The 288,358-nt window shown below is 43.0% G+C and overlaps 2 protein-coding genes, 1 long non-coding RNA gene and 3 pseudogenes across 14 annotated transcripts; 3 read left to right on the forward strand and 3 right to left on the reverse strand.

Moving 5' to 3' along the window:
* Window positions 1–13,783: 13,783 nt before the first annotated feature.
* Window positions 13,784–15,235, reverse strand: LOC104004969 (uncharacterized). Its single transcript, XR_001715766.4, has 2 exons — window positions 14,836–15,235; window positions 13,784–14,642 (listed from the first exon to the last, which is right to left on the reverse strand). It is a non-coding gene; the product is annotated as an uncharacterized LOC104004969 (long non-coding RNA).
* A 1,001-nt stretch (window positions 15,236–16,236) lies between these two features.
* On the forward strand, window positions 16,237–114,722 carry FBXO11 (F-box protein 11). 9 transcript variants are annotated; one of them, XM_003309002.7, is made up of 23 exons: window positions 16,237–16,464; window positions 81,834–81,961; window positions 82,103–82,184; window positions 82,600–82,744; window positions 85,613–85,742; window positions 86,743–86,826; window positions 86,903–87,035; window positions 88,554–88,660; window positions 88,744–88,855; window positions 88,946–89,052; window positions 89,138–89,275; window positions 98,267–98,484; window positions 99,322–99,407; window positions 101,195–101,289; window positions 102,573–102,695; window positions 102,788–102,873; window positions 107,786–107,862; window positions 108,275–108,418; window positions 111,228–111,338; window positions 111,947–112,054; window positions 112,384–112,492; window positions 113,219–113,317; window positions 113,399–114,722. In XM_003309002.7, the coding sequence occupies exons 1-23, from the start codon at window positions 16,239–16,241 to the stop codon at window positions 113,526–113,528; spliced, it is 2,778 nt and encodes a 925-aa protein (XP_003309050.4). In that variant the 5' UTR covers window positions 16,237–16,238; the 3' UTR covers window positions 113,529–114,722. The 9 variants fall into 9 exon arrangements, 8 of the variants coding, with proteins under 8 accessions (XP_003309050.4, XP_054533812.1, XP_054533813.1 ...); XM_054677837.2 differs by having other exon boundaries at window positions 82,603–82,744; XM_054677838.2 differs by having other exon boundaries at window positions 16,237–16,455.
* Window positions 37,971–38,601, reverse strand: LOC470370 (ubiquitin-ribosomal protein eS31 fusion protein-like; annotated as a pseudogene).
* On the reverse strand, window positions 111,549–140,081 carry MSH6 (mutS homolog 6). Of its 4 annotated transcripts, none has more exons than XM_016948498.4 (11): window positions 139,660–140,081; window positions 130,749–130,945; window positions 125,521–125,690; window positions 120,419–122,963; window positions 117,917–118,182; window positions 116,579–116,696; window positions 115,907–115,996; window positions 115,277–115,431; window positions 114,984–115,183; window positions 114,742–114,859; window positions 111,549–111,655 (listed from the first exon to the last, which is right to left on the reverse strand). In XM_016948498.4, the coding sequence occupies exons 1-10, from the start codon at window positions 139,917–139,919 to the stop codon at window positions 114,778–114,780; spliced, it is 4,083 nt and encodes a 1,360-aa protein (XP_016803987.2). In that variant the 5' UTR covers window positions 139,920–140,081; the 3' UTR covers window positions 111,549–111,655; window positions 114,742–114,777. The 4 variants fall into 4 exon arrangements, with proteins under 4 accessions (XP_016803987.2, XP_063645944.1, XP_063645945.1 ...); XM_063789874.1 differs by lacking the exon at window positions 139,660–140,081 and adding an exon at window positions 139,048–139,258; XM_063789875.1 differs by lacking the exon at window positions 111,549–111,655 and having other exon boundaries at window positions 114,689–114,859; window positions 139,683–140,005.
* A 51,867-nt stretch (window positions 140,082–191,948) lies between these two features.
* LOC100609180 (ribosomal biogenesis factor-like) lies at window positions 191,949–192,635 on the forward strand (annotated as a pseudogene).
* Window positions 192,636–232,717: 40,082 nt separating this feature from the next.
* Window positions 232,718–233,334, forward strand: LOC459217 (60S ribosomal protein L18a pseudogene; annotated as a pseudogene).
* Window positions 233,335–288,358: the final 55,024 nt, after the last annotated feature.

Below are 288,358 nucleotides of genomic sequence, written 5' to 3' on the forward strand. Positions count from 1 at the left end.
AAATGTAGTAATCACTTTTTTAGGAGAAAAATAAAAAGACTCTAAAGTTAATTCTAATTTCAGGAACACCGAAATGTGAAAAAAAGTATGTACTAAATGTCTTAGAATTGAGAAAACACTAAAAATATTTAAGTATGCATTAGAGTTATGAAAGTTATTCTTATGAATACTTTAGGGAGTGACAGGAGTCACAGAAAGGTATACATGTGGGTCACTATGTAGGGATAGTATGGTGGCCCTCAGCTCTGGTCACAAAGGTGTAGCATTCAAGCTCAAGGACATGGGGGAAGAATACTAAAAGCAGAGAAAGGAAGCTTGAAGGCAGCCATGGGTCATGCAGGGGTGGGGCACAAGGATACATGACATCAGGAAACTGGTCTAGGTCTGGCTCTGACCCCAAATCATCATAAATAACCAGAAACCTACAAGAAGTTACTAGGGTGGGCTCTCAAACGTCTGAAACTTTTCCTGGCTTATTGTTAACATAACAGGCAAAAAAGCCCATGACCTTTCAGTTAGCCTGCTTGAGAAATAGGGCTGAGTGTTCCACCTCCTTGAACACTTTAAATTATATTTAATCCCATTTTAGTGTAATGTTAAAATATTTTTAATTCTATTTGTTAAGAAATGCAAAATGTTTTGAGACTAAATATCAGAGGGTATAGTCATTAGGTGTTACTGTGTTAGCCCAATAATTGGCTCCTTTCCTGTAATGGATGAATCTGCTTCAGAATGGAAAAAATAAATTAAACAGAAAACAAATTCTCTACATAAAGGTCATATGAGCTTTTTGTAAAGAGGAATGAGGTATTACAAGAAGTTTACTGAGCACCTGGTATTTAGTTCTGGTGGCTTGCTTCACTCTGTAAATGCCAATAACTAGTGTTTGTGAGTCTGAACTATTATAATGGCCACTTTCATGTAATAATCACATCGTTATTCTCTAACTGGAATAAACACCATAAAAATTGTGGGTACTATGTGACTAAATAAGTGAAACAAATATCTTTTAACAGTTTGGGAGTAAGAACAGTGTTTGAAGATGAGAACAGGAAAAAAAAAAAGAGGCATTTTGGCTGGGCACGGTGGCTCATGCTTGTAATTCCAGCAATTTGGGAGGACAAGGTGGGAGGATTGCTTGAGGCCAGGAGTTCAAGACCAGCCTGGGCAACATAGTGAGACCTTGTCTCTGCAAAAAAACAAAAATAAAAAAATTAGCCAGTCATGGTGGTGTGTGCCTGTAGTCCCAGCTGCTCAGGAGGCAAAGGTTCAAGGATCACTTGAGCCCAGCAGGTTGAGGCTGCAGTGAGCAGTGATCACACCACTGCACTCCAGCCTAAGAAACAGGGCAAGATTCCGTCTCCAAAACAAACAAACAAAAAACACCAGAAAGGAAAAGCAGCATTTTGAATATTTTTGGCAGTTTTGATTCTGCCTTCAGAATTCACTTTGGAATCTACTTTCAAAGACTTAACTGGATACAAACTGTTATAAAACATCTTCAACGTGTCTCTGGATATCTCTTTCCAAGCCCCTTTCTAGGTAGAGAGGCCAGACTGTCCTTGGGTTGAGAAACACTTTGGGTTTTATGTATCATTCTGTTTTGAAGCTTTGGGTAAGATGATATCAGATAGTAACCAAAGGAACTGCCTCCGTTCACTGAGCTCACACTATGCACCAGGCACTGTGCTGGGCATCATGGAACCAAAGACGACTAAAAAAGTCCTTGCTTTTCAGAAGCTTTAATGTGATGGTGGGGGAGAAGTCAGTGGTTGGGGTCAGATGAGTAAACAAATCATTAGGCTATCAGGTATTGATTACCAGCAGGGAGTACAAACAGAATTACTTAAATCAGTCTGCAGTGTGTGTCTTGGAGGTGGAAGATGGGATGGCAGTGGTACACAGGAAGGCCTTCCTGCAAAAGAAAAGTCAGAATTTAAAGTCTTAACTAAGGAATAGAAATCAGCAAGATGAAATGTGACAAAGGAGTATGGAAGAGCCTTCTTGGCAGGAGGAACAGAATAAAATAGGCAGAAATTGGCAAGTCTTCAGATGGAGGCTGAGGCAAAAAGAGAAAGAGGAATCTCATAGATGGGCAGGTAGAAGCTGTGAAGGGGTGAATAGAGCAGTCAAAATCATGTTTAATCAGGTTTCATCAGACAACTTCTGTTAACTCAGTTTTGGGGAATGTTCCTTCCTCTCATTAATTGGTCCCTTTGTCCTAACACATGTCATGGCTTCTAACCTGGCCTCAGTAAAGAACAAGTCAATAACTAACCTCACTTTTCTGGGTTTGGCTTTTTGGCAAGTCACTGTCTTTCTAGCTTTCTTCCTGTACTCCATTCCTGATATTCATTCCTGTTCAACGGCTCCATTCAGTGCATTTTGTTGCTTGTTTGGCCAGTGGTCCAGGTAGCTAAAAACTAGTTAAACTTAGTTTATACTTGTTGATCTTTCTTTGCTAGAAAGACTACAGTTGCTCAAAATAAGCACTCTCTTAGTTTTTTGGGTTAAAAAAATGATTTTTAAAAAATTGCTAAGAACCAAGGGCTCAGGGCCAAGAAAGCCAATAATAATGATAATAGCTACATAGTGGACATTTGCTGGTTGTTTCCTCAGTGTGTTAGTCCTGCCTTCTCTTCTCCATGGCACTTTTATTTCATTCCGGGAATCCACTCCTCCCCACACAGCCCATGTGCTTCCAGGGAAGCTGACCCATTCCCTGGTTCGTTAAATCTAACCATCATATTCCATCTTCCTATGCACGACTTTTGGTTCCGGGGAGGCATGTGATTTAACCAAGTAAACATCAGGATATTTTGGGACCAAGTTATTCTCTCTAGATATGGACAAGGGAACGTGCACTTCTATGGAGCTGTTGGCAGCCATCTTGTGATCATAAGGATTGCTGGCTTTAGAATAAAGCTGTTGCTACAGAAGGCAGAGTGGACATGGAAGGAAATTGAGTCCTTAGTGATATGGCTGTGTTCTTAGGGACGTAAGACTTAAAGAATCTGAATTCTTAGTAACGTAAACTAACACCAAAGTGTACACTACCTCTTGATTTTTCAATTTTATGAACCAACATATTCTTTTATTGTTTAAGCCAGTTCATGTTCTACTTTTTCTGTTACTTGGAATGTAAAATATTTTATGCTATATAGTTACTATTTGTTGAGAGCCTACTATGTGCTAGGCATTGTAATGAGTGTTCTGCAAAGGATAATTCTCACAATCATTTTGGTGTTTTTTGGCTTTTTTTTTTTTTTTTCAGTCAGGGTCTCGCTCTGTTGCCCAGGCTGGAGAGTGCAGTGGCACGATCATAACTCACTGCAGCCTTGAACTCCCAGGCTCAAGTGATCCTCCCACCTGTCTCCTAAAGTGCTAGGATTACAGGCATGAGCTGTGAGGCCCCAATTGTGGCAAAATACACACAACATTACATTTTCCATTTTAATAATTTTTAAGTGTACAATTCTGTGGCATTAAGTACATTCACAATGTTGTAGAACCATCGCTACTATTTCCAATCACAATCATATTTTGAAGTAGGTATAATTATCCTCATTTTACTAAAAAGGAACTTCCTCAGAGAAGTGCATTACCCAAGTCAGACCACCAGTTAGTAGCATAGTCTGATTTAAACCCAAGTCTGCCTGCAAAGCCCATGTTTTTCTGCTTCATTATAGTGCCAAATTAAATTATCAAGCAAGGAAACAGGAAATCTTGATCAAGTTACCAGCTCAGGGTCCACAACTTAGAGATTAGGATCTTGGAAGAAGCAGATACAGAAAATAGGAAACAAGGTAAGGAATAAAAAGTGATCAGAATCCAAGTCATCAAAGGTAGGACACGAGAGGCTGGAGTCAGGGGGAGAAGGGAAACCATTTAGGTTCATGAAGTAGTGTTAGAAAGGGGCCTCATCAGTGGCAGTTTCAAGAATATCTGGTTGTACTTGTTCACCCTACTCTGGTTTGTAGGTGAACAATTGTTGCCCTGCCTGCTTACTTCCCCAAAGGATCCTGACCTGAAGTCTAATAACAAACTATATTTTAAAACAAAAAAACCCTCAATTTTATGTTAAGCATTCATTAAAATAAGTCACTTAATAAAGTTGATCTGTATCAAGAGGGAGACACATCCTGTGGTGGGGCCTGGTCCTTTAAATGTGGTCTGTAATGACTAGAGAGCTCCATTTCCTTCTTGTTAGGACAAGATGGATCCAAATAGAGTCTCCCCACCTCCCTCACTGTCCCCACACCCACCCCAAATCACAAGCTTCTGGGCTAAAAGCTATCCGTCTTTGATGAGTATCTCATAATTATTTACTTTTTAACTAAAGCTATTAGAACTCTAGAAGGTGTTTAATCTGTTGATCTATTTGTTTTCAAAAGTCTGACTCCTTTCATTTGTGATTCTCGGTAAGTAGCAGCTTAAAGGGTTTTACTTAGACAAAAAGATCAGTTCCCTAATTTCCAATTTCCGTAAGTGTAAATTTCTACAGTGTCAGAGGCTGTCTTGAAGTGGGGGAGGAGAAGTTATGAGAATGGATTGGGTAAGACACCTTGATGTTTTCACACCCCAAAACCTGGAACTCTATACCAAGGCCTCTTCTCCAGCTATGTACAAAAACTACTAATATTTTCTCAAAAATTATTTTATATATAAATATATGTACTGACCTTAATGATTCACTCACTGTCCACTGAATAGCTAGGAGACAGAGACAAGAACCCTATGGAGCTGCCGGGCATGGTGGTTCACGCCTGTAATCCCAGCACTTTGGGAGGCTGAGGTGGGCAAATCACCTGAGGTTGAGAGTTCGAGACCAACCTGACCAACATGGAGAAACCCCAGCTCTACTAAAAATACAAAATTAGCTGGCCGTGGTGGTGCGTGCCTGTAATCCCAGCTACTTGGGAGGCTGAGGCAGGAGAATCACTTGAACCCAGGAGGCGGAGGTTGCAGTGAGCCGAGATCGTGCCATTGCACTCCAGCGTGGCCAACAAGAGCAAAACTCTGTCTCAAAAAAAAAAAACAAAAAAACCCTATGGAGCTGATGCCATTTGACATGGTTGCCACATGTATGTGGCTAATCAGCCTTCTTCCTCTAGAGCAGCATTTGGGGAGTGAATGTCCATCATATGCGTAAACAGTCTCTTCAGTAATATAGTTTTTCTGGAAAACAAAACATAGAAATCTTAAATTTTTTTCTCCTTATCTTTTCAGTTTTCACCCTTTCCTTCCTCTCCATGACCACCACTCCTTGCAGTAGCCTATCTTGTTTGGAGCCATGGGAGATGAGGGCTGTGCCATGCTGCACAGCAGGTAGCCCAAACTAAGCAATAGGATAAAAGAGAAGCTGAGAATGGACTGACTCAATTCACGCAGGAGTCTTGGGAAAAGAAGTGATCTGGCACTCCTTCAAACCAATATTCTTTAAATAGCTGAGGGCAGAGAGAAATTCATTTTCTATTAATATAAAATGTATAGCTCTTTATGGTCAAAATAAAGAATTTATTATATGCACTGAATATCACAGTATTTCCACTTATTTGGAATTATCTTTCATTTAACATTTGTCCCATCACTGATCACTCGAATAGCAATAGTTACTCACTTACCAAGCAGAGAGGTAAATTATACTTTCAAAATCTTGCTCAAAAATCTACTTACGAGTTCTTTTTTTCCCCTAGTTTTTATGCCCTAAAAACAGTTCTAACTTTTCCAAAGTACTTATTCTTTCTTCATTTTTCTTTTGGGAATTTCTGAGCCAGACAATCTCATGTAGACATGTTCTGGCTTTAAAATGTAGAAAATAACCAACTGTCCCCCAAAATAGTGTTACAATTTTGGGGTAGAATTCCAAACACAAATCCTACCACCACCTCTTTTTCTAACCAGTTTTCCTGAGGGAGCATGCACACCTGTATCTATACCCCAATGAGAGAACTCCAGTACCATTTTATTAGTAACCAAACAACCAAATTTAAAGTGAAGCTTGGGTCATGGCTGGGTAGAGGCTAGAAAGCCTATGTGAGGCCTCTTACTTTTCCAACTCCAAAACAAAATCTTAGGACCCCTCCAAGCGTGCCAGAACTCAGAGTGAGAGTGAGGATAAGATAAGAACAAGATTCAAGTGGAGAGGTATCAAGAGCACAAGTCCACCTACCTGACCAGGTATCAGGATGAGGTTGGCCTGCCAGACCCCTGGGGTTGGGAACAGAAAGGGGAGAGGAGGAAGATTGGAGCTTCTCACCAGAGGTGCCCATCTGCCTCTTCCCCTGTGACCCCCCACTGCCTCTTTATTTACCTAGTACAAGGGGGGAAATGTGCAAAACAGCCTGTTGCTCCTAGGAGTATGAGATGAAAAAGCAGACATTAGATCCTGTCCGAGATGAAAGTGAGTGCCTTTCAATGTCACTATCCCTTTCTCTAGTGAACTGTCCCCAGTGTCTCTGACCAGACTAGTCACTTCTTCCATGTGGAGGATTTAATAAGAGGGTAGATAGAGGGGCAGAAGGTTAGGTGGGTTCCCTTCTTTATGAGCTCTGGCAGAAATGCAGGGAGAAAAGCTGAATACCCACCAGCCCCCCACTCTCCAGACCCTCTTATTCTCTCTTTAACAAATGGGCTAAATAATCAAACCTTTGTTCAACTACGACTGTCCAACTAAGAGAGATTAGCAGTTCCCTCAGTTATTGCCATTGCACCACTGTAACTTCCTGAGACCAATGAGATGCACAGTTAATCTGTTCTTCCCAAGATTTTCTTATGGGTCAGGATAGGTCATTAATCAACTTAACTTCAAGACCATACTGCATCCTACGCCAAATATTCACTCCCCAGTCTATTTGCCATCAGAAATTATGTCATCATATTGTCCAAAATTGGTCAACAGAGATTACTTTTGAAAGTCCAAATAAAAAAACAGAGTGGCTGAAAATGGAACAATGTGAAGCCCTTCCCATTATTAAATAACCGGGGAAATTCAAATCCAAAATGAATTCCTCTTCCTATTGTCAACTGAACTCCAAAGACCTTAAAGCCCAAGATACTCTTCTCTCTAGTTTCCTGATCTTTTCAGTACCTGTGAGAGGGCTCTCCCTCAAAGGCCTTGGGGTTCGGAGTCATTCAGCAGCCACTGCATCTTCTTCCATTACAATGGGTGTAGCACTTTTAGTACCTTCAAAATTGAAGTAATCCACCCAAATCTCTCGTCTCAAAAATGCAGAAGCAGATGTGACTCCTATAGTAACAGCATTGTAAAACAAAATGATGTTCCTAGAACCCAGTGTTTAAACCCTTGTTGCTGTCACCTATCAAAGACCTCAGCAGCCTTAGTGTTCTCTTGGGTAAGAAGAATAATGTAGAGGAAACAAAAATGAAGAGAGAACATCTTCTTGGTTTCCTTATTGCCATGATGCCTTTTAGAACATGTCCATTTTCCAACTGCTACATGTGAATTTAAATTTAGTTGGGATAAATTTCTCATCAAGAGGTTAATTGTGACACTACGTTTTCAATAAGGACACAGCTGACTTCCTATAAAACATGTTCAAATGTATTTTTGTAAAAAATACAAAAAGTAGCCTGGCGTGCTGATAATCCTAGCTACTTAGGAGGCGGAGGCTGCAGTGAGCTGAGATCATGCCACTGCACTGCAGCCTGGGTGCCTGGGTGACAGAATGAGACTCGGTATCAAAAAAATAAAATAAAATAAAATAATTAGCCGGGTGTGGTGGCACGTGCCTATATTCCTGACTACTCAGGAGGCTGAGGCAGGAGAATCACTTGAACCAAGGAGGTAGAGGCTGCAGTGAGCTGACGTTGCACCACTGCACTCCAGCCTGGGTGACAGAGCAAGACTCCATTTCAAAAAAAAAAGCATACCTGCTTCGCCACATACAACGTCCATGTAATCTTAAAATTCATTAAGGCTTGGGAGATTGCAGTGAGCCAAGATCACGCCACTGCACTCCAGCCTGGGTAACAGAGTGAGACTTCGTTTAGAAAAAAAAGAATCATCAAAGCCTGAAATAACACTACCACCACCACCACCAACAGTAACAATAATGGCCAGCAGTTTACTGAGCCCTGACTATTCACCAAACACTGTTCTAAGCACTTTATAGGTATTAATTTGCTTGATCCTCACAGCAATCCCACAAAATGAGGACTATTATCACCTCCGTTTTACAGATGCAGAAATAAGCACAGAGAGGTTAAGGAATTTGCCCAAGGTAAGTGGCAAAGCTCCCTGTTGGTTTTCCACTCTCACATCTGCCCAAACTTCTATCACCTACCAATCCTTCCCTAATATAAATGCTTTTATCGTTTTGGCCTAGTCTTCTCTCAACACTTAGAAATTGGTTCTGCTCAAACTGAAGGAGATAGAGACACAAAAAACCCTTCAAAAAATCAATGAATCCAGGAGCTGGTTTTTTGAAAACATCAACAAAATTGATAGACCACTAGCACGACTAATAAAGAAGAGAGAAGAATCAAATAGATGCAATAAAAAATGTTAAAGGGGATATCACCACTGATCCCACAGAAATACAGACTACCATCAGAGAATAATATAAATACCTCTACGCAAATAAACTAGAAAATCTAGAAGAAATGAATAAATTCCTGGACACATACACCCTCCCAAGACTAAACCAGGAAGAAGTTGAATCTCTGAATAGACCAATAATAGGCTCTGAAATTGAGGCAATAATGAATAGCCTACCAACCAAAAAAAGTCCAGGACCAGACGGGTTCACAGCCGAATTCTACCAGAGGTACAAGGAAGAACTGGTAACATTCCTTCTGAAACTATTCCAATCAATGGAAAAAGAGGGAATCCTCCCTAACTCATTTTATGAGGCCAGCATCATCCTGATACCAAAGCCGGGCAGAGACACAACCAAAAAAGAGAATTTTAGACCAATATCCCTGATGAACATCGATGCAAAAATCCTCAATAAAATACTGGCAAACCAAATCCAGCAGCACATCAAAAAGCTTATCCACCATGATCAAGTGGGCTTCATCCCTGGGATGCAAGGCTGGTTTAACATATGCAAATCAATAAATGTAATCCATCATATAAACAGAACCAAAGACAAAAACCACATGATTATCTCAATAGATGCAGAAAAGGCCTTGACAAAATTCAACAGCCCTTCATCCTAAAAACTCTCAATAAATTAGGTATTGATGGGACATATCTCAAAATAGTAAGAGCTACTTATGACAAACCCACAGCCAATATCATACTGAATGGGCAAAAACCGGAAGCATTCCCTTTGAAACCAGCACAAGACAGGGATGCCCTCTCTCACCACTCCTATTCAACACAGTGTTGGAAGTTCTGGCCAGGGCAATCAGGCAGGAGAAATAAATAAAGGGTATTCAATTAGGAAAAGAGGAAGTCAAATTGTCCCTGTTTACAGATGACATGATTATATATTTAGAAAACCCCATCGTCTCAGCCCAATATCTCCTTAAGCTGATAAGCAACTTCAGCAAAGTCTCAGGATACAAAATCAATGTGCAAATATCACAAGCATTCCTATACATCAATAACAGACAAACAGAGAGCCAAATCATGAGTGAACTCCCATTCATAATTGCTTCAAAGAGAATAAAATACCTAGGAATCCAACTTACAAGGGATGTGAAGGACCTCTTCAAGGAGAGCTACAAACCACTGCTCTATGAAATAAAAGAGGACACAAATGGAAGAACATTCCATGCTCATGGATAGGAAGAATCAATATTGTGAAAATGGCCATACTGCCCAAGGTAATTTACAGATTCAGTGCCATCCCCATCAAGCTACCAATGACTTTCTTCACAGAATTGGAAAAAACTACTTTAAAGTTCATATGGAACCAAAAAAGAGCCCACATTGCCAAGACAATCCTAAGCCAAAAGAAGAAAGCTGGAGGCATCATGCTACCTGACTTCAAACTATACTACAAGGCTACAGTAACCAAAACAGCATGGTACTGGTACCAAAACAGAGATATAGAGCAATGGAACAGAACAGAGCCCTCAGAAATAATACCACACATCTACAACCATCTGATCTTTGACAAACCTGACAAAAACAAGAAATGGGGAAAGGATTCCCTATTTAATAAATGGTGCTGGGAAAACTGGCTAGCCATATGTAGAAAGCTGAAACTGGATCCCTTCCTAACACCTTATGCAAAAATTAATTCAAGATGGATTAAAGACTTAAATGTTAGACCTAACACCACAAAAACCCTAGAAGAAAACCTAAGCAATACCATTCAGGACATAGGCATGGGCAAGGACTTCATGACTAAAACACCAAAAGCAATGGCAACAAGAGCCAACATTGACAAATGGGATCTAATTAAACTAAAGAGCTTCTGCCCAGCAAAAGAAACTACCATCAGAGTGAACAGGCAACCTACAGAATGGGAGAACATTTTTGCAATCTACCCATCTGACAAAGGGCTAATATCCAGAATCTACAAAGAACTTAAACAAATTTACAAGAAAAAATCAAACAACTCCATCAAAAAGTGGGCAAAGGATATGAACAGACACTTCTCAAAAGAAGACATTTATGCAGCCAACAGACACATGAAAAAATGCTCATCATCACTGGCCGTCAGAGAAATGCAAATCAAAACCACAATGAGATACCATCTCACACCAGTTAGAATGGCAATCATTAAAAAGTCAGGAAACAACAGGTGCTGGAGAGGATGTGGAGAAATAGGAACACTTTTACACTGTTAGTGGGAGTGTAAACTAGTTCAACCATTGTGGAAGACAGTGTGACGATTCCTCAAGGATCTAGAACTAGAAATACCATTTGACCCAGCCATCCCATTACTGGGTATATACCCAAAGGATTATAAATCATGCTGCTATAAAGACACAAGCACACATACGCTTATTGTGGCACTATTCACAATAGCAAAGACTTGGAACCAACCCAAATGCCCACCAATGATAGACTGGATTAAGAAAATGTGGCACATATACACCATGGAATACTATGCAGCCGTAAAAAAGGATGAGTTCGTGTCCTTTTTAGGGACATGGATGAAGCTGGAAACCATCATTCTCAGCAAACTATTGCAAGGACAGAAAACCAAACACTGCATGTTCTCACTCACAGGTGGCAATTGAACAATGAGAATGCTTGGACACAGGAAGGGGAACATCACACACACTGGGGCCTGTCGTGGGATCGGGGGAAGGGGGGAGGGACAACATTAGGAGATATACCTAATGTAAATGAAGAGTTAATGGGTGCAGCACACCAACACGGCACATGTATACATATGTAACAAACCTGCACATTGTGCACATGTACCCTAGAACTTAAAGTATAATAATAATAATAAAAAGAAATTGGTTCTGCTCTTAAAAAACAAAGATTTACCACTGTGTATCACAGTCCAGTCTAAAACTTGAACAAAATTGATTTCTTTTAATAGCGTTCTGTATTACTTCACAGGGAAAGGTATTAAAGTCAGATTCTATAATTCTTTAAAGATAACTTCTGGGTATCATCGGATTGTGTGCTTACCAGGTTTTCCCACATATACGTTAAATTTAAATCCTTAGTTCCGAGTTAATTTTCACTACCTAACTGATAAAAAATTATCTGGGCATGTACTGAAGAATGAATTTTTGCAGCTTAGTGAGATAAGTCATTCATACTTTAACAAGAATATTTTAAACAGAGCTGGTTATTCCTGCAGGGAAACCATATTCAGATCAAACTAATTTCTTAAATGACATAAAAGGAGTGAGCAGCTTTGAGGTGTCTTATGTAACTAAGTGCTGACGGCTTGGGACTAGATGATAGAATGACAGAGGAAAGGGAAGCTGAATCTTTGAAATGGTAAAATTATAATTTAAGAATCACAGTAAATATCACCTGCCAGGTATTAAAATGATTAAAGAGCTTATTTTTTCCACACTGCTATTGTGATAGGTTTTATAAACAAATAATTTTAAGTACACTAACCTTTTAAGCACCAGTAATTAGCTGAGAAAAACAAACACAAATGTTCTTGAAGAGAGAGCAAACCCTGAGGGAATTCAGTCCTCTGAAATTATGCTAAGTATTACTGAAATAATTCTAGGTGGCTCCCACCCCTAAAAGAAATCCTTTTAAATTTTTCTCCTGTTTTCTAACATATATAACTTTTATGACAGCGAATTGACAGAATTATTTACTAATATAGGTGGATCTGCCTATGGATAAAACCTTCCAGGATATTTTGGGTTCTCACCAGAACTCAAAATACTGTCTACAATGCTTCTGAATGGAAAGGGCCCTGGATTGGCAGACAGTGGCTTTGCCACCAAATAGTTATAGTTTTGTCACCTCCCTTCTTTGGAGTTTAGTTTCCTAGTCTGTTGAATACAGAAATGAGATTTAATGATCTCCAAGGTCAGTCCTGACAACTCTTAAGTTCCACAATTGAGTTTGAACACTTTTACACAAAGATGACTTCAACATTTAATACCTGAAATAAACTAAACATATGTAGAAACCAGTAATGTAGGGATAGGATAATATTTTTTAATATCTCCCAATAGGTGTTCCATTATTGTTAAACTGGGTTCTCTCTTGAGCACTTCATCAGCTATCATGGCTCCAAGAAAGGGAGCAGAAGAAATGCCAAATCTCAAAAATGAAGAGGATATGGTACAGAAGGAAAGTTCCTGACAAATGGGAAGGAGAAAAATCCATTCCTTAAAAACCCTGGGGCATGATGGAAAGAAGAAAAGGGTACAAGGAAGAGGTTAATCAGACTCAGTGTGCTTACTTTCCATCCCCTCTCAGGGTGGAAACTAGAATTGAGGGTATGTAGTTCACATATGCACAGAGACATAGGGAAATCCAAGAAGGTTGGAGATAGTGGTTTGCGTCCCTGGACATGTCTGTGAAACACTAAGACGTCTAGGAGTTCTACTTTCAGCCTGCCAGCATGTTCAATATGACATAGGGAGAAAAATGCAACATTGTTGGATAGTGGCTCAACAACTAGTAAGCCCAAAGCAAGGCTCCTGGCTCATCAAGGCCTACACGTGGTATTCGGGGAATCCAGAAGCACCCACGTGTCTCAGTAAGAACCAGGAGGATTAAGGGACCTGTGGAGACTTGGGGTCAGTACAAAGAGGTTATAGTGTATGGGGCAAATGGCTCATGTATGGATTTCAGCAAAAGAAATCAGCCTCAAAAGTACAGAAATGACCAGTTTTATGAGTAATAAATGATAAATGACAGTGGCTGCCATCAGACAATACTAGCCACTCCACGCCAGAAGACAACATAAGGACTGGCATTAGTGGCTTAGATGCCCTTGTAAACCTCCCTATCCCTCAGGGATGCTACCACCCTACCAGTTACTCTGTGAATTTGAAAAAGGTGCTTCCTTTCTCAAGACACTTTACTACCATCTATCAGGAAATTGTCATAATATACTAATTTTGCTAAAACAAGGCATTTTACTGCCATATGTCAGAGAATTGTTGCAATAAACTTGGAAATCTAGGGTATGTAAAAGATACCCCTTATACCACATATAACAACCCTAAACCCCGCCCCTCCCATTAATATATTAGAAGGAGAGTTGGGGAAATAAAAGGTGAAAGCAGTTATGTTTTTTAAAAAATTGAGATGATGTGGGGACTTGAAGTTAAAATTACAGAAAATAAACAAGCTACATTTTCTTTACATCTGAATTAATGTAAGTAAAACTTCCACTCTGCCACACCAAAATACAAACTCTTTATGCCCAATATTTTCCTTTTATTAGTACTTCCCATAACACCTTATATACATATTAATGCATACACGGAAGGAGCCAAAAAGTACTTGTCAAATCAAAAAGTAAATTTTTAGAAAAATCAGAAATGGACACACTTATATGTATAATGTAATTTTCCTGTACTTTTACTTTTCCCCTATGTTTATTTGAACAAACCTAAAATTGTACCCATTTGCACCTAGCTAACCACCATAAAAATTTGGAGTTCTCCAGCTGTTTTGTAACAGCTGTCCTCCTCAAATATTTTTTTGAGAAACAAACATAGACCTACATTCCTCCATTTTTCTGGACTAAAGAGAGATCATCTCAAAATCACAGAACTCTTAAAAATTGAAAACAGGATCATGTAGTCTAAAATAAGTTCTTATTTAAACTTGGGAGGTGAGGGGGGCGGGGCTGACATCTAGAAAGGTGAAGTACTTTGCCTGTAGTCACACACCAAGTCTGGGACTCAACACACAGGCTCGCCTCTTTGCGTCTCTCCCTCCTTCCAAAATACACTTTCCTCCCTCTCAAAAGCTTTATCACGCTTTGTAGTTGCTTAATTATCTATGTCAAACCTAGACAGCAACTGATGACACTCAGAGACATCGTCCAAAGTTCTGAAAACCAGATAATCAGATAAACTGCCAGTTTTACCACATCCAAAAAATGCAAAACAAAAGAGAGAAGGGGGAGAATCCAGAATACATTTTCAGTCATCGTAACAGCCGCAAGGCAATAAAAACAAGTTTCCCTTGGAGAGAGATTATGTTGGGGGCATCAGGTATAAAGGTAATTCCTCTTGAGGGTTTTTCTTTTCCTTGCAGTTTGTGGGACCTAAAAAAAAAAATTAAAAATTAAATCACATAAACAATCACAACATCAACACATTTACTTCTCTCCTCTCACATATTATTTTCCCACACATTGTATACACTTCTTCAAAGAACAAATCAAATTGGCCAAAGGTCAAAGTCTTTTCAAGGTTTAGATGATATACGATTAGGCACCGACTCCAAACTTCGCTTACCAAGCCCAAAGCTCGGAGAAGGAAATCTTCAGGGTTTGCAAATACCCTCAGCTTGGCTAAAGGGCACGAAATCTCTAGCGCTCCCTACAGCTCAGATTTTGAACCCACCTACCACAGAAAACCCGAGTTACCAAAGATTGGCTCCCTCGTTCCACTTTTTTTTCAGTTCAAAAAAATCGGGTGAAGGTTGGGGTAGGGGGGAAGCTGAAACGGCGAACCGAAGGATTAATCACTTCTCCCCATTACATCAGCAACCCCCGCCCTTTCCTCCGAGCACCTCCTCTCCCAGAATCGTCGCTACGCACTGGCGCTCTCTTCGCCCAACCCCTGCTCTATTATTTGCCCTGATACCTCCCCATTATCACCCGCCCCGCCACACTCCCCCTTTCCTCTTTCCCCCTCCTAGGCGGGGGAGGGAGGAAACCCGAGAGAGGAAACAGGGCGTTGAAGGGACTTCGCGATAAGAGCGGAGGCCCCATTGGCCGGAAGGTTGTATGGGCGCCTTAGATTGGCCGCCTGGACGGAATCCCCGCCCCTCCTTTCCCCGCCCATCCACCCCTCCCCCCGCCGCCCCGCGGCCCTCCCCCGCGCCCCCGGCCAGCCCCGCGGCGGGGAGGGACCGACTGGGCGAGTGGAGGCTCCGGCGGTGTCAATGGCTCCTCCTGCCACGGAGCAGCAGCAGAAGCAGCGGCGACAGGGCTGACGAGGAGGAGGAGGAAAGGTTCCTTTAAGGAGGAGGAACGACGACGCCTCTTTTTCCCCCTATCTCCTCCCTTCACACTCATTTCCCCTTCGCCGAGGAGAGAAGGGGGGGAGGAGAGAGAAGAGGCCGAAGAAAGAGAGAAAAATTCCTCACAGAAATCTCTTTCAGGGGGTGTGGGGGGGAGGAAGAGGGAAAAAAAAGAGCCGGGCGCCCCCTGCTCCCTCCCTCCCTTCTCTCCCTCTCTTTTTCTCCCTTCCTCACCCGCCCGCCCACTCCCCGCGCTGCCGGAGACGCCGCTCGCGAGTCGGCGGGACCGGGATCTGTCTCTTCAGCCACCGCCGCCGCCGCCGCCGCGCTTCGCCTCGGGATCCCCAAGCGGCGGACGCCCTTTCTTTCTTTCTCTCGCTCTGCCCGTCTTTCTGCCTTCGTCCCTCGCGGCCGCCCCGCCCGGCGGCCTCGGCCTTCCCCGTGCGTCAGGCCCGCCCGGCCGGCCTCGCTCGGTCTCCGTCTGTCTACCCGGGCCTTTCTCCGGACTCGGGGTCCCGCTCGCCCCCTCCGCCCTCAGCGTCTCCCCTTCCCCTCGCCCCCTCTCCTTCCTCTCCCCTCTCCCACTCTCCCCACCCCTTTCTCCTGCCCCGAAGCTCGCTGTGCGTGTGCGTGTGTGTGTCCCTCCGCCAACGCCGCCACCTCAGCCCGGCAAATGAACTCCGTCCGAGCCGCCAACCGGAGACCCAGGCGAGTGTCGCGGCCGCGCCCGGTGCAGCAACAGCAGCAGCAGCCCCCGCAGCAGCCGCCGCCGCAGCCGCCCCAGCAGCAGCCGCCCCAGCAGCAGCCTCCGCCGCCGCCGCAGCAGCAGCAGCAGCCTCCGCCGCCGCCACCGCCGCCTCCGCCGCTGCCTCAGGAGCGGAACAACGTCGGTGAGCGGGGTAAGGCCGCGCTACCTCCCAGCCGCCCGCCTTCCCGGGCACCGCGGGAAGGGAGGCCGGGGCGGGCGGGCGGGCGGGGGCGGCCTGCGCGCCCTGGGGGTGGGAGACCCAAGCTGAGCGGAGGCGGGTCCCCCGGTGCCGCAGTGTCAGCCCGGGCCGGGCCCGGCCGGCAGGAAAAGCCGCGGCTTCCCTTCTCGCCTGGGCTCTCGCTCAGGCCGCGCTTTGTTTGGTTTCGGGGGCTCAGCACCCTCCACCCCCACCCATCCCTTTGGCTTCTCCGCTCGCTCACAGACCCCGCGGGAGTCTGTTGGTGGCCGGGGGGAAGGCCAGCGGCGTGATTTCTCCCTTTTCTGCCGCCTTCCATGGTTTAGTCTGCCTCTTTCTAGTGGTAGGTGGGGGGAGCGACTGGGAGCGATCGTGTCGTGGGGTTGGCTGGGGAACTTGTTTTCCCCCTTTTTTCTGTGTTAGCCTACCCCTTCCTGGGGAGGAGCGGGAGAGGGGAATCGGGGTGGTCTGTGGTGTTGGCAGGGCAACTTGTTTCCCCCGCCCCCCCGTCCCTGGTCACGGGGTAGGGGGAGCAGCGACTCCTCTCCCAACCCCACAGTGTTTGCTGCGCAATTTGTCTTTAGTTACAGAACCCCTGGGAAGGACCCATTAAATCAAGACCTTTAAATAAATAAATATAGAATCCATCGGCCATTTCCAGCCCCCTCCCTCGTGTGCAGTGCAGTTACCCTTCCGCTCTATCGACACCCCCTCGCCTGTCCTCCCCTAGCGACCCCCCATGCCGCGGTGCTACTCTCCGTCTCCTAGTGGGGTTTGAACGCCCCTTGCTTAGAACTGGCCCCTTGGGATATTTTGTGTGTGTGTGTGTGTGTGCGCGCGCGCGCGCGTGTGTGTGTTGTGTCCAAGGCCTAGTGAAATGTGTCATTTGGACCCAACTGTGTAGCACTGTCTGGTAACCACCATTGTCTAAGGGCTGAGGCTCCCCGAGGTTGAAATCCTGCTTTAGCAAAAATAATGTTCAGTTCTACTTGGATGATGTGGTTATTTTGGGAGGTTTATGAGGGGGGGTGTTGCACCTTGGTCTCCAAACATAACCATTCTCTTTATTAATTAGCTGTTCGCAGTAGTGGTGGAGGTCAGAACCGTATTTATGTGTACGGTTGTTGTTTTAAGGAGGAGGAGAATTGTTAGGAGACATTTTGCGTGTTTTAGTTGGCGGATTAAGGTTAATTTTACATGCGTTTGTTGTCACACCTCCATTGGTTAAAGGGATTGAGATTAAATGTTTTTTAAATTATACATTATTTCCTTAAAAACGGTTTCATTGTTGTACTTGATCACAATATTTAACAAATGAAGGAGGGAGATGTTAATCGGAAAATAGTTTAAAAGGCTTTCACCAGTCACTGTTAAAGGTAGTCTTAGAGAAAGCAGTTTGCTATATGTTGCTTGAAAGAATGTGATGTTTCAAGGCAGTTGGAGATCTTGTGCAACATAATTGGTAAAAGTGTTTTATTTCTTTGATACATTTACCATTTTGGGGGTAAATTTTAAAAATCTGTAGTCTCATTATTTCCTTTCACATATGTCTATCAGTGTTCTTCTGATGTTCCGTTCAAATAATGTTCTTCTTCCAGAATTGGCACTGTATGTAGTACAGCTGACAAATATGTTTGAGAAAACAATGACACTCGATTGAAATTCTAGCATTTAATATGAAGGGTTCTATTGCTACAGTAAGCTTTTTCAAGATGTGGTAATTGGTTAATAATATTAGCATTGGATCAAAACGTGTCAAACAATTTAGTCTCCTTGTGTATTTTAAAATGTTTACTCTGAATTTTCATTTCAAGATTTGTGTGTAATTTCGAACTTAGTTGATGTAATTTTGTCTTGGACACTTTTATTCATTTGTTCAAAATTATTAGCTACTGAGGTCTATTTTCATTTCTATGTGAAGTAAGGTGACTTGGTTGTCGGCAGTCACATGCCAGTGTCAATTTTCTTCTCATTGAGGTCCATAAACTGTCAATATTCATGAATCCAAATTTCAGTATGTACCCAACCAAATGGTAAATGAAATTTACTGTAGAATTGTTGCTTCTCTGCAGCTAGTACAAACTGTTTTGGAGATTCTGTGTTGGCACAGAGGGGAAAAGAACTTTAGGGAAAATAGTGTGAGTCTTAAAGAGGGCACATAAATGGCCTTAAAATGAATAAAACATTAAGATGAATTCGTTAACTAAAATAATAAAGATGTTGCCAGCCATATGGAAAAATATGTTATTCTTTGAAAAATTGACATTTTAATTACATTTTTTTAAATGTCCGATTCATATAATGATCAGAAGTTAGCTAAGAATACTCTATTTCGAAAGTTTTATGGAGCACGCAAAGTGTCACTTTCTAGTTTGGAAAGAAAGGGATTTTGTTGTTGCTAGTTTAGAAATATGCTGGGTTTAATTATTACAGGATAATTAAAGAACTAAAGCTAAGAATGTATGTGTGGTTTTTTTTTTTTTTTTTTTAACCTTTTACTAACTCTTAATGGATATGTAACATTTGCATTAGGATCTTGGATAGAGTTACTTAATAGTGGATCAGACAACTTTCCAGATACGGAATCAAAGTGAGACTGGCTGTTTTGAGACAAACTAGTTCAGACTGTATATAAAATCATTTGTTTTATATAAAGATGCATTTCAGGTTCTTTAGTGGTAATAAAATAGTTACAGTATAATATGTTTTCAGGCAAAAAGTCTGTCAGAATGGTCTTTAGCTGCTTCATTGCCCAGAGGTTAATTGGTATAAAAACTTCCTTGACACCACTGTTAAATATATTTACATACACACGTGTGTATGTGTATGTGTGTGTGTATGTGGGTATATTTGTGTATATACATGTTTGTACATACATTATGTATGTGTGTGTATATACGCTTTGTCTTATCTGTAATGGCCAGTGTTTGAAGAAGAAAGAAACTAGACCCTATAGATTAAAATCTTTGAGGATTTTTCAAAGCTTTCCATGGGGGAGCATTTCTTACACCCCACGTAAGGAAATATTGGTCTGGGTATTTCATGGACTATTGTGTTCACTCGTTAGCTGAAATGATCAGCTATCCTAAGACTAAATACTAGCCTAATCATTAGCTTTTTTAATTTCTTAAATTCCTGAGATTGGGATTTCATGTGCTAGTAGAATTGTATTTTACAGGCCCAGAGCAATGGCTCACGCCTGTAATCCCAGCACTTTGGGAGGTCGAGGCAGGTGGACCACGAGGTCAGGAGTTCAAGACCAGCCTGGCCAACGTAGTGAAACCTCGTCTTAACTAGAAATACAAAAATGAGCCAGGCATGGCGGCTCACGCCTGTAATCCCAGCTACTCTGGAGGCTGAGGCAGGAGAATTGCTTGAACCCGGGAGGCTGAGGTTGCAGTGAGCTGAGATCACACCATTGCACTCCAGCCCAGGTGACACAGTGCAAGACTCTGTCTCAAAAAAAAAATTGTGTTTTACGCAGTGACAATTCGGTAATATAGTCCATGATTTAATGAAACAGTAGTGTGGGATTGGATTTTTGATATTTGTTTTGTTTTAAAATTCTAGAAGGAGTTAGCTTTTGCAGCCCGTTCTGATGAATTTATTGTCTTTACTGCAGGAATGTATTTTGTAATTTTTTTAGATATTACAAAGTATGAGGAACGCTTACAAGTCTACAGAAGTGCTGTGTGTTCTCATCAGTAGATTTTAGTTGTTAAAATTAATTACTTTGAACTGAGATTGCACCACTGCACTCCAGCCTGGGTGACAGAATGAGACTCCATCTCAAAAAATAAATAATAAATAAAATAAAATTAATTACTTTGAATAGGTAATATTTCCACAGTTTAAAATTCAAAAGTCCCCTTCGTACACCTGCCTCCAGCTACTAAATTCTTCTACCTGGAATCTAATAACTGTTATTAGTTTCTCATTTATTACCTTTTAATAAAAGATGAATTTGGGTTCTGGAAATAATCTTGACATGGGAGTTTTTGAAAATAGATGTAATTTTTTTCTAGTTATTGGAAAAGTCACAGGACTGTTTTGAAGTGCTGAAAATCTAATTGTGATATTTATAGTTCAAGAAATTTAATGAATGCATTAATAGATTTTGCTATTCATTTCTACTCTGAACTAATCTTGTAGAATAAAAACCTAGTCTCTCTAATCCCATATTTGTGGGATAAAAATCTTATCTATGACACACATATATACATATATATGTACATATATGTACACACGTGTGTGTATATATATACATAAATATATGTATCTCCCCACCGGGAATATTTTATGTAATATTATACGTACTGAATGATTTCAATTTTTAAAAACCCTGCAATTCCATATATACGTGTATATATATACATATATATGTGTGTATATATACGTATATACATACATATGTGTGTATATATACGTATATATACGTGTGTATACACATGTGTGTGTATATACGTGTGTATACACATGTGTGTGTATATACGTGTGTATACACATGTGTGTGTATATACGTGTGTATACACATGTGTGTGTGTATATACGTGTGTATACACATGTGTGTGTGTATATACGTGTGTATACACGTGTGTGTGTATATACGTGTGTATACACGTGTGTGTGTATATACGTGTGTATGCACATGTGTGTGTGTATATACGTGTGTATGCACATGTGTGTGTGTATATACGTGTGTATGCACATGTGTGTGTATATACGTGTGTATGCACGTGTGTGTATATACACACATATGTGTGTGTATATACGTGTGTGTATATACGTATATGTGTGTATATATACGTATATATACACAGGTATATATGTGTATATATATACACGTATATATATACACGTATGTATGTGTGTATATATGTGTGTATATATGTATATACTTTTTTCTCGACACTGTACTGATGAGGAATGAGCTATATATTTATAATATGCAGCAGCCAGGAGACACTCCTTGCTGTTCTAGTCAGGAATGCTAGTTATACTTTCTGTGGCATTGTTCTAGCATGTGATATTTTACCTTCATGGATCCTGTGCAGTCTTAATAGAGGAGTTCTGCACAAGAAACATGATTTTTCCTGTTTTAGGAAGTAAGTACTGTGGGGTACTACTCTGTCATCTGGTGGCTAACCCTTCCAAATGTATCCCATGAGAGGAGACAGTGCCACTCAACCTTTTGGAGGCAGGAAGTATGGGAGCTGTAAAAAGAGCCTATTTTCTCAAAGCTTGGAACTTTCTTGAGGGATAGAAACAGAGTAGTGTTGCTATTAGTGTTAAAGTTCTGCTGATGAGGCCTAAGAGCTCTGCTGATAAGGCCTAAGAGCTCTTCTTATCCTGCTTTTCTCCCTTTACTGGAAATTCTGACAAACCCAAGAGAAGGCCAACCAGCTTGGAGACCTACTAGGTAAGGCAGGAACCACAAGTAGTTCCTGATCTGTTAGTGAGAACCCCTAGTTTGAGTATTTTCTCAAGTCCCCCCGCCCCCCACCGTTTGTTTTAACTTTGAAAATAACCAGTTTACAGTAATGAGCTATTTCAACATGAGGTCTTTTATTGTCCCCCTATTTATCCCTGATATTAAATTTACTCTTATTTTGTTTCTGTCTTGTCCCACTTATCTTTGAAGTATTACTCTGTTTTAGACCTTCCAATTCACTGATTTATCAGACCTTTGAAATACATTCTTATCTTCCACAGAATTATAGTATGTGACTTTGTTGGCAAAGTAGTCCCCAAATCGCAGTTGCTACCCTGTGAAAATAAAATTATGAAGATACACTATAAGGAATGAGACAGTATGATGTAAAGAGCTCAGAGTTAAAGCTAGCTAGATCTGGGTTCTAATCCTGACTACACATCTGATTAGTTATTTAACATTTGGTGAGCAATGTTACCTCTCTGAGCCTTACTTTGTAATCTTTCAAGTGGGAATCACACCTGCCTTATAGAACATTTGTAAGGATGAGAGATAGTAAAGTACCTAGCACATGATAGATATTTAATAAATGATAGGTCTTTTAAATATAAAAAGTAAGGGATTGTATCAGCTGTATATAAAATTAAACCCAAGAGATAAAATTCAATCTGTATGACTTGTTACAACCTAAGAGAAACTGATTTGTTGAAGCTTATACCAATTCTTTTTTTTTTTTTTTTTTGAGACGGAGTCTTGCTCTGTCGCCCAGGCTGGAGTACAGTGGCGCGATCTCGGCTCACCGCAAGCTCCGCCTCCAGGGTTCACACCATTCTCCTGCCTCAGCCTCCCGAGTAGCTGGGACTACAGGTGCCCACCACCACGCCCGGCTAATTTTTTGTATTTTTAGTAGAGACCGGGTTTCACCATGTTAGCCAGGATGGTCTCGATCTCCTGACCTCATGATCCGCCCGCCTCGGCCTCCCAAAGTGCTGGGATTACAGGCATGAGCCACCGTGCCTGGCCCCCTTATACCAATTCTGTAAGAGATTTTATTACTTTTTTTTTTTTTTTAATAAATGAAGAAATAGAGGCTCAGCTATACAACAATGAAGATGCATAGTAAGTAGCAAAAAAATTTCAAAATTGATTTATATCACCTAATCTTTCTATAAACAAGGGAAGATAGCAAAATACATTTGGCAGAATGTTTGTATAACTTTCAGGGGATGCAATAACCTGCCCCTTGAAGCAGATCTGTCCCCTGTCCTATTCCATCTGTCCTATTGGAGATGGCTGCACTAGTCTGATGCTATTGATTGTTGACTTATCTGGTTGCACATTTTTCAAGTAATCTTCTGATTATAATTTTACCTCTCATGTAGATTTGTCTCAAGATGAGACTGTACTGATTGACCAGCATGTTTTTCCAGTGTGTTGATGAGATCATTAAGCACTCATTATACAAAGAAGGGTAGATTTCCCCTGAATTACTCATAAGTTATGAATAAAGGGTATTAACTGATTTTAGCTCATGGTTGTAGGCTGGACTATTTCAGAAGGAGAAAAATGTGCGTTAAATTAGTTTTAGATTTCAGTGGTAATTTTGACTGGTTTGTGGACTAAATATTCTTTTCTCACCATGGTTTGGTGTGTTTCTTATATGTGTAGCTTGGAGTTTTTATATATGTTTGGTTAGCATAAAAAATGTGCTTAAACTTAATCCTTAGAAAATAGAGAAATGAAACCAACTAACTTCCTTTACATGATTTATTTCAGTTGAAGGCAAATATCAAAAATGTTTATTTTCCTTTGAAAATGAATGCATTAATTGCATTTAAAACGTTTTTTAAACACCCCGAATAAGATAGCAAGTTAAAGCAAGTGTGAGTTCAATATGTTAATTGCTTGCTCTCCCAGTTTCTAAAAACCCCGTTGTTAAATGTTTTGCTCTTTTTAACAAATGAAGATCATGGGGCTATGTTCAAAAAGGGGAGAAAATTGTTTTCTTCCATGTGGTGACTAAACCTTAAAAAACATTAAGGAATATTTTCACATCTCATGAGAGAAGAGGTGTCATTCATCCTTTTTTTTGTGTGAAGAGAGCTTTTATATTTTCTCATACTTAGAGATTATTTGAAGGCTAGAAATGGAGTAAAAATATGTACTTTTAGTTATTTTTCTGATAATAGTGATAATCTCATTTTTACTCTTTTTCCTAGTGAACAACACTCCTTTTCCAGATGGTTGAGTTGAATTGTGGCAAAATCTTTGTTGGAAATTTTTCTTTTTTCTTTTCCTTCTTTTTTTTTTTTTTTTTTTGGTTTAAGACACAGTCTCACTCTGTCACCCAGGCTGGAGTGCAATGGTGTGATCTTGGCTCACTGCAACCTCTGCCTCCTGAGTTCAAGTGATTCTCCTGCCTCAGCCTCCTGAGTAGCTGGGATTATAGGTACACACCACCATGCCTGGCTGATTTTTGTATTTTTAGTAGAGACGGGGTTTCCCCACGTTGGCCAAGCCGGTCTCAAACTCATGATGTAAAGTGATCTGCCCGCCTAAGCCTCCCGAAATGCTGGGATTACAGGCGTGAGCCACCTCACCCAACCAGAAGTTTTTCTTTAGTGTGAAATTAACTGGCCACTATGTGGGTTTAACCTTTGATATTGGTGTCTGTGTTACTGTAGTGTAACCAACTGACTTGAATCAGTTTAGCCTTTGCTGATTTGCCAACTCTACTTGGGTTTAGATACAATAATTCTTTTTTATATCCAAGCATTGATTTTTCTATCTTCCATTCATAGTATATTAACATAATGTATATAAGAACATGTGGCTTTATGAGATTCTAACACTTAGGAGGAAAGGGGATGGGGAAGAGGAAGAGCATGTAACTATTTTTTATTCCCTTGTTACATATTGAGATGGACAACGTTGGTATGTATGTTACTAGTTATTGTTTCTTCCCACATAATTGGTCATAACTTTTTGAAAAAAGAAAACAAGCTTTAAAGGGAATTAGAAGTGAATAAAATTAAACAAATGAAAAGTAGGAGTCTTTCCAGACTTCTGTCATAGTAAAGAAGAAAGATCAAAGAAGATTTGTTGAAAGAAATACAAGTTGGAGTAAGGCACTATACTTTGAAAGCTAGTATTTTTAGCAAAGTGTTCTTATGGTAAAGGAAATTATAGACTCACTCACTTTTTTTCATATAAGGTCAGCAATACATAAAAGTAGCCACTAAACTACTTCACACTTACATATGAATGACTGATGTCTTCATTAATTCTCTGAAAGACATTTGCATTTTTAAGAGACTGATTATGATAACTTGTCAAATTTTGGTATTTTAGGCCAAGTAAAAGAGGGAAGCGAAATTAAACAATTGGGCGGGGCATAGTGGCTCACGCCTGTAATCCTAGCACTTTTTGGGAGGCTGGGTGGGGTGGATCGCTTGAGCCCAGGAGTTTGAGACCTGCCTAGGCAACATGGCGAAACCCCGTCTCTACAGAAAATACAAAGTTAGCTGGGGGGGGGGGTGGTGGCCCATGCCTGTAGTCCCAGCTACTCAGGAGGTTGAGGTGAGAGGATCATCTGAGCCAGGGAGGTCAAGGCTAGAGTGAACTGTGATCGAGCCACTGCACTCCAGCCTGGGTGACAGAGTTTTAAGACCTTGTCTCAAAAAAAAAAGAAAGAAAAGAAAAGAAACAATTTGGAGAAAGACCTTTCGGGTAGGAGTGATTCTTCAGAGGCAAAGTATTGGGGGAGGGGGAGAGTAGAGGATTCCTGCAAGAATCACTTAACATTACGTGTTTATTTCTTTTCCTGATCTTTTCCTGACTTTTAAATTTTTCTCTTAAAGTTTCACTTTTTAGAAAATACTCAAAAGACTAATTTTGGGGTGAGGATTGTGAGGGAGAGAAGTAAAAGTATGTATGAATCATTTGCATTAGCAATAGTTGTTTGAATTAGAAACAGTCTATAGTTTTTAAAATATAAATGGGCTATATACATTTAAAACTATATAGTTATGGCCGGGCATGGTGGCTCATGCCTGCAATCCCAGCACTTTGGGAGGCTGAGGTGAGTGGATCACGAAGTCAGGAGTTCGAGACCAGCCTGGCCAACATGGTGAAACCCTGTCTCTACTAAAAATACAGAAATTGGCTAGCTGGGTATGGTGGCAGATGCCAGTAATCCCAGCTACTCGGGAGGCTGAGGCAGGAGAATCGCCTGAAACCAGAAGGCAGAGGTTGCAGTGAGCCCAGATCGTGCCACTGCACTCCAGCCTGGGTGAAAGAGTGAAATTCTGTCTCAAAAAACAACAACAACAAAAACTATATAGTTATTTAAATTGTGGAAATAATTTCTGTTAATCTTGTAATTGAAATATGTAAGTGCACAAATCAGCCGTGTACAGCTTGATTACTTTTCATGAAGTAAACACATCTGTGTAACCAAAAATACCTACAGCAAGGAATAAAGACTACTAGTATCCCAGAAGTGTCCCCCTTGAAGGGCCTTCCTAGTCACTGTTCCCAACCCCATGTTTCTGATTGCTTGGATTACTTGTACCTGTTCCTTAACTTTATGTAAATGTAACCCCCCAGTATGTACTCCTATGTGTCTGACAGAATTCTCCCTTAATATTTGTTGTGAGCTTCATCCATATTGCTGCTTGTAGCATTAGTTTTTTCATTGTTCATTCTTGTTGCTGTTTAGTATTACATTGTATGAATATACTACAGTTTATCCATTCTACAGTTGATGGACATAGGATTGTTTTTGTGTTTGGATGTCAGGAGTAGTGCTACTGTGAGCATTCCTTTTTATTTTTCTGCATTTTTTTCTTTGCATATGTGAGCATTCTTACACATTTGCCACATTCCGTGTGAGTTTTATACCTCAGCATATATCATTGCTGATATTTTCTCAAAGACAAAATTTCCATTTACTGTGCAAGAAATGGAAACTAAAACAGCTTTAAGGTGTGTGAATATGGCATCTCATAATTATGTTACTAAAATAATTGGAAATTATTTTATTTTAAATATTGGTGTTTTTCTTGAGTCTCTTGGTATCCTTTAACAGTTCAGTCTTGAGGCTTACAGTGTTAACCTTTTCCACAAAAAACAGAGGAGGAGACTGCCGTGTTCTTTCCCATTTTCATTTTTTTGCAGATAGCCACAGTTGTTATTAAAATATGTTGGGTTATCGTAAACATTGTTTTTGTGCTAAAATTTTTTATCCACAGATTTGATTGATTTAAACTTTGGACACATAAACATTTAATAGTTCTTTTAATTTTAAGTTTTTGCAAGTATACTGTCTAAAAATCTAAGGAACTTTTTTCCCACTAGTCAGAAAGTTTATTCACTAACTTAATATCACTTTGATGTCCCCTCAAAGATTGTAGGTTGGGTTGCTTTGAGGAGTGGAAGACACCTTTTTTGTATTTAAGAATTAAAAAAAAATACTGTGGACTTTAATATGTGATTCTGGGCCTTCATTCCAAAAACTTGCTTCCTTTTGCTGCTGAAGTGGTGATAAGTAATTTTGTTTCTCCACTTAAGTTTGGAACCTGTTTCTTACTCCTTTAAAGTTTATCTCTTTAACTCTTATGAAAATATTTTGCTATTATTTGGACAGTTATTTCATTTCTAGTTTTCTGCGTATTCTTGACTACCCTTTATTGTCTTACAATAAGCTTATTTTAAAATTGTGAAACTTTCACAGAAAAATGGGGGCATATTTTGCTTTTAGAGATGTTTTTCTGGTCCTTGACTGGACCTTTCCGTTCCTGGTGTATAGGAGGAAGGTGAAAAAGTGCCTCTGCCCAGCATCCTTGATAAGTTCTTCAAGTGAAAGCTTGTACTAAAGTGCTAGTGGCACATAAACTTGTATTCCTCATGATACAAGTATCCCCTGAGAATGACAGGGCTCTGTTCATCAGGAACTACTTGATTGAAATTGATGATATGGTAGCCTTAGATAGCAAAGGAGGAACATTTCATTATTTCACATTTGCTCTTTCAGCACTTAAGCAGTCCAGTGTTAATGCTACCAGTTGATCTTTCTTATCCGCAAAAAGCAGTGTGGAGGAGACTGCCCTTGCTTTCCATTTTCTTTTTTCGACACATAGCCACATTCAGTAAATGTTGCCATTTACTGAACATTATCCCTAAATTTGGGGATAAGGAGCCTGAGCTGCTTCAGGGTGACATTTATGTCTTCCCTTTTTCCAGAGTGGTTTCTTAATCTTATCTTTAAATTAGAGGATTTTTGAATAAGATGACTTCTGAGATGCTCTAAAATTCTGTATCATTTGGGTTGCCAGTATAAATCAGCAAGGTTTGAATTTGTTAGGTTATCACCATGCAAACGTAGTTCTTGCCCTTGTGGAACTTAAAGTTAAGAAACTGAGTTTAAATAAAATTCGAAATTAGTCTGAATTGCAAGTAAGCTTGTTGGTTTTATTTTCATTGTCTTCTGGTTTTTAATTTTTCTTCTAACAAGTAGAAATCAACTTTTGTATTGAATAGATTAATAATTTATCTCCTGAGCCACCCCATGTTTTTCTGCCTGAATAAGATACATACATATTTCTAGGGATAGAGATACACAGATCTGTCTATCCTTATATCTCCAGTATGTGTGTGTATATATATATGCACATACACATGTGATTTATATATATTTATAAAACACTGAAGTTTCACGTAGCCTTAGCCTTAGACTGTTTGCAAGACCAGCAGAGTATGTTAAAAGAGTTTTCTGTGAAATGTTAATAAGATAAAGGCTTGTTTTGACCCCCACGGTCTGGTATATGTTCTGCCGTTTATTTATTTATTTAATTTATTTTTTTTTGAGACAGAGTATCATTGTGTCATCTAGGCTGGAGTGCAGTGGTGCAATGTTGACTCACTGCAACCTCTACTCCTGGGTTCAAGCAGTTCTCGTGCCTCAGCCTCCGGATTAGCTGGGATTACAGGCACGTGCCACCATGCCTGGCTCATTTTTTTGTATTTTTAGTAGAGACAGGGTTTCATCATGTGAACCAGGCTGGTAATTATTTATTGAATTACCTTTGGACCACATTTCAAAAGTTGTTGCAGCCTAGCGATTATGTTATAGCATTTTGATGTAAATGACTTAAAAAAAAAAAACGCCTAGATAAGAAAATTAACCGCAGAGTTGGGGTTATTAATCTTGTTTTTGTGGTATTAGCTTTTTTCATTATATTCATTGTTTTGGCTGTTACATTCATTGTTTTGGCCATGTATCTAGAAATTGAAGGTAGGAGGACAGGTTTAAATTAAATTATATGTTGCTAGAATCTAAGCACCTCAATTGCAGAGATAAAACAACATTTTGTTTCCTCATAAGCATGTTTAATCCCACATAGCAAGCAGTAGTTGTAACTCCCAGGATGCCTTTATGAATCTTTCTGATTCTGCATTGCAGCATGTCAGAGGAAACCTGTACTCTATTTCTGCATCATGTGAGAACCTTGTAGCTGAAATATCTAGAGTTGAAAAACTGAGCTGGAAGATCCGGATGTAGGGAGGTTGATCACAGTATGTAAAGTTAAGTCCCTGGTTTTAGGGGGCTAGGAAAGTGTTACATACCAATCAGTGACATGTGTTAATAACACATGCAATGAAACAGAAAATATACCCTTTCGGGTGAAATATCTAAAAATTTTTGGTGAAATGTTAACTAATATCTTGAGATGGTGGTGGCGAGTTGATTTTTGTTATTCTTTTACATATCTTTGCTTTTCAAATACTGTATATGGAATCTACAGGGAGGGAGGCTTCATGACATTGTCTTTGGCAGTGATTTCATGGATACAACACCTAAAGGACAGGCAACAAAAGTAAAAATAGACAAGTGAGACATCAAACTACAAAGCTTCTACACAGCAAAGGAAACAGTCAACAAAGTGAAAGGACATCCTATGAAATGGGAGAAAATATTTGCAAACCATATATCTGATAAGGAGTTAATCTCCAAAATATTTAAGGAACTTCTACAACTTAGTGGCAGAAAAACTAATAAGCTATTTAAAAATGAGCTAAAGACTTCAATAGACATTCTCCAGAGAAGACATACAGATGGCAAGTGGGTATATGGAAAAAGACTCAACATCATTAATCATCAGGGAAATGCAAATAAAAACCATAATGAGATATCTTTTCATCCCTATTAGGATGACTGTTAAAAAAAACACAGAAGACAAGTGTTGGTGAAGATACGTAGAAATTGAACCCCTTATACACTGTTGGTAGAAATGCAAAATGGTATAACTATTATGGAAAACAGTGTGGAGGTCCTCAAAAAATTAAAAATAGAACTATCATATGATCCAGCAATTCTTCTTCCAAGTATTTATTCAAAAGAAATGAAATCAGGAACTTGAAGAAATACTAGCACTCCCATGTTTATAATAGCACTATTCACAATAGCCAAGATGTGGAAACAGCCCACAACATGTCCATTGACAGATGAAGAAATAAAGAAAATGTGGTGTATACATGCAATGGAATGTTATTCAGTCTTAAGGAATTCTGCAATGTGCAACGTTGATGTAGTTTGAGGACATTATGCTAAATGAAATAAGCCAATCACAGACAAATACTGCATGATTTCACTTAAATGAAGTTATCTGAAATAGTCAAATTTATAGAATCAAAGAGTGGAATCGTGGTTGTCAGGGGTGAAAGGGAGGGGAGGGGGAAATGTGGAGTTACTAGTCAGCAGGCATGAAGTTTCAGTTAAGCAGGATGAATAAGTTCCGCCATACAGTATTGTACCTATAGTCAACAGTACTGTATTGTACACTTAAACATTTGTTAAGAAGGTAGTATTCATGTATGAGAATAAAGTAAAAAGTAATAGTTTTGGCAGTGGCTCATGCCTGTAATCCCAGCATGTTGGGAGGCAGAGGCAGGAGGATCGCTTGAGCCCGGGAGTTTGATACTAGTCTGAGCAACATAGGGAGACTCCATCTCTACAAAAAAAAATTAAAAAAAAAAAAAATCCCGGTATGGTGGCACATGCCTGTGGTCCCAGCTGCTCAGGAGGCTGAGATGGGAGGATCACTTAAGCTCTAGAGGTCAAGGCTGCGGTGAGCTATGATTGCACCACTGCATTCCAGCGTGAGCAATAGAGCAAGACTGTGTCTCAATAATAATAATTTTTTTTTTCTTTTTTTTAGACAGGGTCTCGCTCTGTCGCCCAGACTGGAGCACAGTGGCGCAGTCTTGGCTCACTGCAACCTCTGCCTCCCGAGTTCAAGAAGTCTTCTGCCTCAGCCTCCCAAGTAGTTGGGGTTATAGGCGCTTGCCACCATGTCCAGCTGACTTTTTGTATTTTTAGTAGAGATGGGGTTTCGTCATGTTGGCCAGAATGGTCTCAAACTCCTGACCTCAGGTGGTCCACCCACCTCGGCCTCCTGAGTGCTGGGATTACAGGTGTGAGCCACCGTGCCCTGCCAATAATTTTATAATTCTGATTGTGTCGTGAACTCATACTACTTGATTGATGATACAGTCCCCATGTAGGGCATTTTAAATTTGAATAAAAGCTTAAATGTTACATAGTTTTAATGTTGGAAGTGTGCTTTAAGTGCTTATTAATTTATAGACATCTATATTTTTATTCACAGCAACTTTAGGATGATAATTGACTATATTCTAGTAAATGAGGATGACTGATAATCAGGAAGTCAGTTCAGAATTAAAATTAGTCCACTCACCATGGCTCATGCCTGCAGTCCTAGCATTTTGGAAGGATGAGGTGAGAGGATCCTTTAAGACCAAGAGTTCAAGACCAGCCTACCAACATACTGAGACCCTGTCTCTGAAATAAATAAATAAATACATAAATAAATAATAAAAATTAGCCAGGCCTGGTGGCATGTACCTGTAGTCCTAGCTACTCAGGAGACTGAGGCAGGAGGATTGCTTGAGCCCAGGAATTTGATATGTGGGACTCTGAACCAGTGATTCTTTCTTTCCAGGATAAGTTTGCGACTGTAGCATAAAATTCTTTTTGCGTCAGATAATTTGATTATGGTAGTAAATACGTACAAATGTTTTGCTCACAAGCCTGTTGAATGATGGAAGATGAAAAATTTAGTATGCAAATGAACTGGATAATTAGAAAAGAGGAATTTAATGTTGATCACAACAGGTGGCTATTTTTTCTGAAGGTACCCTAGTGGTATGGACTCATGTCTGTTTAATAATTTTATGTGGGGAATATTTTCTTTTCGTAAAACTTGAGTTTACCTGTGAAGAAATTAGTCACTGTCAATTTATTAGGTGTTGAAACAGATTGCTAAGGGAAATAATTTCATCATTATTGGTTAAAAAAAAAAAAAACCCTCTCACTTTCTAAGAGGATTTCTAAGAAGAATGTGTTTGGGAATAAGTAATAACCATTTTTTTAAAAATGTAGGACTTTGAAACATAAATTTACTTCTTAGATTTTTAATTGACTCATCTCACACTCAGTTGATTAGTTGTCGGACCATCTTACAGGCTTCTTATAAACCTAAACCAAGAGAAAACAAATGTTTTCCTGAGAAAGCACACTAAAAAACCTTCATTAAAGAGATCAACTAAATTTTGTTGCTTTTTGTTTTTTAATTGGAAGCTACTGATGTGTTTAAGGAAAAATCAGTAAGTATAGATTCTAGGGAATAGTCTACATGGTTCTATGAAGAGCCAATCACAGATTTATTTAATGTATTTCTCTGAAACAGTGACTTTTAGTAGCTGAAGAAGGAAGAAAAGCAACATAACCGGATTTAAACAAAGCTTTTGTTTTTTCATGAAGCAGTCATATTGGTGTTATGTCAGTTGGGGGAGATTTTTGAAAGTTATGTTATGGAAACTGTAACTTATAAAAAATACTGCTAACTTATAAAAAAAAGTACTGCTAGCCATTTGCACATAGACACTTAGTGAATGAATGTTTGTTTTCCTTCATCTTCTCTAGTCCAAGGTGTGTTCATATAATTACTTAATTTACATTATTGAGCATATTAAATATGTTCATAGATGATTAAAAACTGGGTGAGATTAAGTACTCAACCAAGAACAAATCAAATTACTTTGAATAACCTGTTTTTTAAAAAGCAGATGTGTTTTAATCTGTGTGGAAAGAAAAAAAAATGAGCAGACTCTTTGAACTGTCTAGCTAGAACCAAATATAGCAGATAGGGGCTACAGTTGAGGTTCTGAAGTGTGTGTGGTTTGGGTGCTTGGGTGTGTATAAACACATGATACTGTATCATAGCAATAAGATTTGTAAAACATTGCAATGGCTGAAAAACTGTCTAACAGGAAATTTTAAGTGTTATTCCAAAGAAGAACAAGCCTAAAAGTAAGTTAACCTTTCAGAGTGGTTGAAAGTAATTTTTAAAAGAAAAAGGTTGCTCAGCTATTTTTTTCCTATTATATACTCAAAAGATAGCTAAAGAAAATGAATTTAAATTATTAGACTGACATAAAGAACATCTGGTAAATTCTAAAATGGGCCACTAAAGAAGATTATATCCTTTCTTTTTTGGTGTCAGCTTAGTTTAGATACTTTAAAATTATCTTGGAGATGGTAAATTAGTCAGGAATGGTATTATAGAATGTTTGAAATAGAAGGAACCACTGTCCCAATTCTTGAGGTTTGTTCAGAGTGATGTTTGGATTTAGAGCCCAAGTCTCCAGATTCCCAGTCAGTAATGATAATGTTACCTGTTCTGTTTCCAAAATTGTATCATCATTCTAGTCATTTTTCATTTTAGTGGGTTGTTGGACCTACTGATCTGTTTATGGTTACAAGGGGTAGATGGGAGCATGGAATACTCTCTCAGAAGAAATGTGTAAGTGCCAAGTGAGCGGTGTAGATCATGAGTGCCTGGCACCCTAGAAATCCTTAAGTGAATTAAAGAATACATACATATATATATCTTTCATTTTTTAGGGATTTTTTTTTTTTCAGACAAGGTTTCACTCTCTCACCCAGCAGGAACACAGTGGCACAGTCACTACTCTCTGCAGCCTCGAACTGCTAGGCTCAAGAGATCATTCTGCCTCACCTCTGCGCCAGTAGCTAGGACTACAGGTGTGTCCCTCCAAGCCCGCTAATGGGTTTTTTTGAGACAGAGTCTCAGTCATTCAGGCTGGAATGCAATAGCACAATCTCGGCTCATTGCAGCCTCTGCCTCTCAGGCTCAAGTGATCCTCCTGCCTCAGTCCCCCAAGTAGCTGGGACTACAGGCGTGTGCCACCATGCCCGGCTAATTTTTGTATTTTTTGTAAAGACGAGATTTCACCATGTTGCCCAGAATGGCCTTGAACTCCTGGGCTCCAGCAGTTCGCCCACCTCAGCCTCACAGAGTACTGGGATTACAAGCATGAGCCACCATGCCTGGCCCCACAAAGTGTTTTGTAGAGACAGGGTCTTGTTTTGTCTCCTAGGTTGGTCTTGAACTCTTCACCTTAAGCGATCCTCCCACCTCAGCCTCACAAAGTGCTGGGATTACAGGTATAAGCCACTGGCACGGGACATAGAATTTAAGGGGGAAAGTCAGTTATTTTGTTTTCCCTGTTCTTTCATTCCCCAGAGGTAGCTCTTAACTGTTCTTTTGTGTTGGTTCTTTTGAAAAGAAAAAAAAAAAAAAATTCGAGATAGGGTCTTGTCTCCCCCCTCCCCCCCACCTTTTTTTTTTGAAACGGAGTTTCGCTCTTGTTGCCCAGGCTGGAATGCGATGGCACAATCTCAGCTCACCGCAACCTCCACCTCCTGGGCTGAAGTGATTCTCTTGCCTCAGCCTCCCGACTAGCTGGGATTACAGGTATGCGCCACCATGCCCATCTAAGTTTGTATTTTTAGTAGAGATGGGGTTTCTCCATGTTGGTCAGGCAGGTCTTGAACTCCCAATCTCAGATGATCTGCCCACCTCAGTCTCCAAAAGTGCTGGGATTACAGGCATGAGCCATGGTGTCTGGCCTTGTCGCTCTTTTACCCAGACTAGAGTGTAATGGCTTGATCACAGCTTACTGTAGCCTCAACCTCTGCCTCTCGATTAGCTGGAACCACAGGCATGTGCCACTATGCTCAGTTAATTTTTAATTTTTTTTTGGTAGAGACGGGTCTCATTGTGTTGCACAGGCTTTTTCAATTTTTTAAATGCATGTGTATATAAACACTTTTTTCCATTAAAAACAAGCCATACTGTATGTATTATTTTGTAACCTAAGTTTCATGTTTTGCTTAAAGATATCCTGGGCATTTTTCTGTATCAGTATAAATAGAGGATTACCTCATTCTTTTTTACAGTTGCAGAGTAGTCTTTTACATGAATGTACCACAATGTATTAAATATTTATCTGTTAACATTTAAATTCTTCTATGCTATTAAAGAACTGCAGCAAACAACCCTATACAAATACCTTTACATGTTTATATCACAATTTTAGTAGAAAGATTCACTTTTTTTTTTTTTTTTGAGAGTCTCGCTCTGTCTCCCATGCTGGAGTGCAGTGGCGCGATCTCAGCTCACTGCAACCTCCACCTCCCGGGTTCAAGCGATTCTCCTGCCTCAGCCTCCTGAGTAGCTGGGATTACAGGCACACGCCACCATGCCCTGCTAATTTTTGCATTTTTAGTAGAGACGGGAGTTTCACCATGTTGGTCAGGCTGGTCTTGAACTCCTGACCTTGTGATCTGCCCGCCTCGGCCTCCCAAAGTGCTGGGATTACAGCGTGAGGCACCGTGCCTGGTGAAAGGTTCACTTTTTAAAAGTGGGTTATTGGGTCAAAGAGTTTTTCTGTTTTTAAGCTTTATTGAATTATAATTAATATATTTTAAAATGCCCATGTTTAATTATACATTTTGATGATTCAGAGGGATATTTGCATTTTAAAGTTTGGTAAATGTTGCCAAATTTGTTTTCAAAAAGAAGGTTGCATAATTTATAATCCCATCATTAATGCATGAGGTTAAGTATTGAATGAATGAATACGTGAGATACTTGAGAGTAAAGAGGCAACTAGTGTTAGGGTTGAAATGGTTTGGAAGGACTGTTCAGAGATAGTGGGGGTACTTAAACTATACCTTGAGGAATGAGTATGCCACAGATAGAGGAAAGGAGGGGAAAAAGGATATTCTTAGTGAGAGAGAATGGGCCAAAGGCCATAGAAGATTATCAGGACAGAATTTTACTTTGTTGTCATACTCCTTTCGTCTCTTGGTTCACTTTATGTTGGCATTTTTTTGGTGGGGGGAAAAGGAACTAGGCACTCTCTTGTCTTCAAGGCTTTACTCTACCACCTGTGGAACAATCTTTTCCAAGTCTTGTATGCTTTGGCTGTTTTTCTTTTACAAAATTCTTCCTTAGACAAACTCATGTACACATTGTTCTTTTTTTTTTCTTTTTTTGAGACTGAGTCTCCCTCTGTTGCCCAGGCTGGAGTGCAGTGGTGTGAGCTCGGCTCACTGCAGCCTCCACCTCCTGGGTTCAAGTGTTTCTCGTGCCTCAGCCTCCCGAGTAGCTGGGATTACAGGCATACACCACCACGCCCTTGGTAGAGACCAGGGTTTGCCATGTTGGCCAGACTGGTCTCGAACTCCTGACCTCAATGGTTTACTCACCTCGGCCTCCCATAGTGCTGGGATTACAGGCGTGAGCCACCGCACCTGGCTTACACATTGTTCTTGAGTGAGCCATATGCCGTACTACTGCAGTTTTCTTTTTTTTGACACTGTAGTAAAATTGTGAACTCAGTGGTTGCTTGACTTCAGTATTCGATCACTTCCTTTTATGTGTCTTATGTTTTCTTGATGGCTTTTCCATATCTCAGCCTCAGGTGTTTGCTATCATTTACAGTTGTTGTTAGGCCCATTTATGCTTAATGAAGAATTACCAGTTAATATTTATTTGATAATGTTTTACATAGTAAGCTCATCTTATTCACTGTCCTGAATGCTTTCTTTATAATACTGTTTGGTAATGAAGTTGCTATATTCTTACCAGAATGTATTTCCTCATTAATAGATGTCTGATATCACTATATGGACTTATGATGCACAATAGAAATGATGTATAATTAATATATTATGCATAACAAGAACCTGTTTTACAGTAAACTTCTGTTTACTGAATTTAATTCACAAGAGTTAGTAATTGGCAACCTTAGGATTAGAATCCGTGTTTTTCTGATTAAACAGCCAGAATGAAGTTTTAATTACTAAATTATAATGCATCAGTAATCATCTCCCATGTAAAAGCTTTTAAAAAATACTTCAAAAATACCTGAAGTTACACTGTAAGGAACAGCCATCAGGATGGTGCTGTGAGTTTCAGCATTGAGATTCTCTGTCTCTTCAAAGACAGCAATGATAAACATACACACAATTAATAATCATACTTTCAGAATGAATGTAGATGCATAAATCTGCATCTTCTCTAGAAATCATAAAGAGGAAAAATGCATCAACCTCTGTTTTCAGTGAACTGAAAGACATATGTAAACTCCAGATTATGTTATTTGAGGGCTATCAAAAACATCCGAAAGGGACAGAAGCTATTAGTTTAAATATACTTACTGGCAGTAAGGGGTTCATGTTGAAGTTCAAAAGGTAAATCTCTTGTTTGTAATGACGGGAGTTGGTGGCGAAGTACCTGATTATATTCAGAAAAGAGAAAGTAGAGCTGTACACATGTGCACACAGAGCCACATGTACAGGAACCAGCTTTTCTCTGTATTTTTAAATAATTTTTATTTATTTATTTCTTGAGACGGAGTCTTGCTCTGTCACCCAGGCTGGAGTGCAATGGCACAATCTCAGCTCACTGAAACCTCTGCCTCCCGGGTTCAAGTGATTCTGCTGCCTCAGCCTCCCAAGTAGCTGGGATTATAGGTGTGCATCACAAGCCCGGCTAACTTTTTTATTTTTAGTAGAGATGGGGTTTCACCATGTTGGCCAGGCTGGTCTTGAACTCCTGACCTCAGGTGATCCACCCACCTCGGCCTCCCAAAGTGCTGGGATTACAGGCGTGAGCTCCCGCGCCCAGCCAAAAAATTTATTAATTCATACACAATTACTTGTCTTCTGGTTTGTTGAAGCAATAAGCCAGACATTTGCCACAATAATATCTGTCAAAGTGGCTTGCTGTAAACACTCCAGCACCACTTTCATCTGAAGGGCACTCCCGACTAAGGCAACTAATTTTACCATTCTCATACACCTTATGGTATTTAAGGACAGCCAACTTAACCTTCTTTCTCTCGTGCTTATTCTTCTTGGGAGTTGTATAAGACTTCTTCCTTGATAACATCACAAAGTCTCAACACAAGATGAAGAGTAGACTCCTTTTGAATGTTGTAGTTAGATAAAGTACGTTCATCTTCCAGTTGCTTGCCATCAAACATCAGTGTTTGCCGATCCAGACGAATTTCTTCCTTATCCTGGATCTTGGCCTTTACATTTTCTGTTGTATCCAAGGGTTCAATCTGGAGGGTGATGGTCTTCCCCATAAGGGTTTTTACAAAAATCTGCATTTTGGTGGCGGCTCTGAGGTTGAGTGAAAGAAAGAGATGAGTTAGATTAGGGGATACAGGAGAAGGCAATGCACAGGGCACTGGTCGCAGGGCAGCAGAAGAGCACACACTCCCTTTATTATTTATAGCGTCAAAGGAGTAGAGAGTCTTTGGACTGTGAAGCCTGTTATTTCCTTCCCTTCCCACTCCCAGGAATCTGTGTAAATAGCTGCTTCAGGAAAATTCAGTTTATTCTGTTACGCAAAATAAAAAAGAAGCTGATATGGCAGCAAAACTTCCCAAACACAAAGAACAGTCATTAGTGAAGTGTTGCTACAGAACAGATGAAAATTGTGACCCAGCATTTCACCATCTATTTTTTAGACTTGAGTAAAGCTTGTAAATAGTTCTACAAGAGAAGATTACAAAGCAGGAATGGTAAGAACTCAGAAAAGAGATGGCAGGGCAACAGGAGGACATAAAATGTGAGTTGAGGGAACTTGGGAAAGAAGTAGAAGAAAGCAAATGGCTGGGCATGGGAACTCACGCCTGTAATCCCAGCACTTTGGGAGGCTGAGACAGGGAGATCGCTTGAGCTCAGGAGTTTGAGACCAGCCTAGACAACATGGCAAAACCTGTCTCTAAAAAAAGTACAAAATTAGCCGGGTGTGGTGGCTTACGTCTGTAGTCCCAGCTACTTGGGAGTCTGAGGTGGGAAGATGGCTTGAGCCAAGCAGGCAGAGATTGCAGTAAGCCAAAATTGCCCCACTGCACTTGAGCCTGGGCAACAGAGGGGAGACCCTGTCTCAAAAAATAGTACAGAAATACAGATGAAATAAGAAGGAGCACAAGAAGCAGACTAGCCCCAAGGAAAACATAATAAGAGACACAGGGATTTTAAAAAATGGAAATAAAGATTTTATTTTTTTAAGTTTTAGAAAATACAGTAGATCCAACAAACTTAGAATTGAAACCCCTATAGAAGAAAACCAAAACATGGCAATAGAACAAGTGGTTAAAAACACAATTGAAGAAACTTACATATTGAAAGGGCATCTGTGGCAGGGAAAACTGACCAGAAAGATCTTAAAGATTCCTTTCAATAGCCAGAAACCTTCCTAACTACCCCACTCCAAGTTGTTTATAAGACATTGAAATCTGGCTGGCCTTAGAATTCTCCACAACATTCAACCCCAGTCGAACAACATTTATAAGATAAGAAAGTAAAGTGCGAGCTAAAGATTTTATATCCAGTCACATTGTTCTTAAGGAACAAATAGTACTCAGAGAATATTGTTTATGTGAGCCCTTCTTGAGGAAAATACTAGAGTATAAACTTCAGCTGATAGACATGGGGAAATGATTGGTGTGTAAGCAGTGAATTTATATATAGACATAAAGACTAAAATGTGGGCTGGGCGTGGTGACTCACATCTGTAATCCCAGCACTTTGGGAGGCCAAAATAGGCAGATCACTTGAGGCCAGGAGTTCAAGACCAGCCTGGCCATCATGGTGAAACCCTGTCTCTACCAAAAATATAAAAATTAGCTGGGCATGGTGGTGCACACCTGTAGTCCCAGCTACTTGGGAGGCTGAGGCACGAGAATCACTTGAACCTGGGAGGTAGATGGTTGCAGTGAGAGATTATGCATGCCACTGCACTCCAGCCTGGGTGATAGAGTGAGACTCTGTCTCAAAAAAAAAGACTAAAATGTGGAGATCATAACGACAGAATATAATGTTAATTGTATACTCTGATGATATACAAATGATCAAACTAATAAATTTGAGAGAAGGAATTGCCCTATGGTAATAACTGGTATTGAAAAAGATGTTTAAACATCACAGATCAAATAATAGAAATATAAACATATTCAGCACTTTAAAAGAAACATTAAAATAAAACTAAAACACTAAAGATAATGCTATTAGTTTCAATACTATTGATTCAATCGGGTAATGGGAGAGGAGGCATGCTAATTTTAACATTACTCATGTTGAGGAACTAATAGGTATTGTCTAAAGAGATAGAAATTATAAAGGTAACCATTAGAACAAAGCTATAAACCTTCCTAGATATTGAAAGAACTACAAACCAGTTAAAAATAAAACATCATTTAGTGAAAAAAAATTCATATATAACCACATACATAGCAAGACAGCCCTAAGACCAAACATACCTTTCTTTGTTTCTTTCTTTTTTTGAGACAGAGTCTCGTTGTGTCACCCAGGCTGGAGGACAGTGGCCCAATCTTGGCTCACTGCAACCTCCGACTCCCGGGTTCAAGTGATTCTACTGCGTCAGCCTCCCAAGTAACTGGGACTGCAGGCACCCGCCACTAAGCCCGGCTAATTTTTGTATTTTTCGTAGAGACGGGTTTCACCATGTTGGCCAGGCTTGACTTGAACTCCTGACTTTGTGATCCGCCCACCTCAGCCTCCCAAAGTGCTGGGATTACAGGTGTGAGTCACCATGCCTGGCCCAAACATGCCTTTCTTAACAAAAGATATTAATATGCGTAACTCACTTTTAGAAGGAAAATATTTTTAGCTTAGATTCAAGGCAAAACCCACTCTCTGGTTTATACAAGGTACACACCTAAGGCAGTGATTGTGAAAGAATGGTATTTTAAAAGATAGAGAAAAGGTATAAGATACAAATGCAAATGAAAATAATTTAGGAGTGTCATGATTTTAACATACCAGGTGGAGTTCATACTAAAAAACAATAAAGAGTGGCACTTATTTCTTAAAGGATACAATGAAAATTTAATAGTTGTGAATAGCAGTATGTCAGATAACATAGCAAACTTGGTGTAGCAGAAATAACCAAAAATACAAGGAGAAATGGAAGTACATTCATAGCAGGAAATGTTTATGTGAAAGACGCCAAACAAGCTTCAGCAAATGAAACAACACAATGTTTTTTAATTTTATAAATTAAAACACTGGACATTCTGATTCCAAAGTTCATAAGGAAAAGTAAATAAGAAAGGAGCCAGGAAAACTGAAAAAATGAAATTGGATGTTTTTCACATAAATACCAAACAGATCAATGAATAAAATAAAGCCATGAAAATACTAAAAGTAGAAGTCTTCTTATAATTTTAGTAGGGGGGAGACCTTTTATACTGATTCAATCCAGAAGTCATGAAATAAATGATAAATTCTATTACATTAAAACACTCTCAGGGCACTCTGGGAGGCCAAGTTGGGTGGATTGCCTGAGCTAAGGAGTTTGAGACCAGCCTGGCAGCATGACAAAACCCTGACTCTACCAAAAATACAAAAAAATTAGCTGGACATGATGGCATGTGCCTGTGGTCCCAGCAACTCGGGAGGCTGTGGTGGGAGAATCTCTCGAGCCTGGAAGGTGGAGGCTGCAGTAAACCGAGATTGCACCACTACACTCCAACCTGGGTGACAGAGTGAGACCCCGTTTCCAAAAAAAAAAACCTTCTCTGAATGGATAAAGAAAATGTATATACATACCATGAAATATTATTCAAACTTTAAAAAGGAAATTTTGTTGTGTGATACAACCGTAGATGAACCTTGAGGAATTACACTAAGTGAAAGCCAGTCACAAAAAGACAAATACTGCATGACCCCACTTATATGAGATATCTAAAGTAGTCAAACCCTTAGAAACAAAGTAGAATGGTGGTAGCTAGGGGAAGGGGAAAAAGGGAATTGTTCAGTGGATATAGAGTTTCAGCAAAACTGGTAAAACTTATTTGCAGCCGAAACTTATTTACAGTTAGGAATTAGCAAAACTTACTGGTAATTTTAATCATAGACAAAGGGTAGCCTTCCTGATATACATGCAGTAAGTACTTGGAAACTTGATAAGAAAAAGATCTTGCAACCCCATAAAAACCGAGCAAAGATATGAATCGATAATTCACAGAAAATTAAATATGTGGCTTTTAAGCTAATGAGGCCAGTACCTCATTCACAGTAAGAGAAGTTAAAACTACAATGATTATAGTTCCCTTATTAGGCAAAAACAAAAGTTGGGCAGCATACTCCGTTGGTTGTGAAGCTTTGGGGGAAAAGCTGCTCATACACTGCTATTGAGAATACAAATTGAGATAATCCCTGTGGAAGGCAATTGGTCAATATCTGCCAGAGTAAAAATGTATTTACCCAGCAGGTTGAGTTTTCCGAAATTTATCTTATACTTCACACCACATGATACATGTATCAGATTATTCTGTAATAGCAGAAGGTGAGAAACAATCCAGATGTCCATCAGTAGGGGATTAGTCAAAGAAATTATGGAAAAACCATATAATGGAATACCATGCAGCTGTAAGAAAAAGGCAAAATTCTGGGGCTGCATAATTTATATTCATATGTTTTTTTACACTCACAAACTTGGAAAGGATGGACAAGGAAATCTTAACATGCGTTACTTGGAGAAAGGGGAGAGGAATTGAATACGTGGAAAGATTGGGAGGGAGGCTTTTTTGTTTTGTTTTGTTTTGTTTTGTTTTGTTTTGAGACAGAGTTTCGCTTGGAGTGCAGTGGCGTGATCTCAGGTCACTACAATGTCCGCCTCCCCAGTTCAAGTGATTCTTCTGCCTCAGCCTCTCGAGTAGCCGGGATTACAGGCATCCCACCACGCCAGGCTAATTTCTGTATTTTTAGTAGGAATGGGGTTTCACCATTTTGTTGGCCAGGCTGGTCTCGAACTCCTGACCTCAGGTGATCTGCCTGTCTCTGTCTCCCAAAATGCTGGGATTACAGGCATGAGCCACCGCACCTGGCTGAGACCTTTCATTCCTTTAAAAAAAAAAAAAAAAAAAATGCTGGATGCAGTGGCTCACACCTGTAATCCCAGCACTTTGGGAGGCCGAGGTGGGCAGATTGAGGAGTTCGAGGTCAGGAGTTCAAGACCAACCTGGCCAACATGGTGAAACCCCGTCTCTACTGAAAATACAAAAATTAGCCGGGCATAGTGGCAGGCACCTGTAATCCCAGCTACTCGGGAGGCTGAGGCAGGAGAATTGCTTGAACCCAGAGGTGGAGGTTGCAGTGAGCTGAGATCGTGCTACTGCACTCCAGCCTGGGTGACAGAGTGAGACTCTGTCTTAAAAAAAGAAAAAAAAAAAGAACAAAAGGCAAGGTGTTAAATAGAGACTAAATACATGAATCTATCAAAATCTGTTTTGCAGGCAGGAAGATGCCTCTGAGAGGTCGTCTGCAGAATAGAGACCAAAACTCTACTGTATATTGGTAGACAGATTGGAGCAGGGAGATGAACAGCCTGTTTTTATTACCCCAGAAACTAAAGGGCTGAATCAGGAAAAAACTGAAAAAGAATGTATGATTGTTGCTTAGGGATATGGCTTATATAAATTGCAGGTCCAGAGTGCTGGAAGGAAGCAGTGACAGCCTCCTGGGTAAAAGCTGGGCTTACCTGCCCATGACTTAGGGACTGGATCTTCAGGAGGAGACATGCAGCAATTATAAGACCTCATTCTGGGCCGGGCACGGTGGCTCACGCCTGTAATCCCAGCACTTTGGGAGGCCAAGGCAGGCGGATGATGAGGTCAGGAGTTTGAGACCAGCCTGATCAACATGGTGAAACCCCATCTCTACTAAAAATACAAAAATTAGCTGGGCGTGTTGGCACGCGCCTGTAATCCCAGCTAGTTGGGAGGCTGAAGCGGGAGAATCGCTTGAACCTGGGAGTCGGAGGTTGCAGTGAGCCAAGATCGCACCACTGCATTCCAGCCTGGGCGACAAAGCGAGACTCCATCTCAAAAACAAAACAAAACGAAACGAAAAACCTTATTCTGGGGTGGGAGGTTTGAGTGAGAGATGGAGAAAATGAAAAATCATTAGGGTGAGGTAAGCACACAAAGATACACACACACCATGCAACTTAGAGTTACAATGAACCTGCCAAACAAAAATTCAAAAATATAGAAGAAAAACTAAACCTAAAATAACCAAGTCAACACTTTCATCAGAGAGAAAAGAGAATGTTTTCTGTGTACTGATACAGAAATATCTCCTAAGTTTTGTTGCTTAGTGGGAAAAAATGGGAATCATGAAACAGTATTTATAGTATGTTTTCTTTTTTGCAGGAGTGGGAATAATTGATATTCAAGTGAATCCTTAGTCTATAGGTGTAAATAATAGAACAATTTTAAAGTGTATGTTTAAGATCCTCAGGGAGGTAAAGGAAGGAATAATTGCCATAAAAGAACCAAAATTACCAGTGTGGGCAACATAGCAAAACCTCATCTCTACAAAAAATAGAAAAATTAGCTGGGTGTGGTGCTGCACACCTGTGGTCCCATGCTACTGAGGAGGCTGAGGTGGGAGGATCGCTTAAGCCCAGGAGGTTGAGGCTGCAGTGAGCCATGATTGCACTACAGCCAGGGCAACAGAGCAAGACCCTCTCAAAAAAAAAAAAAAACCCTGTATTAAGTAAGATGTCATTAGATGTGTACTAGACTGAACATGGTCAATGAAACAGTGATTTGGAAAATAGTATTAAGGAATTCACCCAGAATGTAGTAAGAGAGAAGTGGAAAAAAAAATTGAATATAGATTGAGAGATTCAAACCTAAGTTCAATATTCAAAAGAAATTTTAGGAGAGATTAGACATAGTAGTAGAGAAACAGTATTCAGTGAGATAATGATTAAAAGGTTTCCAGAATTTAAGGTTTCATATTGAACTGAGTTTTCATATTGAAATAGCACACTGCTGAACAGTTGCTTACCAGGATAAATTTTTAAAATCTTCTAGATGCTCAAAAGTGAAATTGCAGATCATAAAACATAAAAGCTTTTCAAAATGAAAAATGCCACAGTCCCTACACTAAAAAATTAGTTAAGTTAACAACGTATTTACCAGAACAGTGTCTTCCAGAAGATAATAGGATCTTCTTTCCTCAGAATGTATAAGGAATATAACTGTTGACCTTGATTCTATACTCATTTAAACTATTATCTGTCAGCAAGAATGAGGCCCAAAGTGAGGAAATACACAAAATGGAGAGCTCCTCACTTACAGAAGCTTGATGCGAGAACCAAAGATTGTACTTCAGCAAGAATAGTAAACCAGGGAGAAGGAGGAATTGCAAAAAAGAATACAGTGGCAAACAAAGAATTGGCAAAATATTTGATAAATCAAGTTGAGTTGATTGCAAATACATAATTTTTTAAAGTAGAATCAAAACTCTAGACAATAACAAGAAAGTTGGAAAATAGAGTTGAGTCAGGAATGCTACTATTCTTGCTTTGTTCCCAAAAAGTAGCACAAAAAGAGACACTGACCAACTTCAGGGTATTTTACCAAAACTAAATAGCTATTTTGTGGCTCTGCAGCCAGACTACCTGAATGAAAGACTAGCTTATTTCTTACTAACTGTGTGACATTAAGGAGTTATTTTACCTTCTTACGCCTAAATTTCCTTATGTATAAATGGGGATGACAATAATACCTTCTCATAGTTGTTGTGGGGAGGATTAAGTGAAATACATATAAAGCCACTGATTATAGTTGTTGTGGGGAGGATTAAGTGAAATACATATAAAGCCACTGATTAGTACTACTCTATACATGTTTGCTGCTGCTGCTGCTTTTCTTTTTTAACCTGAGTAACCACAAAAGGAATAGAAATAAAATAGATGTCTTCCAGACCAGCAGAACTAAAGGAATGAAAATAAGAGAATGAAGAAAGCTAAACCCTTGGTATACCATCAGGGTCAGTTGGAATAATTTTCATTTTTGATTTTCATTTTTGAGCAGTGCCAACTATTTAGAAGGGTAGATATTATGACTTGTATTCTTAGAGATCTACCAAAGAACAAAGAGAAAATTTATTTTAAAAAATTATTCTATCTTACAGTTACCATATGAGTCCGTTAGACCCTTTTTTATAAACCTAACATCCATTATGAGATCTTAATAATCTTGGCTTTTCCTATATATTGAAATATTTTACTACTCTAGGAATTTTATCATTACTTATCAATTATTTATACTGTGCTAAAAAAAAAAAAAGACAAAAAAAGAATGACAGAATCTCCTAGAAGGAAGATGGAAGATGTAATAAATAGTCATTTTTCAGTTTTCTCACTGCATTGCTCAAATACTACATCCTACTTCAAAAACGTATAAAAAAATTTAGGAGACATACGAATTAGAAGATAAACGCGAAGAGAAATAGCACTCTAGACCTAAGTTGTCCAATATGGTAGCCACTTGCCACATGTGACTATGTACATTTAAAATAATTAAAATTAATAAAATTTAAAATTCCATTCCTCATCACACTTTTAAGGGGTTGTGTAGGAGAAGAATACAACTTACAATTACTCTTACTTCACGGTGGCTGGCTGCCATGTTGGACTGCACAGATACGGAACATTGTCATCGTTGTGGAAAGTTATATTAGATATTGCTGTTCTATACGCCAATAATGATAGTGAAATTGAGCATATAAATGAAGTCAGACTTTGATTCTTGAGATGATCATATCCTGTATGAATTTTCTCAGACTTAAGAATTGAATGCAGAAGACGTTTTGACAAAGAAAATATGGTATTTTTATCCAGTTAGTCATTCAACAGGAATATTTCACAACATGAACCTGAACCATCCCTTTTTGCTTTAAAAAAAAAAAAAGTCCTGAGACAATGTTTTTAAAATTTTGTATGTGGCCAGGCATGGTGGCACATGCCTATAATCCTAGCACTTTGGGAGGCTGAGGCGGGTGGATCGCTTGAGGCCAGGAGTTAGAGACCAGGCTGGCCAACATGGTGAAATCCCATCTCTACTAAAAATACAAAAATTAGCTGAGCATGGTGGTACATGCCTGTAGTCCCAGCTACTCAGGAGGCTGAGGCACGAGAATTGTTTCAACCCAGGAGTTGGAGGTTGCAGTGAGCTGAGATTGCACCACTGCAATGCATCCTGGGCAACAGAGCAAGACTCTGTCTCAAAATTTTTTTTTTTTTTTTAAATTTTGTACGGTGTTTGTGTGTTAAACTTACTTAGTACAAAGAGGTATTTGCTGTATTTAAGTTCCTATTAAAATTTATTTTAAAAGTTGTCTTGCACTGTCTCTGTAAATTATTTGTAAAATAACCTAAAAAAATTTTTAAGGCATCCTTTGGACCCAGGTAGTAAATGGTATGTTGAGGGTTAAAGCATGAGAGGAAAAGGGGGAATAGGAAGTAAAGGAAAATCAGGATAAATGTAACACAACAAAATAGAAATATAATTACAGTGGATTAATGTATATTTTAAAGTTATATATTTTATTTATTATTCATTTATTTATTTTTGAGACAGTCTCGCACTATCGTCCGGACTGGAGTGCAGTGGTGCAATCTCTGCTCACTGCAAGCTCCGCCTCCCAGGTTCAAGCGATTCTCCTGCCTCAGCCTCCCAAGTAGCTGGAATTACAGGTGCCCGCCACCATAGTCGGCTAATTTTTTGTCTTTTTAGTAGAGACGGGGTTTCACTATGTTGGCCAGGCTGGTCTCAAACGCTTGACCTCGTGATCCACCCACCTCGGCCTCCCAAAGGGCTGGGATTACAGGCACGAGCCACCGGGCCCAGCTTTAAAGTTACATATTTTAAAAACAAGCCAGCTGCCCTTACAATAGTTATACTCAAAGCAGAAGAACACAGATTAAATGTAAAGGGATGAAAATGTGGTAAGTTGAACACATACATATCTTTGTTTTTAATTGAAATCATGTTACAGTAACATAATTTTTAAAAGGCATAAACCCACAAGAACAGAGAAAAGGGTAAGAGAGACAAAATAAATCAGTTTGGAAACTGAAAAGTGAGTGAATGGGTAGCAACTTAGTGTACCCAATAAAGTTGAAACAGCTGGCAGGTATGGAAGCTACAAGAAATAAGCCAAATCATGCCAAAGAACCCCAAAAGACTAAGGAATAAGAGACACAAGTGCCTTTGAGGGCCATGTGTAGGGCAAGGATAAAACCCAGGAGCACTGGGAAGGTATGGAAGCTACAGGAAATAATCCAAATCATGCCAAAGAACCTCAAAAGACTAAGGAATTAGAGACACAGGTGCCTTTGAGGGCCACGTGTAGGGCAAGGATAAACCCAGGAGCACTGGTTGTAAGACTTTAAAAAGAGCAGTTAGACTTCTTAGCTTCCTTTCTGTGTCCTGTGCAACCAGGTATTTGCCTCTTTACCATCAAGGCGGAAAGCTGAGGCTTATTGTGGGAGAGAAATACCAGATACAGATAAGATAAGGGAAGGGCCTTCAAACCTAAAATGTTGATTAAATGGCAAGTCTGCATATGAAAAGTTGAGCATCCCAGTGCTTTAAACCTCTGCCTCCTTGAGTACTAGCGTCTAGATTTACACCTTTCAAGAAGAGGCTAGAAGAGTACTTTCTGGGAAAACCTGTCTAAAAATAAATCCATAGACTTACCAGTAGTGACACTGAAACTTTGTGTGTTCTTACTTTATTACTCTACAATAGCAGTTCTCAAACTTTTTTAAACAAGAACCTTTTAACTGCTTATGGAGCCCTGTGCCCCAGTAGATTTTTTTTTAATGTGGGTTATAGCTATCAATATTTACTGTATTAAAGAAATAAAAATGTTAAATGTCCCTTTAAAAGCAACAGTAATCTATTAAATATGTTACATGACATAATTTTTGTGGAAAATAACTATTTTCCAAAACAAAAATTTAGAGTGGAATAGTTTTACATATTTGTGAATCTAATGGCCAGCTTAACAGGAATTGACTACATTTTAATATCTGCTTCTGCATTTGGGCTGTAGTGATATCCCATGTCAGGTATGTGGCCTCTGGAAAACTCTACTGTGTACTTGTAAGAAAGTGTGCAAAAAAATATGATGTCTTAATGTCTATTAATAATGAAAATAAGGCCAGGCACGGTGGCTCACGCCTGTAATCCCAGCACTTTGGGATGCCGAGGCACGCGGATCACCTGACGTCAGGAGTTTTAGACCACTCTGGCCAACATGGTGAAACCCCGTCTCTCCTAAAAATACAAAAATTAGGCAGGCATGGTGGCGCACTCCTGTAGTCCCAGCTGCTGGGGAGGCTGAGGCAGAGAATTGCTTGAACCTGGGAGGCAGAGGTTGCAGTGAGCCAAGACTACACCATTGCAGTGCAGCCTGTGCAACAAGAGCGAAACTGTCTCACGCACACAAATTATACAATAATGAAAATAGTTTTGACTTTAATACTTTCCGAAAGCCATCCCTTGATGACTGCCAGGAATTCCCAGACTACACTTTTTAAGAACTGCAGCTCTACACTAAATCCTACCAGTTAAAACCTCACACAGAATTTCTAAACAGCATTTTATGCCTTAACTCTAATACATTTATGGATAGCTGGAGATTACCAGATAATTGAGGTAAACTTATAACAGGAAAGATGGAAGCCAGAGCAAAAAGATGGAAGTAACTTGGAAGCAGCAGAAATGGTGCCAGAAAAAGAAAACGTGAAAGAAACTAAGATTCAGAGGGATAAAAGAAGCTACTGTTATTTGTGAAGTCAGAACTGGAGGTTATAAATAAGGATCATCAAAGAACAAAAATGAGCTCTTGTAAATTAAAAACATCAAAATATATATGACATGTGGAACGTATAGAAATGTTGACAGATTATCCCCAGTAGTGGGAAAAGATTGTTTACAGAACTTTAAAAGCACATTGCTCATGTCAAAAAGTGGAATGAATTTGTTTATGTCAGAATTAAAGAGTTCTGTGCATTGAAGGGACATCATGATAGAATGGGAAAAGATGTTTTCAAAATGTGAAATCTAACAAGGGATTTAACATCTACAGGATTCAAGGAACTCCTGGAAATGAAAAGGAAAAAGATAGCCACCCTAATATAAAAATACACAAAGGTTCTAAATAGGCGGTTTATGGAATGAACCTCAAAGCTAATAAACCTATGAAGACATGTTCAAATAATTAGTCGTCAGAAAAAATGTAAATTAAAATGAGATCTCATTTTTTACCTATTAGTTTGAGGGCAAGAAAAACCAGAAAACTGAATGAATGCATTTAGTTATCTTTCATGACAGATTACCCCCAAATTTAACATCTTTATCAAAGTCTCATTAGGTTGCACTCCAACTGTCGGCCAGGGCTATAGTCATTTGAAGTCTTGACTGGGGCTGGAGTATGTGCTTTCAGGATGTCTCATTCACGTAGCTATTGGCAAGAGGCTTCAGTGTCTTGCTAATTGTTTGCAGAAGGTCTTAATTTTCTGTTGCCTGGTCCTATCCACAGGGCTGCTTGAGTGGATTCATAAAGCGTCTTCTGGTGATAGGGCACGTGGCTTTGTCCAGAGCAAGTAATCGAAGAGAGCAAGCAGGTAGCTACTGTGTCTTTTATCACCTACTCTCCCAAATTGCATACTAGCACCACTTCCTGTTCATTAGAAGTCACTAAGCTCAAGCAATACTTAAGGGGAGGAGTATCAATACTCAAGGAAGAGGAGTATCAAAGCATTTGTGGACTTTCTAAAACCCCTGTGGAGGATAATGCCAAGTGTTAGTGAGCGTAGACTTTGCAGCCATTCTGGAGCTCAAGTAGTAGTAAGTATGTGCATGTCCTATGATCCAGTACTTTCATTTTTAGACATCTCAGAGTATTTGTAAGAGTTTCATAAAGGGATATGTACATGGGTATTCATTGCCACATTATTTGTAGTGGCAGGAAGTTGGTGACAGCCTGTGTGTTCCACATATCAGTCTGAATGTAGATAAGTAAAATTTGTGAGTGCTCATACTAGCTTTTCTAGTGCTACCATATCAAACTACCACACACTGGGAGCTTGAAACAACAGAAATTTATTCTCTTACACTTCTGTTTAAAATCAAGGTAGCAGCAGCACCATGATTCTTTGAGAATCTGGGTAGAATCTTTCCTTGCCTATTTGTAGATTATGGTAGTAGCTGTTAATCCTTGGTATTCCTTGGTTTGCGGCTGCATCACTTCAGTCTCTGCCTCTTGTCACATAGCATTCTCCCTCTGTGTTTGTCTTCACATTGGCACTTTCCTCTTTTTATGAGGACACTAGTCCTATTGAATTAGGCCCCACCCTAAAGACCTCCCTTAACTTGCATTTTCAAAGACCCTATTTCCAAATATGGCCACGTTCACAGGTATCAGGGATTAGGACATAATACCATTTTAAGAGGCACAATTCAGCCCACACACAGAGACTATGTAGCAATCAGAAGCAACTCTTTAGATTTATGTGTAGTACAGAGCAGAAAACGTAAGAAGCAGAATGAGATGGTAAGTAGCAATAACACTAATTTAAAAATCCATGTGTATTAGGGTTCTCTGGAGAAGCAGAACTCAATAGGCTATATTCATAGGGAGAGAGAGAGACACTCAGGAGAGCTGATGGTACAGATGAACACCGAAGGCAGTTGACTGGAGAATTCCTTCTTGCTTGGAGAGGCCTTTGTGTTTTATTCAAATCTTCCACTGAATGGATAAGGCCCACCCACATGGGAGGCAGTCAGCTTACTCAGAGTTCACCAATTTAAATTCTAATCTTGGCCAGGCTTGGTGGCTCACTCCTATAATCCCAGCACTTTGGGAGGCCAAGGTGGGTGGATCACCTGAGTTCAGGAGTTCAAGACTAGCCTGGCCAACATGGTGAAGCCCCTGTCTCTACTAAAAATAAAACAATTAGCCAGGTCATACTTCCACCTAATAGGATATGACTGTCCTGTTTATGACCAAAAGTGTACTAACCCTTGCCCCAAAAAAGGATGCAAAACACGTGAGTGGGGTTTGCTCTTCTTGAAATCCTATAATTTACATACTATGTGGTGTTTATAACTACCTTCTTTATAACTTCTTTATAACTACCACTACCCATTCTGTACTCTTTTTGCCTTCAGCAAGTACTTCAGCTGGCCGTGGATCTTTACCTGGTGGGATAACCCAAACCTTCATTCCTGATGTGTCTGGGCCATTAGTAGTCCCACCTGAATTGGGTTGTTATAGTTTTCCATTGCATTTGATTAGAGGGCATGGTACTGCTAAGAGAGTTGCCTTAGGGGATCTCCTGTATTTCAGATATAACTTTTCCTTTCCTTCATTGTAGAGTTAGTTACCGCTTGGTTGTCAAGATCAGTCACTCCAGCCAGCACAATAACACCCTTCTTTGCCTGTTGATTCAAAGGCATAAGGAGTCCAAAATGGCCAGGTGGCAGTCTTAACTTCCAGTGAAATCATTATTGTGTGTCTTGATAAAAGCCTAGAACTAAAACTTTTAGGCCAGCAGAGCATAAGCTCACAGAGACAAGAAGCAGAAATTTCGTTAGTGAGTTACTATGGGTAATAAATAAGTGGTGTCACTCCTATTTCCACCGTTTGTTTCCTGGACCTGTGAATTCTGGCCGTGGAAGAAATAACACTGTATATAGGACACTGATTCAGAACACACAGTCTCTCCTGTAGAACTTTGCCTCAACCCTACAAAGTGTTGCCACCTAGCTAACGTTGTAACTGAATCTTCAAAAGGCCACTTCTTTGTTCTGTGAAGCCAGCTGCTTCAGGATGCTGGGAACAGGGTAAGACCAGCGAATTCCATGAACATGGGCCCATTGCTGCCTTTCATTTGCTGTGAGGTGTCTATGCCAGTGAGAACAAATGTTGCCTTTTTCATCATGGAAATGGTCCAGTGTAATCCACCTGCCACTAGGTACCTGGCTGATCACCCCAGGAAATGGTACTATACTGGGGGCTAAGTATTGGCCTCTGCTGCTACCAGATTGGACGCTCAACAGCAGCCATAGCCAAATCAACCTTGGCAAGTAGAAGTCCCTGTTGCTAAGCCCAGGTATAACCTCCGTTCCTCCCAGTATGGCCACTTTGTTTATGAGCCTACTGGGCAATGACAACAATGGTTGGGGAACTGGAATTTTAAAACAAAAATATGGAATGTGGGCGATTAAAGTAGAGAGCTGTCAGTCTGGGAGGTCCAACTCTCAAATATTAGGAGTTCCAGAAATAAAAAATTGAGAAGTAATTCAAACAAATATTTCAAGAAAATTTCTCAAAAATAAAGTACATGAATTTGCAATTGGAAGGGCCCACCAAGCATTCATGACAGTGAATGTTAAAAGGCCCACACTGTGGCATATTGTGAAATTTCAGGGTACCCAGGAATAATGAGAAGAACATGAAAGCTTCCAGAGATTTCACATAGTCTTGATTCCCAGCTTTTTTTTTTTTTTTTTTTTTTGGAGGTAGAGTCTTGCTCTACCCCCAGGCTGTAGTGCAGTGGCGCGATCTCGGCTCACTGCAACCTCCGCCTCCCGGGTTCAAGTGATTCTCCTGCCTCAGCCTCCTGAATAGCTGGAATCCCAGCTTCTTTATACATTTCGGACCATCCAGTAACACTGGCTTGAATTCTGACATGGCAGTAGTTGTCCAGGGATTTGCACTGGGTAAGGATTGCGTGGGCCATAAGTTCTTCAGTTCTCTGCATCCTCTGATATTAATGTTTTACTTCACTCACTTTCTTTACCTGTGATCTTCAGGCATTTAAGTATATGACTCTTGCTAACTGTTTGGCCCATATTCAGAGACTTAAAAAAAATTGTTGTTTCTAATTATTGGACATGAGAAACTAACATGGGATGAATTAATGGGTTTTTTTTAAAGCCTCAAATTTGGGCTGACATTGTCATCTCTATTTCCCTGGAAATGTACTATGTCTTTAGGAGAATATGTATGTATGTATGTATCCATGTCTACATAGATAACAATATGCAGATAATGTGTGTCAGTTCTTTATTGACTTACTCCAGGCATTTGATATAGATTCCCCTGGAATCTGGAAGTTTATGTTTGTGATTTCAGTGAAGCTTAAGGTCCTGATGTTCTTAAGTGATCAAATGGCCATTAGAATTAATAATTTCTCAAATCTATATCACTAAAAACATTTATTTAACCTTTTTCATATGTGTCGTTAGACTGGGACTTAGAGTAATCATTTATACTGCTTAGTAATTATTTTTGGCTCTCCTCCATCTGGCACTTCCTGACCCCTTTGTCATTGGGCCGTGTGAACAGTTCTGACCAAAGAGTTGTGAATGGAAGTTGGTGTGTCACTTCCAGGCCAATCATTTAATTGCCAGTATGAGAACTTCCAGAACTCTCTTTTATTTCTGCTGCTGCAACTAGCAGGGTTTCAAAAGAATAGCTGCTCCATAAGCTGAGTTCCAGTGGAGGATGATTCTATGGAGCAGAGCTCTTCACTAACTCAGGATAAACATGTAAAGTGAACAACAAATAAATCTTTGTTGTTTTAAGCTAGACTGGAGATTTGGGGGATTTGTTACTGCAGCTTAAACTAGCCTATCTGACTGATACTGCACTGTACCAATAAAGAGAAGAGAGAATAATGAAATTAAGTAATTAAAGCAATTAATTAAATGAAGCAATGTTAGACACAATCTGGGACCTGGGAGCAATTAGATTTTTAGTTTTCAGGTAGCTTATTTATAAGTTGTGAGTATCATCAGAGGGCCTTAATTCTTAGATATTGCAACTCTGTTTTTGAGTACATATAAAAGATGCCAGAGAACACAAAACATTTTGCAGAGTCAGAACAGTGTTACATATTTAAAAGTAGTCTGAAGATGATCAAGGCTCATCATGGAGAATCCTGGCTGTTATCAAAGTATGTTTGGAGGGTGGGTATTTTTTCTCAAAGTGACATGCACCTGAAAGGTTTTAGGAAAACTTGCTAGCTTAGGCCGGGCGCAGTGGCTCACGCCTGTAATCCCAGCACTTTGGGAGGCCGAGGTGGGCAGATCACGAACGAGGTCAGGAGATCGAGACCGTCCTGGCCAACATGGTGAAACCTCATCTCTACTAAAAATATAAACATTAGCTGGTCATGGTGGTGCGCGCCTGTAATCCTAGCTACCCGGGAGGCTGAGGCAGGAGAATCGCTTGAACCCGAGAGGCGGAGTTTGCAGTGAGCTTAGATCACGCCACTGTACTCCAGCCTGGCGACAGAGCAAGACTCCGTCTCAAAAGAAAAAGAAAAAAAAAAAAAACTTGCTAGCGTAGATATGTGTAACAGAACACATCATTTTGGGACGCAGTTTTTTAGTGCTGGAAGAACTTTTAGATACCCTGTAACACAGCACCCTCATTTTGTAGATATTGTATGTTATAAAAGATGAGATAGAGTATATTTGAATTACCTGCTTTCCACATTATTTTTGGGTTTTGAATCATTTTTATTTCCCTTTCCCACCTTTTTTTTTTTTTTTTTGAAGCAGAAGGGGTCTGACTGTTGTCCAGGCTGAAGTGCAGTGGCAAGATCCTAGGTCACTGCAGCCTCAAACTCCTGGGCTCAGGAGTTCCTCCTGCTTCAGCCTTTCAAGTAGCTGCTACAGTTGTGTGCCACCATGCCCAGCCAATTTTTTTTCGGTAGAGATGGGAGTCTTGCTATGTTGCCCAGATTGGTCTTGAACTCCTGGCTGCAAGTGATTCTTCCTGCCTCAGCCTCCCAACGTGCTGGGATTATAGGCATGAGCCACTGCACCTGACCCCAGCTAATGTTTTTAAAAGTATCTTTGCTGATTATTTGTTTTTCCTTTGTTTCCTTCTTTCTCCCTTTATCATAGTTAATCCTCACAGTGGTTCTCAGAAGTAAATATTTTTCTGCCATTTTACCCATGTGGAAACTGAGGCTCAATGAGGCTGAGTGTCTGCCCACAATCATATAGCTAAGTATTGGGACTGGTATTTGAACACATTTTGTTGACTCTAATAATATCCCATGTTGTTTCCACCAGTGTCTTAAATTTATTTAAGATTTTTACACAAGTGTAGAGTGTTTTTACTTTGTATGACTATTAATTAAAATTAGATCTGCCAGAGTGACAGGAAACCCAAAACAACAGTTGTTTAACAAGATAGAAGTTTATTCCTCTCTGTTGTGATTAAAGTCTACAGGTAAGCATCTAGAGTTGGTATGAAGGCTCCACTGTGACATTAGGGACCTAGGCCCCTGTTTTATTTATTAGTCTGCAGTCTGTAAACACAGCCTTTATGGTTCAAACTATTTGTTCACTCTCCAACATTCTTCCTAGCAGGAAGCAGAAAGGGTGAAGAAGGGCCTTCTTTCTTTCTTTTAGAACATATCTCAGAAGTCATACAGGACACCTGTAGCCCATTGGCCATGTAGCCCATTGGCCAAAACCTAGTCAGATGGCCAACTCAGTAATAAGAGCAGCTGAGAAATGTGAGCTTTATTCAAGATGTTCATCTGTGCAGGTTAAAATCTGAGTTCTATCACAGAAGAGGTAAATAGATTTGGGGTGATAGCAGTTTCTGTCACAAAGATACAATCAGGTTCTGCTGCAGTTTGTTTATTGATGGGTATTTATTGAGCACTTATTACCTGCCAGACACTGTGGTTCATGTATATCTACAATTAACACAACTCTGTTAATTCCTGTGGAAACAGGAAACAGTTCAGGAAATTTTTAGTTTAAGAAAATTTTACTCTATAAATAGGTTTAAACTAACAAGCGCCCAGGTGTTTTGTTTGTACACGTAGAATGAAAGTCTTGTCAAGTGTTACACTAATATTTTACTTAAAGTATTGTTGGCAAATAAATGAGGAAAGAGTGTTCTTGTCTCACATAACAAATAGACTATTATAATACATGTTGATTCATTTAGTAGAACTAAATTTCAAGGCTTTGCTTCTTTTCAATTCTGTCACTTGATGTGGGTGAAAATACCTAATTCATAGATACGTCATTGCCCTAGTGAGTAAGTTAGTGATTTACCTGACCTCTGTGGACTTTTATTCATCTTGACAGAAGCCTCTATTGTTTGCTTATAACGTAAATAATTTATTAAATCTAGGCTCTTATTTACCTTTATTTAATCTAGATTCTTGTTTATTTTTGTCTTTTTTGTGAGATGGAGTTTCACTCTTGTCGTCCAGCCTGGAGTGCAGTGGTGAGATCTTGGCTCACTGCAACCCCTGCCTCCTGGGTTCAAGCAATTCTCCTGCCTCAGCCTCCCGAGTAGCTGAGATTACAGGCATGCACCACCACACCAGGCTAATTTTGTATTTTTAGTAGAGATGGGGTTTTGCCATGTTGGCCAGGCTGATCTTGAACTCCTGACCTCAGGTGATCTGCCTGCCCTGGCCTCCCAAAGTGCTGGGATTACAGGCGTGAGCCACCACGCCCAGCCAATTCCTGTCTTTAATTATGAGTTGTTCAAAGGTAGTTTCTGTCTCTTTCATTATATGTTTTCTCATGAAATACCATGAGTACTTAATAAATGCTTTTTTATATTTAATGAATAGGAACATTTAATTAGGAGGGATTCTGTTTAACTACCATAGTTATGTTAGTCTTATAGCTGTGAAGATCAGTGAAGTCACATGCCTTTGTAAACATGACCAAATTACCAGCTTTTTAATGGAAATAAATTAAAAATTCCAGCACATATGCCGTATTGTAACTTGACTACCATTTTGTTCAAAATAGCAAAACCCTAAATCCAGCTTTAGATTTATTGATTTATCTTTATGGGGTTTTGGGTTTTTTTTTTTGAGGCAGAGTCTCACTCTGTCTCCCAGGTTGGAGTGCATTGGCACAATCTTGGCTCACTGCAACCTCCACCTCCAGGGTTCAAGCAATTCTCCTGCCTCAACCTCCCAATTAGCTGGGATTACAGGCATGTGCCACCATACCCAGCTTATTTTTATATTTTTAGTAGAGACGTGGTTCCACCCTGTTAGGCAGGCTGGTCTCAAACTCCTGACTTCAAGTGATCTGCCCACCTTAGGCAGGGATTATAGGCATGAGCCACTGCACCCGGCCTTTGTGTTCTAGAGGAGGATGCTATATTTCTTCAGATTTAACCAATTCCTTGAAAAACTGTTATGCCATAACCCCAAAATATTAGGTCTAGTGAGAACTAGGGGAAACTTTTGAAATAAAGTTACCACTTTTATTTAGGTACTTCATAAATTAGGAGCTGTCTGTAGACCCTTTCTTTAAAGAAGAGTTTATTAAACTAATGCCCTTATGATTTGATTATAGGTTTCACTTAAGTTTTCTTTAGCTGTGTTGTTTCAGAGCCATGTAAATGAGCTGTTTAAGAGCACTTGTAGAAATTAAAGTATATTTTTATTTAATTCTGTTTCTCTATTGGCCTGAAAGCAGAATATCTTTTATAAAATCAACTAGTGATTATTCCTAACAAGAAAGTGTAAATAGAATTCTAATTTAATAATTAGCTCATTAGCTCTCCTATAGCATTTTTAACTTGAGACTACTATATGTTGAGCTAACCTAACAACAATGTTTTGGTTTTATTTTCTATGTTGAAATAGATTTGAAGGCAAGGAGAAAACTTTTGTTTCGTTTTGTTTTGTGTGTGTATGGTGGTTTTTTTTTTTTTTTTTTTTCCGAGACACAGTTTTACGCTTGTCACCCAGGCTGGAGTGTGATGGCGCGATCTCAGCTCACTGCAACTTTCACTTCCGGGGTTCAAGCGATTCTCCTGCCTTAGCCTCCCAAGTAGCTGGGATTACAAGCATGCGCCACCACACCCACCTAATTTTTGTACTTTTAGTAGAGATGGGGTTTCACCATGTTGGTCAGGCTGGTCTCAAACTCCTGACCTCAGATGATCTGTCCACCTCAGCCTCCCAAAGTGCTGGGATTACAGGTGTGAGCCACCACGCCCGGCTGAAAACGTTTGTGAAGCTGCTGTAAGTCTTTGGGCTAATTGTTCTTAGATTTGTTACAGTTATTATACAGCATTTATGTACTTGTACTGTGGTGATCACTGCTAAAAGATGATCCAGAGAGAGAATTATACATTGTGCATATTTTGAGATTTGCACTTACATTTTTGTGATTAAACATTTGCCCTTTTCGCCAAGCGTGGTGGCACAATAGTCCTAGCTGCTCTGGAAGGCTGAAGCAGGAGGATTGTTTGAGCCCAGGAGTTCAAGACCAGTCTGGGCAACATAGCAAGACATTATCTCTTAAAAAAATAAATAAATAAAAAGTTTGCCCCACAGATTAGATTTTGATTCTTATTTTCATTTTCCTTTCCAGTTCTTCATATCACCCGCCCTTTGTTTCATTTCTTTTGAATTTCAGGCTATTACTGCTCTAGTCCCAATGGCTTTCAACTCTGGTTATGTATCTTGAACAGTGGAGGTTTTTCAAATTTCAAGATGCTTTTGGATGTAACTTAAATCTGATTTAAATTGGCTTAAACTATAAGAAAACTGGCCAGGCACGATGGCTCACACCTGTGTAGTCCCAGCACTTTGGGAGGCCGAAACAGGCAGATCACTTGAGGTCAAGCGTTTGAGACCAGCCTGGCCAACATGGTGAAACCCCATCTCTACTAAAAATAAAAAATAAAAAAAATTAGCCAGGCATGGTAGCGTGCGCCCGTAATCCCAGCCACTTGGGAGGCTGTGGCAGGAGAATCGCCTGAACCTGGGAGGCAGAGGTCATAGTGAGCTGAGACTGTGCCACTGCACTCCAGCCTGGGCAACAGAAACAGAGCAAGATTCTATCTCAAGAAAAACAAAAACAAAAAAACTTAACCTTACATGACAAGAAGTTTTGTGTTTGATTTTCTGCTGTTGTCTTAGCTGTGCCCTATTCATTGTGCCAACATGGGCCTTAGGTTAGTTCTCCTTAAGGACCTAGGATGGCTGCCTTCTGTAAATAATGCATCCGTGATCGTTGTTTGTATCTATCAGGAGAAAAGAGAGAAGGACGTCTCTTTCCCAGAAGCCAAAACCAAGCAAGTTAACTTCTTGTGTCTCATTGGGCCACATTGGCTTGGACCTGCCAATCCTAGGGTATGGAGTCACCATAAATGGGCTGGGTGCTGTGGTTCACTTCTGTAATCCCAGCACTTCAGGAGGCTGAGATGGGAGGATTGCTTGAGCCCAGAAATTCAAGACCAGTCAGGGCAATACAGCAAGACACCATCTCTTCAAAAAAAATTTTTTTAATTAGCTGGGCATGGTGGTATGCACCTGTGGGCTCAGCTACTTGGGAGGCTGAGGTGGAAGGATCGCTTGAGCCCAGGAGATCGAGGCTGCAGTGAGCCATGATTGTGCCACTGCACTTCTGCCTGAGCAACAGAGCAAGATCTTGTCTCAAAAAAAAAAAAAAAAAAAAAAAAGTCAGACTATTCATATGGGATAGAATGAATATTATGAAGTCAATTACAATATCTACTCCATAGGAAGTGTGGATGTATATGTTTTTACAAGATACATAAGTGTACACAGTGTACAACTAAGTTTGAGGACGGCTACACTTCCCAGTTTAAGACTTAAAAATAGGGGAAGGCCATGCGTGGTGGTTCATGCCTGTAATTCCAGCACTTTGGGAGGCCGTGGCGGGTGGATCACCTGAGTTTGGGAGTTCGAAACCAGCCTAACCAACATGGAGAAACCCCGTCTCTACTAAAAATACAAACTTAGCTGGGCGTAGTGACTCTACTAAAAATGCAAACCCAGCTACTCCAGAGGCTGAGGCAGGAGAATCGCTTGAACCCGGGAGGTGGAGGTTGCAGTGAGCCGAGATTGCGCCATTGCACTCCAGCCTGGGCAACGAGAGTGAAACTCCGTCTCAAAAAAAAAAAAAAAAAAAAATAGGGGAAAACAACTAATTTTTTTTTTCCTATTTTCCAGTGGAACACAGTTATTCTATGTGACTGGTTTGACTTTCTTTCTCTCTCCTGCAGGGAAAAGTTTTGATTAGCCTTAGTTAATAACCCAGGGTAGGCTGGGCGTGGTGGCTCACGCATGTAATTCTAGCACTTTGGGAGGCCGAGGCAGGTGGATTTTCTGAGTTCAGGAGTTCGAGACCAGCCTGGGCAACACAGTGAAACCCTGTCTCTACTAAAATACAATTAGCTGGGCGTGGTGGCATGCACCTGTAGTCTCAGCTACTTGGGATGCTAAGGCAGGAGAATTGCTTGAACCTGGGAGGCGGAGGTTGCAGTGGGCCGAGATTGTGCCACTGCGCTCCACTCTGGGCGACAGAGCCAGACTCTGTCTCCAAAAAAAAAAAATGCAGGGTAAAATAATTCTTAAGGCTAAGGATTGAAAACTTACATTCATAATTGTTGTTTAAATTTATTAGCTAGCCATGTGAAATATAGCCAATTTCTCATGCCCTGGCTGTTGGAGATTCTTTGGTTCTGTGCTCTCTGGCAAATGAGTTAGCTAGTCAGGGCACAGTGATAAAAATGAGTAGTTTAACTATTTGGAATAAAGTGCCCAGCAGTTTCATTTAACACTAAGAAACAGAAGCAATAAAGACTTCTGAGCAGCATAGCATAGTTCTAAAACCCATGTTCTTTCTTGGAAAAAAACCTCTTAAGCTCTCATTTAGTGCCCGTTTACTCTTACTTTAAAAACAGACATGTCTACTAAGCTTATTTTATCGGTTTATCAGAGAAGAGAGGATTTTATAGTTAGGCCATGGACAGCTAGAAACAGCAACATGACAGCAAGAAAGGGGGGAATGTCTATGAACTTTTCATGAGAATCTCAAACTAAGTATTTTAGGATAACTTATTCTAGAAAATAGCTTCGTACTGATAAATGGGGCCTCAATCTCAGGTCTCATCCTAGCACAAAACAATAGACTATTTCATGATCCTAATTATTATCTTATAATAAGAAAGTATTAATATTATTTTAAGAATATCCTTGTCTTAAAAGACAACATAATTGGCTTTGGAAATATTTTTAATCAAAATGATTAAAGTTAAAATTCTGTTTCAGTGCTTGAAGGGTGTAAACCCCCGGCTACCTTGAAAGCGTAACTGTGAAAACACTTTGAGGGCTGCAAATAAGAAAGACAAGAGTAAAGCTTCAGCTGTTTGTATACAAGGGATTGGAAGAGAATCTTTCTTGAGGTCTCATCCATTTATGGAAATATACTCTTTTTGTGTATGTATGTAAATCATCTAGAGCCTGTTACTTTTAAATCTTTGCCAAGTTTTTCCCTACCTCTCTTCACAGCACCAATCGGTGAAATTAGTTTAATCTTTTTTAAAAAAATCCTCCAAGACATCTGAAATTGAATTCAGTCTTAACTCCAATATCATGATAAAAGCGAACCATTGACTTTGGCACAAGTTCTCTAAGTCCTTAATTTTTTTTCATTTTTTATTTTTGTATTTTAATATTTTGAACTCCGGATGATCTTCAGATTAGTTGGGTACATTTTATTGTAGTGTTTCTGCTTATACATCGCATCCTAGAATCAAGAAAGGAAATACGTATCTCTGAAGAGTGGCTTTAAATTACCTGTATTGCTCATTAGTTCTGTTAGTGCCATTAAGAGTTGAAGTAAATGATGATATGAATTCCTTTAATTTTAAAGCTATTAATACTTTTTCTTTTCTTTTTTTCTTTTTCTTTTTTTTTTTTTTTTTGGAGACAGAGTTTTGCTCAGTCACCCAGGCTGGAGTGCAGAGTGGCGTGATCTCTGCCCACTGCGACCTCCGCCTCCCGGATTCAAGCCATTCTCCTGCCTCAGCCTCCTGAGTAGCTAGGATTACAGGCGCGGGCCACCACGCCCAGCTAATTTTTGTATTTTTAGTAGAGACGGGGTTTCACCATGTTGACCTGGTCTTGAACTCCTGACCTCGTGATTCAACCGTCTTGGCCTCCCAAGGTGCTGGGATTACAGGCATAAGCCACCACGCCCGACCCTTTTTCTAGATAAGTCAGTTCAGGTTTTTGCATTTGTATTATGTTTTTCATTTTTCTTTTCTTTTCTTTTCTTTTCTTTTTTTTTTTTTTTTTTTGAGGCAGAGTCTCACTCTGTTGCCCAGGCTGGAGAGCAATGACATGGTTTCAGCTCACTGCAACCTCTTCCTCCCAGGTTCAGGGGATTCTCCTGCCTCAGCCTCCTGAATAGCTGGAATTACAGGCATGTGCTACCATGCCCAGCTAATTTTTGTATTTTTAGTAGAGACGGGGATACACCATGATGGCCAGGTTGGTCTTGAGCTCCTGACTTCAGGTGATCTGCCCACCTCGGCCTCCCAAAGTGCTGGGATTACAGGCGTGAGCCACCACGCCTGGCCTGTATTATGTTTTTCATTAAGTACTCATGCTTTAGAACATTGTTATTGACATCAGTCTATAGATTTACTACATGAAAACTTGGATAAGTGGGCTGGGCACGGTGGCTCACGCCTGTAATCCCAGCACTTTGGGAGGCCGAGGTGGGTGGACCAACTGAGGTCAGGAGCTCAAGACCAGCCTGGCCAACATGGCGAAACCTTGGGAGGCAGAGGTTGCAGTGAACTGAGATCACACCACTGCACTCCAGCCTGAGCAACAGAGTGAGGCTCCGCCTCAAAAAAATAAAAAGAAAACTTGGATAATTTGTTTTTTTTTTTTCTAGTTTACGCTCTTTTATAGTGACCCAAGGCAATGATTTTTTTAAAAAGATATTTTGGCGCCATCTGCTGTTCTTTAATGCGATATTTCATCTACTTTGGTAAAGATTTGAAATATATGTGTGTGTGTGTGTGTGTGTATATATATATATTTGCACATATAAAGTACAAAATAATGGCGATTTTTAAAAGTCTGCTGCATCTGCCTTATGATTCTTGTATTTCCAGCTGCAAAGGCTGTCTTGTAATTTTGATGGTAAGAAACAGGCTTGCCTAAAAAATATTTCTGTAGTCCTGCGTCTGCCAGTTTTGTATATTCATTCAATGACTTTGAGTTCCTGAAGACTTCCGTCTCGAGTTTACTGTGACTTCTCGTGACAAAGCTCCTGAGTTAGCTTTGCTCATTTGTTAATGTCCCTTCTCTCTGAACATGTAGTTATTCATGTTTCATGGTCTGTCCTTATATTACCCCTAAACCACATCCCTATCTCTGCTATGAAATCTACCCCCCATGATTATTTTTATTGATTTTTCTAAGCTTCTATGTAGATCAGTTGTACTGCAGATACAGCATCTTGTTTTATATTTGTAGTCTTTACTTGTCTCACATGATCTGGTTGCATATATAGTATAGCTATATGTATGTCTGTATGAGACCATAAAATTACTGGCCAGGTGTGGTGGCTCACGACTATAATCCCAACACTTTGGGAGGCTGAGGCAGGAGGATCACTTGAAGCCAAGAGTTTGAGACCAGCCTGGGCAACAAAACAAAACCCTGTCTCTGCTGATTTAAAAAAAAAAAAAAATACCTTCTTGCTCATTAATGGCTGTGTATATCTTTTCTCTCCAAACAAATGGCGTGTTGTTTGTTTATGGGGCAATTTGTATACTGATTTTATAATCTCTAATAAATCGACATGCACTGTTAGGTATGCAGACTTGGAAATCTGGTGCCCTAATAAAAAGAATTGTGTGCAAAGTAAAGATCCTGAGTGGTGAACTTTGACTAAAGTAGATGACTTTCTGTGCATAAATAGTGTAATGTCTATATTGGCTGCTCAGAGTTTATCCCATTATCACATTTAAACATTGTCTATTGATTTCTGCTGTGATGGTCTACATACAACATTCTTACCATCCAACTCATCCTAGTATAGCTTTAAATCATATACTTAAAGCTTAATTTTATGTTTCTTCAACTTGGATAATATCTGTAGACTCCGTCCTTTGTATTATGACATTCGTGGTTCTTGCCTTTTACATTGTACTGTTTCAGTTCTACATTTTCATTATCACAGTTGATAACATAATTATCCTATTGTTAGTGAAGTTTTCTTCATTGATTTATATGTAGGTTGATTGTTGAAGTTAAAAAGTAAATGTTCACCTTACGAATATGGACATTTTACCTCTATAGTGCTGAATATGTGCTAAAATTATGTTTTGTTCTCCACTAACTGATACAACTGTCCGTAGGCCACTCAAAAGATTATTTCTAGCTGTTTTGATGGATTCTTTTTTACATACCACTTACGGCCTTTTATGTCCTCAAGTTTTTCCAAGTTTCCTACTATCTAATCTATAACTTTTTTCCAAGGACATTTCATTCCCAGAGCCCTCTTCCAATGTATACTGGTTTCTTTGGACCTATTTTATACCCTTTATCATGGGATTACTTCTCTTTGTTTCTGTTGTAGGCTCATCTATATCTTACCAGGCAATATAGCTTTTTCTACTTTGCTTCACCAGGCAACATTCCTTTTTTTTTTTTTTTAAACTGTTTGAGATGGAGTTTCGCTCTTGTTGCTCTGGCTGGAGTGCCATGGCACAATCTTGGCTCACTGGAACCTCTGCCTCCCAGGTTCAAGCAATTCTCCTGCCTCAGCCTCCCAAGTAGCTGGGATTATAGGCATGCACCACCATGCCTGGCTGATTTTGTATTTTTAGTAAAGATGGGTTTTCACCATGTTGGTCAGGCTGGTCTCGAACTCCTGACTTCAGGTGATCAGCCCACTCTGGCCTCCCAAAGTGCTGGGATTACAAGCATGAGCCACTGCACCTGGCCACATTGCTTTATTTTTGTGTGTTCCAGAAATCTGTCGAAATTTCTTATGTACACTGATGGTGTCCATCCTGTTTTCTTTGTTGTAGGGGTTTATATCTTTTTATTTTCTTACTAATTACATTAAATAGTCTTGGAGATAAAATGAGTCTACCTACAAGCCTGGGAACATGGTGAGACCCCATCTCTACAAAAAACAAACATGCGCCTTTGGTCCCAGCTACTTCAGGAGGCTGAGGTGTGGGAGGATCACTTGAGCTCCAGAAGTCGAGGCTGCAGTGAGTTGTGATCGTGCCACTGCAGTCTATCCTGGGCGACAGAGTGAGACCCTGTCTCAAAAACAAAAAAAAAAAAGAGTCTACCTAGTCTGTCATTTTCCCCCAAATTTTTAATTTTAAACATTAGAAATTGAAATGTACTAAGAAAGTAACTTGAACACTAAATCCCTAAAAATGATACAGTGATCTCACAATTCTAGAAAGTGATTCCTGATTTCGTGTTCTATTTTGTTCTTATTCTTACTACCACCACCCTAATCCAGGCCTTTTTCTAATTTATTGCTGATATTGAAGGAGTCTTTTTTATTGTGCCTTAGTTTCTTATATGCACATTGCTGCCAAAGCCATCTCTTAATAAAAGGTTTGATGAATGTTACAACAGTAATTGAAATTTTTCCACTAAAAAAAAAAAAAAAAAAACACAGAATAAAGATCAGTTCTTTTACCTTGGCATTCAAAGACTTTTCTTTGACTCCCATGGTTCTCAAAGCGTGATCCTGGTCCACCACCATCAGCATCCCTGGGAACGTGTTAGCATTGCAAATTCTCATTCCTCCCTAATTTTCTGAATCAGAAATTACGGAGGTGGAGCCCAGCAATCTGTTTTAACCAAACTTCCACATAATTCTAATTAATTTATGCTTTGAGAACTGCTGATTTAGTTTGTCCCTCTCAGTTTGCAGGCAAAGAATTGAATTCTAGAGAGGTTAATTGACTTGTCCAGTCATACAGCTAGATTCTGTTTTCTATTATTTATTTATTTATTTTTATTTTATTCACTTTACCCCCAGTATTCATAGTTTTCTTTCTAATGCTCCATATTTGACTTGACTTTTTACAAGTTGTAATTACAAATAAGTCTAAGATGGGAAAGTTGTGGAAAACTTTACAGAGAACATGAGATTTGACTGAACAGTAAACATTAAGTAGAGAGAAAAGAGAGGGGTGTTCTAAGCAGTAGGACCACAGTGAATAAAGGTAGAGATAGGTAGGTTTAAAAAAAAAAAAAAAAGTCCTGGGGACAGCCTGGGTGACAGAGCGAGACTCCGTCTCAAAAAAAAGAAAAAAAGAATATTCTTAAACTGAGACATTAAGTAACTGTTTTCTCTTTTGTGTGTTTTTTCTTTATTCAAATTTTCTAAGTGAACATACTTTTATAGTTCGGAAAGAATTAATGTGATACATACTTTGAAACTGGCAGGATTGTTGGAATAGTTTTATAGCCTCTCCTAATGACTACTGATACTTTAAAGAGAACAGTATTCATTTTTATCTGTGGTCAGCACTTGGCATTTGTGGATTTAACATTATCTTCTAAGCTTCTAGAACCATTCTAAATACCTGTCATGAGTAGTATTTTGTAATAGAAATCATTATTTCTACCTCATAGAGTTTTTAGAAGATGAAATTGGATAATTTTTTTTTTAAGCCTCCAGGTGGAATTTGAAATACATTTTGAGTGGACCTTGGTAACTTTCAGTATCCCATCTCAATTATGATGATAGCTAATGTTGAGAGGTCATCTCTGCCATGTACTGTTAAGTATTATCAATCTTACTTAATCTTCACAGTAATTTTATAAGGTAAGCACCATGATTATCTCCATTTTATAGATGAACTGAAAATCAGTTGAGGAGCTTAAGTTAAAGAGGCTAAGGTACTTATGCAAGATAACAGGGTGGCTACTAAGTCAGGAATGTAACCAAGAGCCAGTTTTTTTTGAGCTTGTATCCTTAGTCATTGTGCTATACTGTCTCCACATATTACTATTTACAATACTAAAACATCTGAGGAGCTACCTATTAATAAAGGATCTGATTTAATATTTTGGTATTTTTATATATTTGAATAAAATATGACATGGAAAAGTATTATTATTATTTTTTTTTAATTTCTGGGCCAGGCACGGTGGCTCATGCCTGTAATCTCAGCACTTTGGGAGGCCGAGGCAGGTGGATCACGAGGTCAGAAGTTCGAGACCAGCCTGGCCAACGTGGTGAAGCCCCGTCTGTACTGAAAATACAAAGATTAGCTGGGCTTGGTGATGCGTGCCTGTAATCCCAGCTACTAGGGAGGCTGAGGCAGGAGAATGGCTTGAACTCAGGAGGCGGAGGTTGCAGTCAGCCAAGATCGTGCCACTGCACTCTAGCCTGGGTGACAGAGCAAGACTCCATCTCAAAAAAAAAAAAAAAAAAAAAAAAAAAAAACTTCAAATTAAACATTTCCAAAAGGTTTATGTCCTGTTCCATGGTATTCTTTTATAGGCTAATATACTCCTAATAAATATATCCAGTATTATTTAGCAAAATTAATTGTATAACAGAGATTAAGAGTAGGGGGCTCTGGAGCTTAACCATGTGATTTAAAATTCTGCCTCTGCTGCTTAATACTATGTGACCTAGTGTGAGTTGCCTAACCTGTCTTTGCCTGGTTTCCTCATCAATAACATAGGAATAATAATATGTCCCTTATGAAGTTGATGCAAGGATTCAATGAGTTGATACACGTATAAAACACTTGAAACAGTAGTGCCTGTACATGTAGGTTTTCAGTAAGTGTTAGGTACACTGTTAGCAGTAATGGCACTATTTATTTGAATTACTATCATTATTATCATCCATCATCATTTGTATTGATACAATAAAGTTTTAAAAGACACCCAAATTACTTAGTAGTGAAAAGTAAAAATAAAAACATCATATCTAGAGTCCATTGACTTAAAAATTATTTTGCTACCATTTATTGGCTTTCTAACCTTAAGCATTTCACTTAACTTTAATGGCCTGAACTGCCTGTCAGTAGAACAAATTAATACCTTTCTTGTCGGGTGATTACTTGATTTGTAAAAAACATTACTAGAAATCATGTTGCAGTACCACAAATTATAGTCAAAGTATGGGACTGGGAAAGAGCTGATGATGCTGAGCCCCCTCCCCATCCTTTTCTCTCTCTGGTGAGGTCCGTTTTTCTTCTTTCAATAAAATGGTTGCTGGCCAGACGCGGTGGCTCACACCTGTAATCCCAGCACGTTGGGAGGCCGAGGCAGGTGGATCACCTTAGGTCAGGAGTTCAAGACCAGCCTGGCCAACATGGCGAAACCCCATCTCTACTAAAAATACAAAAATTAGCCGGGTGTGGTGGCAGGTGCCTGTAATCCCAGCTATTTGGGAGGCTGGGGCAGGAGGATCGCTTGAAGGAGGTGGAGGTTGCAGTGAGCCAAGATAGTGCCATTGCACTCCAACCTGGGCAACAGAGCAACACTCAGCCTCAAAAAAAAAAAAAAAAAAAAAATTGGTTGCTTGATATAGAGACTACTATTAGCATGGCCCCTGCCCAAGATTGATGCACAAATTTCTAAAGCATTCTGTATTAAAAAAAAGTTGTTTCTTGTGTGAATTCACAAAGGAAAGGTTAAGGATTTAATGCTTATAAGAATATAGCCATATTTTCATTTTGCTTTTCATACTTCACACTCTTGCTCTTAAACTCCTTGCCCATAAACTAAAGACATTTCTAGAAATTTCTAAATATTATGTGAAAATACATTAGGGACAGGCTAAATTGTTTTCTTTTAAGCTGTGTGCATATGACGATTTGTGTGTCCTGTTTTATACTTTTATAACACCTGTGTGTGTCCTTGGTATGGCACTTACTATATTGCTTTATTTGTTTACATATCTCACTCCCCTACTAGAACAGTTCCCTCAGTGATGGACCTTTATATTCACAATGACTAGCAAACAGATGAAAATTAATAGGCCAGGCGCGGTGGCTCACGCCTGTAATCCCAGCACTTTGGGAAGCTGAGGTGGGTGGAGCATGAGGTCAGGAATTTGAGACCAGCCTGGCCAGCATAGTGAAACCCCATCTCTACTAAATACAAAAATTAGCCAGGCATGGTGAAAATACAAAATTAGTAGTCCCAGCTACTTGGGAGGCTGAGGCAGGAGAATTGCTTGAACCTGGCAGGCAGAGGTTGTGGTAAGCCGAGATCACACCACTGCCCTCCAGCCTGTGCAACAGAATGAGACTCTGTCTCAAAAAAAGAAAAGAAAAGAAAAAATTAATAGCATTTAGTTAATAACGTCTGTGAGTCCAAGATTAGGCTAAAGCTAGGTTTGACTTAATTGGTAATTTGGGGCTATGGTCATTCTGTTCTTGAATTAATGATATATTTGATAACTCTGGCCATATCAGTTTCTCCTTGGACATAACACTACTTTTGAATTACATTGTCCAATTGAACTTGGATTGAACTTAAGTATTTTAAATCTTTGGAAGTTACTAACTTTAAAAAATTTTTTCTTGCTTGTTAAAATAGAAAATTGTATGTATTTTATGAATTTTGACTCTTAGGAAATATTGAACGTGAAAAACTAGGGGAACAAATATGAGAATGGAAGAAAACATTTTTAAATGTTCCATTCTGGGGAGAGACTATTTTACACTCCTTTTCCCAAAAGCAATGAGAGAAAATGTCTTGGGAGAACAGAACGTGATACATAACAGGAAAGAATTAAAATAAAGTTAAGCTATTCTCAAGAGACTTTAATCCTTGAATTAGTAGTTGTCAGTTGGAGATTTTCTTTTAATCAAACTAAAGTTATGAACTTTGGTCAATTCTGGGCCCACAGACATTTTTTACTTATTTTTTAAATTCATTTCAAATTCATGAATCTGTGGACATTTTCTATATAGAGTATTGTTAATTTTGACATCAACAGATAACAGTCCACTTTACATCATATGGCTACCTCTCAAAAATTGAATGGCACGTCTACCATGAAACAGTATTGTACCATATGTACATTATGATAGCTATGATAGCTAGTCTGTGCTTTGACTCCCCATTCCTAGTGTAGTGTATTTTCTGAGTGACAAAATTCTCTTATTTATGTCCAACCCAAATGACTCACTAATGCTTGAGATCTACATATTTAGTTTTATGTTGGGCATTTCCACTTGAATGTCTCACAGGTACCTCAAAACTCAAAATTTAAACCCTTAACTCATCTTTTTTCCCCACCTTCAATCTCCAAAGTCACTGCCTTAGTACATGGCACCACCATCCATTGGATTGCCCAAATCAGTATTAATTTGGTTCCAACCTCTTCTCCACCCCCAGCCCACCATACCCACTCATCAAGTTTTATGAGCTTTATCTTGTATCTCATATATCCATTTCTTCCATATTTATTACTGTAGCCATCTTCCTCTCTGAGTTGTATTGTGCTGTAGCTCCCTTACTGGTCTCCTCCCACCAGTGCTATTCATTTCCAGTTGTTTTTGCATTGTTTGGGTGATCTTCCTAAAACCAAAATCAGAACACATTACTGTTCTTTTTAATACCCTTCAGTGACCATATTTTGTTTTTAAGATAAGGTCTAAATTATTTTAAGTGTTTGTAACAGCCTTTATAATTTGGCCTCTGCTACATAGTATAGCCATACATATGGAGCAGCTGGCAGTTCCTTGATACCTGTGCTGGAGATGAGCACCTTCAGGTCTTCACACACACTATTCCTTCTGCATAACTCTCAGTTGTCATCCATTTCTCAGCTTGGACTTTCTTCAGAAAATCTTACACCAATACCCACATCATCTAAGATTGGATTAGATGTTCTTAAATATTGCCTCAATACTTTCTGCTTAACCTTATCAGCATGTGACACACTGCATTATTACTGCCTGTTTAGTTGTCTGTCTCTTAGGCTCTTGAAGAGCAAATACAATATTCTGTTTGATTGACCTGTGTCACCAATACCTAGCACAGTCCATGGCAAGATTTGGCTTTTGAAGATTGTTACTAAGTAACGAAAATGCACATTTTTTTTAAGTCATTTTAAGTATAATGATCCTGTGGTGGCAAAAATTCAGTGTAAGAACATATGTGTGTTAATAACTGAATACATTAATGGAAGTATTATGTAACAGTATCCTAAATGAATAATTTTAAAATGTAACTATAAAATCAGAAACATTTGCTTACAGCAAGTCAAGCTTTTAAAAAGTTTTTTTAATTATAACTTTACTTTTGGGATCTCTATTATAAAATATTTAAATTTTAAGTAAACCATGTAACTTTATAAGTATTTAAATTTTATCTTGATTTCCATTTGTGAATTTTTTTAGCAGTTAGAGAAAAGCTGTGGTAGTTTCCAACTGTGTTAGAAACAGTTGTCAAGTTTGGTTCCTTTACGCCATGAGACTGGGAGCTGTTTCTAAACACAAAGTTGTTAGTCGCACAGATTTGCCTAAGTTTCCAATCTGATCTGTGACTATGGGTAAGTAAATTGGAATTTGTGTATTTGTGGGGAAAAAAACTTCTGTCAATTAAATTCCATAAACTACTCTTAACTTCATAACCTAAAATGTGTAGACTTTAAACCCCAGCCAATCAATAGTATAGTTTTTTGCAAACTTTCAAGGTAAAGAGTATATAAAAATCAAGGTATTCTGCTAGGCTCAGAATAAATAGAGTCAAGACAGTTAGGAATCTTATTTGAATCCTAAAATAAATTTTCAGTGCTACATTTATTATCAAAGATGTCAGAGATTATTTTTTAATTAAAGAAACATGTTTATTTTCCAGAAGACTTTACTTATTTCTGTGGTTCCTATTAATAGTGAAGATTGTAGTGTATTTATAGCATAGGATTTCTAGTAAAATCTAGAAATTATAAAATAAATTTTGATATTATATATGTGTGTGCAAATAGCATACTTTTAAATTGCGTATTAACTTTTTATCCTTTAAGACAGTGGTCCCCAACCTTTTTTGGCACCAACGACTGGTTTTGTGGAAGACAATTTTTCCACGGACTCAGAGGGGTGGGTGGTTTCAGGATGAAACTGTTCACCTCAGATCATCAGACATGCACCACATAATTAGATTCTCATAAGAAGTGCACAACCTAGATCCCTCGCATGTGCAGTTCACAATAGGGTTCACACTCCTATGAGAATCTAATGCTGTGGCTGATCTGACAGGAGGCGGAGCTCAGGCAGTATTGCTTGGTCACCTACCACTCACCTCCTGGGTGGCCCAGTTCCTAACTGGCCCCGGGGTTGGGGATCTCTGCTTTAAGAGAACTGATAAAGGTTTAGTGAAAGATATATATGTGTGTGTGTGTTTGGTTGTTTTGTTTTGTTTTGTTTTTTGAGATGGGGTCTCGCTCTGTCGCCCAGGCTGGAGTGCAGTGGTGCGATCTCAGCTCACTGCAAGCTCCACCTCCCGGGTTCACACCATTCTCCTGCCTCAGCCTCCCGAGTAGCTGGGACTACAAGCACCCGTCACCACGCCCGGCTAATTTTTTGTATTTTTAGTAGAGATGGGGTTTCACCGTGTTAGCCAGGATGGTCTCAATCTCCTGACCTCATGATCCACCTGCCTCAGCCTCCCAAAGTGCTGGGATTACAGGCATGAGCACTGTGCCTGGCCATATGTGTGTGTTTTTATATACACACACAGTCTGTCTAACACAGTCATGCACCACATAACAGTGTTTTCATCAATAACAGACTGTATATGATGGTGGTCCCAAAAAATTATGATACCATATTTTGTTTATTTGTTCGTTTGAGACAGAGTCTCGCTCTGTCACCCAGGCTGGAGTGCAGTGGGTGTGATCTTGGCTTACTGCAACCTCCTGGGTTCAAGCGGTTCTCCTGCCTCAGCCTCCTGAGTAGCTGGGACTACAGGCGTGTGCCACCATGCCTTGCTAATTTTTGTATTTTTGGTAGAGACAGAGTTTCACCATGTTGACCAGGCTGGTCCCAAACTCCAGACCTCAAATGATCCTCCCGTCTTGGCCTCCCAAAGTGCTGGGATTACAGGTGTGAGCCACCACACCCAGCCATGATACTATATTTTTACTGTACCTTTTTACTTTCTTTAGATAGGCAGTTATTTACCATTGTGTTACAATTGTCTACAGTGTTCAGTACAGTACAGTAACATGCTGCGCAGGCTTACAGCCTAGGAACAGTAGGCTATACCATTATAGCCTAAGTGCTTAATTTCTTTTTTTGTTTGTTTGTTTGAGACAGAGTCTCACTCTGTCACTCAGGCTGGAGTGCAGTTGCACAATGTCGGCTCACTGCAGTCTACACCTTTCAGGTTCAAGCAATTCTCCTGGCTCAGCCTCCTGAGTAGCTGGGATTACAGGTGTCCACCACCACACCTGGCTGATTTCTTTTATTTTTAGTAGAGATAGGGTTTCACCATGTTGGCCAGGCTGGTCTTGAACTCCTGGCCTCAGATGAAGTGCCTCCTTGGCCTCCTAAAGTGCAGGGATTACAGATGTGAGCCACCACGACCAGCCTTCTCAGAACGTATTCTTGTCTTTAAGTGATAAGTGACTGTATGTGTCTGCGTTGTCCAATTAAGGGTAGCCACTAGCTGCATGTGGCTTTTGCGCACTTGAAATATGCCTAGTCTGAATAGAGGCATGCTGTGTTACACATACGTACTATTTTCAAAGATTTAGTATGAATAAAATGTAAATTACCTCAGTAATAATTTTATATTTACATATTGAAATGATATATTTCAGATTTAATATGTTAAGTATATTAAAATTTCACTGTTTTATTTTTAATGCAGCTAAATTACATATGTGGATTGCGTTCTATTTCTGGTGGACGTTTCTGGTCTAGAACATTTTTTCTAACTAAATTTTTCTGTAAATTATAGTTAAAATTGAACATTTTTGTTAGAGGGTTATTTTTAAGTCTTTGATTACAACTTGACATTAATCATTGGCATTAATATTCTATTAGATATAAAAATGAAAACCATAAAATTAAAAAAAAAATTTTTTTTTTTTTTTGAAACAGTTTCATTTTTGTTGCCCAGGCTGGAGTGCAATGGCATGATCTCCACTCATCGCAGCCTCCTTCTTCCAGGTTCAAGCGATTCTCCTGCCTCATCCTCCTGAGTAGCTGGGATTACAGGCATGCGCCACCAAACCTGGCTAATTTTGTATTTTTAGTAGAGACGGAGTTTCTCCATGTTGGCCAGGCTGGTCTAGAACTCCCAACCTCAGATGATCTGCCCGCCTGGGCCTCCTAAAGTGCTGGGATTTACAGGCATGAGCCACCACGCCTGGCCAAAATTATTTTAAGGTCTTGCTTTTAGACTTGTTGGCACAAAACCATAACTAATCCATGATTTCGTGTTTCTTGGGTTGGAGCCAGTTTGCCGCATCTATCATGGATCATTGGCTTTATTCATTTTCATTTAATGTAACAAATATTTTTTGTTTCATGTATGCTAAGTCTGTTTTGGGGGAATACTTCTCCATAATTTCAGGAGGGAACAAAAAATAATGGATCTACATGTAAATGCATTTGTGGATTTGGATGTTGGAAGGAAGTTAAGGCAGTTCTTGTTTGGTTTTTTTTTTTTCCTGTAAAGTAGGAGATAAGCCACCACTAGTGATGGCTTCTACGAAGAACTCCCTGAATTGAGTAAAATTAAAGGGTTCTCCATTGATGGGAATCAGTATTTATTGAGTACTGATTGGGCACCAAGCTAAACACTGAAGAATATAAAAGAGGGCACCCTTTTTACCCTGCCTCGCCCTCAGAGCTTATAATTTTGTTACGGAAATATGGCATATAATAAAAAAAGTAAGTATAACATAAGGCAGCTAAGGTATAGTAAGGTATATACGGTATATATTCAGTACTACAGGAGTTCAAAAGATGAAGCGAACCCAAATGACTAGAGATTTCTTTTAAGCTTTCTGTTTTGCTGCTTATCACAGTAGTAGCCAACTTACCTTCCCAGAATGATCCCTTTTTAAGTAACTTCTGGCACTGTACTTGATTCTCAGAACAGTCAGTAGTAATTTAATATGAGAACTATGTAGAAATTAGCACATATTCTTCAGCGCAGAGTTCAAAACAGTGATTTTATAACTCATGAGCACTTTAGGACAGTGTTTACAAGTGGGAAGTTGAGATTTCTGTGGTATTCATGACTTAAATCATGTAGCTTCCTGAATTTATTTGCTGTACATTTTAGGTTGCAAATGAATTAATTAGCACCTTCTCTTTCCTGTTAGGACCTCTGAATTCCTTACTTTTCAATCTTTACTATTTGCTGTGTCTTTGGTGAGAAGCAAAGGATTCCAGGGTGGGGTGGGTGGGTGTCTGTAGTAATAAGGTCCACAGATTTTAAAAAGGTGAAGGTGAGGAAAGGAAGAGGGAGTAGTATAGGATGAAAAGTTTGAGAATGTACTTTTGAGTGTTGTAGAATTGGACTGACTACTGAAGGAAATGGCAAACAAGCTGATAGAGACATTAACCCACATGCATGCATACTACAAACATATCAAAATGAAATATGTAATAAGGGCTGGGCACAGTGGCTCATGCCTGTAATCCCAGCACTTTGGGAGGCCAAGTTCGGCGGATCACTTGAGCTCAGGAGTTTGAGACCCATCCTTGGCAACATGGCAAAACCATGTCTCTACAGAAATACAAAAATTAGCCAGGCATGGTGGCGTGCACACCTGTAAACTGAGGTGGGAGAATTGCTTGAGCCAGGGAAACGGAGGTTGCAGTGAGTCGAGATCCCACCACTGCACTCCAGCCGGGTGACAGAGTGAGACCCTGTCTCAAAAACAAAACAAACAAAAGAAATATGCATTAAGAACAAAACTATAAACATATAACTAAACTTTTAAGGAAGGAAAGAAGAGGAGGAAAATGCATAGGTATCAGAAATCAGAGAAATAAAATCAGAACAGTAAGCGGGAGCTAGTGTTGCTGTATATAGCACAGGGGGCTTTTGGTCCTGCATATGTTCTAAGGGGTCTGGGGTTGAATTTTATTGCACATATGGGGATAGGATATATGGCCTTGGGCCTTTTCAAAATATATCTGAAACAAAGACCCAGGCATGTGGCCTAGAGCCTGAAATAACTTCCCTAATTATGCATAGAGATTAGAAAAAGTGCCCACTAGTCAAATGCTCACTCAAGAACAAAGTCAATGACAGAACAATCTAAGAGAGAATATAAAATGTGAGTGAAATGATTGAAGAGATAAAAGAAGGAAATGAAGCAATGAGGTAATAGATCAGTGTGAAAAAGAAACAGTAAAACTTGGAAAAAATTAACTTTTAGAAATTAAAAATATAATCATGGAAATTGGCAGTAGATGGGTTAAATTTCAGATTAGATAGATACTCTTGCCTTGGCTGAAAAGCAAAAGTCTAGCAATAAATGGTTAAGAATAAGCAAATCTAGGCCAGGCGCAGTGGCTCATGCCTGTAATCCCAGCACTTTGGGAGGCTGAGGCAGGCAGATACCTTGAGGTCAGGAGTTCGAGACCATCCTGGCCAACATAGTGAAACCCCGTCTCTATTAAAAATACAAAAATTAGCCGGGCGTGGTGGCGCGTGCCTGTAATCCCAGCTACTCGGAAGGCTGAGGTGGGAGAATAGCTTGAACCCAGGAGGCAGAGGTTGCAGTGAGCCGAGATCACGCCATTGCACTCCAACCTGGGCAACAGAGCAAGACTCATCTTAAAAAAGAAGCAGCAGCAGCAAATCTAAAATGTAATCCATAAAAGTAAGAAATTGAAAATAAAGGATTTAAAAAATACTAGACTGACACAAACCAAAACAGAACGCTGATAGACCAAAAATAGATTTGTAAGGCAGAAAGCATTGTTAGTGATGAAGAAAGCCATTACATAATGAAGATGATGAAGAAAGCCATTAATTACATAATGAAGAATGGAATAATTCACCAGGAAGAAATAGTTATCTTGAATCTGTGTGTCCAAATAATATTGTCTCAAAGCACATAAAGCAAAAATTTGCAGGCAAAAAAAAAAAAAAAAAAAGACTAACTATAAATATAGTGGGAGATTTCAGCACATTTCCTTCAGAAGCCAATGAATAAACCACCACCACCCTCAACAAAAGTGAAAAAATGTAAGCATAGAGACTATTTGAACAACACAATTAACAAGCTAGATCTTTTTAGACATGTTTAAACCGTACTCTAAAAATTAGTGTTGATGTTCCTTTCAAGCACACATACGACATTTACTAGTCATATTATTAATATACAAACATTTATAGAATTACACATATTAGACCTCAAAGGGAGAGAGTTCCACAAATGCCTAGGCGTATCATACTGCCTGCTTTTTGTGATTCCTGCAGTACATGGAAAATTTACAAGCTGGGCACATTGACTCACACCTATAATAATCTCATCACTTTGGGAGGCCATGGCAGGAGGATCACTTGAGCTCAGCAGTTTTGAGACTAGCCTGCACAACATGGTGAGACCTTGTGTCTACAAAAAAAAGTTGTTTTTAATTAGCCAGGTGTGGTGGTTCACATCTGTAGTTCCAGCTGTTCGAGAGGCCAAGGTGGGAGGGCTGCTTGAGCCCAGGAGATACAGGCTGCAGTAAGCCATGATTGTGCCACTGTATTCCAGCCTGGGTGACAAAGTGAGACCCTGTATCTTTTTTTTTTTTTTTTTTTTAAAGAAAAATTTACTTGTTTTTCCAAGTTTCATTTGAAAGTGATATTAATCGAATAATATTTAAATGAAATAATAGTAATTGAAATTCTTCTTGAACTCTGCATATGAGCCCGGGCATACTGTGTGTTTTACATATATTTAAGTTTTTAGCAGCTTTCAATTATAACATACTATTATCTTTAATAGATGAGAAAATGTAGGCTTAAAAATGTTAATTTACACCCAAGGTTAGCTGACTGGAAATCTCTACTTTTAAATATTACACTTTTACAAACTCTCCCCCCTTTTTATACCTTTGTTATTATGAAATATAGCTAGGTAGAGAAACCTACATAAAACACAAATACACAGCTTGTTGAGTTATTATTAAGGTATTATCTTTGTAATACCAACAAGTCAAGAACTAGAACTTTGCCAGCTACTACTAAGCCTTTTATGTTTCCCATTCTAATTATATTCTCCTCCTGCTGGGCGCCGGTGGCTCACGCCTGTAATCCCAGCACTTTGGGAGGCCGAGGCGGGCAGATCACGAGGTCAAGAGATGAAGACCATCCTGGCCAACATTGTGAAACCCTGTCTCTATCAAAAATACAAAAATTAGCTGGCCATAGTGGCGTGCACCTGTAGTCCCAGCTACTCGGGAGGCTGAGGCAGGAGAATGGCTTGAACCCAGGAGACGGAGGTTGCAGTGAGCCAAGATCGCGCAACTGCACTCCAGCCTGGGCAACAGGGCGAGACTCTGTCTCAAAACAAACAAACAAACAAACAAAAAACTGATATTCTCCTCCTTCCCCACTAAAAGCATTTGTATTATAATCATTTTCTAGCTTTTTAAAAAATAATTTGGCCGGGCGCAGTGGCTCATGCCTGTAATCCCAGCCCTTTGGGAGGCCGAGGTGGGGGGATCACGAGGTCAGGAGTTAGAGACCATCCTGGCCAACATGGTGAAACCCTGTCTCTACCAAAATACAAAAAGTTAGCCAGGCATGGTGGTGTGTGCCTGTAGTCCCAGCTACTCAGGAGGCTGAGACAGGGGAATGGCTTGAACCCAGGAGGTGGAGGTTGCAGTGAGCTGAGATCACGCCACTGCACTCCAGCCTGGCGACACAGCGAGACTCCATCTCAAATAATAATAATTTGAATACCAAAGTGTACATTCTTAATGTGTTTTATAAAGTTTTCCTTGTTTTTCTCCAACTGTTTTTGTCCAGTTTATTTGTTAAGAAACTGATAGTTGGACCTGTAGAGTTTCTTACAGGTTTGATCAGATTCAGGTTTGATGTTTTTGGCCAGACTTTATAGGTAGTGGTATAGGAGATATATACACTACTGGTTGTTTTTGTGATTTTACAAACTATTGGTACTCATTGGTTAAATCTGTTAACTCATTAGAGATAGCAAAATGGTGATTCTCTAATTTTATTATCTCTTCATTACTGGAATGTTTCTATAGAGAAGCTTCCCCTCATCTAATACTTTGCTACCTGGTGATTCAGTTTATGTAAGAAAGGAAGAATAAGTGTTTGCTTATTTGGTGTTATTTACCAGTTTTGGTTTTTGGTTTTTGGTTTTTTTTTGAGACGGAGTCTTGCTCTGTTGCCCAGGCTGGAGTGCAGTGGCACGATCTCGGCTCACTGCAAGCTCTGCCTCCCGGGTTTACACCATTCTCCTGCCTCAGCCTCCTGAGTAGCTGGGACTACGGGCGCCCGCTACCACACCAGGCTAATTTTTTGTAGTTTTAGTAGAGATGGGGTTTCACTGTGTTTGCCAGGATGGTCTCGATCTCCTGACCTCGTGATCCGCCCACCTTGGCCTCCCAAAGTGCTGGGATTACAGGCTTGAGCCACTGTGTTATTTACCAGTTTTCAACATGATGGGTTGGTTTCCACTAGCATCTTTCAAATAATCTTTTTTTTTTTTTAATTTTTAAAGTATTATTATGAACTCATAGATGGATGGATTGACTGACTGATTTTGAGACAGGGTCTTGCTCTGTCACCCAGGCTGGAGTGCAGATGTGTGATCATAGCTCACTGCAGCCGTGCTCTGTTGAAAGCACTTTGGAGGCCAAGGTGTGAGGATTGCTAGAACCCAGGAGTCTGAGACCAGCCTGGGCAATATAGTGAGACCCCATCTCACCAAAAAAAATCGTTTTTTAGTTAGCTGGGTGGTGGTGCATGCTTGTAGCCCCAGCTGCTTCGGATACTGAGGCAGGAGGATTGCTTGAGGCCAAGAGGTTGAGGCTGCAGTGAGCTGTGATCGGGCCACTGCACTCCAGCCTGGGCGACAGAATGAGACCCTATCTCCAAAAAAAAAAAAAAGATGTTCATACACCAGACTACCCTCTGACACCCTTTTTACCCTACCTGGTATCTCATGCACTATATTGAGCCGTTCCTCTTCATAGACACACTCCTTGCCAAGCTGCCTTCACCATATATGGTCTCTAACCATGTAGTACCAGTTCCCTTCCCACTCCTCTCAGCAAGTGGACATCCTCCTCACCTTTTTTAAAAAAAAAAAAGTCTTCCATGGCTGGGTGTGGTGGCTCATGCCTGTAATCCCAGCACTTTGGGAGGCCGAGGTGAGTGGATCACGAGGTCAGGAGATCAAGACCATCCTGGCTACCACAATGAAACCCCATCTTTACTAAAAATACAAAAAATTAGCCAGGCGTGGTGGCGGGCGCCTGTAGTCCCAGCTACTCGGGAGGCTGAGGCAGGAGAAAGGCATGAACCCAGGAGGCGGAGCTTGCAGTGAGCCGAGATTGCGCCACTGCACTCCAGCCTGGGCGACAGAGCGAGACTCCGTCTCAAAAAAAAAAAAAAATCTTCCACATTTTATAGAAATCTAACATTGCTTTCATATGGCTATCCAGTTGGTTGGAATTTCATATAAAACTTATATCTGCTCCCTCCCGAATTTGAAGTTTTAAGAAAGTTTTTTGTATCCATAGAACTTTTTTTTAAAAGGGTATAATTTTTCTTATTGCTTTTGTTTATAACAGATGATGATGTGCCTGCAGATATGGTTGCAGAAGAATCAGGTCCTGGTGCACAAAATAGTCCGTACCAACTTCGTAGAAAAACTCTTTTGCCGAAAAGAACAGCGTGTCCCACAAAGAACAGTATGGAGGTAACTTTAAATGTAGTTGCTTTTCTTTTTGTAATGAAAGAATTTTCAAGAAACAAAAAAGGGAATGTCATCCTTTTTTAGAAGTAATGATTATGGATGATAAGAATATTTGCTTTACTAGTTTCTGTTTTGTTTTTGAAGGGCGCCTCAACTTCAACTACAGAAAACTTTGGTCATCGTGCAAAACGTGCAAGAGTGTCTGGAAAATCACAAGATCTATCAGGTATTTCCTGTGGGAAAGTAACAAATAGGGTAAAATAATTTTTTTTAATTTTGCTTGATACCAAAAAATGAAAATTAAATGTATTCGAGTATTACCTTTGGGATTCAGAAAGTGATTATTACAGAATAAACTTTAGAACCCTGACCTCTCCCTCTGACTTTTATTGTTGTATAAAAATGCTTTTTATTTATTTATTTTAACCATTTCTGAGATGGCACATAATACCTAAAAGAAGGAGTACTTTTGTTAGTTCAGGGTAGAGATAAATATGTGTTACCCATGAAACCCACATGCTTATAAAATGACCATTATCCAAAAAAAAAAAGCTATTCATTAGATAAAATGAAAACTGTGTTCTTTAAATAATGAGAAAGTTATTGCTCGAATGATAGTTTATATGTTAATCTCTTTATAGCAGCACCTGCTGAACAGTATCTTCAGGAGAAACTGCCAGATGAAGTGGTTCTAAAAATCTTCTCTTACTTGCTGGAACAGGATCTTTGTAGAGCAGCTTGTGTATGTAAACGCTTCAGTGAACTTGCTAATGATCCAATTTTGTGGTAAGTAAAAACCTATTCCTTATTAACTTGAGATATGTTATTTGTTGCCCAAAATGCTAAACATGGTAGGAAAGTCGGTGCGGTGAGTTGGTAGTTACAATTAGTTGGAACAAAATTAAAATGCTTATCAATTCCAAGTTACAAATGGGGGCTGTCAGTCCAGGTGGTATTTATAAATCAGTAAATGAAGTATTTTATCTGCTGTTTATCAGTTAATAGCAACTGATTGATTATGGGAAATGTTTTTCTTTTAATAGCTTTTTAGAAACATAACAGTGTAATTTAAAATAGCTAATGAATTTTAAATCTGATAGATTAGAATGTAGGTTTTATATATCACTTTTGGAAAACAGTTGTATTCATGAATCTTTAAATAATTCATGCCCTTTGACCCAGTAATTACTGGGTCATGCCCTTTGACCCAGTAATTCTACTTCTGAAAAGTTTTTTTTGCTTTATGTACAAATTTTTCATAACAGCCTAGTTAATAATGAGAAAAATTATAAATAATCTAAATATCCAGAATTAAGGGAATGAACTACGTAAACTGTGTAATGTGTACTTGGAGAGTTGTGATATAACCACTAATAGTAATTTTTACAAAGAGATTTTCATTTGTTTTTTGAGAGACAGGGTCTTGCTCTGTCACCCAGGCTGGAGTGCAGTGTCGCGATCCTAGCTCACTGCAGCCTCAACCCTCTGGGCTCAAGCCATTCTGCCACCTCAGCCTCCTGAGTAGCTGGCACCGCAGGCATGTGTCACCATGCCCAGCTAATTTTTTTTTTTTTTTTTTTTGAGACAAAGGGTCTCACTCTGTTACTCAGTCTGATCTTGAACTCCTGGGGTCAAGTGATCCTTCTACCTCGGCCGCCCAAAGTGCTGGGATTATAGGCATGAGCCATTGCACCCAGCCCAAGTTTTTAATAACATGAAAAAAATGCTGTTATAAAAAGTGAAAAGAGGCCAGGTGTGGTGGCTCCTGCCTGTGGTCCCAGCTACTCCGGAGGCTGAGGCAGGAGGATCATTTGAGCCCAGGAAGTCAAGGCTGCAGAAAGCCGTGATCGTGCCACTGCACTCCAGCCTGGGCGGCAGACGGAGACCCTGTTTTTTAAAGAAAAGAACAGAGTACAAAATTGTATATGCTATATAATCACAACTATAATAAATGATCTGTAGATAAAATGAGTGGAAGCAAATATGGCAGACTGTTAATAGTTAATATATTGAAACTATAGTTCTTTACACTTCTTTGTTTTACAACGGTTATATGTATTACTTTTATGATGCACAAAAGGTGCACCATATATATATATGTTTTTGTTGTTGTTTTTGATGGAGTTTCGTTCTTGTTGCCCAGGCTAGAGTGCAGTGGCACAATCTTGACTCACTGCAACCTCTGCCTCCCGGGTTCAAGCAATTCTCCTGCCTCAGCCTCCTGAGTAGCTGGGATTACAGGCACCTGCCACCATGCCCAGCTATTTTTTTGTATTTTTAGTAGAGACAGGGTTTCACCATGTTGGCTAGGCTGGTCTTGAACTCCTGACCTCAGGTGATCCTCCTGCCTGGGCCTCCCAAAGTGCTGGGATTACAGGCATGGGCCACTGTGCCCGGCCCACACCTTACATTTAAGAGAAAAATTACAAAGGAGAAATGAGAATGAAGAGCAGCAGAACAAAACAGCATTGCTCACTGTACCAGAAATGATAATAGTTAGCCAATTACTCCAGTTTGAAGATTTCATTGTTCTTGATAGGATATAAATGGACTGAAGATATAGGACAAATTAAGTTCAAAGTATTTTTACTGAAAATTATCTTTTTAGGCTAGGCGAAGTGGCTCACACCTATAATCTCAGCACTTTGGGAGGCTGAAGTGGGCAGATTACTTGAGCCCAGGAGTTTGAAACCAGCCTGGGCAACATACTGGGACCTCATTTCTACAAAAAAAAAATCAAAAAATAAGACGAGAGGATCACTTGAACCTGGGAGGTTAAGGCTGCAATGAGACATGATCACGCCTCTGCACTCCAGTGTGGGCAACGGGAGTGAGACTCTGTCTCAAAAAGGAAAAGAAAGAAAATTATCTTTTTAAGTGATAATCATGATGTTTTTACAGTAAGGATAACTTTTTTTCCCCTTCCTGAGTAAACAGTTTGTAAGGAAATTGAAACTTTTTGTTGTTCTGTGTGGACAAATTTTCATACGCAGTTACATTGTGAAAATTTTCGCAGGAAAACTAATTTTCGGCCAGGCATGGTGGCTCACGCCTGTAATCCCAGCACTTAGGGAGGCTGAGGTGGGTAAATCACTTGAGCTCCAGAGTTCGAGACCATCCTGGGTAACATGTGCCTGTAGTTCCAGCTACTTGGGAGGCTGAGGTGGGAGGATCATTTGAGCCCAGGAGGCAGAGGTTGCAGCGAACTGAGATCGTGGCACTGCATTCCAGCCTGGGTGATAGAAATAGACTATGTCTCAAAGAAAAAAAGGAAAAAAACATAATTTCCATATGCAACTACACTGAAAATTTTAAATGTGAAAAATACGTTTTCACGTTTTAAATCCTGTTTTTAGCTGTGCGTGGTGACGCATGCCCATAATCTCAGCTACTCAGGAGGCTGAGGCTGAAGAATCGCTTGAACCTGGGAGAGGGAGGTTGCAGTGAGCCGAGATCATGCCACTTGCATTCTAGCCTGGATGACAGTGAGACTGTGTCTCAAAAAAAAAATACTGTGATTTAATATTCATTTTTGTCTATTCTTACTTTCTTACTCAAGTTTCTGAGGCCTCAAATAATTGTTATAGTTGTTCAAAACTGTATTAATCTAAAGGACATTTTATCAAGAAAATTTTAATTCCTTTCTCTGTTCAGGAAACGATTATATATGGAAGTATTTGAATATACTCGCCCTATGATGCATCCTGAACCTGGAAAATTCTACCAGATTAATCCAGAAGAGTATGAACATCCAAATCCCTGGAAAGAGAGTTTCCAGCAGTTGGTATGAAATATAAATAGAATATATTGGTTTATATTATACATTTGTAAATAACTTTCTTTTAAGAAATAAGTTTAGGCTGGGCGTGGTGGCTCACACCTGTAATCCCAGCACCTTGGGAGACTGAGGTAGGAGGATTACCTGAGGTCAGGAGTTCGAGACCAGCTTGGCCAACATGGTGAAACTCCATCTCTTCTAAAAATACAAAAATTAGCCGGACGTGGTGGCACGCACCTGTAGTCCCAGCTACTTGGGAGGCTAAGGCAGGAGAATCACTTGAACCCAGGAGGCAGAGTTGCAGAGAGCTGACATTGCACTGCTGCACTCCAGCCTGGGCGACAGAGTGAGACTCTTGTCTCAGGAAAAAAAAAAAAGTTGAGTAGGTTTTAATGAACATTTATCAACCAACAGAATATTCAGCAATTCTTTTCACTACTGACATATCCCCCCATTAATAAGTTAGTACAGTAAGCATTAGTAGCCTAAGAGCAGTTGTGATTTCAATGGGTCTGTTTGAACTTGTATTTAAATTATTACTGTTCAGCAGTTGTTTTAAAGTTCCACATTTAGCTTAATTGTTATACGGCCCTTCGTGAGTGAGTCTCAGCTGGAGATGATTTTGCTTTCTGTGGGACATTTGGCAATGTCGGGAGACATTTTTTGATTGTCACAATGGGAGGAGAGTGTGCTGCTGCTATTTGGCTGGGTGAGGCCAGGGATACCTCTAAACATCCTACAGTGCACAGGACAGCCCCCATAACAAAGAATTAACTGACCTAAAATATCAGTAATGCTGAGATTGAGAAACCCTGTTCTTTGTTTCTGGATATTACCGGATCATAACTTGTTTTAGATTTTACATTGTACTCTGACAGAAAATTATTTGGAATAGTTGAGAATTATTTTTGATTTGTAATAAAAGTTGTTCATGCAATTGTACATTAATTTAAATATAAGGTTTATGTTAGTAGTCAATGGTTTTGTTTTGTTTTTGACATTTTAGTATAAAGGTGCACATGTAAAGCCAGGATTTGCTGAACATTTCTACAGTAACCCTGCAAGATATAAAGGAAGAGAAAATATGTTGGTATGTTTGATTTTTATTTTTATGACTTAAAATGGTAATCTTTCAGTTCTGTACTGACACATTTATTTTTTTCTAGTATTATGATACTATTGAAGATGCCCTTGGTGGGGTACAAGAGGCTCATTTTGATGGACTTATCTTTGTTCATTCTGGAATATATACTGATGAATGGATATATATTGAATCTCCAATCACCATGATTGGTGCAGGTATTTTGAAATGCATTGTCATTAAAATTTTAATATTTTACTCATTTATGTGATAGGATTTTTAAAATGCTAGTGACTTAAAATCCAGTTTTATAATATCCTGCTGGTAAAGCAGGAATGAAGATATCACACATATTTTAAGTGAAGGAAGTGAAAACATAAGAGTTCAGAAATTATAGCTGTATATAAATTTATTTCTCCCCGCCCCCCCCCCCCCAACCTTTTTTGTTTTTTTGATGCAGAGTCTAGCTATGTCACCCAGGCTAGAGTGCAGTGGCACAATTTCAGTTCACTGCAACCTCTGCCTCCTGGGTTCAAGCAATTCTCATGCCTCAGCCTCTCAAGTAGCTGGGATTATAGGCATGCACCACCATGCCTGGCTAATTTTTGTATTTTTAGCAGAGATAGGGTTTCGCCATGTTGGCCAGGCTGGTCTCAAACTCCTGGCCTCAAGTGATTTGCCCATCTCGGCCTTCCAAAGTGCGGGGATTACAGACATGAGCCACTGTGCCTGGCTGTATATGTTTCTTAATGTTAGTACTGTCTCCAGTTGCCTTCAGTTATTCATTAAACAAAGAAAAATAGCTTTTTCATCTTTTATTTGAAAATAAAGATGCAGCCAGGTGTGGTGGCTCACACCTGTAATCCCAGTACTTTGGGAGGCTGAGGTGGGTGGATCGCTTCAGGTCAGGAATTAAAGACTGGCCTGGCCAACATGGTGAAACCCCATCTTTACTAAAAATACAACAAAAATTAGCCAGGTGTGGTGGTGTGCACCTGTAATCCCAGCGACTCTGGAGGCTGAGGCAGGAGAATTGCAAAGAAAGATGCTAATATTTCTATTGCTATGTTTTTAAAGGAACTGAAATAGAATTTTTAAATACTTTTGTACTATTTCAAAGCTATTTATGGTCAGGTTTCTAAGAATAAATGTAATATCTGTCAAACACTGAGTCATTTGAAGATTTGTGGTTTTTTTTTTTATTTTGAGGATACAGTACATAGAACATTTTAAGATAGCTAGTAATTATTATTTGCTAGTGAAATTTGCATTTACAGCCTCTTTTGCTTTCTTCCTCTATCTCCTCATGAAGATGGGGAGAATAGATTAGAGCAAATGTTTGTCTGGTGATTTTATTACTTTCTAAATTGAGGCCACTGTTGGAAATAAATTTAAATAGAGGTCTCTTCTCTTCTTGAGCTTCTGTTTCCAGTGCTGCTGCTGGAAACAGAATGGTTTCCACAAGAAACCATTTTTTGTTTTTGTTTCCACAAGAAACCATTTTTTAATATGCCGTTTCATTTTATATTCATAGTATTTATAGTTAAATGTTATTAGAAGTAATACTGTGTGTGGATTTGAATATAGTAAAGGCTGATGATGAAACATAGTTAACTGATAGTGAGTATTAGTCCCACTACTCAGTACTAATGTTTTTAGTAAGTTCCCCCTCCATAAAGATACCCATCTGTTGAAATCGAATAAAGGTAATATTCTTTAAAATATCTTCTCCACAGCACCTGGGAAAGTGGCAGACAAAGTTATAATTGAAAACACTAGAGATTCAACCTTCGTTTTTATGGAAGGCTCTGAAGATGCTTATGTTGGATATATGACAATAAGGGTAAGAAATGTTAAGATTTAAAATACACATTGAAATCATAAAGGCAGTAATTGTTTATTTCAAACAAAATTTTTACTTTTCAGTTTAACCCTGATGACAAATCTGCACAACACCACAATGCACACCACTGCTTAGAGATTACAGTAAATTGTAGCCCTATTATTGATCACTGTATCATCCGAAGTACATGTACAGGTTAGTGTTTTCTTTATATTTTACAATAAAATTTTGAGTCACTGTATGTTGCCCAGTAGGTTTTTACGTAAATAAATAATTTTTCTACAGTTGGTTCTGCAGTATGTGTTAGTGGTCAAGGAGCGTGTCCCACCATCAAGCACTGTAACATCAGTGACTGTGAAAATGTTGGACTGTATATAACAGATCATGCACAGGTATTTTTTAATTTTGTGTGGTTTTTTTCTTTTTAGAAAATGTTTAAAAGCTCTACTGATGTTTGTTTCTGATTACTTGTTGTAGGGAATATATGAGGATAATGAAATTTCCAATAATGCGTTAGCTGGGATTTGGGTTAAAAATCATGGAAACCCAATTATTAGACGGAATCATATTCATCATGGACGTGATGTTGGTGTGTTCACATTTGATCATGGCATGGTAAGAACACTTATTTTTAATAGAAAAACGGACTTCTGTATCAGTTAAATTCCAAGTATGTTTCAGCATTATTTTCTCATCACCAAATTATCTGAATTGAAGAGTATAGGTTTAAAAGCAATTTCAGCATTATATTTTAAAATTAATATGAAATATTTATTCTATAAATTTATGCATCAGACATATCCATGTAGAGGTGATAGCGTTCTTAGGCAATATATGTGATCTTTGAGGAGAGTAAGGTATAACTCGTTAATTAAGTCTTAAATGTGTGTTCATAAAAGCCACCCAAAAGCTTTCTGTTTTAAAGAAAATTCCTGTATCCTCCGGTTTAGTAAATCAAAATTTCCAAGGATGGGGCTTAGAATATGTATTTTTAATAAACAACATAAGTGAATCTAACACAGTTTGTAGAGTATACTTTGAGAAATAATGGTTTCATTGTTATTTTGCTTTTCATTTAATTCCTCTTGAAAATTTTAAACTGGCAGAACTTTGATAGGAGATACAGTGATAAAATACCAATTTTAAAACCATTATGCAGCAGTTAACATTAGGCATCCTTATGGAATATACTGTGTTTTAAATATTACCTTAGAGTTTTACATAATTTTCTAGAGACATGACTTTTTGAGCTCTGAGATCACCATTTCAAAATAATGTTTTGAATGTCTTTTCAGATTTTTTTTCATTTAATGTCAAATTTTCCTTGAGGTAATTTTCAAGTCCTAATACAGCACTGGTAAAAATTTTTGTTGCGGAGTCCAAGATGGGAGAGAGGGTCACCACATTGTAGCAAATAGGATTATGGTGAGGTTTTGTTGCCTATTATACAATATTAAGCAATCCTGGGAATGTTGGATTCATCTATACAAATTTTCCACGACAAAGAAATTTTTTTATTTTCATTGTTTGTTCTTTTTTTTTTTTTTTTTTTTTTTTTTTTGAGACCGAGTTTCACCCTTGTTGCCCAGGCTAGAGTGCAATGGCAATGGTGTGATCTTGGCTCACTGCAACCTCCGCCTCCTGGTTCAAGCGATTCTCATGTCTCAGCCTTCCAAGTAGCTGGGATTACAGGCATGCACCACCACGCCTGCCTAATTTTGTATTTTTAGTAGAAACAGGGTTTCACCATGTTGGTCAGGCTGGGCTTGAACTCCTGGCCTCAAGTGATTCACCTGCCTCGGCCTCCCAAAGTCCTGGGATTACAGGCATGAGCCACCGCGCCTGGCCAAGGCAGAGCTCTTTTTTTAAACTAAACTAGACCATGGCCGGGTGCAGTGGCTCACACCTGTAATCCCAGCACTTTGGGAGGCCAAGGCAGTTGGATCGCTTGGGCTCAGGAGTTCAAAACCAGCCTGGACAACATGGTGAAACTCCGTCTCTACAAAAAATACAAAAATTAGCTGGGCATGGTGGCTCACACCTGTAGTCCCAGCTACTTGGGGGCTGAGACAGGAGGCTCACTTGAGCCCAGGAGACGGAGGTTGCAGTGAGCCAAGATGTAAGATGTGTGCCTTTGCATGGGATTTCAGGCGTGAGCCACCACACCTGGCCAAGTTCATCATTTTTGAAAGACCTCTGGTTATGGGATGGTCCCTTATTAAAGTTCACCATAGTAAGTTACTCCTCATCACACACACACTCCTTATACCATTTTAAAGAATAGATTTGGGCTTGTAAATATTACAGCATTTTTAAAAATAAGTCTAGGCAATGCTATAGATAGATATTTCCATTAAGGATTAATGAGATTTATACATTTTAAGATTTATAAAGTATTTCAATCTATCTCCACCCCATCATTTTTATTTTTATTTTGCAAAGGTTTAAAATATTTGCATTCCTACAGTTATTGGTCTATATTTATTCTTTATTTATCATTAGTTCTTTTATCATCGTTTCTCCATTCTTGAATTTAAATTTTGATTCATTCTTGGTATGGCTAGGTTTTGTCATCCAGCCATTTTTTGTTTGTTTTTTTTAAAGAACGCCTTATGGATATTGTAGCTTGAATTCTTGCCATGCGAGAATCCCTATCCATTGCCTTTTAACTTAGCTGAGTTTCTTTCTTTCCCTCACGATTCTGTAGACATTTTTCTATTGTAGCATTGAGCATGGCTGAGAACTTTGAGATCACATTGGGTTTTTTTCTTTCTTCTTTGCTTGAAAGATTGCTCTTCTACCTCAGTATCCATATTTTGGCTTTTGCTGATGTATTGTTTTACTATTTTTCTGTTCCATATGTTATGTTCCTTTCTTTAGAAACTTAGCTATCTTTCTGGTTATTTATATTGCTATGTTCTGTTCTGTTTAGTGTTGTGTGAGTTCCTCAAATCTGTGTTCCTTACCACGTCTCCGTGGTTTTGTTTTTCTGCTGCTATTTTGCTTCCAGTGTGGGTGTTGCCTTTAATTTTTACATTTTTTTAATGAAATATTTCTAACGTACACTGAAGTAGAGAGAATAGTGTAATGAATCTCCAGGTACCTATTGTCTGCCTTCAACAACTATCATTTCATGGCCAATTTTGTTTAATCTATACCTCATACGTCTTACTACCTTTTTTACACTCTGGATTATTTTGAAGTAAATACCAGACTTCATCATCTCTTGTAAATATTTTACCATGTGTCTTTAAAAGATGGGTGTTTTTTTTTCTTTCACATAACCACAGTGCTAATCCACTCCTCAATAATTAGGAATAATTCCTTAATATCATCAAATTTTCTCTTAATGTTCACAGTTCTCCAATTGTCTTTTGTTTGTTTAATATTCAGTTCAGTGCAGAGTTGTTACTTTTGTAAAATAAGATTAAAATGTCATAGCAGGCCAGGTGTGGTGGCTCATGCCTATAATCCCAGCACTTTGGGAGGCCGAGCAGGCAGATCACCTGAGGTCAGGAATTCGAGAACAGCCTGGCCAACATGGTGAAACCCTGTCTCTACTAGAAATACATAAAGTAGCTGGGTGTGTTGGTGCACACCTCAAGTCCCAGCTACTCGAGAGGCTAAGGCAAGAGAATCGCTTGAATCCAGGAGGCAGAGGTTGCAGTGAGCCGAGATCGCGCCACTGCACTCCAGCCTGGGCGACAGAGCAAGACTCTGTCTCAAAAAATAAATAAATAAATAAATAAAATGTCATAGCAGTGCCAAATAGCTATAAAATTTTTTGAGGCCGGGTGCAGTGGGTCACGCCTGTAATCCTAACACTTTGGGAGGACAAGGTAGGCAGATCCCTTGAGCCCAGGAGTTCAAGACCAGCCTGGCCAACACTGTGAAACACTGCCTCGTGGTGGCGTGTGCCTGTAATCCCAGCTTCTCAGGAGGTTGAGGCATGAGAATCACTTGAAGTGGGGAGGTGGGAGGTGGAGGTTGCAGTGACCCAAGATCATGCCACTGCACTCCAGCCTGGGCGACAGAGGAGTGAGACTCTGTCCAAAAAATAAAAAAATTCATGGCATATTCATGCCATTAGATTTCATCACTTTAGTTAGAAGATAATAATAAGCTAAGCTTATTATAGCCTTTAGTTACTTGGGGACAACTACACTTCATTGAAAGTCTAAGGTACTAACATTGGTTAGTTCCCAGCATCCTCCTCTTTCTTATCCAGATTTCACAGTATTTGGTAAGTGTTTTTATAGATTAGAGTTGTGGAAGTTTATTTCAATGAAGATAGCATTTTTCTCTCTTTTTTAATCTGGAGAGTTTCTTGTGAAACTCTTGAATGCCTTTTATTTTGTCTTTTTTTTTTTTTTTGAGACAAGAGTCTCACTCTGTCACCCAGGCTGGAGTGCAGTGGTGCAATCGCGGCTCACTGCAACCTCCACCTTCCAGGCTTCAAGCAATTCTTGTGTCTCAGTCTCCCGAGTAGGTGGGAGTACAGATGGCTGCCAGCACGCACAGCTAACTTTTGTGTTTTTAGTACAGACGGGGTTTTACCATGTTGGCCAGGCTGGTCTAGAACTCCTGACTTCAAGAGCTCCACTGCGCCTGGCCTACTTTGTCATATTTAATAAAGAATCTTTTACTTCAAAAAATTTATACATGTTGGAATTTTTGTGGTTTGCATTAAAAGACAAAGCAGAGGCTGGGCACAGTGGCTCACACCTGTAATCCCAGCACTTCGGGAGGTTGAGGCAGGAGGACTGCATGAACCCAGGAGTTCAAGATCAACCTGAGCAAGACAGACCCTATCTCTACTAAAGAAATATTCTAAAAATTAGCTGGGCATGGTGGCACACGCCTATAATCCTAGCTACTTGGAAGGCTGAGGCAAGAGGATTGATTGAGCCCAGAAGTTCAAGGTTGTAATGACCTGTGATAGCTCCAGCTTGGGTGACAGGGAGATTCCCGTCTTCTTAAAAAAAATTTTTTTCAGCCGGGCTTGGTAGCTCTGTAATCGCAGCACTTTGGGAGGCTGAGGCAGGTGGATCACTTGAGGCCAGGAGTTCGAGACCAGCCTGGCCAACATGGCAAAACCCCGTCTCTACTAAAAATACAATAATTAGCTGGGCATGGTGGCACCCACCTGTAATCCCAGCTACTTTGGAGGCTGAGGCACGAAAATTGCTTGAACCTGGGATTTGGAGGTTGCAATGAACCAAGATCATACCACTGCGCTCCAGCCTAGGAGTCAGTGAAACTCTACCTCAAAAAAAAAAAAAAAATCTAATTTCTTACAGTTCTGTATTATTGATTTATTTTGTACTAGAGGTATCGCTTAACAAAATAGTTGCATTCTATTAAAATATGTCTTGAAGCAGGCCGGGTTCAGTGGCTCATGCCTATAATCCCAGCACTTCGGGAAGCCGAGGCGAGCAGATCACTTGAGGTCAGCAGTTCCAGACCAGCCTGGCCAACATAGTGAAACCCCATCTCTACTAAAAATACAAAAATTAGCTGGGCGTGGTGGCTCACACCAAAAGTCCCAGCTCCTCGGGAGGCTGAGGCAGGAGAATCACTTGAACCCAGGAGGCAGAGATTGCAGTGAGCCGAAATTGCGCCACTGCGCTCCAGCCTGGGCGACAGAGACTCTGTCTCAAAAACAAAAACAAACAAAAAAATCTTGAAGCAAAATTACATTAACTGAATCCATAATAAAAATAAGTTTCCTTGCAAAATTATAAAACTATAAGTCAGTCAATCTTTGTCATTTCTAAAGGTAGTAAAATTGTTGTGCCAATGTAGAGGCTTCTCATTTTAAGGTCGTTGAGAAAAGAAAACTTTTTGCTGCTTTATTTTCTTGAAAGTTACTCTGAAACAAAAGATACAGATTATAAACTCCATATTTGATGGAATTAAGTGACATATTTAATCCTTAACCTAATTTATTAATACAATGTGGTAAATGACTGCATGCCTGTGACCAGGGCAGCCAACCAGATTGGAGCAGGTTAAAGCTCCAATAAAGCTGTTCAGAAAGATAAATTGGTAAACCTAATATAAATGTAAATGTATTAAGAGGTGATTTATAGGAGATGATGCAGGAGAATCGCTTGAACTTGGGAGGCAGAGGTTGCAGTGAGCCAAGATTGGGCCACTGCACTCCATCCTGGGCAACAGAGTGAGACTCTGTCTCAAAAAAATAAATGAAAAGAAGAGGTGATTTGGACAACTAGCAACAAGTTTAGGATAAAGTTGTCACTAGAAAGCTAAGCAAAGGAGAAAAAAATCTAAAAAATTGTGCAGCAAAGAAGTCATATTTTATGGCTCAACTCTGAATAGCACACTAATCTAACCAAAATTAAGGTAAAACTACACTGAAAGGATACAATGTGTGAGTATATATTGTGGGGGATAGAGAGGTAGGAGAGCTAAATTCTGCTGTCCCATAATAGAAGTCAGTGGATAATACCTAAAACTGGAAAGTGAAGACTAAGTACAGTGAGTTACTTAATAAAATAGAGGTGAATCAAAAGAATCAGCTAAAAGAATTAAAAGTGGGGCCCTCTGGATAAAGGAAATGAGGGAGAGGGCTGCTATTTGCCTTAAAAAACTTGTGGATCAGCCGGGCGCGGTGGCTCACACCTGTAATCCCAGCACTTTGGGAGGCCGAGGCGGGTGGATCACGAGGTTAGGAGATCGAGACCATCCTGGCTGATATGGTGAAACCCTGTCTCTACTAAAAATACAAAAAATTAGCTGGGCATGGTGGCGGCACCTGTAGTCCCAGCTACTCGGGAGGCTAAGGCAGGAGAATGGCGTGAACCCGGGACATGGAGGTTGCAGTGAGCCGAGATCGTGCCACTGCACTCAAGCCTGGGTGACAGTGAGTCTCCGTCTCAAAAAAAAAAAACAAAAAAACTTGTGGATCTACTTGAGTCTCTTAACTCTGTAAAATCAAAACCTAAAGAAAACAAAAAGATTATCCCTTGCATTTGAATACTGTTTAGTCAGTGTATATCAATTTTTTTTTACTGTATCACTGCATTCAGAGGTATCAAATTTTGCTTGCAGCACTGTAAAAGTTTACCAGTCAGATTTGTCGGCCCGGCATGGTGGCTCACACCTGTAATCCCAGCACTTTGAGAGGCCAAGGCGGGAGGATTGCTTGAGGCTGAAAGTTTGAGACCAGCCTGGGCAACATGATGAAACTCCATCTCTACTAAAAACACAAAAATTGGCCAGGCTTGGTGCCATGCACCCGTGGTCTCAGCTACTTGGGAGGTTGAGTGGGGAGGATCGTTTGAGCCCAGGAGATTGAGGCTTCAGTGAGTGATTGCACCCTTGCACTCCAACCCAGACAACAGAGTGAGAGCCTGTCTCTAAAAAAAAAAAAAAGAAGAAGAAGAAAAAATCCACCAGATATGTCATTCACCTCTTGGCAGAGAGAGACTAAGAGTTATACTAATTGTGCTCCCTCCTCATGGGTGAAAACATCTGAAATGGTGAATAATCTAGTATTAAGGTCTCTTTGTCTAGCCTCTTTTTGTTTTTTTGATGGTCAGTTTTGCCATAACAGTGTAGTTATACACCCAGTGTGTATTCACTTTTATTCTGTATAAAATCAAAGAAAAAGTTTTATATTTGAAGACGCTATCTTTTATATAGCTCCTGATTTGTTTTAAAAAAGAATAAGGTTATAATCCAAATATAGAGATATAATTTATAGATAATTTGTTCTTTATTAGAAAATGAAGTCTGAAAACTACTTTTGTATGTTATTCTTGGAGGCCTGTTTTCTTGAAGAGTTAAACATATAGTATACTAGAGTATTCAGAATATCCCCTTTTTAACCTCTACTAAATTTGGCAAAAAAAATTCATCAAATCTTGTTTGAGTACTTACTGTGTGTAAAGTCTTACATACCTGCTCCAGAAGTTAGAATAGTCCAGACAGGAGCTTACAATGGGGTAGAAATTGACATATATAAATATAGAAATAATATAAGGCAATACATGGAAGTAACATGAGAAAAATACTTAGTGCTGAAAGGATTTTAAAGAGGAAAGAGAGTAAGCACATTCCGTTTTTTCTTAATATTCAGTCTGCATTTAGTCTTTGGCCTAAGGATATCAGAATTATGGTAACTTCCATTATCATTATAAAAGTAAAACATGTCCATTATATAGGAAATTTAAGAAATTCAAAGTATGAAGAAACACATAATTATCCATAATTCCACCACTCATAATCATCTCACGTTTTTGTTCCATCCTTCAAATTCCCTTTAAACAAAATTGAGATTATACATAATGTATACTACTTTAAAACTTGTTCTTTTCATTTAACATGTGTAGGATGAACATAAGTCTTCAAAAACATTGTATTTAGCCAGTTCTCTATTAATGGGCTAAGGTGAACTTTTTTAAAAAATTGCTCTTATTTTAAGACTCTGATTGTGTTCTTTGGTCAACCTTTATTTATTTTTGAGACTCTGTTGTCCAGGCTGGAGTGCGATGGTGTGATTACGGCTCACTGCAGCCTCAACCTCCCAGGCTCAAACAGTCCTCCCACCTCAGCCTCCCTAGTAACTAGGCTTATAGGCACATGTCACCACACCTGGCTAATTTTGTTTTTAACTTTTTCTGTAGAGACGACGTCTCACTGTTACCCAGGCTGGTCTCGAGCTCCAGGGCTCAAGCAGTCCTCCCTGCTCGGTCTTCCAAAGTGCTGGGAGGCCCAGCCACAACTTTTAGAAGCTGACTTGTTGGGACATTTTTAAGGCAGCCAGAGTTTATATTCTTAATGACTTTAACCTTTTGTTGAAGGATATGTACTTACTAGTTAATGGTATTCGTCTGCATTTATCGAATAGATGTTTTGCTGTTTTTCCTTCATGCCTTTGAATGTACTTGGTCTTATTAGAGGATGTATAGTTCTTTGTTTTGCTAAAACATTTAAGTCATTAGCCAGGCATGGTGGTGTGTGCCTTTCTATAGTCCTAGCTACTCAGAAGGCTGAGGCGGGAGGATTGTTTGAGGCTGCGTGAGCTATGATTGTGCCACTGTACTCCAGCCTGGACAACAGAGTGAGACCTTGTCTGTTAAAAAAAAAAAAATTAAAACATTTAAATCTTTTTCTTTCCATGATCATTACTTGAAGCTTAGTATATATACCTACTTTTTATTCTTAAACTTTTTTTAAATTTTTTTTGAGACGGAGTTTTGCTCTTGTCACCCAGGCTGGAGTGCAGTGGCGCAATCTCGGCTCACTGCAACCTCTGACTCCCGGGTTCAAGCAATTCTCCTGCCTCAGCCTCCCAAGTACCTGGGATTACAGGTGTGAGCCACCACACCCAGCTAATTTTTGTATTTGTAGTAGAGACGGGGTTTCACCATGTTGGCCAGGCTGGTCTCCTCCTGACCTCAGGTGATCCACCTTCCTAGGGCTCCCAAAGTGCTGGGATTAACAGGCGTGAGTCACCACGCCCAGCCTTAAATGTTTCTAATACTTAATTTTTAGATATGCATTGAAATGTTTTTTAAATGGCATTTCTTTTTTTGTAAAGTAGGCTTTACCTACAGATTTAATTTCTGTATTTTTCAGGGTTACTTTGAAAGTTGCAATATACACAGAAATAGGATAGCAGGCTTTGAAGTAAAAGCCTATGCTAACCCTACAGTGGTTCGATGTGAAATTCACCATGGGCAGACTGGAGGAATATATGTCCATGAAAAAGGAAGAGGACAATTCATAGAGAATAAAATCTATGCAAACAACTTTGCAGGTGTATGGATTACCTCAAATAGTGACCCAACAATAAGGTATTTACATATAATTATGGGTGAAAATTACTTTTTCACTTCAAGGTTTGCTTAAAAGTCAAGATATTGAGCTTTAACTCTTGAAAGTTTTTGTTAGACATTGACTACTGTAAAATAGATTTTCCTAGTTAAAGTCTGTGCATCTGAATGAGCCATAGCTATTGCAGATTTATTTTTTGGTGTTTTTATTTTTCTTTTTATTAGTGATATAAACCATATGTGATATTATGAAAAATTGCAAATGCTGTGATTTTTATTTTAAATTCATCAGACTGCATTATAGATGAGTAAATAGGACTGTTACCTCCCCTTGGAGCTTGAAGGACTTTGTCTTCTTTTTTCTGAAGTTAGCAAATAGAATAATTCAGGAAAAATATCTCAAAGATTCTTGGCCAGAAAGACTAAAACTATCAAAAAGTCAAAAACTGCAAGCTGTCATTTTCCCTTAATAAGCCAAAATTGTAGAACCAGAGGTATTATAATTTAATCAAACACTATGAATTATTTTTAATTGTCAAATTTTATTTTCCATTGGCTTTATGGAAGTAGATTTTGGGATTTCCATCTTGTTAATAGTCATCAAATGTTTCTAGATCAGCTAAAAAATTGTTTTGAATGTATTAGCTGTTTTGAGGGGAATTTTTAAGAATGCTACATATGTTCTTTCAAATAGTAGTCTGACTTTTCCAAAGTCTTAGGCCTTAGAAATAACGAAGAAATTGAGGCCTTAGAAGTTATGTAATTTGTTATATGACCATGAGGGGCCTTACCGTTGTATAAAACAAGTAAGTTTGGCTGAATAGATGTCTTCTTTTTTTTTATTTCGCATAATTATAGGGGAAATTCTATATTTAATGGAAATCAAGGAGGAGTTTACATCTTTGGTGATGGACGAGGCCTTATTGAAGGAAATGACATTTATGGTAAGCATATGGTTTTGTTCTATAAAACTTACAGATTTGTATGTCTTCTTGATATTAGCAAAATGATGGAACATTTTGAAACTACCCAAGTGGAAGCACTGATCCAGCTCTTTATTTTTTTTCTTTTTTAAAGAAATGAGGTCTTACTCTCTTGTGCAGACTGGAGCACAGTGGCACAAACATGGCTCACAGCAGCCTCAGACTTCTGGGCTCAAAGTGATCTTCCTGCTTCAGCCTCCCTGGTAGCTAGAACTACAGGCATGTGCCACCATGCCCCACTCATTTATTTGTGGAGGCTGGGTTTTGCCTTGTTGCCCAGGCTGGTCTTGAACTCCTGGCCTCAGGTGATCTTCCCGCCTTGGTCTCCCAAAATTCTGGGATTGCAGGTGTGAGTCTCATGCGCTGCCCTTTAATTTTTGTTGTTGTTGTTTTTGAGAGAGAGTCTCACTCTGTTGCCTAGGCTGGAGTGCAGTGACACAATCTCACCTCACAGCAACCCCTGCCTCCCAGGTTCAAGCGATCCTCATGCCTCAGCCTCCAGAGTAGCTGGGATTACAGGTGCATGCTACCATGCCCGGCTCAATTTTGCTTTTTTTTTTTTTTTCTTTTGAGACGGAGTCTCTCTCTGTCACCCAGGCTGGAGTGCAGTGGCGCAATCTCGGCTCACTGCAAGCTCCACCTCCCAGGTTCACGCCATTCTCCTGCCGCAGCCTCCCAAGTAGCTGGGACTACAGGCGCCCGCCACCACGCCTGGCTAATGTTTTGTATTTTTAGTAGAGACGGGGTTTCACCATGTTAGCCAGGATGGTCTCGATCTCCTGACCTTGTGATTTGCCTGCCTCGGTCTCCCAAAGTGCTGGGATTACAGGTGTGAGCCACCGCGACTGGCCATTTTTGCATTTTTAATAGAGACAGGTTTTGCCATGTTGGCCAGGCTGGTTTTGAACTCCTGGCCTCAAGTGAGCTGCCTGTTTCAGCCTCAGCCTCCCAGATTGCTGGGATTACAGGTATGAGCCACCACGCCTGGCCTAAATGCTTAATAAAGATTATTCTGTGATATTTATTCACAGGCACTATGCCAGATACCAGGGATGAAAATATAAATAAGACCTTAGTCCCAAGGAATATCTGCAGTTTCCGTAGTTTCACTCTGTTTTTTAATAGTTAATTGTTTCTGTGGTAGTTTAATATACTTTGTGCTAATTAGAGAAAGAAAATATTTATTCCTCATTAAAGTTTTAGGAACATTAAATCAGCAAACAGTCAGTAGATATCTGTGTGCCAGACATCAGTATGTGCCTGGGCTTTCGCTTCTGGTAACTCTAACGTGGTTAATACTTACATAAAGCTTTACTAAGTATAGGCACTCTGCGGAGCATCTTAACCTGAGTTAAGTCATATAATACTCACATCAACACTGTGAGGTAGATACCATTAAATATTGATAAGGATACAGAGGCACAAAGATACTTACTGATCAGTATACAGAGGCACAAAGAGGTTAAATTACTTACTCAGGGTCACACAGGAAGTGGAATTCCTGGGATTCGAAATGTGGCAGCTCGGCTCCACAACTGTAGCATAGCATAGCACAGTATAGCATAGCACAACTATGCTATACTGCCTGCAGCTCTCTGCATCTATTTACACTTCTAGTTCTCTTAATTTTGTCTTGTAATGGTCACTAAAATTCTAGTGTAAGAATTTTAACCACTACCTAATGTAAAATCCTTACTGTATTCTCTAGGCTCACAAATGTTGACCTTGTAACTTTTATTTTTAAATAGGCAATGCATTAGCAGGAATTCAAATTAGGACAAACAGTTGTCCAATTGTTCGGCATAACAAAATTCATGATGGCCAGCATGGTGGGATTTATGTGGTAAGTTAATGTATATAGTTCCCTATAAACTCATGCATCAAAACCATGGGGATAAAGGGTTTCTCCTCAAGCTTTTAGGTAGGCCATATTCAACTTTTGAGGTATGAATTTGTGACTGTCTTTAATAGTTAGACAATAAATAACGTTCTTCTTCTCCCTGCCAGTATCTTAATGACTTCTGATTTTAAGTTTGTGTTTAATTATGTAAAATTTACTCAGCAGCTGACTAAATTTAGGCATAAGAGAAACACCTTTTTATTAAAGTCTTTATTATTGGCAATATGGGCTAGCCTCAGCAGCAGTTCATTTGCAGTCTATTATATTTGTTACACCAGAATTTTACGAGTATGACTACTGTATGAGTCACGAAGTTCTGCCACTTTTTCATTTGAATTTATGTTAAAATATAATAACTTTCAAAATTTTGAAACCTGTGTATTAATCGTCTTCACTCATGGTATCTAAAATTTTGCAACTGATTCAAGTAAGAAAATGTAGGAAATTTCAAAAAGGTCCTTATGCAAGGCATTACTTTTAATTTTCATTTATGGTTCTAGAGATGCACATGTCCTCAGTTACCTGCTAAAAGTAAAAATTTTGGGAACATGAAGCCATATCATTTTGAATTGATTTCTCCAGAAATAGGTTTGAAGTAACTGTTAATTTATTACTAAATGAGAGGTCGTCAGTTTGTTACACATCCTAGGGTGAATTAATTTCTTTTGCTAAAGAAAATTGAATGCTACGGCTACTCTTACTGTGATATTAAAAGTATAAAACCACTTAAAGAACAGTATAAAATTTTTGAAAGCTTAAAACTCAGGTAGAGGCTACATAAAAAGAATGTTGGCCGGGCGCGGTGGCTCACACCTGTAATCCCAGCACTTTGGGAGGCCAAGGCGGGTGGATCACGAGGTCAGGAGTTCAAGACCACCCTGGCCAAGATGGTGAAACGCCATCTCTACTAAAAATACAAAAATTAGCCAGGCGTGGTGGCGGACGCCTGTAATCCTAGCTGCTTCGGAAGCTGAGGCAGAGAATTGCTTGAATCTGGGAGGCGAAGGTTGTGGTGAGCCAAGATCGCACCACTGTACTCCAGCCTGGGCGACAGAGCGAGACTCCATTTCAAAACAAAACAAAACAAAAGAATATTGCCATTACCTCCTTACTCGGATGAAAAAACAAAAATGGAAAAATTTTTAACTGTCTATAAAGGGGGTAACAGAGTATAAACGCCTTGCTTATAGAAGATAAATATTATAACCAGTGTAACTTTTATTTAGCATGAAAAGGGACAAGGAGTAATAGAAGAGAATGAAGTTTATAGTAACACTCTAGCTGGAGTCTGGGTGACAACTGGCAGCACTCCAGTACTGAGAAGAAACCGGATACACAGTGGCAAGCAGGTAGGATTAGCCTGGACTCTTGGATGGGAAATACATTGTTTTGTAAATACTTGTCCCTTGAAAAAGCTTTTTTTTTTTTTTTTTAATTTTAGGTTGGTGTTTATTTTTATGACAATGGACATGGAGTGCTAGAAGACAATGATATCTATAATCATATGTATTCAGGGGTTCAGATAAGGTAAATGTTTTCATATTTGGCTATCTTTTGGGAGGGAGTTAGGAGTATGTGGGGTGTGTAAAAGAAATTTGCTTATTGTTTAATGCCCAATCTTTATCCCACTATTGTATATATATTCACATTCTTAAAATAATCTTGACTTAAATTGTCAGAATGTAGCTTTCCTTGGTCTAGGTGAGGACAGAAGCCACTGGCACATGTGCCATACGAGCTCACTTCCACCGTTCTGCTTTCCACTATGAGAGTCACATCAGCTGCCAATATGATCCTTCATACTTGGAGAGTGGAAGTCTGTATTAAAATACTTGTGCATTATGCCTGGCATATCATTGGCACTCAATAAAATGAAGCTTCTGTTTTATGCTATTTCTGTAAAATTAATAGTTTTTGATACCCCTCTAATATTTTAAGTTTTTGGAATTCTAGCAGTACTAATGATCATATACTGGCTTACCTCTGTTTATTACACTTTACAGTTCATTGTGCTTCACAGATACTGTGTTTTTTCACAAATTGAAGTTTTGTGGCAATACTGTGTTGAGCAGATCTCTCTGCCATTTTTTTCCAGCAGCATGTGCTCACTTCCTGTCTCTGTGTCTCATTTTTATAATTCTTAGAGTACTTCACATTTTTTCATTATCATTATGTCTGTTATGGTGATCTCTGATCAGTGATCCTTTTTGTTTGTTTGAGACGGAGTTTCACTCTTGTTGCCCAGGCTGGAGTGCAATGGCACGATCTCAGCTCACTGCAACCTCAGCCTCCCAAGTAGCTGGGATTACAGGCTTGTGCCACCATGCCTGGCTGACTTTGTATTTTTAGTAGAGATGGGGTTTCTCCATATTGGTCAGGCTGTTCTCAAACTCCTGACTTCAGGTGATCCACCCGCCTCAGCCTCCCAAAGTGCTGGGATCACAGGCGTGAGCCACCACACCCACCCTGATCAGTGATCTTTGATGTTACTATTGTAATTGTTTTGGGACACCATTAACTGCGCCCAAGACAACAAACTTCATCTGTAAACGTTGTGTGTGTTCTGACTGTTCCACCAAGCAGCCATTCCCATCTCTGTCCCTCTCCTCAGGCTTCCCTATTGCCTGAGACACAACAGTATCGAAATTAGGCCAATTAGTAATCCTCAAATGGCCTCTATAAGTGTTGAAGTGAAAGGAAGAGTTGCATATCTCTCACTTTAAATCAAAAGCTAGAAATGATTAAGGTTAGTGAGGAAAGTATGTCAAAAGGCTGAATAGCCCAAAAGCTAGGCCTCTTGTCCAGTTAGCTAAGTTGTGAATGCAAAGGAAAAGTCCTAGAAAGAAATTAAAAATGCTATTCCAGTAAACACATGAATGATAAAGCAAAGCAAAACAACCTTATTGCTTAGTTTCTCAGGGTTCAAAGCAAAATAAAATAATAACAAAAAAATGGACTTATGCTAATATGGAGAATGTTTTAGTGATGTGGATAGAAGAACAAACCAGCCACAACATTCCCTTAAGCCAATTCCTAATCCAGAGCAAGGACCCAACTCTCTTCAGTTCTATGAAGGCTGAAAGAGGTGAAGAAGCTGCAGAAGAAAAGTTTGAAGCTAGCAGAGGTTGATTCATGAGGTTTAAGAAAAAAAGCTAAGTGCAAGGTGAAGCAGCACATGCTGAGATAGAAGCTACAGAAAGTTATCCCAGAAGATATAGCTAAGATCATTGTTGAAGGTGGCTACACTAAACAGATTTCAGTGTAGACTCAATAGTTTTATATTGGAAGAAGATGCATCCAGAACATTCATAGCTAGAGGGGAGAAGTCAATGCCTGACTTCAAAGGGCAAGCTGATCTCTTGTTAAGGGTTAGTTCAGCTGCTGACTTTAAGTTGCAGGCAGTGCTCATTTACCATTATGAAAACCCTAGGGCCCTTAAGAATTATGCTAAATCTACTCTGCCTGTGCGCTATAAAGGGAACAACAAATCATGGATGATAGCACATGAATTTACAGTACAGTTTACTGAATATGTTAAGTCCACTGAGACCTAGTGCTCAGAAAAAATATTTCAAAATATTACTGCTCATTGACAATGCACCCAGTAACCCAAGAATTCTGATGCAGATGCACAAGGAGATTGTTGTTTTCACGCCTGCTAATACAGCATCCATCCCACAGTCTGTGGATCAAGGAGTGATTTCAATTTTTAAGTCTTTGTATGTAAGAAATACTTTTTAGAAAGCAGTAGTTGCCATAGATAGTGATTCCTCTGATGGATCTGGGCAAAGTAAATTGAAAACCTCTGGAAAGGATTCACCATTCCAGATTTCATTAAGAACATTCATGATTCCTGGGAGGAGATCTGAAAAAGTGCTGTAATCCAAGCATTTTGGGAGGCTGAGGTGGAAGGATCTCCTGAGGCCAGGAGTTCAAGATCAGCCTGGGCAACATAGCAAAACCCTGTCTCTGTAAAAAATAGAAAAAATTAGCTAGGCATGGTGGCATGCGCCTGTGGTCCCAGCTACCCGGGAGGCTGAGGTGGGAGGATCGCTTGAGCCCAGGAAGTCGAGGCTGCACTGAGCTATGATTATACCACTGTGCTCCAGCCTGGATGACTGACTGAGACCCTGTCTCAAAAAAAAAATAAAAAATAAAAAAATTCTGCCCACAAAGTGCAAAACTGTAGTACTGGCAGAGGTGCAACCCAAGGGGTCGCCAGGGTTCTCACCGCCCTTGGCCATGGGGCAGGCTGATCTAGACAGCAGGGGGATGTTTTCAGGGCTGAAGTTTCCCCCCTACCTAGTCCTGAACACATCGGGTGCTGGAGCACCTGTGTTCCCATGAGGCCAGCGTGGGCCACGCATGGCTTCAAAAGGCCCTCGAGGCTTGACTAAGTGCGCCAGTTTCATTCTGAACATGCTGCTCTAAAACACATCCCTGCTGAGCCACAGGAGGATCAAATATTGTGAGCTTCTGGCCCGTTGATGGCTCAAGAGCTGGGGCATGCGGGGAAGACTCCGGAACTTCTAACTCTTGCTAACCTTACATCTGGGATTCTTACGCCCTCGGCTGAAGAACTCTATGAATTTCAGCTTTGAAGAGGTTCTTCTAACACTTGGCCAATTTCAACCAGGCTTTGCTAAAGTTCTCTGAAATTGGGGGACTGAAAGCCAGTTACTTGGATCACAAGTTACCTGTGAAATCTGCAAGGACCTGCTGTCAGGGCTCATTAAACCCCAAAGTATGGCACCTTGGCATGCGGACTACTCTGACCCAGAGGAGACTGGAAGGCCTCAGAAGCCAGGTCTTTGTCCTTCCCTCCTGGTTCCTGCCTCCTTTTCTCCCCCAAATTGAGTCCCAGAAACCAGAATTCCTTTTCCTCAAAGCAGGTCTTAGAAACTAGAATTCCTTTCTCTCAAACCCAGCCATAAAACCTAGCTAGGTCACTCTCTCCCTTCTCCCTGGAAGATCCTCATTCCCGAGGGGGGTACCCAGGGGAAGGGGAATTGTACAGAGCGGCTTTGCTGGGTTTCCCGACTCTGTCCGTCACTGTTAGGTCAGATCCTTTGTGTCCAATCACATTTCTGCGTGGCTGTTCATTCATCAAACCTAAATACAAAAATAAATGTTTTTATGGCCAGGACAAAAAAAAATTAACAGGAGTTTGGAAGAAGTTGCTTCCAACCCTCATGGATGACTTTAGGGGTATAAGACTTTGGTGGAGGAACTAATTCCAGACATGGTAGAAATTGCAAGAGAAGTAGAATTAGAAAATGGAACATGAAGATGTGACTGAATTGCTGCAACCTCATGATAAAACTTGGACAGATGAGGAATTGCTTCTTACGGATGAGCAAAGAGTGGTTTTTCTTGAGGTGGAGTCTGTTCCTGTTGAAGATGCTGTGAACATAGTTGAAATGAAAACAAAGGATTTAGAATATTACATAAGCCTGTTAATAAAGTAGTAGCAGGGTTGGCAAGGATTGACAACAATTTTGAAAGAAATTCTACTGTGAGCAAAATGCTATAATAACATTGCATGCTACAGAGAAATCTTCCGTGAAAGGAAGAGTCAGTCTATGTGGCAAACTTAATTGTCTTATTTTAAGAGATTGCCAGTTGGTCAGGTGCAGATCATGCCTGTAATCCCAGCACTTTGGGAGACTGAGGCGGATCACTTGAGGCCAGGAGTTTGAGAACAGCCTGGGCAACATGGCAAAACTCCATCTCTACAAAAAATAGAAAAATTAACTGGGCATGGTGGTGTGCACCTGTAGTCCCAGCTACTCGGGAGGCTTAGGCAGGAGGATTGCTTGAGCCCAAGAGTTCGAGGCTGCAGTGAGCTATGATCATGCCACTGCAACTCCAGCCTGGGTGACAGAGCAAGACCCCATCTCTTTAAAAAAAAAAAAAAAAAAAGACTCCCTGAAGGCTTAGATTGTTATGAGCATTTTTTAGCGATAAAGTATTTTTAAGTTAGGGTATGTGCTTTTTTTTATGAAATGCTATTGCATACTTAATAGACTACAGTATAATGTAAAGACACTGGGAAACCAAAAAATTCACGCGACTCTCTTTATTGCAATACTCGCTTTATTATGGTGGTCTGGAGCGGAACCTGCAGTTATCTCCAAGGCATGCCTATAATTCAGTCCTTCATTTTACATATGAGGGGAATATATGTCACTTAATATAACCCCATTTAGTTTACATGTTAGGAAACTCTACAATAATAATCTGTAGTAAAGTATGTTCTGTGGGAAGTACAGGATTAAGCAAAATTAAACCACTTTCTTCTCAGGGCATCTTGGACTCCATTGTATAGTTAATTCTTACTAAGTGACTTATGTGGATTTCTCCACTGTTTACCTCACGTAACATGAAAATATGGGAGTAGAAGCTATTGAAATGGTATTATTGTCTATTCTATTTACAGGACTGGAAGCAACCCCAAAATCAGACGCAACAAAATCTGGGGAGGACAGAATGGTGGAATTCTAGTTTATAATTCTGGTATGTTTAATCTGTCATCTTTTTTTCTGTGTTAATAAACTTTAGAAATACACCTTCTAGGCCGGGCACGGTGGCTCACGCCTGTAATCCCAGCACTTTGGGAGGCCGAGATGGGTGGATCACCCGAGGTCAGGAGTTTAAGACCAGCCTGGCCAACATGGTGAAACCCTGTCTCTACTAAATATTACAAAAATTAGTTGGACATGGTGGCACACGCCTGTATTCCCAGCTACTTGGGAGGCTGAGGCAGGAGAATCACTTGAACCCGGGAGGTGGAGGTTGCAGTGAGCCAAGATCGCGCCAATGCACTCCAGCCTGGCAACAGAGAGAGACTCTGTCTCAAAAAAAAAAAAAAAAAAAAAAATTAAAAAGAAATATACCTTCTAGATAACCTACATTTTTGCATTTATAGGTCTAGGCTGTATAGAAGACAATGAAATATTTGACAATGCAATGGCTGGAGTCTGGATTAAGACAGATAGTAATCCTACACTAAGAAGAAATAAAATCCATGATGGAAGAGATGGTGGCATCTGTATATTTAATGGGGGTCGAGGTATTGTTGTTAATTTTGCATTAGTGAAAAATCCAGTTTTCCATTATTCTTCCATATCTTTAATGATCAATGACATTGCTAACTAAGTTATAAATGAGTGAATCTCAAGTCTTTTTCCTTATCAAGTTGAACTGGTTTAGGAGATTAGTGCCTAGAGTTAAGAGACAAATGTTTACAATACTTTTCCTTTTGTAGCCACTTTGAGTCTGCAGTTGTCAGTAAGCCTTTTTAAAGATAGAATTTGTTTACATTCTCTGGACCTTTTAAAATTCAGAATAGTAATATGATTATAATAAACTTCAAAGTCAAGTTATAGAAATAGATGTGAGAAATTAATTGATCTGTAAATATCTGAAAATGTCTTTAGTAAACGGGTATTGCTTTTGTAACTGTTTTCAACTGTGTTTGTTGGAGAGTGGAATTAATGAAGCCAAGATGTGCCTGGTTTGGTATTCATAAAGGTCAACTCACTTTGCATTGAGGCAAAAGTTCCATAGTGCCTGCCCCTTACAGATGCATGTATACAGAGATTCACAGAGCTGCCAAATGCAAATCTATCACTGTTCCTGAAATGTCAATAACCCAACATTTGTACATATCTTACATAGAATAGCTAGTTATTACTCTAACATACCAAGATTTAATGAACAAAATTTAATACTACAGCCAAGCAGTGATGATTCCATTGACAGACTCTCCAGGAGCTTATAATCTAGTAATTCAGTAAAGTGACGTATCTCAGATAGTTTTTACAAAATATAGTGAAGACACACAATACAGAATGGTTTATTTGCAAGGTGTTGAGAAATGGTTCACGCAAGTCAAATCACTTTTGAGCCGTGTTTTGAAAAATGAGTAGATATTTACTGGCAATTGGGTTTGAGAGAGGCGAACAGACCATTCCAGATGTTATTTCACTTTTATTCTTTAAATACTGATTTAACACCTCTGTACCAACTACTATGATACAGATGCTAGAGATATGCTAAATGAAACAGCACATCCATAAAATGTATAGTGTGATGGAGTGGAGCACATCGTAAACAAAAGTCTAGAGGAAACTGAAAGTAAGGGAAGAGGTACAGAAAGTTGAGGCTACAGAAGGGGCAAGGCCCAAATCATGAGGTATTCCATATGCAGTAAGGAGTTTGGACTCCATCTTAGCAATAGCACTTGAGGTGTAGTGGAAATAATCAAGATTAGAGACAGGGACTTGAAATAACTCAGGCAATAAATAATGAGAGCCTAAACTAAAATGATAGCATAAGGGTGTGAAAAGGTTGGGGGGCAGGGGGTGGGACATGTTAATGATACTTAAAAGGACAGAACCAGCTGGGCACAGTGGCTCACACCTGTACTTCCAGCTGCTCTGGAGGCTAAGGCAGGAGTATCACTTGAGTCTGGAGTTGGAAACCAGCCTAGGCAATATAGCAAGACCGTATCTCTATAAAAAGGGTGGAACCAACAGGACTGGGTCATTGATTTAATATGGGGGTTGAAAGTAAAGTGAAATATGATGGGTGCTCAGGATTCTGATTTGGGTGGGTGACTACCTTTCACTGAGGTTAAGTTATATAGGAAATGGTTTCTGGAAAACATTAGTAAGGTCAGTTTTTAAACATTGAATCCAAGGTTGTCTTCTGGAATATCCAAATTGGTTATGACCAGAATGTGATTGATTATACTAAGCTAAAGGAATAGATTTAAGAATTAGCAACAGTGGCCGGGTGCAGTGGCTCATGCCTGTAACCCCAGCACTTTGGGGGAGGCCCAGGTGGGTGGATCATTTGAGGTCAGGGGTTTGAGACCAGCCTGGCCAACATGGTGAAACCTAAAAATACAAAAATTAGCCAGGTGTGGTGGCAGGTGCTTGTAATCCCAGCTGCTTGGGAGGCTGAAGCAGGAGAATTGCTTGAACCCGGAGGCAGGGGTTGCAGTGAGCCAAGATCGCACCATTGCACTCCAGCCTGGGTGGCAGAGTGAGACTCTGTCTCAAAAATAAAAAAGCAACAGTGTATATGTAATAGTTGCAAGATGTAAGATCACCCAAAGAGTATGCAGAGGGAAATGAGGGACAGAACCCAGAAATATTAATACCCAGGGAGTGAACAGGAGGAGGACCCCAAGAAGTTACTGAGTCAGATTTTTCCCACTCATCCAGGTGAAAGTTTAGGTCAATAATGTGAAATACCAGAGGGATTAAATGTCTACAGAAATAAAACCATGTCTCACATTAAGACAAACAAGTAGGTTGGAGGGATATTTTGAAAGGCAAGGTGATATTAAACTTTATTCTGAAAGTAGTTTGTTAGAGAAAGACGCATGATAAGAGTTGCAGTTAACTGATTGGAAACTGCAGCAGATGAAACTGGAATAAAGGAAACTCATCAGTAAATGATTATAGTAATAAGGGCCAGAAATAAGGGCTTGCTTGCCTGAACTAAAAACAAAGAGGATACAGAGGTTCTAGAAATATTTCAAAGGAATTAACTTTAATTCAGCAATATTCATTGAGAATCACCTATGAACCTGGCTCTGAAGATGAAGTGGTGAGTAAACTTAGGCATGGTCCCTGCTATCATGGAGATGGCAGATTATTGGTCAGAATGCTCTTACCCGTCATTGTAGCAATTTTGTTAGATCCTTAATACCTCTGAATTGCTAATAAACTTGTTTTGGCTGAAAAAATAGTCCTGTGAATTTTACCATGCAGTTAAATAAGAAACTAAAAGCAAACCTAAATACCACCCAAAAGGTTAGTAGTCTGTTGTATGCATTAGCCTTAATCTAAGGAAATATTTTATTATAGGTCTCCTTGAAGAAAATGATATTTTCAGGAATGCTCAAGCAGGTGTTCTCATCAGCACTAATAGTCATCCAATCTTAAGGAAAAACAGAATATTTGATGGATTTGCTGCAGGTTTGTATTTTCTTTTCTTACCTGTGGCTTATATATAGTTCTGCAAAGTGTTTGATATGGAGTATATTCATTTTGTTTTGCTTATTAACTAAAATGTGCAAAGTGTGCTGAAGTGGCTGAATGCCTGTTCATTCACTTACAAGAGCACCTAATCAAGTTCTGGATTCTTCTACTCTAAGCCAGACTCCTAAGAAATATTGCTCTTATTGCTTAGTCGTGATTATGAAACATTTATTGGGATAGAATAAATGCAGGCTTGTATTACCACTAGGAATACAGATAGATTCAATTCCTCAGATGAATTTACCAATTTAAATCTGCAACAGAAAAAGAGATGTTAAAATGAATGCAAATGAAATCCAAGTATCATGTATTTAAACTTTAAGACAGTTAGGTTGGTGCGAAAGTTAATTGCAGTTTTGACCATAGTCATTGATAAGTGAATGTTACTGTTGGTGGTTGAAATAAGTATCTACATTTTATTCAGTAGACATTAAGAGGGTTAATGTACTTCTATAAAAGAAGCAGTTTACATTTGCTTGCTAATTTCAGGTTTTTAAGAAGCAATATAAAGTGATGTATCTACTTGTTTGTAAATTTTACTTCAGGTATTGAAATTACAAATCACGCAACTGCAACACTAGAAGGCAATCAGATTTTTAACAACCGGTTTGGAGGCTTATTTTTAGCATCTGGTGTTAATGTGACAATGAAAGGTATGTTGGAGTCTGTTATACCTATAAATATATGCAATATGCCATGAAAGATAATCAGAAGCCGTTTTATAACTTGATTCCTTATGTCACTCTCCAAGTTAGCAACAGTTTAAGACAGATTTTGAAAGAAACAGAGCTTTGGTTCTAAATGGTTGGAGTATCTTATACAAGGAAAATTCTATTCTAAGCTGATTTCTTACAATTACTTCATTGGCTAGCTTCATTTAAAGCTCTTAAAAATAGTGGCTCTTCTGTTAGAATAATCCTATAATCTTTGGTTTTTAAAATATTAACATTCCTGTGAATTTTTACTTATTCTTTTATTACAGATAACAAAATAATGAACAATCAAGATGCCATAGAAAAGGCTGTTAGTAGAGGCCAATGTTTATATAAAATATCAAGTTATACCAGCTATCCCATGCATGATTTCTACAGGTAACTTAGAAATATATTTGAGTCCTGAAAAGAAGAAGACTGATTTCCTTTTTAAATTAGCAATGCCTAGCATTTTTGGCTACTTGCCGGTGTTGAGACTATAACTAACTGAAAATCTTATCATCAATCTACTTGAAGATCGTGTTTAAGACTGTAACTGTGGGTAGGCGTGGTGGCTTATGCCTGTAATCCTAGCACTTTGGGAGGCTGAAGTGGGAGGATCACTTGAGCCCAGTTCTAAACCAGCCTGGGCAACATAGGGAGACCCTGTCTCTACAAAACAAAACAAAGACCGTAACTATGGAAAAACCTAATGCTACAGTAACTGATGTCATTCATGTAACTCATGTTGTGTAATGTTTTCCTAGAAATTTCAAGGTAAAGATGTCAGGGTTAAGTGTTTGATATATCCCAGTCACTGTGACAGTTTTGACTCTTCACTCCTCCAAAAATTGTTTCAGCCCAGAAAGATTTGAGAGGCTTTTAAAGTGGAAAGAACTGCCTTTATACAATTTACAAATCATTTCTCTTCCCTCAGAAGACACAGATGACAGGAAAATCACTTACTCCATTAAAGTTCCTTTTCAGAATTAATCTGGGCTGGAGCCACAAAGAATTTTGTTTTGGTCCTCTTAAAGCCAAAGGTCATAGTAATATATAAACAGAATGGAATGTTTTGCATTAATGACATGTTTGAGAAAAGTAATTTAAGCTTTTGCTTTTTAGATGTCATACTTGTAACACCACAGATCGAAATGCCATATGTGTGAACTGCATTAAGAAGTGCCATCAGGGACATGATGTAGAGTTTATTAGACATGATAGGTATGTAGCACACTTGCTTGATATATTACCCAATTACTTTCCCCCTCACTTTTCTAATATTTGGGTTTCATTTTGCTTTAGGTTTTTCTGTGACTGTGGTGCTGGAACACTGTCTAATCCTTGTACATTAGCTGGTGAGCCTACACATGATACAGATACACTATATGACTCTGCTCCACCTATAGAATCTAATACATTGCAGCACAACTGAATTCCTTCCCTAAAGAAAAAGTCCTGCCATTGTAACATCATAACTTAAAACATTTTTTTGGAAGAAGATTTAAAATATTTGCCCATGCTACAGGAAGAGACTGTATTAAAAATGGATACACAAGGTCAGTTGACACTATGAAGCTCAAGCTACCAAAAAGAAAGTGGCAATATATTGACTCAGGATCTCAAAGCTGGGTGTTTTAGCATTACTGTGTAAAGACTTGAAGGGACAGAAGTGAAGAAAATAAGCTGCAATTTTGTACAGATACCAACTTCTGAAAAGCTGGTGTTTTTACAACTAGCATTGAATGCAGTCCAATTTGCAGTAGTAATCTTCAATAGACAAGCAGCTTTGTTGCTGCCTTTATGGACATGGGTACCAATTGCTTTTGTAATATGGTAAAAATGTGAGCTAGCACTTCTGCGTTCCTTTTGATTTTTTTTTTTTAACATGTATTCAGATTGAGAAATATGATTTTAATGCTTTAATCTCATGTAGTTTGTTTTTAATTTCAAGCAAAATCTTATTGTACTTGAATGTGCCCTGTTTTGTTAGCACACCTAGACTTGCTGTAACTGTACTCATGTCCCAGTATGTACGTTCTTTCTATGAAAGAGAAAACACTAATCTTAAATTATATCCAGCAATGTTTCTGGTATCCTTTAAGAAAAGTTAAGACTATTATTTCCTTCCCTTCCCTGTGCAGCATTCAAAACCACCCCTAGAAAAAGTGAGTGTTTTAATGAGACTTCCTAGGAAGGGATGCACTGTAAAACAAAAGTATTCTTGTAACTCAGTTTTGTGAAAGGTAAAAAACTACTATGTTTTAAGTACACTTTAGAAAGTCTCTTCAAAACAGTCCTGTATTTGAACTCTGTTCATAGTTTTTTTTTGAACAGGTTAGACAAAACTGCTGGAAATTAAAACAATTTCCTGCATTAAGCTGAGACAAGTATATATACAGCCCTATACAGTTTCATAGCTTTTCCTCCCCCATTTATGTGTATTGGTGACAGTGGGTATAAAACAGCCTGAAAGTGTATGCATGTACCATAACATCTAGACTTAATATATTGTGGAGTATTCAATAACCATTATGTAGAAGGTAGATAAGAATTAAAAGGGTTTAATTTCCTAGAAAGAAAATGGAAAAATGGTCATTTTTAAAAAATAAAGTTTATTAGATCATAATGTTGTCTGAATTTACCACCTTTGTCAGAAGTCAACTCAAAGCTTCCAATGTAGTCTATAATTCCTTAATCAAAGTCAGCAATTTATGGACAGCTTCAGCATCTACAGTTGACCTTTCACTAGCCAGGCAAACTTCCCTTAAAATTAAAAAAAAAAAAAAAAAATTTTTTTTTGTTTTTTCATAGTGCATCATCCCTTCCCCTTTTACTGTTTCTTTGAAACTTAAAGTCAGTTATAATTCCATTATAGTTAGTTAGTTACCGAAATAATCGTAGTGACTGATTCATCTTCTCAAATTCTCTTGCTTTTCTATGTCCCTTTTGAATAACTTCCTCTGGGAGATTAGCAAGCCTTGCTGCATTAAAGCCATAGCTTTTAGGACAAGCTCCCTTAATGAATTTATAGAGGAAGGTAATAGTCTCCTGGCTGGGGTCTTCACATTCATTTTCTACCATGCATGCCTTAAGAAAGAAAAATATTAGCGATACATGTGCTAGCAACAGAAGTGCCCTCTCAAAAAACCGAATTTGTGGAAAAAAACAATTTGCACATACCATATGTCCTAGGCGCACAGCAACATTTTGAGAATAATCTTCTACTAATGAATGGTAGTGAGTTGAAAATAATGTACGACATTTTATAGTCTCAGCAAGTTCTTTAACAACTGCATTTGCTATTGCTGTCCCATCAAATGTTGCAGTACCTCTTCCTGTTAAAGTAAAATATGCATAAGGAAGTAACTCAAAGGAATTAAAACAAAAATGCTAGGACAGAAAAACAACATCGGTTAGTACATGCACGTCTAAAAGCATTCTATAAATAGGCCTTGTTTAGCTAAACGAGTCTGCTTAGCAGCCCATGGGGAGTGAGGTTTCTTTTAAAGAAAATACAGTATCGCTCAAGGTCATAAACTTCCTGAGTCCTCCTATTAGTGTTCTCATCCCCGTAGTATAACAAATGTTTTATTACAACTAAACAGTGTAAGGCCTAATAATTAATGGGTAATCAAAAACCTTTCACAATATCACCTTTTATCTCCAACTATTGGTCTGTGCCACAATGGTGAGTGCGTGCTCTAAAAACATTCATATTGTTTAGATGTACTTCAGATAATCTTCTAGAAAAATAGTTATTTGTACAAATGTTTTTAAGATAGTCTTCAAATGAGAAGTTTAATGTCTTACCTAATTCATCCACAAGCACCAGAGAATGTGCTGTTGCATGCATGAGTATGCTGGCAGTTTCACTTAATTCAACAAAAAATGTACTTTCACCTTAAAAAAAAAAATCACAAATGAATACTCATTTTGCAAATCATATTACATAAATTCATCTTCTAGGTTATATAGCTATCATGAGCTACACATATTGGTATAAAAGATTAAATCTCATTAAGAGACTATGCAATTATTGGCCGGGCACGGTGGCTCACGCCTGTAATCCCAGCACTTTGGGAGGCCGAAGCAAGCAGATCACCTGAGGTCAGGAGTTAGAGACCAGCCTAACATGGTGAAACCCCGCTTCTACTAAAAATACAAAAAATTAGCTGGGCGTGATGGCATGCACCTGTAATCCCAGCTACTCGAGAGGCTGAGGCAGGAGAATCACTTGAACCTGGAAGCAGAGGTTGCAGTGAGCCAAGATCGTGCCATTGCACTCCAGCTTGGGCAACAAGAGGGAAACTCCATCTCAAAAAAAAAAAAAAAGAGACTATGCAGTTCTTAAAAAGTGATGTTTTTAAAGTAACACCAGAAAAATCAAATATTAGATTTAAAAGGCTCATATACAAGAAGCAAATATCTTTTATCACATCTAAATGACTGAATGAGAACTTAAGTGGGAAACAAAAAACTCACCTGACATTATTCTGTCTGAGGCGCCAAGTCTAGTAAACACTCTATCAATTGGTGTGAGCCTGCACACTTCAGCAGGGACGTAACAACCCATCTGGGCCATTACAGCTAATAAGCCAGCCTGTGAATGAGGGAGGAAAAGGTCTTTTATGACTGGTAGTAACAGTTTCATAAACTTTTGTCTTTCTTATGAACCCTTATGTAAGAGCTAGGCACTCTAAAACAACTTTCACAATCCCATGTAGGTTGGTTCTGTTCTCAAATCCATTTGCTAACATGGAGAAAGTTGAGGCTAAGAGAGACAACAGGCATAGGGCCTCAACTGGCCTTTAAAACATCAGAGCCTGCTTACCAACCCACTACCCTAGTGATTCTCAACGCTGGCCAGAATAGAATCACCTAGGAGCTCTTTAAAACTACTGAGATGCTTAGAATCAATTCCAATCAAGTGAATCCATTTCAGGATGGAATCGCTGCCCTTTTTTTTTTTTTTTTACATGTTGTCACATTCTTTCAGGTGATTCTGATTTAAAGAAAAAGTTTGGAAATCACTATACACACTATACTGCGTCTCTCTAGCAAACTAGGTGAACAGAAGTATACTATAATGCAGGAGAGCAGCGGGGACCAGCCAACTACTACTATTTCTTACAACCTTTTAAAACTATAAAAAACTTTACAAGTTCTGTGGCTGGTCAACCCCTGGTTATAAAGAGAAGATAAATACAATGCCATAAAATTTTTTTTAAAAATGAGCTAGGCATGATGGTGTACATCTGTAGTCCCAGCTACTTGGGAGGCTGAGGCAGGAGGAAGGGTTAAACCTGGGAGTTCGAGGCTGCAGTGAGCTGTGATGGTGCCACTGCACTTCAGCCTTGGCAACAAAAAAAAAAGGACCAGCATGTCATCCCTAAAGAGCAGTTTTCAACAGTTGCTAGAGGTCATGAACTATATTTGCTTTCTTACCTCATTTGCGTTTCTGCAAATGAGTCTAATTTAAGGATAAACCTGTAACATTTTCATCTTTTCATACAGCCTTTGTATTTTTGTTCACTATGAATATACCTACCTTCTGAGGAAATGAATTCAAGTCAAAGAGCCTCATGACCTGAATGACTGACCTCCTTCCCCTTTTTAACATATATTCCCCTTAACATTAAGCATCGATGTTTCAGGTAAATATAATTCTCAATTTTGTAACACAGGGAGTAATTTCCCTTTGCTTCCTATTAAGTCACTGGCTGACTTTTATGTAACTGTGTTTGGAAAATGATCACCTAAGTATGTTATTCCTAATGTCACAAATGACTTTCTGATAACAAAACTTTAAGAATCAGTTACCTGTCTCATAAGCGTAGACTTGCCCCCCATATTTGGTCCAGTAACAAGCACACAATAGGCTTTGCCATTTTCCTGCTCCTCTTCCTCACAGCCTATTAGAATGTCATTAGGAATAAAATCATCTCCAAAAAAAGTCTTCGTAATGCAAGGATGGCGTGATCCTTTAAGCTCTAAGAAGGGGGGGGTATCTTCTGGCAACAGAATTACTGGGCGACACATAGGACCATCACCCCCTCGACTATAGTTAGCCAGGCACAGTAAAACATCTGTTAAAAGAGAGGGTAAAAGTGAGGCTTCATCGTTTGGGGGTTTTATCAGCCTAAGTGTTTTATAGGTCTTCATTATAACACATTTCATTATAAGAGATAACTTTCAATTACAGTCCAAAGATCTCCCCCATCAAAATACTTATCCTCTAACATCTGGACCATAGAAGTGCCAAGGGAAAGCTAAAAGATAGAGCAGAGGTCAGGCACGGTGGCTCACGCCTGTAATCCCAGCACTTCAGGAGGCCTAGGCGGGCAGAGTTCACGAGGTCAGCAGTTCAAGACCAGCCTGACCAACATGGTGAAACCTCATCTCTACTAAAAATACAGAAATTAGCAGTGCCTAATACACGTGGCATATGCCTGTAATCCCAGCTACGCAGGAGGCTGAGGCAGGAGAATCACCTGAACCTGGGAGGCAGAGGTTGCAGTGAGCCAAGATCGCACCAATGCACTCCAGCCTGGGCAACAGAGAGACTCTGTCTCAAAAAAAAAAACAAAACAGCAGAAACATGCTACACTTAAGCCTCTTACTTAGCAGAATGTGCCAAAGTTGGCACATTGATATGAAAACAATGTCTGAAGACTGGTTTTTGAACACCTGTGCTGAGGATTTTAAATTACCCAGTAACCAAATGCAACACACTAAAAGGAAGTATATTATTTTGTTCCATTAGATACTTGCGTTCAGATCAAAATAGTTTTGTGTTACTGTGTTACAAATTCAAGTAAACTACCATTATTTAAAAAAAAAAAAAAAAAAAAACGGCTGGGCACAGTGGCTCATGCGTGTAATCCCAGCTCTTTCGGAGCTCAAGGCGGGCAGATCGCTTTGAGGTCAGGAATTCAAGAACAGCCTGGCCAACACGGGAAAAACCCTGTCTCTACCAAAAATACAAAAATTAGCCAGGTGTGATGGTGACCACCTGTAGTCCCAGCTACTCAGGAGGCTGAGGAAAGAGAATCGCTTGAACCCAGCAGTTTGAGGCTGCAGTGAGCTAGTCATCCCATTGTACTCCAGTCTGAAAACAGCAAGACCCCATCTCTAAAAAATTAAAAAAACATATACAACATAAACCTAAACTATAAAACAGCAATGGTTCCAGGTAATGTTGGCCGTGACATTTAAAGAACAAAATTGTTTATGAAGTTGAGATGGTTGCCAAATTGTAAATTCCTAACTCAGGGCTTTGAAAAATCAATTGTAGGAAAGAATCTTTGACAATTTGGCTACAGAAAAAAGGAATGATTCTTTTAAAATTGTATGCAGATGGATTCACTGAAATGCAAAGGTTGTAATAAAACAAAATTTTAAAATGTTGGATCAACAGATAGTGTAACAAAGCACCTTGAAACAGTATTCACCAAATAATAAAAAGCTCAACTTTTTATTGACAAATAAAATTCGATCTAAAATAAAGCCTGTCTCATTAAGTATAACACATTTAAAAATCTTTTGGGCCGGGAGCGGTGGCTCATGCCTGTAATCCCAGCACTTTTGGGAGACTGGAGGATCACTTGAGGCCAGGAGTTCAAGACCAGCCTGGGCAACATAGGGAAGCTTCAACTCCCTTCCCCCTTCCCCCACCAAAAAAATAAAGCAGGGCACGCCGGTGCTTACCTGTAAATCCTAGCTACCTAAGAGGCTGACACAAGAGGTCTGTCCTGGGTAACAGAGCAAGACACTGTCTAAAAACAAAAACCTTTTGTTCGATTATTAAAGACTGAAGAAAGGGCCAGGCGCAATGGGTCATGCCTGTAACCTCAGCACTTTGGGAAGCCGAGGCAGGAGGATCACTTGAGCCCAGGAGTTCAAGACCAGTCCCGGCAACACAGTGAGACCCCATCTCTCTACAAACATTTAAATATTAGCCATGCATGGTGGTGCATATCTGTAATCTCAGCTACTTGGGAGGCTGAGGTGGAAAGATCACTTAAGCCTGGGAGGTCGAGGCTGCAGTAGCCATGGTTGTGTCACCATATTCTAGCCTGGGCAACAGAGCAAGACCATGTCTCAAAAAAAAAAAAAACTGAAGAAAGGCCAAAGGGCTACTAAGATAAAAGCGAGTTTCAAGTAACTTAAACTGCTGTGGGCAGCCTAGTCAGGATGCAAATATGTATATGCATGTCAAAATATGTACCATATATACCTTATTACTTATTTTTAGGGATAATATACAGCTGGCACACAGCACTACTTATCAAAGCCTGAGAACAAGCTTGTTCAAAGTCTTACCCAACACTGCGATACACTCTACAGCAGACTGCCAGTCCTTGTAATTTTTATCAAAGTTATAGAACAGTCGCCGCATGCAGTCCTTCAATGATACATCTCTCCGTTCTTCAGCATTTATGAGATTAGCCAACTTCTTTTCAATAGTTTTGGTCCAGTATCGTTTACAGCCCTTCTTGGTAGATTTCAACTCGTATTCTTCTGGCAAATTGCGAGTGGTGAAATTCTCAGGAATTTCCAGCTGGTAACGGTTCCTACCAATCCCCCAATAGACTATGGTCCTACAGCCAATTCTGTTGCGCTGTTTCTCTAGGTATTCCAGGAGGCTCTGTTCATTTTCTCTTATGTCAGCAAGAGCTTGGTCATAATCAGAGTCAAAGCCTGCTTTGGGAGTAATAAGTCCAGTCTTTCGAGCCTTTTCATGGTCAAAGGCTGTATCCCATCGGTTCAATTCTACAGTCAAATCAGGAAAACGACCTTCAGGATTTTTTGTCTGCAGAGAGATGACCTGCTTAAGGACTTTAGACTTAAAACCATCAGCAACTTCTTCCATGATCCCTATAATTTTACACATTACTTTGAATCCTTCCAGAGCAGAAAGAAAATCAATAATCTTCTTTTTGCTGTATGTAGTTTCTTCATACATTATAGCCCTGCTGTCTGGGTGGTTCTGACTCTTCAGGGGAGACCCAACATTATGAATTTTACTGAGTAGTCTCTCAAGATCTGGAAGCTTCTTTAGAAGCTCTACAACTTCGGAGATTTTGTCAGGCACAACCATGAGGTCTTCTATGGCATCTAGACGATCATTAATAGCATAAGGGTTACAGAGTGGGGCACAAAGCCATTGCTTTAGGAGCCGCTTACCAAAAGGAGTATGGCAAGTATCAACCCTCTCTAGTAAGGTTCCTTCAGTAGAACCATTTGTTCCATTCAGAAAAATCTCCAAGTTGTTTAATGTCACTGCATCTAGCACCATTCGTTGATAGGCTTTGGTGAAGATAGCACCAGATCTTGTAGTGCTGACTGTGTCAGAATCCAAGGGAATATATTCTTCAAAATTAGCCATTGATAAAAGCTCCTGATCAATAAGGCATTTTTTGAGGTAGAAGACACAACCACCTAGAGCAGAGAGGGCCAATTCACTTTTCTCTCCTGGTGTCAACCCAATGGAATCAGACTCTGAAGTCATACCTTTAAGCACCTGGGGTAACATCACCCCAATGCCATCACTTAGCTTTTCCCTAAAATATTCTTCCTCAAGGAGAGTTCTCAAAGTTTTGGATGCATCCCAAAACTGGGAGCCGGGTATCAGACCTTCCTGAAGAGAAGAGGACAATGAACTCTTTAGAATTGTTTTAGTTTCCTTTGAGAGATTTCCTTTTTCAAATAAGACTTGTACTGGGGGATAGTGTGCCACTAGAGTCCTAAATCTCGAACAATGGCGATCATCTGAAAACTGACCTATGAAAAACTTTCCCAGCGAAGTATCAACAAAGCACACACCATATGCACGAGTATGGCCAGAAGAATCTTCCTCTTTTTCTTTGAGGCTAAGAAGATACTTACTGTAGTTCTCAGAGGGATCACCTTCCAGCACACTGTAAGTCTGTGTACCCTTGGTAATGATCCTACAGATCTCCCTCCTCACCACTCTATCATACTTGGATATATGTGCCATCTTTCTACATCGTGCCTCCATCATTTCTGGAGTCTCAGTCTGTTCCACTCGTGCTACTTTATAGCCCTTCTGCACCAGGGAATCTGAATAACGGCCAAATGCAATTTCAGGAAAGCCAGAATGGGCCCAGTTGCCTTTCATGAATACCAGCCCCAGTTCACTGACTCCAATAAGAGCATCCATGTGGTACAGCTCATAAAATTTCCCCACCTTGTAACAGATGACAAGATCAAAGTTCTGAGACTTAATCTGCCACCACTTCCTCATCCCAGGAGTACAAGAATTGAGGAAATCCTCAGGCACATAGAGTGTAGATGCATCAAAATCGGGGTGATCAGGCCTCCTCCTGTGCTCATCTCTTCTCTTTTCCTCCTTAAGCCATTCTAAAGTTTCATGATACCAAACAGTAGGGCGACTACTGTCATCACCACCTCCACTAACGTGGGATTGGGATTCAGAATTTTGAGGGGCAGAGAAAGCTCTCAAAGTATTCTTGGTTTCTGATGAAATGCTAGTTGCTTGTTTGGTGGCTGAGGACGTTTCCTTCCTAGAGCTTTTCCTTTTAAGAGAGCCATTTCCAGTCACCATTCTCTTCCGCTTTCGAGCAACTTTGACAGGGCTGTTCGGGCCTTCACTCTCACTATCCCCCACTCCACTGCTTATTTCATCACTGCTTCCTTCCTCCTTAGTGTCTGGCTTAAATTCCACATCAGAGCCACCAATGTCACTCTCAGAATCTGATATGACCCTTCGTTTTTTTATTTGGCGGCTACTTCGCCTAGATCCTTGTGTCTTAGGCTGTACTTCCTCTTCACTCTCAATTTCATTATCTTCTTCACTCTTATCTGTTACGTAAGTTGTGCCTACCTGCCAGGCAAGGAAAGAGTATTTAAAAACAAATCAAAATTTGGAAAACCATAATATAGACAGTTCGACTTATGATTTTTTGACTTTATAATGGTACCCGTGCAGCCACTGTTTTTCATTTTTAGTACAGTATTCGATGAATTACATGAGATAGGCAATTCCTTATTATAAAATAGGCTTTGTGTTAGATGATCTTGCCCAACTTTAGGCTAACATTTAAGTGTTCTGAGCATGTCTGAGATAGGTTAGGCTACGCCCAAGCTACAATATTCGGTGGGGTAGGTGTATTAAACACGTTTTTAGTTTATGTAACCCCATCATAAGTTGTGGATGGGATAACCCCATCTGTACTACTGTAAATTCTCTTAATATGCTGCAACTTCATATGCCAAAAAAAGAACCCACCTCTAGAAATTAGAAACCTCTCAATGAACATCAACTTCAGTTTCACTTCACATTAAAACAATTGTCATTTGCCATGCCAATAGTTCTCCTGCAAATGTGGTGGAAAAAAAAAATCTCTGGACTTGCTGTAAGTGTAGCAGACACCAACCCCACAAAGTGACATAATACAAGAAGGGCAAGGATTCTCTGCCCAGGGAAAGCAGCATTATGAAGGAAGCAGAAGGGGTATGGGGGGTAAGTGGACTCTGGCTAAAAGACTAAAACTATAAAAAAGATTGCGCTGAGGCTTGAGTTTGAGCTCATGTGCAAAATCCAAAGGAATGCTATTAAGAGATGCAAGCATTTTGAACTGGGAGGAGGTAAGAAGAGACAGGCAAAGTGATCCAGTTCTAAGCCTCATCTTTTGTTTTACTATGAAGACAATAACATCTTGAGGTTATGTTCAAAAACACAAAGTGCTGCACCGGGCACAGTAGCAGGTGCCTGTGGAGAGAATCGCTGAGCCCAGAAGTTCAAGGCCAGCTTGGCAACATGGTGAGACCCCATCTCTAACTACAAGATTAAGTGATTGCTGCCATGGGAGTTCTATTTATGACAAAGCTGCTGGCATGACCATATATCATAAATATCAGGAGGCGATGTGCTCATTAATAGCATAAGAAAGCAGTAAGCAACTTATACTGGTTCTAGTGTTTGCTCTTCCACAATTGGCTGTCTCATCTCAGGCCTAGCACATTCACGTATCACGGATCTCCCGGATTATTTGTTAAACCAGTATTAGGCTAAATGATCTCTGTAGCTGCCATCCAGTTCTAGACCTCTGATAACGTTATGATCCTTAGTTTCAACCTTAAAAATTAAAATACCCACTTTATTAACTTGCTCATTCCCTATCTCATCTATTGAAAAAGGAACAAAACATGAAACTGAGCTTAGTGATAGATGAATGTCTTTTAGGATGCAGCTCATTAATTTGATAGATCAGAGGATAATGATCTTTCAGCTTCCCTGGGCCACACTGGAAGAATTGTCTTAGGCCACACATAAAATACACTAATGCTAATGATAGCTGATGAGCTAAACAACAACAACAACAACAAAAAATCACAAAATGTTTTAAGAAAGTTTACAAATTTGTGTTGGGCTGATTTAAACGCCATCCTGGGCCACAGACTGGACAAGCTTGTTCTAAATTAATCAATTTTTTTCACTTCCATAACATTTTTTGTTGTTGTTGACAGTCTTCTTGCTCTGTCACCCTGGCTGGAATGCAGTGGTGCGATCTTGGCTCACTACACCCTCTGCCTCCCAAGTCCCTCTGCCTCCCAAGTTCAAGCAATTCTCATGCCTCAGCCACCTGAGTGGTTGGGACTACAGGTGTGTGCCACCACGCCCAGCTAATTTTTGTATTTTTTATAGAAACAGGGTTTCACTGTGTTGGCCAGGCTGGTCTTGAACTCCTGTCCTCAAGACATGCACCTGCCTCCGCTTCCTAAAGTGCTGGGATTATAGGCATTAACCACCACACCTGGCCCCTAACAAGTTTTAATTCACTTTATCCATGACCATTAACGTTTGAGCCAAGGTTGTATTTCAAGGTTTATTTAACATCTATTCTTATCAATGCAAAATACAACAAAAAAAGTTTTAGAATTAAAAGCTTTATAAAGCTGGGGCTGGGCGCTGTGGCTCACGCCTGTAATCCCAACACTTTGGGAGTCCCAGGTGGGCAGATCCCTTGAACTCAGGAGTTTGAGACCAGCCTGGGCAACATAGCAAGACCCCATCTCAGTTTTTTTATAAAAAGCATAAAACTGGATAATTAATTTCTAGGGCCCGACTATACCCTCATATATATATTATTCCATCTTTACTGTCCCTAGCTCTCTACTTCTTACCAAAATGGTACTACCTCTTGCTTACCCTGCCAGTAGGCTTGAAAACCTAAGTAAAAACGATGCTAGCTGTTGAGATTCTAAGTAACCTAACTTATCCTACAGTCCAGGGAACTACAGAAGTATGCATGTATGTATAATAAAATAATACATATACACACACATATATAAAACAAGGTATCTTGTTAATACACCCTCCCCCTTTCTTCCCCCATCACCCTAACATAAATAACAACTGAATGCTTGCAGTGTCCCACCTCCATCTCTTCTTCCTCTTCTGGCTCTGAGGGCTCATCACAAACTGCCAATTCAAGCCTCTTAATCTTGTCTTTATTTAAGGCTTCGTCTGCACGTTGCATTGCTCTCAGTATTTCAGGCTTTGCACTGTAAAAATGACCTCCCTTCTGGGCTTCCTTTGATTTTGAACCTAGAAAGAAATGTATTTATAAACAATAAGGGCCGGGTGCAGAGGCTCACGCCTGTAATCCCAGCAGTTCAAGACCAGCCTGGGCAACATAGCAAACCCCATCTCTATCTTAAAATATATATATGCCAGGTGCGGTGGCTCACGCCTGTAATCCCAGCATTTTGGGAGGCTTAGGTGGGCGGACTACTTGAGGTCAGGAATTCAAGACCAGCCTGGGCAATGTGGTGAAACCCCATCTCTACCAAAAAAAAATACAAAAATTAGGCCGGGCGCAGTGGCTCACGCCTGTAATCCCAGCACTTTGGGAGGCCGAGGCGGGCGGATCACGAGGTCAGGAGATCGAGACCATCCTGGCTAACACGGTGAAACCCCGTCTCTACTAAAAATACGAAAAATTAGCCGGGCGTGGTAGCGGGCGCCTGTAGTCCCAGCTACTCGGGAGGCTGAGGCAGGAGAATGGCGTGAACCCGGGAGGCGGAGCTTGCAGTGAGCCGAGATCGCGCCACTGCACTCCAGCCTGGGCGACAGAGCGAGACTCCGTCTCAAAAAAAAAAAAAAAAAAATACAAAAATTAGCCAAGGGTGGTGGTGTGCGCCTGTAGTCCCAGCTACTTGGGAGGCTGAGGTGGGAAGATCACTTAAACCTGGGAGGCAGAGGTTGCAGTGAGCCGAGATTGCACCACTTCACTCCAGCCTGGGCGACAGTGCAAGACCCTGTCTCGATGGGAAAAAAAAAAAAAAAAAAATGTATATATGTATGCACACACACACACACACACATATAAAATAACTTGTTGGCTGGACACTTGACTCAACCTACAACATTTGCCCTAATGAACAAGAATGACAAGTATAATTTGTTATGCCCCATTACTTTTTATTGATCTAGATAGATCAATAAAGCACAAAAGGAATAAATATTCAGGGAAAAACTACCGGTGAAACTAAAATCACCAATTTTACCTCCTTGAAGGTGCCCTATGGGTTCACCCAGGACTACTTAGTCTGTCTTCTAATGACCTGGGTCTACAGCCCTAAACAGGTAGGGCATACCTCTTCAAGTGAGGCAGAAGATTTAAAAGAGGTTTGAGAATCTTTCTTAAAAACTTACTAGCTGGGCACAATGGCTCGCACCTGTAATCCCAGCACTCTGGGAGGCAGAGGCAGGCAGATCACGAGGTCAGGAGTTCAAGACCAACCTGACCAATATGGTGAAACCCCATCTCTACTAAAAATACAAAAATTAGCTGGGTGTGGTGGCACATGCCTGTAGTCCTAGCTACTCGGGAGGCTGAGGAAGGAGAATCACTTGAACCCGGGAGGCAGAGGTTGCAGTGAGCCAAGATCGCACCACTGCACTTCAGCCTGGGCGACAGAGCAAGACTCCATCTCAAAAAACAAACAAACAAACACTTCAGGAAGACAAAGACTACACTGTCAGTTACATGCAGCTATGATATTAAATATGAGTTTGTCCCAAAGACAACTAGATCAGATATATCTAAATAAATAAAATAACAACCAACCAATGTGCTACTTTAAGGGGCCTTCACATTTTGAAAGGGCAGCCCAGTTCAGACTCAACGCGTTAAAATTTATTTCTCAAAACAGTTCGTTCCATCAAAATACAACTTTAGGGCTGGGCGTGGTGGCTCACACCTGTAATCCCAGCATTTTGGGAGGCCAAGGCGGGTGGATCACTTCAGGTCAGGAGTTTAAAGATCAGCCTGGCCAACATGGTGACATCCATCTCTCCTAAAAATACAAAAATTAGCCAGGTGTGGTGGTGCACACCTGTAGTCTCAGCTACTAAGGAGACTGAGGCAGGAGGATCACTTGAACTCCGGAGACAAAGACTGCAGTGAGCCAAGACTGCACCATTGCACTCCAGCCTGGGTGACAAAGTGGGTCTCCATCTCAAAAAAAGAAAAAAGAAACTGACTCGCGGGTTCAAGCAATTCTGCCTCAGCCTCCTGAGTAGCTGAGATTACAGGCATGTGTCACCATGCCTGGCTAATTTTTGTATTTTTAGTAGAGACAGGGTTTCACCATGTTGGCCAGGCTTGTCTCCAACTCCTGACCTCAGGTGATCCGCCTACCTCAGTCTCCCAAAGTGCTGGGATTACAGGCGTGAGCCACCACGCCTGGCCTTACTGATCTCTTTTTAAAAGTCATTCTGGGCCAGCCCAGTGGCTCACACCTAATCCCAGCACTTTGGGAGGCCAAGGTGGACGATCACTTAAGGTCAGGAGTTCGAGACCAGCCTGGACAACGTGGTGAAACCTCAACTCTACTAAAAAATACAAAAATTAGCTGGGCCTGGTGGTGGGCGCCTATAATCACAGCTACTTGGGAGGCAGAAGCAGGAGAATCGCTTGAACCCAGGAGGCAGAGGTTGCAGTGAGCTGAGATTGTGCCATTCCACTCCAGCCTGGGTGATAAAGCTGGACTCTGCTGCAAAAAAAAAGTAATTCTGCCAAATTTTTTAAATCTCGAAATTGGTCCTAAAAGACACTTCATATATCATCTGGTTCAATGAGAGATCATTTTACTTTATTTATTATTTTAGTTATTTATTTATTTATTTTTGAGATGAAGCCTCACTCCGTTCCCCAGGCTGGAGTGCAGTGGCACGATCTCGGCTCACTGCAACCTCCGCCTACCAGGTTTAAGCAATTCTCTGCCTCAGCTTCACGAGTAGCTGGGATTTCAGCTTATTTTTGTATTTTTAGTAGAGACAGTGTTTCACCATCTTGGTCAGGCTGGTCTCGAACGCCTGACCTCGTGATCCACCCGCCAGGGCCTCCCAAAGTGTTGGGATTACAGGCGCGAGCCACCGTGCCCAGCCTTTTTTTTTTTTTTTTTTTTTTTTGAGACAGTCTCGCTCTGTCGCCCAGGTTGGAGTGCAGTGGCATGATCTTGACTCACTGCAACCTCCGCCTCCTAGGTTCAAGCGATTCTCTTGCCTCAGCCTCCCAAGTAGCTGGGATTACAGGCACGTGCCACCACGCCCAGCTAATTTTTGTATTTTTGGTAGAGACGGGGTTTCACCATGTTTGCCAGGCTAGTCTCGAACTCCTGACCTCAGGTGATCCACCTGCCTTGGCCTTCCAAAGTGCTGGGATTACAGGTGTGAGCCACCATGCCCGGCCCCAGTGCAACCCCAATGAGATTCATTTTAAATATAAGTAAACAGTATCAGAAAATAAGTTACTTTAGCCAGATCACCCAACTACTTGGGAGCCTGATGCAGAAGGATCACTGGAGGCCAAGAATTCAAGACCACCCTGGGGGCAACATAGCAAGACCGTCATCTCTTTAAAAAAAAAAAAAAAAAAAACTATATAAAAATTAGCCAGGTGTGGTGGCAGACACCTCTAGTCCTGGTTACTGAGGAGGCTAAAGCAGGGGGGAATCACTTGAGCCCAGTAGTTCAAGGCTCCAGTAAGCTATGATCCCAACACTATACTCCAGGCTGGGTGACAGAGTGAGACCCCCCATCTCCTGAAAACAAAACGAAAAAGTTGGCTGAGCCCAGGGGCATGGTGGCTCATGCCTGTAGTCTCAGCACTTTGGGAGGCCGAAGTGGGCAGACTGCTTGAGCTCAGGCAGGAGTTTGACACCAGCTTGGGCAACATGGCAAAACTGTGTCTCTATTTCTTTTAAAAAGATTAAAAGAAAAAACAAGTTACTTTGCTTGGCCAAGATTATGTGGCAAGTTGGTAGAAGAGAGAACAAAACTTCCCAATTCTCTTTCCACCTGTATGTCAGATCACCATTTACATTTAATTTTAGACAAAATGCCCCCAATCCTTTTTTGTAGGATGAGCACTATGACGAAAGAGTGTGATTCTGGGAATTTCCCAGTTACCTGGGAAACTGACCCTTGTTTGGATTTTACAACACCGAGTACGACAACGTACTAGACTGGAGACTCTTGGGAGGCCGAAGTGGGCGGATCACCTGAGGTCAGAAGTTGGACACCAGCCTGGCCAACGTGGTGAAACCCCGTCTCTACTAAAAATACAAAAATTAGCTGGGCGGCTGGGCACAGTGGCTCACGCCTATAATCCCAGCACTTTGGTAGGGGGAGGTGGGTGGATTACTGGAGGTCAGGAGTTCAAGACCAGCTTGGCCAACATGGTGAAACCCCATCTCTACTACAAATAAAAAATTAGCTGGGCTTGGTGGTGTGCACCTGTAATCCCAGCTACTTGAGAGGCTGAGGCAGGAGAATCACCTGAACCCGGGAGGTGGCGGTTGCAGTGAGGTGAGATTGTGCCATTGCACTCCAGCCTGGGCCAAAAGAGCAAAACTCCGTCTCAAAAAAAAAAAAATATATATATATAGCCAGGCAACGTGGCGTGTGCCTATAATCCCAAGCTACTCGGGAGGCTGAGGTAGGAAACTCTTGAACCCAGGAGACAGAGGTTGCAGTGGGCCGAGATTGCGCCACTGCACTCCAGCCTAGGCAACAGAGTGAGACTCTGTCTCCAGAAAAAAAAAAAAAAGAAAGAAAGAAAGAGAACTTGTACAAGAGACGATGGGGTGCACCTAGCCCAAGTGAGGCTAAACATGCCGGGCTGTTGATGTCTGTGATAAATAATACTAGATCTGGGAAAAGAAAGTTATGGTTCCAGGAGTTTGGTGTGAAATTCAACTCAGATGTGTTCATTAGTGAGTAGTTTGAAGGCCAGGTAGTGCGCATCTCCATCTTTCCCTAGAGAACGTCGCTATCTATAGGCTATGTATCCTGATGACATTAACTTTCTCTTGGACCCTTCAAGATGGGGAGACAGTTTAGTTTACCCTTATTAAGGGTATAATATTGCTGTAAGTCACTCAAAGGACAGAAATAAAAATTCTATTCTACAAAACAAACCAGCTAAAGACCATGTTACATCCCTTTCCCATGCCAGAAGCTTTCACAACTGCCACCCCTTGCAATTTACTGCGGTAAAATACACTTAATTTCATCATATAGAAAAAAGTCTGCCTGCCTGTCTGTTTCTCTCTCACACACACACAAACACACACACATGGCAGTAGTGGCTCTTACCTGTATATGGCTTTAAAAGCCTTTTGCTAACCCAGCCCCTTGTTGGGCTGTCATCAAAAAACTGTACATGAACACGGACTGATTTCCCTTTCTCGCGGATGAATGTTCCATCAAAGGGGTGGTTGTAAACCAGACAAGGCCACCAGGGGTAACCCTCCATCTTGGCCCAAACCAAATCTCCTGGTGAGAAGTCACAACTGTTGCCAAAAGGAAATACATAACTTAGTTAATATTTGGTCAAGTTTCCTTAAAGGCAGTTACCTACAAATAAACAATTCCAAGTCTTCTGGCATTAATATTGAAGCACAGAAATTCTAGAATAATTTTTAAAGTCAGATATTCAAGTCATTTAAAAAATGTATGCAAGCTGATATCATAATGCATATTTAACTATGAAGACAAACACAAATATAGTTATGTTATTAGGGTGAGAAACTTTCTCAGAATCAAAGTTTAAAAACCATGGCAGAATTTTGGTATAATGCTGATGGCAGGAAAAAGGCATGGACTCACTGTATATGCTCTCCAAATTAGTAGCACCTATACAATATGGTATGTACATATCAGAAACAGGATCTAACTCACAATATTATTATAAAGCATACTGATTATATAATTTACTAATTAGGTAAATTATCTAATTCATTAGACTTGCTTGGAATCTTTTTCCAGTTACACTCCTATGTATTCCAAAAGCTACCTAATACTCTATTACCCTCCCCCTACAAACTACGGAAAAACTCAAGTCAACAACTGAGGGCCTAACGTGCCGGAGTATAAATTGCTACAAAATCAAAAACAGATTTTGAATCTTCACAAAAACAGATGTAGCCCTGTGAGTTTTCAGGGGCAGGGGGGAGGAATCTAACAGAATACAGAAGAGCTGCCCATCAGTGATGGGGAGGCCACAAACTGCTGATAATCCCTGCCTAAGTATTAGATACCTAGGCCTGCTTAAAGGTTTCACTGAGTAACTTCAAAATTAAAAGAGGCACATACAAAGAACATTTTAGACATTTTAGAATAACAATTAGCCAGTTGAAACCACATGATTTAGACCCAATCATGAAATATAAAGTATCCCTTTCTTCAAAAAATGTAAGTATAGGCCGGGCGCAGTGGCTCACACATGTAATGTGAGCAATTTGGGAAGCCAAGGAGGGAGATCACTTGAGACCAGGAATTCAAGACCAGACTAAGCAATATAGTAAGGCGTGGTCTCTACTTAAAATTTAAAAAAATTAGCTGCTTATGGTGGCACACACCCCTGTAGTGCCAGCTACTTTAGAGGCCAAGGAGGGAATATCACTTGAGCCCATGAGTTTGAGACCAGCCTGGGCAACATAGTGAGACCTTGACTGTACAAAAAAATCCAAAAAAACTGACGAAGTGTGGTGGCACACACCTGTAGTCCCAACCACTAGGGAGGCTATAGCAGGAAGATTAGCCTGAGGGGGTTGAGACTGCAGCAAGCCACGATCAGGCCACTGCACTCCAGCCTTGGTGGCAGAGCAAGACTCTGTCTCCAAAAAAAAAAAGTAACTCAAGTTTCTGACTGAGACCTGAAAGATACGTGTAAAAAAGACCTCATTTTAAAAGTTTTATACCGATAACTATAATATGTAATCAAGTTTTCTTTTTTGGGGGGGGTGGGGGTGGGGACAGGTTCTCACTCTGTCACCCAGACTGGAGTGCAGTGGCTCACCACAACTCAGTGCAGTGGATCACCACTGGAGTGATCTTGGCTCACCACAACCTCTGCCTCCCAGGTTCAAGCGATTCTCCTGCCTCAGCCTCCTGAGTAGCTGGGATTACAGGTGTGTGTCACTACTTCCCGGCTAGTTTTTGTATTTTTAGTAGAGGCGGTGTTTCACCATGTTGGCCAGGCTGGTCTTGAACTCCTGACATCAAATGATCCACCCGCCTCAGACTCCCAAAGTGCTGGGATTACAGCGTGAGCCACCGCACCTTGCCTTCTTTTTTGTGTGCGTGAGACAGTCTTGCTCTGTCACCAAGGCTGGAGTGCAGCAGCGCGATCTCGGCTCACTGTAACCTCCGCCTCCCCGGTTCAAGCGATTCTTGTGTCTCAGCCTCCTGAATAGCCAAGACTACAGGCACACGCCATCACACCTGGCTTATTTTTACCTTTTTTTTGTAGAGTCAGGGTTTTGCCATGTTGGCCAGGCTCATCTCAAACTCCTGACCTCAAATGATTCGCCCACCTTGGCCTCTCAAAGTGCTGGGATTACAGGCGTGAGCCACCGCGCCCGGCCAAATAAAGTATTTTTAACATACAAGTTAAGCATTCTAGTTTTATTCCAAAGTAAATACAGTATGCTCAACAAACATATCCTTGGGTTCCAGTCCAGATTCAACCAACCTAGATTAAAAATTTTACATCAAAAATTTAAAACCAACAAAAAAACAGTGACCAGGTATGACGGCTCACGCCTGTAATCCCAACACCTGGGGAGGCCGAGGCAGGACAGCTTGAGCCTGGGAGGTTAAAGGTGCAGTGAGCTGTGATCACTGTACTGTACTGTACTCCAGCCTGGGCAACAGAGCAAGACTGTGTCTCAAAAAAAAAGGAAAAAAAATACAAAATTTAAAATACAGTTGAACAACTAATTTCAAAGCATTTACATTCTATTAGGTATTGTAAGTAATCTAGAGATAAAGTACAGGGGAAGATGTGTATGGGTTATATGCAAATACTACATCTCATAAGGGACTTGGACATCCAAGGATTTGGGTATTCACGGGGGGTCCTGCAACCAATCCCCCTCAGATACAAAGGGAGGACTGTGACTTTAGTCTTAGAAAAGGGCTGTTACCTTAGAACTTTGTCATGTGTAAAATACAGTATAAATTGTTTTAAATGATGTATGAGGTCTCATGCTTTAAAAGATCATTAGAAAAGAATTATTTCATTTCTAAGCAAGCAATTAAAAAAATAATGTCTTCAATTTGTTTACAGGATAAATGTGCATCCTCACTAGGAAAAAAAAGTTTGTGTGAAAAGCTGGATCCAACCATTATCAGTTTTGAAATAAATTCCTTTTTGAAATAAAATACTAGAAACATAAGCATTTAAACAAAAAATTTTGTTTTTCAACATCATTTTATCCTTTATATACCATTACAGTTACAGAATCTCACACATAATTTCTCTGCTGCTAAAAAATAGCAGTATGGGCCGGGTGCGGTGGCTCAGGTCTGTAATCCCAGCACTTTGGGAGGCCAAGGCAGGTGGATCACGAGGTCAAGAGTTCAAGACCAGCCTGGCCAAGATGGTGAAACCCCGTCTCTAACAAAAATACAAAAATTAGCCAGGTGCAGTGGCAGAGGCCTATAATCCCAGCTACCTGGGAGCCTGAAGCAGGAGAATCACTTGAACCCGGGCAGCAGAGGTTGCAGTGAGCCAAGAACACGTCACTGCATTCCAGCCTGGACGACAGACTCCGTCTCACAAAAAAAAAAAAAAAAAAAAGAAAGAAAGAAAGAAATAGCAGTATGCTGGGCCGGGCGCAGTGGCTCACTCCTATAATCCCAGCATTTTGGGAGGACGAGGCAGGCGGATCACCTGAGGTCAGGAGTTCAAGACCAGCCTGGCCAACATGGCGAAACCCCATCTCTACTAAAAAAAATACAAAAATTAGCTGGGCATGGTGGCAGGCGCCTGTAATCCCAGCTACTCGGGAGGCTGAAGCAGGAGACTCCCTTGAACCCGGGAGGTGGAGGTTGCAGTGAGCCCAGATCATGCCACTACACTCCAGCCTGGGTAACAGAGCAAGACTGTCTCAAAAAAAAAAAAAAAAAGAAAAAAAGAAAAAGAAAAAGGCTGGGCACGGTGGCTCACGCCTGTAATCCCAGCACTTTGAAAGGCCAAGGCGGGTTGATCACGAGGTCAGGAGTTCCAGACTGGCCTGGCCAACATGGTGAAACCCCATCTCTACTAAAAAAATAAAAATTAGCTGGGCATGGTGGCGGGCATCTGTAATCCCAGCTACTCGGGAGGCTGATGCAGGAGAATCATTTGAACCCGGAAGGCAGAGGTTGCAGTAAGCCGAGATCGTGCCACTGCACTCCAGCCTGGGTGACAGGGCGAGACTCCATCTCAAAAAAAAAAAAAAAAAAAAAAAGAAAGAAAGAAAGAAAAGAAAAGAAATAGCAGTAAGCTATAAAATGCTAAGACTAAAAATTTTACTAATATGCAGTTCCTCCGATGCTAAAAAGCTTGAAGAAAAAGAGTACCACTAAACATCCTGGACCCAGGAAACTGGTTTCTGAGCCAAAAAAGATACTTAAACAGGTAGTAAAATGTATTGTGTAACAAAACTAAAAATTTTAAACATTTCTCAAAATTTTTCTTCACTCAGTGGTAACAAACCAAATTTTTTTTGTGTGTAAACTTGAATTCTTTAAAGGTAATTTTAAAATTTTATCTGTGGTAATCCTGCAGTTTTCAAGAATGCCAAAATAGGCCAGGTGTGGTGGCTCACACCTATGATCCCAGCACTTTGGGAGGATCTCTTGAGAGCCCAGGAATTCGAGACCATCTGGGCTACACAGTGAGACCTTGTTTCTACAAAAAAATTTAAAAATTAGCCAGGCATGGGGTGGTGTGAACCTGGGGTCCCAGCTACTCAGAAAGCTGAGGTGGGAGGTCACTTGAGCCGAATAGGTCGAGGGTGCAGTGAACCGAGATCTGCCACTGTACTTCAGCCTGGGCAACAAAGCAAAACACTGCCTGCCACCATTGCTCCTGCCCTCCAAAAACACCTCAAATTATGATTTTAGGATTTTGCAAGTGCTTTTAAAGCTTTAAGTGAGTCTTAAATGTCCGGTATTCTTGGGGTTTTTTAAGACAGTGGGGAAAAATGTTAAGAGGAAAAGCTGACAGCTCACAAAATAAATGTTAAAACTTTGATATAATAAGTAATGGCTTTGTCTAAACATACGCTAAACAGATCTTTTGAATTCTGGTTTAAAATCACATTATTTTTGCTTTCTCTTTAGCCCATAATTTTGATGTCAATTACTAGTTGTTCCTGAAATATATAATCAACATTTTCACCAACTTTTATTTTATTTTTTGGCAGACAGGGTCTGACTCTGCCACCCAGGCTGGAGTGCATGGCATGATCTCTTGGCTTACTGCAGCCTCAACCTCCTGGACTCAAGCGATCCTCCCATCTCAGTCTCCCAAGAAGCTGGGACTACAGGCACACGCCACCATGCCTGGCTAATTTTCTTATTTTTTGGAGAGACAGGGTCTAGCCATGTTGGCCTGCCTTGGCCTCCCAAAGTGTTGGGTTTACAGGCATGAGCCACTGCACCCAGCCTCCCTGTGGATTTCTTAAATAAAACCTATAGAAACACTAACCACAGAGAAAATAAAAGGACAAATTCCACATTATAATCAATAATTTGTTCATCGAAAGATGCCATAAGGCTGGGTGTGGTGGCTCACACTTGTAATCCCAACAGGTTGGGAGGCTGAAGTGGGAGGATCACTTGAGAGCAAGAGTTCAACACCAGCCTGGGCAACAAAGTGAGACCTCTATTATTCAACAACAACAACAAAGCCATAAACTAAATGAAAGAACTCATTGTGAAAGAAGACATTTACATCACACACAACTGACAAAGAACTAGGAAAAAAAAAGAAACAGCAAAAGACAAACACTTCAGCACAAGAAGAAATCTAAATGACAAACATTAAAAGATGCTCGGACAGACACGGTGGCTCAGACACGGTGGCTCACGGCCAGGTGCGGTGGTTCACGCCTGTAATCCCAACACTTTGGGAGGCTGAGGTGGGTGGATCACCTGAGGTCAGGAGTTCACAAATGGCCTGACCAACATGGTGAAACCCCGTCTCTACTATAAATACAAAAATTAGCTGGGCGTGGTGGCAGGCACCTGTAATACCAGCTACTTGGGAGGATGAGGCAGGAGAATCGCTGGAACCCAGGAGGCGGAGGTTGCAGTGAGCTGAGACCACACCACTGCACTCCAGCTTGGGCAACAAGAGTGAAATTCCGTCTCAAAAAAAAAAAAAAAAATACGCTCAACATGTTTTAAGGCTTAAATGATTCATGGAGTAAGTCCGAATGTCTCTGTAGCTCATCAGACTGTTCATGATTGGATCTCTGCTTAACTTCTCCAATGCTCCCTCCTCCTCCTTTCATCCTACCCACAATTTGCAGACCTTCCTCTTCCTGAACCAGCTTCCCACTCTCACTATAATCTGTCTAAGCTTATTTGTCCTTCTGGTTTCGGTTTACAGAGCTGAGAGCCTAGCCTGACCCGCATCCTCTCCGTCCCCTTTCCACTTGGAGTCTAGAATTGCCTCTCTGCTTTGTCCTGTTCATGGTTGTATCCAGGATCCATAATGCCTAATGCTGTGCTCGGCAGAGTGATCTAGACACTGCAGTTTCTTTAGAAACCTAGTATCAAATGCCCATCTTTCTTGAATACCCTGGAATCCTCTCCATAATGGGAGGTGAAATGTATACGTTTTATTTTTACAAGTCTCTTAAACTCAACCTCAAGAAACAAATAACATACGCTATTCAATATGAATGTAAAGTACATCCTTACAATAAATACACCCCTTTGGTTTGGATTCAACAATCAATTCATGCTCAAGTAAACAATACGTCATGCTTTTCTAACCAGGAGTTTGTTATTGCGGATGCTGGCTCTGTTCCCCACAAGCATATTCTACTAATGCACAACTATATATATTTAAACTGCGGGAAAGGGTCGCTTAAACAAGGGTAACACTATAATTACACTTAGAAAAATCTCAGAATTCCTTTAGGACACTTTAAACTGGATTTAAATGGATTTGAAATCCATTACTCAAAACCACTAACTAGCGGCCGGGCACGGTGGCTCACACCTGTAATCCCAGCACTTTGGGAGGCTGAAGTGGGTGGACCACTTGAGGTCAGCAGTTTCAAGACCAGCCTGGCCAACATGGTGAAACTCCATGGTGAAAAATTAGCCGGACCGCGGTGGCGCACACCAGTAATCCCAGCTACTCGGGAAGCTGAGGCAGGAGAATCACTTGAACCCGGGGGGCAGAGGTTGCAGTGAGCCGAGAAAGCGCCACAGCACTCCAGCCTGGGCGACAGAGCGAGACTCCATCTCAAAACAAAAACAAACAAAAAACACTAACTGGCTCTTATCTTGAATGAGTTATTTTTTCTGAGCCTTTATTTCTTCGTTTGTTCAAATAGCGACCATTAAACTTTGTGTTTAGTATCTGACAAACGGCCGGGCTCGGTGGTTCATGCCTGTAATCCCAGCACTTTGGTAGGCCAATGCGGGCCGATCAAGAGGTCAGGAGTTCGAGACCAGCCTGGCCAACATGGTGAAACCCGTCTCTACCAAAAATACAAAAATTAGCCAGGCGTGGTGGGGCGCACCTGTAGTCCCAGCTACTTGGGAGGCTGAGGCAGGATAATCTCTTGATCCCGAGAGACAGAGGTTGTGGTGAGCCAAGATCGCGCCACTGCACTCTAGCCTGGACAAAAGAGCAAGACTCCGTCTCAAAATACATATATATGTATCTGGCAAACAGCAAAAGCAAGCTTTTCAAAATGTCGCCAGCTGCCCGGATAAAAAGCCCTAAACAGACCGGGCGCAGTGGCTAGCGCCTGTAATCCCAGCACTTTGAGGCCGAGGCGGGTGGATCACCTGAGGTCGGGAATTCCGAGACTAGCCTGACCAACATGGAGAAACCCCGTCTCTACTAAAAATACAAAATTAGCAGGGTGTGGGGGCGCATTCCTGTAATCCCGACTACTCGGGAGGCTGAAGCTGGGGAATCGCTTGAAGCCGGGACGCGGAGACTGCGGTGAGCTGAGATCGCGCCATTGCACTCCAGCCTCGACTTGAGCGAAACTCTCTCTCAAAAAGGAAAAAAAAAAAAAAGCACTTAACTGCCCATAAAGTGAGGACAACTCCCGACAGGCTTCCCCGGAGTCACGTCCACACATCTTTGTCCAGCGCCGGATTAAGGCCTCTAAAAGCCCAGTGGTGCCCCATGAAAATTACACTATTTCATAAAATAAAATATTTTCCACTCGACACGAATTTCCACATACGTCAAAATATTCTATCTTCGTCTCGGTGCACGTGCAGCCTACCTACGGAAGGACCCAGCCGGATCCCAGCACTTCGGCTCCCCACGGCCCCGCCCCGCCCAATTAGGCCCCGCGGTCCCCATGGTGACACACCCCCCCGCGCTCGCAGCTCGTGGCCCACCCCCTCGGCGACCCCTCACCTAGGCCAAAGGCCCACCGTCCCCAAGGCGTCTCGGCGACCGCGGCTCTTAACTACCTCTAAGTGTCTACCTCGATCGACTACTGGAGCCCCAACTCACTATCTCCGCGCCGGCCGAGGAACCTCCTTTCGCACCCCACACCACCGGACTCTCGCCGTTCGGCCTCCCGCAGGCATTCCTCCTTCCCGCCACCCCGCCCCCCGCCCCGCCCACCAAGTGGGCCCGGCGCCTTCCCCTTCTCGCCCCACCCCCAGTGCTCCCACCTCCCAGGCCCCCTCCCCACCCGGAGCTGCGCGCGTCGCCCCTTCCTTAGCCCAGCACCCCCACCTGGCGGGACGCGTCTCCTCCCTCCAAAAGGCCCGAACTCTCCGCGTCTCCCCTGCAGCCCTCTTCCTGCACAGCCTCTCTCCTCCGACCCTGTTTACAAGCTACACCCCCAAATGCTCCAGACTCGACCCCTGCACTCATTCAAGCCAACTCTGCAGCCCCGCCTCCTCCGAGCCCAGGGCCAGGCCGTGCACCCCCCCAACCCCCTGTGCGAGCCTCCCCTCGCCGGGTTCCAAGCGCCCCGCCGCTATGCCCCCGCCTTCGACCCCACCCCCACCCCGCTACCTGGTGGGGGCAGCAGGCGCTGCCGATCTCCGCAGCCCTCCGTTGAGGTTCTTCGCCTTGGGCGGCGACGCGGAGCGCGCCAAGGGCCTGGGCCCAGGCCCAGCCTCGCTCCAGGCCGCATCCCCGCCTGGGGAAGGAGAGGCCCCGGGGGCAGCGGCGGCACGGCCGCCTTCGCGTGAGGCCCTGGCCGAGGCCTTGTTGGCATCACTCAGCGCCGGAGACTTGGGGAAGAAGCTGTACAGGGTGCTCTGTCGCGACATACCGACAGCCGGCAAGGCCCAACCGTTCTGTCGGACAGAGCGCCTAAAAGCACCGCATCTACCGCGCGGCTCCTGCTGGCGGGAAACCTGGGGGGAGGCGCGCTCCGCCGGAGGAACCCGGGCCCCAGTGGCCAATCAACAGGCGCCTCGCCGTGCGCGGGCGGTGCGCGCCAGGCCCCGCCCCCGGGCGCGCGGCGACGTGGGGAAGGGCGGGGCTGGCACACTGGTGGGTAGGGGCGGGGCTGGTACGCTGGCGGTGAGGGGCCCGCCCTGCCGCCGACGCCTGGGCACCGCGCGGGGAACTGCTGAGCTCCCCTTCCCTCACGCTGCGGGGCTGGCCGGGCCGGAACACTCCGACCCGGGGTTAGTTGCGGCCGCGGGGCTAGCAGGCTCGGAAAGCCCTGCCTCTCTGGAGCGGAAGCGGGAACAGCGGGGACGCGCACCGCCTGGGCGGGGATAACCGGGGGAACCTGAAAGGCCCCGGAAAGGGGCTCGCGGGGAGAAACGCGTCCGGCGCTCGCGTGACCTCCTGCCGTTAGAGCATTTTCGCAAGGAGCAGGAGAGAAAGGGACCAAACTTTAGTCAGCAGTTCACCTTCACGTTGTATTCTCAAGATTTGTATAGAGTAGGCACTTGGTAAATGCTAAATGAATATTGTAATAGCATTCGTTAGCGATGCTGTTGTGTATGGTAAAAGCCTGCAGCTGTACAAAGTTTTCCTTTGCCAGGCACTGATCCCAGCATTTTACATCTGGTAACTAAATCGATCCTCTCAATAACCTGTGACGTAAGTACTTAAGGGCCACAGTCCGTTATCTGAGCCCTTTGACCCAGGTGTGTCTTTACAGGATTTTTCAAATTTTAGAAAGCTAAGAGACTATGAGAGGCCGGGCGCGGTGGCTCACGCCTGTAATTCCAGCACTTTGGGATGCCGAGGCGGGCGGATCACCTGAGGTAAGGCGTTGAAGACCAGCCTAGTCAACATGGTGAAACCCCCGTCTCTACTAAAAATCCAAAAATTAGCCGGGCGTGGTGGCATGCGCCTGTAATCCCAGCTACTTGGGAGGCTGAGGCAGGAGAATAACTTCAACCTGGGAGGCGGCGTTTGCAGTGAGCCAAGGTCGCGCCACTGCACTCCAGCCTGGGCGACAAGACCGAAACTCCGTCTCAAAAAAAAAAAAGAAAGAAAGCTAAGAGGCTATGAGAATAAAAAGGTTCTATTCAAATTCAAGAAAGAAAGTGGAAGACAGACAATTGTTTGTCCCCTTATCCAGATTATGAAATCCAGATTGCCGGAAACCAGTCACAATCAACAGCTGTACATTGGTAAAAACCTATGTAAAATTAGTTGTTTGCCTTGTTCTTGGAGACTGTTCAGCCAGAAGGTTCTCCTTTGCTAGGCAAGTAATAAAATCAACCTAAAAAAAAAAAGGCGGGGGCCGGGCGCAGTGGCTCACGCCTGTAATCCCAGCACTCGGCACTTTGGGAGGCCGAGGTGGGCGGATCACGAGGTCAGGAGATCGAGACCATCCTGGCTAACACAGTGAAACCCCGTCTCTACTAAAAATACAAAAAAATTAGCCTGGCGTGGTGGCACACGCCTGTAGTCCCAGCTACTGGGGAGGCTGAGGTAGGAGAATGGTGTGAACCCGGGAGGCGGAGCTTGCAGTGAGCCGAGATCGCGCCTCTGCACTCCAGCCTGGGCGACACAGCAAGACTCCGTCTCAAAAAAAAAAAAAAAGATTATTGCCAAAGGTGGTATGTGCTAAGAAAAATACAGTATGCTTCACGAATTTGCATTTCATCCCTGTGCAGGGGTCATTCCAATTTTGGTATATGTGCTACCCAAGCAAGCACAGTGAAACCAACTGAGATAATATTTGAGAGTTGGTCTCTTTCCCCCACCGGCATATGTAAACACCCCCAGAGAGTCTGGGGGAACATGCTGAAATCAAACATGCCGTAAAACTTACATGCTTATTCATACTAAGTAGAATACAGAATATAGACTATAAATAGCCTCAGGTCAAAATTTGCTACCAAATGAGTTTACCCCCAAACTTTTGGTTTACAGAGCTTTTTGGATTTCAGAATTGCACGTAAGAGGCTGTTTATCCTGTATCTCCATATCACGGATGAAGCTGAGGCACAGATGGGTCAAGTAACTTGCCCATGACTGCATAGCTAGGAAGTGGTGGAGCCTGGATTTAAACTCAAGGAAGCTGGTTCTGGAGCCCTATGTTGTTAACAGAAATACTATAATACTTCCAATTTAACACCATTTTATCTCATTTAGTTATTACAACCACCTTATACTAGGTTGAACTATGTGAAATTGCCAAAATTTGCCCTTTTTAAAATTTTTTTGAAACAGGGTCTGGCTCTGTCACAGAGGCTGGAGTATAGTGGCGTGATCTTGGCTTACTGTAGCCTCAACCTCCCAGGCTTAAGTAATCCTCTCACCTCAGCCTCCTGAGTACCTGGGACCACAGGCCCGCAACACCATGCCCAGCTAATTTTTTTTTTTTTAATTGAGGAGTCTTATTCTGTCACCCAGGCTGGAGTACAGTGACGCCATCTTGGTTCACTGCAACCCCTGCTTTGCGGGTTCAGGCAATTCTCATGCCTCAGCCTCCTGAGTGCTAGGATTACTGGTGCCTACCACCATGCCCAACTAATTTTTGTTTTTTAGTAGAGACACGGTTTCACCATGTTGGCCTGCCTGGTCCCAAACTCCTGACCACAAGTGACCCGCCTGCCTCAGCCTCCCAAAGTGCTGGGATTACAGGTATGAGCCACTGTGCCCGGTGCCCTGCTAGTATTTTAAAAATTTTCTGTAGAGACGAAGTTTCACTATGTTGCCCAAGCTGGACCTTTTTGGTTTTTTGGTTGTTTTGTTTTGAGACAGGGTCTTACTCTGTCTCCCAGACTGGTGTGCAGTAGTGCAGTCTCAGCTCACCACAACTTTCACCTCCCAAGCTCAAGCAATTCTCCTTCCTCAGCCTCCTGAATAGCTGGGATTACCGGCACGCGCCGCTACTGCCCAGCTAATTTTTGTATTTTTAGTAGAGACAGGATTTCACCATGTTGGCCAGGCTGGTCTCAAACTCCTGACCTCAAGTGATCCTCCTGCCTCGGCCTCCCAAAGTGTTGGGATTACAGGCGTGAGCCACTGCGCCCAGCCAAGCTGGACCGTTTTTGAAGTACAAATATTAATATTTAATTCATTTTGGTTTAACTGAATATAACGTTATTCTCTTTTTGTTGTTGTTGTTTGTTTTTTTGGGGATGGAGTCTTGCTCTGTCACCGAGGCTGGAGTGCAATGGCACGATCTTGGCTCACCACAACCTCCGCCTCCCAGGTTAAGGCAATTCTCCTGCCTCAGTCTCCTGAGTAGCTGGGGTTACAGGCACCAACACACCCAGCTAAGTTTTGTATTTTTAGTAGAGATGGGGTTTCACCATGTTGGCCAGGCTGGTCTCAAACTCCTGACCTCGTGATCCGCCCATCTCTGCCTCTCAAAGTGCTGGGATTATAGATGTGAGCCACTGCGCCCGGCCGATGTTATTCTTTTACGGGGAGGAAATGGAGGTTCAGAGGGGATGCGCCAGTTGTAAGAGGTTAAGAGCCTGGGCTTTGGGTTAAATGGAGAACTGAGCTCTGATCCTAGCTAGCCAAGCAGATAACTCGGAGCAATTAATACTTTTCTGAACTTGTTTCCTCGTCTTTGATAAGGACAGTAGTACCTATGGGCCAAATTTTGGAGGCTACAGTTAGATGCCTCCCACAAACTTCATTAAAAGACAAGAGAACACATGTATTATGTGGGGACCACTCAGACCCCCAGAATTGGCATGAATGTTACTTGGAACTGAAGACATTTGAGAGCCAACAGATGCAGAAAGATGCCTTTTCAAAGCTTCACTTATGTGACTAACAGCAGAAATTTCTGGGAGTGAAGCTGCCGTAAATCTCCTCTCTAGGGGAGTTTTAGTGGCCAGAAAAAAAGACAAAGACCACTTGCACCTGCAAAAACAAACATTCTTATCTCCCTTTTGTTCCCCTAGAAACCTATTTGTTCTTCCCATGGAAGCCTTTTTCTCCCTCCTCTTCCCCTATTAAATGGTATATATAAAGTAGATTTCGAGATTCAAGAAAAAAAAAGTTGTATAAATGCCAAATAACAGCCTCCTGGACTCACTTTTTTTTTTCTGTGAACTCCTGCATGCATATCTGAATAAAAGTCTTTTTTTTTTTTTTTCTGAGACAGGGTCTCACTCTGTTGCCCAGGCTGATCCTCCAGCCTCAGCCTCCCAAGCAGCTAAGACTGCAGGTGTGCATCCTCACACCCTGATAATTTTATTTTCTGTAGAGACTGGGTCTTGCTATGTTGCCCAGGCCAGTCTCCAACTCTTGGGCTCAAGCCCTTCTCTCTACTTGGCCTCCCAAAGTGCTAGGATTACAGGCCTGAGCCACCGTGCCCGGCCCTAAACTGTCTTTAGTCTGCAGTGCCCAACCAACACATACATTCCATGACTATATATGAGTTATTTTGAAAACTGAATAAAAATATTTTTCTTTTATATGTATTTTTTTTTCAAATGGCTACACTTAGTAAATTGCATAACAATCAATGGAGTTGTTTTGGCCTAGGAGATGTGGCAGGAAAGTACTAAGGTAGTAAATATACTAGGTGTTTGGGAACCTCTGGCCTACTGGTTAAGAGCTCTGTATTCAAAGTTTGTGTTCACATCCCAGCTGAGCTGCTTACTAAACTGCATGAGCTTGTTGGGCAAGTTATTTAGCCTGTGCCTCAGTTTCTACATCTGTAAAACAAGGATGATATTAACACTACCTTCTTCATGGGTTGTGCTAAGCATTGAGTGAAAGGGCATTATGAAGCCCTCAGCCCAGTGCTTGGCACGCCATACGTATTCAATAAATTGGACAGTTATACAAATAAATCACCAACTGGCCAGGGACAGTGGCTCACACTTATAATCCCAACACTTTGGGAGGCCAAGACAGAAGGATGACTTGAGGCCAGGAGTTCAAGGCCAGCTAGCAACATAGTGAGAACCGCCCCCTTCTCTACAAAAACATTTTAAAAATTTAGCCAGGAGTGGTGGCACGTGCCTGTAGTCCTAGCTACTCTCTACTCGGGAGGCTCAAGGCAGGAAGATTGCTTGATCCCAGGAGCTTGAGGTTGCAGTGAGCTATGATCAGGCCACTGCACTCCTACCTTGAGACCCTGTCTCAGAAAAAAAAACAAAAACAAAACACACACACACAAAACAGAAGAAAACAAGTATTCTCCAGAAGAATACAGTGCCCTGTGTTCCCCTCTTTGCCCGTCCAAGGAACAGCGTGACCCAGCAATCTACGTCTTTGTCTTGGGCCTTGGGAGATAAAGTCAAGGATGAAGAAAGGAGGGGCATGTTTTGTGAGGGTTCCGTCCTATCCCAAGCAGCTCACGATCACCAGGGACAAGCCTGTAGTCTGCCAAAGTCAGGGTTTGTTTTGCTGGTTGCAACGGGGGAGCCTCCACAGCAGAGGAACCATGGGGCGTCTCACCAAACTACAAAAGGGAGGGAGAGGGTGGAGTTTAGGATAAATTTACCTGAAACAGTGTTTTGAAAGCTCAAATCTAGCTGTGTGTAAAGACAAAGCTAAACTACAAGGTCCACCCAAGGTCGCATTTCCTTGGAAACAGCAAAGTTAAGATAGATGTGGAATAGTGTCCACAAATCCCATATCTAAAGTTACACACCTGGGTTGTAAATCAAAGCTGTTTCTGTGTCAAAGTAAGACGCTCCAGGCAAGAGTGGGATGTTTCATTTTTGCTGATATAATTTCAAACAGCAAGGCAAGGGGAGGTGGCTTACGCCTGTAATCTCAACAGTTTGGGAGGCCGAGGTGGGAGGATTCCTTGAGCCCAGGAGTACAAGACCAGCCTAGGCAGCAGAGTGAGACCCTTTCTCTACAAAAAAAAAAAACACAAAAATTAAAAATAAACCAGCTGGGCATGGTGATGCATGCCTGTAGTCTCAACTACTGGCGATGTTGTGGAAGAATCACTTGAACCCGTGAGGTCGAGGCTGCAGTGAACCGTGATCGCACCATTGCATTCCAGCTTAGGTGACAGACTGAGACCCTGTCTCTAAATAAATAAATAATAACAATAATTTCAGTCAGCAAAGTTTCTGAAAGCCTATGACTTTAGAGAACAAGATTTCTGAGATTGTCACGAGTAAAAAAAACAGTTTTCCTTATGCTACTTTGGGATGGTAGTTTATCCTTGGGAGAGACTGTGTTTCCTGTTTAACTTTGTAGCTGACTTTATCTTTGTTATCCCAGCCAGATGAATGGCCTGGAATGTTTCAGACTTCTCATTCCTTGCTTATTTTAACTTTCTCAATTCTCAGGAAAAAGGAGGGGAGAAACTTTGTGCAAGTCAGGTGGAAAGAAATAGCACTTGCAGTCTGCCTTTGGTCAGCAAGGGTACAGAAATCAAAGCCTCTTGTGTACTCCCCTAAGTACCAAAGGTGTGGTGGAGGCTCTGGGAGGCTGGCTGGGGAAGACAGGCCCAGAGTCCACTTGGAGAGAGGAAAGATGGGCCTGAGGGCTTCCATAGCCTGGAGGCACTCCCCTCCCCCACTCCAGCTATCTTCTCCATCCTGTGGCTAACATCCATTATTATTTTATTTTTTGAGCCAGGGTCTGGCTCTGTCACCAGCGGTGCGAACATGGCTCATTGCAGTCTCAACCTCCTGGGCTCAAGCAGTCCTCCTGCCTCGGCCTCTAGAATAGCTGGGACTACAGGCATGCTACTACCATGCCTGGCTAATTTAAAAAAATTTTTTTGTAGAGATGGGGTCTCCCTATGTTGCCCAAGCTGGTCTCAAACTCCTGAGCTCAAGCAGTCCTCCCACCTCAGCCTCCCAAAATGCTGGGAATACAGACATGAGCCACCTCGACTAACTGGCTGGAAACTTTCATTATCTCGGACCACAAATGGCCCTGGGGGATAGAGAGATGGGGAGGGCTAGCACCAGCATTTCTCTAGCTCTCCAAAGCCATCCTAGGTGGAATTGCCAGGTACTTTTCTAATATGGTCTCAGCCTCTGATCTCCAAAGTCTGGCCCCAGTCTTGCTTCCCAACTGACTGGCCATTCCTGCCCTCTGCATTCACTGTTCTGGGATCAGCCCTGCTCTGAGGCCACGCAGACCTGTTCTCAATCCTGGCAACCTCAGGTACAGGTTGGGCACCCTGGGTAAATTTTTTGCACTTGAGCCTTGGTCTCCTAATCTGATAAATGGGGATTCACTAATATTTGCTTATAGAGGTATTGGGAGGATGGAATGAGATGAGGTGAAAACTGCTGCCAGGCGTCTAATGTATGCACTATAAATATAAATCTTTCCCTTCCCCTCAGGCTGCTTTTGCCCCCTTTGCCATTTCACAATGAGCCAAAGTATGATGGAACTGGATAAGCCCTGTGGGGAACCACTCAGAATCCCTGATTTGGTGTATAAAGATTATTTTAGGCTGAAGACATTTGAGATTCAACAGATGCAGAAAGAAGCCTTCTCGGAGCTTCCTAAATCTGACTAAAAGCAGAAGAAACTTTTTTTTTTTTTTTGAGACAGGGTCTTGCCATCATCCAGGCTAGAGTGCAGTGGCACAATCATTGCTCATTGCAGTCTCGACTTCCTAGGCTCAAGCCATCCTCCCACTTCAGCACCCCACCTCCACCCCCAATAGCCACAGGTACAGGTGCAGACCAATTTTTGTTTGTTTGTTTATTTGAGAGAGAGTCTCACTCCATCACCCAGGCTGGAGTGCAGTGGTGTGATCTCGGCTCACTGCAACCTCTGCCTCCCAGGATCAAGCGATTCTCCTGCCTCAGCCTCCCGAGCAGCTGGGATTATAGGCGCCCGCCACCACACCCATCTCATTTTTGGTATTTTTAGTAGAGATGGAATTTTGCCATGTTGGTCAGGCTGGTCTCAAACTCCTGGCCTCAAGTGATCCACCTGCCTCGGCCTGCCAAGTGCTGGGATTACAGGAGTGATTCACCATGCCCAGCCAAGTGCAGGCTAATTTTTATAAGAAAAGCAGAAACCTTTGAGAAATGAAGACTGCTATGTATTTCTTCTTCCAGAAGCTACCAGGAAAGAGACCAAGAGTAAACCTACTTCAGATTCCCTCTCCAGGGGAGTTTCATGGCTATGAAGATATAATAGAAAGACCACAGGCCCCTGCATAAGCAAATGTTATCACAAACTTTATCTCCAGTTTGTTTTCCTAAAAACTCACTTGTGTTTCATAAAGAAACCTATGCATTCTTCCCATAGGAGCCTTGTCTTGCCCCTTCAACTTCTCCTACTACAGTGTATAAGCCACAAATTTTAACCAGCCCTTTGAGCTGTGCATCATAGAGCACTCCTGTGCATATGGGCATTGCATGCATAAACAAATTTGCAAATCTGTCTTTTGTCACTTCAATTTGCAAATATCCAGTACTTGAACTTAAGAGGATAGAGGAAAAGTTTTTCCCCAACATCCCTTATCCTCTGGGCCAACCCCTTCAATATAAGGAGAAAATGAGAAGTTAAGCAGCTAAGTGAGGGAGGGAGGGATTCAGAGTTTGGATGTAGGGGCCCAGATTTCCCACTTACTAGTTGTGTGACCTTGAGTGGATTACTTAACCTGTCTGTGCTTAGGCACATCTATGACATTGGGCACATAATAGTACTCATCTCACGGAGTTGTTGTGTGAATTAAATGAGATAATGCCCATAAAGTGCTCAGAGCTGTTGGACATAGAGTAAGCACTGTATAATCATTATTTTTATTATTAAAGGGTGCTTGCCTGAAGGAAAGATTTTTGCCTGAGAACACTTAGTTAATGAAGCTTGGAACTGAAATGAGGCCGGGCACGTTGGCTCATGCCTGTAATCCCAGCACTTTGGGAGGCCAAGGTGGTTGGATCGCTTGAGGTCAGGAGTTCAAGACCAGCCTGGCCAACATGGCGAAACCCCATTTCTATTAAAAAAAAAAATACAAAAATTAGCCAGACGTGGTGGTGCACACCTGTAATCCCAGCTACTCAGGAGGCTGAGGCATGAGAATTGCTTGAACCCCAGAGGCAGAGGTTGCAGTGAGCCGAGATCACGCCATTGCACTCTAGCCTGGGCAACAGAGCGAGACACTGTCTCAAAAAAAAAAAAAAACCTGAAATGAACAAACTTTCTTCTCCCTGTGTTAAATAACACTTAAGACCAAACAAAAATAATTTGCCTGCTTGCTCCAGGAAATATCTGCTCCTGAAAGAGAAGTTTGTAAACTAACTAAACAGTTTACCTATCAAAACTAACAGCTCATCAAGACGTTTTCAAGCCCTTACCTTGCTGGACTACCCCCACCAATCCATTATGTCATGAATTCTGCCCCATCCAACTAGTTTCCTTCTTTGCAAGACCCAACATCAAATGACATGGAGGGGGAAGGTATTTCCAGACCCCCCTAGATCCAACTGCCTGGTTATCTCCCTGGCATCTCAAACTTAACATATTCTAAGCTGAACTCTTTTTTTTTTTTTTTTTTTTTTTTGAGGCAGGGTCTCACTCTGTCATCCAGGCTGGAGTGCATTGGCAAAATCTCAGTGCACTGCAATCTCCACCTCCCAGGCTCAAGCAATCCTCCCACCACAACCTCCCAAGTAGCTGTGACCACAGCTGCATGCCACCACTCCTGGCTAGTTTTTGTATTTTTTGTAGAGACAGGGTTTCATCAGGTTGCCCAGGCTGGTCTCAAATTTCTGGGCTCAAGCCATCCACCCACCTAGGTCTCCCAAAGTGCTAGGATTACAGGTGTGAGCTACTGCACCTGGCCTTAAGATGAACTCTTGCTCTCCCCTCCTCTAATCTGTCCTCCACCATCTTCTCCATTTTAGGGAGTGACACACCTCTATTCATCCAGTTGCTCAAGTAGTCAGACTTGATACCTCCTCTCCCTTGCCCTTCACATGCAAAGCCTCAGCAATGTCTGCCAGTTCCACCTCCACACAATGGAACAAAACTGTCTCCTCTTCTTCTCCCAATTACTCACAGAATCCTCCTAATATGGATCTCTGCTTTTGCTATCATCTTCCTAACATTCCTCCATTTCCTTTTTTTTTTTTTTCTCTTGAGACTAAGTTTTGCTCTTGTTGCCCAGGCTGTATTGCAATGGCGCGATCTCGGCTCACTACAACTTCTGCCTCCTGGGTTCAAGCAATTCTTCTGCCTCAGCCTCCCAAGTAGCTGGGATTGTATTTTTCTATTTTTAGTAGAGATGGGGTTTCACCATGTTGGTTTCACCAGGATGGTCTCGAACTCCTGACGTTAAGTGATCCACCCACTTCGGCCTCCCCAAGTGCTGGGATTACAGGCATGAGCCACCACGCCTGGCTCTTTTTTTAATCTTTAATTTTTTTTAGAGATGTGGTCACACTCTGTTGCCTAGGCTGGTGCAATCATAGCTCACTATAGCCTCAAACTCCTGGCTTAAGCATTCCTCCTGTCTCAGCCTCCCAAGTAGTGGCACTACAGGCACAAGCCACCATGCCTGGCTAGGTTTTAAATTCTTTGTAGAAGCAGGGTCTCACTATGTTGCCCAGGCTGGTCTCGAACTCCTGGGCTCAAGCGATCCTCCAACCTTGGCCTTCCAAAGTGCTAGGATTACAAGTATGAGCCACCACACCCAGCCTTCATCCATCTTCTGTACAACAGCCAGAGCACACATCAGATGGTGTCACTTCCCTCTCCCATTAGAACTTCCCAGTGGATTCCCACCCATCACATAAGGAATACAATCCAAACGCCTTACTGCTGGTCCCTGTTACTTCTCCAGTCTTATTTTATGCCTTCACTTTCCTCATTCATGGTACTCTGGCCAGGCTCAGAGCCTCTTTCCCATCTCAGAGCCTCTGCACTGGCTTTGCCCTCTGTCCAGTGCTCTCTGTCCCCGACTTTACATTGCTGGCTCCTTCTCATCCTTCACGTCTTCGGCAATCTAAAGTAAGTCTCCCTTGTTGCTCCCCCCCCCTTTTTTTTTTTTTTGAGGCACAGTCTCACTCTGTCGACCAGGCTGGAGTGCAGTGGCACAATCTTGGCTCACTGCAACCTCCGCCTCCTGGGTTAAAGTGATTCTCCTGCCTAAGCCTCCCTAGTAGCTGGGATTACAGGCACCCACCACTATGCCCAGCTAATTTTTCTATTTGTAGTAGAGACGGGGTTTCACCATGTTGGCCAGGCTGGTCTGTAAATCCTGACCTCATGTGATCCACCGCCTTGGCCTCCCAAAGTGCTGGGAATACAGGCGTGAGCTACCAGGCCCAGCCTCACTTGTTACTCTCATCTGTGCACCAATCACTTGGTCCACAAGTTCACGGAATCAACTTCCTAATTTTGCTTAGTTATTTATGTATTGCTCTTCTCCACTGCACTTCAGGTGTTAAAGGCTTGTTTACCACTGTACACTCAACACTTAAGAACAATGCCTGTGTATATTTAGCCCTTATGGCAAGCTGATTGCCTTAATGGCCCCCAATTCAATAGCCTTCTTTCTTCCTGTAATTTTGTAAGTCCCTCCCACTTTGTCTCTGGCTCACCATGTGACTTGCTTTGGCCAATAAGATGTTAGCAGAGGTTTGAAAAGCACATGGGAGCTTCCTCTTGCCTTCCCACACAATTGGGCTTGTTTTTTCTTGGCCTCCTGCCACTGTCATGAGAGCACACCCGCTAGTCTGCTGGAAGGATGAGGAATGGGAGAGGAATGTGGAGGAGATCTGAGTCAGCCTAGCAGAGCACATCCAGAGTAGCTGACCCTCAGATGTGTGAAGGAGCCCAACCAAGATCAGCAGAGCCATCTGCCTGACCTGCAGCTGAGACACATAAATAAGAAACCTGACAGCCGGGTGTGGTAGCTCACACCTGTAATCCCAGCACTTTGGGAGGCTGAGGCAGGAGGATCACTTGAGGCCAGGAGTTCCAGACCAGCCTGGCCAACATGGCAAAACCCCGTCTCTACTAAAAAATACAAAAATTACGAGAATCGCCTGAACCTTGGAGGCGGAGGTTGCAGTGAGCTGAGATTGCACCACTGCACTCCAGCCTGGGTGACAGAACGAGACTCTGTGTCAAAAAAACAAAAACAAAAAATTAGTCAGGTGTGGTGGCAGGCACCTGTAGTCCCAGCTACTAGGGAGCCTGAGGAACAAGAATCACCTGAGCTTGGGAGGCAGAGGTTGCAGTGAGCCGAGATCATGCCACTGCACTCCGGCCTGGGTGACAGAGGGAGACTCCATCTCAAAAAAACAAACAAACCAACCTGAGACCAGAGGAACCGTAAAGCCAACCTACAGAATTATGCACAACAATAAATATTATTATTTTAGGCCACTATGTCTTAGTCCATTTTATGCTACTGTGACAGAATACCACAGACTAAGTAATTTATAAAGAGCTAAAATGTATCCCTCACAGTTCTGGAGGCTGGTAAGTTCAAAATCAAGGCAGCAGCAGGTTTATTGTGTGGTGAAGGTCCAATCTCTGCTTCTGAGATGGTGCCTGGAACACTGCATCCTCCACAAGGGAGGAACACTGTCCTCACATGAAGGAATGTGGAAGAGCAAAAAGAGATGAATTTCCTCTGTCAAGCCCTTTTATAATCCAATCATAGCTGGGCACAGTGGCTCACACCTGTAATCCCAGCACTTTGGGAGGTCGAGGCAGGTGGATCATGAGGTCAGGAGATCAAGACCATCCTGGCTAACAGGGTGAAACCCCGTCTCTACTAAAAATACAAAAAATTAGCTGGGCCTGGTGGTGGGCGCCTGTAGTCACAGCTACTCGGGAGGCTGAGGCAGGAGAATGGCATGAACCCAGGAGGCAGAGCTTGCAGTGAGCCGAGATCACGCCACTGCACTCCAGCCTGGGCGACAGAGTGAGACTCCGTCTCAAAAAAAAAAAAAAAAAAAAATCCAATCATCATTGATCCATCCAGGAGGGCCAAGCCCTGATGGCCTAAACGCCTCCCAAAAGGTCCCACTTCCCAACACCATTGCAGGGTGAGTGGATATGGGAGGGCAGAAGGGAGGTGAGCATCCTAGGGACCATGTGTGGGGCCTTCAGAGTTCTACAGGGCCCTGGGCCATACACAGAGACTGCAGGGTGAGTTCTAACCAAGCTGGCATGGGCAGTGAGGCGTCTAGCACCAAGTACACAGACAAAGAGTGTGAAAAGCCGGCTGATACAGGAGGGCCCTGGGAAGACTGCCTGCGCATCCCACAGGATTCTGGGCTCTGCAGTTCTCAGAGGAAAGGGCCAGCAGGTGGGTTTCCTTAGGCCCTGGGGTGGGAGGTGGGACATGCCTCTTTGGCACTCTGTGCTGTGTAACTGTTTTTGTTTTTGATTTGAGACAGGGTCTCACTTTGTCACCCAGTGGAATGCAGTGGTGCGATCTTGGCTCACTGCAACCTCTGCCTCCCAGTTTCAAGCAATTCTTCCTCAGCCTCCTGAGTAGCTGGAATTACACGGACCCGTCACCATGCCGAACTAATTTTTGTATTTTTTGTAGAGATGGGTTTTTGCCATGTTGCCCAAAGCTGGTCTTGAACTCCTGAGCTTACGCAATCTGCCCACCTCAGCCTCCCAAAGTGCCAGGATTACGGGCATGAGCCACCGTGCCCAGCCCTGTGTGACTATTTATGTCCACCCCTGTCTCCTCAACAGCCCCAAGAAAACAGGGCCCATGTGGATCATGTTTGCCACTGGGCTCAGAACATGATGCCCCAAAGTATGGCACCTTGGAATGCAGGGTATTTTGAGCTTCAGGAGATTGAGAGGGCTGCAGAAGCAAGAAGTTTTCTCTGAACTCCTGACTTCCTTTCTCCCATTCGCCTTTCTCTCCTAAAGTGGGTCAGAGAAACTAGAACTCCTCTTCCTGGAAACAAACCCTAAAAACTAGCAAGGTCACTCTCTGACCTCCTCCCTTCTCCCTTGAAGATCCTCCTGTGACAGGTGTCCTATCCCATACCTAGAGAGAAGGAATATCATACAGAGATACAAAAGAATTTGAACAAACAGGCCAAGCTGAGCTCCTCCTAATCTATTACTCTTAGGTCACACCCCCTTTTGTCCAATCACATTTCTATGTGACTGTTTTTGTGTGTGTGTCTGTGTGTTTTGAGACAGAGTCTCACTCTGTCGCCCAGGCTGGAGTGCAGTGGCGCGATCTCGGCTCACTGCAAGCTCCACCTCCCAGGTTCGCGCCATTCTCCCGCCTCAGTCTCCTGAGTAGCTGGGACTACAGGCGCCCGCCACCAAGCCCAGCTAATTTTTTTGTATTTTTTAAGTAGAGACAGGGTTTCACCATGTTAGCCAGGATGGTCTTGATCTCCTGACCTCGTGATCCGCCCGCCTCGGCCTCCCAAAGTGCTGGGATTACAGGCGTGAGCCATAACTTCCAGCCTTCCCTGGCCTTCCCTGGGCTTCAGGCCTTCATTCCAAAGGCTTCCATGTCACTAAAACTTTGGTTAAATAAATGTATGGGCCAGGCGCGGTGGCTTATGCCCGTAATCCCAGCACTTTGGGAGGTTGAGGCAGGTGGATCACCTGAGGTCAGGAGTTCAAGACCAGCCTGGCCAACATGGTGAAACCCCATCTCTACTAAAAATACAAAACTTAGCCGGGCATGGTGGCACATGCCTGTGATCCCAGCTACTCAGGAGGCTGAGGCAGGAGTATCACTTGAACCCGGGAGGCGGAGGTTGCAGTGAGCCAATATCATGCCACTGCATTCCAGCCTGGGCGATAGAGTGAGACTCCGTCTCAAAAACAAAAACAAAAACAAAAACAAAAAAACAAATTTATAATGCTTTTCTCCAGGTAATGTCTTTTGTTATAGGCATGAACTTCACGATGGGTGAGGCAAATACACTTTTTCTCCCCTACACAACCTTCACACCTTCAGAATTTGAAATATCCTGGGGCACAGGGGGGCACAGTGAAAGTCTGGGGAAGGAATGTGTCCCAGAAGGGGTACATGTGGACCCTGTATGATCAACCCAATTCACACCAGTCTTCCACCCCAGAAAGGGACTCACGCTGGCTGGTTTTAATAATGAGTTCCCTCCTGGTGCTGCCCTTCGTGTTTTGTTTTTTCTTTCTTTCTTTCTTTTTTTTTTTTTGAGATGGCATCTCGCTCTGTTGCCCAGGCTGGAGTGCAGTGGCATGATCTTGGCTCACTGCAACCTCCACCTCCTGGATTCAAATGATTCTTCTGCCTCAGCTTCCCAGGTAGCTGGGACTACAGGCGCATGCCACCACACCAGGCTAATTTTCGTATTTTTAGTAGAGACAGGGTTTTGCTATGTTGTGCAGGCTGGTCTCAAACTCCTGACCTTGTGATCTGCCCACCTAGGCTTCCCAAAGTGCTGGGATTACAGGCGTGAGCCACCTCGCCTGGCCGTTTTTTCTTTCTTAATTGTATTAATTCACTTATTCACCTGTTTAGAAACAGGGTCCTGCTGCTTTGCCCAGGCTGGAGTACAGTAGCTGTTCACAGGCCTGATCACAGTGCTCGGCAGTCTGGAAGTCCTGGGGTCAAGCGATTCCCACCTCTTTCCCACTCCTTCCTGTGTGGCTGGGACTACAGGCACGTGCCACTGCGGTGGCTTGCCCTCAGTTTTGATTTGACTTCCCACACCCTGGAAGTGAGCAGAGGGGCCAGGAGGGTGGTGGGCAGCGAGAGGTTTGAGGAAGAGCAGATATCAGCGGTTTGCTCCTTCGGGCCTTGAAAATTCAGGGGTATGAGGATCTTGCAGATCAGCCGCCCCGGCAAGACAGTGGCTGACCCTTGGCAGTGAGCGGATCAGAGCCTCCAGTTAAGACAACTGGTTTGAAAAATCTATCCCAGGTGGCTCTGAACTTGTCCTGTCCTCCCGGCTTCCTTCTCTACAGTCCCGGGGCGGACTTGTGCTCTTAGTAGAGGTCAGAACCAAGAACAGGTGTCCGCCTCAGAGGCCGGGTCCCCACTGCTTGGGCTGCGCTGGCTGCGGGTGCAGGGCGCCGTGTGGCCACCAGAGGGCACTCTTGGCCAGGCGCCGGAACAAGCTCGCGCGACTGGGCTTTGCAGCCCCTCTTTCATCTTCCCACTGTCCCTGGGCTCCAGGGTCTGGCCCCTGGTCTTCCAGTTCAGTGGCCGGCACCCCCACACCCCTCGCCCTAATCCCAAAGGCAAGCACCATGCAAGGTCAGAGAAGGAGTATTGAAAAGAGACATGTACTTAAATTTGAATTTCAGATAAACAAATAGTATTTTTTTCCCTAGGCCACCATCTTTTGTGGAAAGGTATACTTTTTTTTAGCTTATGTCCAGCACAATAGTTTTGCTAAATTTGGCGACCCTATTTTGGAATCAGACCTTTGCATTGGGATTCCAGCCTCACTTTTGACAAAAATTCTCTACTTGACCAAACTCTACTCAGGCACTTCTGAGCTCTTTTCCAGCTAGGCTTGACTTTTGGGTTTCTGTGTTATCTCTGCAACCTCAAATCCCTGGGCTCAAGGGATCCTCCCACCCCAGCCTCCCGAATAGCTAGGACTAATGCTCACATTACTACATCTAGCTAATTAAAAAAATATATTTTTTTTGGTAGAGATGGGAGTCTCACTATGTTGCCCAAGCTGGTTTTAAACTCCTGGCCTCAAATGATCCTTCTGCTTTGGCCATGGTGCCCGGCTTGCATCATCCAATTTTTACAAGAATCCTAAGTCAGTTGAGCAAGAATTCCCCACCTTTGATATCTGATCACTTTTTTTTTTTTTCAGACAGAGTTTCGCTTCTGTTGCCCAGGCTGCAGTGCAGTGGCATGATCTTGGCTCACTGCAACCTCCACCTCTGGGGCTCAAGCAATTCTGCCTCAGCCTCTCAAGTAGCTGGGTTTACAGGCGTGCGCCACCATTCCAGGCTAATTTTTGTTTTTTTTTTTTTTTTTTTTTTTTTAGTAGAGATGGAATTTCACCATGTTGGCCATGCTGGTCTGGAATTCCCAACCTTAGGTGATCCTCCTGCTTCAGCCTCCCAAAGTGCTGGGATTACAGGCACAAGCCACTGCGCCCGGCCAATATCTGATCACTTTCATTTTTTTTTGAGATGGCATCTCCCTCTTTGCACACAGGCTGGAGCGCAATGGCGAGATCTCGGCTCACTGCAACCTCCGCCTGCCAGGTTCAAGTGATTCTCCTGCCTCAGCCTTCCGAGTAGCTGGGATTACAGGCACACGCCACCAAGCCCAGCTAATATTTTTGTATTTTTAGGAGAGACGGGGTTTCACCATGTTGGCCAAGCTGGTCTCGAACTCCTGACCTCAGGTGATCCACCCTCCTCGGCCTCCCAAAGTACTGGAATTACAGGCATGAGCCACGGCGCCCGACCCTGATCACTTTTATTTTAGGAGGTGAGTTCTTTTAAATTATCACTCCCAGAGAGACTCTAAAATGAGACAAGCAATCATGCCCTAACTACCCTCTTTGAGCTATGTCTTCATCTCTTGAAACTGCTTGCTATTGCCATAAGTAGCTATAAATTAACCTAATAATGCCGTCCTAGACATTGTTACCACGCCCTATAGCTTAACAATGTATAGCCAATCACTAATCAATGCTATTTCTGTCAACCAATGAGAAGAATTCCTGACAAACAACTTTGTGGGGTTTTTTGTTTTGTTTTGTTTTGTTTTTTTGAGACGGTGTCTTGCTCTGTCACCAGGCTAGAGTGCAGTGGTGTGATCTTGGCTCACTGCAACCTCCGCCTCCTGGGTTCAGGCGATTCTCCTGCCTCAGGCCCCCCGAGTAGCTGGGGCTACAGGTGCGCACCACCACGCCCAGCTAATTTTTGTATTTTTAGTAGAGACGGGGTTTCACCGTGTTGGCCGGGATGGTCTCGATCTCTTGACCTGATGATCTGCCCTCCTCGGCCTCCCAAAGTGCTGGGATTACAGGCATGAGCCACTGGGCCTGGCCCACAAACAACTTTGTATCAGCCTGCTCCCTAGCCTCCGTTTTTGCCTTTAAAAACTTGCTTGTGACAAAGATCAAACAAAGCCCATATCCAAGGGTTACTTGGGTCTGAGTCTTCCAGGCAGCTGTCCTCAGTTTGGCTCAAGTAAACTTTATATTTTGTGCCTCAGCCTCTTCCTTTTAGGTTGACAATATCTAATGAGGTTCCTCATCCTCCACCGCACTCCGGGTAATGTCTGATCACCCTGCTTGCCTTCAACAAGAATCCTGTCAGATCAGTTTAGCCAGGATATCCCCTTCCCCCAATGTTTCCTCTTAATAATTTCCATGCATCACCCACTTCTGCCCCCCACTGCTCCTTGGCTATACATTCCTACTTGCAGTGCTGTGTTTGGAGTTGAGCTCAGTCTCCCAATCTCTCCCCACCTTCAGCAGCCCATTGCAGTGGTTTCTATAGCTATCTTCATAGTCCCTCCTTTAATAAAGTTTGCCTAACTATCTTCAACGAGTGTCATGAAGCATTTTTTTCTTTAACACATTCACTAACTGAGTGGCAGGAGTGGTCCTCCTTTTTTGTGAGCTTCAGCACAGAAATGGGTTAGGATACCTTCTGAAACTGCCTTTGCAGTTCAGAAGTTCAGGTGACTCTCCTGCCTCATCCTCCCAAGTAGCTGGGGCACACACAGGCACACACCACTGTGTCTGGCTAATTTTTGTATTTTAACAGAGGCAGGGTTTTGCCATGTTGGCCAGGCTGGTCTCAAACTCCTGACCTCGAGTGATCAGCCAGCCTCGGCCTCCCAAAATGCTGGGATTACAGACGTGAGCCACCGGTGCCCAGCCTGGTTGTGGACTTTAGAGATGTAATCTCTTCTAGGACAAAGCTGACCATGAATAGGAGACTAGGAGACAGAAGTCCAAACCCCACAGGACTGGGAGACGCAAGGCAGGAGGCTGAGCCGAGGGTGTGAGTGCGAGCCTCAACCATCTTCCCCAACCAGGCTTGTAGTCTGTATCAACATTACTTTACTCTTCCACTGTTTTTATCAATGTGATTTTACTATTATAGGAAAGTCTTGGCAAGAACGATAAAAGTTGCAAATGACTTTATTCATTCCAGGAACTTCCTGAAAGACTCATTAAAATCTAAATGCACCCCCCTCTCCCGGGACATTTGGAGACATCTGAGGTTGTCAGACTGGGATGGTGCTGGTGGTGCTACCCACATCTACTGAGTAGAGTCCAGGGATGCTGTTAAAGATTCTGCAATGCACAGGAGAGCACCCCCCACCCCCACAAAGAATTATTTAGCCCCAAATATCAAAAGGGCTGAGATGGAAAAATCCTGATTTACATGAACATCAAAGTGTTTGATTATTTGTGTTTTTGGTTTTGTTTTTGTTTTTGAGACGGAGTCTCGCTCTATTGCCCAGGCTGTAGTGCAGTGGCGCGATCTCAGCTCACTGCAAGCTCCATCTCCCGGATTCAAGAGATTCTCCTGCCTCAGTGTCCCAAGTAGCTGGGATTACAGGCATGCGCCACCAAGCCCAGCTAATTTTTGTATTTTTAGTAGAGACGGGGTTTCACCATGTTGACCAGGCTGGTCTCAAACTCCTGACCTCAAGTGATCTGCCCGTCTCGGCCTCCCAAAGTGCTGGTATTTCAGGCATGAACCATCACACCTGGCCAGTGTTCAGTTATTTAATAGGAAATATCAAAGGACAGCTCACTCCCCAAGACTCTTCAATATCCTTGCCTCTAAACCCTTGCTTTGCTGTATCCATTAATCTAAACTATTGTAAGATGCTTCTCACCCAATTTTAATGAAGTCTGTGCGTTGAAATGCCCACCTTAAACCAGACTGCCCTCTCTCTGCCAGAACCTCCTAAAATTTTGTTCAGGTAGTGTTTTGCCTCACCTCAGGCAAAACAAACCTAGGTTTGTTTCAAAGACTGTTTTAGTGATAATTTCTTTTTTTTTTTTGAGACGGAGTCTTGCTCTGTCACCCAGCCTGGAGTGCAGTGGTGTGATCTCGGCTAACTACAACCTCTGCCTCCCGGGTTCAAGCAATTCTCCTACATCAGCTTCCCGAGTAGCTGGGACTACAGGCGCTCACCACCATATCTGGCTAATTGTTTTTGTATTTTTAATAGAGACGGGGTTTCACCATATTGGCCAGGCTGGTCTTTAACTCCTGACCTTGTAATCTGCCCGCCTCGGCCTCCCAAAGTGCTACGATTACAGGCATGAGCCACTGCGCCCAGCCTGTTTTGGTGATAATTTCAAGGAGCCCATCCCCTACAGGCACGTCCCTGCATCACTTCGTTGGAAGGTGTGCAGCTCACCAGTCTCCATTCCTGCCTGGGAGGGTGGGAAGGATGGGGAGCGAACCCCAGGTCTCCAGTGAAGCCCAGCCCTCCCAGAATAGGCACCTCCCCACTCACCACAGCCTCCCCTCTATTCCTCAGGCCGGCCCAGGCGTGCAGACTGCAGACCTACCCAGATCAAGACTCAAAAACAAGAGACCTGTGTTCTGACTTTCCAGATAGCCCATTAGCAGACCCTTCACAAAACCCGTATCCCCATCTCTAAAAAAAATTAAATTGGCTGGATGCAGTGGCTCACGCCTGTAATCCCAGCACTCTGGGAGGCTGAGGTGGGTGGGTCGCTGGAGCCCAGGAGTTCAAGACCAGCCTAGGCAACAGAGAGAGACCCTGTCTCTACAAAAAAAAATTTTTTTAATTAGCCAAGTGTGGTGGCATGCACCTGTGGTCCCAGATACTTGAAAACTTAGGTGGGAGAATCACTTGAGCACAGCAGTTCGAGGCTGCAGTGAGCCATGTTCTCACCACTGCACTCCAGCCTATGCTACAGAATGAGACCCTAACACAAGAAAAAAAGGTAATAATAATTGTGATGGTTAATACTGAGTGTCAACTTGATTGGATTGAAGGATACAAAGTATTGATCCTGGGTGTGTCTGTGAGGGTGTTGCCAAAAGAGATTAACATTTGAGTCAGTGGGCTGGGGAAGGCAGACTCACCCTTAATCTGGTGGGCACCATCTAATCAGCTGCCAGTGAATATAAAACAGGCAGAAAAACATGAAAAGGAGAAACTGGCCTAGCCTGCCAGCCTACATCTTTCTCCCCTGCTGGATGCTTCCTGTCCTTGAACATTGGACTCCAGTGTGGGGCTTCAGTTTTGGGGCTTGGAGTAGCTATCCTTGCTCCTCAACTTGCAGACAGCCTATTATGGGATCTTGTGATCATGTAAGTTAATACTTAATAAACTCCTATACATATATGTATATATATGTCCTATTAGTTCTGTCCCTCTAGAGAACGCTGACTAATACAATAATAACAATTGAAAAACAGAAAAGGAAGGAAGAAGTGAAAATGAAGCATCCCATTCTCAACAACTCAAGTACCCTGTTCCCAGTACCTGTTAACATTTTGGTGTGTTTTAGCCTTTTTGTCTGTGCATCTAACTTAGGATCATAGCTTATGTACAATTTCATATCTGATTTCTCTACTTACAGTGAGGGCATTTCGTTGTGATATTAAAATCTCTTTGGACAACTGAGCTTAATGGCTCCAAAATATTGCATCAAGTAAACATGTCAGAGGCATTCGAACCAGAGTGACTCCATCTTGAAGAAGCGCTGGGTAAAATGAGGCTGAGACCTGCCAGGCTGCATTGGAAGGAGGTCAGGCATTCTTAGTCATAGGATAAGACAGGAGGTCATAAGATACAGGTCACCAAGACCCTGCTGATAAAATAGGATGCAGTAAAGAAGCTGGCGCAATCTCTCCGAATCCAAGATGACAATGGGAGTGACCTCTGGTCACCCTTGCTGTACATTATATGCTAATTATAATGCATTAGCATACTAAACAACACTCCCACCAGCACCATGACAGTTTATACATGCTATGGCAATCACTCGAAGTTACTCTACATGGTCTAAAAGGAAGAGAAACCCTCTATTCTGGAAATTCCCCACCCCTTTCCTGGAAAACTCATAAATAATCTACCCCTTGCTTAGCATATAATCAAGAAATAACCATTAAAAATAGTCAACCAGGCCAGGATTGGTGGCTCACACCTGTAATCCCAGTGCTTTGGGAGGCCGAGGTGTGTGGATCACCTGAGGTCAGGAGTTTGAGGCTAGCCTGGCCAACAATGTGAAACCCTGTCTCTACTAAAAATACAAAAATTAGCCCTGGTGTGGTGGCGCACACCTGTAATCCCAGCTACTCGGGAGGGTGAGGCATGAGAATCACTTGAACCTAGGAGGCAGAGGTTGCAGTGAGCTGTACTGCACTCCAGCCTGGGTGACAGAGTGTGACTGTCTCAAAAAAAAAGTCAACCAGCAGGCTTTGGGGCTGTTCTGCCTATGGAGTAGCCATTCTTTTGTTTCTTTACTTCTCTAATAAACTTGCTTTCATTTTACTCTGTGGACTCGCCCCGAATTCTTTCTCTCTTTCTCTTATGTTTATTTATTTTTTTTGAGACAGAGTCTCGCTCTTGTTGCCCAAGCTGGAGTACAATGGTACAGTCTCGACTCACTGGAACCTCTGCCTCCTGGGTTCAAGCAATTCTCTTGCCTCAGCCTCTCAAGTAGCTGGGATTACAGGCGCTCAGTACCACGCCTGTCTAATTTTTGTATTTTTAGTAGAGATAGGGTTTCACTGTGTTGGCCAGACTGGTCTCAAACTCCTAACCTCAAGTCATCTGCCTCCCTCGGCCTCCCCAAAGTGCTGGGATTACAGGTGTGAGCCACCATGTCCAGCCCCAAATTCTTTCCTGAGTGAGATCCAAGAGCCCTCTCTTGGGTTCTGAATTGTGACCCCTTTCCAGTAACAAATATAAGCTAGTGTTTATTTAAGAAATTTCTGGTCTGGGCGTGATGGCTCATGCCTGTAATCCTAGCACTTTGGGAGGTCGAGGCAGGTGGATCATCTCAGGTCAGGAGTTCCAGACCAGCCTGGCCAACACAGCGAAACCCTGTCTCTACTAAAAATACAAAAAAAAAATTGACTGGGCATTGTGACAGGCACGTGTAATCCCAGCTACTCGGGAGGCTGAGACAGGAGAATCGCTTGAACCCAGGAGGTAGAGGTTGCAGTGAGCCGAGATTGCACCACTGCGCTCCAGCTTGGGCAACAGAGCAAGACTCCATCTCAAAAAAAAAAAAAAAACTTTTACACTACTGAACAATTGTTTTCTGTTTTCCACTATTATAAATATTGCCTGACCGGGCACGGTGGCTCACGCCTGTAATCCCAGCACTTTGGGAGGCTGAGGCAGGTGGATCACCTGAGGTCAGGAGTTTGAGGCCAGCCTGACCAACATGAAGAAACCCCGTCTCTACTAAAAATACAAAATTAGTAGGATGTGGTGGCACATGCCTGTAATCCCAGCTACTCGGGTGGCTGAGGCAGGAGAATCGCTTGAACCCGAGAGGCGGAGGTTGCTGTGAGCTGAGATCGCGCCATTGCACTCCAGCCTGGGCAACAAGAGCAAAATTCTGTCTCAAAAATAAATAAGTAAATAAAATATTGCCATTGAACATCTTTGACCATAAAGCTCACTTTCCCCTTCCTCCAGTCATTGGTATATGATCAAGTCTGCCAGCAAACGGTTTGCTTTTTGAGAGCAGTAAGTAATTTATTTTGATATCCTTTTTACTGCAGTCAGGGCTTGGCACATGGCAGGTATCCAAAACTGGTTGATTGACTGAGTGATGGCAACGAGACTCTCCTGCAGTTTTCCATCCTTCTAGTTCCTCCGTGACCTCTGCCTCCATTTGGCTGTGTGGAAGATCAGCACATAGCACCACAAAATATGCCTCTTTCACAGAAGGATTGTTGAGCTGAAGGCAAGAAAGTAGCAGATGCAGGAGAACTCTCTGCCCTCCTTGTGTTTACTGAAAAGCAGGATGTACATATACAGAGACAAAACGTATCCCGCACCCACCTTTCTATCAGGGAGGACAAAGGTTAACTAACCACTGAAGACAACTTAACACCCTTATGGGCCTAGAGATGGCTCCAGAAGAATCTAATTAACAAGCTTTCCTAACTTATCTTTATCTGCCATTTATTTGCCTTCCCCTAAGTTGTAACCCCTGGAGACTCAAAGTCTTTTCCCCTTATCTTGTTGTCTCTCTAAAAATAAATTTACCAATCCTTCTTTTTTTTTTTTTTTGAGACAGAGTCTCTCTCTGTCGCCCAGGCTGGAGGGCAGTGGCACAATCTTGGCTCACTGCAACCTCTGCCTCCCAGGTTCAAGCGATTCTCCTGCCTCAGTCTCCCAAGTAGCTGGGATTACAGGCACCCACAACCAAGCACGGCTAATTTGGTGGTTTTTTGTTTTTGTTTTTGTTTTTTTTTGAGATGGAGTCTTGCTCTTGTTGCCCAGCCTGGAGTGCAGTGGCACAATCTCAGCTCACTGCAACTCTGCCTTACAGGTTCAAGTGATTCTCCTTGCTTCAGCCACCCAAGTAGCTGGGACTACAGGTGCCACTACAATGCTCAGCTAGTTGTTGTATTTTTAGTAGAGACAAGGTTTCACCATGTTGGCCAGGCTGGTCTCGAACTCCTGTCCTCAAGTGATCCGCCCACCTTGGCCTCTCAAAGTGCTGGGATTACAGGGGTGAGCCAGCATGCCTGGCCCAAAATTTACCATTCTTTGTTGAAGATGTTATATAAGCTGGAATTGAAAGCCACCTCTTTGAGAACTGCTCATTCTCTGAGTGTTTCCCATGTATATATGAAATATACATGCTAATAAACTTCTGTTCGTTTTTCTCTTGTTAATTTGTCTTTCGTTACAGGGGTCCATTCCAACCAAGAACCTATGGGAGTTGAGGAAAAAAATAATTTTCCTCCCCTACAGCTGCCACAAGCCATACTCTCCTATTGCTACAAGACTTTTATTGTTGTTGTTTTGAGATGGGGTCTCCTTCTGTCACCGAGGCAGGAGTCCAGTTCACCATGTTGGCTAGGCTGGTCTCAAACTCCTGACCTCAGGTGATCTGCCTGCCTTGGCCTCCAAAAGTGCTGGGATTATAGGTTTGAGCCACCATGCCGAGAGGTGGCTTTCAATTCCAGCTTATATAACATCTTCAACAAAGAACGATAAATTTTTAGAGAAGCAACAAGACAAGGGGAAAAGACTTTCAGTCTCTAGAGCAGTTCTCCCACCTCAGCCTTGTGAGTAGCTGGGACTACAGGTGTGCACCACCACACTCAGCTAATTTTGCTTTCTTTCTTTCTTTTTTTCACTTTTTGTAGAGACAGGATCCCACTATGTTGCCCAGGCTGGTCTCGAACTCTTGGGCTCAAGCAATCCTCCCCCCTCAGCCTCCCAAAGTGCACACCACCACGCTCAGCTAATTTTCTTACTTTCTTTTTTTTAAAACTTTTTATAGAGACAGGGTCTCACTATGTTGCCCAGGCTGGTGTTGAACTCTTGGGCTCAAGCAATCCTCCCTCCTCAGCCTCCCAAAGTGCTGGGATTACAGACGCGAGCCATGGTACCTGGCTTGCTATGAGACTTTGGTTTGACTCATGTAACCTTCCCAGGTTATTTTATCCTTGTTTAGAGATTGTTGGACAAGAACCATGGCGCTTGGCCCTGGGTGGACATGGAAGTCACCTAGAGAGCTTTAGCAAAAGTAGCCTCCGGCCCCCTCCAGAGACTCTGATGTATTAATAACTGGTCTTAGGTTGAGGCTCGGACAAGGTGTTTTTTAAAAACCTCAGTAAGTGATTATAATGAGCAACCGAATTGAGAGCCCCTAATTAAATGGTCTTTGAGTTTCTTCCCAGTTCTTCTGATCTGTGAGCTTTGATTGGGTCAGGCTAATAAAGCAGGGATTCTGTCATATTGCTCTGAGAAAACAGAATACATTAATAATTATTTCCAAGAGCATACTGTTCAATTCTGGGTTCTCAAGGAAAAAGTTTTATAACGAGTCTTTTTTGGCTGGGCGCAGTGGCTCACACCTGTAATGCCAGCACTTTGGGAGGCCTTGGCGGGCGGATTGCTTGAGGTCAGGAATTTGAGACCAGCCTGGCCAACATGGTGAAACCCTATCTCTACTAAAATACAAAAATTAGCTGGGCATGGTGGTGCACGCCTGTAATTCCAACTGCTTGGGATGCTGAGGCATTAGCATCACTTGAACCCAGGAGGCAGAGGGTTACAATGAGCCGAGATTGCGCCACTGCACTCTAGCCTGGGTGACTCTGTCTTACCAAAAAAAAGGCTTTTTCCACCTTTTGGAAATATCTTGGCTCCCTTCACCCTTTCCAATTAGTGGCCCGACCAGGACTGCAAGTCAGCTTACCCTTTGATTATTTCCATTTCACAGATGGAGAAGGTGAGATTAGGAAAAGTCCTAAAGATAGTCAAGAATCCAACTGCTGGCAGATTCCATGGGTAGGAGGAGTTTCTGGAAGGTAGGAAAGAGTAGAAAACCTGCAAGTTTAAAAGCGCTTCAGAAGGCCAGGTGCAGTGGCTCACACCTGTAATCCCACCACTTTGTGGGGTGAAGGTAGGAGGATTACTTGAGCCCAGGAGTTTAAGAACAGCCTGGGAAACATAGGAGATCCTGTCTCTATTAAAAAATGTGTATTAGGCCGGGTGCGGTGGCTCACGCCTATAATCCCAGCACTTTGGGAGGCCAAGGCAGGCAGATCACGAGATCAGGAGATCGAGACCAGCCTGGCCAATATGGTGAAACCCCATCTCTACTAAAAATACAAAAACTAGCTGGGTGTGGTGGTGGGCGCCTGTAGTTCCAGCTACTTGGGAGGCTGAGGCAGGAGAATAGCTTGAATCCGGGAGGCGGAGGTTGCAGTGAGCCGAGATCGTTCCACTGCACTCCAGCCTGGGTGACAGAGCGAGACTCCATCTCAAAAAAAAAAAAAAAAAAAAAGTATATTAAAATTAGCCAGGCTGGGTGTGGTAGGTCATTCCTGTAATCCCAGCACTTTGGAAGGCCAAAGCAGGTGGATCACTTGAGGTCAGGAGTTCGAGACCAGCCTGCTCAACATGGTGAAACCCTGTCTCTACTAAAAATACAAAAATTAGCTGGGTGTGGTGGCATGTGCCTGTAATCCCAGCTACTCAGGAGGCTGAGGCAGGAGAATCGCTTGAACTCGGGAGGCAGAGGTTGCAGTGAGCTGAGATTGTGCCACTGCACTCCAGCCTAGATGACAGAGTGAGACTCTGTCTCAAAAAAATAAAATAAAATAAAATAAAATAAGTAGCCAGGCAGGCTGGGCATGATGGCTCACGCCTGTAATCCCAGCACTTTAGAAGGCCGAGGTGGGTGGATCACCTGAAGTCAGGAGTTTAAGACCAGCTTGGCCAACATGGTGAAACCCCGTCTGTATTAAAAACACAAAAAAAATTAGCCGGGCATGGTGGTACGCACCTGTAATCCCAGCTACTTGGGAGGCTGAGGCAGAAGAATCACTTGAACCAGGGAGACAGAGGTTACAGAGAGCTGCGATCGCACCACTGCACTCCAGCCTGGGTGACAGAGCAAGACGCTGTCTCTGGAAAAAAAAAAAAAATATATATATATATATATATATATATAAAGTAATTAGCCAAGCATGGTGGAGCACGCCTGTAGTCCTATCTACTCGGGAGGCTGAGGTGGGAGGATCATCTGGGCTTGGGGAAGTCAAGGCTGTAGTGAGCCATGATCACACCACTACACCCCAGCTTGGGCAACAGAGTGAGACACTGTGTCCAAAAAAAAAAAAAAAAAAAGAATAGACAAAAAATAAAAGTTAAAAAAAAAATCTGAAAGCTCTACAGGTTGGAAGCAGGTAAAGCAAAGTGAAGATCCTTGGAGCAATCTCCCTTGCTACCTACTCCTGCCGCAGAACATCAGCCTCCCTGCCTATAATCCCACCACAATACTGCAGCTCTTTGATTCTCACAAGTTTTTCTGATATCTTTAATTGCAAACCCTCCCACTGTGGTTTTCCAGAGCTCTAGTCAGTTAGCAGTTAAGACAGCAGCAGGGATTAGGAGTGAGCCAGGGGAGAGCAAAAATGGGGGCTGCAGCTGTTTCCAAGGCAGCAGGAGGGGAGCCAGCAGGGAGGAGGCCGTGCCTGTCAGCCAGGCATTCAGCTGGGGGCCACCTCTAGAGATAGAGACAGTGAAGTTACACAGCAAATGAGTTTTTCTAACAGCTCATTCATCCTCTAATTTAGTAGTGAAATATTACCTGGACGTACTTGAATCACCTTCAGGGGCTTGTAAAACACCCCTAAAGAGATTAAAATGATTTCCCCTGACAATTCCATGACTTAACAATAGCTCAGTAAGGAATGAAAACCAAAACACTGCCATAGAGAAGAAAATAATTATTTCCTTCTGCTCGTAGGCAGATATGGGGCATTATGGAGGCATAGCAACAAGGAATACTGTCTCCAGGAGAATGGAAAATTACCATGGGCTCCAGTCTGAGGCTTCTTCCTGATCCACCAAGTTCCTGAGAAAATAAGATGGGAAGAAGGAGACAGCGCTCCCTGCTGTGGGTTCCCAGCTTGCTCTCATCTCCAACTCACTATGAAATGCAAATTTACTTTCTGCTTCAAGGAACCGTAAGTTCCTTCTGAAATGACCATGGGCACAGAAGAATAAAATGCAACACAACGTCTGGACTATCGATACTCTTATTTTACATTTAAAACATTAGCCTGGCCAGGAATGGTGGCGCATGTCTGTAATCCCAGCACATTAGGAGGCCAAGCTGGGAGGATCACTTGAGGCCAGGAGTTCGAGACCAGCCTGAGCAGCACAGTGAGAACCACCCCCCCCCAACCCCACCCCCACCTCTGCAAAAGAAAAGAAAAATTAAAATTAAAAAATTAGGTTGGGCTTGGTGGTTCATGCCTGTAATCCCAGCACTATGGGAATCCCAGGCAGAAGGATTTCTTGAGCCCAGGAGTTTGAGACCAGACTGGGCAACATAGGGAGACCTGGTCTCTACAAAAAAATGAAAACATTAGCCATGCATGGTAGTACACACCTGTAGTCCCAGCTATTTGGGAGGCTGAAATGGGAAGATTGCTTGAGCCTGGGAGGTTGAGGCTGCAGTGAACTGTGATGGCACCACTACACTCCAACCTGGGCAACCGAGGGAAACCGTGTCTCAAAAAAAAAAAAAAAAATTAGCTGGGCATGGTCACCCACACCTGTAGTCTTAGCTACTCAGGAGGCTGAACCAGGAGGATGGTTTGAGCCCAGAAGTTGGAGGCTGCAGTGAGCTATGACCATGCCACTGCACTCTAGTCTGGGCAATAGTGCACGACCCTATAAATAAATAAAACATTAGCCCAAAATTCAAACTTTTAGCTACAATGGACCAAATAACTTCACATGTACACAAAGCTCAGATGTATTTTTATACTCTACGCTATTATCTTCCAAAAGAGTGAGACGCTTCCTGTTGCTTTTTTAAATATTTATTTTATTTTATATATTTTTTGAGATGAGGTCTTGCCATGTTGCCTAGGCTGGTCTCAAACTCCTGGGCTCAGGCAATCCTTCTGCCTCAGCCTCCCAAAGTGCTGGGATTACAGATATGAGCCACTGGGTCCAGCCTTTGTGTTTAATAAAGGAAAGGAAATGGGTTAAATGATAAATACTTACCCTACAGAAATAAAACACTACTTGCTCATTGCGAAGTTTATTTTTATGTCTTCTAAATAGTGGCAGACACTTGCTGAAACCAAACCTGTAGACGTCTCAACAGCTTTATTTTTTGTCCATTCTATTTTGGGCTCCATTATTGAAGCAATCATTATTGGCAGACATTGCTCTACTAATAATTTTTGGAGCAGTTTCATTTTTTTTTTCTCCTTAGTGCAATACAACTAAACATATTACTCTCTCAGGATAATCTGGAGTGTGGGAGTGGGAGGGGGGCAGAAAATATCATATTCCTAATTGGAGTTTGTGTTGATCCAAAATATATAAGTCTAGTTCATGAGTACTCCTCACCCACATTTTAAGCACAAACAGGTTTCTACAAAGGTGTGAGATCTGAGAGACACAGAAAGCTTCCCAATAGCCCTGTTGTGGTTCCTGTAATTCCACTGGGATCCTCCCCTTTGCATTAAACATTGTATCTCAAAACTTGCAGAACTGCATACTATGAATTTATTAAGAATTTGGGCTTCTGTTATGTGATTTTGAGGAGTGATCAAAGAAACAGGCTTTGCTCTGGATTAGATACTGTCAGAAAGTGGGTGTAATTCTATTAAGAATCTTTTTGGCAGGGCGCAATGGCTCATGCCTGTAATCCCAGCGCTTTGGGAGGCTGAGGCAGATAGATCACTTGAGCTCAGGAGTTCAAGACCGGCCTGGGCAACATGGCGAAACCCTATCTCTACTTAAAAATATATATATATATATATTAGCTGGGTGTGATGGCACACGCCTGTGTTCCCAGCTGCTTGGGAGGCTGAGGTGGGAGGATCGCTTGAGCCTGGGAGGCAGAGGTTGCAGTGAGCCTAGATTGTGCTACTGCACTCCAGCCTGGGTGACAGAGTGAGATCAGGCTATAATGCAGTAGTGCAATCACAGCTCACTACAGCCTTGAACTCCTGGGCTCAAGCAATTCTCCTCCCTTCTTCTCCCAAGTAGCTGAGACTACAGGGTTTTGTTTGTTTGTTTGTTTGAGACAAGTCTCACTCTGTCACCCAGGCTGGAGTGCAGTGGCGTGATCTCATGTTTTTTGTTTTTATAGAGACAGGGTCTCACTATGTTACCCAGGCTGGTCTTGAACTCCTGGTCTCTAGCAATCCTCCCACCCCAGTCTTCCCAGTAGCTGGGATTACAGGTGTAAACCATTACCTGGCTCTATTGAGAATTAATATTTATTTATTTTTTAATAATTTTTTTTTTTATTTTTAAGAGACAGAGTCTTACTCTGTCACTCAGGCTGTCACAGCTCACTGCAGCCTCTACCTGCCAGGCTCAAGTGATCCTCCCACCACGGCCTCCCAAGTAGCTGAGACTACAGGCATGAGTCACTGTGCTCAGCTGGAATCTTTTTCTTTTTTCTTTTCTTTTTTTTTTTTTTTTGAGTTGGAGTTTCACTCTTGTTGCCCAGGCTGGAGTGCAATGGCGCAATCTCGGCTCACTGCAACCTCCGCCTCCCGGGTTCAAGCGATTCTCCTGCCTCAGGCTCCCGAGTAGCTGGGATTACAGGCATGAGCCACCACACCCGGCTAATTTTGTATTTTTAGTAGAGATGGGATTTCTCCATGTTGGTCAGGCTGGTCTGGAACTCCCAGCCTCAGGTGATCCACCCACCTCGGCCTCCCAAAGTGCTGGGATTACAGGCGTGAGCCACCGTGCCCGGCTCAGCTGGAATCTTAATATTTCTTATCTAGAAGAACAAACTGAGGCTAAAGCTGTAATTGAAAAAGAAGCACCACTCACTCCTATGAGACAGAAACAGGGACTTTTGTTCATTTTTGTGGTTTGGGCAATGTTCTTGTTTGGTCTGTGTTGTGAAATGATGACGGAATGAACAGTCTTGTTCTTTGTCACTCTCAAAGGGGCCTTGTCTTCTGTTGATGTTCCCTGAGCATCAGTGTTCAACAGCAGAACACTACAGCCTGGCTCTGGGTGCCAGGCTGGCTCCTGTCTCTTTTCTTTCTCATTGTTAGCGCTGTTAATAGTGAAACATTGCTAATTTCCAGGTTCATTTTTTACCTTAGAGAACCAAAGAGATGCGACCTGAAATTGGTAGCATCAGCAGGGCCCAAGGAGGAAGCACATGCACTTAATCTGCAGGAAAGTCCATTAGACTATGTGTGTTACAGCAGGGAGCTGGTCGGGCCTAAGCAGAGCCCACACACCAAAAATGTCAGGTGACCATCGTGATGGTCAGGCAGTTGTCAACCTGTCTCTCTAAAATAATAATTGGTCACAGCCAGCGCCAGGGAAGCACAGTCTCCTAATAGACAGAAAACACCGAAACAGGTGATCGGCAGCTTCCTGATAAGATCTCAGGAGTTGGGCAAGTGGGCTCAGGCATGTACATGCAGACAGCCCACCCCAACGAGAAACAGGGAGAATTAACGAGACCCTGGAAGTGTGCCAATGTATAAAACCCCTAGCCATAAGGTCAAACTGCACACTGATCTCTCAAGTCACCCGCTTGGGCCTCTTCTAAGTGGACTTGACTTCCTTTCATTCCTCCTCTAAAGCTTTTTAAATAAACTTTCACTCCTGCTCTAAAACTTGCCTTCACTCCTGCTCATAAACCTGCCTTACGCCCCTCACTCAAATTCTTTCTTCTGAGGAGGCAGGAATTGAGGTTGCTGCTGACCCACCAGTAACAGATTCGCCATATGTGGGCCAAAAAAAACTTCCCCGTCCCCTTCTGACAAGTCAACTCACAAAAGGTAGATTAACAGATATGTCAACCTAAAAAGAGGAACCTGAGGCAAAATTATTATTTTTGTTTGTTTATTTTGAGGCGGAGTTCACTGTTTGTTTATTTTGAGGCAGATTCTCACTCTGTCACCCAGGCTGGAGTGCAATGGCAAGATCTTGGCTCACTGTAACCTCCACCTCCCAGGATCAAGTGATTCTCCTGCCTCAGCTTCCAGAGTAGCTGGGATTACAGGCAGCTGCCACCACGCCCAGCTAATTTTTGTATTTTTAGTAGAGATGGGGTTTCACCATGTTGGCCAGGCTGGTCTCAAACTCCTGATCTCAGGTGATGCCCCACATCGTGGCCTCCCAAAGTGCTGGGATTACAGGCATGAGCCACCCTGCCAGGCTCCAAGGCAAAATTAATATAAATAGAGAGTTTAATTGAGCCAAGCTTAAGGATTGAAACCTGGGAACATATATTCAAGTTGCCTTGAATATACATTCTGATTAGCAACAGTTACAAGTATGTTTCTAAAGGAAAAGAAGAGGCAGGTCCTAAATTCTTTACCAAGAATTTACATTAAAATAACATAAGCTATTGTTTGGCTATCCATTGTTCTTTGTCCAGGAACATGAAGATAATGGATAGGGCAGCTAGTCAGGAACAAAATGACTTTAAACAGTTGTCTCAGACCAGGTTCTGTGGCTCATGCCTGTAATTTCAGCATTTTGGGAGGCCAAGGTGGGCAGATCATCTGAGGTCAGGAGTTCAAGACCAGCCTGGCCAACATGGCAAAACGCTGTCTCTGCTAAAGATACAAAAATTAGCTGGATGTGGTGACGTGCACCTGTAGTCCCAGCTCCTTGGGAGGGTGAAGCGCGAGAATCACTTGAACCCAGGAGGCAGAGGTTGCAGTGAGCCGAGATCGTGCCACTGCACTGCAGCCTGGGTGACAGAGCAAGACTCTGCCTCAAAAGCAAGTTTTAGTATTATATGTTGCCTGATAAGGTACAACAAGAATAGTAATGGCCATACAGGCTCTTTTAAGTTGGCTTTGCTGGAACTAACTTACCTTACCTTACCTTACCTTTTTTTACCTTACGATAGGGTCTCACTGTGTTGCCAAGCCTGGAGTGCAGTGGCATGATCTCAGCTCACTCTAGCCTCAACCTCCTGAGCTCAGGCGATCCTATCACCTCAACCTTCTGAGTAGCTGAGACTACAGGCATGCACCAACATGCCCAGCTAATTTTTGTATTTTTTGTAGAGACAGGGTTTTACCATGTTTCCCAGGCTGATCTTGAACTTCTGAGCTCAAGCATTCCTCCTGCCTCGACCTCCCAAAATGCTGCAATTACAAGCATGAGCCATTGCACCCAGCCTGCTAGAACTTTCATAAGGAATTTCAAATTAGACTTTTAAAAGCTTCAAGACTTTGAAGCCAAGCCAAGGATTCACCATTAGACTGAACCTGTAATATATGTACAAATTGGATGATTTCCTCTTTTCTCCAGGTGTCCATAATATCCTGAGGTTCCTGAGCCTCTCAGAAAGTGACATTCTTGGCCAGGTGTGGTGGCTCATGCCTGTAATCCCAAGATTTTGGGAGGCCAATGTGCGTGGATTGCTTCAGCCCAGGAGTTCAAGACCAGCCTGAGCAACATAGTGAGACCTCTTCTCTACAAAAAAAAATTTTTTTTTTAATTAGTTGGGCATGGTGGTGCATGCCTGTAGTCCCAGGTACTTGGGAGGTTAAGATGGGAGGATCGCTTGAGCCTAGGAGTTCAAAGCTGCAGTGAGCTATGATGGAGTGCCACTGCACTCCAGCCTGGGTGATAGAATGAGATCCTGTTTCAAAAAAATAATAATCAGAAAAAGAAAGTGACATTATTTACTTCAAGGCAACCATGTGAACTGTAAATTTAAAGTATGGGGCCAGTTTTTCCAAGGGTGTTTATTGGCTTCCTAATGTCAATCCTAGTTCCTTAAAGCTGTCTGGTCATATCTGAAAATGTGACATTTCAGTCAAACCCTTAATAAAACAACCAGTGTCTCCAACTGTGCTTTGTTACAAGAAGAACAGATTCTTCTTTTTTTTTTTTACAAGAAGAATAGATTCTTATTAAACTTATGCTAATAACTAGATTGCCATAAAATAAGAATACTCATGAATAATTTTTAAACTTTGGAGAAATCAGGTAGAGAGAGACAGGTAAATGTTTCCATTTTGCTAATAAATGTATCTTTTACTCTATGTCTATAAGCTATAAATTACTCAAAAGACAAAAGTTTTATTGATTCTGCAGAACAAAATATAAAAGCAATCAGCAGTGTTTCAAATAAAAAGTCATAAAAGCCATTTTATCCCTTTATCAGATCAGTTCCATATAATTGATTCTTGTTCTGCTTGATGTTGGGTTAGCAATATTCATGAATTATGCATCAGTTTATTAGAATTCTGAAAGTTTTAACTTAATCCAATGATATGATCTCCAAAGTTATCAGAAACTTGTATTCATGGCTGGGCATGGTGGCTCACGCCTGTAATCCCAGCACTTTGGGAGGCAGAGGCGGGTGGATCACTTGAGGTCAGGAGTTAAAGACCAGCCTGGCCAACATGGTGAAACTTCATCTCTACTAAAAATACAAAAAAAAAAAAAATTAGCTGGGAGTGGTGGTGTGCACCTGTAATCCCAACAGTCCCCCAAAGTCTTAACTTATTCCAGCATTAGGTCAAAAGACCAAAGTCTAAAATCTCATCTGAGACAAGACAAGTCCCTTCTGCCTATGAGCCTATAAAATCAAAAACAAGTTAGTTACTTCCAAGATACCATGAGGGTACAGGCATTGGATAAATGCTCCCATTCCAAAAGGGAGAAATGGGTCAAAAGAAAGGGGCTACAGGCCTCATGCAAGTTTGAAATCCAGCAGGGTGGTCATTAAATCTTAAAGCTCCAAAATAATCTCTGTTGACTCCATGTCGCACATTCAGGGCATACTGTTGCAAGGGGTGGTATTCCAAAGCCTTGGGCAGTCCTGCTTCTGTGGCTTTCCAGGGCTGCTCTCAAGGGCTGATGTTGAGTGCCTGCAGCTTTTCCAAGTGCAGGGTGCAAGCTGTCAGTGGATCTACCATTCTGGGGTCTGGAGGATAGTGGTCCTCTTCTCACAGCTCCACAGGGAAGTGCCCAATGGGGGCTCTGTGAGGGAGCTCTAACCCCCATATTTCCCCACCACACTGCCCCAGAAGTGGTTCTCCATGAGGGCTCCACCCCTGTGGCAGGCTTCTGAGTGGACATCCAGTCTTTTCCATACATCCTCTGAAATCTAGGCAGAGGCTCCCAAGCCTCAGCTCTTGCACTCTGCACACCTGGATGCTTAACACTCTGTGGAAGCCACCAAGGCTTCTGGCTTGCACTCTCTGAAGTGGTAACCCACGCTGTACCTGGGACCTTTTGAGCCAAGGCTGGAACTGGAGTGGTTGGGATGCAGGGAGCTGTGTCCTGAGGCTGTGCAGAGTGATGGGGCCCTGGGCCTGGCCCAGGAAACCATTCTTCCCTTCTAAGTCTCCAGACCTCTGATGAAAAGGGCTGTGGTGAATGTCTGTGAAATGTCTTCAAGGCCCTTTCCCCATTGTCTTCACTATTAGCATTTACCTTCTTTTTAGTTACGCAAAATTTATGCAGCTGGCTTTAATTGCTCCCCGAAGGTGGGCTTTTCTTTTCTTTTCTTTTTTTTTTTTTTTTGAGTTGGAGTCTCTCACTGTCACCCAGGCTGGAGTGCAATGGCACGACCTTGGCTCACTGCAATCTTCACCTCCTCGGTTCAAATGATTCTCCTGCCTCAGCCTCTTGAGGAGCTGGGATTATAGGCATGTGCCACCACACCCAGCTAATTTTTGTATTTTTAGTAGAGACGGGGTTTCATCATGTTGGCCAGGCTGGTCTCGAACTCCTGACCTCATGATCTCCCTGCCTTGGCCTCCCAAAGTGCTGGGATTATAGGCGTGAGCCACCACACCTGGCCAGTGGGCTTTTCTTTTCTACCACATGGCCAGGCTCCAAATTTTTCAAACTTTCATGCTTTGCTTCCCTTTTAGTTTTTATTTATTTATTTTTGAGACAGGGTCTCTGTCACTCAGGCTAGAGTGCAGTGGCACAATCATTGCCTTGCACAGCCTTGACCTCCTGGGCTCAGCCTTCTGAGTGGCAGAGACTATAGGTGTGTGCCACCACACCTGGCTACTTATTTATTTATTTATTTTATAGAGACAGGGTTTGTCCATGTTGCCCAGGCTAGTCTTGAACTCCTGGGCTCATGTGATCTGTCTGCCTTGGCCTCCCAAAATTCTAGGATTACACGCATGAGCCACTGTGCCCATCCTGCTTCCCTTTTCAATATAAGTTTCAGGTTTACATCATTTCTTTACTCATGCATATGGGAATCAGTGGTTAGAAGCAGCCAGGCTACCTCTTGAACACTTTGCTGCTTATAAATTTTTTTCACCAGATACCCTAAGTCATCATTCTCAAGTTCAAAGTTCCATAGATCCCTAGGGCAGGGGCACAATGCCTCCAAGTTCTTTGCTAAGGCATAACAAAAGTGACCTTTGCTCCAGTTACCAAAAAGTTCCTCATTTCCATCTGAGACCTCCTAAGCCTGGACTTCATTGTCCATATCACTATAAGCATTTTGGTCACAACAATTTAACAAGTCTCTAGGAAGTTCCAAACTTTCCCTCATCTTCCTGTCTTCTTCTGAGCCCTCAAAACTGTTCCAACCCCTGTTTGTTACCCAGTTCCAAAGCTGCTTCTGCATTTTCAGGTGTCTTTATAGCAATGACCTACTCCTCAGTACCAATTAGTCCATTATGGGCTATAAAGAAATACCTGAGACTAGGTAATTTATAAATAAAAGAGGTTTAATTGGCTCATGGTTCTGCAGGCTGTGCAGGAAGCATAGCAACTTCTGCTTCCTCAGAGGCCTCAGGAAACTTACAATCATGGTGGAAGGTGAAGGGGAAGCAGGCATATCTTGCATGGCTGGAGTAGGAAGGGTGGGGGTTGCTACAAACTTTTAACAACCAGATCTGATGATAACTCACTCACTATCACAGGAATAGTTCCAAGGGGATGGTGCTAACCCATTCATGAGAACTCCGCCCCCATGATCAAATCACCTCCCACCAGGCTCCATCTCCAATACTGGGGATTACAATTTAACATGAGATTTGTTGGGGACACTGATCCAAAGTATATTAACATATCAATAACATAGTTATACAAATATTTCTTACTTGACAGTGTTTCCTGTACACTTTTAACATACCAGATAAGCCTAACATGGCTCTCTTGGACTTACAGGCGTTCCTTTTGGAAAAGTCTTCTTTTTTTTTTTTTTTTTTTTTTTTTTGAGATGGAGTTTTGCTCTGTCACCCAGGCTGGAATGCAGTGGCACAATCTCCGCTCACTGCAACCTCCGTCTCCTGGGTTCACATGATTTTCCTGCGTCAGCCTCCAGAGTAGCTGCAATTACAGGCTACCACACCTGGCTAATTTTTAGTGGAGATGAGGTTTCACCATGTTGGCCAGGTTGGTCCCAAACTCCTGACCTCTAGTGATCTGGCCACTTTGGCCTCCCAAAATGCTGGAATTACAGGCGTGAGCCACCATGCCCAGCCTGTTATGTAAACTTTAAGCAATATCTTTCCCATTATAAAAGTTTTCTTGTGGCTTGAGTGTAGGACGATGCTCTTAAAAATTGAGATTTCCTTTACAGATATTTATTTTACAAAGTGTTACAAAATAGCCAGCTAAATGCCAGAGGTCTTATTTTAAATACCAATCTAGTTAGATAGGTGGTCTTTTCAATTTAGCTTGTTTCTGCTTAATTAGATTACTGACTTTAGGGTGGAACCCTTTAGTGAATAGGGCAAGGGAAGCATTTGTAGTCTTCAGGGTCAAATATTTAAATGTGAAAAGCAGGCACAACTGGAAGGCAGGGCATCGAAATTCTTAAAAATCAAGGGTCCCATTTTTACTGAATCCTGGGTCCCCAAAAGTTGGAAATGCCATGAGACCAGCCGTGTGGTGGGTGACCCAATAAACCCATTCTAGCCTATCCCCCATGGGAGTCTTACCCCTCAGTGATGAGCACTCTTACACCTTTGAAGTGTTCAGATGATGCCTTTCTCATCTAAATGCACAAAGAAAAGTGTGCCCTGCCTGCAGTAGCAACCATTCATTGTATCCCCTGTCAGCCATTTCCAAAACTGCAGCCTTCACCAGTGACTTGTCAACCAGTGCACACACAAACGTCAGGTTCCCGCTCACAGCACAAAGCAACTCATGGAACCCACTAAAACCAAAGAGATTAGGCGATACAATGCAAAAAGGAATAGAGCTTTAGACCTGAAAGAAATTGCCCACAACACTTCAGACTCCATAAAGAAAACAGAAACTCCAAAAAGCAGGTGAGTGGTGCTGCGTTCTGTGTTCTTCAAGGGGTCTCAGGGTCATTAGAAGTCTCTTCTAAGCTTCATGTGGTATTGAAAATGACAAAAGGAAGGAGAAGCAGATGTGGAAGAAAATAGAAGAACAAGTCTTAGAGGAGCCAATTTGGGAAGATTTTCCGCTTTCAAAAAGGCCAATGAAGTTTTACATTTTTCTCAGCAAAAATCATGCCAATAAGATAGGAAGCAAACAGAGGGATCAAACACACTTAAAAAGGGGCTTTAGCTGACTGAGAAAAATCCCAGAAACAGAATCCAAAAAAGGAAAAAGAAGAAATATTTTTTTCTCAAAAAAATTATAGCCTAAATATCAGCTTTTTTTTTTTTTTTTTTTTTTGAGACAAGGTCTTGCTCTGTCACCCAGACTGAAAGCAGTGGCATAATCCAGCTCATTGAAACCTTGAACTCCTGGGCTCAACGATCTCCAGCTCAATGAAACCTTGAACTCCTGGGCTCAACGATCCTCCTAACACAGCCCCCTGGGTAGCTAGGACTACAGGTCTGTGCCACCATGCCTGACTATATATATATATATATTTTTTTTTTTAACATTTTTTCTAGAGACGGGGTTTGCTATGTTGCCTAGGCTGGTCTTGAACTCCTGGCCTCAAGTAATCCTCCTGCCTCATTCTTTCTGATGCAGGATTTTTCTCAGCCTCACTTTGCCAGCTGGAAACTTCTGTGGCTGTCAGGGCCTCTGCTTATTTCTTCCCACCACCCCACTCCAGCCCATGGCTCCCAGCTGGCTTGGCCCTGCAAGCCACTTCCCATCATGTGGGGCAGCTGCCTGGCACTGGCGAAGGATGGGAGGGCCACAGCTTACAGCTCCTTTCATCCCCTACTGTTTGGCGGGTCCCAGGTTCTTGTGTGTGGTGTGTGGTTTATGTGTGGTGTGTGGTTTGTGTGTGGTGACTGGTTTGTGAGTATGCAAAAGACCCAAAAGAAAGACACCACTCAAAGGTGGGGAAGACAGTGTAAAAAAAACAATTAGGGAAGGGTAGGATATGTAAAATAGGTGAACGGTGAGGATCAAACAGAGGAAAGTGCACCAAATGGGAAGAGAGATTCCCAACCCAGTCTGTAGACTTGACTTGTAGCTTGGCTTTCAGGCTTTAAACTCTTTGGATTGAAGATGGGGTTTCACAGGGGACCCCACCTCCATCTGCCTAGACATTGGCCTGCCTCCTGCCGCTATCAATTTTTCCCCAAGTGTTGGGATTGTAGCAGTGAACCACTGCTCCCAGTACTAAATATCACCTTTTAATGAAGATTACTTCTTCCCATAGAACTCTCAAAAAGAATCTTTTCGAATCTCTTATTATCAGATTTCAGCCAGGAAAAACATAAATTAGGTCTCCCATTCAGTGTGTCTGGTTTTAAAACCAGCTTTTTTTCTAGTTGTGAATGCAAATGAATTATTGTTATTATTATTATTTTTTGAGGAAAGGTCTCACTCTGTCAACCCAGGCAGGAGTGCAGTGGTGTGATCACGGCTTATTGCAGCCTCGACCTGTGGGGCTCAAGTGATCCTCCCGCTTATTTTTTTATTTTTTGTAGAGAAAAGGTCTCACTATGTTGCCCAGGATGGTCTCAAATTCCTGGGCTCAAGTGATCCTCTCACCTTGGCCTCCCAAAATGCCGATATTACAAGTGTGAGCCATGGCACCCAGCTGAATTATTTCAGACATTTCAGAAGATCCCTACTTTGGCTTCTGCTGCTTTTGAGTGTCCCAGGTTAAGCGAGCCCACTTTTCCTAGATATTTACAAGAAGACACCTGTAAGGGTTATACATAAATCCAGCTGGTATTTCTAAAAAGAGTGCTTAGATTTTGAAGCTGATTTCCCATAATTTAAGAACTTTTCAAAAGTGGCCAATGGGGGAATGTGTTTAAGGTCAAAGTGTGACGTGTCTCACACTGTCTCTAACTACCATGTGGCAGCACAGTGATCAAGGCATGGGAAACCAGACGTGTTATACGTGTCCAGAAGAGCAAAAAGGGGGTACACGTTTCAGTTAGGAACTAACAGGAACTGGTAACAAATGAAAGGCTAAGTCCACATTTTCAAGTGATGGAAAACAGCAGCCACCTTTTTTTTTTTCTTTTTTTTGAGACAAGGTCGTGCTCTGTTGGCCAGGTTGGAGCGTAGTGGCGTGATCATAGCTCACTGCAGCCCCGAACTCCTGGGATTAAGCAATCCTCCCACTTTGGCCTCCCAAAGTGCTGGGATTTCAGATGTGAGGCACCGTGCCTGGCTGAGCTGCAATCTTAAAAGCATGCTCTATGAAACTATGGGGGCCAAAGCCCTTGGTCCCCTAAAGGTTTGCTGAAAAATCACTGACATAAGGCAGATTGATTAATAGGAGAAAAGCCATACAGATTTGTTTGACGTGTATACACAGGAGCCTTCAGCATGAAGACCCAACCTCCTAATGAGTACAGAAGCTCAGATACCATCCTGTTTTTCTCTCTCTCTCTCACGCTAAGAACTCTCCACAAATGGAAGGTTATATGCCATCTTGAGGTTACAGAAAGAATGGGGACTTCGATCCTGGCAAAACAGGCTATGGAGGTGGGGAGAAGAAGAATTCTGTTGAGGGGATTATTAGGGAGAATGAATGGATCTGGCAACAGAGATGAACTTGTAAATAGTTCGCTTTGAAATTTAAATGATCCTTGGAAACTGTCATTAAAACGGGTCTGTTCAGGTGTGTTTACGCCTTGGTCTTATTTTCTGCAATAGATAATGAGAAAACAGGGAGGGGAAGCAAAAAACAATCGTTCTCCTTGGTGGGTCTGGATCTTAAGCAGATAAAGGAACTTCAACCTCTACAGGGGAGACAGTGGTGGGAGGGAGAGGTCAGAGAGACCTTGAGGCTTCTTAATTTCAATCTGTCAAAATGCTATCTTTTGGGGTATTGGTTTCTGAGCCCCAACAAACCACCAGTACCTAACTGTCAATCTTTTGATCAAAAATTCTGCTGTGTCACAGGGGTAGAAAAACTTTGACCAGAACCCCTGATCCCAAGGCAGAGGGAGAAAAAAGGTAGTTCCCTGAAGAGCTCTTTACTCAGAGGTCCTGTTCAAAGGCAAAGCCTGAAGCTCTCCCCAGGACAGAGAGGGTTTGAAAAATAGTTCAAACAACGTTTGGACCTTCAATCAAAGAGTGGGAGGTTCTAATTCAGGAGAACTCACCCAAAACACCAGATGGGACACTGGAGGGAATGTTCATGCTGGTACCCAGTATCCCTTTCAGAGAGAAACACAGGGTGGTTGAGGGGAGTTACTTTGAATCCTGCCAATTTCACCAGATTTGTCAACCTAAAAGGAAGAAGCTGAGGCCAACATAATGTAAATAGAGTTTATTTGGGCCAAGCTTGAGGACTCCAACCTGGGAGCATAGATTCAAGTTGCCCTCTGATTAGCAACAGATACGAGTTGATTTTTAAAGGAAAAGAAGAGGGAGTTCCTAAATTCTTTACCAAGAATTTACATTTAAATAACATAAGCTATTGATTGGCTATCCATTGTCCTTTGTCCAGGGACATGAAGATAATGGATGAGGCAGCTAATCAGGAACAAAATGACTTTAAGCAATTGCCCTCAGACATGGACGCATGTGGTGAGGTGTAACTGAAGTCCCATACTCGTGTCTCTCTGGACCTGCATACCTCACAGAGCTCAGACTTCTGTCAGCTGTTTTTCTTTTCTCAGAAGAAATGACATACAGATTTATTAATGTGCACAAGGAGAACCACAGAGTGATTACTCCCACCCTTTCATGGGGTTCAGAAGCTTGTGTACCATCTTGAGGTTACAGAAGGAATGCCACCTTGGATTGTGGCAAAACACGTTCTGGGATAGGGAGAACATGTTATGCAGATGAAACCTTACAGGTAGCAGCCCTCAGAAAGAATAGAAGGTCGATGTTTCTTTCAGACTTTTAAGGTGTCAGACTTCCTAATCTTGCCCAGATCCAGATAGGGGAGGGCTTCAGAAACAGCCTGGTGGCATCAATGCAGATTCTTGCTGCAGATGCAAATCTTTCTCATAAAGAGATGGCTTTTAAGCTCTTTGTGTATTTCCGCCCTTCTGAATAGCCATCTTGAAATATGCCAAAGAGGGCCAGGTGCGGTGCTTACGCCTGTAATCCCAGTACTTTGGGAGGCCGAGGCAGGTGGATCACCTGAGGTCAGGAGTTCGAGACCAGCCTGGCCAACCTGGTGAAACCCCCTCTCTACTAAAAATGAAAAAATTCAGCTGGGCGTGGTGGTGGGCACCTGTAATCCCAGCTACTCAGGAGGCTGAGGCAGGAGAATCGCTTGAACCCAGGAGGCGGAGGTTGCAGTGAGCCGGGATGGCACCATTGCACTCCAGCCTGGGCAACAAGAGTGAAACTCCACCTCAAAAAAAAAAAAAAAAAAAGAGGAAATATGCCAAAGAAGTGTATTTTGGACTGGAATATTTTGGTTTCCTTCAAGACATTAGGGCAGTGTCGACAAAGAGAGTCAAACTCTGTAAAATATTTAAAGAGGTTTATTCTGAGCCAAACATGAGTGACCAAGGCCCAAGGCACATTCTCAAGAGGTTCTGAGAACATGTGCCCATGATGGTTGGATTATAACTTGGTTTTATATGTTTCAGGGAGACATAAGATATCAATCAATGCATGTAAGTTATGCATTGGTTTGATTCAGAAAGGTGGGAGAGCATGAACCTGTGGCTCACAAGTCATAGATAAATTCAAAGATTTTCTGATTGGCAATTGGTTGAAAGGGTTATTATTTAAAGACCTGCAATCAATAGAAAGGAGTGTCTGGGTTAAGATAAGGGGTTGAAATAGTTTGGATATTTGTCCCCCAAAATCTCAGGTTGAGATATAATCACCGATGTTGGAAGTCGGGCCTGGTGGGAGGCATTTGGGTCTTGGGGGTGGATCCCTCACGGCTTGGTGCTGTCTTCACGATAGTGAGTGACTTCTCAAGAGACCTGGTTGTTTAAAAGTGTATGGCATCACGCCCCTCCCCCCGGCTCTTGCTCCCTCTCTTGCCATGTGACATGCCTGCTCCTGCTTTGCCTTCTGTCATGAGTAAAAGCTCCCCAAGGCCTCCCTAGAAGCTCAGCAGATGTTGGTGCCATGCTTGTACAGCCTACAGAACCATGAGCAAATTAAACCTCTTTTTTATATATATAAAAATCACCCAGTCTCAAGTATTTATTTATGTATTTATTTATTTTTTGAGACAGAGTCTTGCCATGTTGCCCAGGCTGGAATGCAGTGGCACAATCTCGGCTCACTGCAACCTCCACCTCCTGGGTTCAAGTGATTCTCATGCTTCAGCCTCCCAAGTAGCTGGGATTACAGGCACCTGCCACCATGCCCAGCTAACTTTTGTATTTTTAATAGAGATGGGGTCTCACCATGTTGGCCAGGCTGGTCTCGAACTCCTGACCTCAAGTGATCCACCTGCTTTGGCCTCCCAAAGTGCTGGGATTACAGGCATGAGTCACTGCGCCTGGCCAGGTATTTCTTTATAGCAATGCAAGAATGCCCTAACACAGTGCAACCTGGCCTAACGGGTTGTGGAGACCAAAGTTCTTATTTGTAGAATAGATAGTAAATGTCTTTTATGAGGCCTTAAGATGTGCCAGACTCTTAGTTAATTCTTTCCTGGATCAGGAAAAAACTTGCAAAGGAGAGGGGGTTCTCTACAGAATATAGATTTTCTCCACAAGAGACAGCTTTGCAAGGCCATATAAAAATATCTCAGGCCGGGCACAGTGGTTCACACCTGTAATCCCAGCATTTTGGGAGGCCAAGGCAGGTGGATCACTTGAGGTCAGGAGTTTGAGACCAGCCCAGCCAACATGGTGAAACCTCGTCTCTACTAAAAATACAAAAATTAGCCAGGCGTGGTGGTGCATGTCTGTAATCCCAGCTACTCAGGAAGCTGAGGCACAAGAATCACTTGAACCTGGGATGTGGAGGTTGCAATGAGCCAAGATTGTGCCATTGCGCTCTTGCCTGGGTGACAGAACGAGACTCCATCTTAAAAAAAAAAAAAAAAAAGAAAGAAAAAAGAAAAAAGAAATTTATTTTCAGCTTACAGCAGGGTATTGAAAGGGAGAAAAAATATAACTTATTTTCTCAATCCTAATAACTTCTTAGCTGGGATACCTCTATAACAAAAGATAGACCAATAGGAGAAAAAGGTATACAAACTTAATGTGCATATGATCATAGGAGCTATACACACAGTATGAGACTCAAAGGAGGGGTCAGATGGCTGAAGTTTTAATACCATTCAGAGATTACAGAAATGATAGGGGTTTGGGGACTCTTGGGATGGAGGTAGCCTCATGGGTTATGGAACAATGAAGGGAGGAAAGCAAGGCAGGGAAAGGCTGTCTTTTTATGCAGATAAAACCCCAAAAGGTAGCAGCTCTCAGAAAAAATAGGTGGCAGCCTGGGGTAAGGTGTCTGCCAGACCTTTGCTCTCCTTTTCCTGTGAGTCAGCCTTTCCTAAATTCGGATAAGGGGGCTTCAGAGAAAGCCTGTTTGCATCTGCTGTTTACTTCACTCCACTAACGTTGATTTCCTCTACAGATGCAAGTCTCCCCCACAAAAGACAGTTTTTCAGGACTATTCTCGTGTTTGCAGCCCCTCAGAATAGCCATCTCAAAATATGCCAAAGAAGTATATTTTGGGGTGGCATATTTTTGGTTGCCTTCAGCATAAACAACCTGCATGCTTTACATGGCCCCAATCACGACATCACTCTACAGCCATTGGTATATATGACTATAGCTTTCAATTATCAAAGAAAGGTTAAATGATACTCAGTGAATTCTTTTCAAGAAGGCAGGAAAGTTTGGACGTGGTGGCTTATGCCTGTAATCCCAGCACTTTGGGAGGCTGACGTGGGTGGATCACTTGAGGTCAGGAGTTTGAGACCAGCCTGGCCAACATGGCAAAACCCCATCTCTACTAAAAATACAAAAATTAGCTGGGTGTGGTGGTGGGCACCTATAATCCCAGCTACTCAGGAGGCTGACGCAGGAGAATTGCTTGAATCCGGGGGATGGAGGTTGCAGTGAATCAAGATCGCGCGACTGCACTCTAGCCTGGGTGAAAGAGTGAAACTCAATTTCAAAAAAAAAAAAAAAGAAGTCAGGGAAAAGCAATCCATTTTAGAACTATGATGATGTAAAAGAAAATAAAGTTTCAGGGCCACCTAAATTTATTTTGCCATAAGCCCTGGAGACTGAGTCACATAGCATGATTACCATTCTGTTTCTTAGATTATAGATTAACTCTCTTCCTCATTGTTCTTATTCTGTAAATGACTAGGAGAGATCAGAGACTAGACCTCTCCACTTCCAATCACAAATCACAAAATGTTGTAGAGTTACTGCCTCTTTCATTGTCCTGTACATAACTGAGACCAGATGGTGCAAAATACCCCATGATTTACATCTTCACTGTGGGATGTTAACAATACCTTTCCCAAAAGGAAAAGTCTCCCTTGGCTAATAGAATCATTGTAACTACGCATTAAGCCTTATATAGAAAGATGTTGAAGCCAAGCATGGTGGTGCATACCTGTAATCCCAGCTACTTGGGAGTCTGACGCGGGAGGATGGCTTGAGCCCAGGAGTTCGAGGCCGTTGTGAGCTATGATTGCATCACTGCACTCCAGCCTGGGCAACAGGGTGTTTCTAAACAAAACAAAACAAAAACAGAAAGATGTTGAAATTCTGTTAAGTTTCCCTAAACTTTATCTATGTAAACAATTCCAAACTTCTACACTTCAGAACACTGACTTTCTTTCATTCTTTGGAATCTGTGCTTCCCAGGCAGCAGTCCTTACACTTTGTGCTTGAATAAACTCCCTTTAGATTAGAGTCTGAGCCTCTTGATTGTTTTATGTTGACAGTGGTAAAAATATTAAAGTATTTAGAAAAAAAGTATTCAGCCTCGGAGTAGACATAGCCCCCACTCTTCAACGATCCCATTCCAGTGGACAGATGGAAATACCTCTCTGGGAAATCTCTGATGGATTTGAAGCACTGAGACCTTACTCTTGGACAACTCCTGGTCCTATGAAAGAAGGAGTTTCCAATATTGAGGATTCCCTGATGAAACCAGACAGATCAAGTCCCCTCCATTGGGGATATCCCAAGCGAATGGAGGAAGAATGGAATGAATCCAAGAGGAGAAGAACAGGCCTTGCTTGTCAGACAATTCTGGGGTCATACATGTACCCTGGCCTTTAGTGTGGTGGTGTGGGACACGGTAATCAGAACTCAGCTGGTCACCTTTCACTACCAGCCAAATTGTATAACTCACAAAGCAGATTTTCTGTAATATGTAATTATTGAGAATGAATAACTAAGGCGAAAAAAAAATCTATAGAGATGCTCCTTGACTTACAATGAAGTTATGTCCTGATAAATCCATCATAAGTAAAAAACGCATTTAATTCACCTAAACTACCAAACATCATAGCTTAGCCTGCTTGCCTTAACTGTGCTCAGATATTAGCCTATAGTTGGCCAATATCATGTAATGCAAAGCCTATTTTATAATAAAGTGTGAATATCTCCTGTAATTTTTTATTTTTTATTTTTTTGTTAAGACGGAGTCTCACTCTGTTGCCCAGGCTGGAGTGCAGTGGCGCGATCTCGATTCACTGCAACCTCTGCCTCCTAGGTTCAAATGATTCTCCTGTCTCAGCCTCCCAAGTAGCTGGGATTACAGGAACACACCATTGTGCCCAGCTTATTTTTGTATTTTTAGTAGAGATAGGTTTTCACCATGTTGGCCAGGCTAGTCTCGAACTCCTGGCCTCAAGTGATCACCCGCCACGGCCTCTCAAAATGCTGAGATTACAGGTGTGAGCCACTGCACCTGGCCTAGCTCATGTCATTTATGAACACTGTACTGAAAGTGAAAGACAGAATCCTTGTATGGGTCCTCACCATTAATGTGCATAGCTGAAAGCACACTGGGCTTGAAGAATGTTTGAAGCATTCAACTAAAATTAATTGCTGGATGATAGGGATGCTACAGTGACAAGGTGATAAATTTCTCTCTCTTCTGATGAGGGTTGAGAATAGCTGGCAGAAGGCACTGAGGCATGGACACTTATTGTTGGTTTAGCAGGCATCCTGTTCTTCAGGAAGATACTAAGTTTTGACTGTAAAGTTTGTTTCTTCTTTTCATTACGTATTTCTGTATAGCAAGCTAGAGCATGTTGTAACTCCCTGTCAGTTCTTACAAATCTTCAGTAAAGATTGTGTGGAAAATGGATCCACTGATATCCATTTCTTCTAAGGTTTATACCCCACTGCTGATAGTAGCAAACGCCTCCTCCAGTTTCTTTGCTGTGAATGTTCTTGGTGCCTCAGGTATAACTTCTTCTTCTTCTGCCTCAGCTTCTTCACGTATTTCTTCCCCCAGTTTGATCAGTTCCTTATTAGAAAGCTCTTCAGCCTCAGTGCCAACAAGCTCATGAATATCCTCTTTATTGATGTCTAATTCTAGCTGTTTCCCAAGCACTAATATCTTGTTACTTACTATTTCATCAACAGCAGAATTTTTGTTAAAGCCTTTGAATGTGTTCAACATATGTCTTTTAAACTTTCTTCCAAATGCCGTTCATGCATTGCTGTGTGACTTCTTCCCAAGCTGAAGCAATGTTCCAGATAGTATTTAGAATGTTAAAACCTTTCCAAAACTCTTGGAGAGTCTGGCCAGATTCCACTGCTTCAACAGCCTATGTGAACGTTTGGCATAAATAGTATGCTTTGAATGCAGCTATTGCACCTTGGTTCTTTGGCTGAATGAGTGTAATTGTGTTCAGTGACAATACACAACCTTTACATCAGGATGCGTGTTGATGATATGGTGTGGGTACCCTGGAACATTGTCTAAGATCAGAAGAATCTTGAATCAGATGCTGTTTTGCCTACGATATCCTCTTGTCAATAGCATAACACAGTTCAAAAAGTAGTCTGAAAACAGTGCTGACTTGTTTTCAAGGCTTGTAATCCAGGCTTTCTTGTTATGGCAATAATAAAAAGGAAGTAAGTATATGCTTATTCACATTCTTGAATGCTCTAGGGTTCTCCAAGTGGAGAATTTGAACCATGCAACATTTCCACCCCAAAACAGCATTATAAGGTCTTTGAATGCCTTGAATCCTGGCATCTTCCTGTACTCTTGATGAATGTATGGATGCTCTAGGATATGCTTCCAGAATAAGCTTGTTTCATTGGCATTAAATATTTGCTCTCACAAGTATTTCTTATTTACAATTATCTTACACAGCTCTTCTTTAAAAGCTTTGGCACATTTAGTATCTGCAATTGTGGCCTCACTGCTGACCTCTGCATTATGAAAATGATGACAACTTTTGAAGTGTTGGAACTACCCATGACTTGCTATAAACTTTTACATATCCAACGGATCATCAGCACGTTCTTTTAAAGTATTGAAAAGTCTTCTTGCCTTAGCCTGGATCATCAGAAGGCTAAGTGGCATGTGCTTCTGTATCTGGTCTTCCATTCACATGACAAGTAATTTTTCCATATCATCAGTCAGCTCACCTCTTTTCTTTGTGATGACAGTGGATTTAACCAAGGCTGATCATTTCACTACATCACTTATGCACTTCTTTCCTTTAAGAAGGTGGAAATTATGGAATGTGAAAGTCCTAACTTGCCTGAGATGGCCATTACTTCCTTACCACCTTCATGCTGAGGAATTAAGATCTTGAGTTCCATCTCAAGGGTAATTGCCTTCCTCTTCTCACCAGAGGCAGAAGACACAAATGGGCATTTTGCAGACATAATGAGACGTGAAAGCATAAAACACAATATCCCCAAACACTGGGAACACAGTACACTGTAGGGTACCAGTTGTTTACCCTCGTGATCGCTGCTACCCAGGATCTTCAGAGAGTATCATACCACATATGGCTAGCCTGGGAAAAGTACAGTTTCTACTGAATGTATATCAAATTCACATTATTATAAAGTCTAAAAACTGTAAGTTGAAGCATCATAAGTTGGAGGCCATCTGTATATGGATCTTCCAGGAGGGCCATGGCAATGTGGTAAGCTGACTATTAAATGACTTAAAAGCCTAAGAAGTGTCTTCAAAAGAAAAATCAGCCATTTAACAGTTGCAGACTTATCAGGGGTAAGAAGAGAAGGAGAAAAACTGAGATAGGTAAAGATAAGGCAAATAATAGTTGACACTTATCAAGGGCTTACTACATGCCAGGCTCTGTTCTGTTTTTCATGCATTACTGCAGTCCTCACAAAGATCCTATGAAATAGGCATTACATTTTCTCCATTTTACAGAACAGGAAATTGAGGCACAAGGATGTCAGGTAACTTTCCCAAGTTTTAGTAAGAATTAGAGCTAGGATTTGAGACTGAGCAGTCTGGTTCTAGAATCGTGCACTTGCCCATCACCCTTGTGGGGGTCATGACCATTGGCCCCTAAAAGTTCACTGAAAAACTACTGACATGAGGCAAATTGATTAATAGAAGGAAAGACATATAAATTTATTTAATGTATTTACATGGGAGCCTTCGGAATGAAGACTCAACCCAACAATAAGATACAGAAACTTATATACCATCTTGAGGTTACAAAAGGAATGCAGGCTAAGAGTATGGCCCCAAACAGTTTACGTTGGTAAATCATGTTTAGTAGCAAGACATGGTGTGAAAGGGAGAAAGAAAGAGGCCTGGCTTGCAAAGATGGCTTTGTTATATAGATGAGGCCTCATAGGTAGCAGTCCTCAGAGAGGATAGATGGTAAAAGCCTTTTCTTTTTTTAATTTAAATTTTTATTTTTATTTTAAGTTTCAGGATGCATGTGCCGGATGTGCAGGTTTGTTACATAGGTAAATGTGTGCCATGGTGGTTTGCTGCACAGATCAACCCATCACATAGCTACTCAGCTCAGCATGCATTAGCTATTTTTCCTAATGCTCTCCCTACCCCAACACCACCTCTTGACAGACCCCAGAGTGTGTTGTTCCCCTCCCTGTGTCCATGTGTTCTCACTGTTCAGCTCCCACTTATAAGTGAGAACATATGGTGTTTGGTTTTCAGTTCCTGCAAGAATTTGCTGAGGATAATGGCTTCCAGCTCCATCTATGTCCCTGCAAAGGACATGATCTTGTTTTTTTTGTGGTTGCATAGTATTCCATGGTGTATATGTAGCACATTTTCTTTATCCAGTCTATCACTGATGGGCATTTGGGTTGATTCCATGTCTTTGCTATTGTGAATAGTGCCGCAATGAACATATGGCGAAGGTCTTTTTTCAGACCTTTCAAGGTGTCAGACTCAGTTAATCTCTCTTAGATATGGAAAATTTCTAGAAAAGGAAGGCCTGGCTGCATTAGTAGAGATTCTCTACAGATGCAAATTTTCCCCAGAAAAAATAGCTTTGCAAGGACCTGTCTGTTTGCTGGCCCTGAAGCAACCATTTCAAAATATGTCAAAGAAATATATTTTGGGGTAAAATATTTTGATTTCCTTCACCCTATACTAGAACTACCTCTGGATAAATCGTGAACACTGGTGTGGATTCTGATCAGGGAGCCCCTGTAAGCCTGTGGTCCCTTACAGAAAAACGGAGTCGGTATGCTGATTCTAAAATATAGATTGGGCCAGGCCGGGAGCGGTGGCTCATGCCTGTAATCCCAGCACTTTTGGAGGCTGACGCAGGCGTATCACAAGGTCAGGAGATGGAGACCATCCTGGCTAACATGGTGAAACCCCATCTCTACTAAAAATACAAAAAATAGCCAGGCGTGGTGGCGTGTGGCAGTAATCCCAGCTACTTGGGAGGCTGAGACAGGAGAATTGCATGAACCTGGGAGGCAGAGGTTGTAGTGAGCCAAGATAGCGCCACTGCACTCCAGACTGGGTGACAGAGCAAGACTCCATCTCAGAAAAAAACAAAACAAAATACCAAAACCCCAAAAAACAGATGGTGTCAACTGGAGCTGAAGAAGCTGCATGCAAGTTTAAATTCCTGACAAGGGCCAAGAAGAGATTAAGAGGGCAGAAATCCAGGAATGTATTTCACATAGCCAGCGAAAAAAAACTTTGAGGCTAAAAACAAAGCAAAACCAGTTACCACTAATCTTGTTTTTTTGTTTGTTTTTTGTTTTTTTTGAGACAGAGTTTCACTCTTGTCATCCAGGCTGGAGTGTATGGAGTGCAATGGCGCAATCTTGGCTCACTGCCACCTCTTCCTCCCGGGTTCAAGCGATTCTCCTGCCTCAGCCTTCTTTGTAGCTGGGATTATAGGCACCTGCCATAATGCCTGCCTAATTTTTGTATTTTTAGTAGAGATGGGATTTCACCAGGTTGGCCAGCCTGGTCTTGAACTCCTGACCTCAGGTGATCCACCTGCCTTGGCCTCCCAAAGTGCTAGGATTACAGGCGTGAGCCACCATGCCCGACCACCACTAATCTTAAGAAGATAAACATTATGAATGATGAAAAAGCTAACAGAGTAAATAAAGCTTTTGTAAATGTACAAAAGGAACTTGCACATTTCTCAAAAGGCCTTTCTCTTGAACATCTACAGAAAGAATTGATTCCTCTGCAGTGTCATGAAAGCAAACCAGTTAATGTTGGTGAAGCTACAAAATTAATGGCTCAGTTGTAGTATAGTGGTGATGCATCTAATTCCACACAAAGACCAATAAATTACATGTTTTATACAAAAAATAAATACATACATAAATCAATAAAATATATATTGGGTCAGGCATGGTGGCTCACACCTGTAATCCCAGCATTTTGCGAGGCCAAGATGGATGGATTTCTTGAGCTCATGAGTTTGAGCTCAAGCCTGGCCTGGCCAAGCCTGGCCTGGCCAAGCCTGGCCAACATGGTGAAACCCTGTCTCTACTAAAAATACAAAAATTAGCCAAGAGTGGTGGTACACCCTGTTAATCCCAGCTACTTGGGAGGCTGAGACGTGAAAACCACTTGAACCTGGGAGGCGGAGGCTGCAGTGACCCAAGAACACACCACTGCATTCCTGCTTGGGTGACAGAGTGAGACTCTGCCTCAAAAAAAAAAAAAAAAAAATGGCCAGGCACAGCGGCTCATGCCTGTAACCCCAGTACTTTGGGAGGCCGAGGCGAGTGGATCACCCGAGGTCGGGAATTTGAGACCAGCCTGACCAACATGGAGAAACCCCATCTCTACTAAAATACAAAATTAGCTGGGCATGGTGGGACATGCCTGTAATCCCAGCTACACAGTAGGCTGAGGCAGGAGAATCGCTTGAACCCAGGAGGCGGAGGTTGTGGTGAGCTGAGATCGAGGCATTGCACTCCAGCCTGGGCAACAAGAGCAAAACTCTGTCAAAAAAAAAAAAAAAAAAAAAAAATTAGCTACTTGGGAGGGTGAGGTGGAAGAATGGCTTGAGCCTGGGAGGAGGAGGTTGCATGGAGCCGAGATTGAGCCACCCCACACCAGCCTGGATGACAGAGCCAGACCTTGTCTCAAATAATAATAATTAAAAAAAAAAAAAAAGGCAAAAGGCAAAAGAACTAGAATAGTTAAGACAATTTTGAAAAAGAAGAATAATGTTGAACCCATTCTACTTTCTACATTTTACATAAAGATACAGTAGTCAACACAGTATGATATTGGAGAAAGGAGAGACATACAGATTAACGGAATAGAATAAAGAGCCCAGAAATAGATCCATGCATGCAACTGTCCCCAGGAAAACTTTATAAAATCGATTAAGAGAGGAAAAAATTCAACTAGGCTTGCAGCACAGTTAGCAGTGATCATTAAGCCAGCTCGCTCTTTGGCCCACTTCCTTGTGGCTGCTCTTTGCTTACTACCCCAGGATATTGGTAGTCCTTGTCACAAGACTGTTCTCTTTCCATTCTGTAGATGAAATCTAAGGCCTTGTGAGATGCTAAGTTTCCCATGGAGTTTCTCCTTTGGGTTTTGCATACAACAAAACTACCCATACCAGCTGCTCTGAGGGGCCCAGCAGAAAGCTGATTCATGGAAGAATGCAGTTTCCACATGATGATGATGATGATGATGATGATGATGATGATTATTATTATTATTATTTTGAGACAGTGTCTCACTCTGTTGCCCAGGCTGGAGTGCAATGGCGCAATCTCGGCTCACTGCAACCTCCTGCTCCTGGGTTCAAGTGATTCTCCTGCCTCAGCCTCCTGAGTAGCTGGAACTATAGGCATGCGCCACCATGCCCAGCTAACTTTTGTATTTTTAGTAGAGACGGGGTTTCACCATGTAGTCCAGGCAGGTCTTGAACTCCTGACCTCAGGTGATCTGCCTGCCTCAGCCTCCCAAAGTGCTGGGACTATAAGCGTAAGCCACTGCACCGGGTCAACACATTCTGATTATTTCATTCACTTTACTCCAACCCATCAATGACCCCAGTTTTCTAGCCCTTCACCCTCCATGATCCCCTTAAAAACCTTTGCCCAGAAAACCTAGAGAAAATGGATTTGAGGCTTGAGAATTCCTCCTGTTTCCTTGTTTGGCGCTTTGGAATTATTAAACTCTTTCTCTGCTGCAAAACTTGCTGTCAGTGTATTGGCCTGTTGCTGTGGCAGCAGGCACACAAACCTAGCAGTCCTGTTACATACGAATATGGTCAATTGATTTTTGACAAACAGACAAAAATAATTCAATGGGAAAAGTACAGTGTATTTAAGGAATGGAGATGGAACAATTAGACATCCAGGTGCAAAAAAATGAATCTCAATCTATACTTCACGCCCCATAAAAATTAATTCAAAATGGATCATAGACATAAATGTAAAACCTAAAACTGTAAAACTTCTAGGATACAACATTTGTGAGCTTGGGTTAGGCCACGATTTCTTAGATACGACACCAAAAGTACAGCTCGTAAAAGAAAAAATCAATAACTTGGACTTCTCTTCAAAAGAACTTAAAGAACTTCTCTTCAAAAGACACTGTTGAAAGAACGAAAACAAAAGCCACAAATGGAGAGACGCTTTTTTTTTTTTTTTGCAAAACTTATATCTGATAAAGGACTTGAATCCAGAATATGTAGAGAACTCAGAAAACTCAATAATAAAAAGTCAACCCTACTTTAAAAGATGAGAAATGAGCCAGGCACAGTGGCTCATACCTATAATATTAACATTTTGGGAGGCCAAGGCAGGCAGATTGCTTGAGCCCAGGAATTCAAGACCAGCGTGGGCAACATGGCGAGATCCCGTCTCCACAAAAAATATGGTGGCACATGCCTGTCGTTCCAGCTACTCAGAAGGCTGAAGGGGGAGGATCGTTTGAACCAGGGAAGTCAAGGCTACAGTGAGCTGTGATCACTGAGAAGAACAAAGATCACCTGGTGACCATCAAGCAGGCCATCCAGAGACAAAACTCCTTATCTGAGGAATTTAGAAGTAATTAGCCTTCCCTTTTACCTAAAGTCAGCATCTGGTTCCAGGCCTCTTTCCCCAAAATTTATAAATAACTAGAATTTCTATACATCTCCAGAATGCATGCATGTTGAAACTCATTGTGCAACCCTTGCTGACATTAAGACATCAAAATGTCTGCAAATGTAATCAATAATCATGACCTATGTGCACTAATATGGTCTAAAGTACCCTTAAACTCTCGCTTTAAGGTCCATAAATATCCCTAAGGAAAATCCACCATGGCGTGCTCAGTTCTCTTAATGATGCGCCTGGCTGCACTTTTCTGCAGTGTACTTTCTATCTAATAAAACTTTCCTTTTCAAATCTATTCTGCTGTCAGTAGATTCTTCTTACCAACCTGCAAGTCAACCACTTTCTGATGCCAGGGCTCTGACCTCACCTTGTCAGAGGTGTTTGAACCGGAACAACTCCATCTTGAATAGGGGCTGGGTAAAATAATGTTGAGACCTGCTGGGCTGCATTCCCAGGAAGTTAAGGCATTCTAAGTCACAGGATAAGATAGGAGATCAGCACAAGATACAGGTGATAAAGACCTTGCTGCTAAAACAGGTCGCAGTAAAGAAGCTGGCTAAAACCCACCAAAACCAAGAAGGCTACAAGAGTGATCTCTGGTCTTTCTCACTGCTACACTCCCACCAGCGCCATGACAGTTTACAAATGTCATGGCAACGTCAGGAAGCTACCCTATATGGTCCACAAAGGGGACGCATGAATAATCCACCACTTATTTAGCATGTAATCGAGAAATAACCATAAAAATGGGCAACCAGCAGCCCTTGGGGCTGCTCTGCCTCTGGAGTAGCCATTCTTTTATTCCTTTACTTTCTTAATAAACTTGCTTTCACTTTATGGATTCACCTCAAATTCTTTATTGTGCGAGATCCAAGAACATTGTCTTAGGGCCTGGATTGGGACCCCTTTCCAGTAACAACCTGGTAATCGCCCCCACTGCACTCAGCCTGGGCAACAGAGTGAAAACCTGTCTGAAAAAAAAAATGTATTTGAATGGACACTTCCACAAAGATGATATATGGATGGCAAATAAATACATGCAAAAAATATTTTTTTCTTTTCTTGAGACAGGGTCTCACTCTGTTTTCCAGGCTGGAGTGTAGCAGTGTAATCTCGGCTCACTGCAGCCTTGACCTCCCCAGCTTCAGCCATCCTCTCACCTTAGCCTTCTGAGTAGCTGGGACTACAGGTGCATACCACCATGCCCAGTTAATTTTTAATTTTTTTTTGAGAGTTGGGGTCTCACTATGTTGCCCAAGCTGGTCTTAAATTTTTGGGCTCAAGTGATCCACCTGGCTTAACCTCCAAAAGTGCTAGGATTACAGGCATAAGCCACTGCACCCGGCTGCTAAAATGTTAAACATGATTGGTCATTAGGGAAATGCAAATTAAAACCAAAGTGTAATACCACTACACATCTATTAGAATAGCTTAAAAAAAAAAAAAACCAACAAACCCAAGTTCTGGCAAGAATGCACAGTGACTGGAATGCTCATATAATGTAGTAGCCATACAGAATAATATAGTCTCTTTGGGAAACAATTTGGCAGTTTCATATAAATTTAAACATTTATCATAAAACCCAGAAATCCCACTCCTAGGTATTTACCCAAGAGAAATGCAAACTTATAGCTGGGGATGCTGGTGTGTACCTGTAGTCCCAACTACTCAGGAGGCTGAGGTGGGAGAATTGCTTGAGTCCAGGAGTTTCGGATCAGCCTGAGCAACATAGTGAGACCAGTCCCTGTCCCCAAAACAATTTTTTAAAAGAGAAAATCTATGTTTATAGCAGCTTTATTCATAAATGAAAAAAATTGGAAAAAACCCAGATGTACCTAAATCAGAGCATAACTAATATGTGGTACATCCAGCAGTGAAGTGTTATTTAGCAATAAAAAGGAATGACTATTGATGTATAGAGCATCATGGACATGTATCAATTGTCTTATGCTAAATTAAAGAAGCTAAACTCAAAACCTTCATACCTTATGTTTCCATTTATATATTTTGGAAAAGTTAAAACTATAGGGACAGGGACAGGGGAGGTGGCTCATGCCTGTAATCCCCACACTTTGGGAGGCCACGGTGGGAAGCTCACTTGAGGCCAGGAGTTGGAGATCATCCTGGGCAAGATGGTAACGGTGAGACCCCAAATCTACAAAAAAGTTTTTTTTTTTTTTGCTTTGTTTTTTGTTTTTTTAAATTAGCTGGGCATGGTGGCACAAGCCTGTAGTCCCAGCTGCTCAGTAGGCCAAAGCAGGAGAATTGCTTGAGCCCAGGAGTTTGAGGCTGCAGTGAGCTGTGATCATACAACTGAATTCCAGCCTGGATAAGAGAGTGAGACCCCATCTCTAAAATAAAAAAAATTAATAATAAAAAATAAAAACTATGGGGATAGAAAACAGATCAGTAGTTGCCAGGGACAGGGCCTGGGGAAAGTTTGGCTCTAACTGGGCCCAGGGAACTGTGGCTGAGGGAACTGTTTTACATTTTAACTGCGGTGGATGACTATAGTTAAAACTCACAATGCTATACGCTAAAAAGGGTGAATTTTACTGTATGTAAATTATACCTTAAAAATTTTTTCTATTCTTTTTTTTTAGAGACAGAGTCTTACTCTGAAGCCCAGGCTGCAGTGTAGTGATGCAATCATAGCTCACTGTAGCCTTGAATCCCTGGGCTTGAGCAATACTCCCGCCTCAGTCTCCTGGGCAGCTAGGATTACAGGCCCACTTCACCATGCCTGGCTAAAAAAAAAAAAAAAAAAAAAAAAAATTATAGAGATGGGATTTCCCTATGTTGCCCAGTCTGGTTTTGAACTCCTGACCTCAAGCGATCCTTCTGCCTTAGCCTCCCAAAGTGCTGGGGTTACAGGCATGAGCCACTATGCCCAGCTAATTTTTTAAATGGATGAAAAACAGGAAGGTTACAACAGCTTGTAGGTCCTTGACCAGAGCTGGCAAATTCTACAAGCGTTCTTTCCAGAGTGAGGCCAGTTTTTTTCTTTCTTCTTCTTTTTTTTTGGGACACAGTTTCACTCTGTTGTCCAGGTTGGAGTTCAGTGGCGCAATCTCAGCTCACTGCAACCTCCGTCTCGGGTTCAAGTAATTCTCGTGCCTCAGCCTCCTGAGTAGCTGGGGATTACAGGCATGCGCCACCAAACCTGCTTAATTTTTGTATCTTTAGTAGAGATGGGGTTTTGCTGTGCTAGCCAGGCTGGTCTCGAACTCCTGGCCTCAAGTGATCTGCCCGCCTTGGCCCCCCAAAGTGATGGGTGGCCTGAGCCACTATGCCCAGCCCATTGTCTTTCAAAGCTCCATCACTATGTATTTCCAGGCCAGCAAAATCTTCTAAATTCAAGATCCTTTGCAGCCTGCTGATTGGTGGCTTGAAATCTGAGGGTTAGTGGACTCTGGTCTACATGGGAAAAGTACGAAGGGCAAGAGAAAGCAAGCAGGAGTCCAGGACACTGAGAGAGCAGCTGACCCTGCCTCCTATCTCCAAATGGGCAGCGGGGCCTGTGGGAGGTAAAGCCCCTATCTCCCACTATTCCTGCAATCTATTCTTCTGGTTCCTTTGGGTAACTCCTTCTTTTTCCAGGTGGCCTGTGAAGCTGTCAATCATGATGCTCGTATATACTCACCTCCCCCACTCTCGCCCCAGGAACAGACACGTAAGCCAGGATGACATAGCCAAACAAACTACTCCTTTTCACAGTCCACAGTGATTCATGGAGGGAGGGCACACAACCAAATCAAGGCCAAACAGGATCTTCCTGGAGACCACTAAGTAGATAATTGAGAGAGAATTTCTCTCTTCACTGAGGTTGCTAAATTGGAGATACTTAGGACCAACAGTACTAGTGGTCATCTTGCCTGAGAGGGATGTTTCAGGGCAGTCAACAGAGCCAAGAGCTGGGGAGGGAACCAGGCCCTGGTAACGTGTGTTGAGCCACTGGATCCAGTCATGCATGAAGTCAGAACCAACCTGGGGCTTCCCAATTATTGAACCATTACTTCCTCTTCTGACTGGTTTGAGTTGAGGTTGTTTCTCTCTACATAGGAGTCTTTACTAATCCACAATTAAACTTGTACTGTTCTATGGTCATGCACCACTGACAGTTCCACTCAGATGAGTTCGACCAACGGCAAAGGACACCTGCTTTGTGCCAGGCACTGGGGATACAGAGTTGATGAAGACACGGCCCTGCCCCAGAGGAACTCAGAGTCTTATGGAGGAGACAGAAGTATCAGCAAATGCTAAGTGGTCAGATAGAGATTAGTTAACACAAGGAACTATTAGAACACAGGAACCAAGCACTTGCCCCAGCCTGGAGATTCGAATAAGTCTTCTTAGAGATGACCTGTGAGCTGAGTCTCGAAGCCTCACCCATGTGAAAAGATAAAAGAAAGCATCTTTTGGGCAGAGGCATGAGCAAAGACCTGGCAGGGCAAGACAGCATGATGTGTGCAAAAAAATAAAAACACTTGGGTGTTTTTAGAGGAATGCTGTCTAGTAAAAGTCTGTGTTGATGGGAATGTTCTATTTCTATGCTGTCCAGTATGCAGTCTCTAGCTAGTAAGCACTTGAAATGTGGATAGTGCAACTGAGAAACTAAATTTTTAATTTTATTTTAACTAAAACTTAGGCCAGGCACAGTGGCTCAGGCCTGTAATCCTAGCACTTTGGGAGGCTAAGATGTGAGGATGGCTTGAGCACAGGAATTCAAGACCAGCCTGGGCAACACAGTGAGACCCCATCTCTACCAAAAATAAAAAATTAGCCGGGCGTGATGGTGCATGCCTGTAGTCCTATCTACTCAGGAGGCTGAGGTGAGAGGATCCCTTGAGCCTGGGAGGGTGAGGCTGCCGTAAGCCGTGATCACGTCACTACCCTCCAGCCTCAGTGATAGAGTGAGACCCTGTCTAAAATAAAATAATGAAATTTAAAGAGCTGCTTGCAGCTGGTGGCTACCATATTAGACAGTGTACTGACTGTATGCAGTAAAGTGCAAGGCAGGAGGTGGTGAGAGGTCAGGCAGGCCAGGAGAGCTCCATGAAGGGCCATGAATGCCATTTCAAGGGTGTTGGACTTTAACCAGAAGGTGATGGGGAGTCTTTGGAAGGTGGTAAACTGAAGTGACTTATGTCATCTCAATGGACCAGAAGAAGCCTGGAGTTAGAAGGACGTTGCTCTAGCTGGAGGTAGAACATCTGAAGGTCTGAAACATGGAAATAGCAGAAGGGTTGGTGGGAGGGGCTGATCCAAGAAGCTTCGGAGGATAGAGTCAGCAGGACTGAGTGATCCCTTGGTTTTGGAGGGTGGGGCTGCATCTTCTGTGTAGGATTTACAAGAAAGATGGGTTCTTGGGTAGTAGGGCTTGGATAGGTTGCTGTTCCCTGGCAGGACTAGAGGTTGGGGGTTCTGGAGCAGCTCCCAGATCCCAAGGCCCCACTTCTCTACAGGTGAGGCTCTGTTAAAGTCAAAGAAGCAGGTTGAAGAGACATATTCCCCAGCTGTTTGTTGTTTCTTGTTAGCTTGAAGGATCATAGCAGCTTGGAAAACTTCAGAGTCTGATTGTAAATACTGGCCAACTGCAGGAGCGGGAAGGCTCTCCAAAAGACAGAGGGGTGGTTTAAAGTCTTTTGTAATTAAGAAAATACCTGGATTGTGAGGCAACTCTAATGCTCTCATGACATCCAAGAAGGCATGCGGAATGGCAGATTCTGGACTTCTTGGAAGTTCTTATTTTTAATTTTTTGAGACAGGGTCTCACTTTGTTGCTTAGGCTGAAGTGCAGTGGCGCAAACATAGCTCACTGCAAACTTGAACTCCTGGGGTCAAGTGATCCTCCCACCTCAGCCTCCTAAGAAACTGGGAGGACTATAGGCACGCGCCACCACACCTGGCTAATTTTTTTTTATTTTTCATTTTTTTGTAGAGATGGGGGTCCCACTATGTTGCCCAGGCTGGTCTTGAACTCCTGGGCTCAAGAGATCCTCCTGACGTGGCCACCCAAAGTGCTCGAATTACAGACACAAGCTGCTGTTCCTGGCTTGTTTTTCGCGACAGAGTCTCACTCTGTCATCCAGGCTGGAGTGCATGATCTCAGCTCGTTGCAACCTCTACCTCCTGGGTTCAAGCGATTCTCGCACATCAGCCTCCTCAGTAGCTGGGATTACAGGCACGCACCACCATGCCCAGCTAATTTTTGTATTTTTAGTAGAGACGGGGTTTCACCATGTTGGCCAGGCTGGTCTTGAACTCCTGACCTCAAGGGGTCCTCCTGCCTCAGCCTCCGTGCTGGGATTACAGGCGTGAGCCACCATGCCTGGCTTTTTTATTTTTTTAAATAGATTTTTTTTTCTCTCCTTCCAATGCTAGGTTGTCATCCGTCACAATGAAGTTGAAGGAAGGCTTCTGCCTGAAATAATCTCTTTCTCCCCTTGTAATTTGCTGTTTTCCCCCATTGGCTTGAAAATTTGTTAACCAGTGAATGGATTAAGGGTGGTGCAAGATGTGCTTTGTTAAACAGATGCTTGAAGGCAGCATGCTCGTTAAGAGTCATCACCACTCCCTAATCTCAAGTACCCAGGGACACAAACACTGCGGAAGGCCGCAGGGTCCTCTGCCTAGGAAAACCAGAGACCTTTGTTCACTTGTTTATCTGCTGACCTTCCCTCCACTATTGTCCTGTGGAGGGACAGGACAAATCCCCCTGCCAAATCCCCCTCTGCGAGAAACACCCAAGAATGATCAATAAAAAAAAAAAAAAAAAAGAAAATTTGTTAACCAGGCTTAGTTAAAAACTCTGTATGGAAGGTTTATGGGATAAAAATCTTTTTCTCTACTGAGGACTTAGGTCCAATGATCAGGGGCCCGCAAATTAACTGACAATAGACAGATAAACAGGCAAAAATAAAACAAGTTTGGCCGGGCGAGGTGGCTCACGCCTTTAATCCTGGCACTTTGGGAGGCTAAGGTGGGAGGATCGCTTGAGCCCAGGGGTTCAAGACCAGCCTGGGCAACAAAGTGAGATCCCATAATTAGCCAGGCATGGTGGCATGCGTCTGTAGTGTCAGCTATGCAGGAGGCTGCGGTAGAAGGATTGCTTAAGCCCAGGAGGTTGAGGCTGCAGCGAGCCATGATTGTGCCACTGCACTCCAGCCTGGGCAGCAGAGCAAAAGCCTGTCTCAAAAACAAAACAGAAAAAGAAAACAAGTTGGCTGGGCACGGTGGCTCACACCTGTAATCCCAGCACTTTGGGAGGCCGAGGCAGGTGAATCACGAGGTCAGGAGTTCAAGACTAGTCTGGCCAACATGATGAAACTCCGCCTCTACTAAAAATACAAAAAAATTAGCCAGGCGTGGTGGCGGGCGCCTGTAATCCCAGCTACTAGCGAGGCTGAGGCAGAGAATTGCTTGAACCCGGTAGGTTCAAAGGTTGCAGTGAGCTGAGATCGCGCCACTACACTCCAGCCTGGGCGACAGAGCGAGACTCAGTCTCAAAAAAAAAAAAAAAAAAAAAGAAAAAGAAAACAAGTTTTATTTATATGCATGCAGGAACGTTCAGATAAAGAAGCTCATTGATCTCAACCTAATAAGGGAAAGAGCGAGAGAAAGGCTTCTATGGGAAAGACACACGGACATTTGAGGAAAGACAAATGGACTTTTAGAGAAACAAATGGAAGAGATGGGAGTTTGTTGCTGATGTTTGTTTATGTTTGTCTACATGAGTGGTTGGTGTTCTTCCTGGGAGTGAGCTCCTCTGGAGAGGAGATTTATGGCAACTTTACTCCCAGAAGGCTCTTCCTTTTAGTGAAATAAAGGAAGTTCCAAAAAGGCTTCTTTCTGCATCTGCTGTATCTCTAGTGTCTTCAGTTTAAAATAATCTTCACACTTATTCTGGAGGGCCAAGTGGATCCCCAGAAGGGGAACATGGGCTCTGACTGAGGAGCAAGGAAATGTATGAGTTTCAGTATCATCTATGGTAACACTTCAGAGTCAGTAGAAAAAAAAGTTCTGGGCAGAGTGCAGTGGCTCATACCTGTAATCCCAGTAATCTGGGAGGCTGAGGCAGGAGGATCACTTGAAGCCAGGAGTTCAAGACCAGCCTGGACAACATGGTGAGAACTCATCTCAAAAAAGAGAAAAGAAAAAAAATTAGCTGGGTCTGGTGGCGCATGCTTGTGGTGCCAGCTACTGGGCGGGTGGGGTGGGAGGATTGCTTAACCCTGGGAGGTCAAGGCTGCAGTGAATCGTGCTTGCTGCAGTGAGCCGTGCTTGCACCACTGCACTCCAGCCTGAGCAACAGAGTGAAACCCTGTCTCAAGAAAACCAAAAGTTCTGATTCTCAGCTACGTTCTGGTGAGGTTGCTGAGTAGCTCAGTGATGGATTGGTGAGGTGTTTGTACATAGATGCTTTATGCATCTCCCTTTCCAGAGGCCTGGCGTCTTAAGTCCAGTCGTTTAGAGCCAGGGACATATCTTCTATCAGCTCCGGGAGGTGCTGGATAGAGGTCAGCAGCATAGTGACTACTGAGGGATGCCGGGGGGTTCAAGTACTGAAATTCCACCATTAGAGCTTCATTCTGTAGGTTGTAGTTTTCCCTGTCCCTCCAGAAACTAACAAGTGAAGTCTCTCTTCCTCTCTCTCTCACTTTCTCCTCAAATTTTAAGGGTAAAATCACATAAAATTGTAAAGGTCCCTCCTCCCTATCCTGCCTCAGGAGTGACACCAGTTCCTAAGTGTATATGTGTTTTTTATTTTTATAGAAAAGATAAAACACCATTGCCCCTGTTCTGTGCCCTATTTTCATTTTCACTGTAAGCAATACATTTCTTTTTTCTTTCCTTCTTTTTTTTTTTTTTTTTTTTTGATACAGGTTGTCACTCTGAAGCCCAGGCTAGAATGCAGTGGGTATCATAGCTCACTATAACCTCAACTTCCTGGGCTCAAGCGATCCTCTCACCTCAGCCTATCAAGCTGTTGGGACTACAGGAGTCTCTAATATATATGAATGAGACATAGTCTCCCTATGGTGCCCAGGCTAAGTAATACATTTTTAAAATAAGTTCATATCAGTACCCAAATCATTTTCCTGTTGTTGTGATGAATGCAATGGCATGCCATTGCACAGAAGTGCCATTATTTATTAAACCAGCCTCTCAGTGATGTCAGCCCTCCTAGGGCTGCTATTACAAATGGTATTCAAATGAATACTCTTGTATCGAAGTCGTTGCACACATATGCAAACACACTCATAAGAATAAATTCTTAAAAGTGAAACTGTGGACTAAAGGGCGTGAGATATATATTTAGGTTATCGACTTAAAGATGCAGTGTGACGTTTGCTGCTGAAGTGGGAGGATACAGAGCTGTATGAATACAGCTGCAGGAGAATTTATCTTCTACTAGGCAGAAACAACCTACACAAACTTCCCTTTACAAGACAGTTCAGATTCCTATACAATAGGCTTTCAACAAATATGTGGAATTTACTGAAACGCAGGTTGTCAAAGAAATCTTAATGCTTTGTCTGTGAGCTAAAGAGGAGCAGACAGAAGCTAAAGAGAATTTCAGTTCCAAATCCAGCCTAACCACCGTCTCCTACCCCCAGACTCTTACTTGTTCCACCTGCCCCTCAAACTTTCCCTTTTCTTTACCTATGCTCCTCCTGGCTTCACTTCCTTCCCCACCCAGCTGAGCCCTCCGAGGGCTGTGTCTTCCAAGTTACCTGTCAATGCCTCCAACTCTAACCATTTTTTTTCTTTCATGCCACCCGCTTTAAACTCCCCGAATTTTTTTTTTTTTTTTCTTTTTTGAGACAGAGTCTTGCTCTGTTGCCCAGGCTGGAGTGCAGTGGCATGATCTCAGCTCACTGAAACCTCCACCTCCTGGGTTCAAGCAATTCTCCTGCCTCAGCCTCCTGAGTAGCTGGGACTACAGGCGCCTGCCACCATGTCCAGCTAATTTTTGTATTCTTAGTAGAGACGGGGTTTTACCATGTTGGCCCAGGCTTGTCTCAAACTCCTGACCTCAGCTGATCCGCCTTGGCCTCCCAAAGTGCTGGGGTTACAGGCATGAGCCACCATGCCCGACCTCAACTCCCCAAACTCTGGACTCTCTGCCTCCTCCTCCAGGTTACTGAGCAATGCTGGAGAAATTCCATTCTTGGGGAGATTGAAGATCCAAGGTCGCCAGGCTCAGCGGGGCTATGGCATGGCCTGATGGTCATATATACATTAAATTAAATAGAGATGAGGTCTCACTATGTTGCTCAGGCTGGTATTGAACTCCTGGCCTCAAGCAGTCTTCTCATCTCAGCTGCCCAGAGTGCTGGGATTACAGGCATACCATCATGCCCAGCCCCTTCTACCTGTTTCTAGTCGGCTCCCTCTCCCATTGCCTGCCTTCCCTTGTGCCTCAGAGTTCACTGCATCGGCCATGGCAAACTCCTCCGTCTGGGCTCTGAGTTTCCTTCCTTCTCGCTTTCTCAGGGACCTTGTCTGCTATCCCTTTTCTCCTATATCTTCAACTATTTCTTCTTTGTTCATTCTTTCTTCTCAGCTTACAAACCTGGCATCTAGTGGTTGCTAAATAATTCTTTTTATGAAGTCAAATTTAGGCGGGCTCAGTGGCTCACATCTATAATCTCAGTACTTTGGGGGGCCGAGGTGGGAGAATTGCTTGAGGCTAGGAGTTTGAGATCAGCCTGGGCAACGTAGTGCAACCTCATCTCTACAGATAATTTAAAAATTAGCTGGGCATGGTGGTGGATGCCTGTGGTCCCAGCAACTTGGGAGGCTGAGGTAAGAGAATGGCTTGAGCCCAGGAGGGCAAGGCTGCATGCAGGCAGCCGTGATGGTACCACTGCACTCCAGCCTGGGTGACAGAGTGAGACCCTGTCTCTAAAAATAAATAAAGTAAAATTTATTCAGATATAATTTACAAACAATAAACTGCATATTTAAAGTAGATAGCTCAATGAGTTGGTTTTTTTTCTCTTTGGAGACAGGATCTTGCTCTGTCACTCAGGCTGGAGTGCAGTGGTGCGATCATGGCTCACTATAGCCTTGATCTCCTAGGCTCAAGTCATCCTCCCACCTTAGCCTTTTGAGTTGTTGGGACCACAGGCGTGTACCACCTTGCCTGGCTAATTTTTAAATTTTTTTTTAGGGACAAGGGGTCTCACTTTGTTTCCCAGGCTGATCTGGAACTCCTGGCCTCAAGTGATCCCACCTCAGACTCCCAAAGTGCCAGGATCACAGCTGTGAGCCACTGTGCCTGGCCCTTAATGAGTTATGACAAATGCATATTCCCATCTAACCATCACCTCTGTAGGGTCCAGACCCAAAGGGTCGGTGGGTTTTTCTCCCCATGTGCAGAAATGAGAGATTGTAAAAATACAGACACAAGATAAAAAGATAAAAGACAAGACAGCTGGGCCCAGGGGACCACTACCACCAAGACGCAGAGACCGGTAGTGGCCCCGAATGCCAGGCTGCACTGATATTTACTGGATACAAGACAAAGGGGCAGGGTAAGGAGTGTGAGCCATCTCCAATGATAAGTAAGCTCATGTGGGTCACGTGTCCACTGGACAGGGGGCCCTTCCCTGCCAGGCATCCGAGGCAGAGAGACAGAGAGAGAGAGAGGGAGAGACAGCTTACACCATTATTTCTGCATATCAGAGACTCTTAGTACTTTCACTAATTTTGCTACTGCTATCTAAAAGGCAGAGCCAGGTGTACAGGATGGAACATGAAAGCGGACTAAGAGCATGACCACTGAAGCACAGCATCACAGGGAGACGGTTAGGCCTCCGGATAACTGCGGGTGGGCCTGACATCAGTCAGGCCCTCCACAAGAGGTGGAGGAGTAGAGTCTTCTCTAAACTCCCCCGGGGAAAGGGAGACTCCCTTTCCTGGTCTGCTAAGTAGTGGGTGTTTTTCCTTGGCACTGACGCTACTGCTAGACCACAGTCTGCTTGGCAATGGGCGTCTTCCCAGATGCTGGCATTACCGCTAGGCCAAGGAGGCCTCTGGTGGCCGTGTCCGGGCATAACGGAAGGCTCACACTCTTGTCTTCTGGTCATTTCTCACTATGTCCCCTCAGCTCCTATCTCTGTATGGCCTGGTTTTTCCTAAGTTATGATTATAGAGCAAGGGTTATTATAATATTGGAATAAAGAGTAATTGCTACAAACTAATGATTAATGATATTCATATATAATCATGTCTAGATCTAGATCTAGTATAACTCTTGTTGTTTTATATATTTTATTATACTGGAACAGCTCATGCCCTGGGTCTCTTGCCTCGGCACCTGGATGGCGTGCTGCCCACAACTTCAATCAAGATATAGAACTTTCTTGGCCAAGTAGCACAAGCCATTGGGCCTGGCCAAATTTTTTTTCCATTTTAATGTTGAGTTAGACATCATAGTATGGATATATCACAATTTGTATCACAATTCATCTGTTTAAGGACAGTTGGGTTGTTTCCCAGTTTGGTCTAGTAGAAATAAGGTTACTGTGAACATTTGGACACAAGTATTTTTGTGGATAGTTTCATTTATCTTGGTAAATACTTAAAAGTGGAAATGCTAGGTCATAGAGTAGGTGTATGTTTAACTGCCTAACTTTATAAGAAATTGCCAAACTGTTTTCCAAAGTGGTTGTATCATTTTACATTTTTATGAGCATTTTATGAGAATTCCAACTGCTGTACATCTTTGCTAACATTTGTTATCGTCTGTCTTTTGAATTTTAGTCATTATAGCGGTGCAAAATGGTATATAGTTCATTGCGGTTTTAATGTCTATTTGTCTGAGGAGTAACGTATACCTTTTCATGCACTTACTGGTCATCTGCATATCCCTTTTTTTTTGAGACTGTGTTGCCCAGGACAGAGTGCAATGGCACAATCTAGGCTCACTGCAACCTTTGCCTCCTCGGTTCAAGCGATTCTCGTGCCTCAGCCCTGAGTAGCTGGGATTACAGGTGTGTGCCACTTCGCCTCATTTTTGTATTTTTTTGTAGAGACAAGGTTTCACCACGTTGCCCAGGCTGGTCTTGAACTCTTGAGCTCAAGCTATCAGCCCACCTTAGCCTCCTAAAGTGCTGGGATTACAGACATGTGTCATCATGCCCAGCCCACTTTCTTTGTGAAGTGTCTGTTCAAGTCTTTTCACTATTTTTATTGTGTTGTTTCTTTAAAATTGCTGTATGAATTCTTTACATAATCTGGATACAAGTTATTTGTCAGAAATATGAGTTACAAATATGGCATGGGATATAGGCACATCCTAGCCTATGGCTTATGTTTCCATTTTCTTTTAAAAATTTTTTAAAATTTTAATTTAAATTAATTTATTTAGTTTTAGAGACAAGGTCCTACTCTGTCACCCGGGTTGGAGTGTGATGGTGTGATCATAGCTCACTGCAGCCTCAAACTCCTGAGCTCAAGCAATCCTCCCACCTCAGCCTCCCAAGTAGCTAGAACTACAGGCACATACCACCACTCCTGGCTAATTTAAAAAAAATTTTCAGCTGGGCACGGTGGCTCACGCCTGTAAATCCCAGCATGTTGGGAGGCCAAGGCGGGTGGATCATGAGGTCAGGAGTTCAAGACCAGTCTGGCCAAGATGGTGAAACCCCATCTCTACTAAAAATACAAAAATTAGCTGGGCATGGTGGTGGGCCCCGTAATCCCAGCTACTTGGGAGGCTGAGGCAGGAGAATTGCTTGAACCCAGGAAGCAGAGGTTGTGGTGAGTCGACATCTTGCCACTGCATTCCAGCCTGGGCAAGAGAGTGAGATTCTGTCTTAAAAAAAAAAAAAAAAAAAAAAAGTTTCTATAGAGATGAGGATCTCACTATGTTACCCAGGTTGGTCTCAAACTCCTGGCCTTATGTGATCCTCCTGCCTTGGCTTCCCAATGTGTTGAGATTACAGGTGTGAGCCACCATGCCCAGCTCTTTTCATTTTCTTGATGTCTTTTGATGAACTGAAGTTTTAATTTTGATGAAATCAAATTTATCAACTTTCTTTATGGTTACTCCCCACCGTCCCTTTTTAAAAATGAGATGGGATCTCAGTATGTTGCCCAGGCTGGTCTTGAACTCCTGGGTTCTAGCAATCCTCCCAACTTGGCCTCCCAAAGTACAGGGACTACAGGTGTGAGCCACCACACCTGGCCTGGTTACTCCTTTCTGAGTGTAAGAAATATTTGTCTAGCCCAACATTATGATATTCTCCTATATTTTATTCTAGAAGCTTTATAGTTTTAAGCTTTTCTGTCTACATTCATGAACCATCTTAAATTAATTTCTATATGTGGTGGTAAGTCCATTTTTTTCCCCATATGTTTGTCCAGTTGTTTCAGTACAAAGTGTTGAAAACTTTTATTTCCTTATTGAATTGCTCTGAATCCTTTGTCAAAAATCAACTAACTATTCCCATCTAGAAACCTAACTCTCTTTGGTCCTTTTTTATAGTTTTCATTTCTCTGCTAAGATTCTCCATTTGCTTAGTCATTGTAATTGCCTTTTCCTTTACATCTCTGAAAATATTCATAATAGCTGTTTTTTTTCTTTTTCTTTTTCTTTTTTTGAGACAGAGTCTCACTCTGTCACCCAGGCTGGACTCACTGCAACCTCCCCCTTCCAGGTTTAAGCGATTCTGGTGCCTCAGCCTCCCAAGTAGCTGGGACTACAGGTGTGCGCCACCATGCCTGGCTAATTTTTGTATTTTTTGGTAGAGATGGGGTTTCACTATGTTGGCCAGGCTGGCCTTGAACTCCTGACCTCAGGCGATCAGCTGGCCTCGGCGTCCCAAAGTGCTGGGATTACAGGTGTGAGCCACCATGCCCAGCCATAATAGCTATTTTAAAGTCCTTGACTGCTGTGCTAGTTAGGTATCAATTTATTGTGTCTAAGTGCTAAATCAACCTTTCATAATCTGCCTCTATGATAATGAACTGGATCTTTTAAGCATTTCTCTTTTGCAATGACAACAGTGTTAGTTTTTGTTAGAAGAGGAGGCTAGAGGGACTTTGTAGGAAAAATTGGCTTTCTCCTGGTTCCAGTGCTTCTTCTTTTTTTTTTTTTTTTCACTTAGAGATAGGGTCTTGCTCTGTCACCCAGGTTAGAGTGCAGTCGTCCAGTCATAGCTTACTGCAACCTTAGGCTTCTAGGCTCAAGGGATTCTCCTGCTCAGCCTCCTTGGTAGCTAGGACTACAGGCATGCACCCCTATGCCTGGCTATATATTTTTTTTAACCTTTTTTTTTTTGAGATGGAGTTTTGCTCTTGTTGCCCAGGCTGGAATGCAATGGCGTGATCTTGACTCACTGCAATCTCTGCTTCTCGGGTTCCAGCGAGTCTCCAGCCTCAGCCTTCAGCCTCCCGAGTAGCTGGGATTACAAGCATGTGCCACCACATCTGGCTAATTTTGTATTTTTAGTAGAGATGGGGTTTCATCATGTTGGTCAGGCTGGTCTTGAACTCCTGACCTCTTGAACACCTGCCTCGGCCTCCCAAAGTGCTGGGATTATAGGCATGAGCCACCGTGCCCGGCTTTTTTTTACTTTTTACTTTAGAGACAGAATCCCACTGTGTTGTTTGGGCAGGTCTCAAACTCCTGGCCTTGAGTGATCCTCCTGCTTCAGCCTCCCGAGTCACTGAGATTATAGGCGTATGCCACCCTGCTGGCCTCCAGTGCTTCCATTTTTGCCCGTATGTTTGTTTGCTCTTGTTGCATGACTGACAACCACGTGTCCAATGCACAAAGTTCCTCAGTGAGCTTGCTGGCTCCAGCCTGGTAACCACCTCACTGCAGTCCTTCCAAAGTGGATGCCATGCATCCTAGGCCTCAGGCTGCCCTGCCAGCCAGTGGGCTCATGGTGTCCTGATTCCCTCTGTGTATCCATCTACTAGCCCTGGCCCACCTGCACCCCAAATAGTTGTTCCCCATGACCCTCCTAACATGGATACCATGCAACCTAGGCATCACATGTCCTGCTGCTAAGTTGGTTCCTAATGCCTTGATTCCCTCTGTACTCCCACCCACTAACCTTGGCCCACCTGCACCCTGGAGGCAAGTGCTTCCTATTTGCCCACCAATTGTAGATTAGTTTTGTTTTGTTTTTGAGATGGATTCTTACTCTTTCACCCAGGCTGGAGTGCCGTGGCACGATCTTGGTTCACCCACCTCCTGGGTATAAGCCATTCTCCTGCCTCAGCCTCCCCAGTAGCTGGGATTACAGGCACACACCACCATGCCCAGCTAATTTTTATATTTTTAGTAGAGATGGGGTTTCACCATGTTGGCAAGGCTGGTCTCAAACTCCTGACCTTGTGATCTGCCCGCCTTGGCCTCCCAAAGTGCTGGGATTACAGGTGTGAGCCACCGTGCCCGGCTGCTGTAGATTAGTTTTGACCTGGGCAACCCAGTGAACTTTTCCATCCTAGAAACTGTTGTGTATATTGTTTTTATGCTTTGCTTTTTAGATTTTCTCATTTTAAAATTTTTATTTTATATATATATATGTATTTATTTATTTTTTGAGATAGGGTCTTGCTCTGTCACCTAGGCTGGAGTACAGTGGCACAATCATGTCTCACTACATCCTTGACCTCCTGGGCTCAAACCATCCTCCCACCTCAGCTTCCTGACTAACTGGGACCACATGTGCTTACCACCATGCCCAGCTAATTAAAAAAATTTTTTCTTTTGTAGAGACAGGGTTTCACTACGTTGCCCAGGCTGGTCTTGAACTCCTGGGCTCAAGCTATTCTCCCAAAGTGCTCAGCCTTTGGGCTCAGCCTCCCAAAGTGCTGGGATTACATGCGTGAGCCACCACATCAGGCCTAGGTTTTTTTTAATATACCTGAATTTTTTTTGAGACAGGGTTTCACTGTGTTGCCCAGGCTGGAGTGCTGTGGCACAATCTCAACTTAGTGCAACCTCAACCTCCTGGGCTCAAGCAATTCTCCCACCTCACCCTCCCAAGTAGCTGGGACTACAGGTGCGTGTCACCATGCCCAGCTAATTTTTGTATTTCTTGTAGAGATGGGGTTTTGCCATGTTGGCCAGGCTGGTCTCTAACTCCTGAGCTCAAGTGATCCACCTGCCTCAGCCTCCCAAAGTGCTGGGATTATGGGTGTGAACCACCGCGCCTGGCCTTATATACCTGAATTTATAAAGCAATAATTATTATAATAGGAAGAAACCAGTATCCAGCCCAAATTGTCAGCCAAGAAGTCAGGCAGTTTTTTTGCTTTGTCCTTAAAGATTTAGATGACGAAATGCACAGGGCACGTATGAGGGAAGAGGTGCAGAGCTTCCTCGCCCTCTCTGGCTTGCCACCCTCTAGGAATTCAGCTACCTGGAAGCTCCCATTGCTTTTCTACTTCATATTTCTTGTGCATCATTTCAGATCATAAAATAAGCAATGCCTTATTTTTTTCCAACAGTTTCTTGGTATTACTCGGTATAGACAGATCACAGATTATTAATTCAGTCCCCTCTTGCTGGACAACCAGTTTGGTGCAGTGTGCTCTTCCACTACTAAGCCAAGTTGTATTTTGTCTGTTCGAGTCTGTGCTTTTAACTTAACTGTGGAGAACAGGTGCTGCATTTTATTCTTGGTTGTATCTCCAGCACCCGGCCCTGTCCTGGGCATGTTGTAAAAGTAATGAGTTCAATTCCATCCCACAGGGCTGCTCCTACAAGTGCCTGACCCAAGAGGATTTACCAGCCAAGAAGGGCCTCCCCACTGCTTCATCTTTGCCTCCTTCTGGTTCAGGTGGCAGGTGAATCCCTCTGGAGGCAGCTCCCTTCCCACTGATCTCCTGGATTCTCCAGGTCATCACAGAAATGTGGCCTCGGAAGACCCCTCTAGTAGGGGCCACAGTCTCTCCCCAGGGTCCCGACTCGGCTTTTTCCTAAACCCTCCTTTGGGAACCTCTGCTCAGAGCATGCTCAGGCCACTGTGTTCTCTTGAGAACTATGTCCTTCTCCCAGCACTGCTTCACAGAAGGAGGAGGAGGCAGTTCATTTTCTCCCTGACTTCAAGCCTCTGGCACAGCCAGACTGCTGGGAAGCATTCACTGAAGCTTCCCAGGCCTTTCTCAGCATGAATATTTTACACCTCTGCAGTAAACTCAATTGTTAAAGCAAGGAATAGAGTAGTCCATGCCACAGTGTTGCACACTAGCCAGGAGTGTGGGGATGTAAAGACAGTGGGGAAGGATGGGGCTTCTCATCTGTTGGGCCTGGTGTAAGTCCCAAGAGCCAGGAGCTCCATTATCCAAGGGCAGGAGAAGATGGATGTCTGAGCCCCAGACAAGAGAGCAAATTCACTTTTTCGCCAACTTTTTGTTTTATTTAGGCTCCCTATGAATTGGATGATGCCTAATCTCATTAGTGAGGACAGATCTTTACTTAGTCTACTGATTAAATGCTCATCTTTCACAGAAATACCTACAGACACATCCAGAAATAATGTTTTACCAGTCATCTGGGCATCCCTCAGCCCAGTCAAGTTGACACCTAAAATTAACCATCAGAATGCCTCATAGAAGATGCTCAATAAGTGGGGAATGAATGAATAGCCCTGTATTCATCTGCTTGGGCTGCTGTCATGAAACATCATAGACTGGGTGGCTTAATTCTACAGACATTTATTTTAATTTATTTTCCCTCGTTCTGGAGACTGAGCAGTCCAAACCAAGGTGCTGACTGATTTCGTTGCTGTTGAAGGCTGTCTTCCTGCCTTGCAGATGGGCTTTTTTTTTTTTTTCTTCTGTGTCCTCACGTGGAAGAGAGAGAGAGAGATCGAGAGAGTGCACTCTGGTATCTCTTCCTTTTTGCGGGGAGTTGGGGCGGTGTGGGGAGGGACAGGGTCTTGCTCTGTTACCCAGGCTGGAGTGCAGTGCTATCACAGCTCACTGCAACCTTGACCTCCCATGCTCAAGCCATCCACCCATCTCAGCCTCCTGAGTAGCTGGTACCACAAGCACATGCCATCACACCTGGTTAATTTTTAATTTTTTTTCTGTAGAGATAGGGTCTTGTTATGTTGCCCAAGCTGGTCTTGAACTCCTGGGCCCAAGCGTACCTCCTGCCTCAGCTTCCCAAAGTGCTGGGATTATAGGCTTGAGCCACTGCACTCAGCCTCTTCCTCTTCTTGTAAGGACACCAATTCTATCGAACAAGGGCCCCACTCTTATGATCTCATTTAACTTTACCTCCATAAAGGGACTGTTTTCAAATATAGTCATGTTGAAGGTTGGGGCTTCAACATATGAATATGAGGGGGACAGAGTTCAGTCCATAGCAGGCCCCTTAACTCTCCCACTGGACAAAGAAAGTAATAATGACAATATAACCAAAAAAGCTGAAGGTAAATCTGTGCACACTGAGAATGATTGTTGGGTATTTCCCTTGGCTGGTCATGGGAAACCACCAAAGAGGAGAAATCTACCAGCGTGTTTCTGTGAGCTTTGGTGGTGGTGTGATTTGGACACAGTGGGGCCTTGAAAGTGCCCACAATAGGCTGTCAGGTGAGAGGAAACACAGAAGGGAGGTAGCTTACTACAGAATGATCATGGCCTAATAACATCTGGGTGATTATACGGGTTGCACCTCAGCTGTCTATAAACTTTAGTGTCAGCAGATCTGTCCATGGCTGTCTCTGCTTTTCCAGTTGGTTGGGCATATCTCCGGCTTGAGATGGTCACCCGTCAGAATCCTTTGAGTATTTTGCCAGAATTCAGCAGTTTTTCTGTGCAACAGGAGGATGCTGCAGGGAGGCTGAGATTCTCTGAAGATACATGTATTGCTGAAAGTAGACTTATGATTATGGAATCATAATTTCCTTGTACTTTTATCTAAAATTATACATGAGCCCGCTGAAGGAGAAAATTGGCCACAAAAGGTAGTCAAAAACATTTGCACAATAACCAAATACTTAAAAGCACATATCTTTTACAAGGTAATTCCTGCAGAAATATTAATTATTTGGAACATTTCACTGCAGAGCAGCTGGGGTTTGTTGGAATAACTTACAAGTCCAGAGGAAAGCAATGAAGATCGAGCCACCAGAACAGAAGGAATACTGCCAGCCCTGAATCTTGGAGCAGAGGTCTGTTCCCAGCCAATCAGAACTTGTTTCCTGGCTCATTGTGGAAGCTTCTAGCCTTCAGAAACCCACAGGTGAATCACAGACGATGACTTGAAGGGGTGGCGGTGGGATTCAGCGAGAGAACAAGAGCTGGAGTCCAAAAGAGGCTGCACACAAGAATTTTGTATCTTTCCTAAACCAGGAAAAAAGAAGGCAAGAGGTAGGGAAAATGAACCAGGCAGTGGGCCTGGATGTCCTCAGGAATTCTAAGTGCTGCCCTGAAGCAGAGCCTCCTGCCCACCTCTCCAGCTTCCTCTCCTACCACTGAATTTTAAGCTCCAACAACACTAGAGGACTTAGAATTCCGGCCCACACCAAGCTGTGCCTTGCTTCTGTGTCTTTGCTCAAGCTGTTCCCACTGCCTGGAATGCCTTCCCTCTCCCACTTCTCTTCAGCTGGCTAACTCCCACCTACCCCACGAAACACAGCACAGGTGGCCCTCCCCCAGGAAACCTTCCCTGACCCCCAGCCCCCTTAGCAGGAACAGCTTCCTGAGCACAAGGTACACCTTGCATTACGGTTGTCTGTGGATGGACTGTCTTTGGCCCTCAGGTCTGAGTGCTCAAGCAGATCGTGGTGTATTCATCAGTGTATCCCAGTGCCTCACACATATTAGGCACTCAATATAAGTTGGCTGAATGAATGTTGATAGAGAGGGACTGATGGGGGCAAAAGCCTGGCAGCAGGACCTACTTTGCCTGGGTGAAATGCAGCAAGGCTAAAAGTCACCATTCGGGCCCAGGGTCAAAAAGACAGGCCTGGTGTACCTCCTCCAGTTGCTTATCTAGACAAAGGATACAGGTCGCCAAATAACAATCATAATTTTATTATTTTTATTTTTAAAAATTATATAATACAAAGTAGAGATGGGGTCTTGCTATATTGTCCAGGCTTGTCTCAAACTCCTGGGCTCAAGTGATCCTCCCACCTTGGCTCCTCAAAGTGCTGGGATTATAAGCACGAGCCACCGTGGCCAGCCAAGAATAACTTTTTTTTTTTTTTGAGACAGAGTCTCTTGCTCTGTCACCCAGGCTGGGGTGCAGTGACATGATCTTGGCTCACTGCAACAGTGCAATCTCAGCACACTGCAACTCCTGGCTCCCAGGTTGAAGTGGTTCTTGTGCTTCAGCCTCCCAAGTAGCTGGAATTGCAGGTGCCCGCCACCATGCCTGGCTTATTTTTGTATTTTTAGTAGAGGCGGATTTCACCATGTTGGCCAGGCTGGTCTTGAACTCCTGACCTCAGATGATATGCCCACCTCAGCCTCCAAAGGGTTGGGATTACAGGTGTGAGCCACTGAGCCCAGCCCCAACAATAATTTTAAGAGTTCCTTTTTCTCCTTTTATCCCCAAGCAGAACATACATGGCCCGAGGCTCCTGTAAAGAAACAGAACCTCTAGGCTGGGCATGGTGGCTCATGGAGGTAGGCGCATTGCTTGAGCTCAGGAGTTCAAGACTAGCCTGGGCAACATGGTGAAACCCCATCTTTACAACAAATACAAAAATTAGCTAAGTGTGGTGGCACATGCCTGTGGTCCCAGCTACTTGGGAGGCTAAGGCAGGAAAATTGCTTGAGCCCAGGAGGCAGAAGTTGCAGTCAGCTGAGATGGCACCACTGCTCTCCAACCTGGATAACAGAGCAAGACCTTGTCAAAAAAAAAAAAAAAAAAAAAAAAACAACTGGGAAAAACAGAACCTCTAGAGCAGGAAGGGATATTGGAGTTGGTCTCACTCAGGCTATATAATTAAAGTGGGGAAGGTGAGACAGCAGGGTTGGGTGGGGGTTGGTTAAGGGACTTGCCTGGTCCCATAGCAAGTTAGTGGCAATGTTGGGACTAAATTCCAAGTCCCTGATTCCCCAGTTCCACAGTGTGTTCCCGCATCACTGATTGCACAGAGCATGGATGGAGATGAATGGAGTAACCACTACCTGGGACAACAGACATCCATCCTACAAATGAGTGCCAGATGAGGCTGTCAAGGCAGGTGGGAGGAATGACAGGCTTGGGAGTTGCTGCACCTTAGGAGCTGTGGGAAGCCAGCAAATGAGAGTGGTCCAGCACTCTCCAACAGGAAGGTAATGCCAGCCACTTGTGTCATTTTAACATTTCCAGTATACACATTTTTAAAAGTAGAAAGAAACAAAGTAAGTTTTGCCTCCAGTTTCCAAAGGCTTTATTAGTAAAGAAGGATTCATCCTATTGCCTCCAAGTCAATGGGATGAAGAGCTGTGTCTAGGGACACAGGAACGGCGTCGAAGCAGACTGCTGCTTTGACCTCCTTTTATTCATAGATCTAGTCATAGGCACAAGACCTGTAGTCAACCAGTTCTTCTTTAAGCCATTTCTTTTCCAGCACTTTGTAATGAATCACTGCCACCAATGACGTTCCCGCCTATTTTAGCGTAGAAGTCCCTGCAAATAATAGTCTCTAGCATAGAGCCCAATGAATTGGTCTCCCCAAGCATCCTTTGCCCTGTCTTTGCCACATTCGGCCCCTCCAGGACCATGGCCACAACCTGCCCTGAGTTCATGTACTTCACTTATATTGAGCACCTAATATGTGCCAGGCACTGGGATACACTAATGAATACACCACGATCTGCTTGAGCACTCAGACCTAAGGGGGAAAGACAGTCCATCCACAAAATGGACCTTGTGCTCAGAAAGGTCCGGGAAGAATGGGTGGTCTTTCAGGTTAGTGTAGTGCTACTTCAGGGGTTTCTCAGAGGCCCGAAGGAACTTCATGGTCACCAGGTAGAATCCCTTCTGCTCAGAGTATTTGATGATTTCACCCACCAGGCTGTGCTGAACAGCACTCGGATTGATAATGATGCTGTCAGTGTTGGCCATGGCCTGAGGATCTGACAGTGTCAGGTGGTGTGTGAGCCGAGACTTGGAGCCAAGAAATTATTATTATTATTTTGAGATGGAGTTGTGCTCTTGTTGCTAAGGCTGGAGTGCAGTGGCGCTATCTCGGCCCACTGCAACCTCTGTCTCCCAGGTTCAAGCAATTCTCCTGCCTTAGCCTCCCAAGTAGCTGGGATTACAGGCACGTACCACCAAACCCAGCTAATTTTTTGTATTTTTAGTAGATTCAGGGTTTCACTATGTTGGCCAGGCTGGTCTCAAACTCCTGACCTCAGGTGATTTGCCCACCTCAGTCTCCCAAAATGCTGGGATTACAGGCATAAGCCAACATGCCCAGCAAGAAATTATTTTTAATAATATATTGGCTGGGCCTGATGGCTCATGCCTGGAATCCTAGCATTCTGGGAGGCCAAGGTGGGTGGATCACCTGAGGTCATGTGTTCGAGACCAGCCTAGCCAACATGGTGAAACCCTGTCTCTACTAAAAAGTACAAAAAAAAAATTACCTGGGCAAAGTGGCAGGTGCCTGTAATCCCAGCTACTTGGAAGGCTGAGGCAGGAGAATCATTTGAACCCAGGAGGCAGAGGTTGCAGTGAGCCGAGATTGCACCATTGCACTCCAGCCTGGGAGACAGAGTAAAACTCCGTCTCAAAAAAAAAAAAAATAATAATAATAATAATATTTAGCTCAGTATATCCAAAATGTCATTTTAACATATGATCAATATAAAGTTATTGATGAGATATTTTACTTTTTTTTCACAGTAAGGCTTTGAAATCTGATGTGTATTTTACACTTTGTATATTTTGTACTGGCCACGTTCCAAGCACTCAACAGCCACATGTGGTGAGTGGCTATCTTACTGGTCAGCATAATGTAGGACAAAAATATTTCCTCTACCCTTTCCAAGTTTTTAGCTGGAGCCTCCTGTAACAAAAGACAGACTAATAAGAGAAAAACAAACAGAAGTTTATTAACATGTACATATCATGTACACATGGGAGACACCCAGAAAAATGATGAAATCTCTAAGAGGTGATTTAGAATTCAAGCTTAAGTACTATCATCTGTTGATGACTGGTTATGGGAAGATGACCAGGAAAAGTATGGTAAACAAGAGTAAGATTTAGTTTTTTTTTGAGACAGAGTTTTGCTCTTGTTGCCCAGGCTACAGTGCAGTGGTATGATCTCGGGTCACTGCAACCTCCGCCTCCCGGGTTCAAGCTATTCTCCTGCCTCAGCCTCTCGAGTAGCTGGGATTACAGGCCGCCACCACCACACCTGGCCAATTTTTTGTATTTTTAGTAGAGATGGGTTTTACCACATTGGCCAGGCTGGTCTCGAACTCCTGACCTCAGGTGATCCACCCGCCTTGGCTTTCCAAAGTGCTGGGATTACAGGCAAGAGTAAGATTTGATGTGTAGATTTAACTCAGTGCCTTCACTAATGGTAATGTAAAAGGGTCTGCTGCTCCTTGCTTGTAGAAAGAAGCCAAAATAATAATGAGATGTGATAGAAAGAGAGCAAGACTTTATGATCTGTGCCAGCAAGAGGAAGAGCAGGTGAAAAAAAATTCCACTCTTCAATTTGTGGAGGGAATGCCCAGGTTTTTAAAGAGCAGGTCTGGAATGCAGAAGAGGCAGGAGGACTGGGAGCTGCCATGCTGTGTGATTTGCTCCCATGGCTCATCTTGAATTATTGTTCCCTCTGGAGAAGGGGCTGGTGCCATTGTGGGTCCTACCAGGTTATAAATTAATCACAGTCAATCTAGTAGCCAGGAATAGGTTCCAGCCTTGAAGTCATCTTTTGTTAGAGTGAGACTTCTGGAGGTGTCAGGTCCATATCAAGATCTGACCCCTGAAGCGTTTAAGGAAATATATGACCAGATAAGTGAGTGTGGAACATTCCGAGGCTGTAAAGTTTATCCTAGAACTACATCTTGAAACTGGGTAGGGCAGGGAGAGGAGCAAATGGAAAAAGGAAAAAATGTTTTATTTCTTATTTATTTTTTTGAGACAGAGTCTCGCTCTGTTGCCCAGGCTGGAGTGCAGTGGCACCATCTTGGCTTGCTGCAAACTTCGTCTCCTGGTTTCAAGTGATTCTCCTGCCTCAGCCTCCCGAGTAGCTGGGATTACAGGCGTGCACCACCAAGCCTGGCTAGTTTTTGTATTTTTAGTAGAGACAGGTTTCACCATGTTGGCCAGGCTGGTCTTGAACTCCTGACCTCAAGTGATCTGCCCACCTCGGCCTCCCAAAGTGCTGAGATTACAGGCATAAGCCACTGCGCCTGACTGGAAAAAAAGTTTTAAAGAAAAAAAAGTTGTCTTTTTTTTTTTTTTTTTAAGACAGAGTTTGATTTTGAGGAATGTTTTGATGTTTATCTTTGACAAAAACTTTTTTTTTTTTCCTGATGTGGAGTCTCACTCTGTTGCCCAGGCTGGAGTGCAGTGGCATGCTCGGCTCATTGCAACCTCCACCTCTTGGGTTCAAGCGATTCTCCTGCCTCAGTAGCTGGAGAAGTAGCTGGCACTACAGGCGCCCACCACCACACCTAGCTAATTTTTGTATTTTTAGTAGAGATGGGGTTTCACCATGTTGGCCAGACTGGTCTCAAACTCCTGACATCGGGTGACCCACCCGCCTCAGCCTCCCAAAGTGCTGGGATTACAGGTGTGAGCCTCTGCGCCCAGCCGAAAAAAAAGTTTGAGGCTAAGCCACTAAGCTCCTCAGTTACAATAAGAATTTCCTGTGATTTAGTCATCTTTCTCTTCCTGGTACAGAGAGGAGACAGCATTATAAATGGAGATTTCCTTTATAGATGTAAATTTCCCTTACAAAAGAGCAATTTTTACTGTTTTCAGACCTTTTCCTGTGTCTGCTGTTTCTCAAAAATATCAGCTCTAAATAGTCCTTATGTCAAAGAGACGCATTTTGGGGTGGCATATTCTGGTCTCCTACAGTCATGTTTTGGGGTGGCATTTTGGTCTGCTACAATAGGAACTGGTAGTGATAGGCCACCCACTATACCACCCAGTAATATCAGTACCACTGGTTTGATGTAGTATCTAAAATCCCCACCATTAGCCACTCTTATGGATAGAAGCATTATTTTCAGAAGGCATATATGCCATTCACGAGGGAAAAAACATTTATTTGGTAGACTGTGCCATTAGCACAACAGCCACTTGGACCCATAATGACTTGGAGGCAGAGGACGGACTCCTGTGACATTTTATCCCCTACCCTCAGTTATCTAGAAAGGACTAGGTCCTTAAGGGAAATGCTTTCCTTTTAAATTCTCTAAGCCCAATTGGCTGCTTTGAAAGCTCCATGTTTTCAAAAGTTAAGTTTACCCCTACTATCTTTAGGATCTCACCTGAGCACTCTTGGACTTTTGGCATGGGTCTCTGCAGAATTACAATGCCCCAAACCCTGCCTTCTTTTCTGGGCCCTTCTCCCACTGGCCCCCAAATATTACCCCATCATGACCCTCTGGGGCCCCATTTCTTTTGAGGTTTTGCCAGTAAATCCCTTAAGTCAGTGTCTAAGTCAGTATGAGCTGCCTTAGCAGGATAAACTGGGGCCTGGAGATCTCAATCCAGGAAGAAGACTAGAAAGTATTTTTTTTTTTTTTTTGAGACGGAGTATCGCTCTGTCGCCCAGGCTGGAGTGCAGTGGTGCCATCTCGGCTCACTGCAAGCTCTGCCTCCTGGGTTAATGCCATTCTCCTGCCTCAGCCTCCAGAATAGCTGGGCCTATAGACGCCCACCACCACGCCAGGCTAATTTTTTGTATTTTTAGTAGAGACGGGGTTTCACCATGTTAGCCAGGACGGTCTCGATCTCCTGACCTCATGATCCGCCTGCCTCGGCCTCCCAGAGTGCTGGGATTACAGGCGTGAGCCACCGCGCCCGGCCTAGAAAGTCCTTCTTAAATAGGTTCAGCGATTAAAAAGAGAGTTAATTTTGCCGTTAATATTTCTCTACTCTAAAAGGGAGGTTATAAAAGTTGTGAGAACATATACTGTTTCCAAGAGATACAATAAAGCTATTTTTCATATTGAATGAGTAGAAAATGCCTCCTGAAGGCCAGGCATGGTGGCTCACGCCTGTAATTCCAGCAATTTGGGAGGCTGAGGTGGGTGGATCACTTGAGGCCAGGAGTTCAAGACTGGCCTGGCCAACATGGTGAAACCCTATCTCTACTAAAAAAACAAATACAAAAAAATTAGCCGGGCATGGAACCCAGAAAGCGGAGGTTGCAGTGAGCCGGCGTCACGCCACTGCACTCCAGCCTGGGTGACAGAGTGAGACCTTGTCTCAAAAAAAGGAAAAAAAAGAAAATGCCTCTTGTAAACATTTTTATTTGAGGTTTCTTCCCTCTCCCTTTTTTTTTTTTTTTTTTTTTTAGGCATGGTCCCTCTATTGTTCAGTCTGGTCTCAAACTCCTGGGCTCAAGTTATCCTCCTGCCTCAGCTTCCCAAATAACTAGGATTACAGGTATGTACCACCATGCCCAGCTACTTTTATTTTCTTCAATAAAATTTTATGTAAAACATTTCCTAGAGTGAATAGTTCTAAAGTTTTGGGGTGGATCAGTAAAATTTAAAAATTAAACAAAACAAACAAAGAAAGATACAAAGAAAACTCAATACCATTAGGTGACCAAAAGCACATTAAGGAAAGATTTCCAAAACTTGGAAATAGGGAAAAGGGATTACTACCTTTCTTCTCAGGGTGCTACTGGGCTTTGTCTAGTAAACATACCCAAGGATTGTCTGATTGGCTAGGGGTATGTGCCTTCGTTTGAATTGCTAATCTATTGAGTACAGTATTTAACTAGAAGACTAGCTGGTAGAAAACGAGTAGGAATTTAAATTAATTTTGTCCTATACAGATGCTGATTATTTCTGTCCTTTAGAGAAGACAATCCCAAAGATGACAGTTAATGTAGACTATAAACCAGTTTTCACTGGCACAGTGTCTCACGCCTATAATCCCAGCACTTTGGGAGGCAGAGGGGGCGGTGGATCACCTGAGATTGGTAGTTTGAGACCAGCCTAGCAAACATGGTGAAAACCCATCTCTACTAAAAATACAAAAATCAGCTGGGCATGGTAGTGGGTGCTTGTAATCTCAGCTACTTGGGAGGTTGATGCAGGAGAATCGCTTGAACCCAGGAGGCAGAGTTTGCAGTGAGCCGAGATTGCACCACTGCACTCCAGCCTGGGTGACAGAGTGAGACTCAGTTTCAAAAAGAAAAAAAATTATCCAGTTTTGTATCTAAATTGGCAAACTTTTGCAAACATTCTTTCTTTTAGCCGCTATAAAGGCTTCACTCTCTTTAATTCTCTTTGAACTAGCCTTACCATTTTGCTGGTTCCTTCATTAATGAGTTAACTAAACATGTGACATGTGCTCATTTTTTTATTTGTGTGAGATTCATGTTTTTTTAACTTTTTGAGAAGTATACTTTCTCAGTAAGGTTGGCAAGGTTTATTCTGTCAAGTAAAAACAGAAAATTTATACCATCTACTATCTCCATAAAAGTAAATATATTTAATACAAAAAATGAAGGCTATAATGGGAGGTAAAGGACAATATTTAAATGGGTAGTGTAGGAGACCAGAATGTGCCACCCCAAAATATGCCTCTTTGGCATAAAGGCTATTTTGAGCTGATTATTTTGAGAAACAGCAGACACAGGAGAAGCTCTAAAAACAGAGTAGAAGTTACCCTTTTGTAAGGGAAATTTACATCTATAAAGAAAATCTCCATTTGTAAGGGTGTCTCCCTCTCTGCACCAGGAAGAGAAGGGTAACTAAATCATAGGAAACTCTTTTCAATGGAGAAGGCACCAAATTAAATCTGCATGATAAACTTTAATTTTGTTTACCATGCTTTTCCTGGTCATATCCTTATAACCAGCATCCCCCATACTTTTTTCCTTTGATTTTTAGCTGAAGATGCAATATAAGCCTGAATTCTAAGCTACCTCTTGGAGAGTTACCCATTTTCTCCGGGCTATTTCCCATGTATAGGAAGGAAATTAAAATATCTCACCCCAAGATATACTTCTTTGACATGTTTTGAGATGGCTGTTCAGAGGGCCTGCAAACAGAAGTAGCCCTGCAAAGCTGTCTTTTGTGCGGAAGATTTGCATCTGTAGAGAAAATCTGCGTTAATGCAGCCATTTTTCTCTGCATTTTCTCTTTCCTCTAAAGCCTTCCCTTCTCTGAATCTAGGAAAGATTAACTGAGAGTCTTGTAACCACCCAGTGGTTTCACCTTGTTCACTGCCTAGACAGAGCGAATTTATCAAGACAGCGGAATTGGCAATGGCGAAAGAGTAATTCATGCACAGCCGTCTGTGTGGGAGACTGGAGTTTTATTATTACTCAAATCAGTCTCCCTGAGCATTCAGGGATCAGCGTTTTTAAGGATTATTTGGCAGGTATGGGCTCAGGAAGTAGGGAGTGTTGATTGGTCAGATTGAAGATAAAATTACAGGGGGTTGAAGTGAGTTCTTGCTGACTTCTGTTCCTGGATGGGATCACAGGACTGGTTGAGCCAGATTAGCAGTCTGGGTGGTGTCATCTGCTGCATTGGAATGCAGGGTCTGCAAAATATCTCAAACACTGATCTTAGGTTTTGCAACAGTGATCTTATTCCCAGAAGCAATTTGGGGAGGTTCAGACTCTTCCAGCCAGAGACTGCATGGCTCCTAAATCATAATTTCTAATCTTGTGGCTAATTTGTTAGTGTCAGGCCTCTGAGCCCAAGCTAAGCCATCATATCCCCTGTGACCTGCACGTACACATCCAGATGGCCAGTTCCTGCCTTAACTGATGACATTCCACCACAAAAGAAGTGAAAATGGCCTGCTCCTGCCTTAACTGATGACATTGTCTTGTGAAATTCCTTCTCCTGGCTCATCCTGGCTCAAAAGCTCCCCCACTGAGTACCTTGTGACCCCCACTCCAGCCCGCCAGAGAACAACCCCCCTTTTTCCTTTACCTACCCAAATCCTATAAAACGGCCCCACCCCATCTCCCTTCGCTGTCTTTTCGGACTCAGCCCGCCTGCACCCAGGTAATTAAAAGCATTATTGCTCACACAAAGCCTGTTTAGTGGTCTCTTCACACGGACGCGCATGAAAGTTAGTCCTACAAAGACAGACTGGTCTCCACGCAAGCAAGGGTTTTTTTCCAGAAAGGGCTATTGTCAATTTTGTTGGTTCAGAGTTTAAACTATAAACTAAATTCCTTCCCAAGACTAGCTCAGCCTACACCCAGGAATGAACAGACAGCTTAGAGGCTAGAAGCAATGTGGAATCAGTGAGGTCTGATCTTTTTCACTGTCATAATTTCCTCAGTTATGATTTTTGCAAAGGCAGTTTTGTAATGCCTAACCTTGTTTTTACTAACCCTGTTTTTAGACTCTCCCTTTCCTTTAATCACCTAGCCTTGTTTCCACCTGAATTGACTCTCCCTTAGCTAAGAGAGCCAGACAGACTCCATCTTGGCTCTTCCACTGGCAGCCCCTTCCTCAAGGACTTAACTTGTGCAAGCTGACTCCCAGCACATCCAAGAATGGAATTAACTGATAAGATACTGTGGTGAGCTATATCCGCAGTTCCCAGGAATTCGTCCCATTAATAACGCCCGATTAATAACGCCCGAAGCCCCGCGTCTATCACCTTGTAATAGTCTTAAAGCCCCTGCACCTGGAACTGTTTACTTTCCTGTAACCATTTATCCTTTTAACTTTTTTGCCTACTTTACTTCTGTAAAATTGTTTTAACTAGACCCCCCTCCCCTTCTAAACCAAAGTATAAAAGAAAATTTAGCTCCTTCTTTGGGGTCTAGAGAACTTTGAGCGTTAGCCGTCTCTTGGCCGCGGGCTAAATAAACAGACTCTTAATTCGTCTGAAAGTGTGGCGTTTTCTCTAACTCGCTCAAGTACAACAGTTTCAGTCTGACACCTTTAAAAGTCTGAAAGTGTAACCACCTGATGGGTTCGTCCTGCCCACTGCACAGGCAAAACCAATTCACTGAGACCACAGCATTGCAATAAAGAAAGAGTTTAATAGATACAAGGCTGGCCACGCCACGTGGAAGACTGAATTATTACTCAAATCAATCTCCCTGAAAAATTCAGAGGTTAGGGTTTTTAAGAATAGTTTGGCAGGCCAGGCAGCCTGTTTCTGGGTGGGGCCACATGACCAGGTGGCAGAGATCAGCAGGTCTCAGTGGAGCCATTGGTTCATCGTTAGTCAGAAATGCAAAAACCTGAAAAGATATCTCAAAAGACCAATCTTGGCTGTGCGCAGTGGCCCATGCCTGTAATCCCAGTACTTTGGGAGGCCAAGGTGGGCGGATCACCTGAGGTCAGGAATTCGAGACCAGCCTGACCAAAATACTAAAATTAGTATTAGCCTACTAAAAATACAAAATTAGCCGGGCATGGTGGCACATGCCTGTAATCCCAGCTACTTGGGAGGCTGAGGCAGGAAAATGACTTGAACCTGGAAGGCGGAGGTTGTGGTGAGCCGAGATCGCACCATTGCACTCCAGCCTGGGCAACATGAGCGAAACTCTGTCTCAAAAACAAAAACAAAACAACAACAAAAGACCAATCTTAGGTTCTATTAGGTTGGTGCAAAAATAATTGCAGTTTTTGAGATTAAAAGTAATAGTGATGTTATCTGCAGGAGTAACTGGGAGAGTTGCAAATCTTATGACCTCCAGCATAATGGCTGGTAATTGTTTATGTTTACACCTTAGAATTCAGCCTGCTCACATCCTCCTAACCTGGTAGTCTCTCATTAGCTTTACAAAGGTGATTTAGTTTTGGGTAAGGGTTATTATCATTTAAACTATAAACTAAATGTCTCCCAAAGTTAGGTTGGTCTAAGTCCAGGAATGATTAAGGGCAGTTTGAAGGTTAGAGGCAAGATGGGGTTGGTTAGGTCAGATCTCTTTCACTGTCATAATCTTCTCACTGTTAGAATTTTTGCAAAGGTCGTTTCAAAAGAAACATTTATCATCTATTCTGAGGACTGCTACCTGTGAGGTTTCATCTGCATAACAAGACCACCTTTGCTAGTCAGGCCTCCTCCCCCTCCCAGAACCTGTTTTGCCACAACCAAAGCCCCCATTCTTTCTGGAACCTCAAGATGACATACAAGCTTCAGAACCCCATTGCATGGTAGGGATAGTCACTCTGTGGTTCTCTCCCATATGCACGTTAATAAATTTGTATTCCTTTTCTCCAATTAATCTGCTATTGTTAGTTGATTTTTCAGCAAACCTTCAGAGGGTAAAGGGCAAGTTTTACCTTGGCCCCTGCAGTTTTGGCGCTGTGAGTAGGATACCAAAGCTCTGCTCTTCTGGAAGCTGCAGTCATGGGAACTTGGGACCCGATGAGAGAGAAGAAAGGAAGAAACCGGTCAGGCAGGCAGAGTGGATCCTTAGTTGAATTCTTTCAAACAAAAGAACGGCCTAAAAAAATCATGCTGGAGGCTGGGCGCAGAGGCTCACGCCTGTAATCCCAACACTTTGGGAGGCACAGGCGGGCGGATCACGAGGTCAGGAGATCCAGACCATCCTGGCTAACATGGCGAAACCCCATCTCTACTAAAAAATACAAAAAAAAAAAAAAAAAAAAATTAGCTGGGCGTGGTGGTGGGTGCCTGTAGTCCCAGCTACTTGGGAGATTGAGGCAGGAGAATGGTGTGAACCCAGGAGGCGGAGTTTGCGGTGAGCCGAGACCACGCCACTGCACTCCAGCCTGGGCGACAGAGTGAGACTCCGTCTCAAAAAAAAAAAAAAAAAAAAAAAAAAAAATCATGCTGCATGCTGCAGGCACAGATAAGGGAACTCATACAGAGGGGCTTCCCTAAGGCATGCCCACTGCCGCATAGATAAGAAAGGCTACACAGGTGACTTGCCCTTGCAGACATGCCTGCAATGGAAAATTCCGTCCCCCGACACATGCGCAGTAAGGGGAATAAAGCAATCTGGAGTAACTCAAGCTAAGGGCCCAGGTGCACATTAGGAGGATGGGGTGGAGCTACCAGAAATTCACATCTTATGCAAATGAGATGCCTAGCCCTCATAGGTTTCTTATAAAACCCTTTGCATTCAAGTGTGAAAAGGGCAACCCTCTTCTGGGCCCCCTCTCTCCTTGGCTTTTGAGGGTACCAGGGAGTAAGCTGTAGTGTGAGAAAGAACTTGACCTTTGTGTGTGTGATGGCTGGCTAGTTGCTGATGAAAGCTGCAGTTTTAGAGGTGGCCGATAACAGTTTCAATGAATGGTTATTACTGCAGGGGCTACTTTCTTCTTTGCACGTTTACTTAAGAAAGGCATGCTTTGAACACTTAGAGGCTGTAAGAGCACTCACCACCAACGGACAAGATTCCCATGGGAGGTGGGCTGGTCACAAAGTGGGCTGATTGGCAGTGGGTCACCCACCAGCTTCGGGGGAATATCTTTGTAGTGAGGTGCACTGTGGAAGTGTTGTGCAGCCTCCTTCTGTGGTATTTTCCTCTTTTTAGGGTCTTGGGTTTCAGTGTAAAAGTGGAATCTTTGATTCTTTTTTTCTTTCTTTCTTTTTTTTTTTTTTTGAGACAGAGTATCACTCTGTTGCCCAGGCTGGAGTGCAGTGGGGAGATGTCAGCTCACTGCAACCTCCGCCCCCTGGGTTTAAGCGATTCTCCTGCCTCAGCCTCCCGAGTAGCTAGGATTACAGGCTCCTGCCACCGCGCCCGACTAATTGTTGTATTGTTAGTAGAGACAGGGTTTCACCATCTTGGCCAGGCTGGTCTCGAACTCCTGACCTCGTGATCCACCCACCTCGGCCTCCCAAAGTGTGGGATTACAGGCGTGAGCCACCACGCCCGTCCGGAATTGATTTTTAAAGATCTAGATGTTCTGTTTTCCCGCTGTGCCTGCCTTTCATATATTATTACTGGGCCCTAAAAACTGCAAACGCTCTGTTGGCCCTCTTCCCTCTTTTCTTTTTTTTTGATGTGGAGTCTCGCTCTGTTGCCCAGGTTTGGACTCCTGGGCTCAAGTGATCCACCCATCTTGGCCTCCCAAAGTTCTGGAATTACAGGTGTGAGCCACCACTCCTGGTCGATCTGTCTTGTGGTTGCCCAAGACCACGCTTCTGTCTGTAAGTTCCCCAATAAAATCACCTCTATGATGACAAGCTGGACTTGTCTCCCTTCTTCTTCAGTTTCCTGGCTCCTTCTGCTTATCAGGGTCACTTTGCATATATGACCCTTTCACAAGACACAAGTTAATGTGACTTTAGCAGTCTTTTGGTTTATATTTAATTTTTTTTTTAGACCAAGTCTTGCTCTGTCACCCAGACTGGAGTGCAGTGCTCACTGCAACCTTCACCTCCTGGGTTCAAGGAATTCTCCTGCCTCAGCCTCCAGAGTAGCTGGGATTACAGGGGTGCACCGCCACGCCCAGCTAATTTTTTGTATTTTTAGTAGAGACAGGGTTTCACCATGTTGGCCAGGCTGGTCTCAAATTCCTAACCTCAAGTGATCCATCCGCCTCAGCCTTCCAAAGTGTTGGGATTACAGGCATGAGCCACTGCGCCTGGCCAAGGACTAGTTTAATATTGTTGGTTTAATAAAAAAAAGAACTATGTCTTTTGAGTTATCAGCAAACTATACATGTATTTAACTTCAAAGTTCTTGCTTTTTTGATACTTGCCTAACATATAAAAATAGTTAATAAAAAATTTAACTTGAGATAATGACTAGATTTGTTTCATGTCTCATACAATTTTTCAAACACAATTGTTAAGAATAAATAAATGTCAATGAGATAAAAGTTTACAAATGGACTTTCTTTTTTTGAGACAAGGTCTTGCTTTGTTGCCCAGGCTGGAGTGCAGTGGTATGAACATACCTTACTGCAGCCTCAACCTCCGGGGCTCAAGCAATCCTCCTGCCTTAGCTTCCCAATGTGTTGGGATTATAGGCATGAACCACCTTGCCTGGCCTACAATGAACTTTTAATAATAGTTAACGTTTTATAATGTGTTTTCTTAAAAAGGTTTCTCAGAGGCAAGCGTGGTGGCATACGCCTGTAGTTTCAGCTACTCAGGAGGCTGAGGTGGGAGGATCATTTGATTCCAGGAGTTTTAGTCCAGCTTAGGCAGCAAAGTGAGACCCCTGTCTCCTATACAGAGAGAGAAAGAAAGAGTTAAAAAAAAGTTTCTAAAATCTTTTTGGTAACTCTATACCCTTAGAGTTTTGCTGAGACAAATTAAATAATACATATTTTTAGCTGGGCTTGGTGGTGCATGCCTGTAGTCCCAGCTACTTGGAAGGCTGAGGTGGGAGGATCAGTTGAATCTGGGAGGTCAAGGCTGCAGTGAACTGTGATCACATCACTGCACTCAGCCTGGGCAACAGAGTGAGACCCTGTCTCAAAAAGATAAAAAAATTAGGGTCAGGTGTGGTGGCTCACGCCTGTAATCCCAGCACTTTGGGAGGCTGAGGTTGGTGGATTAACTGAGATAAAGATTTCGAGACCAGCCCAGCCAATATGGCAAAACCCCATCTCTACTAAAAATACACAAATTAGCTGGGCTTGGTGGTGGGCACCTGTAATCCCAGCTGCTAGGGAGGCTGAGGCAGGAGAATCAATTGAACCCGGGAGGCAGAGGTTGCAGCGAGCTGAGATCACACCACTGTACTCCAGCCTGGGCGACAGAGCAAGACTCCATCTCAAAAAAAAAAAAAAAAAAAAAAAAAAAACCAAGAAAAAAAAAAACAAAACAGATATCCAGCCATGGGCAACATGACAAAACCCCCTCTCTACAGAAAATGAGCCAGGCATGGTGCCACATGCCTATAGTCCCAGCTACTCAGGAGGCTGAGATGGGAGGATCACCTGAGCCCAGAAGGCTCAGGCAGCAGTGAGCTGAGATTGCACCACTGCACTCCAGTCTGAGTGACACAGAGAGAGAGACTCAGTCTCAATACATAAATAAATACATAAATAAAAAGAAATTTAAGAAATAAAAGGAATGATAGATAAAATGGAATGCATATAAAAAGCTAAAAGAAAGAGAATGAAAAAAATTATAAGAGGTTCTAAAAGGTTTATGGAACTCTTATTGTGTATGGTCAAACTGATTGAATTTGGGTGAATTTGTTTATAAGGTTTTGTTAAAATTAGCTTTGCCATTAATAATACACTGATGCAAAGGTAGAATTTTGAATAAGATTTTCATCTAGTATTAATAAGGGGTAATAATAGATTTTTGTTTACTTTTAAGTATACTGAAAAAAATGAGGGGAGAGGGAGAGACAGACTTTGTTTGCCTCATGCTGTCTTTATTAGGTCTTTTGTTTGTTGGGGAAATGAGTCTCTATCAAAGAGTAAAGTTTTTGCTTTTTGAAATCTTTGAATTATCACTTTGGCTCAATGAATGATTATTATTTTACAGTGACCTGTGATCCTATTTTGATAAAATGTTTTAAACCTTTCATATTTAACAAACTTCCTAAAATTAAATTTCAAGTTCCAAAAAGAGCCGCTGGGAGTTCAAGAGAGACACACTAAGTTTATTTTGTATGTAAATATCACACAGGAAGCATTGTCAAGTAAGAAATGGTGTTTAACTTTCTCTGAGTTCTATTTGTATAAATGTGTTGTTAATATGTGTTCCAAAATTGTGTGAGATTCCTAAAATTCTGATATGTCTTAGTAAATGTTATCAATTATAATGATTATTATGTTAAATTTTTGTACGTCACAGAAATAACCAATTTTTTTTTTTTTTTTTGTCAATCACATCTTTTCTTTTTTTCTTTTCTTTTTTTTTTTTTTTTTGAGACAAAGTTTCACTTTTGTTGCCCAGGCTGGAGTGCAGTGGTGCGATCTCAGCTCACCGCAACCTCCGTCTCCCAGGTTCAAACAATTCTCCTGCCTCAGTCTCCTGAGTAGCTGGGATTACAGGCACGAGCCACCACGCCTGTCTAATTTTTATATTTTTAGCAGAGACGGGGTTTTATCATGTTGGCCAGGCTGGTCTCAAACTCTTGACCTCAGGTGATACACCCGCCTCAGCCTCCTGAAGTGCTGGGATTATAAGCGTGAGCCACCGCGCCCAGCCGTTCCTGTTGTTTTTATGTTACAAAGTTTATCAGCAAGTCTCCTTTTGCGGGTGGCGGCGAACGCGGAGAGCACGCCATGAAGGCCTCGGGCACACTACAAGAGTACAAAGTAGTGGGTCGCTGCCTGCCCACCCCCAAATGCCACACACCGCCCCTCTACCGCATGCGAATCTTTGCGCCTAATCATGTCGTCGCCAAGTCCCGCTTCTGGTACTTCGTATCTCAGTTAAAGAAGATGAAGAAGTCTTCAGGGGAGATTGTCTACTGTGGGCAGGTGTTTGAGAAGTTCCCCCTGCGGGTGAAGAACTTCGGGATCTGGCTGCGCTATGACTCCCGGAGCGGCACCCACAACATGTACAGGGAATACCGGGACCTGACCACCGCAGGCGCTGTCACCCAGTGCTACCGAGACATGGGCGCCCGGCACCGCGCCCGGGCCCACTCCATTCAGATCATGAAGGTGGAGGAGATCGCGGCCAGCAAGTGCCGCCGGCCGGCTGTCAAGCAGTTGCACGACTCCAAGATCAAGTTCCCGCTGCCCCACCGGGTCCTGTGCCGTCAGCACAAGCCGCGCTTCACCACCAAGAGGCCCAACACCTTCTTCTAGGTGCAGGGCCCTCGCCCGGGTGTGCCCCAAATAAACTCGGGAACGCCCCGGAAAAAAAAATTTATCAGCAAGAAAATAATTTAAGATGATGGCTAGCTGTTTATGTCTCATGGAATTTTTATGATTAATCCAAGCAAGATTGTTTAAAAACAGCTGAGTTAATTTATAAGCTTCTATCTCACATCTATTTATCTTTTCACCAATCATTATGTTTTGTAATATGTTTATTTAAAAATAATTCTCCAGGCTGAGCATGGTGGCTCATACCTCATGCTTGTAACTCCAGCACTTTAGGAGGCCAAGGTGGGAGGATTGCTTGAGCCCAGGAGTTTGAGACTGCTTGGGCAACACAGTTGGAACCTGTGTCTACAAACAAATTAGTTAGCTGGGCGTGGTGTCATGCACCTGTGGTCCCAGCTACTCAGGAGGCTGTGATAGGAGGATCACTTGAGCATGGGAGGTCAAGACTGCAGTGAGCTGTAATCGTGCCACTGCACTCCACCCTTGGTTACAGAGCAAGACCCTGTCTCAAAAAATGATGATAATTATAATAATTCTACAACTCTCTTTGGTATCTTTCACCCTTAGAGTTTTGCTAACTTAAATGATGGATATTCATTGCATTCATAGATTATTTCCAAACAAGGAGATATACTGAAGCATTAATTGCCTCACATAAGTATATACTTATCTATTGTTCACTTACTATAGAGGAATGAATGATATTTGGTTAGCAAACATGTCCTGTGCCACAGTGAAAAATTGCATTATTTAAAAAAATAAGCAAAAACACCTCTATGTGCATATTTGGTAAGAAAAGTAGGATGTATTTTTGAAAAGAAAAGATATGAGGTATGAAGATGCGTTTTTGCTGAGGAAAAGGCGAGTAATTCAGTTTGGAAGTCCCTCCCCTATAGCATGGGAAATACTCCCAAAGAGGCATTTCCTCTGCAGAGGTGGGCACTCAAAAACAAAGGAAGTCGCTCAGCCTAGACAGTCTCTGAGATGTAAATGACTCACTTCTGATGAGGAGGCGTCCAAATAACTGATCCTTCCAGACCACTGCTCTTCCCTTAACTCTTCATCATTTATTCTTTATTTATTTATTTTTATTTTTATTTTTTGAGACAGAGTCTCGCTCTGTTGCCCAGGCTGGAGTGCAGTGGTGCGATCTCAGCTCACTGCAACCTCGGCCTCCTGGGTTCAAGCGATTCTCCTGCCTCAGCTTCCTGAGTAGCTGGGATTACAGGCACCTACCACCACGGCTGACTAATTTTTGTATTTTTAGTAGAGACAGGGTTTTATCATGTTGGCCAGGCTGGTCTCAAACTCCTGACCTCAAGTGATTTCCCCTACTCCTGCCCCCGCTTCCTCTGCACACATTGGCCTCCCAAAGTGCTGGGATTATAGTGAGCCACCACACCTGGCCATTCATTCTTCATTCAACAGGTAATCAGTAGCAGGAAATGGCCTAAACAGGGGTGTCCGAGAGAGAACACAGCCATGGGTTCTTAGTTTCTGCTTCTGGCTGGGCTAACAAAGCGCCTTCTTTATCTCTCTTTTCTGCTTTTCACTAGAGACAGAAACTAAAAACCATGGATTCAGGTTGCTAAAAGCCTAAAACAAAACAAAACAGAACATGAACAACAAAATAAGGTGGGTTGGATGAGCTTGGCCTGCAGGGTGGAATTGGTGGATGTACTGAGGAATGGAACCAGAAGTCTGTGCTGGCTATTGGTATTTTGCCTGTCAGCTCCAAAGCCATTCTTTTTTGCCTGCTCCGTGAAAACGTATCTGGGCCTTTTAAGTATTTCTTTATTTTGTTCCTTTGCCATCTGGCACTTAATTGTCAGTAGAGGCCAGGGAAGAATGAGTGCAGGAGGAAAAGGGTTTTGCTTCCTGGTTCCATTGCCAGCTCTGCAGGCCCCTGCGGTGTGCGAGGCCTGCCCCAGCACCAGGCTTCTGCGGTGGATGTGGTTTCCCAGTGCCTCATGCCAGCAGCAAGGGTGGCTTCTCCAGCACAGCTCCTTCAGTGCTTGAAGCTTCTCCAGACTCCAGCAGCACAGCTGGATTCCTCAGTATCTGTCTCTTGCAATGTGTAATCAGCAGCACCTAGTACAGTAGCTTTCCCCTGTATCCACTTCTGATGGTTTTGTAGTGAAGTGTCTGCACTGAGTTACTTCCCTGTGAACAGCCTTCTCCCCAGCACCCCAGAAGACAGATTTCTAGCATGTTCCACTGGCATGGCACCTCAGTGAGGTCTCTGATATTTAGTGAGTCACAGCCATGCTTCTCCAGCAAGGCCTATATCTCAGCCCAAGGGTAAGTACTACATCTCAGCCCTGGGGTGGTGGCTTTTTATATTATATTTGTCATGCACATCCATGTAAAGAGACCACCAAACAGGCTTTGTGTGAGCAATAAAGCTTTTTAATCACCTGGGTGCAGGTGGGCTGAGTCCAAAAAGAGAGTCAGCAAAGGGACTTAGGGATGGGGCAGTTTTATAGGATTTGGGTAGGTAGTGGAAAATTATAGTCAAAGGGGGTCTCAAGGTGCTCAGTGGGGGAGCTTCTGAGCCAGGAGAAGGAATTTCAGAAGGTAATGTCATCAGTTAAGGCAGGAACCGGCCATTTTCACTTTTGTGATTCTCCAGTTGCCTCAGGCCATCTGGATGTATAAGTGCAGGCTTGGGCTCAGAGGCCTAAGAATATTAATCTGCCATTATCACATCAATTATATCTGCTATTCCTATATTCTTTTTTATTCTCTTTCTTACTACCCAACCTCTGGTTACTCTGTCTAATTCCATGTTATGGTTAGTAATTCTTTGTTTTTGGTTTTTTTTTTTTTTTTTTTTTGAGACGAAGTCTCACTCTTGTCCCCCAGGCTGGAGTGCAATGGCGCAATCTCAGCTCACTGCAACCTTCCCTTCTTGGGTTCAAGCGATTCTCCTGCCTCAGCCCCACTGAGCAGCTGAGACTACAGGCGCCTACCACCATGCCCAGATAATTTTTGTATTTTTAGTAGAGACGGGGTTTCACCATGTTGGCCAGGCTGGCCTCGAACTCCTGGCCTCAGATGATCCATCTGCCTCGGCCTCCCAAAGTACTAGGATTACAGGCATAAGACATCGTGCCTGGCCTATGGTTAATAATTCTTTATATTAAACTTTTTCTATTTGAACTACTGTTTTTTTTCTCTCTTGATGAGACTCAGACTGATACATTTATTCATTCTGGCCAAAGACAATAAGACATGGGTTTTGGATGGGTGTGGGCTTATGCCTGTAATCCCAGCACTTTGGGAGGCCAAGGTGGAATGTTTGCTTGAGCCCAGGAGTTCACAACCATTAATTAATGAGTTAAATAAAATCTTTGACATCTGTTTGTTTTATATTTGTATGAGTATCATCATTTTACCTTTAAAAAAAATCAGCAGCGACCAGCAATAGAATCCCGCAAAGAGAATGGCTTAATCATTTGGGGAGGACCATACAGAAGGAGAGGCAGGGCAACACAGTGAGATCCTGTCTCTACAAAAAATTTAAAAATTAGCTGGGCATGATGGCGTGCACATGTAGTCCCCAGCTACTTGGGAGGCCGAGGTGGGAGGATCACATGAGCTCAGGAGGTTGAGGCTGCAGTGAGCCATGATCGCATCACTGCACTCTAGTCTGGGTGACAGAGTGAGACCTTGTGTTAAACAAACAAACAAACAAACAAACAAAACCAGGGGTCATGTCCCACAAGAGCTCATAGTCGAGTGGGTGGAAGAACAAGAAAACAGATAACAGTGTAAGGAAATACAAGGGGCTATAACTGAGATACGACTACAACCTATGGAGGTCCAGCAAGGGAGCAGAAGGAGCTGAGAAGGTTTTGCCTTTTTTTAAATAAAAAAAAATGTTTTTGGCCGGGTGCAGTGGTGTCAGTAATCCCAGCACTTTGGGAGGCCAAAACGGGCAGATCACCTGAGCTCAGGAGTTCGAGACCAGCCTGGCCAAAATGGTGAAGCCCCATCTGTACTAAAAACACAAAAAATTAGCTGGGCATGATGGCGGCGGGGGTTGGGGGTTCCTGAGAGAGAAGAATCGCTTGAACTCAGGAGACGGAGGTTGCAGTAAGCCGAGATCATGCCACTGCACTCCAGCCTGGGTGACAGAGCAAGACTGTCTCAAAAAAAATTTTTTTTTAATTTAGACACAGGTTCTCACTATATTGCCCAGGCTGGTCTTGAACACCTGGGCTCAAGAGGTCCTCCAGCCTTAGCCTCCCAAAGTGCTGGGATTACAGGCATTAGCCACTGCGGCAGCCCAAGGTTTTGCTCTAATTCCTGCTCTTATGACTAGGGCAGCTGGAGAGCCCATGAGGAAAAGAACCAGAGACCAGCTTGTGAGGGTGGTAGAAGCTTGATAATGTCCCGGTGGCCATGTGGTTTCTAGCCTGTTTTCAATTGAAGGTGTCAGAAAAAATTGTGAAAGACGTTGGAATGTGGAGAAATTTCCGGATGTCCTATGTCCTGTGCCGGGTACCCTTCCAGGTTCTGTGAGTGTTTCATTTTCTGACCTGAGAGTACTGCAAGTGATCCTTGTCCATAGAAATGCCAATGAACTTTGCCCAGTGGAATACATACAGACATTGACCAATTTTGCTTGTTTTTGGAAATTCATTTTAGTATTCCATTTGCCTTTGTGTATGCGTGTTCTTTGACTTCTCCTTTGAATTCATTTCTACCATCCTACTGCTTCTCTCATTAATTAATGAGTTAAATAAAATATTTGACAACTGTTTATGTTTGTATGAGTATCATGATTTTACCTTTAAAAAAATCTTTCAACACTGACCAGCAATAGAACCCTCAAAAGAGAATGGCTTAATCATTTTGGGAGGACAATGCAGAAGGAGAGGCTGAGAGAAGCTGAGTATGAAAGAAAATACCAGGGGTCAGATTAATCTGAATACGCATTCTTTAGTGAGCACCTACTGTAAACCCTGAATCCAATATAGGGAGGAGGCTGTGGCCCCGAGTGCACCGAGCCCAGGTCAGTGGCTCAGGACTCACCCTGCAGGAGGCCAGCCCTTGAGCCTCCCATTCACGCTGTCTCCTCCTCCCAATGTCTGAGAGGGTCAGATGTGGGGTAACTGGAGCCTGTCAGTGGTGCTGGAAGAAGGAAACCTCTGCTGGAAGCACCACTTTTCTTTCTTTCTTTCTTTCTTTTTTTTTTTTTTTTTTTTTTTTTGAGACAGAGCCTAGCTCTGTTGCCCAGTTTGGAATGCAGGGCGCAATCTCGGCTCACTGCAACCTCCACCTCCCGGATTCAAGCCATTCTCCTACCTCAGCCTCCCGAGTAGCTGGGACTACAGGCGCCCGCCACCACGCCCAGCTAATTTTTGTATTTTTAGTAGAGACGGGGTTTCACTGTATTGGCCAGGATTGTCTCGATCTCCTGACCTCGTGATCCACCCGCCTCGGCCTCCCAATGTGCTAGGATTACATGCGTGAGCCACCATGCTCGGCCAAATCACCACTTTTCTAATAAAGAGGCCACTTTAATCTCAGAAACAAGATAGAGACAGTATGCTTGTCCAGAAAAGCTGTCCACAGGGACAGATTCCCCATTCCTGAGCAAGTTTGTTCTAATAAAAATAGAGGCAGCAGTTATTGGACACATTAATTTCCCTAATGGATTCTCTTTGGTTTCAAGGCTGGGCCTTTGCTGCTGTGTCCCAGAGCTGAAACTCTGGTGGATGGTGCCAGGCTGACGTGGATACTCTGGAGAGCTGATGGTGCTTGGGCAAGGCCAGGAGGAAGTTGGGGGGATGCCCAGGGTCTTGCAGGCAGGGCAGAGCACCCAGTGGACTTCCTCACATGGTTTTTGGGGGATGCTTTCGGGGCAGACAATCTTCTCCAGGCAAGTTGAGCAATGCATTGGATCTCGCTGGCTTGGTTATTACCTTCCTTTTGAGAGACTAAGTGAAGAGAAAAATACTTGTTCTTTTTCCTGAGCATAAAAGATGTATTCAGAGGGAAGAACTATTGGTACTCACCCCTACCACCTGCTAAATCTTAACTGAGATGGATTACCTATAGGTGAAGATAGGGTGAGAACCCAGGGGCTGTGGGAAATGGAGGGGAGTAGGGGAGTGTTGAACATCTTGGGATCTGGGATATCTCTACAAGAACTAGGCCATGTGAGGAGAGGTGGGCAGCCCTAGAAAGCCTGAAATTTCACAGAATCCAAAGTATATTTGCTGTTTATATATAATTTTATATATGACATATAATTTTATATATATAAAATTTTAAAAAAGAAAAACTAAAAAAAGGCAAATATATATATATAAAGAAAAACTAAAAAAGGCAAATATATATATATATATATATTTGAAACCTCTAAATATGGCCAAGATTACTGTCTTTACTGTTTTTGTTATTTGGGGTTTTTTATTTATTTTATTTATTTTTTATTTTTTTGAGATAGAGTCTCACTCTGTTGCCCAGGCTGGAGTGCAATGGCACAATCTTGGCTCACTGCAAGCTCCGCCTCCTGGGTTCATGTCATTCTCCTGCCTCAGCCTCCAGAGTAGATGGGCCTACAGGCGCCTGCCACCACGCCTGGCTAATTTTTTTTTTTGTATTTTTAGTAGAGACGGGGTTTCACTGTGTTAGCCAGGATGGTCTCAATCTCCTGACCTTGTGATCCACCTGCCTTGGCCTCCCAAAGTGTTGGGATTACAGGCGTGAGCCATCGCGCCCGGCCTGCTTGGGGTTTTTTAAATGCTTTTTTTTTTTTTTTTGGTGTTTTTTTTTTCTATTCACTACCTGTACTTTTAAGCATTGTTTTATTAAGGTGAATATGCCTTTGTTTGGTTTTGCTATTTACTATTAACGGCTCAGATTCTGTGAAGTAGCATATTAACCTGAAGATTTGAGTGTTACAGAAATGCATGTGATTTATGTATACAATAAAAGATAACCCCAAAGCTTTCAATTTACTGTTCTATAGGGTATTAACATATATATATATAATATATATGCAATCTTATTTTAATGTTTCTTTATTAAATTGCCTATAAATACCCAACTTCTCAAATGCTGCTTTTAGGTAACTTCATAATTTGATGTAATTATAGATTCACATGCACTTATAAGAAATAATAGAGATCCTGTGTATCCTTTACTCAGTTTCTTCTAACAATAACATTTTACACAACTGTAATGCATGATCACAACCAGGTTTGACCTTGATACAGTCAAGATGCAGAGCAAGTTCATCACCACAAGGATCCCTCATCTTGTCCTTTTACAGCCTTACTCACTTCCCTCCCCTCTACCTTAACAAAGACTTTCTACTTGACCAAACTTTAGTCAGTGAGGCTCTTTTTTTTTTTTTTTTTTTTTTTTTTTTGAGATGGAGTCTGGCTTTGGCTTTGTCACCCAGGCTGGAGGGCAATGGTATGATCTTGGCTCATTGCAACCTCCACCTGCCGGGTTCAAGCAATTCTCCTGCCTCAGCCTCCCGAGTAGCTGGGACTACAGGCATGCACCACCATGCCCAGCTAATATTTTGTATTTTTAGTAGAGATGGGGTTTCACCGTGTTGGCCAGGCTGGTCTCGAACTCCTGAGCTCAGGTGATCTGCCCGCCTTGGCCTCCCCAAGTGCTGAGATTACAGGCGTGAGCCACCGTGCTTGGGCTAGTCAGGCTCTTCTGAGCTGTCTTCTCAACTAGTCTTCAACCATTGGGCTTCCCTGTCCATCTTTGCCTTGCCCAGTTTTAGCAAGAATCCTGCTAAATTGGTTTAGCCAGAACCCCTACCCTCCATATCTGACCACATTTCCCATTCTCCACCACTCCCCAGGTGACATCTGGTCACCCTGGTCGGTCTCCATCAAGAATCCTGTAAGGTCTTTTTAACCAGAATCCCCTTGACTCTTTTTTTTTTTTTTTTGATACAGAATTTCCCTCTTGTCACCCAAGTTGGAGTGCAATGGTGCAATCACTGCAGCCTCTGCCTCTCAGATTCAAACCATTCTCCTGCCTCAGCCTCCTGAGTAGCTGGGATTACAGGTGCCCGTCACCACGCCCAGCTAATTTTTATATTTTTAGTAGGGACGGGGTTTCACCATGTTGGCCAGGCTGGTCTCAAACTCCCGAACTCAGGTGATCTGCCTGCCTCGGCCTCCCAAAGTGCTGTGATTACAGGCGTGAGCCACCGCGCCCAGCCTCCCTTGACTCTTGTTATTTTCTCTTAGTAATTTTTGATCCACTGACCTCCTACTCTGCTCTTTAGCTATAAATCTCCAGTTGTTCATGTTGTATTTGGAATTCAGCCCAGTTCTATACCGAGGTATCTTTCCTGTATTGTAATAGTCCTAGATACAATCTGTTTTTACTGCTCTATCATCTAGCTCTGATTTTCTTCCTCTCTCTCTCTTTCTCTCTCTCTTTAAGAGACACGGTCTTGCTCCATCTCCCAGGCTGGAGTACAGTGTCACCATCATAGCTCACTGCAGCTTCGAACTCCTGGGCTCAAGTGATCTTCCTGCCTCAGCCTCCTGAGTAGCTAGGACTACAGACTTGCAGATCTGCACCCAGCTTTTTTTTTTTTTTTTTTTTTTTTTTTTTTTTGGTGAAGAGGGGGTTTTGCAGTATTGCCCAGGCTGGTCTCAAACTCCTGGCCTCAAGTGATCCTCCTGGCCTCAAGCAGTCAAAGTGCTGGGATTACAGGTGTGAGCCACCATGCCTGGTCCTAAAATTGGTCTTTTGAGATGTTTTCCAGACTTTTGCATTCTGGTAACAGACTGACCACACCTGGACCTGTGACTCATAACTCAACTGGTCCTGTGGCCCCCACCCAGAGGCAGATGCAACATATGGGGACCATTTTCCTCACTTCTCTGATATTTAATTTCCAGCCAATCAGCAGCATTCCCTAGCCCTATGGCCACAAAATTTTCCATAAAATCTCTGGCCTCTGAGTTCTTGGGGAGACTGATTTGAGTAATAATTCCAGTCCTGCCACTTGGTGGCCTTACATTAATTAAACTCTTTACTGAAATGCTATGGTCTCTGTGAATTGGTTTCATCTGTGCAGTGGGCAGGACAAACCCATCGGATGATAACAGATGGAGAGAATGAGGCCTAGATGATTTCTAAGAACCTCACAGCCCTGTCATCTCTCAAGTGATGACATACATTTTGAGCTGCTGGTATAGATTGTGGTGGCTTGTAAGGGTGGAAAGTGGGGAGCAGCAATACAGTAACAGGAGAATATAGGACTGACACCAACCACCAGAAACACACCATGAAATCCATGGATGGTTTTAAGGGCCTTGCAACTTGAACAAGCTAATGCTTTAACAGTTTGGCAAGTGAAAGAAAGGCACATTCCCACTGAAGCCTTTGAAATGGCATCTCAGTGGCTTTCCTGAAAACCCTGACATTTTGATGGATTTGAAGTAACAACCGAACATTTAGGGCTGAGGCCCCGACGTACAGCTGCTGTCAACACCCAGGTAGTGATCCCCAAAACCACAGTAAATGTTCACAAGTGTTGTTCAGGGAACATCAGACCTGGAGCTGAGAGATGCATCCACTGCTTCCTTCAGAAAGCCCTAAGAGACCTCTAAGGACATATGCCTTCAGATGGCCCCAATCTCAGGAGCAAGGATCACTACTTTACAACTAACGTAAATGAAACCTGGCTGGGCACAGTGGCTCATGTCTGTAATACCACTTTGGAAAGCCAAGGCGGGCGGATCACCTGAGGTCAGGAGTTTGAGACCAGCCTGGCCAACATGGTGAAACCCCATCTCTACTAAAAATACAAAAAATTAACCAAGTGTGGTGGTGGACATCTGTAATCCCAGCTACTCGGGAGGCTGAGGCAGAAGAATTGCTTGAACCCAGGAGGTGGAGGTTGCAGTGAGCCTAGATCGTGCCACTGCACTCCAGCCTGGGTGAAAGAGCGAGACTCCGTCTCAAAAACTAAATAAATAAAAAATAAACAAAGTAAATGAAACCCAAAGGGTTGAACCCTCACCCTAGAGTAGATAACATATGGAAATAGAAAGGAGGAAAATTAATTTTTTAAGGTCCAGCTTACTTCCTCTATGATGCGTTCCCAGACCACTGTAGACCACAGGGATTCAATCATTTTTGTTTATCAATTTAACAAATGTTGCTCTCCTTTCTTCTAAGTGTCAGGGACTATGCTATGATGGAAAATAAGACAGTCCCTCACCCCCAGGATCAACCATTGTGGATGAATGGGCATCCAATGATATTATCATCACCACAATGGCTGTGAGTTACCAGACACTTACCGTAACCCAGGTACTTGCTAAGGTGTTAAGTACATACTTCAGTTATCTTCAAAATACCCAGAGAATATGGAAATAAGTATAACCAAGATATTCTGATTTGTCATTTTGGGTAACAAAATAAGGACACTTCTCTTTTAATATTCAAACTGATATTTCAGAGTTCTCCTGAAGATCCCACCCTTTTGCGATGAGTTCCACAGCCCACTCACTCCCAGGGGTCAGTCCTCACAGAGAAGGGTTGCTTGCTGCTGTCCCTCCCATGCAGGATCACCACTGAAAGTGTTCTGTCCTGCCTGGTCGGACCCTTCCCCGTCTTTGATGGCTGATTCCTGGAGTGCAGCCAGCTCTGTAGGCAGTCACTTCATGGATCTCTCTCCTCACTGTCATGCTCACCTAAGTAGCCAGATGCTACTATAGGCTAGACTCCTGGTGTTTGCTTACATAAACATACATGAACATGCATGTATGTACATACCTTTCCATTTTGCCAAGAAAATTGAAGTAAGAACATCTTCAGACTCTCTCATCACTTCAGTTACCCACCTACCTGCATCAGTGCCATGACCTCTGCCTTCCTGGCTATTACTATAGATGAACTGCCTCCGTTTTCATAAAGTTAATCTTCCCTTTCCACTTGTGCCTGAGACCCTGCTCTGCCCATCAATTCAAGAACTCAGCAATGGTTCCTCCTCCCTACATCAGCATACTTTCTTCTCTACTGGATCACTCTCCATAACATACAAATATTAATTAAATAACATGTTCTAACAAATATTATAATTTCTCAGCTAAAAAAAGTTGCTTTTCTCTCTTGATCCATATCCCCCTTCAACTGCTACCCCATTTTTCTCATTGATTCCTCTCCGTCCATTTTCTTTTGAACCTTCCAATCAGGTTTATACCCCCTTCACTGAATTTTGAGCTTGCCAATGCCCTCCGTGTTGCTAAGTTTCGCTCAGTTCTCAGGTTGCATCTTCCTTGACATATCAGGAGTATTCAATGAAGAGCATTTTTTTTTTTTTTTTGAGACAGGGTCTTGCTCTGTCACCTAGGCTGAAGTGCAGTGGCGCGATCTCAGCTCACTGAAACCTTCGCCTCCCAGGTTCAAGAGATTCTCATGTCTCAGCCTCCCCAGTAGCTGGGATTACAGGTACCCACCACCACACCAGGCTAATTTTTGTATTTTTAGTAGAAACGGGGTTTCACCATGTTGGCCAGGCTGGTCTCGAACTCCTGAATTCAGATGATCCTCCTGCCTCATCCTCCCAAAGTGCTGGGATTACAGGCGTGAGCCACTGCAACAAAGAAGTTTAATAGGATTACAATGTTTTCAATGCAAGGCTGGCTTAAGAGTTACAATGAACTAACTAGTTAGTTACAGTATGGTTTCCCTCACTATGGCTTGTTTTCTTTCTTTCTTTCTTTTTTTACATCTAGTTTTCATTTTCTTTCCAACTCAAAAGGGTATATTTAACATTCCATCTTAAAATGTGGTAGCTATGAAGTCTTTGTGTGAGAAAGGTAAGAGGGAGATTGATAATGAAAGTCAACCAAAAAAAAAAAAAAAAAAAGGAAGAAAGAAAGGAAAAGAAAAGAAAGTCAACAGTAAGAGAAAAGGGGTCTTCCCTGGCACCCTTCAGCCATTTACAGCATTTTACAAAACAATGTAGGCAAGGAAGAAGGCTTAATCCATAATCAGAGAAAATAAAGTTTGCAACTGCCTAGGTTATAGCTGCCTGTCATGGGACTCAGGCTTTTAATCATTCTTTAAAGCTCACAATAATTTATTCTTCCAACAGCTTAGATTTTGAATTTCTTGTTTTCTCAGGACTGGGGTCTGGGAAGGGCTATGTGCACTGAACAACTCCACAGGAAGGGGCTCTCTTTTCATCATCAACCATGAGAATGGCGCCCCCTGGAATGCTGCAATATAGAGGCCTTATATTGAGCTCTCTGCTGATTTCAGCCATTAGGATCATCAAACACTCTTTACCTACCCAGAGTCTAACACCCACCAAGCAACCTCTGGTGACCATTTGGCTTTCCATGTGCTTGTCTCACCTGTCAATCTTTGTGAGCTTGGCTATGTGAGATGATCTGTAGAGACTGATCACTTCTGGGTACACAAGCAATGAATTTCAGGCCTAGGAAATGAAGCACCAGATGGAGATGTGATGCCCTCCCAAAAGTCTTGCCCCCTTTACACCCTTTCCCTGGGTGACTTCTCTCAGTTGGAATTGCTTGCCTCCTTCAAACTGACAACAGATTCAAGGGTTCCTGCAGGAAAATCTCACAAGTTTGATGCTGTTAGATAATACATCAGCGGTCAGGGAGTCCTCATCAAGTTGAGTCCAGCACTGGCATGGTGTGGAGAAATGGGGATGGGTGGCACAGAGGAAAGAGGGGACATCTCCCTGCCCTCCCGGAGCTCCAGCAGGGAAGGCATTGCTCCTGGCAGACCAGGAGTCACATGTCAGCCTCTTGGGAGGAGATGGGGGTGGGAGGAGAGGATAATAAAGGCAGAGAATATTATTTGTGATAAATGAGATAGTAAGAGTTACCATGGCTTGAATGCTTATTATATGTCACAGACACTAAATGCTCTATGTGAATTTTTCATTTGATGTTCAGAACAACACTGTTTTTCAGGTAAGTAAATAAGGTCCTGAGAGGCTGAGTAATGTGCCCAAGATCACACAGTAAGTAAGGGAGGGAGAAGAACTTGAAACCCAAGCATACTTAGTACCTCTCAGAGATGGAGAAAGTCTCAGAACACCTACTTTTCTCCTCTTTGTATAAAACAACACTTTGTGCCATCTGAAGGTATGAGGAATGTTGTGAAGAGGATTGGAAATTGGTGCTAGGATTTTCCACATCTTTTCTGATTTAATTAGTTATGAAATTAGCTTTCTCAAGATACCAAAGCCCCCTCCCCCTTTCCACACTCCACTGCAAACACATACCCTGCTTTTCCCACTATCCATTGGGTGTAGGAAGAGCTTGCTGGAATTTCTAGGAATGTGACACCCTAGGTCAGGACTCACCCTGAGACACTGCAGATGATCGGGGTACCCTGGGATGCTCTGAATGACAGACTGAAACACTTGCTCAAAGGGCTGCAGTACAAAGTCATTTCTTTTTTTTCTTTTCTTTTCTTTTTTTTTCTTTTTCTTTTTTTTTTTTGAGACAAGTTCTCACTCTCTTGCCCAGGCTCAAGTGATTCTCCCACCTCAGCCTCCCAAGTAGCTGGGACCACAGGTGCACACCACCACACCCAGCTAATTTTTTGTATTTTTTTTTGTAGAGACAGGGTTTCACCATGTTGCCCAGGCTCATCTTGAACTTCTGGGTTCAAGCAATCCTCCTGTCTGGGCCTCCCAAAGTCCTGGGATTACAGGTGTGAGCTAATGCACCTGGCCTAAAGTCATTTCTTGGAGTTAAGGCCCTGGTTCTCAACCTAGGCAAGAGTCAGGGTGGGAATGGAGGGGATGTTGCCAGTGTCCACTGAAGAATGACAAGGTTCATAAATTTGGAAAGCAGAGCTTTGTTTCTCATAAAGAGCTGCAGCATGCAGGGTGGCCATTCTGATGGGCTGGGAACTGTAGCCTCTGGCCAGAAACAGGCACTTTAAGGGAGGGGTAAAGGGAGCAGAAATTTATGCTGAGCAGGGTGGTTGAATATACATATTTAATAAGCTACAAGAGGAGTGATGAACATTTATGAGTGGAGAAACCTACACATGCATAACTGAGCTTCATGCCCCTTCATGGGTCACATGTACAAAAAATGGTAGGGTTAGCATGATCTCAGGGTGGAGTTTTCCACTTTCTGATGTCAAAAGGTGAAGCAGAGGACACGAAAACCCTGTCTGCAGCGTCCATAGATGGCCAACACCACTTTGTGGTTAGTGGTCTCTTATCAGGAAGGAATTCTGGCCCATTGCGTGGAAACTGCAAAAGAGAGGGCAGTCATGTGGCTGGTTGAAATCAGCAGTGGAGTGAGTCTTTCAAAAGGGCTGGTTTCTGTTGAACCCTTAGGGAAGAAAGCCTAATGGCAGTAGTGAGGGAGGGGGTATAATGAGGCGTGTCCAGCCCCCCATGCTGCCATGGCCAGGAACTCAGTTTTCAAGGTTTCTCTGCCATCTCCTTGGCCAAGAGGGGGTTCGTTCATTCGGTTGGGGGACTGAGGATTTTATTTTTATTTCCCACCAGATAGATACTTTCAGTATTCCATAAAGCCTATATGAAATCTTAACATTCCCCAGGATGAGGCTGTCCTGCGAACTGAAGCCCCAGTCTCTTTACTTTGAGCTGGAATTACATCACCTGTGTAACAACCTTGTTCATTTCATACTCACCTGAAGCTGGCTTGGTGACTAGAATGGCTTCTAGGTAAGGAAAACTTGGAAGCAAATTGATTATTAGAAAAAAATCCAGTTTGCCTTCTAGATAAAATCTTCCCAGGTGTCCTTGGTGGGAAAAGGCTGGGAATGGTGCTCAGGGCAGTGACCTGCAGATCCCTAGGTGGAGAATAGCACCCCCATCCCACCCTCCTTCCTTCTTCCCCATCTGCCCTCACTGCCTCCCTGCAACTGAACAGAACCAGCTACCAGGCATCCTTGGCCAGTGTCCAGAGCACACTGATTGACCTCAGGGAAAAAGCTCTGTCTTTTTTCCCCCAGTCATACACCTACAAAGCCCCAGTGCAAGGCCGGCAGAATGCATTGATGTAGTTCACATGAAAACAGTAACACTTGTTTGTTTTGCACTTCAAGGTGCAGAAAATCCTTGGCAGCTGGGACCGGGGGCCTGGGCAGCTCAGGAGAGTGAAGATGTTCTCTTGACTCTGGGACTGGGTGTTCCAGTGGTTTATGGTCTTGCCTCTCAGATAATTGACATCAGGGAGGTTTCTGGGAAGCAGGAGGGAGGACAGGACATGAACTCCCCTCCAGACAGTTCTGCCATGTGTCCAGCTAGGCTCAGCTGCCGGAGGGGGTTGGGTCTAGTTCCTGGCTCCTCTGGTGCAGAGTGAAGGGAGATGGAAGGGAGGAAGGCATTGCTCAACAAGGAAGAGCCCAGCTCTGGCCAGGCCTTGGCCAGCTGCTAAGGAAGGCGATGGGCTCCTGCCCTTGCCACTTCCTTCAGTCTGGTCTGGGATTTGGATGTTTGGGATGACAATCCCATATCTTGAGTACTAGATGTGACAGGTTAAGACTTAGGCTTTAATCATTTTAAGAAATGGGCTTTTCCTGTCTGTGTGGTGATAGAGGATGACATTTAATAATGTTGAAGGGAACATAGAGGCTCAGCTTTCCTGTGGTGAAGCCAGGCTTGATCCACTGTGAATAAGGCAAGAGAGATTCAAACTGAAACATGGTACATTTAAGTTAAACACAGGGATGAGCGTTCTCCAGGGGCCATTCAAAATAGTCCAGATTCTCCTGGCTTAGAAGGACCAGCACACGTCTCAATGGAATGGTCAAAGTCTTCCTACAATCTGGCCCCACTAACCCTCTGCAATCTGGGCCTCTAAGCCAGGCTCACTTCTTATCCTGCCTCACTCTAGAATGTTCACTGTTCTGGTCCCTGATTCTCTATATCCTACTCATCTGGAGGCTAAGTTATGTGCCCTCTTCCAAGAAGCTCTTTTTTTTTTTTTTAGACAGGGTCTCACTCTGTCACCCAGGCTGGAGTGCAGCAACACAATCATGGCTCACTGCAGCCTCGATCTGCTGGGCTCTGGTGATCCTCGCTCCTCAACCTCCTGAGTAGCTGGGACTGAAAGCGTATACCACCGTGCCTAGCTAACTTTTTTTTAGAATTTTTTTGTAGAGATGGAGTCTCACTATGTTGTCCAGGCTGGTCTTCAAATCCTGGCCTCAAGTGATCCTCCTACCTCAGCCTCCCAGAGAGTTGGGATTACAGGGATGAGCCGTCATGCCTGGCCTCCAAGAAGCTCTTAACAGCAGACACTGTTGGTTATCTGTTAGGCAACCACTCCCCATATCAGTTCAGATGATGTTCAACAATAGTTCAGATGAGAGTAACAACAACAACAACAACACAGCAAACAGTGATGGCATAAACCAACGAGAAATTATGTCCCTTTCTCTCTCAAGAAGTTGGGAGGTGGGCAGTCCGGGGCTGATAGAGCACTCCATGGTGCCAGGCGCTCAGGGTCCTTCTAGCTCTGGCATCTGTCATCTTTAGGGTGTAGTCTAAGGTGGTTTTCATGTTCCGTGGAACAAGCCAGATGGAGAGGACATTGAGAAAGGTCGAAGAGGACGAGCTAGCAGCCCTGTAAAGCAGGCTTTGGGAGCAGCTCTCAACTACCTCATTGGCTATTGGCTCAAATACCTCATTGGCTAGAATTTGGTGCCTCACTTCCCCCCCAATGCAAGGGAGGCTGGGAAGTACAATCTGCATCATACAAGAAGCACTGTGAAATAAATAATCCTTGTACAGGTGTGAGTATCCTTGTACAGGTGTGAGTATCCTTGTACAGGTGTGTTATTAATGTGTGTTCTAAAAGCATATGAGATTCCTAGAAATCTGCTATGTTTTAGTACGTACCATCAGTCATAATTCTAATGTTAAATTGTTGTTTGCTACAGAAATAGCCAAATTTCCTCATCAATTGCATGATTATTATTATGAATTTTTATCATATCTTTAACCATGAGCATTAAAAATCTTGTTGTCCACAGTTAAATAGACAACAAGCTTTATTTGGATGCTTTTTTCCCCCTGAAAACTCTTTACAAATCCTAAAGTATTGCTTCTTCAAGGAGGTTCATGGAAAGGATGGAAAGAATGCTGACAAGTACAGGTTTCTGACAACTTTGAGATCCTATCATTAAACTGGGTGAAAATTTCCATAACGCTAATGAAAAAAAACCCCACAAAACTGGACTCATAAAGCTTAGACTAACCTAACCACAAATAGAACAAGAATTAATTACATGCAGCTGAGCACAGTGGCTCACGCCTGTAACCCCAGCTCTTTGGCAGGCCGAGAAGGGAGGATCACTTGAGCTCAGGTATTTGAGACAGCCTGGGCAACATAGTGAGACCCTGTCTCTATTTAAAACAAGAAAAAGCCTGGGCATGGTGGCTCACGCCTGTAATCCCAGCACTTTGAGAGGCCGAGGCGGGCGGATCACGAGGTCAGGAGTTGGAGACCAGTCTAGCCAACATGGTGAAACCCCATCTCTACTGAAAATACAAAACTTAGCTGGGTGTGGTGGTGGCAGGCGCCTGTAATCCGAGCTACTTGGGAGGCTGAGGCAGGAGAATTGCTTGAACCCGGGAGGCAGAGGTTGCAGTGAACCAAGGTCGCACTACTGCACTCCAGCCTCGGTGACAGAGCAAGACTCCGTCTCGAAAAAAAAAAAGGAAAAAAGAAGAAGAAGAAGTTAAAGAATTAATCACATGGGACTGAAATGATGAAGGACTAAAATGATTTTTAATGACTTTTTTGTTTGAAACATTGCTGATTCTTTTTATGTTTTGTTCTTTTTGTTTTCCGGAGTTAAGGAAACTTTTTTTTTCCTCAAGTTTTACAGGAATAATGTAAAGTATACTTGTTCTTTTTTTTTTTTTTTTTTTTTTTTTTTTGAGACAGAATCTCGCTCTGCTGCCCAGGCTGGAGTGTAGTGGCGCGATCTTGGCTCACTGCAAGCTCCGCCTCCCGGGTTCACGCCATTCTCCTGCCTCAGCCTCCCGAGTAGCTGGGACTACAGGCATCTGCCACCATGCCCGAACGAAGGGGTTTCACTGTGTTAGTCAGGATGGTCTCGATCTCCTGACCTCGTGATCTGCCTGCCTCGGCCTCCCAAAGTGCTGGGATTACAGGGGTGAGCCACCGTGCCCAGCCATATAAAGTATACTTTTATGAACAAAATTGAAACATGTATGTTTCTTTATGCCTGATTTTTTCAGAATTTGGAAACTATTTGTGAGTATTCATATTTTATGGCAATATAGTAAGTACAAGGCAATATAGTTTACTATAAAAATTTATTTGTATAAGTTCAATAATCTGTTCTTCTAACAACACGATTGGAGACACTCTGTTGTTTGTTTTTGTTCTTTTTTACTGAAGCTTTGACTGGAATGTCATATTTTCAGATATGACCAAACAGCTTTAAAAAATTGAGGTTGGCATTATGAAGCCAATAGAAGTTCCTGGAAAAACTGGCCTAGTACCTTAAATACATGGTTCACATGGTTGCCCTGTGGTAAGTAAAGAATGCCACTTTCTGACAGGCCTAGGAACCTCAGGATATTTTGGGGATCTCAAGAAGAGAGAAATTAACCCAGTTTGTACAGGTGTTACAGACATAGTCTAAGGATGAGTCAAATCCTTGGCTTGGCTTCGTAGCCTTGAGAGGCTTTAAAAAGTCTAATCTGAAATTCCTTATGAAAAGTTCCAGCAAAGCTTTTAAAAACAGGCTATATTGGCCAGGCATGGTGGCTCACACCTGTAATCCCAACACTTTGGGAGGCTGATGCGAGTGGATCACCTGAGGTCAGAAGTTTGAGAGCAGCCTGGCCAACATGGCAAAACCCCGTCTCTACTAAAAACACAAAAATTATCTGAGCCTGGTGGCACACACCTGTAGTCCCAGCTACTAGGGAAGCCGAGGCAGGACAATCGCTTGAACCCGGGAGGTGGAGGTTGCAGTGAGCTGAGATCGCACCACTGCACTCCAGCCTATGCGACAGAGTGAGACTCCATCTCAAAAAAAAAAAAAGAGCCTATATGATAAATCACTATTCTTGCTAAACTTATGTATGTAATCAGGCCAAAGACTAAACTTATTTTGCAAAGAAATTGATCTTACTATGATTTGGTAGAAATGAGAACTGGAGAGGAGAAAAATATGTTTCAGAAGAAAACTACAGCGTACCTGTTGTAAGATTCTAGCCCTGTTCATTGTTTTTGAATTTGTATTATTTGCCTACAATTTGTACTGAACCCTGAATATTTTCCTGGCTATAAGTCTACAAACTAACTTTTCCAAATTTTTATCCCAATTTTCTGACTTGGACTCACTGAAATTAAAACTGTCTTTTTCATGAGGCCTTACAAGCCTAAGCTAATAAACTTGGTTTTGAAAAAGAATCAATGCAACAGCTTATATTTGAAGAAAATTTACATGCCAACTGTAATCTAGAAAAAATCTGGCTCCCTCTCCCCTCTCCCCTCTTTCCACGGTCTCCCTCTGATGCCGAGCCGAAGCTGGACGGTACTGCTGCCATCTCAGCTCACTGCAACCTCCCTGCCCGATTCTCCTGCCTCAGCCTGCCGAGTGCCTGCGATTGCAGGCGTGCGCCGCCACGCCTGACTGGTTTTCGTATTTTTTTGGTGGAGACGGGGTTTCGATGTGTCAGCTGGGCTGGTCTCCAGCTCCTAACCGCGAGTGATCCGCCAGCCTCGGCCTCCCGAGGTGCCGGGATTGCAGACGGAGTCTCGTTAACTCAGTGCTCAATGGCGCCCAGGCTGGAGTGCAGTGGCGTGATCTCGGCTCGCTACAACCACCTCCCAGCCGCCTGCCTTGGCCTCCCTAAGTGCCGAGATTGCAGCCTCTGCCTGGCAGCCACCCCGTCTGGGAAGTGAGGAGCGTCTCCGCCTGACTGCCCATCGTCTGGGATGTGAGGAGCCCCTCTGCCTGGCTGCCCAGTCTGGAAAGTGAGGAGCGTCTCTGCCCGGCCGCCATCCCATCTAGGAAGTGAGGAGCACCTCTTCCCGGCCGCCATCACATCTGGGAAGTGAGGAGCGTCTCTGCCCGGCCGCCCATCGTCTGAGATGTGGGGAGCACCTCTGCCCTGCCGCCCCGTCTGGGATGTGAGGAGTGTCTCTGCCCGGCCGCCCTGTCTGAGAAGTGAGGAGACCCTCTGCCTGGCAACCGCCCCATCTGAGAAGTGAGGAGCCCCTCCGCCCGGCAGCCACCCCGTCTGAGAAGTGAGGAGCGTCCTCCCTCCTCATCTGGGAGGGAGGTGGGGGGGTCAGCCCCCCGCCCGGCCAGCCGCCCCGTCCGGGAGGTGAGGGGCACCTCTGCCCGGCCGCCCCTACCGGGAAGTGAGGAGCCCCTCTGCCCGGCCAGCCGCCCCGTCCGGGAGGGAGGTGGGGGGGTCAGCCCCCCGCCTGGCCAGCCGCCCCGTCCGGGAGGTGAGGGGCACCTCTGCCCGGCCGCCCCTACTGGGAAGTGAGGAGCCCCTCTGCCCGGCCAGCCGCCCCGTCCGGGAGGGAGGTGGGGGGGGTCAGCCCCCCGCCCGGCCAGCCGCCCCGTCCGGGAGGGAGGTGGGGGGGTCAGCCCCCCGCCCGGCCAGCCGCCCCGTCCGGGAGGGAGGTGGGGGGGTCAGCCCCCCGCCCGGCCAGCCGCCCCGTCCGGGAGGGAGGTGGGGGGATCAGCCCCCCGCCCGGCCAGCCGCCCTGTCCGGGAGGTGAGGGGCGCCTCTGCCTGGCCGCCCCTACCGGGAAGTGAGGAGCCCCTCTGCCCGGCCAGCCGCCCCCTCCGGGAGGGAGGTGGGGGGGTCAGCCCCCCGCCGGGCCAGCCGCCCCGTCGGGGAAGTGAGGGGCGCCTCTGCCCGGCCGCCCCTACCGGGAAGTGAGGAGCCCCTCTGCCCGGCCAGCCGCCCTGTCCGGGAGGGAGGTGGGGGGTCAGCCCCCCGCCCGGCCAGCCGCCCCGTCCGGGAGGGAGGTGGGGGGGGTCAGCCCCCCGCCCGGCCAGCCGCCCCGTCTGGGAGGTGAGGGGCGCTTCTGCCCGGCCGCCCCTACTGGGAAGTGAGGAGCTCCTCTGCCCGGCCACCACCCCATCTGGGAGGTGTACTCAACAGCTCATTGAGAACGGGCCATGAAGACAATGGCGGTTTTGTGGAATAGAAAGGGGGGAAAGGTGGGGAAAAGATTGAGAAATCGGATGGTTGCCGTGTCTGTGTAGAAAGAGGTAGACATGGGAGACTTTTCATTTTGTTCTGTACTAAGAAAAATTCTTCTGCCTCGGGATCCTGTTGATCTGTGACCTTACCCCCAACCCTGTGCTCTCTGAAACATGTGCTGTATCCACTCAGGGTTGAATGGATTAAGGGCGGTGCAAGATGTGCTTTGTTAAACAGATGCTTGGGCAGCATGTTCGTTAAGAGTCATCACCACTCCTTAATCTCAAGTACCCAGGGACACAAACACTGCGGAAGGCCGCAGGGTCCTCTGCCTAGGAAAACCAGAGACCATTGTTCACTTGTTTATCTGCTGACCTTCCCTCCACTATTGTCCTGTGACCCTGCCAAATCCCCCTCTGCGAGAAACACCCAAGAATGATCAATAAAAAAGAAAAAAAAAAAAAAAGAAAAAATCTGTCAGCTAGCTACTGGTCTTCTGAGCTAACTGTCTTCCAGACTCTAGAAGGACTAGCTCGTAGACCACTCCAGACATTGGCCTTTGTTTTTCTTCTGTGTCCATAAAAATGCCTCTTATTAAGGATATATTTGCCTGCGTCATATATAGAGGCCTAGCTTTGAGATCCCATCTGCAACTCCATTTTCTAAAATGAGACACAACTGTTTAATTGGACTGGCCTATTCCCAGAAATGAGAGACTGGTTTAATTGGATATCTTACCACTCAGTTACTAACCTGATTTCTCTCTCCACAACCATAACTCAACTTATAGTGTACAAAACTTCTAGGGAAGTTTCAGACTGGGGAAATGAAGGAGACTAGGGAATTTCATCCCAAAATATGGCACCCTAGTATGCAGATTACTTTATATTAATGGCTGCGCGTGTGGCTATAATGTCAGCACTTTGGGAGGCTGAGGTGGGCTGATCGCTTGAGCTCAGGAGTTTGAGATCAGGCTGGGCAACATGGCAAAACCCTGTCTCTATAAAAAAAAAAAAAATATATATATATATATATATATACACAGAAAAAGTTGGCTGGGCGTTGTGGCACGTGCCTGTAGTCCCAGCTTCTTAGGAGGCTGAGGTGGGAGGATCACTGGAGCCCAGAAGGTCAAGGTTGCAGTGAGCCAAGACAGCACCACTGCACTCCAGCCTGGGTGCCAGAGTGAGGTGCTGTCTCAACAATTAATTAATTAAAGGCCCTTGGAGACCAGCAGATGGTGGAAGAAGCTTTACTCTGCTATTCCCTTATCTGCCTAAAGCCTGAACCTGCCGAAGAAGAAAACTATTACTTCTGGTTTCTTCCCTGAGTTTTCATTAATTTAACTCACATCTCAGGAAGAGAGACTGAAGTCTGTCAACGTACCTGAACAGATTTTTGTCACAAACCGTTGTCTGCTTTGTGGGCCCAACAAACTTAGTCCTCAGCCATTATATGTTCTCCAAGGCCATTACATTCCTCTAACTATCATGTACTATCCCCAAAATTGCCACATTTCTCTTACCTCCCCTTACTCTATCAAAAAGGATACATATGCCTCTGTACCCCATTGGGTTATTGAGTCATCATTCTCTTGCAATTTCCCTATGCTATGGACATTAAATTTTGTCTGTCTTTTCTTCTGTTCATTTGTCTTTTGTCAATTGCTTTTCAGCAAACCTTCAGAGGATGAAGGAGAAGCTTTCCCTCAGTCCCTACAGTGGAACAAATGGAACCTCACACATTGCTGTTGGGAATGCAAAATGTGCAATCACTTTGGAACACGGTTTGGCAGTTTCTTTTAAATTAAGCATGCACTTACCAACTCTCTTGTGCTTAATGTAAGTGCAGTCTAGTTATCTTTTAGGTATAACACAGCCCAAACTGCAAGTCATGAAGCTTGCGCATGCACAATAGAAAAAGCTTTGACCTCTAACCACACTTAGAACCAATGGTTTCTTCCTATGGAACCAGAAATATATGACTAGAACCTGAACACCAAAACTCTTTCAGAAGTGAGGGTCCATTGGCCAGGAAAATCTGATGCTGAAATCTGCCTCCACATACCTTACCACAAATGATCACATTTGAAGCTCTCCAATCAGACCCTGCCAACCCAACGTCTATAATACTTTCCCTTGCACATCAGCTCCTTAAAGCTTGCCCCAGACCTCAAATCACAGAGACACATTTGAGCTGCGTCTCCTGTCTCCTTGCTGGTCCACCGTGCACTAAAGCCTTTCTTTTCTGAGAAGCCAGTGCCATAGCATTGGCTTTATTTATTTATTTATTTATATTTTGGGATGGAGTTTTGCTTCACCCAGGCTACAGCGCAGTGGTGCCATCATACCTCATTGCAGCCTTGACCTCCTGGGCTCAAGGGATCCTCCCGTCTCAGTTTCCCAAGTAGCTGGGACTACTGCTATGTGCTACCATGCCCAGCTTATTTATTTATTTATTTATTTATTTTGTAGAGACAGTGTCTAGCTATGTTGCCCATACTGTTCTAGAACTCCTGCAAATTCTGTTTTTTTTTTTTCCGAGACGGAGTCTTGCTCTGTCGCCCAGGCTGGAGTGCAGTGGCGCGATCTCAGCTCACTGCAAGCTCCACCTCCTGGGTTCACGCCATTCTCCTGCCTCAGCCTCCTGAGTAGCTGGGACTACAGGAGCCCGCCACCACGCCCGGCTAATTTTTTTTGTACTTGTAGTAGAGATGGGGTTTCACTGTGTTAGCCAGGATGGTCTTAATCTCCTGACCTCATGATCCACCCGCCTTGGCCTCCCAAAGTGCTGGGATTACAGGCGTGAGCCACCACACCTGGCAGCACTGGCTTTCTATGCATGCCAGGCAGTAAGCCCATTGCTTGGTAACAATGTTTCTGCCTGCTTTCATCATGGCCCCCTCTAGTCTGTTTGTAACACAGAGTAATCCCTTTAAAACCAAAGTCTGATCTTGTCTTCTCCTCTGCTCCTGACTCTTACACAGTGTCCCTTGAAGAGCAAAGTGGCTGCTGAGACCACTGCATAATTTTGCCCCTCCTCCCCCACACCCACCTTCTAGCCAGCTCTGCTGCCCACACACCCAGGTAGCTGAAGTGGAGGTTTCCAGATGCTTCCGGTATTGCTCCCAGAGGAACTCCTTTGAAAAAACAAACAGATCCTCCCCTCCTCATAGCCCCTGGCCAGGAGAGAGTCCATCCTCTAACTTTGCCATTTCTCAGAAACTCCAGGCACACACCAGCTCATCTCCTTTGACCTTTCTGTTGCTTCGTCCTAGAACATATCCGCGAGGCCTGCTCCCTTACCTCCCTCAGACTTTGACACAAAGCTCGTTTTCTGTTTTGTTGTTGTTGTTGTTTTGTTTTTTTTTAGATGGAATCTCGCTCTGTCACCTAGGTTGGAGGGCAGTGGTGTGATCTCAGCTCACTGCAACCTCTGCCTGCCAGGCTCAAGCAGTCCTCCTGCCTCAGCCTCCTGAGTAGCTGGGACTACAGGCACGCGCCACCATGCCTGGCTAATTTTTTGTATTTTTAGTAGAGACGGGGTTTCACCATGCTGGCCAGGCTGGTCTCAAACTCCTGACCTCGTGATCCGCCTGCTTCAGCCTCCCAAAGTACTGGGATTATAGGCATGAGCCACCGCGCCTGGCCTCAAACCTTGTTTTCCCAGTGAGGCTTTCTTTGGACACCTCATCTGAAATTGCAAACTCTTCCTGACCCCACGTCGTGCCTTGCTTCATTTCTCCACACTCACTGTCTTCCAATTTGCTCTATAGTTTTCTTATTGTCCCTCTCCACACCAGGATGGCAGGAATTTTTATCTGTTCCCTTTGCTGCTATTTCCCCAGGGCCTGGCATGTTCTGGAAGCTCATGTTGAATGAATGAGAGCTTCAAGGCTCAAATGAAGTTTTACTCCTCCCAAAAGCCTCCCCAGTAGCAGCACAGCCATCATTAACTCTCTTCTCTGATCCCCAGACTGTTTTCCTTGCAATTCTTCCTGTGTATTAGCTGCATCCCCGCTACACTCCCCTTATACTTGCCTGTGAGCTCCTCAAGGGCAGGGACCATGTCTTTGCCTCCCCTGGCATCAACTATGGCTTGAAGCATGCCCTGGGTACTCAAGAAATGCTTGATTTTATTTTTTTGAGATGGAGTCTTGCTCTGTCGCCCAGGCTAGAGTGCAGTGGCAGATCTTGGCTCACTGCAACCTCCACCTCCCGGGTTCAAGTGATTCTCCTGCCTCAGCCTCCTAAGTAGCTGGGATTACAGGTGTGGGCCACTACGCCTGGCTAATTTTTTGTATTTTTAGTAGAGACAGGGTTTCACCATGTTGGCCAGGCTGGTCTCAAACTCCTGACCTCAAGTGATCCACCTGCCTTGGCCTCCCAAAGTGCTGGGATTACAGGCATGAGCCACCGCGACTGGCCTGATTCTAGTTTCTTGGGAGAGGGCGGCAGGCATGCCTTTTTGTAGGGGAGAAAAAGTAATATATTTTCCTCATTCATAGATAGATTCATAGCTGAAACCCCTCTAACAAAAGATAAATAAGAGAAAAGAGTAAAACATTTGCTTAATACAAGTTTTATGTGACACAAGAATCTTCAGAAATGAAGACCCAATGAAACAAGGAAATCTGTGAATATTTATGCTTAGGTCTGAAGAATAGACAGTCATACAGAAGCATGATGGGAAGACAGAAGGACATGGTCTAATGGGAATAAACTGGGGGGAACTCAGCAAGATCTGTTTGCTCAGGTGCTTTGTGGCATCTCTGTGTGACATTCCTTTCCTCTGGGTAAAGGGTAGGACAATTGTCACATGAAAGTCTTCAGGCAAGAAGGGCAGGGGAAGGTGAGAGTGACCTTTCTCCTTCTGCTTTTTTCTGTTTCCAAGATGCCATATTTTTGGGTAGTATTTCCTACACCCCATGATTGTGAAAGCCTGCAGCATTTAGATGAACAGCTTCCCCTTTGTTCAAAGCCTTGGATGCATTTGCTGAGAAGGTCCCTGGATACAAGACAATGCCATCAGTCTATCATTTCTGAGGAAGAGGTTCTTAAATAAAGGAGAAATTGGAAGGAAAAAATCAATTAGGATCAGGGAGATGGCTGCTCTGTGCCATCCCTTTCTCCCTTAGCTAAAGTGGCTTTTGATTGGACTGGGCTGTCTCTGAGCTGGAGCAGAAGCTAATCGAAGGCCATTTTTCTTTCTTTGCAAGGAGCAATGTTAATCAGAACAGTGAGAGCTTGAGTGTCAATTCTGCACTTCCATAAAAATGGCCTTGGGGATGAACGTGCAACAATTATCCCGTGACCAGAGTCTTTTTCAGGAAGGACAAACCCAAGATTAGTGGTTAATGCTGAATCCCAAGGAGTCTTGCCCTGAAGCTGAGGAAATAATCCTGATACTGTGTATTTCCAGCTCAAGACCATTTTGCAGGCCGGGTGCAGTGGCTCACGCCTGTAATCCCAGCACTTTGGGAGGCCGAGGTGGGCGGATCACGAGGTCAGGAGATCCAGACCATCCTGGCTAACATGGTGAAACCCCATCTCTACTAAAAATACAAAAAATTAGCTGAGTGTGGTGGCAGACACCTGTAGTCCCAGCTACTCGGGAGGCTGAGGCAGGAGAATGGCGTGAACCCGGGAGGCAGAGCTTGCAGTGAGCCGAGATTGTGCCACTGCACTCCAGCCTGGGTGACAGAGCGAGACTCCGTCTCAAAAAAAAAAAAAAAAAAAAAAGACCATTTGCAAAGGGGGCCTGTGCTTTCAAAATGGAAAGAAAATTAGACAGTAGTTTCTTGAGGGGAGGGGGATGTGGTACTGTTTTAAAACAAGTTAAACTACTGAGGAGCACAGAGGAACAGAAAGAAAAAAATTCTTATGTTCCAGCTCAGAATTCTGTCACTTACCAGCTATATGACCCAGGCAAGCCATGCGGCTTCTCTAAGCCTCAATTTCCTCATCTGTAAATAGAGACAATGATTTCTGTCTATCATTGTGTGAATTAAATTAGATCATACATGGGAAAGGCCATAGACAAAGTATAAATCCCTCTACAAATGTGGGGTATGATATTATTTGGTAAAGGCACATTGTACCCACGGTACCCTCCAGGAGCCAGCCGAGCTGGGAAGAGGGCACGGACCAATGGAATGACAAGGGACAGGCCAAGTGTGACCTGGGGTCACCCTGTCCCCATCAGAGTTCAATAAGAACGCCTTGAACTCCCATTCCTGTCCAGAGTTTTCTTTGCATTCTTGGCAAGAAGGCAGACTTTATAATCTCACTGCAGATTGGCTGAGGATAGGGGGCAGTGTGGCTCAGTGAGTAGAATAGGGACTGTGGAGTCAGGCTGCCTGGGTTGGAATGCTAATTCACCATCTGCGTGAACTTGGGCAAGTTAGGTAACCTCTCTGTGCCTCGGGTTCCTCAACTGTAAAATGAGGTTAATGACCTATACCTCATTGGATTGTTGTGAGGATTAAACGAAGTTATGAGCAAAGTGTTCAGAAAAGCACTTAGAGAAACACTGAGTGTTGTACTCACCTCAGGTTCCAGGCTCCCCGAAACAGATGCAGTTTATAAGGCAACTCTTCATCCCAAATGTGCTCACCCTGCCCTGTGCCAGCCACAGAACTTGGCCCCTCTCCTTGGCTTATATTAAAACAAATAAAGGCAAAAGCAAAAGTAAAAAGACACACACCAAAGGCTCTTTTGGGCCGGGCATGGTGGCTCATGCCTGTAATCCCAGCACTTTGGGAGGCCAAGGTGGGTGGATCACCTAAGGTCAGGAGTTCAAGACCAGCCTGGCCAACATGGTGAAACCCCTTGTCTACTAAAAATACAAACATTAGCCGGGCATGGTGGCATGCGCCTGTAATCCCAGCAACTCAGGAGGCTGAGGCAGTAGAATCGCTTGAACCTGGGAGGTGAAGGTTGCCGTGAGCCAAGATCGTGCCACTGCACTCCAACCTGGGCAACAGAGCAATACTTCATCTCAAAAATAAATAAATAAATAAATAAAAATAAAGGCTATTTTGGCCTTAGAAAACTTTACTGAAGTACTGAAAGAAGTGGAGGAAATTTACACAAACATCTTAAAACCTAGACAGCTTGTGTTTAAAAGTCTCTGCTGTGCATCTGCCAACCTGCTTCTGCCATGTCACTGGGTCTCTCTGCCCTTCCCCTTTCATGAGCAAATGCTTCCCCCAGCCCCATCCCATTCTGCCATGTCTTGTGAAAAGAAATTCAGCCCTCACTTTCTACAGCTTCTTCCTTCCAGGTCCTGCCTCGGGGCCTACCTTCTCATAACCAGATGGTTGTAACAGTATTTTCCTAAACCAAGACAATTTCCTTTCTAAGCAGGATTCTGGTGTTGCCTGGTAAGATAGCACATACCGTTTTCTCACCCTACTATAAACTCAAAAGTCATGAGATTGGATTTTGGGTTTTGAGTTGCCAATGGTTAGAGAAAAAAGGGGGAGCTCTCTGGTAGAGACCAAGTGTATTAAAATATGTAATAAGGCAGCTTTAGGCTAAACTTGATTTAACAAATCTAATAACGATGCAGTGTAATTCTCTCTTGAAACATAATTTTTCTCTCTAAAGTAACCCCTATTTCAATCACAGATAATCACAGTAAGACTAATTTGTTTGCAAAAGTCAGTTTAGAATCATTGTATTTGGCCTACTTATTTACAGAAGCACAGAAAGAATAGATTGATCATATATGCTCTTTTAAAATCTGCTTTGCTAGAACTTCTCATAAGGAATCTTAGAGTATAATTTTAAAAGTCACTCTAGGCTAGGAAGCCAAGTTATAGACTTACCGTCAGATTTTCCCTGTAATACATATAGATCTGGGTGAATTCCTCTCTTATCGAGGTCCCCAAATTATCCTGAGGTTCCTGGATCTGACCGGAAGTGACTTGCCTTACTCACCTGTAAGGGAATCATGTAAAAGAACCCTGCATGCAAAGTACCAGGATTTTTTTTTTTCCAAGGGGTTTTATTGAGTCCACAAATTCAACCTTAGCTTCTTAAAACTTATCTAGTCAAATCTGATTCTATGCACATCATTCTCAAATATGACATCCCAGTGAAGGCCTTTTACCAATTGTGTCTTGTTAAAAGGAGAACAGATTTTAATTGAATTTGTACAAATAACTATATTGCCATGAACTTAAGAGCACTCAATACGAGTTTGGTATTTGGCAGTACCATCCAGAGGTAGAGAAAATACCACATATGCATACTATACATACACAGATATACATAAACAGATAGATGCAAACAGAAATCTTCAAGTTTTTATTTAAAAATTTTAGCCATGTGCCAGGTACCGTAATATAAAACTCCCTAGTTTATAAAAGAGTAGTTTATAAAAGAGTAATTGGATCTAAATTATGTTTCTGGCAGATGGAATAAGTTAAGATTACTCTCTCAGATGGATAAAGCTTTTTACTACTTGCGGTAAAGACTTGAAATTTTTAAAAATGCCAGTTGGTTTCTAAATAGCTTTCTCCCCTCCCCCACCTTCTTCTGAGCGTCTTCTCCCCAAAATTTGCATCTCAAAAAGATGCTGCTTAGGTCCTAGAGAAGACAGGGTAGAAAATTTACATGTTAAAGGCACGGAGAAAGGATATATTTTCTCCAAGAAGGAGTTTTGGTGTTATTTGCTTATTATCAGAGGTCATATGGAGGCTGTGGACTAAATTTTAGGCAATTACTGAGGAGACTCTAGCAGCTGTCTGAATGTCTCCAAAGACCATCTGAGTGGATAAAATATCCAGTTATTTCTAACTAACCCTTTTCCTTTTCAGCTCAGAGAGTTGACCTGGGGGACCCTCAGTCCCTTGAGATCAGTGGAGCCAAAAGTTCAAGTGACTGAGGGTCTGGAATAGGAAAGAAAAGAGTTTGGCAGGGGTGGATGGAAAGGTGGAGGAGGTGAGGCAGGAAAATAGGGTCTAGAGGCAGGGAACTTAAAGCCAGTGCACACTTCAACTATGACAGGAAATATCCTCTCGATTTTGTGTGTGTGTGTGTGTGTGTGTGTGTGTGAGACAGAGTCTCACTCTGTCGCCCAGGCTGGAGTGCAGTGGCGCGATCTTGGCTCACTGCAACCTCCACCTCCTAAGTTCAAGTGATTCTTCTGCCTCAGCCTCCTGAGGTTTACAGGTGCGTGCCACCACACCTGGCTAATTTTTTTTGTATTTCTTTTAGTAAGGCAGGGTTTCACCATGTTGGCCAGGCTGGTCTTGAACTCCTGACCTCAGGTGATCCACCCTCCTTGGCCTCCCAAAGTGCTGGGATTACAGGCGTGAGCCACCATGCCCGGGCGTTCTGAAAGTTTTTCTTCAGTCCATTGATGTTAAAGTTATCAGAAATCTGTATTCAGGAATACCCGTTAGAGTATTCTTCATGAAAATCAATTTAGGACTATAGATCACTGCAAATGCTTTTAGAGAAGAATTTAAAACAATAGCATGAATGACAGGCCAGGCATGGTGGCTCATACCTGTCCTGTAATCCCAGAATTTTGGGAAGCCAAGGCAGGTAGATGACTTGAGGCTAGTTTGAGACTGGCCTGGCAAACATGGTGAAACCCTGTCTCTACCAAAAATACAAAAATTAGCCGGGCGTGGTGGCACGTGCCTCTAATCCTAGCTACACGGGAGGCTGAGGCACAAGAATCTCTTGAATCTAGAAGGCAGAGGCTGCAGTGAGCCGAGATTGTGCCACTGTACTCCAGCCTAGGTAACAGTGAGACTCTGTCTCAAAAAATACAATAAAATAAAATAAAATAGCTGTGGATGACGACAACTTAAAATAGCCATGGTTAAATCTGATGAAAGTGTTCAATTGACAAAGAAATTTAGTTATTTCTGTTATGTGCAGCATTTTAAGATAACAACCAGAATTATGACTGACCATATCACATCAGGATCATCAAGACTTTGATAAATTTAATATAATCATTAGAATATTCACATTAATAACATATCTATACAAATATAACTTTAGAAAAGATTTAACATAACAAAATTATGACTGATAACATTTTAGATTTTTATAACATTATATAATTTGGGGAACATTTATATCAATAAATGTAACTGAAAGAAGATCTAGCATCAATTATCATTTGACAATTTCCTCCCATACAATTTACCTTAGCCAGGCATGGTGGCATGAGTCTGTGGTCCCAGCTACTTGGGAGGTTGAGGTAGGAGGATCGCTTGAGTCCAGGAGGCAGAGGTGGCAGTGAGCCGAGATCGTGCCATTGCACTCCAGCCTGGGTGACAGAATGACACCTTGTCTCAAAAAAAAAAAAAAAAGAAAAAGAAAAAATAATCTGTATTCCATACAATTTACCAAATAAGTCTAATCATTTAATATCTCTACAGGATGAGAGATACATTCTTTGAAGATTTCCAGGGTCCTAACTTGAAAATGCCAAAGTTAATTCTAGGCCAAAAAGACTTAATTTAGTATTTTGATGCTGGGGAAACCTATCAAAGATGTCAAAAGTTTCCAAACACTTGATAAAAACAGAATCACAGGTCATTATAAAACAATACTTATTTGTTTAACCAGAGTGATCATCAAAAGACCTTAAAAACAATACAGAAAGTTACATGGATGTAAAAACCTTAACCCTTTTAAAGGTCAGCTTTTCTAAGTACTCAACCTAATAAAGACAATGCTGGAATTATCTTGATAAAATGGAAAATCTGTGTGTGTGTTTTTTAGGCCAGTTACCAAAAAGGTAAAGAAGAACCGCCTGTACTGTGACTGCTTCTCCTTATGGGAAGCCTGTTTAGCTAACTGGGAAGTCAAACCTGATGAAAAAGATACTTGAATTTAATTAGACACAAGCAGAATGTGTCTAGGGCTATGTGTATACACTACATTAAGGAATGTAAACAAGAAAACTAGTACCTTGAGGAAGGGCATAATAGCTCTTAGTAACAGCATGAGAAGTCCCCTGGTTACATGGAACAATTCAGACATATCAGGAAAAGCCAAGATTACAGAATCAAGTTATGCTAGAAGAAAACATTGCTTTTTCTAGACCTTCAAGATGAAACATTTCTGTGTCAGGCCACAACGGCAAAGTTAGAGCCACAGGAAAAAAAGTTCCAGGAGTTGACAAAAATAAGGAGACAGTTATCCCAGCCAAGCGAAAAGATAGACCTTTTCAAAGGGAAACAGAACAGAAGGCAATGATGTATGACCTGCAAGCCACGTGTGGTGAGGTACAGTAAAAGTTGAACTTCTGAGATATAAATCTGATGCTCTGGGTTGTGCGTGGGGTTAGCCCTAGGGAAATCGTTAAATGGGGGATGGGGTCTGCATCACCTCCCCACACGGAGGCTCTTGGATCCACTGAACATTTACCCCCACCCCAAATCTAGAGGCATGCCTTGCTGGACAGAACCCTGTACAATCAAATGATATTCTTCCTGGCCAGCGCTGTGGCGGGTGGACTACCTGAGGTTGGGAGTTAGAGACCAGCCTGGCCAACATGGTGAAACCCCGTCTCTACTAGAAATACAAAAATTAGCCGGGCGTGGTGGCTCACACCTGTAATTCCAGCCACTCAGGAGGCTGAAGGACAAGAATTAGAGGTGGAGGCAGGAGGTGGAGATTACAGTGAGCTGAGATCCCACCACTGCACTCCAGCCTGGGGGACAGAGCAAGACTTCGTCTCAAAAAAAAAAAAAAAAAAAAAAAAATGCTCTTCTGCCTGACCCAAGCTGAATCCTCCCCATTTGCAGCCGTACACCGAGTTGCCAGCCCCATGGGATGGGGCCAAGGCCTCAAGGCAAAGGCTACCAACATGTGTGGGTCTCCTCAGGGCACACTCCTTATTTTGTCTGACTATGGGTGTGCATTTACAGTCTGGGGTGAAGATGTGCCTCTAGAAGCACTAATGGTGAAGTTTCAGGACTATCACAACCTGGCCTTGCTCTAGGCTACAAAGTTACCCCTTGAGGACAGCCACCAATCAAGACGCTGGAAGGGATCTACCTGGCTCTTAGAGGACAATGCCATCAGCCTCAGGGCACCCATGTGTGTTGCAGGGGTAGTGCCAAAAAGGCTTTGCCTGGGCCCTGGAGCCTTCCCTCAGGGCTCTCTGCTCCTCTCTGCACTAGGTCTCTCTGACCGGATCCCCTCTGACGTCAGGCTGGGACTGGAGGTCTGGGTAGGGGTGTCCTCTGCAGTTCCACTTGGGTCCAGGCAATTGTTCATCTTCTAAATGCATCATCATTTTATCAGGGTAGAGGGAGCAGGCAGGCAGGAGGGGGAGACGGTGGAGTTGGGTTTGAGGGAGTTTAGGAAAGGAAATGCCACCCCAAAATATGCCACTTTGGTATGTTGATTGCTTGCAACTGAGGGCACGTGGGAGACAGCAGATGCAGGCAGAGGCCTTCTCTGAGCTCCCCTTATCGGCCAAAAGACAGATCCTCCAAACAGAACACCATGGTCATGAGTCTCCTCCCCAGGAATCTCATCAACCAGGGGAATACTGGCCCATGTCACAGGACAGGAGACTGGGGGTCGACACCATACCAAGACAGACTTTGTCACTGGCTGTCACCTACTCTTCTTAGGCTCATCCATCTTTCCCCAAGTCATTTACTTTCCTCTAAGTTGCCTACATCACCCCTCCCTTCTCCCCTGGGAAGAAGGTACATACAAGCTCCAACCCCTTCCCTTCTGGGAGTCCCCAGGTTACCAGCAGCAGTTACTGCAGGCCCAGGTAGGAGGGTAGAGGCCGGGTAGGAGGCCGGCTAGGAGGACAGAGTGAAAATCAAGAACCACAGCAGTTCCTTGGTTTCCATTTCTCAAACTCTGCTGTTTGAAAGCAGAGAAGAAAGAAATGTGCACATGTGCACATATGTGGGTATTCATACCTAACATGTGGACTCCAGGTCTGGAGGGGAGGAGGCTATGCTAACACGAATGTCTGCCTGTGTGTGTGGGCTCTCAAGTGGGGGCCGTGTGGAAACAGTGTCTCCTTTCTGGTCATCAACAGTCCGCGGCAGTGAGAGGGAGAGACCCAAATGTTTGGGAGACTTGAGTTCTAACCCCACTAGTTCCCTTAAAGAGCTGAGGCTTTGGGGCAAAACATTTGACCTCCCTGGGAGTCACCAGGTTTCACAATTCCTCTGTTCATGATTCTGAGACTCACTCAGGAGTGACTTCAGTGGGATGAACCATCATTCAGAAAAGACCCTGCCTAAGGACTCAGAACGTTTATGTTGTCTGGACACAGGCAGTAGATGACACAGCTTGGCCAGGTCTCAGATCAGGATTCCCCTTCTCCCCTGGTGCCCTGGCAGCCCTGTGGAATATAGGAGCCATGGAAGCCTCTGGGTGTGGCTGAGTTGCTGGATCCCACTTAGTGAATCTTTGCCTGATTGCCTGGTGGGAGCAGAGCTGCCTTGCTCCACAAGGGGCTGGGTGGAATGTGGAGATGACTTTGCTGTGCCTCCATGGCTCCTCAGACCACACCTGGACCCCACCGGGCTCAGCTCCAGTACTCACTGCAGCAGGGACCCAGCTGACACTGTCAGAGGAAGAAGAAACCAGCTCCGGCCTCCATTCACCCTGGGATGGGGTATGGGTGGGCTGGGGTGGTAATGAAAGTCTTCCTCCAGAGAAGGGGTCTAGAGCTCTGAGAAATTGTCCAGAAAGAGCAGAGTCCCTGGCAAGACAAGACTCAGGCAAGCTTCCCTTCCTGCCAGGATCTCAGAGGGAGACCCTGCATCCTCCACACCCGCTCAGTGGTGCAGGGGCGTCAGGCAGTGCACAGCAGTCAGCATTCAGGGCTTTGACTTTTGCCTTTTAGTGTCTCTCCAAAGCCTCCTTATACAGAAACCATAAATACTGACTTTAGGCTACAAAAACGTAGTCTCTGAGAGCACCTGGTCATCCAGTTGATCTTAAAAAAATAATCAAATTACTGACAGGCCAGGTGCAGTGGCTCATACCTGTAATCCCATCACTTTGGGAGGCCAAGGCAGGAGAATTGCTTGAGCCTAGGAGTGCGAGATCAGCCTGGGCAATAGAGTGAGACCCTGTCTCTAAAAAACAAATAAACAAACAAACAGAATATAAATATGTTAGCCAGGCATGATGGAGTGCGCCTGTAGTACCAGCTACTTGGGAGGCTGAGGTGGGAGGATAGCTTGAACCCAGGAGGTCAAGGCTGCAATGAGCTAATTGTGCCATTGCACTCCAGCCTGGGCAACAGAGCAAGACCCTGTCTCAAAACAAAACAAAACAAAACATCACTGACGGAGAAAAATATCGGGACTTTTGCAACAGGAATAACACCAAAGTATGCAGGGCTGCATACACAGAGAATGAGTCAAATGACCACAACAGGTTTCTTCATAGCAAGAAAGGGGCTACCTCAGAGGCAAACTCAAGGGTGACAGTTCCCCTTGAGCCCCACAGTTCAAGAAGGAGGGACACCTCCCCTAGTTCCCAGGCTCTCAACTCCTCATGTGCTAGATCCACACTGTTTCGGCATTTATGCAGCATAGACTTCCTCTAGCATGGCCCCTCACCCTCAGGGAGATGGCCCAGGAGCAAGGCAGAGCACGGTCAAATGCACAGAGAAGGGTCCACTCCGTGAGGGTCAGGGAGTCAAGAAAGGCTTTCCTGGGAGAGGCACTGGCGTTGGCCTCCAAGGACAGGTGGGATTGCATGGGGAGAGACTGGCACAACAAAAGTTATTTTTTTTCATGCCAACTACTTTGGTCAAACAAAACATTTTAGAAAAACATTTTATGAACTGTTATCTGCTAGGCAGTGTGCTAAGTACTTTATATAAGCTGTCTCATTGGTTCTCACAACAACACTCTGAGGTAGGAGCGGTTCCTTTTTTTTACCAGTGAGGGAACAGAGGCCCAGAGGAGTTAAGTTTGTCCAAGGCCACACAGCTAGTAAGCAGTACAGCCAGGACTTGAAGCCTGGTCCCTGATGACACAGCTCATACTCTTAACACCTCAGTTAGATATAAGAGCGGGGGAGTGGACGCTCCATTCCTGCGCCCTATATTTTTGTGAGTCCCCCAAGAAGGGCACAGAGGGCTCTCTGGGCTGCAGGGCTGCAGGGCTGCTGAGAGGTGATGAAGGCCACACCTCAGCCTCCAGCCAGACCTGCACCTCCAGCTCGGAGGCATTTGGGCAGCAGTCTTGTTGCTGAGCCTCCAGGAAAGTAGGTCCACAATTCCAAAGCAGGCCTTGCAGACATAAAGAGTTATTTTGCCATAAGAGGGTTCCATGGCCAAATGAACTCGGCGACACTAGTGTGAACAAAGCTCATTGGGTTTACCTCCCACAGGACTTCCCGGAACCTGGATCTGCTAATGGGCCTTGTCAATCTCCAAGAGGACATAGAATAGTGTATTTCCCTACCTCCTCCGACCACCAGAGCCCTTCAATCCACGTCCTTTCCTTTGGAGTACTCACTTCTTTTGGTTCTGCCTTTGAGTGGTATGTCAACCCCCTTGATAATTACAGCCTGCTGTAGGTGTGCTGGGGTGGAAGGATCACTTTAAGGCCACAACCTTAAAGGGAAACCAGGCTCCCTGGGAGGATGTCATGCTGACAGCAGTGGTTGGAGAGAGGCCCTTGAGGGAAAGGTAGAACTCAAGGAACCAGAGACGGGACTACCTGGGGAGTCTCCTTCATTGCATCTCTTCTGTCCCAGCACCCCTTCTTCAGCCTTCTGGTATCAGACCTCAATCAGGTCAGTCCTGACGTGTGCTCACCAAACGTCGTATCTCCTAAATTGGGGGTCACTTGGCCAGCAGCAGAAGTGTGCAGTCGTGGAGGCTACCTCCTTGCTCTAGCCCACTTGTGCACACTTTCCCTTCATTGTGGAAGGCCCTGCTGTGAGGAGGCACGCTTCAGAGAAGCCCTCACCTTTGCCATTTCGGAGGTATTTGCATATTTAAACTTAGCTGGAACTGCGGACTGAGAGCCTTTGCCCCACAAGCAAAGCAGCAGCTGGAAGGAAGGAGAGGCGGTCCTTGCAGGTGCTCTCAAAAGCCCTCTTCACAGGCGACCAATGGTTTTCAAGCCACTCACACAGCCCTTCTCAATTTGACTGTACATAAGACACACTTGAGAACCTTTAAAAATGACCTCTGACCCTGTAACCACCTCGAATTAAATTAGAATCTCGGGTCTCAAGCATCAGTAATTTGTGAAATCTCCCCAAGTGATTCTAATGTGCTGCCAGGGAGGCAAACTGCTGCTAGAGCCCAGCTCCTCAAAGTGCAGCCTGGGACCAGCAGCCCCCAGGTGTGGTTGGAAATGCCCCCAGGCCTACTGAATCAGAGCCTGCATTTTAATGACCCCACCCCCACCCCGCCCCATGACTCATATTCCCGTTAGAGTTCTAGGGCCTTGTTACCATCACCTGTGTCAGCATCTAGCTGCAGTGGCAAGCGTGCTGGGCCACGATTTAACCCTTTCTTGCCCCTTCCTACTGATCACCCCGGAAAGCTCGCTGGCCCTCGCTCTGTGTCTTGGCTTCCTTATCTGTTGTAAGGAACATGGCTGTGCTTTGGTCAAGGATAGGCCAAGGGAGGATGTTTACATCCCACATGACTCAGCGTAGACCGCAGGCGTATAACTCCACTTGTTATCACAGCCATGTAGCTATAACATGGGAACGTCATCACTTGGCTCTATGCCACTATTGTCTGTAAAAGGTACTATTGCCCTGTTGACACTGTGCAGGTGCAGTGGTGCCCAGAGAAAGAGCCAGAGCCAGAGATGTCCGTTTTTGGAGACGGACGGGGAAAGCCAGGACACAGCTTGGCCCCCTAGTGCCCAGAGAGTGAAAGAGTTAAGCTGCCGACCCTGAAGGCAGGGGAGAGCTGGTCACACAGCTGTATGTGGGAGCTGCCAGCTCAAGCAGCCCAGACAAGGCAGACAGTGTGAGAAAGCTGCTGATGTGAGCTGCTGCTGATGTGAGCTGCTGCTGAATAAAATCATTCACCTGCCTACAGTCCCATGAATGTTCTTTCTGCTCATCCACCCACTCCTTCTGGACCTCAACATCACCTTTGGCATAGTCGTGAACCTGACATCTGTAATATGTAGTCATTGGGCAAAGTGAGTCCTAGCTCTGCCGTCACCACCACCATCATCATCACCTCTCATTGAGGGCCTACTATGTGCAGCCAGGCTCTGAACTAGGTCTGTCCATGCTCTGCCTGAGTCTCTTCAGCTGTCCAGTGGGGACACAGGCATGCCTTGCTCAGCACTGTCCTCGTGCACAGAGCTCACGGCACTGAGGCTGAACCATGCAGTGTGAACTGTGCACCTCCCAGCCTGGCTCTTTTCCCTTCGCTACATCTTTCATTCCTCTCTTCAAAATCTTGTGCTTCTACTGAAGGTCTTTGTTTCCCAGCAAATATTTTGCAAAGGACAAACAAACAGAGCATTATTTTATGGTTTAAAGGGACGACTATGACAGCGTAAGGGCTATGAGTTTCAAGTGGATGTGGGAGTGTGCTCTAGGTCTCACATCCACTTGAGACCCACCTCCCTGTCTTTAGCCCCATAGGAAAGAATGGAGGGAAGAGGGGATGGCCAACAATCCCCTAATGGTATGCCAATTGTGAGCAATAAGTGACAATGTCAGGACAGAGCTGCACAGAGGTCCCGATATAAAGATCTCAGTAGCCCTGATTCATGTAAACCCCCTGCCCCAGCATCCTTCAATAAGTAGGATAAGTTTATAATAACCCAGACCCCAAGGTGGTCATGCAAGCTGGTTGTAGACAGTTGCCCTTTTCTGCCCTACATCCAATCCAGCTTCCATAGGATTGAAGATTCCTTCTCTAGAACTCTTTATGGGCACATTGTAGGCTGAAAAGGACACCCACTTTTTTCCACCTCCCTGATAGTCAAGGTGCCAGCTATGATCCAGGCCTTACTTTGGGGATCTGGGCAGGAGGGTTATTAATTCTGGAGTGAGTAATATAAAAAAGCAGGCACAGAGGAGGCCCCTTAGGCCCACGAGGTGGCTGAGGGGGCAATGGGATGACAGTTTGTGGTGACAGGTCATCTGGCGTTGACAGGTATCCAGCACGGGAGGTGGCCAGGCTGCCCATGGTAAGATCCAGCGTCTGAAGCTGTGTGGTCCTCACCTTCTCATTCCTGGGGAGTGATTTGTGCTTCTGGCTGCCTTCTCTTCCCTTGGTTCCCACCTGATTTCTGAGCTTCATGCTTCAAATTTATGGCAATTCTGTGAGCTACCCACACCCCCAAATACTTTCTAGATTACTTTTTCTGCTTAAATCTGCTGAAATGAAGACTCTGACGGAAGCACACATTAACTGAGAAAGTGTACGAGAAAGCACTTTGTAAAGTACCCAGAAAATGTTTGTTGTCAATATCCAAGATCTCCCTCTAGGCAGAAAATCCTCACAGACACCTGCCCTCTCCACCTGGCCCTGGTAGCTCCACAGAAACCCTCCTCCACCCTCTGGGTCTGCAGGGCCAGGCCCCACAGATCTGTCCACCCTGCTCTATTAATAAATACAATGTGATTGCTACTAGGGGCATGGCTTGCAGTAAGCTCTGCAAGGGATTAACATACTGTCTCAGGAAGGGTGAGTGACTTGGCCCTGTCTCATGGAGCAGAGCTGGAGCTAGGACCCAGGCTTGCCATCCCCAGCACCAGTCCACCCTGAGGTGCCTCGACACAGACGTTGCACCAGGCAAGGCTTCAGCTTGTGGCAGGTTTAATAGCAGCATAAAAATTATATGGTCTTTTGAATCACATCAGAGTTAATGCGCCGCAATGGTAACTACCACATCAAAGTGGGTTTCACATTTCCACCTTCATGCACTATCAAGCACGTATCATCTTAAAATAAACCAGCCGGGTCCTTGGAAGCTGTGCCATGTAGTGCAGAGCCTGAAAGCTCTGTGGCAGAGTGAGGGGAAGCCCAGATATCCCACTTCTAGCAATTATCCTTATAGATTTATTCCCACACACGCATGACCTGAGCATATACAGTTATTCATTACCGCAGGGAACATAGGGAAACAGTCTATGTATCCATCAGTAGGGGATTGGGTAATGCTCACACAGCAATAGATTATCAACTGGAGTATCAGTGGATGTTTCTGCAGCTTAATACAAATACGGTCAGGCTGTGTTTGGCTGATATGGAAAGACCCTCGAAAATATTGTGAGGTGAAAACAGCAAGTTACAAAACTAGGTATAGTAGCCGTCATTTATGCAGAGAAGAAGGGGAAAAGAAAATATATGACTGTACATATATCTCTGGAAAATACAAAATACTGAAAGCTGAAATATTGGTGGTTTCTGGAGAGCTAAACCAGGTCGTTGAGAGACAGGAGTGGGAGGGAGAATTTTCACAGAATATCCTTTTGTTCCTTTTGAATCTGGAACTATAAGAATGTAATACCTGTTCAAATAAAAATAAACACGTGATCATTTTGTGGGGTGTTTTGGGGCTTTTGTTTTGTTTTGTTTTTGCAAATGACATTTTAAAAAATAAAAATAAGAACAAAAAGACATGGATTTAAGATGGCCAGATTTCAGCCCTCAGTTCGAGGGATATTTGGGGAACTGGGGACCCACTTGGATTTGCAGGCTGCTGTCTTGTCAGCAAACAGGAAGGTCAAGAGCAGCAGTCCTTTCCAGAGCCCCTTACACACCCAATTCCAAGTGGGCCAGAACCACCGGTGGGGCACTCAACTGACCGGCACCCTGCCCCAGAGGAAGAAGGGCTTCGACAGAGCCCTGCAGGAAGCAGACGGAGGCACAGGAGCCTCCCCGCTAGGAGAACCATGCTGGTGACCCTCTCCTGTTTACACAGCTGCACAGGGCATGGCTGGTTCTCTATGAGCAGCAAGATAACCAGGAAGGCACCAGCCAGAAAATATCACCATACCTAATACTCTACCAAGTGGGTGATGTCCTCTTTGGTTAGGGTGTTCCCCTGTCCTGAGACCCACCTTCAAAATACACACTACTTGGCCATGGATGAAGGTGTATCCCACATACTATCTCTCCCAATAGCTTATTAAATCTTTTCTCCCAGACAGGAGGAGTCCAGGTAAAATGATAGCCCCTGCAGTGGGTTGAATCGTGGTCCTTCCAAAAATTATATCCATCCAGAACCTCAGGATGTGATCGCATTTAGAAAAAGGGTCTCTGCAGATGCAGTAAGGATCTCAAGGTGGGAACAGCCTGGATTTGAGTGGGTTCTAAATCCAATGACAGACGGGTGCAGTGGCTCACACCTGTAATCCCAGCACTTTGTGAGGCTGAGGCGGGTGGATCACCTGAGGACAGGAGCTTGACACCAGCCTGGCCAACATGGCAAAACCCCATTTCTACTAAAAACACAAAAATTAGCTGGGCATGGTGGCATGCGCCTGTAATCCCAGCTACTTGGGAGGCTGAGGCAGGAGAATCTCTTGAACCCGGGAGGCAGAGATTGCAGTGAGCCAAGATCACGCCACTGCACTCCAGCCTGGGGGATAGGGCGAGACACTGTCTCAAAAAAAGAAAAAAAAAGACACACAGAGAGAGACGGGACAGGAGACACAGAGAGTAAAGGCACGTGATGCTGGAGGAGACTGGAACGATGTACCTGCAGGCTAGGGAGCCCCAAGGATTGGTGGAGCCACCAGGAGCTAGAAGACGGGCATGGAAAGAACCAGACCTGCAGACACCTTAATTTTGAACCTCTGGTCTCCATGGCTGAGAGAAAATAAGTTTCTGTCATTGTGAGCCACCTAATCTGTGGTCTTTTGTTATGGCAGCCCCAAAACCTTTGCTGAGGAAGAAGAGGGGACTTGGGGCACTGAGGGTCACTTCAAGGACTTCATAAATCAATTAAGGGCTGCCCCTGCTGCCGTGTGGCTCTGGGAAGGGAGAATAGGGTGTCCTGTTCGGTTGGAGAAAAATGCCCAGGGAAGGCTGGGCCACACTTGTGGTCTGGGGCGGCTCCTTCCCAGTTCCCTGCGCAAGAGCCTTCCCTGCAGTTGCCTAGGGAATGTTTTTCTCCACTGGGGAAGGTGTGCGTTTTGCTGCACCAAGAAAGGTGTGCGGCCCTGTCGCTAGGAAACAGGGAGCCGGGCCTGTGGGCTCCCAGCCTGGAGCAAGGCAGATGGTGACAAGATTAAATAGTGCCTTTCATTTCAACATAGGAAATGTTTTCAATTCTCCTCTCTTCATGTCTCTAAAAAAAGGCAAGTGCGGAAACGTCCCACTGGAAATTTATTAACAAAAGCCCAGGCAGCCCAAAAAAGCCAACTTTTTTCTTTTCACACATCTCTCCAACCAGCCTACAGGCACTTTGAGTGGAGGGCCTTGCCCCATTGCCATGACGCTCCAGGCACCCCAGGGAGCCTCAGCCAATCCTCACAGCTACTCACAGAGGTAAGGCTTATTGCTATCCCATTTCATAGATGAGGAGACCAAGGCCTGCAGAACAAAGTAATTGGTTGGCAAGTTGGGAAGCTGGGATTTCAACCCATGCATAACAGTGCTAACCTTTGCTATACACGCCCTCATGATAATGTTTGTGAAAGTATTGGAAATGACGAGGGCAGTACAAATCCAGAATCTCATCGTGGTTAACAGGTCTCAGTCCAATCAGGCTGCTGTAACAGAATACCATAGCCTGAGTAGCTTAGAAACAATAAAATTGATTTCTCACAGTTCTAGGGGTTGCGAAGTCCAAGATCAAGGCACCAGCATATTCAGTGTCTGGTGAGGGCCTGTAACCTAGTTCATAGATGGCTGTCTTTTCACTGTGTCCTCACATGGTGGAGGGAGGTGAGGGAGCTCTCTGGGGTCTCTTCTATAGGGCCACCAATTTCATTCATGAGGGCTCTGCCCTCATGACCTAATCACCTCCCAAAGGCCTCACCTCAACAGCATCACCTTGGGGATTAGGTTTCAACATGTGAATTTGTGGGGGACACAAACAAACATTCAGTCTATAGCATAACAGGACAGTGAAGGGTGAGCACAGTGAAAAGGAGACAGCTTTGTTTTCACTGCAAATTAACTTCTGGCAAGCAACTGAGTGGGCCAGAAGAGATTAGACAGATGTGAAGATTAAGACACTGCAGGTCAGAGCCCACCAGTTGGGTCAGTGTCTCCTGACTAGGCCATTTCTGCTACAGCTTCAGGCCCCACATGACCCAGTCTCCCAAGTTGCGCAGCCAATAGCAGTAACTGGCCAGAGCTAGCCAGGGCAAACACAGTCCCTGGCACAGTCTTCTGACTATTGTGTGCTTGTAGTAGAGTAGAGTGAAAAAGAACATTTCAGATCCCTAAGATACCTGGAGTCAAGTGCCCAGATTGAAGCTGGGTCACTGGGAGAAAGGTGGGCAAAGACTAAGAAAGGGGGGAAGATTTGGGTTAGGTTTGAGATCCATCAGGTTGGAAGGTTAGAGGGAGGGGAGCTGGGCAGACATGTTCACAGATATGCCCTATTCTTCCCCAAACCTTACCTCCCTCAGTCCTAAAATAAGTACTATCTACAAGTGAATCATTCAAATAACAATAATCCCTTTGGTGTTTAAAACTTCTCTCCTATCCAAGTGGTTTCACAGCCATTGTCTCATGTGATGCTCAGCTCAGTTCCAGGAGGTGAACACAGCAAGTGCTACTCCTCCATTTTGACCATGGAGAAAGTGACTTTCAATCCATCTTATCCCAGCCTCCGGGTCCCAGTCTTTTGGGGGTAGTGTCAATTCTTCATTTGTAGTAACACTTAAAACTCTGCCTCCTTTTCCATTCTTTTTTTTTTTTTTTTTCCTTTTTGAGACAGAGTCTAACTTTGTCACCAAGGCTGGAGTGCAGAGACATGATCTCAGCTCACTGCAACCTCCACCTTCCAGGTTGAAGGGATTCTCATGCCTCAGGCTCCCTAGTTCCTGGAACTACAGGCGCCCACCACCACGCTCAGCTGATTTTTGTAGTTTTAGTACAGATGGGATTTCAACATGTTGGCCAGGCTGGTCTTGAATTCCTGGCCTTGAGTGACCAGCCCTTGGCCTCCTGAAGTGCTGGGATTACAGGCATGAGCCACCACACCCCACTCCTTTTCCATTCTTAATTCCAGTATCTTAATTCAGCTTCTCATAAGGTCAAGGCTCCTGCCTCTGCCTTTAGTCTCTCCCCAGGCCGAGGTGTCTATATGCTGTCCCTAGATTATGCTTCCTGAAGCACCACTTTCATCATCATGACCATTGTAGCACTCATCATTGATCCTTAACAACCCATCAAAACTGAATGCCACTGCCTGGCTTCCAAAGCCCTCTTAACTTTGATGTCACCCAACTCCATTGTGTTATTACCTTTACTTTACTACATGCACTTGCTGCTCCAGCCATTCCACTCTCCTCTCTGATTCACAATTCACGATGCCCATTGCTGCCTCTATGCCTTTGCTCATGCTGTGCTCCCTCCTGGCCTGACGTCCCTTCATCCATGGACAACTCTCCAGTTGCTACTTACCCTTCAGGATACAGAGCAAGTCAACCTCTTTCATTAAACCAATCCTAGTTATCCCAGAGACTGTTCCCTCCTCTGAATTCATACTTACATGCAGAGCATGACACCTGAGCCCTTGGTAGCCAGCTTCTAGGATGGCCCCCCAGTGATCCTCACCTCATGGTCCTCATACCACTGTAGAGGCCTCTCCCTCATTGAGTAGAGTTGATCTGTGTAACCAACAGGACATTACAGAAATGACATAGTGCGAATTGAATTCCAAGGCTAGGTCATATGACACATTGTGATTTCTAGTTTGTGCTCTCTTGGATTGCCTGCTCTGGAGGAATATAGCCACCATGTCAGAAGGACACTTCGCTCTGTGGAGTTCTTGTGGTGATGAACTGAGGCTGCTAGGCAGCAACCAGCACTAACTTGGCAGGCATGTGAGGAACCATCTTGGAAGTGGATGTTCCCCACCCGCAACGTGATGCCTTCTGCTATGTTATGATGCAGCAAGAAGGCACTTGCCAGATGTAAGCCCCTAAACCTTGGACTTCCCAGCCTCCAGAACTGTATTACAATAAATCTCTGTTCTTTATAAATTACCCAGTCTCAGACATTCTGTTACAGTAGCACAAAATGGACTAAGACATACCCCTTCCTGTGACCAATAACCCCACCTCTACTTCTCAGCAACTCCCACTGGTTCCAAGTGGTCCTGTTAACATCTGCTTAGCAGCTGTGCCTGACTTCTGTGTGCCCCACGAGGCAGGTAAGAATATCCATTGTTAGGCCAGGCATGGTGGCTCATGCCTGTAATCCCAACATTTTGGGAGGCCAAGGCAGGTGGATCACTTGAGGTCAGGAGTTCAAGACCAGCCTGACCAACATGGTGAAACCCCATCTCTATTAAAAATACAAAATTAGCCAGGTGTGGTGGCGCAGGCCTGTAATCTCAGCTACTTGGGAAGCTGAGGTAGCAGAATCACTTGAACCCAGAAGGTAGACGTTGCAGTGAGCCAAGATCATGTCATTGCACTCCAGCCTAGGCAACAAGAGTGAAACTCTGTCTCAAAAAGAAAACAAAAAAAAACAAAAAAAGAATATCCATTGTTGCTCACTGCTGTGTGGCCAAGGCTAAGCTCAATGCCTAGGGCAGAGTAGGTGCTCAGTTAATATTGGATGAATGAATGCACCGTGATTAAGTGGCTATATATCTTCTCTGGGCTTCTGGAGGCTAGGAAGTTCAAGAGTGAGGGGCTGTCATCTGGCAAGGGCCTTCTTTCTGCACCATCCCATGGTGAAAAGCAGAAGGTCAAGAGAAGGCAAGAGAGTGAACCCCTAGACCCAAGCCCTTTTTATTTATTTATTTATTTTGAGATGGAGTCTCGCTCTGTCGCCCAGGCTGGAGTGCAGTGGCGCGATCTTGGCTCACTGCAAGCTCTGCCTCCCAGGTTCACGCCATTCTCCTGCCTCAGCCTCCTGAGTAGCTGGGACTACAGGCACCCGCCACCATGCCTGGCTAATTCTTTGTATTTTTAGTAGAGACAGGGTTTCACTGTGTTAGCCAGGATGGTCTTGATCTCCTGACCTCATGATCTGCCTGCCTCGGCTCCCCAAAGTGCTGGGATTACAGGCGTGAGCCACCGTGCCTGGCCTATTTATTTTTATTTTTTATTTTTTTATTATCATTTTTTGAGATGGATGTCTGCCACCAGCCTGGCTAATTTTTGTATTTTTAGTAGAGATAGAGTTTCACCATGTTGGCCAGGCTGGTCTCGAACTCCTGATCTCAAGTGATCTGCCCGCCTCAGCCTCCCAAAGTGCTGGGATTACAGGCGTGAGCTACCTGGCCCAGCTCAAGCCCTTTTTATGATCGACATTAATCCATTCATGAGAAACCCTCGTGACCTAAACACATCCCCCTTAGGCCTTATCACCCAACACTGCTCCATTGGGGATTAAGTTTCCAACATATGATTTTTGGGAGACACATTCAAACCAGAGCGTTTCTGCAGGCCTTTACAAAGCCAGTAGGTCCAGTGCATGGTGCCCATAAAAAGGCACAGTGACACCTGAGGCAGCTTTTCCAAAGCCATCCAGGGTAGAGGGGGAGGCACCTGGCCATGGGAACTTCCATGTTGCCACAAAAGCCCTTGGGAGTCATCCTGACATGCTGCAGTGGTGAGCACGTAGTGCTGGGCTCAGCATGGCAGATACCCACCTGCCACCTGGGCACTAAATATAGCCCATAACAAACCCTTCTTTGCCTGGAACCTGCAGAGTTGGCTTATTTGGCTGGAACTGCTACAGAGAGAAGCTCTGTTAAAACGAATTGAGAACTGGCTTCTCCCCATAATTCTAGGATGCTGAGATTCATAATTAGACAATGGATCTTTCCTGCCAGCAACACAACATTGTTGGCCTTAGTCACTGATGAATCCTCCAGGTTGGTTGCTTCAGGTGTTGAGGAGAGGCTGGTGTAGGTGTCCAGAGAATACTCGCATTTTCCAGTGTCCCAACAAAGTAGGATTTTTCTCCCCAGTGTTCTGTTCCTTAGTTATGGACTGACTGTGTCCTCCCACTGGGATACATATGTTGAAGCCCTAACCCCCAGGGTGACTGTAATTGGAGATAGGGCCTCTAAGGAAGTAATTAAGGTTAAATGAGGTTCTAAGGGTGGGGCTGTGATCTGATAGGATTCGTGTCCTTATGAGACCAGAGTTCACTCTGTCTCCTCACTTGCCCAAGAAAGAGGCTATATGAGAGCACAACATGATGGTGGCTGCCTACAAGCGAAGAGGAGAGGCCTCATCATAATAAATACTACCTTGTTGGCACCTTGGTCTTGGACTTCTAGCCTCCATAACTGTGAGAAGTAAATTTCTGTTGCTTAAGCCACCAGACTGTGGTATTTTGTTACGTCTGAGCTGACAAATATACTTAGCACCTTGCTTCTCTGGTCTTTGAACCAGCATTACCAAGCCCAACTCCGGGCTTACCCAACCACAGTCTGCATTGCAACAAGATGCCCAGATGATTCAGATGCACTGCTTATGAAAAGGTGTTGGGCTCCTGGGAGGGTCTGATTGGGCTAGCAGTCATTTACTCTTCAATGTGAATCAGGGAGCCTAAGCGGAGGTGCTGAACACTTCAGGCTGGGAAAAGAGAACACTGTAGAACTAAAAATAGCTGGTCTTTCTGCTTTGCTAAAGAGGAGTCTTGCATGACTCGAATTATGGGTAGTCCAGGGCTCTGAACTCAGTTGGTCTAGCTGTGTATATGTGGTGATGGGGAAGTCCTTTAATGTCCTTCAGTTGATATAGGGATATGATTTGTCCCAAAGGAAGGGTAGTGATGCATCCTGCATTGTTGAAGAACTGATAACAGATTTAGACTTCTCTACTTTTCATATCCACATGCCTTGGGTGACTGTTGGCTTTGGAGAATTTAATTCCATTTACCAACTCTAATCAACTGGTAATGGCCACTTGGAATGCTGCGCTGAGAAAGAGTCTAAGGCCTCCACTGGTATCAGTGAAAAATAGGACCTTGATGAATTAGCAATGTTGGCTAAGAGCATGGGATGAGGGTAGGGGGACTACCTGGTATCTGTTAATTCCACTCTGAGGCAAAAGGCACTTAGAATTGGTACGTGAAATAATTAACCAAGTAATTAGGTCTGATTCTGCCTTCTATTATCGTTTATTTATTTGCCATTTTTTGTCATCTATTTATATAAATAACATTCCCTGACTTTACTCATAAAGGAAAAATAAGCAAAAATAACTAGAAAAAATTGTGGAAAAGAAGAGTAAGTAGAGGGAATTAGACCAACCAGAGAGTACCATAATTCACTGATTCTGTTTCCTGTTTGTTGTTGTTGTTGTTGTTGTTTTTACAATTAAACATCTCTGAAATTGAGGTGTGTCTTACATCCCTGTCATCGAGGTGACAGTCATGACGCAGTTGTCCTCACCTGTCCATATGCACAGCACTAGCCAAGATTGTTGGAAGCTTGGAAGAAGGCCTGGAGGCAATAGTAGAGCACTCTTTTAAAAAATGCTGTACCATCAAACGAGCACTCTTGAAGGCACAGAGAACAATGTTGTTTGGAAAAACAAGAACATCAATGGTCAGAATCCAAATAAGATTCAGAAGAGATAAGCTCTGAATATGAGGAAATTTTAGGACTACCGTCAATTCCAATTTTGCTTATCTTTTTAGGTTTTTGTTTTTTGTTTTTACCAGAGCCTTGCTCTGTCACCCAGGCTGGAGTGCAGTGGTGCAATCTCAGCTCGTTGTAACCTCCGCCTCCCACACTCAAGCGGTCCTCATGCCTCAACCTCAGCTGGGATTGCAGGTGCGCACCACCAGCCGGGCTAATTTTTCTATTTTCAGTAGATTACAGCTGGGATTACAGGTGTGAGTCACCGTGTCCAGCTCATTTTGCTTACATGTTTAAATGTATGTCCAAGTGTCACATATGATCAACTTCTATGTCTACATAAGTCTAAAGCTTATGTAAGTCTTATAGAAGTTTAAGTCTATAGGTTTATATGCAGTTATTCAAAGAAGATGCATTGGTAGAGACAGGAGTCCTGCTGTGTGTTCAAGGAACAGAAGGAAGACCAGAGTGCCCAGCAAGAGTGGATTCATGGAAGAGGATAAAGATCCAAGAGTTAGCTGGGGACCATATCAGGTAGGCTTTTGGGGCTTCCGTGGGACTTTGGGAACCACTGCAGGTTTTGCACAGAAGAGGACATGATCAGACTTAAATTTTAAAAGCATCGCTCTGGCTGATGAGAGGAGAGTGGACCTGGGGTCAGGGGGTGAAATCAGGGATGCCATGGAAAGATGGATTAGGAAGCTATTTCCATAGCCCGGGGAGAGACTGATGATGGGACAGGGAGCTGGTTCAACTCTGGGTCTGAGAATGGAGCTGACAGGACTTAATAGGCGTGGATGTCGCAAAGAAGAGAGGAGTCGGCTGGGTGCAGTGGCTCACGCCTGTAATCCCAACATTTTGGAAGCCTAAGACTGGCTGATCACCTGAGGTCAGGAGTTCTAGACCAGCCTGGCCAACATGGTGAAACCCCGTCTGTACTAAAAATACAAAAATTAGCCAGGTATGGTGGCAGGTGCCTGTAATCCCAGCTACTCGGGAGGCTGAGGCAGGAGAATTGCTTGAACCTGGGAAGTGGAGGTTGCAGTGAGCCGAGACTACGCCATTGCCCTCCAGCCTGGGTGATAAGAGTGAAACTCCGTCTCAAAAAAAATAAAGAGAGAGAGAGAGGAGTCATCAAAGACATGGAGTTTTGACTCGAGCTATAGAGAGAATGGAGCTACTGTTTCCCGAGAATGTTGTGGTGGCAGCAGGTTCTGGGGAGCAGCAAGAGTTTGGGTTAGGAAGTGTTATTTTCAAAATGCAGATTAAGCTTCCAAGTGGAGCCCCTGAGAGGACAGTGGCTCCATGAGTCTGTAGTTCAGGAGAGGGTGCCAGGCTAGAGATACAAATGCCACATTAGTTTCAGCCCAAGCTGATATGGAAGCCCTGAAGCCGATGAAATCAGCGTGGGACAGAGAAGGAAAATGTGTCATGATAGAACAGGAGGGGACGCTGCGACAAAGAGGAGGGGAGGGAAAGGCAGGAGGGGCCAGAAAAGAAGGCTGAGAAGGAGTGGCCAGAGACATAGGGGAGATAAAGTGAGAGATCCATGGACCAGAACAGAAATCCCAGAAATAGGCCCAAATGCAGAAGTTATAGGAATGTAACGTGCACGAAAGGCAGCATTTCAAACCAGGAAGGAAAGAGAAATGATTCAATATATGGGGTTGCCCTCTGGGAAAAAAATGAAGTTGGATTAGTATACGTTTCAAATGTGTCCAGTATCTAAATGTATAAATAAACAAAATTTAAAAGCACATACTAGAAGAAACCATAAGGAAATGAATTTTAGTAATCTTTTGTTGGTGTAAAACAACCTAGAAAGCTATAAAACAGTGGTACATGTGATTACATAACAAAGACTATCTGCATGGCAAACTATCTTCAAAAAAGTCAATAGACAAGTGACCAATTGGGAAAAATATTTATGACTCATATAGGGCTAAGTGCCATCACATTTAGAGGTTCTAAATCAACAATGATCATGATAATAACAAGAATAAAAGAACAATAAGCCAATAAAAACATGGGTAAAGATTGTGCACTAACCACTCAAGGAAAGAGAAATACAACCAGCTTTAAGTCTCTGAAAAGATGCTCAAACTCACTCACAGTAAGAGAAATGCAAATTAAAGCTACACAAGAAAGCAGCTTTCACCAACAGATTTTTTTTTTTTTTTAAAGAAGGGAAACCACTCAGGCTGCATCTTCTCTGTCTTACTCTGCTGGAGGGAAATGAACGCCCATCAATGCCAAATAATGTGTGTGTGCACACATTATACATAATAATTATGTGTTATAATGTATAATTATACATTATACATTATAAATGTGTGTGTGAACATGTGTGTTCCCCAGCTCTGTCCCCTAAGAACACCTGGAAACAGTGACACCCTAATAGCAGTGAGCACATCTAGGGACCAGGTCTTGGTTTTTGAATACCATTTTTCATAAAAGGAATGAGAGCTCCTTGGAGAAATGGCTGATTCCAGGGCTGGATCAAGACAAGTATAAGGTGAGCCCAGAACCTTTCTTTAAGATTATGATGATGTTTTGAAGCTATTACTAGTTCATTCAGTTCTTCACCAGTATTAAAATTATTTTTCCCAGCACTTTGGGAAGCCGAGGTGGGAGGATCGCTTGAGTCCAGGAGTTTGAGACCAGCCTGGGCAACACAGCAAGAACCCCATCTCTTTAAAAAAGATAAAATAAATAAAATACACTGTTTTTAAAAAATAACAACACTTAACCATAAACTTAGCGTTTACTATGTGTTAGGCACTTTTTGACATTATTTTGATTAATCCTTACAATAACTTTAAGAAGTAGATTATCCTACCTTATATGTAAGAAAACTGAGGCTTACCAGTAACTTGACCTAGTGTAGTTGACCCATCTTGGGTTCCCCACCTGCCTCACGCTGATTTCCCTTTCCTGGCTGTGTACCCCATCCTCCGGCACCCCTGGCAGCCTGCCCTGTACCATGTAACTGTACCCTGTAGCCTTAGCTGGTTGGCCAACGAAGGAATTTTTTTTTTTTTTTTTTTTTTGAGGCAGAGTTTTGTTCTTGTTGCTCAGGCTGGAGTGCAGTGGCAAAATCTCGGCTCACTGCAACCTCCACCTTTCAGGTTCAAGTGATTCTCCTGCCTCAGCCCCCCATGTAGTTGGGATTACAGGCACCCGCCACCATGCCCGACTAATTTTTGTATTTTTATTAGAGATGGGGTTTCACCATGTTGGCCAGGCTGGTCTCGAACTCCTGACCTCAGGTGATCCACCTGCTTCGGCCTCCCAAAGTGCTGGGATTACAGGTGTGAGCCACTGTGCCTGGCCCGACCAAGGAATTTGATACTTGAACCAAGCTGGGTCAAACAGTCTTGAGACAGATGAAAATGTAAGACTTAAAACTAGAGGCCGGGCACAGTGGCTCAACGCCTGTAATCCCAGCACTTTGGGAGGCCGAAGCGGGTGGATCACCTGAGGTCAGGAGTTCGAGATCAGCCTGGCCAACATGGTGAAACCCCGTCTCTACTAAAAATACAAAATTAGCCGGGCGTGGTGGCGGGCACCTGTAATCCCAGCTACTCAGGAGGCTGAGGCAGGAGAATTGCTTGAACCCAGGAGGCGAAGGTTGTGGTGAGCTGAGATTGTTCCATTGCACTTCAGCCTCAGCAACAAGAGCGAACCTCTGTCTCAAAAAAAAAAAAAAAAAAAGACTTTAAAGAATGAGAGAGAGACACAGAAATCATTAAGGTTGAGAAAGGTTAGTAGCAACACTCTGAAAAAAAAGCCTCCTACTGCTGAGTCATGGTTGTCAACCCTTCCATGTGATCTGTAATAGTTAGTTTCATGTGTTAAGTTGACTGGGCTATGATATAGCTGGTAAAACATTATTTCTGGGCGTGTCTGTGAGAGTGTTTCCAGAAGAGATTAGCATTTGAATTGGTAGACTGACTAAGGAAGATCGTCCTCGCCAATGCAGGTGGGCACAATCAAATCTGCTGAGGGCCTGAATGGAATAAAAAAGCAGGGGAAGTGTATATTTTCTTGCTGTCTGAGACATCCAGGTTTTCCCGCTCTTGGATATCTGTGCTCCTGGTTCTTGGACTTTCTGACTCAGACCAGATCTTATATCCTACCCATCCCCTTCACTTCCCCCCTCCCACTCCCTAGTTCTCCAGCTTTGGGGTTTGGACTGGAATTGCACCACTGGCTTTCCTGGGCCTCCAGCTTACAGATGGCAGATTGTGAGATTTCTCAGCCTTCATAATTGTGTGTGCCAATCCCTCCTGGTAAATCTCTCTCTCTCTCTCTCGCTCTCTCTCTCTCTCTCTCTATATATATATCCATCCTATGGATTCTGTTTTTCTGAAGAACTCTAATACATTCTAATAAATTCACCCTTTTTGGCTTAAGCTCGCCAGAATCCATTTCTATTGTTAGTAACCAAAGTAGCCTTAATGAATAAGCAAGAATCATACATGGTAGAGATGGGATTTGAACTTTGGACTCCAAAGCCCTGTTCTTTTTCAGTATACTACACCATTCACTCCTGGGAACCATTTATTCACACTAACAAGTATACATATCCAATATCCACAGCTCTCTATTCTAACAAAGTTTTTAATGGGATAATTCCAGCCCCAAATCAGTGTGGTCATCTTGTTGGAGAGATCATATGAAGAAGCCACCGGGAGAGTGAGCCCTGTGGTGACACAGAGAGGCCCAGCCATCCCAGTGTCCCAGGTGAGATGTTCCTGCCATGATGGCAGACATGTGAGTGAAGCCATCTTGAATGTTTCTGCCCCAGGTGCCATCTCACTGTGAACACCTGACAGGCAAGATCAGCAGAAGAACCATCCCGCTAAGACCCAGGCAACTCACAGAATTACAAGAAATAACATGGTTGTTGTTTTTAACCACTAAGTTTTGGGATGGTTTGTTTTGCAGCAAAAGATAACTAAAATTGATGGCTTCTTTGGAAAGATGGCATGTGAGATGAGAACTAAAAGACTGAGGGGAGGGGGCGCTGGGGGACGGCAAATCAAGGCAGAGGTGTCAGGAAGGAGCTCGGTACATTTGAAGAGCTGAAAAGGCCAGTGTGGCTCCAGTGTAGAGCAGTGGGGAGGGTGGTACCAGATGAGGGAAGAGAGATTATGCAGGACCCTGTGCATCTCAGAAGGAGCCTGGACTTTATCTAACTGCAACAGACACCATTGAAGGAATTTTTGTTTTTAAATTTTTTATAGAGATGAAGTCTCACTATGTTGCCCAGGCTGGTCTTGAGCTCCTAGACTCAAATGATCCTCCCATCTCAGCCTTCCAAAGTGCTGGATTACAGATATGAGCCACCATGCCCAGCCCATTGAAGGGTTTTAAGCAGGGGAATGACATGGTCAGATGTTGAGTTTTCAGGTGTCTCTCTGGCTGTTGGATGGGAGGATGGCAGGTAACATGGAAGCAAGAAGAGTAGTTAGAGGGCATTTGTAATAGTCCCCATGAGAGATGATGGCAGCTTCAATGAGGGTGGTGGATATGAAGGTGGAGAGGAATAGAGGAGCTCAATGAATATTTTGGAGGTGGAATAAACAGAACTTGGTGATGGATTGGATGTGAGGTGTGAATGAGAAGGAAATGCCAGGAATGACACCCAGATTCCTGACTTGACAACTGGGTGGAGGCTGGTGCCATTTACTGAGATGGGGAAAACGGTGGGAGGATAAGATTTGGGTTAGGGGGTCCAGATCAAGGGTTCACTTTTACACATATGAAGTTGGAGATGTCAGGGAGACAGCAAGTGGAGACGTGAGTAGGCAGCTGAATATCCAAGCTCTCATTTTAGAAAAGTGATCTGGGCTAGGCATATACACTTGAGAGTCATCAGCCTAAAGATGATATTTAAAGCCATGAGAAGAAATGAGATTGCCTAGAGAGAGAGGAAGAAGAGAAAAGAGTCTCCGCTAACGTTAATGCCTGGTAGAGGAGGGAACCCTGGCAAACCCTGAACATCATAGGACTTCCCTTAAGAGCCACAGGAAGCAAGTTCAAGGTGCTTCTACCTAACAGCTCTTTGGATATTTGATGACAAGGGTTAGTGTCCACCTCTAGATTACGCCTTCCAAGTTCCCTCTGTCTTTCCTTGTAAGGCATAATTTAAAGTTCTTCACCATATG

This window comes from Pan troglodytes, chromosome 12, assembly GCF_028858775.2.
Source record: "Pan troglodytes isolate AG18354 chromosome 12, NHGRI_mPanTro3-v2.0_pri, whole genome shotgun sequence".
Classification (NCBI taxonomy): domain Eukaryota; kingdom Metazoa; phylum Chordata; class Mammalia; order Primates; family Hominidae; genus Pan; species Pan troglodytes.

Coding starts and splice junctions, on each gene's coding strand:
- FBXO11 (XM_009442431.5), top strand. CDS start 16,239: ATGAACTCCGTCCGAGCCGCCAACCGGAGACCCAGGCGAGTGTCGCGG. Junction 89,276..98,266: donor TCACATTTGATCATGGCATG/GTAAGAACACTT, acceptor TGTATTTTTCAG/GGTTACTTTGAAAGTTGCAA. Junction 112,493..113,218: donor CCCATGCATGATTTCTACAG/GTAACTTAGAAA, acceptor TTTGCTTTTTAG/ATGTCATACTTGTAACACCA.
- MSH6 (XM_016948498.4), bottom strand. CDS start 139,919: ATGTCGCGACAGAGCACCCTGTACAGCTTCTTCCCCAAGTCTCCGGCG. Junction 130,946..139,659: donor GCGCCTGCTGCCCCCACCAG/GTAGCGGGGTGG, acceptor TTTTGGCAACAG/TTGTGACTTCTCACCAGGAG. Junction 115,997..116,578: donor CTCAGACAGAATAATGTCAG/GTGAGTTTTTTG, acceptor TTTTTTTTTAAG/GTGAAAGTACATTTTTTGTT.